Genomic DNA, 288,358 nt, shown 5'->3' on the forward strand with positions numbered 1-288,358 from the left:
GTCATTGGAATGGGTTTACTCCCTTTTAATCCCTGTTTTTATCCCTCCTTGTGCCCCATCCAGGATCCAGGCCAGGCTGCAGAAGAGGTGGGTTGGTAGCACAGTGAGATCCGAGTGTTTCATGATTTCAGGTGGGATTCAGGCTGTCCAGAGAAGCTGCCCCTGGATCCCTGGCAGTGCCCAAGGCCAGGCTGGACACTGGGGCTTGGAGCAGCCTGGGACAGTGGGAGGTGTCCCTGCCCATCCAGGGGTGGCACTGGCTGGGATTTAAGGTCCCTTTCACCCAAACTACTCCTTAATTCTACAATTCCATGGTTTCACATTCACTGTGCTTTGTGAAACAAAAAAGGAAGTTCTCCAGAGCCATCCTTTCGCTCCCAGATCTGCCTGAGAAAGAACTGAAAAAACCTGGAAAACTTATCCTGTGCTCCACCCTCCTCTGCTTTGGGAACAGCCAGGTAATTCCTGCAGCCATCCCATCAAACCCAGCCACTTTTCCCAACATCCCAGGATTTCAGTCTCTGCACAATCCAGTATTTTGATGTCCATTTTAAAAATCCATCAAGGACATTTCAAGGTTGGATACCCCAGAACTGAATCAGAGGGGTTTCAAAATCCAGGGAACTGCCAGTTCCAACTGCCTTTGATGGCTGATCCAACATTTTCACATCCATTTTCAGTCCAAAATGTAACATAAAATAAAAACCAAGAGTAGGAAATTCATATCTCAATTTGTTCTTCTTATTTATGGCCTGGAGTAAAATCCCATTTCCTTTTCAGTGCTTTATTTTGGGAATGTAAAAGAAGATGAAACTGCTCCTACAATCAACATTTGGAAGAGAAATTCTGCTTTTCTTAGCACCTCCTGCACCCCAGAGTAAAATGGGAACAGGCATGGGAATACATTTCCTATCCCACAAAAACCTGTGATTTTCAGGACATGCAGATTATTCTGCCCTGAAAAAAGACATCTGTGGTCTCTGTCAATTGAAATTCTTTATCAAATATTCCATGGGAGTGAGAGAAAGGAAAATCCAAATGGAAAGAGGAAAGATGGATTTCAGCCTGCAGTTTTTGCTTGGGATCCAAACAACGGAGCAGGATCTCCTGTTCCTTATCATCCAACTCCTTTATCAAAGAGGAATCACAGGGCACTTCCCGAATCCCAACTTCCCACAGAGTTCCCATCACGCCACCACCACCAGCCCTGCAGGCAGAGCTCTGCCCAGGAAGTTCATCTCCAAGGGGCACCTAAGGTTCAGTTTGGATTTTCGAGGGAAATTCGAGGGGAAAGCAGGGAAATATTTTAAAGGCAATGGAATTCTTCCTGTTTTCCTTTCCTTCCTGGTCTGTGGAAGGTGTCCCTGCCTGTGGGGTTGGAATGGGATGAGATTTGAGGTCCCTTCCAAGCAAAACCTTCTGGGATTCTGTGGAAGTGACTGACAGTCACTCTGGCTCCCAGCAGATCCAGCCCTTCCAAAGGGAGTCCTGCCAAAGTCACCCATGGAGAAGCCTCTGGGATCACCCCTCAGTTCCGTGGCTCTCAGGAGACATCCATGGGAAGATGCAGGGCAAGGTTTGGATCCTGAGTTCCAAGACACACCAATCCCCAAAAAAATCTGCCTCAGGGTCTCACCATGCCTGACCTGCTCCTCCATCCATGCACAATTGAAATCCAGAGCTTCCAGGGGGAAATCCAGTGATTTGTATTTTTTAAGGGTGTCAAACCCCACAGTTCATCCAGACTCAGAGCTCTCACTTTCTTCCAAATCCCATGGTCCATCCAGATTTGGAGCTTCCACTTTCTTCCAAACTCTATGGTCCATCCAGACTCAGAGTTCCCACCACTTTCCAGACCCCACAGTTCATCAGACTCTGCATTCCCATTGTCATCTGAACCCCACAGACCATCCAGACTTGGAGTTCCCACAGTCTTCCAAACACCACAGTCCATCCAGACTCAGAGTTCCCTCTTTTTTTCAAATTCCCCAGTCCTTCAGACTCAGAATTCCCACTGACTTCCAAACCACAGAGTCCATTCAAATTTGGAGCTTCCACCATCTTCCAAACCCAACAGGCCACCAGGCTCAGAGTTCCCACCATATTCCAAATTCCATGGTCCATCAGACTCAGAGCCACTGTTCTCCAAACCCCACAGTCCATCCAGATTTGGAGTTCCCACCATCGTCCAAACCCCACAGTCCATCCAGGCTTGGAGTTCCCACCATCTTCCAAACCCCACGGTCCATTCCAGATTTGGAGTTCCCACTTTCTTCCAAACAGGGCAAGGTGCTGATAACCCCAAGGTTGTGGGTTCAATCCCCGCAGGGACCATTCAGTTCAGATTTGGACTCGATGATCCTTCCAGCCCAGAATATTCCATGATTCCAGGGATGAGCTTTAAGGTCCCTTCCAACCTAAACCATCCTGGGATTCTCTGAAAATGTCCTGACTTGGAGCTCCCACCGTTTTCCAAGCACAGGAACTTAAAGACACCAAAAATGCCTAAAAACCAGCGAGCCAAGAGCATCCTGGGAATGCTCCAGCCCCCGAGTGCCACCAGTATGGACCAGTACAGCTCCAGCTGACACCAGCTGACCAAGGAAAGCCCTGCCAGCATCTCAACAAACACACGCACCACAGGGCTGCCTTACCTGGAAAGAGGCTTTATTGAACAGAGCTGGAAAATTATCTCTTCAGTGGAATTACTGAATTTGCACAAACATTTCTCTACAGAATAAAAAAAATCAAGCCTTGTCATTGTTTTACTGCATCTCGTTGTGCTTTTTATACTCATATTTGCAATTATTATACTCCTCTTTTGTTTGTTTTCACATTTGTACTCCAATTATTTGCATATCAGGTTTTGCTTTTAATCCTAGGGTGTCGAGAGAACACAGAATAATAATAATAATTATTATAATTATAATAATAATAATACTCTTCTTTAGACAAAAGTCTTTTTTTTTTTTTTAAATGAAGTTAAAAGCTGAGCTAATTTAAGGAAAAAGGTCTTCAAATTTCATAACCAACTGGAAGGGAACTTTACAATGCAGTGGAAAACCGGCACGTGTTCGGGTAGCTTGAACCCATTTTGTACAGCTTTTATTTTTTTTTTTTTCCTTGTAAAAGTGGATTTTTTTTTTTTTTTTTTTTTACTTTTTGTTTGTTTGTTTTTTGAATTTCGCTACAATAACAAAATAATCTTTCACCCTCTGCACCGAGTCTGGCTCCGGGGCAGAGGCAGAGCCCCCTCGGAGCGTCCGGAGCTCCAGATGTCGGGAGCCGTCCCAACGGAGGGGGAGAGTAAGAAAATCATCCTGTGTTTCACCACCTTCTGCACCAAGTGTGTGTCTGAACCACCTTTGTTCCTCTGGTTGACCCACTGGAGAACCTGAAACGACGACGACGACGACAACAAAAGGTGCCACACCCACGGGCAGCACCGCCGGGAGCTGTTTCGAATGGATAAGAAGCTGAAAGGCCATGGCTGTCTGCAAGGTCACACAGCACGGATCTCATCCCAAAGGCTTTCCACAGCAGCTTAGGTCCATCCATCCTTCTCCAGAAGCGGCTCCGTCTCCTTGCCTGCACACCCAGGCTCCAGAGTTTGTTTAGAAAAGACTTTGCACAGCCCACGTTTTCAGCGGTGCAAAGCTTCCGCGTCGAAATCATCATTATTACATTTATTATAATTTTTTTTATTTTTTATATATATATATTTATATATATATATATATATTTTGTTCGGTTTTTTGTTTTTTTGTTTTTTGTTTTTTGTTTTTTGTTTTTTTTTTTAAATCAGGCTTGTTTCATTGAAGGCACTTGGTTTCCATGGCAATTTATAAAAGACGGTGGTTTGGTTTCTTCACTTCCGTAGAGCTGATGACTCCAGTGGGGAGGGGAGAGGGATCTTCCAGCGGCCGCAAGCAAACTCCCAGTGAAGCCTGTGACAAATGTAAGCCCAGGTGGCACGTCCTGGGTGGGAATGCATGCAAAAGGAGACAGCACACAGTCACCAAGCAGAGCCGTGAGGAATGAAACGGGAATGTCTGCAAACAGCTCCGATTCCGGGTTGTCCTCGAGGGGAGGTGACAGCCGAAGTAGAAAGGGCCGACATTTGTTTAACTCTACGCTAAAAACCTTCGGGAAGGGAAAATGAACGCCAGCTCTTCACGTACCCTGTTTACAGTGAGGTGTTTCTCTCTCTCTCTCTGTGTTTGTATTTCCTCTCTCTCTCTCTCCTTCCTCTTTTTTTTTTTTTTTGGCAGGCCATTCGGTTTCCATGGTAACAAGCAAACGATTCATTTGAAACAAAACCAGCCATGACTTTGTGCTTTGACAAGGGTTTCTAGAGCTCTTTGCCGAGAGTTCAACCAGATGATGCTGAATTCATCAGTGACCACAAAAGCACCTGAAGGTCTCTTCCTTACTTAGGCCAGATCTCGGTCTCAAGCTTGGTTCTTAGTGAGTTCCACTCCCGTGATGCCTTTTCAAGTCCCCAGTGCTTTCTTAATCTGCTTTTTTTTTTAAATTTTTAAATTATTTATTTACGTATTTATTTAACTTTCGAGTCAGTCAGTGGAGGAATCTTTGGTAGTTTGTTTGGAAATGTCCATTTTACAAAGACTCTTTCTTCATGCCAGTGCCTGGTGAATCTCTTGTAGCCTCTGCCAGGATAAGGTCACCTCTGATGACTTAAGACAGACATGAGGATGAGGAGTGGGAGAAGTCGTATATGTGCTAATGGCCCAACAGCACCTGATCGTAGATCTACAAAAAGGGGAGAAAATAGAATTGAAGAGGTGCCCGCATCCCTTCAGCATTACTACAGTGTTCCAAAGTCACCTCCCACCGTGAGGAGACAAGGACAACCCTCACCAATGGGACAGGGCAGGAACTGGGATGAAAATCCACCTGGCTGCGTGGTTGGCTCTGTTTTAATGCACACACAGGGTGGAGGGGTGAGACAGAGCCCCCAGGGAATCACAGCAGTGATTTCCATGGGTTCCATGCTGTTTGGGCCCCCTGGGCACTGTTTTGATGTTGTTTTACCCGCCTGAGTACCTCAAATCCAGCCCAGCCTCACCCACCACTCTCACCTCTGCCTCGCACCCATCCAGCATCTGAGCAAAGCATTCCCCAGGACAACATTCCACTTTAAACCCTCCAGCTGACCCCAAAGCAGGGATTGTTCTGCTGGAAAAGATCCGTTTGGGAAGGGGAAAGATGGGAAGGAACTTGTGGGGAGGAGGCACTCACTGTTGGCCGGTTGGTCTGATTTCATACACTCTCCTTCCACAATGGACACGTCGTCAATAGCAATGTCCCCTTCGATTCCAGGGCCACGGATCCCTTCAAAGATGAGCTGGGAAAAAGAAGATCAGAGGGTGGTAAATGAAAAACATCCAGCGGAGCAAAGGGGGACGAATAAAAAAATGTCCAGAAGATCAGATCCTAAAATCGAAACCAGCACAAAAAGAAGGGACTTTATTAAAATTAAGACATTCAAGAGTCTAATTTCAGACTGTGGAAGTAAATTCCATGCTAGGATCTATTTTTTCCCAACATGTGGGTTCTCATCAGGTTTGGAAGCTTTGATTCCATCTAGGAATGTTTTTTTCAGAGGAATTGGGATGAGTTTTATCACAGTGAGAGACTTTATTGCAATTTTAGATGAACTTCATCCTCTGCTGAGTGGATGACTGGGATTTTCAAGTCCTGTTGGCACTTTTCTCTCCAATATTCCTTGTCTGAAACCAAACTGCTGGAAGAGGAAATCGTGCCTGGATCTCGAGAGGAAAACCTCTCCTCCCCCAAAATCCAGCCCCTGCTCCTTGGCAGCAGGAACAACACCAATCAGTGGAGTTGAAAGTCCAATTTTTCCTGACAATGGAAAACAATTTCCAGCCTAAAGGGCTCTGTCCAAACACAACAGGCAGCATTTAATTAAAAGCTGCATTTGGCAGCGATTTTGGTGGCCCTCAGAGAGGGGTTGCTCCACGCTCAGAACAAATCACAGCACAGGAGTTGGCAGGGCATGGAGCAGAAGCCAGCCTGCAGCTCCCAGCGATGGCAGGAGGTGCCAATTGAGCAGAATTCCCTATCAGTATCCTGAAAAAAAAACCAAACCAACCCCATTACGCTTTTGGACAGCTGTTGTTAAAAACACTGCATCAAACCGGAGAATAGGGGGTACAGGAAAGGTCACTCTGCTCTTAATGGAATGGAATTATGATCCTAAAAAGCCAATCCTGAGTGTTTTGAGGGCATTCAGCTTCTGCCTCACCCCTGGCAGTGTCCAAGGCCAGGTTGGACAGGGCTTGGAGCAGCCTGGGATGTGGAAGGTGTCTGTGCCCATGGCAGGGGTGGAATAAACCGATTTTTAATCCCTTCCATCCCAAACCGGTGTGGGATTCTCTGACTTTTCCACAGAATTTCAGGCAGATTTTCACCCTCCCTTGTGTGCCCCCCTCACCCTGCTCCCTTTCCCTGCTGGCACTTGGGGTGTCCCAGGACAATCCCACCAGGTGGGGGGTGCAGGAGGGGCTTCAGGGTGTCATTAATGCCCCCAAAAGTGGGGAGCTGAGAGGGCTCAGTTTGGTGCACATCGACCTGAAAAAGGGGTTAAAATGCTGCTGGAGACTGGGCAAACTGGGGCAAACTGGGACAAACTGGGACAAACTGGTCTCCTGATATCCCCCCTGTCAGGGACACCTCCAGCCTGAAAATTGGGAATATTCCCTTTTGGATGGGGGAGTGAAAGCTCTGAGATCATTCAAACACGGGGATAAATCCCCAAGAAGCTCCACAAGAGTTTTGTGATTTGGGATTGGGAATCCTGCAGGGCCAAGGGCTGCAAACCCTGGGTGTTCCCAGCCCATCCTGCTGATGTTGGAATATTTTGGACACAAAGTGACCAAATCTGGGTGGGCTGAGCCCCACAAGGAGGGGGTGGCACCGACCCAAACAGGAGACCTGCTATTCCCAATACTTTGTGATAAATCCCGGAATTTTTATTTGGATACTGCAATATTTAGATCCTAAATTAGCAATAAATCAAATCCCAATCATCCATACCATCACCATGTCCTGATGCACAAATCAGAACTAAAATTGACATTTTTCTGGATGACAGAACCAACATGTCCCTCTCTTTTTGGGGTACTCTATTTTTGGGGTGTTCATTCTTTAAAAATACTGAATATCTGAGATAGATTTATGCACTTTTTTGAGATTTAAAGCACTGCAGTCCTTCCAGATCCTCATGACAAAAGCTTTGTTCTATATCACAGGGACTGACAAGGTATAAAATCTTCTACCCCTATAAATTACCCTATAAAAAGTTTTAATTTTCATGTCACTGCAGTGTTTTACTGCAAAGATTCACTTCAATTCCCTCTCCTTAAATTTAACTTGGAGCTTTATATTCCTTCCTACTTACACTCCTAAATGAAAAATAAAATTTGCTGTGATGCAAGAGATGCTAGAAAAAAAAAAGATAATTTAAGGCTCCAAGAGTTCTGACATTTATTTGTTATATTTGGTCAGAGCTTTACATTTATTTTATGCTGAAACCTTTAAACACAACAATGTAAAAGGTGAAAAGCAGCCAAGGAGAGGAGCTTCCCTCTGGAATCTCCCTCCTCCACTCCTCTGGATTGCTGCTGCCAAATCCTTTGCATTTCCCTGCCCAAGGCTTTGATTCTTCCCTGATTTTCTAAAGCCCTTCCCAGGTCTCCAAAACCCCCTCAAATCCATCTCTCCCTTCCCTTTCCCAGGCCATTTATTATGTTCAGACATTAAATCACTTCTTTCTCCTTCGCTCTTCAGAATTCTTGGATTTATCTCAACTTCACCAATGAAAAACTCAACCGCTCTGATTTTCTGTGCCTGGCCCGGGCTCTGAGTGTTCCTGAGCTCTGCAATTCCTCTTCTCCCCATTCCTGACTCTTTGTTCCCATCAAACCTCCCAGACTCCCAGCCTGGAACACCTCCCACTGTCCCAGGGTGTCCCAGTGTCCAGCCTGGCCTTGGGCACTGCCAGGGATCCAGGGCAGCCACAGCTGCTCTGGCAATTCCAGCCCAGCCAGGAATTCCCAATTCCCAATCTCCCACCCATCCCTGCCCTCTGGCACTGGGAGCCATTCCCTGGCTCCTGTCCCTCCATCCCTTGTCCCCAGTCCCTCTCCAGCTCTCCTGGAGCCCCTTCAGGCCCTGCCAGGGGCTCTGAGGTTTTCCTGAACCCTTCCCTCCTCCAGGGGAGCATTCCCAGCTCTCTCATGTCCCACTGTATTTCACATCTCCCTCTCCCTCAATTTTCCTCTAATTCCCATCCTTGGAATTGCTCTGCAATCCCACAGACTGAACCATTTCTCTCCTGCCAATGCCTCTCATGCATGGAAATAAAAACAAAGGGTCAGGATCAGGAATTCCCTGAAAATGAAGGAAGTGGAACTTAATGCAAATTTTTAGAAGAGCAGTTTGGATTTGCACTGAAGGAATCTTCCAAGGCCAGGTTGGACACTGAGACTTGGAGCACCCTGGGATAGTGGGAGGTGTGGAATAGGATAGGGATGGAATGGGATGGGACTGAATGGGATGGGACTGAATGGAATGGGATTGAATGAGATGGGATTGAATGTGATGGAACTGAATGGGATGGGATGGGATGGGATGGAATGGAATAGGATTGAATGGAATAGGATTGAATGAGATGACATTTAATGGGATGGGATTGAATGAGATGGGATTTAATGGGATGGCATTTAATGGGATGGGATTCAAGGTCACTTCAAACCCAAACCAGCCTGTAACTTTTTCCCAAAAATACATTTTCTCCCCTAGGAAAGCTGGAAGTGACAGAGAGGGCTCAGAGGAGAGCCCTGCACTCAGGGCATGGCTCGTGACTCCCACATTCCCTGAGGGCATTCCCAGCCTCACCCACAGCAGGACCTGCTGGCAGCAGCTGCTTTTTTGGGAGTGTTCCAGTGTGCCTGGGAACTGCCCCTAAAGGTCCATCAGCACCTCCCTGTCAACCCCAGCAGGAAATGTGTGAAAAACCTGTCACAGCCCTCTGTGTGTCAGGCTCCCAGACCATTCATTTCCCACAGAAAATCCAAGTATTTCCAAAAGCCTCTAACACAGGCGCCCTAAGTAATTTCTCCTAGCACATGATTTTATATTCCACTTGCTAATCTGAAATCAAAACCTGCTGGAATCACTCCCAGCATCTTTGGGAAGCTGGAAAGTGTTTTGAGCTCAAGCATTATTAAGCCCCGTGGTGCTCAAGGAAAGCAATGATCTGTCCATGAGCAGCCTCCAGAGCTGGGAAATCCCAAAGAAAAGGGTCAATATTCCCAATCTCCCTCCCAGCCCTGAATTCCCAGTTCCTGGAGGTGCCAGCCTTACCTGGAATGAGGTGGGGGGGTTGATGTTCACCCGGGCTTGGTTCCAGTGCTGTCCCTTATTCCCACTCGAGGACCACAAGGGGTTTTCTATGGCAGTCTGGCCTTTGAGCCTCAGGTAAACATTCAAACTTCCTGGAAAACAGAAGGAGAGCTGGAGTTGGGAAGGCTCTGCCTGGATGCTGCAGCACCCTCCTCGCCTGTTTTCCTTGGATTTGAGGTGTGGAAATTTCCTGCTGTAAATTCCAAACCTTTTAAATTCAGGAATGCCGGGAAGTGGTGATGGGAGCTCCCAGCAGAGGGGAACTGAGCACCCATCCTGCAGCTCAGGCAAGGCATGAGAATTCCAGGGAAAACAGGCAAAAAGGAATTTTCTGTGGTTTAGAGCAAGAAATTGGCATTAGACCTCCTTATCCAGGGCAAAATCAGCAATTTGGTTCTTTTGTGCTGAGTTCTTGCTCGTTTCCTGCCAGCTTTCCTCTGCCCATTGCTGAACTCCTGGAGCTCCCCAGAACCCGGCAGATCCATCTCAGGGAGAGACCTGATGCCCTTGGGAATATTTCTGGAGGACAACAACATCCTCTGAGTTCAAAAAAACCTGAAAAATCTCTCCCTGTGCAGGAAAACCCCCCAGAGCTGCACCTTTGCCCACCAGTAAGTAACCGGTGCCAGCACAGACACTTGGGACACCAGGGTCAAAAATGCAGGCGTGAACAGAACCAGATTCTCTTGGTGCACAGAAAAATAACAAATTTCATTTCTCTGGGTTCATTAATTCACAGGATTTGGGGGTTTGGTCTTATTTGCCACCGCGGTTGCCTGCAGGTGTGTGGGGCAGTGGGGCCTCTTTGTGGTCTGTAAATTCAGTGTATTTCTCCTAATCTGAGACTTTCAGACAGCCAAATTCCCACAGGAGCAGCATTTTTGGGATGCCTGGCACAGCAGATCCCAAAAATTCCAAGGAAAGCTCCCAGATCTGAGGCAGCTGCACCTGCTCTGGAACAGTTCTTGTTTCCAGCAAAAGTCAAACTTGGAGCCTTGGAAAACATCAGGCTGGAGATTTAATGGAGGAAATATTCCCCTGATGGCCTTTTCACCAGGGGGAGAGAATGGGACTGGAATGGGACTGGAATGGGACTGGAGTGGGATTGGAATGGGACTGGAATGGGACTGGAATGGGACTGGAGTGGGACTGGAATGGGACTGGAGTGGGATTGGACTGGGACTGGAGTGGGATTGTAATGGGACTGGAATGGGATTGGAATGGGATTGCAATGGGATTGGAACGGGACCATCCATCTTCCCTGAAGGAGCTGGGAAGGGAGAATGAGGAGCAGCTCTGTGATCCCACCTGGAATGCAGGGAATGGGCACAAAGGAAATGGGATCTGGAGAGGAAAGTCTGGCTCTGCCTCCACACAAAGCAGGGAAAAACCTAAACCACAAAGGGATTGCAAAGGGATTCCTTTAGCCCAGCCCAGGTGTTTGGAGCAGGGCTGGGAATGTTGCTCGGCCTCATCCCTCCTCCAAATATTTATATTTATTTTATAGATATTTATTTTTATTTTTATATATATTATTTATAATTTATTTATTTTAATTTATTTTATATTTGTTTATATTCATGTCTATATTTATGTGTGTAGTGGTTTTGGTTTGTTCATTTAAGGTTTTTTTGGTTACTGTATTAATGAGTGTGGGGGGTTTAGTGTTGGTTAATTGCTAATTTATTTACTTTTGCTGTGAGGCAGGATTAGGAGAAAGGTAAAGTAGGTTTAAAACTTTAAAAGGGTAAAAACAAAAATTTATTAATAGTACTTTAAAGGAAGAATAATAAGAAGTAGAATAAAACTTTTAGAATACTTTTTAACTTTTAGAATACAGAAACACTCTTTGACCCTTGATGTTTGTAATTTGTTCTTCATAATTCCCCATAAATAAACGACCAGAATATGACCGGATATTGCAATTTCTATATTTTTTCTCAGCATGGAGTGGCTGAATCCTTTCCTTCCAATAAAAAACCCAGCACAGAGCCAGGAGAATTCCAACCTGGAGCTGCATCCACCTTCCTGCAGCACAGAGACAAAAAAAAAAAATAACCTGAGTGCTCTTGTCTGCTCTGCTTAAAATCTGAGCTCTGCCTGGGGGCAGGGGGAGCTCGGACAAAGCAAGCACCAGAACTCTCTGGGAGGATGGGTTTGCCCTTGGAATAGAGATAAAAATACATCAAACCAGGTCACTTTGACATTGGAAAAACTCCTGGCACACTGGGAGCACCAAGAAACCCGCAAAGGCCTTCCAAATATTGGATTTTTTGTTGTTTGGGCTTTTATATTTTCCCACTTCTTTTTTTTTTTTTTTTTTTTTTTTTTTTTTTTTTCATATCACAAAAAGAAATTAAATGTGGGTGTTGAAAGAGGCAGGACTAAAAAGACTGGCAGGTACCCTTTGAAAATTCAAATTCCTGCAGTGTGTGAGCAAATTTTTCATGACTTTTCCACAGGAAACACATGAGGAATGTATCCCTGCCTGATCCCAAATCCATCAAGAATGCCTAAAACACTCACAGATACTCCTTGAAAATCCAAATTCCTGTGGCTTTAGAGCAAATTTGCCATGACTTTTCCATGGGAAATGTATGAGGAATGTTGCAGCTCCCTGCCTGATCCTGAATCCAGTCAGGAATGCCAAAACCACTCAAACTTACTCCTTGAAAATCTGTATTCCTGCAGTCTGTGAACAATTTCCCCATGGCTTTTCCACAAGAAATACATGAGGAGTGCTGCTGCTGCCTGCCTGATCCTGAATCCATCAGGAGTGCCTAAAACACTCACAGATGCTCCTTGAAAATCCACATTTCTGCAGCTTTTGAGCAAATTCTCCATGACTTTTCCACAGGAAACACCAAAGGAAGGCTGCTGCTCCCTGCCTGATCCTGAATCCAGTCATCTAAAATACTCACAGGTATCTTTTGAAAATCTACATTCCTGCAGCTTTTGAACAAATTTTCTATTACTTTTCCATGGGAAATACAAGAGGAATGTAGCTGCTCCCTGCCTCATACTGAATCTAGTCAGGAATGCCAAAAACACTCAAACTTACTCCTTGAAAATCTGTATTACTGCAGTTTGTGAGCAAATTCTCCATGGTTTTTCCACAAGAAACACCTGAGGAATGCTGCTGCTCCCTGCCTGATCCTGAATTTAGTCAGGAACACCCACAACACTCACAGATACCCTTTGAAAATCTACATTCCCGCAGCTTTGAACCAATTTTCCATGACTTTTCCATGGGAAATACATGAGGAGTGCTGCTGCTCCCTGCCTGATATGGAACCCAGTCAGAAATGCTGAAAACACTCACAGATACTCCTTGAAAATCCAAATACCTGTGGCTTTGCAGCAAGTTTTCCATGTGTTTTCCATGGGAAATGCATGAGGAGTGCTGCTGCTCCTTGCCTGATCCTGAATCCATCAGAAATACCTAGAACACTTACAGATATCCATTGAATATTCAGATTCTTGCAGGTTTTGAGCAAATTTTCCATGACTTTTCCACAGGAAACACCTAAGAAATGCAGGTGCTCCCAACCTGATCCTGAATTCAGTCAGGAAGGCCTAAAACATCCCGTTAGAATCAGAAAAAAAACCCTTGTTAAAATCAACTTTTCCCTTTCCAGGCTCTAAAGTTCCCATTCAGATCAATGGGATTCCCATGCAATTCCCTGCCCAAAACCTCACTCGTGCAGGAAACAGTTCCCAGCTGTAAGAGGGAAATTCCTCCTTCCTACAAATCCCTGATTAGTGGAAAACAGATGATTTGGATGCCCTCAAGCACCTCCCTGAGTTATGCCAGGCTCTCGGAGGAACTGGCACTCTTCCCATGATTTTCCTTCAAACAAGAGGAATTTTTTCCAGCTATTTTTCCCAGAGGAATTGGCTTTCTCTCACCTATGTGCTGTCCATACATGTGATAGTAGAAGCTGAAGCAGTAGGCCGTGTTGGTGGCTCCGTAGGGATTTTTGGGAGCGACGCTGAAAACAGGACTGACGAGTCGGGCCTTCTCCCCCTCCAGCCTGGGCCGGGACGTCTCGATGTACATGTAAAAACCTGGGAAAACCCAAAGGGAAATCGTTGGGATGAGGCCTTCAACACCTTTGTACATGTGAAAACCTGGGAAAACCCAAAGGGAAACCGTTGGGATGAGGCCTTCATCATCTGTGTACATGTGAAAACCTGGGAAAATCCAAAGGGAAATCATTGGGATGAGGCCTTCAACACCTGTATGCATGTAAAAACCTGGAAAAATCCAAAGGGAAACCATTGGCCTTCAACACCTTTGTACATGTGAAAACCTGGGAAAATCCAAAGAGAAACTGTTGGGATGAGGCCTTCAACACCTTTGTACGTGTGAAAACCTGGAATGAGGCACTTAACACTTGGGATCACTCAATGTACATTGAAAAACCTGGAAAAATCTAAAGGGAAATCCTTAGGATGAAGCCCTCAACACCCAGGATGTCTTGATGTACATGTAAAAACCTGGAAAAATCCAAAGGGAAATCGTTGGGATGAGGCTCCCAGCACCCAACACAGATGGAAATCCATAGCATGAGGCCCTCAACACTCAGGACTTCTTGATGTACATGGAAAACCCTGGAATAATCCAAAGGGAAACCATTGGGATGAGGCCTTCAACATCTGTGTACATGTAAAAACCTGGTAAAATCCAAAGGGAAACCATTGGGATAAGGCCTTTAACACCTGAGATGTCTTGATGTACGTGTAAAAACCTGGGAAAATCTCATGGGAAATCATTGGGGATGAGGCCCTCAATGCTTGTGTACATGTGAAAACCTGGAATGAGGCCCTTAACACCTGGGATTGCTCAATGTACATGTAAAACCTGGAAAAATCCAAAGGGAAACCATTGGGATGAGGCCCTCAACATCCAACACAGATGGAAATCCATAGCATGAGGCCCTCAACACCCAGGACGTCTTGATATCCATGTGAAAACCTGGAAAAATCCAAATGGAAATCCTTAGGATGAAATGAAATGAAATCCTTAGAATCATCCAATGGGATGAGGCCTTCAACATCTGTGTACATGTGAAAACCTGGGAAAATCCAACAGGAAACCCTTAGGATGAGGCCTTCAGCACCCTACACAGAAGAAAATCATTAGGATGAGGCCCTCAACACCTGGGACATCTTGATGTACATGTGAAAACCTGGGAAAATCCAAAAGGAAATCACTGGGATGAGGCCCTCAACATCCAGGACATCTCGATGTACATATGAAAACCTGGGAAAATCCAAAGAGAAATCATTGGGATGAGGCCCTCAGCACCTGGGATGACTTGATGTACATGTAAAAACCTGGGAAAATCCAAAGGGAAAGCCTTAGGATGAGGCCTTCAAAACCCAACACAGAAGAAAATCCTTAGCATGAGGCCCTCAACACCTGGGACATCTCAATGTAGGCATAAAAACCTGGAAAAATCCAAAATAAAATCATTGGGATGAGGCCTTCAGCAGCTGGGTATCTCAATGTACACTGGAAGATCTGGAAAAATCGAAAAGGAAATTATTGGGAGGAGGCCTTCAACATTCAACACAGATGGAAATCCTTAGGATGAGGCCCTCAACACCTGGGACATCTCAACGTACACATAAAAACCTGGAAAAATCCAAAGAGGAATCCTTGGGATGAGGCCCTCAACATCCAACACAGATAAATGCAGAAACACCTTGGAATTATCAAGCATGCTGATAAAGTTCTCACTTCCATCTCCCACCATGTCATTTCTGGGACTCATTTTTTCCTACATGAAGCCTCTGTGTTTCTAAAAGCTGCTCCAAAGCCGTGTTTTCCCTGAAAACTAAAATCCAGGAAGCAGGCCAGTGCTGGAAATCATCTCCAAACTGATGAACCTTTGCAGAAAATCTGAGGGGGTTCAGCCTTCAGTCCTGAGGGGGAATTTGTCCCTGGAAACATGACTTGTAAAATAGAGGGAAAATATCAGGATGGAAACTTTTCAAGGAATATTTTCAACTTGCCATGTCAATCCCAGAGAAGACAATATCCATTTATTTCATTCCTGGAAGTGCCAACCACAGAGATATTATTGAATTAATCCAACCAAATTAAAGTGGTGCAGGATGAATTTTTCCCCTTTGGAAGTGCACACAATAAAATAGCAGGAATTACTGCAGGTCTGGATAAATTCAGCTCGATGTGCTGGATTTTTTTTTCAAATGCAAATCCTCACTGCAGTCAGGAGCACACGTTAACAGGGGCAGCAGATTGAAAATTGCACATTTGAACAATAGCTAGAGCAAAAATGGGGCAAAATCCCCTCATTGTGACGGGCTGAGAGAGCTCAAGGGAGAATTTAAATGACGTAAAGCAGGAGAATATTTTAAGATGAGCCAGATTGCCCCACTAGATTTTAATGTAAAGGGAATCACTTTGAAAATGGCACAATAAAAATGAGGCAAGGTGGGAATGGCACTGTCAGGGGTTGTGCTTTGGGACCTGTCACTCTTCAGCACTGGTGATTCCTTCTGGAAGTCCTTGAAGGATCTTGGTCTGAACTTAAAGAACTTTCCAGGGCCTAAAGGGGCTCCAGGAGAGCTGGAGAAGGACTGGGGACAAGGGATGGAGGGACAGGAGCCAGGGAATGGCTCCCAGTGCCAGAGGGCAGGGATGGGTGGGAGATTGGGAACTGGGAATTCCTGGCTGGGCTGGAATTGCCAGAGTAGCTGTGGCTGCCCCTGGATCCCTGGCAGTGCCCAAGGCCAGGCTGGACACTGGGGGCTTGGAGCAGCCTGGGACAGTGGAAAAAGTTTTTCACAGAAAGGGTGATAAAGTTCTGGAATGTTCTGCCCAGGGAGGTGTTTAACAAAGCCTGGATGAGGCACTCAGTGCCAGGGCTGAGTTGGGGTGTCAGGGAACAGGTTGGACTCGATGACCTTGAAGGTCTCTTCCAAACTTGTGATTCTGTGATTCTGTGTCCCTGCCATGGCAGGGGTGAGAAAAGATGAACTTGAATCCTTTCCCATCCCAATCCATCTGGGATTCCATGACCAGGAAAGGGCTGAGGTGCCTGTCCTGGACAGTTCCCTTATCCCACATTCCTCACTGCTGGATCTTACCCTCCTTGGAGCCGGTGCGGTCGGCGTTGGGCCCCGTGTTGGGCGTGTATTTCGTGTCCCTCGTGGCAGTGCTTTGTTTTGTCCAGTCAAAGTTGTCGGTGTCGTCTTGAGTGAAAAGGCAAATGTTCCCATCCTCAAAGCCACAGTGGAACTCTCCTGACAAAACAAATAACAGGAATTTACTGGCCAAGGTTTGCCATCTGATTCTTATTTTTCGAACTCCTTGTCAATTATCCACAGTTTTCTTTAGCAGCAAGCTCAACAAAAAAATAAATCAGGGTCATTGATTTGTGCTGGTGAAATTGAAATTACATTTATATCTTTTTGTAGAGCTCCTCCTCACATATTCAGATTTACACACTGATTTTTAGAGGTGTTGTCTCTTCTTACATTTCTAAAAAGCCGGGGAGAACAGAATCATTCCCATAAAACATTAAATTTGGGGAAAATTGTGGGAAGTGGGTTAATGTGGTTTAGGAATATAAGACAGCAGTTATTCAAATTGTAAACATTATCTCCAAGTGGCATCTCCTAAATTATCCTTCATTTCAATAGGGATGGGAAAGGAAGAAGTGGCTAAAATGAGGCAAAGTAGCCTCATTGAAGGAAATGTCTAAAAATCAGGACATTGCAGTACATGGAGGGATACCAGGAGGAGAATTGAGTCCCCATCACCAGATTATCATAAGAAATTCCTGTGAGGAATATCTGAATCCATATGGGAAGGAGAGGTGACTGTATCATATCCTGGACACACCTCCTGGATTTTCACTGAGATTTCTGTGATGTATTTGAAGAAAGTGGTAAACACATAGGTCTAAAAAATAAAAATTGCCAAGAACCCCAAGGAGGATTCCTGGGATCCTCTCCAGCATGGAATTGTGAGAGCCCAGTGCAGTGATCCTAGTGACCTGCCCCGCTGGGTGATGATGGGATGAGAAATTCCTCCTGCAATTTAAGAACCAAAACAAAGCCCAGCTTGGAGGTTCAGTTCTCACTCAGAGCATTACAAGGCCCTGTGGAGTAGAACGTGCAAAAGCTGAATTTCACTGCATGAACAATTCCTGCCGAGTTTACTCTTTCTGCAAAGTCCATTGATTTATCTGAGAAAAGAAGGAAATCTCCCTTCTCCAGGGAGAAGGCAGCTGCCTGCACACAGTGTCAGCTTGGAGGGGTGCAATTTATATTCATTGGTAGGAGAAACTCAAACCCCCGGTGTCGGGGGATTGTTCATCCCTGTTAAACTGAGAAGGTGGATAAATGTTTGCAGGTTTGGGCTTTTGGGGAGCTCTAAATCCACTTAAGCCACTGGAGCTTCCCTGTTAATCAGTGAGGAAAGAGGGACCTGGAGCTTAGTGCTGCAACACTCAGGTGATGCTGCAGGCTCAGAAATAAGCTTGGAAATTTCACTGTAAACCACAGGATGCACTCAGAGTGATTTCTAAATATTCCTGGTTCTCCTCCCGCCTTTCCAAAGAAACAAAAGGCCAAAGGGGTCCAAGGGGGATCAGGGAGGAGACTGGGGGGATCCTGCCCCTCTGCTCAGCCCTGGGCACATCTGGGGTGCTGTGTCCAGCTCTGGGATCAGCAGGACAGGAGGGACCTGGAGCTCCTGGATCTGGTCCAGAGGAGGGATGGGAGGATGAGGAAGGGCTGGAGCATCTCCGTGCCCAGGAAAGGCTGAGGGAGCTGGGGCTGCTCAGCCTGGAGAGGAGCCCCAGCTGAGAGGGGCCTCAGCCCTGGGTGTCCCCATGTGTCCCCCTATCTGTCCCTGTCTGTCCCCCTGTCTGTCCCTGTCTGTCCCCCTGTCTGTCCCAGTCTGTCCCTGTGTCCCTGTCTGTCCCTGTGCCCCCCTGGCTGTCCCTATGTGTCTCTGTGTCCCCCAGTCTGTCCCTGTCTGTCCCTGTGTCCCCCTGTCTGTCCCCGTGTGCAGAGGTCAGAGCAGGCCCAGGCTCTGCTCCAGGCCCAGCAATGGCCCCAGAGCCACAGGCAGGGATTGATCCCAGGAATTCCCAGGCACGGGAGGCAGAACTCCTGCCCTGGGCAGTGCCCAGCCCTGAGCAGAGCCCAGACAGGGGCTGGAGTCTCCTCCCTGGGATATTCCAGAGCCACATGGACACAATCCTGTGCCCTGGGCAGGGACTGGCACCAGTGACCCTCTGTGGTCCCTTCCAGCCTGATCCATCCTGGGATTCTGTGCCCCTCCGGGACCATCAGTGCAAAACACAATCCTATAAAACCAGGTTAGCACTGGAATGCAGTTCCCAGAAACTTCCTTGGCTCTCAGCACCTCGAGCAGACTGGTTTGGCTTCCCAGTAAATCCATCAACATCATCAGATCCCCCAGGAGAATTCATTCCCAAAGCACAGCTCCTTCACTGCTGACCTGAGCAGGATGTGGGATTCTGGTCATCCCTGGGAGCTCAGCATGGTGGGAGCAGCTGTGGGCACCAGGGAGGGAATTCCTGCCTGTGAGGGGCTGGGCTGGAATTGCCAGAGCAGCTGTGGCTGCCCCTGCATCCCTGGCAGTGCCCAAGGCCAGGCTGGACACTGGGCTTTGGAGAATCCTGGGACAGTGGGATGGGATGGGATGGGATGGGATTCAGGTCCCACCAACCCAAACCAGTCCCTGATCCTTTGATGGTTCCATGACTGCACCCAAACCCTTCAGGTGAGACATCAACCAATTGACATCTCCATCTTCATCCCAAGACTGGGAAGGGAATTCCAAGACCCCGCCAAGGCTCTTGGAATGTCCCAGGACTCAAACAAAGCTCTCTGAACAAAGTGCCAGCTGTGCCTCTCCAAGAATTCTTTTTACATCACCTGAGCTCCAAATTCTTTTGGTTTACCCCACATTTTGTGGATTTTGCTTCCACCTCCACTTTTGCATCTTCCTGCAACACAGAAGTTGCTGCTTCTACACAAAGGGATGAAATCAAAAGGAAAAATTTAAGTGAAGGAGAAAAGTTTTGATTCCCAGATCCAGTCCTGGAGCAAAGTGAAGAAAAGAAAGAATTTTCAGCCATTCAGCACTTTCTGCACTGCCCCTCCAGTGTCTTAAAAGCTGCATAAATGTCTTCTGCCCTCAGAGCTTCATTAAGAATTTCCACATCAGCAGAACAAAAGATTTTTTTCCTGAGGTGAAGAAAAAAAATAAAATAAATATTCAAGCCAGATGGGGGAAAAAGAAGAAGAGTCAAAGTTTGCCATTTATTTAATAGTCAAACATTGATTTCATGTGGAATACCTTGGAAAAGGTTAGTGCTAAATGTTCTTGGCACTGAACACTCCTTAAAAAATGACAGAAGAAGAAAAATGGGAAAAAGCTCCTCAGGATTTGCTCCATACTTTTGTAGGAGCATTTAAATAGATCTGGATGGTCTGGCGCTGTTAATTGCTGAGCAGGAGGAACCAGCAGCTCTTCAACAGGTGCTCCAGCCATGGCCCTAACGATGGTGCTAATTAACATTAATGAGAGTGGCGGTTTTTGTCAGGGCACATGGCAGCTCTGGAAGTGGATTCAGGTCATTAATAATTTCCTTGCCAATTAGAGCAAAAGCTGAAGCTGCTCTGGAGGTGAAACCCTTCGTTGTAGCAGGGATTTGTGTCATCCATTCCCATAAAATCCAAGTTGGATGCGACTCCTGAACATCTCCTCTCTTCTATTATTCAGGGGTGACCTCTAATTGTACAAATTGATCTAAAATCCTTCTGGTTTACGTGAAATGGTTTCTGTTAGGCGGTAAAAAATGAAGTGGAGAAGTGAGGCTCCACCTCGGAGTTGAAGTCTTTTGATGCTTTTTGCTAGGGTATCACAGAGATTGCATCAAAAGGCAGGATTTAGGGAATGGGATTATTCCAGAAGTGAAGCAGAAAGAGCATGACTTCAGGTTCCAGTCAGGAATCTTGTCCTGGTTGGATACAGCTCCTCCTCTTTGTTCACACAGCATAAATAAAACCAGAAATCGGCCCGACAGGTTTAGGAACAACAGGGATTTTGTAGGAAGCACAGACAAGGGAGCTGGGGAAGGGTCTGGAGCCCCAGAAGAAGCTGAGGGAGCTGGGCAGGGGCTGCAGAATCCCTGAAGGAGCTGGGCAGGGGCTGCAGAATCCCTGAGGGAGCTGGGCAGGGGCTGCAGAATCCCTGAGGGAGCTGGGCAGGGGCTGCAGAATCCCTGAGGGAGCTGGGCAGGGGCTCAGCCTGGAGCAAAGGAGGCTCAGGGGGCCCTTGTGGCTCTGCACAGCTCCTGCCAGGAGGGCACAGCCGGGGGGGTCGGGCTCTGCTCCAGGGAACAGGGACAGGAGCAGAGGGAACGGCCTCAGGCTGGGCCAGGGCAGCTCAGGGTGGGCACAGCAGGAATTTCCCCATGGAAAGGGGGCTCAGGAACTGCCCAGGGAGGGTTGCAGTGCCCATCCCCGAGGGATTTCAAGCCATGATGGAGGTGGCACCTGGGGCCATGGGGCAGTGGTGGCCTTGGGGAACAGGGATGGGATACAGACTGGGATTTCTTTCCTACCATGGGATTCCAGTCAAAAAATCTTCAGGGAAAGCAAGCAAAGCAGAATTCTTCCATGGCTTTGGCCACCTGAAAGGAGTGGCCCTGGGGACACTGCAGCTTTGGTGGAAAAACTTTCCCATCCCACCCTTGAGCCGACACATTCCTTATTCCCATTTGGATGCCACCCACATTCCATCATGATCCTACAAGACTTTTGGAAAATTAGTTTGAGATCTTAAAATCCTAGAGGAGCGTGAAGCACTTAGGATTGTATTTTTTTCTTCCCATCAGAGCCTAGATTTAATGTATTAATTAGCAAGAGTCTCATGCCCTGCTCGTTAAGGCTCCATGGGAGAGGTTCCTGCAGCCCCTGGCAGCTTTGAGCTAAGTCCTGCTTAATTATTAACATGTTGGACAAGATCTTCTGCAAATAAGTTTAAAATTTACACAAAGGTTTAAAGTTGAGTCTGAGGGATGGAGCAGAGCCTGCTCATGCCTGATGGCTCTGCCTTGCAGCAGGAAAAATGGGAGACTGGACCTCATTCCTTAGGTGGGAATAATTTCAGGACATGCTATTGTGACAGAAAAAATGGATTTGTTGGGGTTTGGGAGAACATGAGTAGGAGGGGTAGGTGGGACTGGAGTAGCGGGGAGAGGTGGGGCTGTGGGAACAGGGTGGTTTTACTGGGATGTGCCAAAGCTCCATCCCAGTCTCCTGCCTGGACGTTTGCAGGGATTTGGTGCCCATGGAAAAGTGGAAGAACAAAATGTGACTTTGACATTTCCAGCCTGGGACACCCCTGTGTCAGAGTTTGCATTTCCAGTCATGCCTGAGTGTCCTGAGAATTTGGGGAGAACCAAAATCCACTTGGGGCCTCCCCATTTCTCTGTGCAATGAATCCACGATTCCTGGGTCTCTGTGGGGAAGAACTTCCTTCTTTTTGGTTTCAATCTGCCCTAAAAAGCATGGAAATAACTCAAGAATCATAACGAAGGCTCTGGGGAGACCTTAGAGAATCTTCCAGAGCTTGAAGGGGCTCCAGGAGAGCTGGAGAGGGACTGGAGGCAAGGGATGGAGGGACAGGAGCCAGGGAATGGTTTGAAGGTGAAGGAGGGTGGATTTAGGTGGGATATTGAGAATGGGGAATTCCTGGCTGGGCTGGAATTGCCAGAGCAGCTGTGGCTGCCCCTGGATCCCTGGCAGTGCCCAAGGCCAGGTTGGACACTGGGGCACCCTGGGACAGTGGGAGGTGTCCCTGCCCTTCCATGATTTCCCATGGCATCCCCAACACCTCCTGAGCTGCTCCACCACAGCTGGATCTGAACTTTAGCCCACGAATATTTTCCTTTGGATGAACTCTTTGGGGCAATGAGAAAGATGAGCTGGAGCTGTGATTTTCCTTCCCTTATCCTTGTTGGAACAAGAGGAATCACAAATGACACCTTCAGGTGGTTCCTGCTACCCCTGGGCTGCAACCAGAAGTAAAACACTTCAAATTTACTTTTCAACTGGGAGTAAAATACTTCAAATGTACTTTTCAACTGTGAGGGACAACCAATGCAAGGACTCTTCTTCATGGCATGGAAGATGAAATAATAAATAATTTAAATACTTACGGAGATGTGGATTCACCGGAGCTGGAAAACAGAGGGAAAATAAAATTAATAATTAATAACAGAAAAAATTTCAGTTCATCAGTATTCAGATTATCCTAAATTTCCCCTTGCTGAATATTGAAATTCATCTACTTTACCCCTTTAAGAGGCTGGAAGAGAATGAAATCCAAACCTTCACAATGTCCACAATATCCTAAGCCTGGGAATGGCTTCCCAGGTTAATCCAGAGGAATCTGTGCAATGCTAAAACCTGGGAATGGGATTGAAGGACGGATTATTCTGTGGCTCTATTTGCAGAAGGAGAAATTTGAGGATGGATGATTTAGGAAAAGGCCCCTCTTCCACAGCCCCTCACACGTGGGAAGCAGAAGGGAAGCTGAGATCAGGGCTGGAATTTGATCTTATCCGCAGAAAATCCCATATTAAATTTTATCTCCAATTAACAGGGACATCGGACAATGCCAGAGCATCACTCCAGGTTTTCCTGCTGCCCTTCCTTGCTTTAATCCCGGCCTTAGATTCAGCAAAATCCTAAATTCAATCTGGATTTTCCACACCCGCTCTGAATTAGCACCACTTTACCTGAAACTAGAGCAGTGATTTGCTCCAGTGTCATCTCCCCGAGAAACCCAATCTTTACATCTTTTACCTACAAATTACCTCTGATTCTCAAAAAAACCCTCAATTTTACAGGATCCCTGAGTGATTGAACCTGGAATTAGCTGCACTTGCTGGCAGCTGCATTGACTGAGGCTTGATTTGTAACTAAATGCGGGGCTTTGGATGGAAAATCTCATCAGGTGTCACCTCGAGTCACACGGTTTGGATTGTTCCCAGCAGAGCAAAGCCAACGCTCTGTGTCACACCCAGGCACAAAAGCAGACAAGAAAATGAAGGTGGTTAAGCTGAATTTATTCAGCATCATAAACCTGGGGAAAAAAAAAAAACAAACCTCCAAAACAACCAGAAAAAAACCACAAAAATATCACTTTTGGAGCAGCACAGCTGCAGGACAACGTGTAAAGGAGGTTGGGGGTTCCTGGAGCAGTTTGGGATGGGAATGGGATGGGTTTAAGGGAAGATTTTTATCATTTTGTGGGAATTTTTTGGCAGGAAGATGGTGATAAACAAGGAATTATCGAAGTGTCACGTTTAGGGATCTTTCAACCTCCTCTTTAAGGTCCTTCTTGCGCATTCGTTGCAATTTTGACAGCACAAAACCAACCAAACAAAAAGAAATTCAATTATTCACAAAATAAACACCCCAAAAATAGGTATTTGGATGGATTTAACAGAAGATTAAATTTCTGGGAATATGGGAAACAGGATGTATGGATAGTGTGGTTTTCTTTCTAAATGTAAGTGGATTAATCTTTGTCAGAGTGACCTTTTAGAGGGAAATTTATAAAGCCCTTCCATTATTCCTTATATAAATTTATAGATTATATAATCTTGCAAAGGACTACAAACAGTCACTGTTTTTTTAAAGACAATAATTCACATTAAAATAAAAAATGTTCATTCTGGGGGAAAAAAACCAACTTTGTTTGCAGATTTTTCTTCAAAACTCATCCTTCAAAACAAGAATCAACTCTAAATATGCTGTTTGATGAAGCTGGCATTAATTTACTCCTGGCATTAATTTACAATTTTTCCTTATTTCCCACAAAAAAATTGGATAGGGTTTTGGGGTTTGGATGTTCAGAATTATTTTGGTTGGCATTTTTGTTGTTATGTGAGGTGAAGATTTTCCTCTGTCCCCATTTTTCCCCTTCCTTTTGGGATGGCCACACTCATGACATGGGAAATTTATAAAGCCCTTCCATTATTGGTTATGTAAATTTATAGATTTTATATTCTTGCATAGTAGCACAAACAGTCACTTTTTTTAAAGACAATAATTCACATTAAAATAAAATTAATTCTGCTCATCCTGGGGGAAAAACCTTTGTAGATTTTCATTGAAAACTCATCAAAGAGCAACTTGAAATCTCCAATTTCATGAAGGTGCCATTAATTTATTCCAATTTTTCCTTATTTCCCACAAAAAAAAAGGATGGGATTTTGGGGTTAGGCTGTTCAGAATTATTTTGGTTGGCATTTTTGTTGTTATAAGAGGTGAAGATTTTCCTCTGTCCCCATTTTTCCCCTTCCTTTTGGGATGACCACGCTCATGACATGGGAAATTTATAAAGCCCTTCCATTATTGGTTATGTAAATTTATAGATTTTATATTCTTGCATAGTAGCACAAACAGTCACTTTTTTTAAAGACAATAATTCACATTAAAATGAAACCTGCTTGTTCTGGGGGAATAACAACATTTGTAGATTTTCCTTCAAAACCCATCAAGGATCAACTTGAAATCTCCAATTTAATGAAGTTGGCATTAATTTATTCCGACTTTTCCTTATTTCCCACAAAAAATTGGATGGGATTTTGGCGTTTGGCTGTCCAGAATTTTATTGTTGTTATGAGAGGTTGTGATTCTCCTTTCTCTCCATTTCTCCCCTTCCTTTTGATGACCACGCTCATTACCGTGCTCATGACATTATCCCAAGACTTGGAACAGCCACGCCATTCCAGGTGACCTGGGACATTCCCAGCCCCCTTTTCCTTGGATTTGGGGTCCTCACCGCTGTATTTGATGACCCGGATGGTGGAGTCCCCCTCCCCAAACCGGGTGATGGGCGTCAGGCGGACCTCGTAGGCCTCGGGCTTGATGAGCTCCGTCAGGTTGTAGGTGATCAATTCCCCCTTCTGGATGTTCCCGTTCACCGTGATCTCCTGCTCCCACCAGCGCTGCTGGCCAGCCTGCAATCCAAAAAACCCAAAAAAACCCAAAAGTCAGACATTTTGGGGTTTGGCTTCGCCTTAGAAAGCAGAGCAGACCTGGGAAAGCTTCAAAATTCCGGAAGAATCAACGAGGAATACAGCAAGGGATTCAACAAGAGATGAACTTCTTGAGCTGTCCCCACCATGGAATGGTTCTGTAACAAACCACACCAAAAATTGGGAATGTTTCTTCCAGAGGCCACTCCTTCCCTGCCAGCTGCCCATCCTCTCCCCACAGAAATCAAACAGAACTTGGATGGGTTTGGGGGCAGGAAAAGTGTGTGGGAGCAGACACTGGGCAACCTTCAAAATTCCAGAAGAACTGGAGATTCAACAAGGAATGAACTTCCTGAGCTATCCCACTGTGGAGAATTTCTGTAACAAACCACACCAAAAATTTGGAATATTTCTTCCAGAGGTCTGATGGCCCACTTGGATGTGTTTTGGGGCAGGAGTTCCCCCAATTCCTGAGGATTTGGGATACTCAGCAGGCAGGGATTACAGCCAAGGAGCAAGGGCCAGTTTGTGGTGACCAAGAAGCACCCAGTGGGTTTTTAGGCATTTTTAAAATTCTCAATTTTTAAAAAAATCTGTGTTTTACGCTTAAAACTGGCTTATCAAAATCTAAAAGAGCTTTCCTTTTGAAAGGAAAAACAATTTTTCCTTTCAAAATTGTTGTCCAGCCTGGAATCCAAAGGATTCAAAGGTCAGAGATTTTGGAATTTCTCTTCACCTTAGAAAGCAGAGCAGACCTGGGCAACCTTCAAAATTCCAGAAGAATTAGAGGTGCAACAAGGAATTAACTTCCTGAGTTATCCCACTGTGGAGAATTTCTGTAACAAACCACACCAAAAATTTGGAATATTTCTTCCAGAGGTCCAATGGCCCTTGTTGTGTTTTAGGACAGGAGTCCCCCCATTCCTGAGGATTTGGGATGCTCATCAGTCAGGGACCACACAGCAAGGGCCAGTTTGTGGTGATAAAGTTTTAAAAAATAAATAAAATTAATCTTTTAAAGCCAAGTTTTATGTCATTATGTCAATGATATCTGTGAGCACTTTAGGACAAAAATTAAAAATATTCCCTATTCCACCTCATCTTTGGATAAGGAACCACAGAAATGGAGATTTCCCAAAGAATTTCAATAATTAACAACGAAAATTTGCAATTACCCAAACCAGGCATGAATTTCTATCAAATTCAGCCTCTGCTTTGAATTCTTGCCCTTTCTTTCCAGAAGCAATAAAATCTCCATTATTTTCTCCTTTCAGAAAGGAAAACAATTTGATTTTTTCTTTCAGGATTATCCCTCCAAAAACCAGGGTTGGATATTGATATTTCTCCATAGGAAACAACAAAGATTTTGACTTTTTCTTTTTCCCTCGCAATCAACACCAGCTCTGATCTAATCCTTATTTTTCACCATGGAAACCAAAGGAAAAAAAATCCAAAACAACAGAAAATTGTCGCTGTGTTGGATGGAAAATAACCCTGATTTTCCAGCTCTGCTGTGGAATAAATAAATATATTAAAATAAATAAATAAATAAAGCTACAAATATATAGATTATACAAAAATAAAATACACAAATAAAAATATAAACCAAATATTTAAAATGCAATAAATGTATCCATATATCAAAATACAAATATATAAAAGTAAATATATAAATAATAAATATATAAATATATTGATATAAAGAAAGAAATTCAGGATCTGCCACACCCAGCTTTGGTTTTATCACTTGGAAAAACCAACCCAGCACTTGAAATAGAGCCATAATCCCAATAATCCCAGAAGCTGCTTTCCAAACTTGGGAAACACCAACAACCCGGGCTGAAAAATATGAAAATAATTGAAAATAAATGGAGCCCGGCACACCCTAAAAATAGGATTTAATTCCTACAATGCCTTGAGGTGCTGGAAACTCCCAGCACTGAGCTGATTCCAAGCTGGAAGCATCCAAGACTGTTTCCCTTGGAGATCTGGGAATCACCTTGGCTCCCCTGGATGCAAAAGAGCCAAATCCTCATCACCACTTCCCAAAATTCCCTGTGCAGCCCATCCCTAACACTGAGCCTGTGCCTTTTTCCATTAAAAAGCCAAGATTGAGGCTTCCAAGAGAAAATCCACAAGGAACAACCATGAAACACAACCCTTCCCCTCAATTCCTGTGTCGAGAGCTGGAATGTCCATAAGAACCAGGATTTGGTTGGAAAATGAATTTTTGAAAGAAAAAAAATCTCAAAATCAAAGCCCTTTTCCTCACAAAGATAAGGATGAAACTCCAGTGGGGAATAACCTTTGGCCAAGCTGGAATTTTGGATTTCCAGCAGTGAGGAACTGACTTTGGCCAAGCTGGAATAACAAATTTCCAGTGGTTTGGGAATATTTATGAAGCTCTGAGGAAAAACGGGAGGAGTTCCTGGAGCATTTATTTGCATTATCCTGTAATTAATTAAGCAGAGAATATCCACACTCTGGCAACTTGGAGTACTGAAAGTTGGTCTGGACAGGACTCCTTTTTTCCTTGGAATATTTAGGAATCTTTGTTCCCAAGGGAGACAGAAAAGCAAAAACGGGCTGTAAATGGGGCAGATTTTCATTCCAGAAGGTTGGAACCACCCTGGTGCTTTTTATTTTATTTATGTGGTACTCTTTTATTTTATGGGGTGCTTTTTTATTTTATTTATGCCAATAAAAGGTGGTTTATTCCATGTCTTTTGCTGGAAAACTCTATTTTCTTAAAGCCTTGGAATTCTGGATTTCCTGAAGAGTTGATCCTCTGGGATGATTAAAGATTGATTCCTTGTGTGCTCATATATGTTCATAAAAAATAAACAGCTCCTCACTCTGTTGTTCATGGCCTATTGATTCCCAGCAGAAATTCCTTCACTGACTCCGCTAGCTGGACAAAACATCTTTAATTAATGACAACGTTAATTGAAGGCAAAAAAATTAATGACGAAGTCAACTAATCCATTGGATACTCCATAAAAAACTGTGTCAATGTTTAAAGTAATTCCTTTGCCATTTATAACCACACAGATTGATTTTCCTTAAAAAATAAGAGATTTCTTTGGAAGTTTTATATCTAAAATTGGGCTGTTCAGTTCATGGACAAATATTCCATTTGCACATCACAGAGGGAAAATTCCTAGGGAGTGTTTGTGTTATTCCTGCTTTTCTTTCATAATTCTGACTGTAATACAATCAGAGTTATCCAGGTGAGAATATAAAATTGAGGAGTGGCTCCTGGGTCACCTTCATCCCTAAGGATGGATTTGGAATGACTCGGTGACAAGAATCTGGGATTCAGGCAAGCTGTAAAGGATGGTCTGTTCTTGATGGCAGAGAATCATGGAATCATGGAATATCCTGAGTGGGAAGGGATCCCAAGGATCATCCAGGGCAGCCCCTGGCCCTGCCCAGACCCCCAGCAATCCCACCCTGGCCATCCCTGAGGGTGTTCACCAAACCCTCCTGGGGCTCTGGCAGCCTCAGGCCATGCCCATTCCCTGGGGAGCTTTTCCGGTGCTGATTCCACCCTCTGGGGGAAGAACCTTTCCTAAAATCCACCCTAAACATTCCCTGGGTCCTCTCCCTGGGTCTTGTCCCTGTCCCAGAGAACTGAAACTGGAGCTGCCCTCAGGATGAGGTCAAAGACCACAGCGAGGTCTCCCCTCAGTCTCCTCCTCTCCAGCTGCACCATCCCAGTGCCCTCAGCTGCTCCTCACACAATTCCCCTCGTTTTCCCTCATTTCTCTCTTTAATTAATATTTTCACAAGCAGCAGAACCCCAAACCCTGGCACGTGTTTCCATGTGGAGCTGGCCCTGCCTCCCTGCTCTCCTGCAGAGGAGGTTCCCAGCTCCTGTGGATCCAACTGGGACCAGCAGCTCCAACCCAGCCCAGACTGGGCAGGTGAGGCCTGGCTTGAGCCAGGGACAAACTGATCCAAAAGTGTCCCGGGTGGGAGCTGGGCTCTGCTCCCACGGAGCCTCAACAGGACAGGAGGAAATTCAGCTGTGCCAAGAGAGGTTTAGGATGGATTTCAGGGAAAGGTTCCTCCCCCAGAGGGTGGAATCAGCACTGGAAGAGCCCCCAGGGAATGGGCACGGCCCCGAGGCTGCCAGAGCTCCAGGAGCTGCCAGGGATGCCCAGGGTGGGAGTGTTGGGGGTCTGGGCAGGAAAGGAGTTGTGCTGGATGATCCTTGGGATGCCTCCAACTCAAAATATTCCATGAGGATATTCCAGTTCCATGGTAAAGCTCTTTCCCTGCCTTTTCTGCTCTAAAGCCCTTTCAACCGTGGGCACAGTCTTTCCCAATTAAACCATTCCTAATCCAGGAGAACAATCCTGGGCATGTAATCGACTTTCTTCTTGCAGGATTATATCAACAATCCTCCTGGACTTGCTCCTCCCATTCATTTTTATTATTTCATTATTTTATAACATTTATCATGTAGTGTAATTGGCTTTGTGTGATACATGCGTTAAAAAAAATCTATTTTCCCCCTTTTTTTCTAGAAACTAAAATACCCAAGTCTTTAGGAATAAGAAATGTGAAGCCCAAGGATGCAGAATGTGTTAAATACAGCTTTTATGGGCTACAAATTGACAGCTGAGAAATGTGGGTGTCAGAAACAGCTGGTCCTGAGCCAGATTTATTGTCTGAGATCTGAGGAAGGAAGGGATGGGAACAATTCAGGGAAAGTTGAAAAGTTGAGGAAGCCACGGAGCCAACAATGAAATCCTCTGGAAATGTGGAAAACAGCTCTGGGACTGAAGGCAGGGTGGGAAATGTGGAGGGATCCTTTTATCAGAGTGACATCGAACTCCAGCACCAAGATCTGCTAAAATCTGGAGAATTGGGAGAGAAACCACTCTGGCTCCTGGATTTCTATCCCAGGGGATGATAATGAATGATCCTGGAAGTTCTGCATTAGGATATTTCAGTCCATTTGGTAAATAAATGGGAATTTGGGGGATTGCAGAGCTGGGAGGGGGAAGTTGTTTCCTTTGCTTTGAACAACTTCAAACCCAGGGGCAGAGAGAGGGACTTTGGATAAAGGCCTGGAGTGCCAGGACAAGGGGAATGGCTTCAGACTGTGAGAAAGTAGGGATGGTTGGGATATTGGGAAGGAATTCCCAGCTAGGAGAGTAGAGAGGAGCGGGGATGGAATTCCCAGAGCAGCTGTGGCTGCCCCTGGATCCCTGGCAGTGCCCAAGGCCAGGCTGGACACTGGGGCTTGGAGCACCTGGAACAGTGGGAGGTGTCCCTGCCATTGAAGGGACGGGATGCAATCTGGGCTTCCAAGCCACAACATTTTGGGATTCTGGGATTCTTTAATCAGAAAGGCAATAAATACACCCTCACTCCCTTTATCCATAGCCATTTATCCAGGGCTGTGGGATCTGTGCCATGGCACCGACAGAAAATTCCCATCTCCGTTTGCAGCCAGTGACTGCTCAGCCTTCCCAGGAACCCTTTCTTTCCCAGGATATTTGAATCCCTGCTCAGTGCTGAGTGACAGCAGAAGTTAAAAATCCACTCAAATCCAAAGAGTGACTGGGAGGAAGCACCAGAGCCGTGCCCTACCCGGGGCTGTTTGAAGAGATCCTCATTCCCAACGCACGGACACCGCAGGCTCCCGGGGCTGGGAATGAAGGAAAGGTGGGAGCTTGAATCTTTTATGTAACAAGCTGGAACAAGCTGCTCTCTGGTTTACAGGGACCAGCTGAATTTTTATGACTCTTTTACAGCAGAACTGCTCCTTTTCTAGGTCACTGTGGCTGCGGGGACGTGGCTGTCACCCGCTGTCACCTGCTGAGAGCAGCCACCACGGAGATCAGAGCTGCACGCCCTTCCTGGCTGCTCTGGAAAAGTCTCCCTGGTTCCATTTGCTTTCATCCTGCTGACAGGAATTATCAGAGAGCTGGAGGCACCTGCTCGGATGCTGGGAGTCGCTAAATGTTGTAATTTATTGGGAAGAAATGGGAATCTGGCTTTGGGGACAGGCAAAATGTAGAAAGAAAACATCTCCACATGGTGCCAGAGGTGGTTGGAGCAGCTGCAGGAGTGGAGCTGCTCCAGGATCTCCAGGTGAAGCTCCTGGAAAAGCACAAGGATATTCACGGCTGCTCCAAACTGAGCTCATGAGGCAGGAGCTGGAAGGGGAGGCCCAAAAGTGGTTCAGTCTGGGTGGATAAACTCCCAGGAGTAGAGAAACCCTCTGAGGGACATTTGTGACCATTTTTCACATGCTTGGAAAACCTTCTTGGAACAAGCCTGGCGCTGCTCTGATGCTGGGAATCACTAAATATTGTAATTTATTGGGATGAAATGGGAATCTGGCTTTGGGGACAGGCAAAGTGTGGGAAGGAGACATCTCCACATGGTGCCAGAGGGAGCCAGAGGTGGCTGGAGCAGCTGCAGGAGTGGAGCTGCTCCAGGATCTCCAGGTGAAGCTCCTGGAATAACACAAGGGCATTCACATCTGCTCCAAACTGAGCTTATGAGGCAGGAGCTGGGAGGGGAGGCCCAAAAGTGGTTTAGTTTGGGTGGATAAACTCCCAGGAGTAGAGAAACCCTCTGAGGGACGTTTGGGACCATTTTTTACATGCTTGGAAAACATCTTCTTGGAACAAGCTGCCCAGGGAAGTGCTGGAGTTGCCATCCTGGAAGTGTGGATGTGGCACCTGGGGACATGGATTGGTTTTGCTGGTCTGAGAGGGCTTTTCCAACTAAATATTCCACGATTAGACATTTAATAAAGTCAGCTCCTGGAGTGTCAAAGGCTGGCCAGGGAATACACACAGGGATGCTTGGAAAAGGGAAAAAACCCTGGAAGGATCTGGGTCACTGATTCTGAAGTCATATCAAAAAATGAAATCATTGAAATGAAAAAAATGCATCCATGAAATGCATTACTGCTGGAATATTCTTCAGAGGGCTCTTGAGGAGATGGAAAAATGTCCCTTCTGTGCAGGAGTGTCTTGGCACACCTTGGCACATTCCCAAGGAAGCTCAGGGTGACCCAGTCCAGGCAGTTCCCCTGAGGGGACACCAAGGTTGTCCCCGTCCCTCAGCTTCAGACGAAGGGCTGTGCTCAGCAGTGCCCCGAGGAACGGAAATTCCCTGTGCTCCACACTCCCTTTTCCATAAATTCTCCACGTAGGAGGATTTGGAACCTCCTGAGCTGCTCTAGGAACCAGAGCAGATGTCCTGACAGTGCCACATGTCCCAGTTTTATGGCTGATTCCTTTGGCCACCAAATAAGTCCCAAAGCAAATCCCAGTGTGCCACTGGCAGAAGAAGTGAGGTCCCACCAGGAGACTCACAGAGCCCAAAGACTCTCAAAGGCAACTCCAGGACTTGGACTTGATGATTCTGGTGGAACCCTTCCAGCTCCTTTTCCATAAATGCTCCATGCAGGAGGATTTGGAACCTCCTGAGCTGCTCTAGGATCCAGACCTGGGGTTCCGATGGTGTCACCTGTGAATTTTACGGCATATTCCCCATGGACACTTGAGGAGACCTTAAATCCCTTCCTGGATGGGCAGGGACACCTCCCACTGTCCCAGGGTGCCCCAGTGTCCAGCCTGGCCTTGGGCACTGCCAGGGATCCAGGGGCAGCCACAGCTGCTCTGGCAATCCCAGCCCAGCCAGGAATTCCCAGTTCCCAATCTCCCACCCATCCCTGCCCTCTGGCACTGGCAGCCATTCCCTGGCTCCTGTCCCTCCATCCCTTGTCCCCAGTCCCTCTCCAGCTCTCCTGGAGCCCCTTCAGGCCCTGCCAGGGGCTCTGAGCTCTCCCTGGAGCCTTCTCCTCTCCAGGGGAACATTCCCAGCTCTCCCAGCCTTTCCCCACAGGAGTTCCAACTCCCAGCTCTGAACTCCTTAAGTCAAAATTAGCAAAAATTTAATTTTCAGCATGATCCATAAATATTTTCCTGATCCATCTGAAGCTTAGAACCAGTTTTAAGTTGGCAGGAGCTGACCTGGTCCAAACCTCACCTTGCTGTTTGCAAATGCAGCCTCAGAGCTGTGAAGAAGCAGCACAGGAGGAATCAGCCCTGAAAAGTGGAAATTGGGAATCACAACCATTCCTGCTCTAATGTAATTTCCCAATGCCAGGAACATCAATGAAAAACGTGTCCCTGCATGTCACAATCTCTTTTTTTTTTTTTTTTTGGCCAAATTTTTCCTCCCTTATTCCACAAAGAAAACCCAACAAAGCCTCTTTAGATTTCCAAAATCAATGCGTGCAGGGAAATCTTTGGGACAGAAAATATTCCCTTGGAGGAGAAAGATTAAAATCCTTTATGGGAATATTCCAATAAAACAAAATCCTTTATGAGGAATATTCCAATAAAAATGTGGAGTTCCAACTCTCTCTTTGTTGCCTTAATGAATTAATTGCTACAAATGTAATTTTTGTGACTGGTTCTGAAGAAAACTTTCAGTATTTTTCATGTCCCAGAGCAAATCCAATGGATTTGCTGGAAATTCCCAGCTTGCCAACATCTTCCCCTTTGGAGCAAATGTGATCCCCGTGATCCTGAGAGAAGGAATCTGCAGAATTCCTACTCTTCAGGTGGGGTCTGAAATAAAATGAATAATAAATAAATCCTTTTCTCCTGGGGGACCTCTGTTCCCACTTTCCCATCTTTCCATTCTTGTACCATAAGTGGAAAAGCGACAATTCCCTATTTTTATGATTCCTTTTCCCTCCTTTCCTGGCTTCCCTGATTTGTCATTAATCCAAGATTAATTATTTTATCAAATAATATTTATAACATTACCAGTGATGTTTTTTTTGGAATTCTCCTTAACCAGTGCTTGGAATGTCAGAAGTTTTCCCTGTGTCCTGCTTTCCCAGCACTGAATCCCTCTCGGGGACAGGAATTCCTCTCAATCCCAGTGGCAGCAGAGAAGCAGGATGTGACAGGAATGTGTCACATGCTCCTGTGACTCAGCCAGGCTTAGTGGGATATGGAGAAGGAATTCCTGGCTGGGAGGGTGAGGAGAGTCTGGGATAGAATTCCCAAAGAAATGGGGCATTGGGGAGGAAAAATGGGAATATTTGGATTAGGCTGACACAGAGTAACTCCATTAATTACATAAACAGATAATTAAAATGAAATGAAATTTAAATGGGAAAAGCAGCTAAAATTCCTAACGCAACAAATTCCATCAGAAATTCCTTTCCCTCAGCAAGCTCCTTCCAGAATTTCCTGATTCCTCCCAGGGCCTGGGACCCCCAGAGCCGATTCATGCCCCGCAGCGCCAGGAGTTGCACAGACACAGATTAAACACCCCCTGATGAAGTCTCTGGGGTTGAGATGACCCCGAGGTGTTGGAAAGTCTCTTTTTCCCAGCCCCGAGACCACAGAAGAAGAAGAAGAAGACAGAGTTCCTTGGCTCTTGTTCTCAAGGTTGTTTATTTTCCCTTATCTCTGTCATCCTTTCTCTGACTCGCTGAGGCCTGTCCAGCAGGTCGGTGTCCCAGACTGCCGGGCAGGATGTGCTCTATCACCATCTGCATGGCAGCTGTCTTCTGTTCATTGGGCAGTTTTTCCTTATCTCCTCCACACCCACTCCTCCCTGGGGAGGGGACACCTGCTGATAACAGCCATGGAATGTCCCTGCATGGCTGATAAGAACTACAGCATCCCATTGGGAGATGTGAGCCCAGAGGGAGGAGCCAAGCATTCCTGCCTGGATAGAATCTGGAGATTCTGGAACACCAGCACGGCTTCTGCACTGGATTGCCCAGAGGAGCAGCAGCTGCCTCTCCTTCCCCTGGATCTGCAGAGGAAGCCTCCACCCTTCTCCAGGATCCCTGCTCCAGCAGAGCCACCCCTGGCACTGCAGGAGGGCTGAGCCACAATTCCAATGGGGCTGCTGCCAGCACCCTGACCCACAGGGTGTCAGGCTGGGCTCTGACTCTGGCACTGTTGGTTTGGTCACTGCATTGTTCATTTCATCCTTTGATTTTCTTCCCTATTAAAGAACTGTTATTTCCTGCTGCCATGATTTTTGCTGCCTAAGAGCCCCTTAATTTAAAATTTATAGCAATTGGGAGGGGTGGGGGGGTTAATTTTCTCCATTTCAGGGGAGGCTCCTGCCTTCCTTAGCAGGCACCTGGCTTTCCAAACCAAGACAGTCGGTTCGTGGCACACTGACAGCCCTTGGGGTGGTGTTGGCTTTTTATACTAAAACCTACCTGTACTTTATTTACAATAATGTTCCAATCCCTATCACCCATGTCAGACAGTCTGGCTCTACTCCAAACCAATCCAGAAGTGCCACCATCACAGCAGAAGATGGAGGAACAAGAAGAAGGACAGGACACACCCAGATTCCTCCATCTTGGCTCCTGAACCCCCATTCTAAAACCCCCAAATTCTCCATTTTCACCCTGTGATAAATTCACTGCCATTCTACTCAAACCCTTGTGGCTTGTAACTCCTCACACAAAGCTGGGAATTGTTTCCATGGGCTACCATCAAAGGCCCAGGTGTCTGTGACTCCGTGCCAAGGTCTCTGAGCCCCTGCCAGGGGCTGGAGTCCCCCAGGGCAGCCAGAGCAATGTCCTGGGTTCCGACAATCCCCAATTTCATCTCCAATTCCTTGGATTCAGGAAGATCCCAGCTCCAGCCCCCTCCTGGCACCAGAGCCCTTCCCTGGGCGTGTCCCAGGAACTCCACAACTTCCAGGGAAGTCGCCCAACACCAAATCCCAATAAATAACATGCTAAAACTGAGGATTTGTTTCCCAAAGCTCATTCCAGTGGGAAATCTGTGGGATAGCAAACGATTTTCTTCCTTATATTTTCCAAAATATCCCTCTGCAAAATCCATTGGAATCCTTCCACTCGATTCCCACCCAAATTATTATTCCAGGTGCTGAATGTCCAAAGAAAGATTTTCAGGATCAATCTGGGGGATTATCTGATAGAAAAGCTCAGTGGGGGGCTGGAAAAATTCCATAAAATTATCACCTGGAGGTTCCCAAGGAAGGAGGCAAATGGAGAAGGATGATTGTGGTAATAGACTGGGAAAATTAAAATAAAATAAAATAAAATAAAATAAATTAAAACTAAAACTAAATGAAATAAAGTAAAATAATAAAAATAAAAATAGGATAAAAATAGAATAAAGTAAAAAAAGCAAAATAAAATAAAAATAAAGTGAAATAAAATGAAATAATAAAATAAAAATGTAGTAAAATCAAATCAAATCAAATCAAATTAAATTAAAATAAAGGTAGAATAATATAGAATACAAACTTAAAAACTAAAGTGAAATAAAATGAAGTTTCAAAAGTAAAATAAAACAAATTGAAGTAAAATAAAAAAAATTAAATTAAATAATAAAATAGAATAAGATAAAAATAGAATAAAGCAAAAAAGTAAAATAAAATAAAAATAAAGTGAAATAAAATGAAATAATAAAATAAAAATGTAGTAAAATAACAAAAAAGAAACTAAAATATAAACTAAAATATAAAATTAAATTAAATTAAATTAAATAAGTAAACTAAGGTAAGAATAAAATACAGTAAAATGAAATAAAATGAAGTTTCAAAAGTAAAATAAGATAAATTGAAGTAAAATAAAATAACATAAAATGAAATGAAAAAAGTAAAGTAAAATAACATGAAACAGAGTGAAATGGAATAGAATGGAATGGATAAAAAAATAAAATTAAGACATTAAAATAAAATAAAACATAGTAAAATATAGTAAAATGAAATGACATGAAATGACATGAAATGAAATGAAATGAAATGAAATGAAATAAAATAAAATAAAATAAAATAAAATAAAATAAAATAAAATAAAAATAAAGTAAATAAAGCAGAGTTCCCTAGCGGCCCAGCAGTTCTCCCGGAGCCCAGGAGGCCCCAGAGGCAAACCCCCCGTGATCCCATCTCACCTGGCGGATGCCCAGGCGATAGGCCAGGATCCGATCCACGGCGCTGGGGTTCATCTGCGTCCACTGCAGGCTGTAGGAATAGACCCGCGGCCGGTTCTGCCACAGCGGGTTGTATGTGTCGTAGTAGAACTCCGGGGCGTAGGCTTTTCCTGGGGAAAAGATGGAATTAGGGAAAGCATTGATGCCTTGGGTTCAGCTTTTCTGTTTTTCACATTCTGTGCTGCTTTAGTGTGTGGGTCTGGGCCTCACATCAGGGGATGCTGAGCTCTGTGCACAGAGCAGGGAGACAAAACAATTCCTGCTCCAGCTGGGCACCGAGGACAAATGATCCAAACCTCAGCCCCTAAACTAAAGCTGCCAGCAACTAGGACTTTGCAAGTCCTTAGAGGCCAAAGGCAGCCTTTAATCCAATACCCAGACCCTGGGGAAATGACTTCTTTTTCCCATGGAAAATGGCCTCCATTTGCGGCCGCTCTTCCTGGCCGACAGGGCAGAGCCAAGCTAGAAATTTGCAAACTTTGCTGGATTTCTCCAAAACTAAAGCTGCCAGCAGCTAGGACCCTGCAAGTCCTTAGAGCCCAAAGGCCACCTTTAATCCAATATACAGACCCTGGGGAAATGACTTCTTTGTCCCACGGAAAATGGCCTCCAGTTGCGGCCACACACAATGTCTGACTGCAATGTTCCATGTGTTAAATTTACAAACTTTGCAGGATTTCTCCAAAACTAAAGTTGCCAGCAGCTAGGATCCTGCAAGTCCTTACAGCCCCAAAGGCAGCCTTTAATCCAATACCCAGACCCTGGGGAAATTACTTCTTTTTCCCATGGAAAATGGCCTCTGTTTGCAGCCACTCGTCCTGGCCGAAAGGGCGGTGCCAAGCTAGAAATTTGCAAACTTTGCTGGATTTCTCCAAAACTAAAGCTGCCAGCAGCTAGAACCCTGCAAGTCCTTAGAGCCCCACAGGCCACCACTGTGCTCATACCCAGAGCCTGGGGAAATGACTTTTTCCCATGGAAAATGGCCTCCGTTAGCAGCCACTCGCCATGGCCGACAGGGCGGTACCAAGCTAGAAATTTGTTGGAATGCTGGGGGACACAAGACAGATGATGGACTTTGGACCTGGTTGACATGAGAGATTTGATAACAGGATGCCTTAGCAAAAGCAAACAGAACTTTGAAAATCAAACCTAGTTTGCAAAAAGATTAAATCAAACGGGTTTACCAGAAAAAGAAAATCCCATTAAACTCTGCAAGCCTGAGATGTTGTTATATGCATAAGTTTGTGCATGTGATTTTAACCCAATCACTGATGTACACATTACTAGTCTCCCTGAAATGGAATATAAGCGTTTGTATCCCACAATAAAATCGGATTCTGATCACCGAGTCAGTCTCCCCATCTCTCTCCATCGCCGACAGAAATTTGAAAACTTTGCTGCATTTCTCCAAAACATAAAGCTGCCACCAACAGGGACCCTGCAAGTCCTTAGAGCCCCAAGAGCACAAACATATCGAAACAGGACGACCCCTGTGGTGTAGGAGTGTGTCCCCTGTTGATGGAGTGACAAACTATCCTTTGTCCCCTCGAAAAGGAAAGAAGCCCAGAAGTTTGTCTCCTCAATTAGGTGAAAAAGACACCTCACAGGCATAAGGAACTTCACCTCAAACTTAAGGATAGCTAATTGGACAAAAGCCAAAAAGTCCCGCCTGGGCAATTAACTAGAAAAAGGAGTGAACAAAGAAACCAATCGCTTTTGTGAAGTGTTTTACTAAGAGCAAGAACGTTTGGCACTTAGCTCAGCTTCTCTCTGTTTGTTATTTTGCCTTTTATTAAACTTCTTTGTTTTCAACACTGCAACAGAAGCCATCCTGCTGATTTTTATGCCTCCAAGAGTGGCTGAGCTATCTTAGGTGTGTTATAGGCCTCAGAGAGCTTATCAAACCTAGCTCAAGAGGTTACTGTATCACCATGGCAGGGAGAAAATGGGAGAAAATGATGCATCTGACTCCATCTTATCAGAAGGCTAATTAATTGCTTTATTATACTATATTATTCTACACTATATTACATTGCATCTAAACTGAATCTGCCCAGCACTCAGCTCTGCTCACACTGCCCAGAATCTCGTGCCTGTCACCCTCAGTCCTGACACACACACACACACACACCTGGCCCTGACAGGAACCAAACCCCATCACTGTGGGTGAACAATGCCCACATTGCATTTGTGGCACAAACACAGGCACAGCAAGTGAGAGAAGAATTGTTTTTCCTTTCTCTGAGGGTCAGAGAATGTGAAACCCAGAAATATTCTTGGGCAGAATCGTGCCTTGCTTTTCTCTGTGGAGAGAAATGTGGTGACACAAACCCCGTGGGCTGGAGAGAGAAAAACAAGCAGGGTGGGACTGCAGGGGCTAAAGCTGGAATGGGACAATGAACTGCAAGGTGCAAATGGAGCAGAACTGATCCCAGGGAGAGACCCCGTGCCCGGCCCTGCATTTTGGGGCCATTTTGGTTCATCTTGGGTGCAGGCCTGGCTGGGCTCTTGTGCTGCCCAAGGTGGATGCATGGAGGAGATGCTTTGAATCAATCCCTGCTTTATTCTGGAACTCCATCCAGCCTCTGCTCTAGGGCAGCCTCCCCAAGGCATCACTGGAATGGCCAGGCAGCCAGGGAATAACTCAGCCAGCCAAGAATTCACCCATCCATTAGGAAAAGGAGGGAAAACACATGGAAATCATCAGGAAACAACTTCAGCTGGGCATTCCCAGATCCAAGGGTTCCAGCTGGAGCCACCCCTCATTCCCGGGATCCAAGGGGTGAGATCCAACTGCAGCCATCCCTTCATTCCCAGGATCCAAAGGCTGAGATCCAACTGCAGCCACACCTCATTCCCAAAATCCAGTGGTTGAGATCCAACTGCAGCCAGCCCCTCATTCCCAAGATCCCAGGGTTGAGCTCCAGCCCCTCATTCCCAGGATCCAATGGTTGAGATATTTCTACTTCCATCTGTACTTTTGCAGGGATTTGGCAGTGGGAATAATTGGGAAAGGGCTGGAAAAACCTGGAAAACATGGCCTGCCTGTCACATGGAATATGGGAGGGGTATGGATTCATTACTCTCTTCCCTTAACTGGGATTTTAGGAGTTTGTGACAAAACAAACCCTGAACTTAGGGATTTCCTCCTCAAAACTATCCCTAACCCAGGTGGAAAGAGAGAGGGATGAGAGGCATTTCAAATTCCAAATGGGACAATTTCCATCAGCAGAAAAGCCGTGAGAAGAGGAGGAAAAAATGCCTTAAAAGCCCCCCAAATGCAAAGGAACAAAGGCAAAATCCTGGGAATAAACAGCAACACGGCACCTATTGATCCAGCTTTTCTCTCCAACCACGCTTTTCTTTTCCAAGCATAAAAAGCCCTTTTAGCCAAGACATTTTTCCCAATTGCCCGGGGAAGGAGGACCTAGCATTAGCCCGGAGTGGAGGAGCAAACAACAATATTCCAAGGAGAGGGAGCAAAGCAAAACCACTGCTGGCAAAAAGGAGCTGCAGCGGGAATAAAAAGGGAGCAGCGGTCGAGACGATTTGTTTTCCTTGTTCCTGAGAAGTGGGAATAATGGGAAAAGCTCATGCTGGATGCAAATTATCCTCTTCCCACACCCACTGGTGTTGGATATAATGGGATCTCTGGGGGGGACTGAGAGGAGCCATAATGAGCCACTTGTCACAGGAGGGGCACTTGAACAACATCGGCACCTTTGGGGCAATAATGAGGCGCCTGAAGAGCTGCATTATCCCAAATCCCTGTGAAAACAACCCCCGGAATGGAGAGGCTGGAAATTCAACAGCGCAACACTGAGAGCTTCCCTGGTAAACTTCGGGAAGCAGGGATGTGGTTTGGAGTGCAGAGAAAGCAGAGGTGGCTCCTGGAAGTGTGGGAGCTATGTGGAACATGGAAATGTCCCTTGTCCCCAAATCCCTTGGCTCTGGATCTTGGGAGAGTGTAGGAGCGTCGGAGGGTAGGATGGTCAGGACGGAGGGAGAGCAGAGACCTCTGCAGCCAGGTCATGGAATTTGGGGTTCATTGCAAAGGGCCTGGGTGCAGGGCCCTGCTGGGAGCTGCCAGCCACAGCTCAGAGCAGGCCTGAGAGAAGAGAGGGGGAGAGAGGATGAGAGAGTAAAAGAGAGGGTAAGAGAGCGAGGTTCCCATTCCAATACCATAAATCTTCTTCTGTGCTGAATATTCTAATTCTCACTAACCAATCCAGTCCAAGATACAAATCCTACAGCATTTACACACAGCCTGTAAGAATCACTACATTCCCACACTGTGTTACATTTTAAACCCTACAAACTCCTCTTTGGGCCCCTCTGCCAAGCTGTAGGGTCTGCTCTGACCCTTGGGCCTGTCTGCAATCAGAGGGTGTTGTTCCATCAAAAGGGGATCACCTTCAGCTGGCCACACCATTGTTTTCCAGTTGTTCAGTAACTGAGGGATCTCAGAGCTTGCTTTCATTTCAATCTCACTTATAGTTTCCATATTCTCTAAATCTTTTGCCAGGCAATCATATTCATAAGGCTCTCCTGTTTCATCTTCCCTAACAGGAGAGGAGGGACCTGGAGCTCCTGGATATCATCCAGGGGAGGGAGGTGAGGATGTTGGTTTGTTGGTTTCTCTGAGGCTTCCCAGAGCTTGGATGGAAGCAGGAGTTGGGTTGTGTCACACGGGAAGTTCAGCTTGTGGTCGGGAGCCTGGAGGTTGGCACAATGTGGATTTTGGAGTGGGAAGATCATTTTTAGCTGGGATGACAGGAATGGGGGAGGTTTCTGGGATCTCAGCTCTCAATGGGCCTCACACCTCAAAGCCCAGGTGGTCCAGAGTTTGTGGAGTTTCATCCTTGGGGCTCCTGTGTCCAGCTCTGGGATCAGCAGGACAGGAGGGACCTGGAGCTCCTGGATCTGGTCCAGAGGAGGGGTGTGAGGATGAGGAAGGGCTGGAGAATCTCTGTGCCCAGGAAAGGCTGAGGGAGCTGGGGCTGCTCAGCCTGGAGAGGAGCCCCAGCTGAGGGGGGCCTCAGCCCTGGGTGTCCCCATGTGTCCCCCTGTCTGTCCCAGTCTGTCCCTGTCTGTCCCTGTGTGTCCCTGGGTGCAGGGCCTTGGGCACTGCCAGGGATCCAGGGCAGCTTCTGGGAATTCCATCCCAACATCTCCCCACCCTCTCAGCCAGGAATTCCTTCCCAGTATCCAACCTAAACCTCCCCTTTTCCAGCCTAAAGCCATTCCCTGTGCCCTGTCCCTCCATCCCTTGTCCCCAGTCCCTCTCCAGCTCTCCTGGAGCCCCTTCAGGCCCTGCCAGGGGCTCTGAGCTCTCCCTGGAGCCTTCTCCTCTCCAGGGGAACATTTTCAGTCATGAGCATTTTTTGTGCAGCATTCAATCCCTCCAGGCAGTGAATCCAAACATCCAAACATTTTCCACCAGCCCTGTACCAGTGTAAGGTCAAAAATGGGATGAAATCTCTGTGGCACTGAATTAGAGAAACCAAGCAAAGGGAAAAAGTCACTCCAGCTGCTCCATCTCAAGCTCCACTGGGGTCTAAAAGCTGGAGAATTGTCCTGAACAGAAGTGGATTGAGGCATTCCCCTTGTCCTGGCACTCCAGGCCTTTATCCAAAGTCCCTCTCTCTGCCACTGGGTTTGAAGTTGTTCAAAGCAAAGGAAACAACTTCCCCCTCCCTGCTCTGCAATCCCCCAAATTCCCATTTATTTACCAAATGGACTGAAATATCCTAATGCAGAACTCCCAGGATCATTCATTATCATCCCCTGGGATGGAAATCCAGGAGCCAGAGTGGTTTCTCTCCCAGTTCTCCAGATTTTAGCAGATCTTGGTGCTGGAGTTTGATGTCACTCTGATAAAAGGATCCCTCCACATTTCCCACCCTGCCTTCAGTCCCAGAGCTGTTTTCCACATTTCCAGAGGATTTCATTGTTGGCTCCGTGGCTTCCTCAACTTTTCAACTTTCCCTGAAGTGTTCCCATCCCTTCCATCCTCAGATCTCAGACAATAAATCTGGCTCAGGACCAGCTGTTTCTGACACCCGCATTTCTCAGCTGTCAATTTGTAGCCCAGAAAAGCTGCATCTGTAAAAATCTGCCTCCTTGGGCTCCACATTCCTTATTTTTGAAGACTGGGGGATTTTTAGTTTTTAAAATAAAAGGAAGGAGGCTCAGCTGACCCTTTTTAGAGAAAATGACCACCCAGGATTCCTCATCCTGTGGTCCATTGGGATCACTCAGCCATTGATCCCTGAGGAAAAGAATCCCTTAAAGGAATTGTTGCTGGACTGGACACAGCAAACTCCAACTGGGATGAGAGCAGAGCAGCACAGGGATCTCAGCAATGCCACAAACCCAGTGTCCCTAAATGTCCCAGGTCCCAGAGGGTGGGATTGGTGTTGGCTCCCTTTCCCGCAGGAACAAAGAGTGGGAATTGTGTGGACATGGAGCATTCAAGGAATCATTTCCTTATCTCTTTCCTCCTCATTTTCCCATCGAGTTCCGCCAATTCCTTGGAGTTTTGGGAACTGCAGCAGCTCTGTCCCATGTTTGTGGCACTGCTGGTGACAGGAGCTGGCTGTGAGCTCTGAGCAGAGCAGCTCCCACTCTATCACATTCAGGGAAAGGAAATAAAAACAGAGATTTATAAATGCTTCCTCTCGTGGCAACCTCAGCTCCAGCCCTTTCCATCTTTTCATTGCTGGGAGAGCATAAATCCTGAATAAACCCCTGCATTTAACTGTGTGAAATAGTGGGAGACACTGAATTTATGGAAAACGCTGCCCCTTCCGTGCTCTGCTTTATTCCAGGATCTCTATTTTATGGAAGGGTTGCAGGAAGAAAGAGAAGATGTTTTGTTCTTTATTTGCAATTGGGAAAGGCAACATCTGTCTCCTCCTGGATCTGATCCTCATCCCAATCCTGCAGCTGGATCATCCCAGTCACCTCCTGCCTCCCCATAACCATGGAAGCTGAAAATCAGGGAATTATTTGGCTTGGAAGGTACCTTAAAGATGTATCTTCATTTATGACCTTCCCTTAATCCTCCAGGAATGAGCTCCAGGGCCTTCCCTGTCCTCCAGGAGTTTTTGGACATTTTTAGGAGAGGTTCTGTTGGAATCCCCAAGGTTTTTAATTAAAATAAAAAAATCCCTTTTCCTGGCAGATGAATGGAAAAGGGTTTTTGCTGCTGCTCCAGCTGCAATTTTAAAGCTCACACAAGTGGCAGCCACAGCTTCTCTGGGATTCCCGTTCCAGTGGGAATTTGGAAATGATTCCGGCTCCAAGCTGAGCACCACAGTGCTACCAGGGGCACAGAACAAACACTCAGGCAGAAATTCCTGAATGAAGCACCTGGGGAGGTGCCTGATCTTGAAAAGGGAATCTCCCAGGGAATTGGGAAAAATGGGAGGATCACATCCGAGCCTTCATCCTTCCCAAATGTTGGAAAAACAAAGGATGGTTTCCCAAAGAGGGGACAAAACATTCCTAAATCCTCTGAGTTCATGTTGACTTAAATCCATGGAGAGGGTTTGTCAAGGGGTGGGGTGGATATTCCATCCCTGGAATTGTCCAAGGCCAGCTTGGATGGGGCTTGGAGCAACCAGATTTTGTTTAAAATGTCCCTTCCCATGGCCTTTCCCAACCCAAGCCATTCCATAATTCCAAGATCTTTCATGGAACAGGTCCATCCTTGCCCCATCCAGAAGGAACGTGATGGGGGCAAACCCAATCCAGGGTTTGTTGTGCTCCATTTTGCCACTTAAAATATCCAAAAATCAGGGAAAATCTGGAAAAATAAAATATTTCCATGTGTTTTCCTCCTGGAAAGGTCCAAAAGACACTTTTCATTAGAGAAAAAATGAGTTTCCAAAGAGCTCTTTCCAGAGGTGGATTCTGGGATCATCAGAAGGGATGAGCCAGTGTCCATCTCCTCAAATCCCAGCTCTCCGGGAGAAGGGAAGGCAGGAGATGTGAGGTACCTGAGTGTCCCCTGGATTAGTGATGGAAGGCTGGACTGGATCATCTCCAAGGTCTTTTCCAACCTGAATTATTCCCGCCATGGATGGGGAGAATCCCTTCTGGAGGTGTTGGCAGGGAAGGAATGTTTGGATTTTCGGGTTTCAGCATCACCAGCTCCAAAGAGCTTCCAAGAGCTCCAAGGAAAGGGAAAGCTCTGATCACGAGCTAACAATTAAACCCTCCCCAATTAGCCCTTGATTGGCCTGATGTTGCACTTGGCTGGAAGCGCTGACTGGGTGATGTAAGACAGAGTAAATAATTAAAGATGAGCTCGTTAATTAACGCAATATCCCATGGCAAAAATATTCCACAGGCCAGAACAACACAGAATTAATATTCCAAATGTCTTCCCTCGCTGGTGGGATCAGGAGTTGGTTGATAAAAGGAATTAAGTCCATGGAATGACATTGGAGCTTTGTTTAGCCCTACCCAGGGCTGTGATGAATAATTGAAATTTTGAATTTTAATATTAAATCTGCAGCCCTGCCAAGCCAGCCCCATCCGCTATGGGCAGAGATTCCTGGTGGAAATTCAGGAAAGAATCCCCCACGGATGTGTGTCCAGCCCTGATTAAAGAATTTAATGGAGAGGGAACAAAATATTGCCTAAAAATCCCTCTTTGAACACAACTCTGGGGACAAATTCAGCCCCAGCAGAGAAAATTCCAGCTCAAGGGGGTCAAACTTCCCAAACTGAGGAGAAATTTTAAACCAGGACTTGTCAGGTAAACTCAGTTCTAGGTAATCCTAATCCCAAATGGCTCCCTAGGGGTGCAGAGAATCATGGAATTGTTCAGGTTGGAAAAGACCTTTAGGATCATCAAGTGTGGCTGTCAGTCCTTCCCTACAGCCACCACTATCCCATGGCCTCCAGAGCCACATCCATGGGTTTTGGACAATTCCAGGGATTGTGACTCCGCTGCTGCCCCTGGCAGTGTGTGAGAGCCCTTTCCAGGAGGAATTTCCCCCTCACATCCAACTTTAACCTTCCCTGGGGCAGCCTGAGGCTGCTCCTTCTTGTCCTGACACTTGTTAATGACTCAGAAAAATAACAATGAGGAAGATGCAGTGGAAAGAGAAGAAGGAAGAGGAGGAGGAGGAGGAAGAGGAAAAAGAGGAAGATGAGGAGGGAGATAGAAGGGGGGAGGAGGAGGAGAAGGAGAAGGAGGAGGAGGGGGAGAAAAAGAAGAGGAAGAAGAAGAAGAAGAAGAAGAAGAAGAAGAAGAAGAAGAAGAACAAGAACAAGAACAAGAACAAGAAGAAGAACAAGAACAAGAAGAGGAAGGAGAAGGAGAAGGAGAAGGAGAAGGAGAAGGAGAAGGAGAAGGAGAAGGAGAAGGAGAAGAAGAAAAAGAAGAAAAAGAAGAAGAAAAAGAAGGAGAAGAAGAAGAAGAAAAAGAAGGAGAAGAAGAAGAAGAAGAAGGAGGAGGAGGAGGAGGAGAAGGAGGAGGAGGAGGAGGAGGAGGAGGAGGAGGAGGAGGAGGAGGAGGAGGAGGAGGAGGAGGAGGAGGAGGAGGAGGAGGAGGAGGAGGAGGAGGAGGAGGAGAAGAAGAAGAAGAAGAAGAAGAAGAAGAAGAAGAAGAAGAAGAAGAAGAAGAAGAAGAAGAAGAAGAAGAAGAAGAAGAAGAAGAAGAAGAAGAAGAAGAAGAAGAAGAATTCTTCACTCCTCCTTTGCTCCTTTGCAAACTGGGATCTGCGAAACCCAGAGACCAGCCCCCCCTGCCTGGAGACGCCGCACCACAGTGACAAAGCCGCCCCTGGGGTGTCCCCAGCGGGCCAGGCCGTGACCCAGCAGGGCTCAGGTGTGTCCTGGAGGAACCTCTGGCACCTCAGCAGCCTCTCCAGGGAGGGAGAAGCTCCCTGTGCTCTCCCTTCTCCAGCACCCAACCCTCCCTCAGGGAGGCTCCTCAGCCTCTGCCATTCACGGATCTGGTTTGATTTATTTGCTCCCAGCCCTGGCAGGGGTTTCCGAAGCCTGGAATGGACTTGTTGTTGCTCTCTGGATATGATCTGGCCCCGAATAAAATCTCGAGGTGGTGAAGCTGTGAGGAGCATGAACTCAGCTCTGCTTCCCCACAAACACAATTTGCCTTGTCACTTCTTATTTATTTTGAAGAGACTGGCAGGTTACATCTGCCTCATGTTGGCCCAGATGCTATAAATTAACCCCTTTTCCATGTGTGATTTATTTGGCTTTCATCTCCTCCAATCTGGCTCAAAATATACAGGAAAAAAAAAAGGATTCTGCAGGCTTGGGGGTCAGAATAAATCTTTAAAGCCAGGCTGCATGAAATGCTGTACTGAAAAGCTTTCTCTGTGCATACCAATGGTCTTCTGCAGCCCCAGTCCAGCACATTTCTATTTTCCTGCATGAAAAACCAGAAATAAACCAGCTAAAAATGGGTTACAACAACCCATTATTCCCCCCAAAACAAAAGCTCCACACAACTGCCACATTCCTGCCTTGCAGTTATTTATTGGGCTTTTTTTTTTCCAATCATGCCTAAGAAGGGCCCAATTTCTTGTCTCTATTCACACTCCCATTGAAATCCAAGCCCCCTTTTTAACCATTTCATCATTTTTTTCAGCGTTTTCAGTTCCCCAGGGCCTTGACTCCATCTGTGCTGCTGAGATTCAGGAGCACAACAGAGCCATTGCTCTGAGAGCGGTGGAAAAGAATTTATTTGCTAAATAAAGTCAGTTTTAACTTTAAAAGACTAAGAAAAGTCAAAGTGTTACTTCCAGCATCCTGAATCCACCATAAATTAGCAGGATGGGATGAACCCTAAATATGCACAGGGAGGGGTGGGAAATGGAAAACATCATAAAATCATTTTAGAACTAATTTTCAGTTTTGTGGTTTGCTAAAACTACTCCAACTGCCCCAATCTTGGCAAAATAATTGCCTTGGAATAAATTTCCACAGTCTGGGATCCAAATCCTGATGAATAGATTGAACCAAATTCACTCATTTGAGGCCAAACAGTTTTTCTGGTTTCCTTCAGAGCTGCCTTTGGGATTAAAATCCCAAGATTTGGAGAAGTTGGTGGCTGTGAAAACCCCTCCAGCAGGCTCTGAAAGGTGTCAGCCAAAGGTTGGATCCCATTTGGAAGGAGCAGAACCATCCAGAACTGTGGGATTTGCCGTGTTCCCACCACATTTGTGCTGTGAAATTCCTGCCAAGGGGATGTCATCCCCATCACATCCATTTATCTCCTGGCTACTCCCAAACCCAAGATTCCTGTCACCCTGATTTTTTAGCATTTTCTAAGCCTTCTGATGTTTACATTCTTGTAACAAACCTTCTCACACACTTTCTGTAAAGAACTCATTGTTTTGCATTCTTTAAAGAGGAAGAAATATTTAATGGACTGTTGGTTTGTCCAGTGTCATTGGAGAGGTGGCACTGTCACCCTCCAATCCACTGTCCCTTTTAGAAATCTGTAAATGTTGCAGTCAGAAAATAAACTTCCCTTTTTTTACCTTGAAAAAGAGTGGGGTGTGTGTGCCATGTTATTTTGTGTCCTATTGTAACAGATTCCAGATTCCTATAGTGACAGATTCCAAACTCAGAATTCCTATAAGTGACAGATGCCAGATTCCTATAGTGACAGATTCCAAACTCAAAATTCCTATAGTGACAGATTCCATATTCCTATAGTGACAGATTCCATATTCCTATAGTGACAGATTCCAAACTCAGAATTCCTATAAGTGACAGATTCCAGATTCCTACGGTGACAGATTCCAGATTCCTACAGTGGCAGATTCCAAACTCAAAATCTCGGAATCTCCCTTTTGTTGCTTGAGCTCTACCCAGCCTCACCCAATAAAACCCAAACACTCCATGAACACAGTTTTGAAGAAAACCTTCAGATTCCAAACTCAAAATTCCTAGAGTAACAGATTCCAGATTCCTGTAGTGACAGATTCCAAACTCAGAATTTTTATAAGTGACAGATTCCAGATTCCTGTAGTGGCAGATTCCAAACTCAGCATCTCAGAATCTCCCTTTTGTTGCTTGAGCTCTACCCAGCCTCACCCAACAAAACCCAAACACTCCGTGAACACGGTTTTGAAGAAAACCTTCAGATTCCAAACTCAAAATTCCTATGGTGACAGATTCCAGATTCCTATCAGATTCCTATAGTGACAAATCCCAAACTCAGAATTCCTATAAGTGACAGATTTCAGATTCCTAACTCAAAATTTAGGAATCCCCCTTTTGTTTTTTGAGCTCCACCAAACCTCACCCAACAAAACCCAAACACTCCGTGAACACAGTTTTGTAGAAAACCTTCAGATTCCAAACTCAAAATTCCTATAGTTACAGATTCCAGATTGCTATAATGACAGATTCCAAATGGAAAATTCTTATAGTAACGGATTCCAGATTCCTATAGGTGACAGATTCCAGATTCCTATAGTGACAAATTCCAAACTCAAAATTTCGGAATCTCCCTTTTGTTGCTTGAGCTCTACCCAGTCTCACGCAACAAAACCCAAACACTCTACTAACACAATTTTGAAGAAATCCTTCAACCCCCTGGCAACACCCAAACCAACTGACTAAAACACCCTCAAAAACCATTTAAAAAAAACCAAATTAAAAACCTGATTAACTCCCGGCCCCACCCCTCCTATCCTACCTGTGACGAGGAAGCTGCAGCGGCCGGCGCCCGCCTCGTTGATGATGTTGCAGTTGTAGAGGCCGTAGGAGTCGCGGGAGAGGCTGCTGACGGTGAACTCCGTGGAGTCCTGCAGGTCGAAGTGGCCCGAGCGCAGCAGGCGCCCGCCCAGGCGCCACTCGTAGCTCAGCACCCGCGTGGGGTACGCGCGCAGCACGCGGCAGCTCATGGTGACCGCGCGGCCCTGGCCCTGCCGCAGCTCCAGGAACGCCGGCTCCACCGCCGGGGGGTCTGCGGAGACACGGACGGGGTTAGAGCGGGGTTGGAGCGGGGAGCCAGGCCTAGGGACAGGATTAACCAAAGTTCGTATTTAGGAGCTGCCGTATGGACAGGATTGATCCAGGTTCTTGTGCGGGACCTGCCCTAGAGACAGGATTAACCGAGATTCGGGCGTGGGACCTGCCCTAGAGACAGGATTAACCAAGGTTCTTGTGTGGGACCTGCCCTAGAGACAGGATTAACCAAGGTTCTTGTTCAGGACCTCTCCTAGAGACAGGAGTAATCCAGGTTCTTGTTCAGGACCTCTCCTAGAGAGAGGTTTGATCCAGGTTCTTGTTTAGGACCTCTCCTAGAGACAGGATTAACCAAGGTTCCTGTGTGGGACCTGTCCTAGAGACAGGATTGATCCAGGTTCATGTTTAGGACCTCTCTTAGGTCTGTGGAGACACAGCCAGGGCAGCAGGGTGATAGAGGGGGGAAGCCAGGCCTAGGGACAGGATTAACTGAGGTTCGTGTGTGGGACCTATCCTAGAGGCAGGATTAACCAAGGTTCTTGTTTGGGGCCTGCCCTAGAGACAGGATTGATCCAGGTTCTTGTTTAGGATCTCTCCTAGAGACAGGATTAACCCAGGTTAGGAACCATCCTAGGCATCCAAACTAACCCAGGTTCTTGTTTAGGACCCGTCCTAGGAATCAAGACTAACCCAGGTTCTTGTTTGAGACCTGTCCTAAGAGACAAGACTAGCCCAGGTTCTTCTTTAGGACTGGTCCTAAAGACAGGACCAACCCAGGTTCTTCTTTAGGGCCCATCCTAGGATTCAAGGCTGACCCAGGCTCTAATTTAGGAGCAGTCCCAGGAGACAGGACTAACCTGGTCCACTCCTGTTGCAGGAGGCCGGCTGGGTTCTTCTTTGCACATCCTAAAAACTAATCATGTTAAAACCAGGTTCTGGTTTAGGATCCATCCCAGGAGAGTTGACCAACCCAGGCTGGTGTTTAGGGCCTGGCTTAGGGGACAAGACTAACCCAGGTTCTTGTTAGGAGATCCCTTGGAACGACACTGAATAAAGCCAATAATCTTGTCTGAACTGGGACAGTGCTTGGAGCAACCCATGGAAAGGGCCCCAGCCCACAGCAGGGGTGGAATGAGGTGGCCTGGGAGGTCTCTTCCGTCCCAAACCAGCCTGGAATTCTGGGACTTTCTCTGGATAAAGTGCACGAGGCAGCAACATCCCGGGCACAGAGCTGAGCTGGAGACTCTGTACTCACAACAATAAATCGGGAATAATTAAAAAAAAAAATCTGGGGAATCATAAATCTGTGCTCAATGGGGACCTCACATGTGGGCACATTCCTGAGGCTGCCAGAGCTCTGGGAATGTTTGGACACCAGGGATGCACAGCTTGGGATTGTTGGGGTGTCTGTGCAGGGCTGGGAGCTGGGCTCCTTCCAGCTTGGGATATTCCACGATTCCATTAACTCCCCGCCTCAGGAGCTTCTCCAAAAATCTGGCTTCACCAAAAACCATCACCTCTGGATCTTTTTTCTCCCTTCTGGTGGAGGTTTTACTGTCTCAGTTCCCCACACCCAGAACAGTCTGTTCTGCCCTAACTCCAATAAAACTGACTTCAAATAATTCACATTCACAGCTTCAAACTCCCCCCAGAATTTTGATTCCAGCAAAACACCAAATAAATAAAATATAACGAACGTCCAGTGCGTGCACAGACCCAACTTCCTGCTGCCATTTCCTTTGGAAAACTTCACCATGGCAGGAAAATAAGGATAATCTGGCCTAGCAGTGGTTCATGCTCAGCTCATGTCAGCACAGCTCTTCAGAGCCAGGAGCACCCATGGAAAATGTGTTCCCAATGGGATGCAAACCAGGGAATTCTGGCTCTCTAAAGAACTCAGCTCGTTTTTTAACCCCTGAGAAGGAGGAATTCCTGAAATCCTCCCATCCCAGGGTGGCACAGGGAGGTTTTGTATCCTTACAAGGTGTTTTACATACAACATTAAAATGTTCCTGCTTCCCCAAGTTTCCCAAGGCAGCAGCTTTGCAGGGTACTGTTGCTTAAAGACAGGAATTATCCTTGGGAAAGAATCCTTGGGAAAGAATTCCAGATCCCTGCTGCCTTCTCGGGGAGAGCTGGGAGTTGCCTCTCCTAAATCTCCTGTTTTCCTCTCACCACCCTGTCTTAAATTATTTGTACTTCCCAAAGAACACCCAGATCCTCCTATATAATGGATATCAAAAGAATTGTTAATCAAATTTACCAATATTCACTATTTTCCACCTTGAGATGTAAGTTGCCCAAGGGGAAAGTTCTACATGGAAAAGCTGGAAAATATTGGAAAAGGGCAGTGGAGTCCCCATCCTGGCAGGGATTTAAAGCCCTGTGGAGGTGGCACTTGGGGACATGACCAGTGGTGGCCTTGGAAGTTCTGGGAATGTTTGGATTTGATTTCAGAGGACTTTTCCAATCTAAAACATTCCAAGATTCCATGAACTCTCCATATTTTTATGGATCATGATCACAACAAGGCACCCGCTGCTGTTCCTGGCATAATTTGATCTTTATAACACAGCCAATTTTATCTGAAATAAATATTTGGTTTTTAATTGGAAATTCTCTATTTTTTTCCCCATTCCAGCCAGGACAATTCCATGTCCATCCCCTCTCCAGCCCTTCCAGCCACACCAAAACACACATAAAAATCCTGGGAAAATTCTCCTTAAACTTGGAGCCAGGCACAGAAGAATCTCTAAAATAAAAACAGAAAAGAGGCTCAAGCAGCATCACCCGAGGACCCTCCTGATCCTAAATCCCTGAGGATGAGCACAGGAATTTTGGGATAGGAATATTCCTGAATCTCTGTGTTTGAGGTGCTAAAAACCCTTTAATGGATGATTTTCCCATCATTTTCTCCCCTTGCTCATAAATCCTTGGAATGTTTGACCATCCAAAACTCATCTCTGGTTTGGAATAACGTTCCCTCCTTTGTTTTCCTTGCTGCTTCAACTGAATGCTCAGAATCCAGGGAATGATTTCAGGGAATGATTTGGACCCTCCTGATCCAACCTCCTGATCCTAAATCCCTCAGGGAAAGCACAGAAATATTCCTGAATCTCTGTGTTTGAGAACCCTTTAATGGATGATTTTTCTATCATTTTCTCCCCTTGCTCATAAATCCTTGGAATGTTTGGACATCCCAAACTCATCTCTGGTTTGGAATAACGTTCCCTCCTTTGTTTTCCTTGCTGCTTCCATTGAATGCTCCAAACCCAGGGAATGATTTCCCCTCCCCGTGGCGCCTCGGTTTAACAATTTTAACGGGAATTTGTATTCAGGCCCTTCTCTCTTCTCCCCCTGCTTTATTTACTTATCAAGCTACTTTAGCCTTATAAACAGCTTTTAAATGAAACTTTCCCCTGCCTTTAAGGTCAAAAAAGTCTTTAAACTCCACAATTCCCATTTATCCAGGGGCTGATGAACCCCAGTGACAGGAAGAGAAAATTAACTCGGGCTGCTCATTCCTGAATCCCACTTTTGCAGGTAATAACTTTAATGGGAAAGGGAAGGGCTGATAAAAGCCCCTACCAGAGTTAACAGCTCGTTTTTCCTGTCATTTTTTTCCATTGTTTTTATAGGATTGTGACTTCCCAGATGCGCAGGAGAAAAGCTGGAGTTGTTTGTGACTCCTCTGCGTTGAACTCATTTGCATCAGCTCTTCCCCAAGGCTTTGGCAATTTGATTTAATTTACTTTTTCCCTCCTTATTCCTTTCATAATTCCACTATTAGTTTTGGAAAAATCTCCAGCAAAGCTGCCAAGGGAGCACGGTTCATTCTCTCCCACAATTATCTTTGGGAAGCAAACGGGGCTGGAGTTAAATCAGGCTCTCTATTAATGTTTAATGAAGTTTTTTAGCCTAAGCACATTCATGTTTTAAGGATTAGGAAACAGAAAAAGGAAAGTTCTGGAGCTATCCTGAGAAATGACAGCGAGGTGCTTGTTTGGTTTGAATCACACAGCTGCTCCTCGTGGTGAGGGTCAAATCCTGATTTTATAGTGGGATTTGTTAAGGAGAAAATTCATGGAATTTATTTTCACCCTGATGCCCCGAGCAGAGGCTTCACCCACTGGTTTGGCCCCTCCAATTTGCATTTTTAGCTAAACAAATAACGAGTTTTTCTCTCTCAGCTCCAACAAGGGGAATAATAAATAAACAACAATAAAAAGTGGCGCGTGCCTCTGCTCTCTTTCCATTGGGTTTGTGGCCGCTGTTGGGTTCACACCACAAGAATGTTATCCAGCATTTCTGAATCCATCTATTCCCAGACTCTCCACTGCAGCCTCATTTCCAGGTTTTTTAGCTCCTGAGGTGGGTCTGGAGGTGCCTGAATGCAGATACGGAGAAGCCCAGACAAGATGGGATTTAGGAGCTTTGGGAAGCTCCAGTGCACGGGGATTGTGCTCCCTGTGAAATGGCAACGGTGATTTTCCATCTGAAGCTTGGAATAGGGATATCACACCTCGGATAATGGATTTATTCCACTGAAATGAAACCACCATGGCCAGAAATAGAAAAAAGCCATTTGAACATCTGGGAGTAAATTAAAACAGGTGTGCAAATCCACCCTGGAATTGTGCATTCCAAACCCTGCCTTGCACAGATATATCCATGGTACGGTGAGGAATATCCCTGTTTTATTAAATCCAGGAATGTTGTGGGAAGGAAGGGACCTTCAATCCCACCCCTTTTCCATGGCAGGGACACCTCCCACTGTCCCAGGGTGCCCCAGTGTCCAGCCTGGCCTTGGGCACTGCCAGGGATCCAGGGGCAGCCACAGCTGCTCTGGCAATTCCAGCCCAGCCAGGAATTCCCAATTCCCAATCTCCCACCCATCCCTGCCCTCTGGCACTGGCAGCCATTCCCTGGCTCCTGTCCCTCCATCCCTTGTCAGAACTCCAAAGATTCTTGTCATGGACTCCTAATTTTTTTCATCTTATCACTGGCAAGGTCCTAATTTGAAGTTAGGGGGATTTTGATGGTAAGTTTCAGTGTAAAATTATTATTAATTTCATTTTCTTCTGCATTCTGTGTCTGTGCCTGCTTTGCAGAAGGATTTACAATGGAAAATCCCAGTCCCCACTCTCAGGAATTTGCTCACTTGGATTTTGTGCTTCAAGTTGTCTCCCCTGTCTGCGGAATTTGCTGGGATTTTCCAGGCTGGTGCCTCTGTCCTGGTTTGGCTCCTTGACAGGGCATTAAATTCTCTGGAAATCCAGATCCAGCTTCACCCAGCAACTCCCAGGTTCCTGAGCTTCAATATTTGTGCTGGAGCACGTGCAACGTTTGCAGGTGATAAATATTCAGATGAGTAAAAACAAACGGACAAAATAAAAACTTTGGGGCCAAGCTGCACCATTCGTGTCCCTCCATATCTGCAAATCTTGATTTGCTTGATTTGTCCAGCTGGGGCCAGAAGGGGATGGGTGAATCATGAGGAGCTTCCTTAAAAGACCATGAAATGGGAATAATCCATGGCTTTTTAAAAGTGTCTGCTCTTCAGAGAGTCCTTTATGGGCTCTGCTGCTGCTGTTCCTTGGATTTTATGAAATTTAAATTGTCCTGGCTAGAATATAAATCAATGAACAGCAGTGAGCAACATTTTAATCCTAAAGAGCTGAAGAGGGAGCCGTGGGTTCAGGGTCCTTCTCTATGGGCAGGTCCTGGATCCTAAATTTGTCTCTTCCATATCCAGGATTAAGGAATGTCTCTGGAGGAGCAGGGACCCACTGGTGATCTGGGGAAAAAAAACTCTCTGCACTCATTTTAAAGCATTTTCCAGCTAAAAAAATCATGGAGCCAGGTTAGGAATGCTGGGGGTGCTCACCTGGAGAAGGAAAGATTCCCAGGAAATCCTTCCAGGGCCTGAAGGGGCTCTAGGAGAGCTGGAGAGGGACTGGGGACAAGGCATGGAGGGACAGGAGCCAGGGAATGGCTCCCAGTGCCAGAGGGCAGGGATGGGTGGGAGATTGGGAATTGGGAATTCCTGGCTGGGCTGGGATTGCCAGAGCAGCTGTGGCTGCCCCTGGATCCCTGGCAGTGCCCCAGGCCAGGCTGGACACTGGGGCACCCTGGGACAGTGGGAGGTGTCCCTGCCATGGCAGGGGTGGGATGGGATGGGACTGAAGGTCCTTTCCAACCCAATCCATTCGTGGATTCCATTTGGGATTTGAGCCAACTCTCCTCCCTTAGGGATCCAGCCAGGGGTGCAACATCCTGGCTCATTCCTGGAGTGACTCACACCAATATTCCTTTGGAATATTTAGCAGGAAAATAAGTTTTTTTACTCATTCCTACAGCAAACATTCCATTATCTGTGGGGCTGAACTCCACTGGACATGAACAGGGCAGGGAAGAGGATGGAGACTGGGTTGGGATGGAAGGGATATTAGGGATCATCCCATCCCACCCCTGCCATGGCAGGGACACCTCCCACTGTCCCAGGGTGCCCCAGTGTCCAGCCTGGCCTTGGGCACTGCCAGGGATCCAGGGGCAGCCACAGCTGCTCTGGCAATTCCAGCCCAGCCCCTCCCCACCCTCCCAGGATCCTCCAAGGACACTCAAATACCCAGAGAGGGAGAACAAATCAGGGAAGAAAGTTGAGAAAAGCACTGGGGAAATCTGAGATAAGGCTCCTATCAGTCCAAGGGAAGTGCTGGATTGTGCTCCTGGTTCCCTTCAGGTGACACTGATCCAGGTGGTGACACCGGCTCAGATCTGCACACAACCCCTTTAATGATTTATGGGGCATTTTAAACTCTGCCCACTCCTGAAACCTCTCCCAGAGCTCCCTGCTTCGAGTTTTTTTTTACTTTTCCACAGTAAAAACAAGGGAGCTGCAGCCCCTGGAGCAGCCTCATGATTCCAGAGAGAATCCCAGAGTAGTTTAGGCTGGAAAAACCCTCAGAGATCATCAAGCCCAACCATCCCAGCACTGCCACGGCCACCACTGCCCCATGTCCCCAAGCGCCACCTCCACGTGGATTTAAATCCCCCCAGGGATGGGGATTCCACCACTTCCCATGGCTGAACAACTTTTCCACGGAGAAATTCTCCCCAGTGTCCAACCTGAACTTCTCCTGGTGCAACCTGAGGCTGTTCCCACTCATCCTGCCCCTGTTTTCCTGGGACAGGAGCCTGATCCCACCTGGCTGCACCCTCCTGGAGATGCCACCAGTGCCGCCCACCTCCAGCAGAGCTCGGCCAGCCCAGGTGACCGCTGGATTCACAGAGAGCTCTGGAAATCTCGCGGAGACGGTGGATGAAGGTATAGACATGGAGGAAGGGTTTGAATTCAGGCCTTGGAACTGACAAGACCTTTTTGAACAATGACCTGTGGCTCTTGTCAGGCACAATGGATGCCCTTTGAACTGGCTGGACTGTCCCAGCATTGAATTGCTGTGTTGTGATACAGCAGTGCTTGGTGCAAGCAAGAACACGCCCCAAGCAGGCAATAAGCAGAATTGTTACAGCACGGCTACGAAACGCAAGTAATAAATGACACAATTGTGAAGGTTTCTTTTTAGGTGAACAGAGAGGGGGAATTGAGGGAATCCACAAAATCAGAGGGTTTGGGAAAGCTGCAAGAGGCAGCAGAACTGTGATTGGAGCTGAGCAGCAGCCATGAGATTGGTCAGCAGAAAAATTATTTAAAAAGTAGAAAAGCAAGGACAAATAGAACAATGGTCTGTGTATTAATGCTTGTCTGGAATAACTCCCTATGTTGCAGAAAAGTTTATCCAGTGAGATATTTGGGAGTTCTAAGCTTCATAATGGAGCTCTGTGCATTGTGTTTGAAGGCTCACAAGCAGGTATTGGATTTGAAATAAGCAGGCATTGTTTAACCAAAGGTACCTGTGCTTACAGTGGTTGGATGGAGCTACTGTCAATGTGCTTTTGCTTTGTGGGATTGGTCACAAAACTCATCAAGTGAGTTGTGACATTGAGTTCTTGGTCTGCTGCTGGGCTGTGAGCTGCTGGCATCTTCCCATTGTCATAGCCATGGAATGAGGCTGCTGCTGGAAAATCAAACAGCTCCAGGCACGTTCCCAGCACTCCCACCCTGTTTGTGATCTGTGCAGAGACCCCAGCTGGCGACAACCTTCACCCCAGAGCTGGGGTCACCACATCCCAACCACGCCCACGCTCCCAAAAAGTGATGGAAAAAAAGATTCCAGCCTCAAGTGCCAAATAAACCAGAGATAAACACGGAAAAACCAGGCAGGGAGAGGAGCAGAGAAACTGGAAACACCTGGGGGAGATCTCAGCATGATGGCTTGAAATAAAAAGTGTTTTTTACTTGGACAGGGGAGGCAAAGAGGTGTTGTGAGGAGAGCAGAAAACACAGAAATGTGCACATAAAACAAATGTATGGACTTCAAACAGCACCAAAATCCCATTTTTACTGCTCTTCTGGACAGTGTTTGCAACAAATTTTATTTGCCTTGAAACAGAGATCAGTTCTCACCTCTGTATTTTATTTCTCCTGTGGACAAGGTCACTTTAGACCCAAAGGGGGTTTGCTTTTGTTGATCAGAGCAGAGAATTACCAATAACCCCCCCCCAATTTCTTTATTTCTCTGTCCTTGGGAGATTTGGGGCCTGTTTTATGTGCAGAAATCATGGCTTTAGGTTAAATTATGCATTTACCTTTGGGCAGGGTGAGGCTTTCATCTCCTTTAGAACCTGGGACTTAGAACAAACCTCAGAAACTGGAATTCATTGAACTGCCCCTATTTTTAAGCAGCCAAGGTCAGGGCTTGAAAATTTGGGGTCAGGGGTTGAAACCCCGGGGATGGCTCAGCCTGGGATCCGTGGAAAATGAGAAGGACTCAGCTCAGAGCCAGAGGGCAAATTGTCCTCAGGTTCCAAACTAAAAAAGCTTTGGGAAGGTTTAAAGAAAATAGAAAAAAAAAAAAATAGGGCCAGAAGAGAACAGCTCGGAGCAGCAGGACAGGGGCAAAAGGGGAATTTATTGGAGCAAACTCTCAGCCTGGAGTTTCTCCCTGATCATTCCTGGTGTCTCCTGAGAAGGACAAGCAGGACAAGGAGCCCCCAGCTGAGGCAGAATGAGCAGGTTGGGAATAGAAACCCTGCTTCCTTCCCTTCCTCACTGCCAGCATTCAAAAGGGATCAAAGGAATTTAAATCAAGGGATTTTAAAGGAAGGAACATTGAAACTGAGCAATGGTGGGGGCACCAAATGACACTGGAACAGCGATGGGAAAAAACCTTTCCTATGGATGTCCTGGGAGAGCTGGGAATGCTCCCCTGGAGAGGAGAAGGCTCCAGGGAGAGCTCAGAGCCCCTGGCAGGGCCTGAAGGGGCTCCAGGAGAGCTGGAGAGGGACTGGGGACAAGGGATGGAGGGACAGGAGCCAGGGAATGGCTGCCAGTGCCAGAGGGCAGGGATGGGTGGGAGATTGGGAATTGGGAATTCCTGGCTGGGCTGGAATTGCCAGAGCAGCTGTGGCTGCCCCTGGATCCCTGGCAGTGCCCAAGGCCAGGCTGGACACTGGGACACCCTGGGACAGTGGGAGGTGTCCCTGCCATGGCAGTCACTGGAGAGGATTCCAAGGCCCCTCCAAGCAACCCCAAAGTGCCCCAAAGTTCACTCCTGTGTGTAGCCACAGGGAAAGAAGGAATTACAACTCCTGAGATAAAACCACCCCATTATATTCCCCATTTCAGATGTGTCCTAATGCCCAGCATTAAAGCAGAGCCTTGCTCTGAAATGAAACTGCCCTGAGTGGATCTGATGTAAAAAACCTCAGAGAAACAGAGTCTGAGTCCATTCGGATTTTCCTGGTCCTGAATGCTGGGAGTAGTTGAATCCCATTTGGAAGATTCCAAGGAATCAGGCTTTGCTCATCATCTTTGAGCCTGGATTTGCATTCAGGTTCTACTCCAACTGAATAAAAACCCCTCACAACTAAATAAATAAATGCCTAAATAAGGGGTTATCACCTCTGTTTATGGGACTGCTCTTAGGGGAGGTGGATTTGTCTTCTGTGTCCAACAATTTCATGCTGAATGGAATAAACTCCAACATTTCCTTGTTTTCCTCCTCCCACAGGAGTCTCTAAAATTCTCTATTATTGCTTCAAAGTCTGCTTTTTCCCCTCAATTTTTTACACAAAATTGCCTTTTTGTTTCTTGTAAATCCAGATATTGTTCCTCTCCTTCTTCCAGCTGCTTCCTCTCCTGTTGGAGTTCATCTTCCCCCTCAACCAATTTTATCAAGCCCTCTTTTATCTCCAAAATTGAATTTCCAACGTTATTGAAGGAATATCTTTTTCTCTCTTTTCATTTCCTCCCCAAACTCCATCGGGGCTCACCTTGGATATATCTGGGAGCTCTGCACAGTCAGTGGGGTTGCCATGAAAAACATCCTGGAACGCCCTGAATTCCCTGTTTTCCTTGCTTTCCCACCATTCTCGATCCTCTGGGATTTGAGTGGAAGGTGTCTCAGCCCTGACAGGGCTGGAACTGGGTGGGTTCAAGGTCCCTTCCCACCAAAACCATTCTGGGATTCTGGGATTCTTTTCCACACCAGCCAAAGCCCAAGCCCATGGGACAGAAATCAACTACAATCCATGGTTTATTCCTGGAGCAAGGGATCCTGGTGGCTCCAAGCCTCATCCAGCCTGGCCTTGAAGTGGATCCATGAAGTTTGGAGAACCCTGAAGGTCGCCTCCAACCGTGCCCACGGCAGGGACGGAACCGGAGGAGCTTTAAGGTCCCTTCTGACCCAAACAATCCTGGGATTTCATGATTTTCCAATTCCAACAGAGATGTGGAAGCCTTGGCAGTGCTGGGCTCGATGACCTTTCCAACCTCAGCCACTCCAGGTTCATATTTGGTCTTCCAGGTTCCAAGTCAGGGATTTCAGCTTGCAAAGGACAACGAAACCCAGCAGGAACAGGATCCTCAGGGAATGGGCACATTCCCAAGGCCGCCAGAGCTCCAGGAGCTCTGAGGGTCAGGGTGGGATTGTTGGGGTGTCTGGGCAGGGCCAGGAGCTGCACTGGAGGATCCTTGGGAACCCTTCCAGCTCAGGATATTCCAAGATTATTTCCACAGAGGTGATGTAGAGCTGTTGCTGCTTCTCCTTTGTGGCTCCCAATGTCTTGAAGGTACCAAACTCAACATCCAATGGATCATTCCAGAAATTACCAGGCTCCATGAAGTTTCTTGGAATGATTTTACATTGCCCAGACAAATCATAATTATCCTGATAAAACAAATTACAGCAGAGTGTGAACCTGCAGCCTCTCCACTGCAAGCTAGGACCTTCCTAAAAGGAAAAAGCACCATCCTTTGTTGGAAAAATCAGTCCCAAGTCCTGTCATCCTAACCAGGAGTGGGAATTCCCATCCAGGAATGGGATTTCTTTGTGTCTCTGTCCCTCTCTGCAAGCAGCCCTGCCACAGATTAGAAAATGAGGATAGGATCAGTCTGTTCCTTGATAGAGAATAAAATGTGCCAATAATCCATTGGAATGATGGAATAAATCCAAATAAACTGCCCCATCTGGAGGGAAACAGTCAATGAGAGCAGGGAGAAAAGTGGCTTTATGATAAAAATATCTATTAATGGGCACTGGAACTGCAATGGAGCCTGGAAAATGAGGAATTTGTATCAGTTGTGAGGGATAAGGATCAATTGTGAGGAGTATGGGTCGATTGTGAGGGATATGTATCAATTTTAAATGGTTTGAATTTATTATCAAGGCTCAGAACTACCTGGAGATAACAATTCCTCTAAAAAGAATTAGAATGTGCCTGCTTTTGTTTGCCAAACCAGTAATAAATGGAAGGGGTGAAAGTTCCCTTTATTCTGTGGAGAGCTTCTGAATGCAAGGAAAGTGTGAGAAATCCTGTCACAAGGAATTTCCTATCAGGAATTTCCAGCAGGGAAGCTGCTCATGGAGACCCTCCCTGGGAGATGAGTGTGGCCTCCACAGAGAGGACTTGTGGTGACACAAGCAATTCCATGGATGGTGGATAATGACTGGAGTCATTCCCAAGGGAATGATGGTCCATGGAAGCTCCCCCAGGCAGGTGGAGGAGCAGGAAAACACCCAGGGGGAGATCCATGTCCTACCAAGCCAAGGACACAAAATCAGAACCTTCATCTGCTTCACCCCCCCTGTGCTGGGGCACGTCCTGTCCTGGGGGAGATTGTGGGAACACCTGGTAGGGCTGGAGAGTGTCCAGGGAAGGGAACAGAGCTGGGCAGGGGCTGCAGAATCCCTGAGGGAGCTGGGCAGGGGCTGCAGAATCCCTGAGGGAGCTGGGCAGGGGCTGCAGAATCCCTGAGGGAGCTGGGCAGGGGCTCAGCCTGGAGCAAAGGAGGCTCAGGGGGCCCTTGTGGCTCTGCACAGCTCCTGCCAGGAGGGCACAGCCGGGGGGGTCGGGCTCTGCTCCAGGGAACAGGGACAGGAGCAGAGGGAACGGCCTCAGGCTGGGCCAGGGCAGCTCAGGGTGGGCACAGCAGGAATTTCCCCATGGAAAGGGGGCTCAGGCCTTGGAACTGACCAGGGAGGGTTGGAGGGATTTCCAGGCCCTGTGGCACCTGGGGACAAGGTCAGTGGTGGCCTTGGAAGTGCTGGGAACAGTTGGATTTGATGATCCCAAAGGGATTTTCCAACCTCAGTGATTCCACTCAAGACTCCTCTTGCCTTCAGTGATTTCACTCCTGATTGGTTCCTCAAAGCCTGGTGAGAACCAAAGGAAATCTCTCCAAAATCCCCACAGACCCTCCCGGCATTCCCTGCATCCAGGACCTCCTGGATACTGAATACTGAATCCAACATCCTCTGGCCCATCTCTGCTGGAAAATCTGATTTTGTTGGACACAAAGAGCTCTAATTTCATTCCCGCTGGAAGGAATCTTCCTGCTGACACTGGTCCCAGCTCCACAGGCAAAATGATTTGCAAACCTCCCTATTAACAGCTGCAGACAGGCCCAAATAATAATGCTGGAACTGGGAATAAAATCCAAAGGATTTGGGAGGGAGCACAGGGAAAGCAGCAGCTTGTCTTTAAATCTGTGCACTGCCTTCCAAACTCTGTTTTATGAGGCAATTACAGGTACAAAGTTGAATATTGGAAAGTGAGACAGAAGGAGAGGGATTTATGGAGCTAAAAAATCAGCTGGGATGAATTCCAGCTGCATCCATGGACAGCCTTATTTGCGTCCTGTGTCAGTCCAAATAATCTTAATTTTTAATGCAGCACTTTGCAAGAAGAGTTCTGTCAAAATCCATATTTTGTGTAATTATGGGAATTAATCTCCTAAGCATTACAGGACAACAAAGGAATTATATTTACTCAGCATCTTCTGCTGTTAAAAATTAACTACACGGACAAGTTAATTATTCCAATTTACCTTTCCCTGGCTGGTGTTGAGTTTTCCTTGGTTTTTGGTGACTCCTTTATATTCCACCCACAGCATTCCCTCTCATCCTGCTGCTCACCTTCTTCCCATGATAACTGTGGGGATGGATATCCCGGAATTCCACAAGGTTTAGGGAATAATCTCACAGGTTTCCCTTAACCCTTTTGGGCTGGAATTCCCATTTCCCCTTCAAATCCAACCTCTTGACCTGTTATGAATTGGGAATAGAAGAAGAAGCTATGGCTGCTCCATCCCTGGAAGTGTTCAAGGTTGGATGGGGTTTGGAGCAGCCAAAGCTCTGATCCTTCCTGTTTCAAATACGGATATGGAATATTTACACCTCTTCCCACTCGTTTTTCCTTCTTCCAAAACCGTTTTTGTTTGGAAGACTCTTTGCTCCTGCCCTCAGACAGCGCAGGATTATCCTCTCCAAGTCCAATTCCCAAAAAACCCCAATATAAATAATTCCATTTTCCCTCCCTCAGTAACACCTCTATTTATCCAGGTTCTGGATTGCTCTGGGTTTTTTGCAATTTCTGACAGGAAGGCTTGTCCTAGATAATAATTTTAGTAAAAAAATATGAAAAAATTCAAGTTATTTGGTTCTCATCTAAATTTTCCACGGCACCACGGTTTGCATATTCATCACCTCCCTGGGTCACCAAACTCATGCTGCTCTTGACCTTGCTAAATGTCAAAAAGCTCCTGGGATTTCTCTTTCCTGGTCCAGCCATCTGTGATTTCCCTATTTTTTTCCCTGCCTTGCTCCATGTGGATGAATTACACCCAAAGCCATCCTTGCCTCTGGGTTATTCTGAAATCAGCCTCAATCAGATGAGGGTTTTAGAGAATAGATTTTGCTGTTTTACAGTTTTCTGGGAAGTTTCTGGCCTAGGAATTAAGAAGCAGGGAATGATCCACAGGTTAAAAACCACAACATGGGAATTACCCACCTGGGGTGCCTCAATCTCTCTGTATTTATATATAAAATAAATGTAACAAAAAATATCCCCACAGGAAAGTCCAAGCTTTAAGCTCAGCTAAGCAGCATCAACCTCTGCCATATCCTGGGAAAATCCTTTTGGGCAGGAATGTGGAATTCCTCAGATACAACCAGCAGGGTGCGAAAAAAAACACTTTGGAAAGCAAACCAAAATTATGGAAGCAAAAGCAATGGGAGCAGCATTATTTTGATATTTTCAAGTTGTTAAGGTCATTACATCATTGGAAGAGAAGGGAAAAAATGGCTCAGAATTAAAAAAAAAAAAAAAAAGACCCTGTTCTAAACCTGTTTTTAGGCTGTCCTTTCTCCCACCACAAACAGCCCAAATCAAACCCAACTTTTATCTCCAGAGAAAGAATTCATTCAGAAAGTGATAAATGCACCAGCCTGGGAATGGATTGGGTTATGTAATATTTGTCCTGAATATTAATCAGCTTTTCCCACTCAAATCTTCAATCATAAGAGGGAGGAAAAAAAGATGTAAATAATATTAATATTAAATGCAAATTCTGCTTTCCTTCATCATTCCAGTCTGCCTAAGCATAGATTTATTAGAGATTTGTTCAAAAATCCAGATATTTGCCCCACTTGATTTCTCAGATTCCTTGGTTATCCCTTTTTAATGAGTTTTCATAATTAAAATTTTATAATCTGGAAGATTTCACTCTCTGGGAGTTTTACCGCACTCCTGATCTGCATTCAAAAGACAATTCCATGAAGTTGGTAAATTCCCACAGGGATTGGCCACCCTACCTGTTCAAACATCTTCTCCTAACGACTTTCCTAAAATTCCAAGAGTTTTTAGCTCACTAATCCCAGTCCCATTTGGGATGGGGAACGCTTCCTTCTCTCACAACAATTTTTATTTCATTATTAATACAATATTTGCATATAAATATTTCATCAGGCAGATATTTCCAGAGTAGACCCAGCACATTCCTGAGCTGCCAAATTGCCTTTCCAAGGCAGAAAAATTCCTTCTCCTATTTCCAGCTGCAAAGAAATCAAAAAGCAAGGAAAGAGGACTCAGGGCTGGATTCTCCAGCTGATGGAAAATGGGAATAATGCATTTCTACTCCTCCACCTGAGCTCATCATTCACCTTCATCTTTCTCCTGAATTAGTTCTGTTCCATTCCCAATCTAATCCCTGCAGGATGAGCCCCTTTTCCAGAAACATTTGGGATTTATTACCAAGGAAGAGCGAGACAAATAAAGCTGAGCTCCAACAGAACAGGAAATTCTGGAGCACCCCAATGTGGCCAGCAAAGCTCTGCCAGCCAGGCTTCCATGAAGTACCTTGGACGTTTTAAGAGCCTTTCCAAGGGTTTGGAGATGGGTGAGTTTGGGAATGGGTTTGGGCTCTAAAATAGGATTTTATGGAGTGCAGAAGGAAAAGGGAGCTGGGGAGAACGATCCCGTCCTCACTGCTCTGATCACTTGGGAAGGGACATGATGGAATTGCTGCCCAAGGTGGCACCTGGCGGCTCTTTCATGTCCCCAGCCTCCCCTGCAGCTGGAGAAGTGGGGCTGGAAAATTGTCCCTGTCCTCTGCCACCAGCAGAGTTTGATTTATTCCTTAAAAGTTCATTTATCCACAATTGTGGCTGGAAGATCATAAAATGGAATCCCAGAGTGGTTTGGGTTGGAAAGGGGCCTTAAATCCCATCCCATCCCAGCCCCTGCCATGGCAGGGACACCTCCCACTGTCCCAGGGTGCCCCAGTGTCCAGCCTGGCCTTGGGCACTGCCAGGGATCCAGGGGCAGCCCCAGCTGCTCTGGCAATTCCAGCCCAGCCAGGAATTCCCAATTCCCAATCTCCCATCCAACCCATGATGGGAAATCTCATCTTGGAGCAATCTGGGACAGTGGGAGGTGTCCCTGCCCATGGAGCAGGTTGGAATGGGATGGGTTTGAAATTCCCTTCCAACCCAAACCATTCTGTGACTCCAGGATTTTCATTTTCCTACAGAAGTTTTAGGATTTAAGGCAAACACACACACACAAAAAAAAAAAAAATCTTAAACCACAGCTCAAGGACAAACTGTGAGCGAGACCAAAAATCCATAATTTTCCTGGAGAACTCCCAGGCTGGGATCCTGACATCACTGAGATGGGATAAAGGGATGGCAGCAGAAAAGAGAAGTGAGGAAAACAAAAAACTCATTAGATGAGGGGGTCAAATTAAAAAAAAAAATCCTTTACATTTTAATTTCCTTTTCATTTTTCTTTAGCTTGACCCAGCAGATGTGAGGTGGAGCAGTAATTCCACAGAAGGATTTGCCCTGTGGAACAGATTCCCAGGGAATGAGCACATTCCCAAGGCTGCAGAGGGTGGGATTGTTGGGGTGCCTTTGCAGGGCCAGGGGTTGGATTTGTGATGCTTTTGGGTCCCTTCCCACTCAGGACATTCCATAATTCCATGCAAATAGGTTAATTAACCCCGTTCTAATGAGACAAGGTCCTGCTGTCACAAGGAGAACCTTCCCAAGAATGGGAATGTTCTCACTCAGCACATCCACAGTGAAATCCATGAGTTATTCTCTAATTGAAGCGTTCCATTAAAAATCTTTCCCCGCTCATCACTGCCAGAAGCATCCAGGATAAATATTCCCAAATTCTGAAAAGAACTGGTTTTTATGACAATTGGTTAAATGCCACCGTCGGTACAGAAACGTTGCTCAAGTCGATGGGAACAAAAACTTTCCTCCCACAGGAAAAATAATCAAAGCTTTCCATAATTTTTCTCCATTCATCTCCAATTTGTCACTTGCCAGGATGTGAACAAAGGGAGCAGAATTCTAAACACGGAGAGATGAAAGGGAAAACGCCTGGAAATACCTGTTGAACTCCTACTTCTTGGAAGCATTTTCAGGTTGTGCCTCTTCTCTCAGAATTAGGAAAATTCTGCATCTCAAGCAGAACAAAAATGCATCAGAAGAAGTGGTTTGACAGCAGGAAAAGGTGGGAAAATGGCAACAACCCCAGCAATGCCTCCCCAGAATCTGAGAGTCAGCAGAGTCATCCCATGGATCCACCAGGAACTGCCTCAGGTCCTGAGGAAGTGGGAAGCTGTTGGAATTCCTCAGCCACAAAATATTTTCTACTTTTCACAGCAAATTCATGCCAGAAAAAGGGGAAAGAATCTACTTCTCTCCTTATTTAGAAGGATCAACACTCAACCGTTTCTGTGGTGGTTCTCATTCCCAGATTCACAGAATCCTGGGATCATTGAGGTTGGGAATGAGCTCCAAGATCAGATTCTGTGCCCAATGCCCATCTTGTCCCCAGCCCAGAGCTCTCAGTGCCACCTCCAGGAATTCCTGGGACACATCCAGGGATGGGCACTCCAAACCAGAGGACAGATATTCACGGAATCATGGAATCATGAAGGTTGGGAAAGACCTCAAAGTCCATCCAACCATTCCCCAGCCCTGTCAAGGCCACCACTGCCCCATGTCCCCAGGTGCCACATCCACATGGATTTGAAATCCCTCCAGGCATGGGGACTCCAACCTGTACCTGTGCCAGGGCTGGGGAACCCTTTGAGGGAAGAAATTTCCCCAAATATCCAATCTAAACCTCACAGAATCCCTGAGGCTGGAAAAGAGCTCCAAGATCAGAGTCCCAGCTGTGCCCAATGCCCACCTTGTCCCCAGCCCAGAGCTCTCAGTGCCACCTCCAGGGGACACCTGCAGGGATGGGCACTGCAACCCTCCCTGGGCAGTTCCTGAGCCCCCTTTCCATGGGGAAATTCCTGCTGTGCCCACCCTGAGCTGCCCTGGCCCAGCCTGAGGCCGTTCCCTCTGCTCCTGTCCCTGTGCCCTGGAGCAGAGCCTGACCCCCCCGGCTGTGCCCTCCTGGCAGGAGCTGTGCAGAGCCACAAGGGCCCCTGAGCCTCCTTTGCTCCAGGAAAAAATGATTGAGCCGAGGACAGGAGGCACAGATCCCTCACTCTCAAGTTCCACCGGGATGAACCAGCTCCTAACCTCGACCCCACAACTGAGAGAAACCCACGGGGGAGAAGATTCCATCCTCCCTTCAGCCCCGACTTTGGGATTTAAAGCTGGAGCAGCAGGAAGAAGCTGGGGTGGGAGTCCTGCAGATCCCAGCCATGCAATCAATGCACCCATAATCTGTTACAAAGCAGAGCCAGGGAAAACAAATCAGTTGCTTATCAGCACTGAGGACGTGTGAGGAGCGGATCTTCCCTGGAGGCCCCAAAAGAGGTCACTTGTGCTGAGCACAGAGCACTGCTAAAAAGCCAAGCGACAGAAGATTGGGGCGTCTGAAAGTGGAATAAATGAGGGCTGCACTTCATAAACCACCCAAATTAAGTCCTGACAGAGCAGCAGAGGCAGGGAAGTCACTCAGCCCAAAGAATGGCTCATTATCCCCCCCCGTTATTCCCCAGAAGCCACCTCAAACCAGGCTTTCTGTGCTCTGACAACAAACACCGCACGTTTCCAAAATAAAAAATAACTGATTCCCCCCCTTTTCCCTCCCCATTCCCGAGGCTGGCTGGCAGAGCAGAGCAGGCTGGGTCTGGATGCGGATCAGCTCCCCGGGAACAGCTCTTGCCCTCCTTTTCCCCTCCTTGTTTTACACAGCAGCAACAAATGAGCTCAGGATCAGCTCAGCATTTAGAGAAATATGTGCTCCCATCTCATCTGCTTGTTCGTGTGTCAAGGAATTCAAAGCTGTGGGGAAAATAATGATTGCCTCACACTTGGTTGGGGTTTTTTTGTTTTGTTTTTTTTTTTTTTTTTCTGGTTTTGTTTTGTCTTTTTTTTTTTACCAGAAATGAGACTCCTATGTCATTTTTACTTCCACATTTACATGGAATTCATGGATTCAGGGAACTACAGAGACAAACAACCCCACATCAAATATGTAACAGCCATAAGACTCTTGCCGCTGTTTGTTTAGGTGAGGAATAAATCAGCTTTTTCTCAGCACAACAAAGAGAAAAACGAGGGAAACCGAGGCTTTACTCACACTGCACGATGAGCTGCACCAAGGCCTCCCTGGGTTTGACATTGAACCCGTTGTACTGGCTGGTCTGGCACCGGTAGGTCCCGCTCATTTCCCGGGAAACGTTGACGATCCGCAGGATCCCGTCGTAGCTCTCGGTCTGCAGGGCCCCGTCGGGCATGGCCACCTCCTTGTCAGCCCGTGACCACAGGATGATGGGTTTGGGCTTCCCTGTCACCTGGCACTGCAGCTCGATGGTGTCCCCTTCCCGCGTCACCAGCGGGGACTTCTCCTGAGGCACCGTCAGGTTGGGGGGCACTGGGAAGGGCAGAGGAGAGGGGTCAGCAGTCAGGCACCGGGCATGGATTTCCTGCTCAGGATCATCCGTGGGAAAGGGGATTTATCCACAGCAACGTGAGGGTTGTGCTCTTTGGAAGCTCCCACATTTATTTCCCAGCAGCCTGGAGAGCCTCAGAGGAGATTTCCCCGCCCTGCTGTGACACCCGTGCCCTCCCAGTGCTCCCAGTGCCCTCCCACCATTGCTCACTCCCCCACTGCCACTTCTGCTTTCCTTTAAAGGATCATTTGGCACTAAATCCCAGTTTTTTAGAGCAGCCTGGCTGCTGTTTTTTTTATCCAGCCTGTGGATAAATGGCTGTGGATGAGGAAGGGTTGTGGCAACTGAGAAATCACCTCAGAATTGGAGGCCTGACTCCAAAATGCTGCTGGGGTCTGTCACTGGACGCTCATCCAAGTGGTGTTTATTCCATGGGGACTGGCATTAACAATTCCAAAGGGACACTGGAATTATTGCCAGCAGCCCCATGGAGCAGGATCACCTCACAGTGAGCAGGTGATGGCCAAGGACACCAAGGATGTGGATGTGTGGGAGCAAATCCAGAGAAACCCATGGAGCTCCTCCAAGGGCTGGAGCTGCTCTGGAGCCAGGCTGGGAGAGCTGGGAATGTTCCCCTGGAGAGGAGAAGGCTCCAGGCAGAGCTCAGAGCCCCTGGCAGGGCCTGAAGGGGCTCCAGGAGAGCTGGAGAGGGACTGGGGACAAGGGATGGAGGGACAGGAGCCAGGGAATGGCTGCCAGTGCCAGAGGGCAGGGATGGGTGGGAGATTGGGAATTGGGAATTCCTGGTTGGGCTGGGATTGCCAGAGCAGCTGTGGCTGCCCCTGGATCCCTGGCAGTGCCCAAGGCCAGGCTGGACACTGGGACAGTGGGAGGTGTCCCAGCCTTGTTTGGAAAATGCTTGGAACGCTGTGGCGTGGGTGGAGAGATGGAAAATCCTGATTTAAACACTGCCCACCCTCCTTTTCCTTTGGTGCCTCCTGAAAACTCATCTTTCCTGATGGATCTCCTGTCCTGCAGCAAGGACAGACATTCCCTGTGGGAACACAGCCCCTCCAGGAGCTTTTCCTCTCCTCCTTTCCTGGAATGCCAGGCCTGACAAAACCCAGCCTGCGCCTCCCTCCTGTCTGCAGGAAAAATATTCCCAAAGCAGTTTTCAACCCCCAAGGGACAGAAACAACAAACTCGTCCCAGTGAGAAGCAATTCCATCTTTCCCCTGGGATCTGCTCCCTGTCTCCAGCCCTGACAAGCCTGGTAGGAATCAGAGTTGAAATCTGGGCCTTTCACGGGAACCCAAGTGCTGCTTTCAGCTGTTTTGAAGGCTTTAATAGATCCTGTCAGGTGGGACAGGCAGACATGGGAAGAGCTTTTTCCACACGGAAGGGAAGGGAAAATTATTTTATACTTAAAAAAAAAAAAAAATCAGGAAAAATTAAAAAGAAATAAACAACTGCTTAATAAAACATTTCCAATATGAATAAAACATTATTAATTCTCAGTTATGTGGTTTTGTGCCACAGCAGGTTCTGAGCACAGGAAAATTCCCAGGGGGACTGGAGCACTGTGAAATCATGGACCAAAGTGGGAGAAAGGTGCTGTTCCAAGGAGGAAAATACAGTTTATAGGGAAAGGTGCCTGCCTGCAGCCAGGATTTTCCAGCTCACCTGGCTTGTGGCTCCTCAGCTGAGGGCAAATGTGACAGAGGCCTTTGTGGATCGGGAAAAATCCTGGATTTGTCCTTTCCCAGCCTGTGCAGTGGATCTGCTCCTGGCTGGGACTGGCGGGATCCAGGCCTTTCCCAGCTGGATGGATGCTGGAGGCTCCTCAGGCTTCCCTGGGAATCACAGCCTGCCCTGGCTCAGGGATTCACTGCCCTCCAGAGCTGAGGGGTCACTGGGATGAGATCCCCGATGTCCTGAGGTCCCTGTGATCCCAATATCCCAAGGGAAAAGCCCCGGGCCAGCCCACCCAGCTCTGCTGCAGCCCCAGCTGGGGCCAGGATGGGAATTCTCCCTCTGGGAATTGTCCCTGTGGAGCTATCGCTGGACATGTGGTGCTGGCAGCCCCTTCCAGATCCCAACATTTCCAGGGATTCCAGGCTGTGTGAGAGCAAAGGGTGAGCAAAAAATTATCCAATCCCAGCCTGGGAATGCAATCCCAGTCTGAGCTATCCAGTCTCAGTTTGGGAACCCAATCCCAGACTGAGTTATCCAATCCCAGCCTGGGAATCCAATCCCAGTCTGAGCTATCCAATCCCAGTCTGAGCTATCCAATCCCAGCCTGGGAATCCAATCCCAGCCTGGGAATCCAATCCCAACTTGAGTTATCCAATCCCAGCCTGGGAATGCAATCCCAGTCTGAGTTATCCAATCCCAAACTGGGAATGCAATCCCAGCCTGAGTTATCCAATCCCAAACTGGGAATCCAGTCCCAGTCTGAGTTATCCAATCCCAAACTGGGAATCCAATCCCAGTCTGAGTTATCCAATCCCAAACTGAGAATGCAATCCCAGCCTGAGTTATCCAATCCCAAACTGGGAATCCAATCCCAACTTGAGTTATCCAATCCCAGCCTGGGAATGCAATCCCAGCCTTGGAATCCAATCCCAGTCTGAGCTATCCAGTCCAAACCTGGAAATCCAATCTCAGCCTTGGAATCCAATCCCAGCCTGAGCTATTCAATCCCAGCCTGAGTTATCCAGTTCCAACATCAGAATCCAATCCCTGCCTGGGAATCCAATCCCAGTCTGGGAATGCAATCCCATCCTGAGCTATCCAATCCCAACCTGAGAATCCAATCCCAGCCTGAGCTATCCAATCCCAACCTAGGAATCAGCCAATCCCAGTCTGAGCTATCCAATCCCAGCCTGGGAATCAGCCATTCCAGCTGGGACAAGGCAGGAAGCTTGGGGAAAAAACAAGGAGCACATCCATGTTTGGAGGGGGGGAAAAAGCAGATCCACGACGAAAATCCCCCGTGCAAGTGCAATCGTTCCCCCTCTTTTCCCACCAGTTTTTCCTGAAAAAGCAGAGATAACAGCGCAGCAAAAAAAGAGCTGCACCTCGCAGATAAGGAGCTCCACCACGAGGGTGGTGACAGCTGATAAGGAAGGCTCTGTCAGTGTCCCAGATGGAAAGATCCCCTCCAATCCCTGACTCCTCGACCCCCGTGGCATTTTGCAGTGCCTGTCACTGTGAGGCAGCTGAGAGCTCGTTATGGTTCCCAGGATTTATTCCTGCTGTTCCTGGAAGCAGCAGAGGGGACAGCAGAGACAAGGCCATCCATTAGGATGAAGAATTCCAGGGGCATTGCCATCAATCCAAACCCTGGCTGCACCTCTGGGTCACATTTGAGTAACAATGAGGTCCCACCGAGAATTTCTCTGTCCCCACCTCATTTATGGCTCCAGCTCCCCCAAATTCAGACCTCTCTAATTAGAGGGAGAAAAAGCCCCAAATCTTTGCTCAAAGATGAAGAATTCCAGGGGCATTGCCCTCAATCCAAAGCCTGGCTGCACCTCTGGGTCACATTTGAGGAACAGCGACCAAAACAATGAGGTCCTGACAAGAATTTTTTGGTCCCCACCCCATTTATTGTCCCAGCTCCCACAAATTCAGACCCTCTAATTAGGGGGATTCTCCACTCTCTAATTATAGGGAGAAGAAGCCCCAAATCTTTGCTCAGGAATGAAGAATTCCAGGGGCATTGCCCTCAATCCAAAGCCTGGCTGCACCTCTGGGTCACTTTTGAGTAACAACAAGGCCCCACCAAGAATTTCTCTGTCCCCCACCCCATTTATGGCTCCAGCTCCCCCTAATTTAGACCCTCTAATTTCTCTAATTAGGGGGATTCTCCACGCTCTAATCAGGGGGAGAAGAAAGCCCAGACCTTTGCACAGGAGGGTTTTTGGCAGGGTTTCCCCTTTCCAGCCCAGCCATTTGTTGTCACAACCTCACAGGTATTTAATTATCTCTGAGCTGTCTGTTCCACTGGCAAATGTAGCTGGAATTAGTAACAGGCAGAAAAAATAAATCCCTGTTTTTGGGGAAGGGTGACACAGCAGGCCCTGGCAGCCTGGGCACGTGGGATTTGTCTCCGTGAGCAATCCACCTCAAAAGGATTGAGGAGAAAATAAAAAACGGATTTTTCTTTTCCCCCAAAGGTTTCAGGAGACCCCAGAGCAGGGAATGGTGAGTCTGGGTGAGCAAGGTTAGGAACAGGGAATCATGGAATTGTTCAGGTTGGAAAAGCCTCTGAGACCATTGAGTCCAACAGTTCCATGGCCACCACTGCCCCAAGTGCCACATCCAGAGGGATTTTAAATCCCTCCAGGGATGGGGACTCCACCCCTGCCCTGAGCTGAAGAACCCTTTCCAAGCCGGAATTCTCCCTGATATCCCAACTAAGCCCTTTCCAAGCAGGAATTCTCCCTGATATCCCAACTAAACCCTTTCCAAGCAGGAATTCTCCCTGATATCCCAACTAAACCCTTTCCAAGCAGGAATTCTCCCTGATATCCCAACTAAACCCCTCCTGGCACAACTTGAGGCCGTTTCTTCTCTTTCCACCCCTTGTGCAAGGATGAGCAGGCAAAGGTGGCTCCGGGGGCTCAAACCCCTGAGGAAAGGAGCGGGAGTGAACCAAGGATGGGCCAGCCAAGGTGCTGCCAGTGGGATGGTCAGGGAGGGGTGCCAGGCAGGTGTCCCCAGGCTGTCCCCAGGCTGTCCCCAGCTGTGCCAGCTGCTGTCTCCCAGCAGGTGCTGCTGTGGCACAAGGAGAGCCCTGGAGGGCTCAGCCTCTTCCCGAGGGCTCCTGCAGCTCCAGAGGGTGCTCCAAGGAAAGGGCAGCTCTGCCCCTGCTTTGCAGAATGAAAAGGTACCCAAATCTTGGACGGAAACAAGAAATGTTCCCTCATTCCTGCAGTCCGCTGCCCGGGCTGGAAAAGGGCAAACCCATGCTTTTTCCTGATCCTAACTGGAAACAACAAATGTTCCCTTATTGCTGCACCGAGGGGCTCTATTTAAAACAAAATCACACTCTCAGCAGTTTCCTGAAGTGGAGGGTGACACCTGGAGAACAAAAAGCTTTGGTGACACTTGGAAAAGTGACACCCGGAGAACAAAAGGCTTTGGTGACAATTGGAGAACAAAACTTGGAGAGCAAAAAGCTTTGGTGACACTCAGAGGACAAAAAGCTTTGGTGACACTTGGAGATCAAAACCTGGAGAACAAAAAGCTTTGGTGATGCTCAGAGGACAAAAAGCTTTGGTGACACCTGGAGAACAAAAGACTTTGGTGACACCTGCAGAGCAAACAGCCTTGGTGACACCTGGAGAACAAACAGCCTTGGTGACACTTTGGTAGCTCGGATTTAAAGCCCCATTGTCACCCTGTGAGTGGGCAGTGGCCCGTGGTGAGCAGGTTCTGCTGATCTCTGTCCAATTCTGGTTTTAAATAAAATATCTGAGACAACTCAGCCTCCCTGGGCTGCTGATCCAGCACGAGGTGAGGTGGCAGTGACCTCTGATTCTTTGTTCTGCTCCCCAGACAGACATTCCTGCTGCTGGAGAGAGTAAAACCAGACAGGAACTCTTCCAGCTGCTCTCCTGTGGCAGTTCCAGTGTAATTCCAGAGGATCCATGATCCAGCATGGTCTAGAGGAGAACGGGGACAGGACAAGACAGCTATTTCTGAGAAAAAAAAAACAAAAAAAACCCCACAAAATTGCTGAGCCTAATATGTTTATTTCTTGTGTATTCTGGGTGTTGTTAGTTCTACTCGAGCTCTCTGAAGTCCTGATGGATCAAATTCCAGCTTAATTAACGGATCAGACAGATTAATTAAATGCCAGGCAGCCGTTGGCAGAGGCAAGAAGCTGCAGACAGAGAAATCCTTCAGAGGCGCTCTGATCCCATTAAAACCTCCCTGTCCATGGAGGCTGGACAGGCTCTAAAAAGAATTCCATGATTTCCATGATTCCAGGACAATCAGAGGGGGACAAGGAGCCCCCACAAGTGGTGGCCTCACAACTCCTGAGCTCTTCCCTGGGGATTCTGGGGGTTGCTGTCACTTCTGTCCTTGGGAGCCTTCAGGAAAACATTTCCTTGGAGCGATCCCTGTCAGTGACAGGGAAAAATCCTGGGATAATGTGGCCAGGCTGCTCCACATGGATTCATCCTGATAATTAGGATCAAGCACAGCAAAGGAGTGTTTGAGCAGCACATCATGAAATCATCCAAAACTGGGGATCACCCAGAGAGAATCTCCCCAAGGAGCTGTTGGAATTCACATTATCCAAGGAATTCAAGCCCAGCCTGGCTCAGGAATATTGAGGAATCCACACTGTGCCGGCTGGAAGGGAGAACAAAGTTATTTGTGTGTCCTGCTTGTGCAATATTTATGAATTTGAAGGGCTGAGTGGCCAGGATTAATCATCCTGAGCCTGAGAGCTGCAGTTTGGGCCCAGCTCATGATTCATGCCCTGACGTGATGCTGGAGTAAAGATAGGGCTGAGCTGGGGCACAAAATAGATTTGAGCAAGATCATTCCACCCAGGAAGGGCAGCAAGGGATAATTATTCCTGAGGGATAATTATGCTGCTTCTGTCTGTAAACAGAGGCTGGAACTGCTCAGCTGCTCTGGATTTTTGGGAGGAATGTTGGGGAACACCGAGGAGCTGCTGCTGGAAGGGACCCAGAGGTGAAAGAAGAGCCCGGGAGGGAGATTTGCTGATCCAGGAAAATGATTGGAAAAGCAGCTGAAGCCAAGAAAACTTAGGATAAATTCCTTTACCCTTTCATCCCCATGGAAGAGGGTCCATCAAGGCCCTGGTGTGGAAGGGAAATGGAGCAGCCTGTCAGGAATTCCTGGCTGGATTTCACGGGTCCCTTCCCATCATTCCAGCTCCTGTGTCCCCCCAGGCAAGGTCCCAGTTCCAAAGGGGAAATTCCACGTTTTCTGGGGCACAAACCACTCCTAACTGTACATGAGGACACTATATCCACCACGGATTTTCTGGAATCACAGAATCCTTTAAAGTGGAAAAGCCCTCCAAGATCACCAAGTCCAACCGTCAGCCAGCACCACGGTCACCTCCAACCCATGGCCCCAAGGGCCACATCCACACATTTTTTGCACATTTCCAGGGAAGGGAGCCCCTCTGGACAGCCTTTTCCATCCCTTCTGAGGAGGAATTTTCCCTAAGATCCAATTTAAACCATTTCCGAGGCTGTTTCCTCTTGCCCTGAAGTGACGGTGAGGCCTAGGACAAAGGCTCCAATCCTGAGGGTTGGGATGATCCTTATTTTTGGACAAAAATCCTGCTCAGGCAGGGAAATAATTCCAAGATCAGTGCTTGGAACACAGCACTGAAGCCCTAAACCACCACCTTGCTCTGCAGCCGGAGGAAAGAGGAACATTTAAAACCCAGAACATGCAGAGCCAGCGGGAAATTAGGGAAATGAATTCCAGCGCTTTTGCAGGAGCCCTGCTGAGGAGCATCCATGGATGAGGAGAGCCACGGGGTGAGGAGTCCATCCACAGCCCTCTGGAGAAGAACAAAGGGACTCTGCCACGCAGGGAGTGCCAGCTCCCAGAAATCCTACTGGAATCCATCCATGGAGGGTGGATTTATCCCAGAGAAATCAGATTCCCCAAGGGATTTTGAGAAGGACAGGAAGGGGCTCCCAAAGGTGGAGTCAACAAGAAAAGCTCTGCACATTAGGCACAAAACCAGAACTATAAAAGACAGAGATTTGTAACAAAATACAGCGTTTTTCTGTTCCTTCTGCTCCCTGCTCCTTCCCGAGATACATCCCAAGGATAACAGCTCACCAAACCCATCCATTTGCTGCAGTAACCAAAGGCCTCTGCCATCAACGACTGCTCTGGACGGTGCTTAAGGTTTACAAATATCTTAATTAGCCACTAATTACCTCCCAAACCCCGCATCCTCGTTATGCAACGCCTGTGATTCCAATAAACATTTGGAGCTGGAATCGAGGTCTCTTTTATGCCTCAACAAAGCAGGAACAGGATGACCAGAGGAGTCCTGTGGCACCACCGGATCAAGGCCGCAGGTCCTGGAACAGCAGTCTGGAGCTTTAATTAATTCATTATTTGATGGAGAGCTGATTAGCTTGACAGGGAAGCCCTTTTCATGTTCGCAGAGCCTCACACGGAGCAGCTCTCCAGGAATTTCTCTGCCTGGATGTAGCAGAATTTCTGGAAAGCCAGATTTATCCCTGGGAATGTTGGAGCAACCTGGGATAGCGGAAGGTGGCCCTTCCAACTCAAAGATCCCTTCCAACCCAAACAGCTCCATGATTCCATAATTCCATGATTTCATGATCCCATGATTCCATGATGCCATGATTCCATAATTCTCTGATTCCATGATTCCATAATTCCATGATTCCATGAGATCTGGAGGCCTCCAGGCCGCCCTGTGCTCATCCAAAATCCATGTCCTGCTCCGGGATGTTCCCATCCTGAGGTGGTGCAAGCTCAGCACATCCCCAGGCTCATCCAAGAGCAGGAACTTGTCTGATGTTTTTCCATGTGGGACATCTGGCTGTGCCCACACGGGGTGGGAATGAGCCACAGGAAGGAGTCCCGAAGGAAAAGAGGGATCAGCACTTTCTCCAGACCTTCCTGTGTCAATTCAGGGCAGCAAAACAAGAAAATAAAGGAAAATACCCCAAAATAACAAATCTCTTCCCTGCTCAATGATGTCTCCAGGGAAAAGGTGGAAAGGGAATGAGCCAGAAGGGATAAATGCTGATTTTTGGGAATAAAAGCAGTGTCCTGAATAGAGCAAACCATCCCAATCCCAAAGCTGATTCTTCCTGCTTAAATCCAATATTTGAAGCAGAGAAAAAATCCCTTGCACAGGCTGACACCCTCCAATCCGCCTCTTTTTTTTTTTGCTTACCACAAACCCACTTTGTTGAGGTTTCCGTTGCTTTTTTAACATCTTGTTGCTTTTTTAGCATCTTCTGCCTCCAGGTTTCCATGGCATGATCCCACATATCCCGAAAAACCCAGCCTGGCTCTCAGTAACATTTGCCCAGGGTGGGTTTTGTGGATGACAGGGCTTTTCTAGGGCAGATATTCCACGTTTGAGTCTCGATTCCCACTCTTCACTGACCTATTTTATTGAGATATGGGGGGAGCAGTGAGGGGATTACTTCAGGTCCATTTATGTAAGATACTCAGGACATAAATCCCTGGTTTTTCCTGCTGAAAATGTCAAGGGGAAAAAAAAATATTCCTGCTAAAGAAGGGCACTTCCAGAGCAACACGTCCCTTCCCAGCCTCCTGGAGAATTCATGGATTTCCTCCTTCCTTAGGATTTGACAGCCCCACTTCAGGGGGAGCTGCAGAAACATCAGGAAGAGGAAATTCCCCCCCATCCCAGACATCCAGAGGGATGTTAATAAAGCCCTGCAAGTCGTGGCATTTGGGAAATGTGTTTGTGCCTGGGCCTTCTGTTCCTAATTAGCAGAGCAGTAATGAATCTTGATGAATCAGTAATGACCTTCAAAGCACTGCAACTATTTCAGCTTCCACTTGGCTGGGTAATGAAGTCATTCCAAGAGCAGAATTCCTCTTAGGATGCTGCAAAAGGCTGAGCTCAAATTCCATGATTTTTTCCCCCCTTTCCTGATTTTCTGGAGCCTTCCGGGACAGGAAGTTTAAGGAGTGACAGAATTCACCATTTCTTGCAGGGATTGTGGCGGGCTGATAGGAATGGCCAACTAATGGTTGTCTCCAGGAAATCCCATCAGTTTTCCCAAGGATTCCCAAGGAAGTCCAGGGAATTCAGTAGTCATTGAATGCACGAGTGCACACCCAGCACTGTTTGTTCCACCTGGGCAGGCAGGTGACAAACTCTGCATGGAATGCTCATCCATCATTCCAAAGTTGGCTCTTCACCTTTAAGAATCCTCCCAGTTCTTTTTCTGATAGCAAAATCATGGAATCATGGAATGGTTTGGGATGGAAGAGACCCTAAATCCCACCCAGTACCACCCCTGCCATGGCAGGGACACCTCCCACTGTCCCAGGGTGCCCCAGTGTCCAGCCTGGCCTTGGGCACTGCCAGGGATCCAGGGCAACTTAGGCAATTCCAGCCCAGCCAGGAATTCCCAATTCCCAATCTCCCACCCATCCCTCTGAGCTCTCCCTGGAGCCTTCTCCTCTGCAGGGGAGCATTCCCAGCTCTCCCAGCCTGGCTCCAGAGCGACTCCAGCCCTGGAAAATCTCCATGACCAAAAATGATCCAACAGGGAACTTCCTCAGGTTTCTGTTGTTTGATCAAAGCAACTCAGCCCCTGATCACATTTGAGGAACAGTGACCAAAGCAATGAGCACCAAAAATTTCTCTGTCCCCACCCCATTTATGGCTCCAGCTCCCCCTAATTTAGACCCTCTAATTTCTCTAATTAGGGGGATTCTCCACACTCTAATCAGGGGGAGAAGAAAGCCCAGACCTTTGCACAGGAGGGTTTTTGGCAGGGTTTCCCCTTTCCAGCCCAGCCATTTGTTGTCACAACCTCACAGGTATTTAATTATCTCTGAGCTGTCTGTTCCACTGGCAAATGCAGCTGGAATTAGCAACAGGCAGAAAAAATAAATCCCTGTTTTTGGGGAAGGGTGACACAGCAGGCCCTGGCAGCCTGGGCACGTGGGATTTGTCTCCGTGAGCAATCCACCTCTAAAGGATTGAGGAGAAAATAAAAACTGGATAAAAATAAAACCAAGAATTTCTCTGTTTCTCTGATTCCCTGATCAAGGGTCAGGGAATCCCAGAGTGGTTTGGGATTAACACTGATCTCATTCCAACCCCTGCCATGGCAGGGACACCTCCCACTGTCCCAGGGTGCCCCAGTGTCCAGCCTGGCCTTGGGCACTGCCAGGGATCCAGGGGCAGCCACAGCTGCTCTGGCAATTCCAGCTCAGCCTCTTCCCACCCTCCCAGCCAGGAATTCCCAATTCCCAACATCCCACCTAAACTTCCCCTCTTTCCGTTTTAACCCACTCCTCGTTTCCTGCCACCAGCTCCTGATGAACATTCCTTTTCCAGCTCCCTGCAGCCCCTGGAATGTGCTGGGAGCCCTCCCCACCACGGGATGCCTTCATCCCCACAAAGCCGGCCCGGGAGCTCCTCCTCCTCACCCGTGCTGCTGGAGATGTTGACGTCGATGCTGATGTCCGAGATGCCGCCTCCCTTGAGGGACGCCACGCAGGTGTAGGTCCCGAAATCCGTGAACTTGAGGTCGATGATGTCCAGGTTGGTGGTGCCTGGGGACACGTCGGGGTCGGTCTGGGTGATCACCATCCTCTCCGAGCTGCGCAGGGGCCGCCCGTTCTTGAACCAGCTGAAGGTGAGCTCCTCCGGGGGGATGGCTTCCACCTGGCACGAGATCTTCACCTCCCGCCCGATCTGGATGTTGTCGTCCTTGTGGTACGGGTCGGGGGTGATCCAAAAGCGTCCTTTTTTTAAGGCTGGAACACACACAAAAAGAAAAAAAAAAAAAAAAGAGAAATTTTATATAATGGAGTGGAAATTTGGTTTCGCTGGTGTTGCTGTAGGACACGAAATAAAACGATGTGGACACGCGACTCTCCAAGGTAAAAAAGAGGGTGAATTTAATTCTGACCCCAACATTTATAGATTTCCAAGAGTGACAGCAGATTGGAGGGTGACAGTGCCACCTCTCCAATGACACTGGACAAACCAAAACCAACAGCCCATCAAATTTCTCCTCCTCCTTAAAAGAATGCAAAACAATGAGTAATTTACATAAAGCGCATAAAAAAGTTCATTACAAGAATGTAAACATCAGAAGGCTTAAAAAAACTCTAAAAAAACTTTAAAAAAGCGGGGAGACACACTGGAGGACTAAATATGATTTTTAAAGGGGCAGCAACCGCAGGATTTTATTTTACTCCCAGGAATCTGCACAGCACCAAGTTGGAATCACGAGGATGAACCAGTTGGAAACTGGCACGGAATGAAACTCTGAGGCACAAACTGAGCTTTATTTTGTGCGAAAATAAATGAGATATCAGGCAGAAATTGATTATATTATTTTATGAAATATAGAATATTTTATTTATGAAATATAGAATATTTTATGTAACATTTTAATGTATGAAATATAATTTTATTATTTTTAGGATGAAACACTGGCATGGGTTCCCTAGAGAGCCAATGGATGCTCCATCCCTGGAAAAACTCAAGGCCAGGGGTTTTTTTTGGAGCAACCTGGGATAGTGGAGGTGTCCTTGCTCCTGGGATGGAATAAGATGAACTTGAGGGTTTCTTCCCACCCCTATAATTCTGGGATTTTTTGGTGGAACTCCTAACCCTAACCCTTGGACCTTCCAAAGCACATGTTAAACACACGGATAATTTTTCCTAGGAACTGAAATCCTGATTAAATTCCATCATGGATAAGGCAGCTATGAAGTGCTGTCACCTCCACAATGAAAACTAGAAAGTCCCAGCACCTAAATCAGGCCGAGCTGCTGCCAACCAAAATAATTCCTGAGATTTCAGGGGTTGTTTTCCATCTCTGGAGGGATTTCCAGGCTTTTCCTCATCCCTGTCCTGTCAGAGCACCAGAAAAAGGGAAATAACCCTAAAATCACTGGCACAACTGGTGGGGTCACCTCCAATCCATCCAGAATCTCTCCTGCATCCAAGACTATCCAAGCCTCCAGTGCAAATCCAATTAATTCTCCACCTCCCACCAGAGATAAGGAAATCTCAGGGTTCCAGATGGGAATTTTTTGAGGGATAACCCCCAGAACAGGGACACAGCAGCTCTGGAAAACCTCATTTCCCACCATCTTCCACATAAAGGAGCTGTTTATCCTGTCATTCCATCCTTAATCTCCAGGAATGAAATATTCCTGCATCTCACTCGCCTCCGTTTTCTGTAAATGAAAAACCTAAAACTCTCCAAAACTCCACCCCCATTGACACCAACTGAGCCTTGGGATGATCCTGATTTTTTTTGGCGGGGGGAGAATACTTCAGGATCAGGCATTTAAGCTTTCAAGGACAGAGATTTTTTTGATGAACTGAATAGAAAATGCTCCTGACACAATCCCCAAATCCCTTTTTTTTCCCCTATAGAGATGTGCCAAAGGATGTTTATGGGTTTATCCAAGTGGTTTTTTTTCCATCTGGATGGACCCAAACCAAAAATATTAGTTAGAAATTGTACAGATCCCCAGGCTGGGTAGAAGTACTGAAGATGAATATTGATGTCCACCATTGATGGCGATTTCTACTGAGGGGTTTCCCAATTCCCTGGGTTCCTCTCCCCATTCCCTCTGTCCTGGATCCATTTCACAGAATCCCACAAGGGTTTGGGTTGGGAGAGACCCTAAATCCCACCCAGTGCCACCCCTGCCATGGCAGGGACACCTCCCACTGTCCCAGGGTGTCCCCAGTGTCCAGCCTGGCCTTGGGCACTGCCAGGGATCCAGGGGCAGCCCCAGCTGCTCTGGCAATCCCAGCCCAGCCAGGAATTCCCAATTCCCAATCTCCCACCCATCCCTGCCCTCTGGCACTGGCAGCCATTCCCTGGCTCCTGTCCCTCCATGCCTTGTCCCCAGTCCCTCTCCAGCTCTCCTGGAGCCCCTTCAGGCCCTGCCAGGGGTTCTAGAGATTCCATACTTTGGACATACTAGAAAATCTGTCTGCTCCATCCAGAGTGGTGAAAATGTGAGTTCAGATTCAGTTTTGCTTATTCTAACTCAATTTTGCTAATTCCAACTAAATATTTCCAATTCCAACTCAGTTCTACTAATTCCAACTCAATTTTGGTAATTCAGTAGCTCCTTAAACAAGGACTTACAAATTCCACGCTGAAGGAGCATTCCCACCACCTGGAAAAGAATTAACACTTCTAGAGCTCGGAAAAGAATTCATATTTATTTATTTATTTATTTATTAGTTTGTCTTTTCAAAGTGGGGGGAAAAGGCCTAAATTTGAGCTATTTACCCTCAGTCTCACATGGTAGGAGAGGCTTCTTCCATTGAGGAAGGCAACATTTTTTAAGGAGAGAATGAAAAATTTGGTATTTTTCTAGGAAAAGCATCATTTTGGATGCTGCTCCTCAGTTCCAACCACATCTTAAAAGCATCCAACTGGTTGATTTTATTTATTCATTAATTATTGTATTTATTCATATTATTCATTTACTTATATTTATCTGAGGGAGTTCCACGGCTTTAATCAAGAACGGAATTTTTTTGCACTCCTCTTTGCCGAGCAGCTCTCCTTCCCTTGGGGAATTCTCGGCCAATTCCCAGGAATCAGCACTACCAAGTTGGAATCACGAGGACGAACCAGTTGGAAACTGCCACAGAATTAAACTCTGAGGCAAGAGCTGAGGTTTTTTTTTTTGTGTGTGTGTGTGTGGAAATAAGAGCATAAACAATGCTTACACACACAAAAACCCCTCAATATTTTATGCAGATCCTTTTCAGGCAGGGGAGAACCAAAAAAGAACTCGATGGGCACGACCAGCGCGACGTTTCAGCCCAAATTAGTTGCTCATAACCTCAATAAACTATTTTTATTTCTGAGTTTTCAGCAGTTTCTCCCGCCTAGAACTGAACAAAGTCTAGCAGGGAAGTCAGGGCAACTTTCCTTTGTGGAAAAGCACAAATTCCAAGGTAAGAAAAGGGGGCAGAACCTCAAAGTTCGGGTCAAAGCTGTTTCTTGGAAGCAGAAGGGGGTTGGAAGTGGATGGTCTTTAAGGTTCTTCCAACCCAAACCATTCCATGACTCCGGATGAAGTTTCCAAAATCCCTTCAGAGCTTCCTGATTAACACCACATTGGGAACGCCTGAGCTGAGCCTGATACAAACCCACCGGATAAAGGAAAAAGGGGTTTTTGTATCGTTTCCTCCATCCATCAATCCCATAAAACAGTGGCTTGGGTTTTCCTCAGCTGCAGATTCCTGCACCTCCGTTTCCAGGAGGAAATTTCCAGGAGGGCATTCCAAAATGCCAAGAAAATTGAGCCATGCCATGGGTTTTGTCTTTGTGCTACCAGTTATGCGCTGAGAAGTTTTCATGGGGTGCGACACAGAAATTAAAGGGAAAATAAAGGTTAAGGGGTTTTTACACAGGCAGAGACAAGGGGGAATGGTAATAAACTTAAAGAGATTTAATGGGATATTGGGAATTGGGAATTCCTGGCTGGAAGGGTGGGATGGAATTCCCAGAGCAGCTGTGGCTGCTCCTGGATCCCTGGAAGTGCCCAAGGCCAGGTTGGACATTGGGGCTTGGAGCAGCCTGGGACAGTGGGAGGTGTCCCCGCCATGGCAGGGGTGGATGGAATCATCTCTAAGGTCACTTCCCACCCAGACCATTCCAGGATTCTCAGATAAACCAGCAAAATGTGGGAGATGCTGCTGCAGACCCCTCCCAGCGGATTTTTGGGAACGTCATCAGCCCACGGAGCCGCAAAGGAGCAGCAAATGTGCAAATAAATCTGAAACTGTTCTCTGAGACTCAGCAAAGTGCCAGCCTCCCTCCAAAGAGGCCCCAAAGAACGAGGATGTGATCAAACAACCCGAGATGAAACAACTTTTGTCCTCAAACTCCTCACAAACAGTCCCTGCCCTCCCTCATTAATTATATTTTCAAAGTAATAAAATGCAGTTCAGGATCTCAAGCAAGGCCTATTTGCATTCATCAGGTTCGGCTGGTTTTTTCCCACCACCTCCCTGATCAACCTCAAATTTTCCTTTAATGCCCCAGAATGTTCCTGCCTCACCAATTTCCAATGGCTCAAAAAACCACCACTAAATACATCAAGTTCTGCACGATTTTCTGCACCATTTTTAGGCTTTGACACGAGAGTTACAGACTCCTAGCTGCTTCCCAAGTGGATGCAGGACACAGGGAATGTTTGGATTTGTGGTTGCTGATGGTTCAATCTGTCTTTAATGTGTGACATGGAGCAGCAAACTCCAAATTTCCGGTTTTAACCTTCTTTGAGCAGCCAGAGGTCCCTTGAAGCACCTCCTGTGCCCTCCCCCGAGGAGGTTTGGAGTCATTTTGGTTGCTTCCCTTCACTTTTTGTCAGGAATTTTGGTTTGACCCATTCACAGTGAACAAGAAGAGGACTTCACCCAAGCAGATGTGGAGCCCTGCACGGTCTTGGAGCAGATGTTGGAATTTTGGGGAGCTCAGAACCCAGCCTGGCCCTTTTCCTGAGCACCCAGAGTGGGAAATTTCCCATATTCCGATAATTTCATGCCCAGCCCCACCTCACTTCCAGGACCCTCCAAAATCACTGGGAATTCTGTGATCTCCTGGATCTCACTGTGGGCTGGGTCGGAGAAGCCAGGAAACCTTTCCTGGTGTCCAGGTGTTCCTGACCCCTTCCTGTTTCCTTCTCAAATGTGGGAAAAAGAGTTTGTGATCCTGGGAAAGATTCTTCAATTATTTTTTAAGGACAATGAACTACAGAGACACAGCAGGGAAATGGCCAAAGATCCCAGAATTCCAGGATGGGTTGGGTTGGAAATGCATTTAGGGATTGTCCGGTCCCAACCCCATGATCGGGGACACCTTCCACTATCCCAGGTTGTTCCAAGCCCCATCCAACCTGGCCAAACTATCCTGGAATGAAGTGATAATGGAAGGAACAACAAAATCTGCTCCAGTACCCCACATGGGAAGAGCTCTGCAGTCCATATTCATTTTTTATCTGGAATTCCAGCCTAGATGGATCCATGTGCTGTCCAAAACCCCCATTCCCGCTGACTAAAACCCCACAGAAATCCTTCCCTGCTGTCTTGGCAGTAACCTGCCCACTGCTATCAAATCAAGAGAAAGAAAATCCAAGTTTTTATCCCAAGCTCTGAAGAGACACCAAATTTTGTTTATTTTGGCTGTGGGCAATAAAGTTGGGTCTGCTTTTAACATTCTCCAGGATTCCCTTAAATTCCCTTATCCAAACACTTTAACAACTGTCAAAAGTATCTTTTTCACTGGTGATTATCTCAGTGCGGTCATTAAACTTCATTCTTTACACGAAAATACATTTTGGCATTGTTCTGTGGATAAAAATGGGAAAAAACTCAGATTTGTGGTTGCCAAAAATTCACATTTGCTGTCATGGACCAGGAAAATACTGGAGAGGAAAATAATGGAGAGGAAATGACAGATTTCTGGTTTAATTGCAAAACTTAATTATGAATAGAAGAGCAAAACCACACCCCAAATAATAGAGTTTGCGGATATCAGCTCAGCATAATCAAAGTGTAGCACAGAATTCCAGACTGATTTGGGTTGGGAGAGTCCATAAATCCCACCCAGTGCCACCCCTGCCATGGCAGGGACACCTCCCACTGTCCCAGGGTGCCCCAGTGTCCAGCCTGGTCTTGGGCACTGCCAGGGATCCAGGGGCAGCCACAGCTGCTCTGGCAATTCCAGCCCAGCCAGGAATTCCCAGTTCCCAATCTCCCACCCATCCCTGCCCTCTGGCACTGGGAGCCATTCCCTGGCTCCTGTCCCTCCATCCCTTGTCCCCAGTCCCTCTCCAGCTCTCCTGGAGCCCCTTCAGCCCCTGCCAGGGGCTCTGAGCTCTCCCTGGAGCCTTCTCCTCTCCAGGGGAACATTCCCAGCTCCTGGGGCAGCTCCAGCCCTTGGAGCAGCTCCATGGCCTCCTCCAACACATCCACACCTTCCTTGTCCTGAGAAGCCCAAACTTGGATGCAATTCCGGTCATAAGGACCAGTCTGGGTTGGAAGGGAATAAAAAGTAATTCAACAAACATTTGAAAAAGAGAGTAATGAAATAAATAGTCTGACTTTTTAGGGACGACACTCCAACTTGGACCACTCATAAAATTCAAATTCCTTAAACTGGGCATTTAGAATCATGGAATTGTTCAGGTTGGAGAAGTCCTCTGAAGTCACCGAGTCCAACCACCAACCAGCACCACCTCTGTGGTCACCACTAAACCTTGTCCTCATCCACACATTCTGGGCACAATTCCAGGGATTGTGACTCCATCCCACCCTGAGCAGCCTCTTCCAACACTCCCCAGTCCATGAGGAAAAGACTCTGAGGTAACTGAGAAAATGCTGCTTCCCCAGAGCTCCCTTCTCATCCAAGACAGTTTTGAAGCAAATTCCTGCTAAAAAAAAGCTCCACATTCCCAGCATTTCAGCACCAGCTTGTTCTGCTCCTGTCAACACGGTTTGAGCTGGGAGGTTTTAAGATCCTAAACTTCCAGCAGCTCACCGAACAATTAAGATGTCAAACGTCTTCTCTTAAAGCATCTCCAAACTTTTTAATATCAAGTAATTATTTGGCACTTCCAAGGCCAGATGCATTCCCACTTCCAATTTAAATGCAAATCCCACGGAGAGACTTCAGGTTTTGTCTCTACTTTTAGAAACTGCTGCTAATTTTGCAAAGAAAAGGTTTTTTTATTCCTGTTTTTCCGTGTGCTCGGCTTAATTAGCTCCTGGCTCCTTCGGAGCTGCTCTTTTGAAGGAGGGGGAGGTTTGGGTTCCTTTGAATGATGAAAATTTCAGTTTACAACTTGCTCCAAATCTGATCCGTTAAAGAGATGAAGGGGAGATCAAAGAGGGAGAAACTCAGCGTGGTTCCTCTTTTAGCGGCTTTTAGAAGGAAAGATTCGACGGAAATCGGCGGCACCGCGAGGAAAGACGTTGGGGGTTGGGAATAGATGATCTCTAAGATCTCTTCCAGCACAAACCACTCTGTAATTCCAAGAAACATCCAGGTGGGATTGAGCTCAGGAAGTTCCTTCTCCGATCTCCAGCTCACACCATGGGTTTTCCAAGGACTGAAGATCTCCGGGGATGGAAATTTCACAACCTCCCACCCTCAGCTCCCAGGAAAAGCCGGGAGCTGTGCCAGTGGTGTCACTGGGTTTGGAGGCATAAATTGCTGTGTCCTTCCATTTTTCCTCATGGAAAGATGTTTCCTCCCTGATTTAAAGGGGATGTAGAAGATGGATCATGGATGAGATCCCAACACATTCAAGGGAGGGCGAAATTCCAAAAACTGCAGGAATTTGACCAAGAAGACACAGGGACAACTTAGCAGCTGGAATTTTGTCACTTTTAAAACCCCAAGCAGAAGAAAAGGGGGGAAAAAGCCAAAATATTTCCTAAGCTCCAAAATTCCAGCTTGCCAAGGCATGGATGCATGGCTGGAGCAGTGGATTGGGGCTGCCCCATCCCACAAGAAAATGGGAATTCAGGAGTCTTGTCACAAGCCAGACAAGGATTGGGATATAAATGAAACCCTTCAGAGAAGCTGCCACAACCCCCAGTGGGCTCTGCACTTGCCAAAGGAATTTTAAATCCTTGGAATGCTGCAGCTGGATGTTTTCCAGGCCCTTTAAAAAGTTTAATTCTTGTGCCAAAGCTGCCCTAAAAAAAAAAAAAAAAAAAAAAAAAAAAAAAAAAAGCCTTGCTGAGTTTTCCTGCCCCAAAGTGTTCCATTGGAATTTATTGGAATTTTTCCCTCTTTGTACATGATACTCATCCCTTCTCCCAATCCCCATTCCCAAGGTTTCCACACTGGATTATCCCCACTCCTGCTTTTGGGGTGGCTCAGAAGCTTTGTAGGAGCTCAGCATTTCCCTAGAGCCTGGATTTCTTCCAATATGGGATGCATTTCCCACCAACACTTTTTCTCCCACTCTTAAATACCTCAAATCTACGTCAAGATCCTATAAAAAATTCTCAAAATTATTTATCAGACTGGACAGAAATCTAAAAATCCCAGTCCCAGTTGCTTGATGCAGCAGGAAAAGTGTCTTAAAACACATTTCAAGGACAGCAAAGCAACTTTGGAACAGAAGAAACCACTTTGAGCTCATCCTTCTCTTCTTGGTTTCCTCCCCCTCCAAGAGGAGAAAAAACTGGGAAAAATTCAACTTTTTCTCTGCCAAAAAGAAAACGTTGGTAAAAGTCCCCAGATCTTGTCATGTGTTATCAGCCAGGATCTAAAACAATATTTAAAGTACAGCACAAACCCTGCCAAAACAATTATCAGCTTTAGTAATTAATAACTTCTGCCAATCAAGAGTAAGAATAACCTTTATCCTTGTCTCCAGTGGAATCCCAGAATCCCTGAGGCTGGAAAAGAGCTCCAAGATCAGAGTCCCAGCTGTGCCCAATGCCCACCCTGTCCCCAGCCCAGAGCTCTCAGTGCCACCTCCAGGGGACACCTGCAGGGATGGGCACTGCAACCCTCCCTGGGCAGTTCCTGAGCCCCCTTTCCATGGGGAAATTCCTGCTGTGCCCACCCTGAGCTGCCCTGGCCCAGCCTGAGGCCGTTCCCTCTGCTCCTGTCCCTGTGCCCTGGAGCAGAGCCCGACCCCCCCGGCTGTGCCCTCCTGGCAGGAGCTGTGCAGAGCCACAAGGGCCCCCTGAGCCTCCTTTGCTCCAGGCTGAGCCCCTGCCCAGCTCCCTCAGGGATTCTGCAGCCCCTGCCCAGCTCCCTCAGGGATTCTGCAGCCCCTGCCCAGCTCCCTCAGGGATTCTGCAGCCCCTGCCCAGCTCCCTCAGGGATTCTGCAGCCCCTGCCCAGCTCCCTCAGGGATTCTGCAGCCCCTGCCCGGCTCCCTCAGGGATTCTGCAGCCCCTGCCCAGCTCCATTCCCTGCCCTGGACACTCTCCAGACCCTCCAGGTCCTTCCAGAGCTGAGGGATCCAGAACTGAACAGAGCCCTCAAGGTGGTCCAGCAGCTCCAGCACAGGGGACAATCAGGACATTCCCTTCCCTGCTCCTACTCCCACACAATTCCTGATCTAATCCAGGTGCCTTTGGCCCCTTTCCCACCTGGCCACACCTGGGATTTTGTCCAGTCACTGTCCCCAGCACCCCCAGGACAAAACTGGGGGAAAAAACGTGTCCACCCGAAGACAAGGAGAGGGATCAGATGAATCCCATCTCCTGAAATCCCTTCTGATAAATCCTCCCAGACACGTGGTGCCCAACAGGCTCCTCGTGATGTCCTCCAGAGCAGCAAACTCCCTTCAAAATCAAATTCCTGCTCACAAAAATTCCAGGATGTCCTAATGAAAGGGCAGAAGGATCAATAAACCATCTCTGTTTTTATTGGAGAGCCTTTTATGAACTCATCCATGACCCTCCAGCCTGGGAAGAGCTCACAGGCCTGAGCCTATGGAAGATAGTAAAAATAAATGGATTTATTCAACTCCAAAGCTCCGCTTTTCCCCACATTCACTCCCAGAGCTGTAAACTTTTAAGGAGCACACTGGGAATTTATGGCCGTAGGAACACCCTGGATAAGGAGATCAGGTTTGCTTGGTTAAAACCTTTTGAAATCCCATCACAGAGGACTTCTCTCCACGGAGGAGATTTGCCTGAGGATATTTGCCAAGGCCTTTGGAATTCTCCACCCAGGAAAAATGATGGAAAATCAGAATTATTAAGGCTGGAAAAGCCCTTGGAGATTATCGAGCCAAGGCGTTATCCCAGCACTGCCAGGGCCACCATGGACCCACATCCCAAAATTTATTCCATTCTCCCACTTGCTGGGAGCTTTTCCCAGGATACAGAGAGGAAAAAAAAAGATGGAAAAAACCCTCCTTCTCCAATATAATGGAAGATCCAACATTTTAGGATTTTAGAATTCCCAACCGACCTCAGATGATTCCATGCAGTGACCACACATGCCAGACCCACATCCCAAAATTTATTCCATTCTGCTTCCTGGGAGCTTTCCCCAGGATACAGAGAGGAAAAGAAGGATAGGAAAAAGCTCCTTGTGCCAGTTTCATGGAAAATCCAACCTTTTTTTTTATTTTAGAATCCCCAACCAACCCCAGATGATTCCATGCAGTAACCACATGTGCCAGACTCCCATCCCAAAATTTATTCCATTCTCCCACTTGCCGGGAGCTTTTCCCAGAATACAAAGAATAAAAAGGATTAAAAAAAAAAAAAGCCACTTCTGCCAATTCCATGGAAAAATGAACATTTTAGGATTTTAGCATTCCCAACCAGCCCCAGATGATTCCAGGCAGTGACCACACGTGGCAGACCCACATCCCAAAATTTATTCAATTCTGTTTCCTGGGAGCCCTTCCCAGAATCCAGAGAGGAAAGAAAGAATGAAAAAAAGAGATCCTTGCGCCAGTTTCATGGAGAATCCAACATTTTAGGATATTAGAATTCCCAACCAATCCCAGAAGATTCCAGGCAGTGACCCCAAGTCCAGATGTGCCATGGCTCGTCCTCCTGCCAGGAGGGACCTGCTGGGTGACAACTGTCACTGCTGCCACCAAACCCCAATTCCACCTCTGGGGTAAAATTCCAGAGCCTTTCCCAGGCTCTGGTGCTCAGCAGCTCATGGGGGCCCTGCTCACATTTCAGTTGATGCAATCTGGGGCCATTCCAGAGGTGCTGACATCCAACCAGCCCCAATTTTATCCTTTACTCCTCTAAAACCCAAGGGAAATTCCTAAAAAAAGCTTTGGGATAAAGAACAGGAAAGCAGAAGGAAGGCAGGTGTAGAGAACAAAATCCCAGGATTTTTATTTAATTAAAAAAGCAACAAAAGTTCATTAAATTCCCAATCTGAGCTTCCTCCTTCTGTTTTTATTCTTTAATTATTTTTTTTAGCAGCCACGCCTGCAGTTCACACGCAGTTTTTGAAGGGATAATCTAGAGGCATTTCCAGCAATCCTGGCCTTAAAAAGGGATTTCCCTGGAGAGCTTTTTGTCCAGGAAGAGCTTTTGTGCTGCTGTGGAGCGCGGTCATTATTTTCTATTTCAACTGACAGGGAATCCCACCCCTTGGAAAAACTAACTCCAAGGATGAGGCTTCCACTTCCCAGAAGGTGAAAGTCACACGGGCAGAGTCCAATGGAATTAAAAATGTGCCACTGTTACAATGGCAAAGAAGGAGGGATCTGAAAAAAGATGGGAATGGGTTCCCTCAGGAGGGAACCAATGGAACAGGATGTCCAGGATTGGAATGGAACCCCCATTCCTGCAGGGATTTAAAGGTCTGTGGATGTGGCACTTGGGGACACGGGGCAGTGGTGGCCTTGGCAGTGCTGGGGAAGGATTTGACTCGATGGTTTTGGAGGATTTTTCCAACCTCAACCATTCTGTGGTTCCATGATTTCTACACAGCCTGACACCCTTCCCAACCCTGTCAGGGTTCTTGACTTTAAGCCCTGGAAAACATTGCTGTGGCTCTCCCTGTGTCCCAGTCTGATGGGCAGGTGTCCCTCAAGGATGTTATCCAGCATTTTCCTCTCTTTCTGGATGGAGGAGCCACCTTGGAACCAGAGAATCCTGGAATGGTTGGGGTGGAAGGGACCTTAAATCCCATCCCATTCCCATCCTTTCCATGTGCAGGACACTTCCCACTGTCCCAGGACACTTCCCACTGTCCCATTGTCCAACCCATCTGTTGGACATTTCCAGAGATCCAGGGGTACCTGAATCCCAAGTTCTCTGGGAATTCCATCCCAGCCCCTCCCCACCCTCCCAGCCAGGAATTTCTTTCCAATATTCCATTTAATCCACCCTCTTCCAGTTTAAAGCCATTTCCCCTTGTCCTGTTCACTCCAGCCAGCAATTCCCAATATCCCATCCATCCCTGCCCTCTGGCACTGGGAGCCATTCCCTGGCTCCTGTCCCTCCATCCCTTGTCCCCAGTCCCTCTCCAGCTCTCCTGGAGCCCCTTCAGGCCCTGCCAGGGGCTCTGAGCTCTCCCTGGAGCCTTCTCCTCTCCAGGGGAACATTCCCACCTCTCCCAGCCTGGCTCCAGAGCAGCTCCAGCCCTTGGAGGAGCTCCGTGGCCTCCTCTGGATCACATCCACACCTTCCTTGTCCCAAGTCCCTCTCCACCTTTGGAGTCAGCAGCCACAAATTAGGAAAACATCCGTAAAAAATTCATGGAGATGCTTCATTCATGGAACGAAGCACAGACAGCAAAGGCACACTCATATAAAGATACTGAAGTTTAGAGAAATTTCAAGGGAAAAAAATTTCCTCAGAGCCCTGCTGGTGCTTTGAGGGAAGATTTATTTCTGGGTCAGACTGGGGGATAATTGTTGAATTCTGGGATTTGGGGCGCACCTGGCACAAGATGGGAACTCCATTTACCAAATGCTTTTCCTGCCTGGCACGGAAGTTTCTATTTCCAGCAAATTCTCTTCTCTCCTCAGCTGCTGTGTGAAAATCCTGACCCACAACAGCAAAATGAGCTGAAGTGAGAGAGAAATGAGCCAAAATGCTGAGAAATAAGCACACAAAGTCAACCCAAACTCTGCCTTTCTCTCACATTTCACTCCTTAACTCAGCGTCACTTGCAGCAAAGATAAACCCAAGACTGAAATGGAGATTTTTTTCCTTCTAAAGGAGAAGTTTTCCCATTTAACAGAAATAATAAGGGGGAAATAATAAAACTGGGGCTAGGAAGGAGCTGAGCTTCATTTATTTAATGGTTTCTTCTCATTGTGGTCCCATCTCAGCATTAACTGGGCCACAGAAAAGAGAGGGAAAAGGAAAAAAAAACACCTGGAGTGCTTTAATGAGACTTTGTTCAACATCTAGCAGCTCCCAGGCACCGTCTTCTATAAATAAAAACAGGAGGGGATATTATTATTATTATTATTATTATTATTATTATTATTATTATGCCATGACTCATGGAATTTGTGTCTGCAGGGATTTAGGGATGCGGCTTTTCCTCTGGGCTGGCTGGCACTGTCTGCTGGGTCAATTAAAACACTGAGGTTTCTTTTCACACCAAGATATTCCTCTCCCTTTCCTTATTCCAAGCTGTTTTCCACCCCAATTCCCCTTCCCCACTTCACCCCCATGTAAATCCCAGCAAATTAATGTTCCTGAGCTGAGGAATGGCAACAAAACGTCAGAGCCAAATGTCAGAAATTCAGATTCAAACACAACGTCCCAAATAAATCCACGCCCATCTCCTGATGCAATCCAGGCTGATCCAATGCTCCCTCCCTGATCCCAATTCCTCATCCTGCTGGAGAGCAGGAGATGCTGGGCAATAAGAAGCGAGCAGTGGTTGTGGCTCCCATGAAATATTCCCACATTGGCTCTTTATCCATCAGTTTTTTCTGAGTCTGATTAATCCCAGGTTACTCTTTCAAATTCCTACAGCTTGGAGTTTATGTGGAAAATGAGGTTCAGATGAAGTGTTTGGTTCAGGGAGGTGAATCCTCTCTGATGATGCCAATCCAGCTCTGTATCCAAACCAACTGCCTGTGTCCCAGGGGTTTTCCAGAAGGGAATAAACGAGCAGGGAATGATTCCCTCCAGCTGGCAGCAGTTGCTGTGCAAGCCCTCCTCTTTCACTTTCACCTCAGACAGACACTTTTCCTGATATTTCCTGGAATTAAAGCACAGGGACCAATCTAAAGCTCCCCACCAGGGATGACATTCCCAGCTTTAATTTCAGGAACAGTTCAGATAAGGAGGAAGGAAGAGATGAAGGAGGCAATGAGAACTCCAGGAGCTTGGGATGCATCCAAGACCTTTGGTGATAATTTTATGGAATATCCTGAGTTGGAAGGATCCCACAAGGATCATGGAGTCCAGCTCCTGTCCCTGCCCAGACCCCCCAGCATTCCCACCTTGGGATCCCTGGAATTGCTGTCCAAAGGCTCCTGGAGCTCTGGCAACTGTGCCCATTCCCTGGGGAGCCTGGGCAGTGCCAGCACCCTCTGGAATACTGGAACCTTTCCCTGAGATCCAACCTGAGCCTGCCCTGGCCCAGCCCCAGCCATTCCCTGGCTCTTGTCCCTGTCACAGGGACCATCAATCAGAGCTGCTCCTCAAGAGGATGTTGAAGACCACAATGAAGTGTCCCCTCAGTCCCCTCCAGGCTGAACAAAGCAATTTCTCTCCACTTTGCGTGGAAGAGCCGCTGCATCACCCCAGCACAAAAAGGCACCAAACCACCTCAGGGCTTTGATCCCAGCACAAGAACTCTGGCAGGCTTGGAAACCAACACTAATTCATCCCATAACTGATTAGAAATGACCAGAAACCCCGAAATGAGAGAATCATCAAGGCTGAAAGAGACCTTCAAGATTTAGTCCAACCAGGGCCATTTGGAAACAGAGGAAACCCCCCACTATTGAACATTGAATGTTGAACATTGAACATTAGACATTTAATGTTGAGCATTGAACATTGAATTTGAACGTTAAACCTTGAATGTTGAACATTGAACACTGAGCGTTGAACGTTGGATATCTGATGTTGAGCATTGAATGTTGAATGTTAAACTTTGAATGTTGAACATTGAATGTTGAACGTTGAATGTTGAACAAGGAACACTGAATGTTGAATGTTGAACATTAAACTTTGAATGTTGAACAATGAATGCTGAATAATGAATGCTGAATTTTGAATGTTGAACGTTGAACATTGAACATTGAATGTTGAACAATGAATGTTGAATTTTGGATGTTGAACGTTGAACATTGAACATTGAATGTTGAATGTTGAACATTAAACTTTGAATGTTGAACGTTGAACAAGGAACATTGAATGTTGAACGTTGAACATTGAACATTGAATGTTGAACAATGAATGCTGAATGTTGAATGTTGAACGTTGAACATTGAACCTTGAATGTTGAACATTGAACATTTAACATTGAACGTTGAATGTTGAACAATGAACATTGAACGCTGAATGTTGAATGTTGAACAGTGAACATTGAACCTTGAACCTTGCTGTCCCACTGGATTAGGACTGGAATAATCTTCCAGGAGAAAGGTCCATGGTTTTCCAGCTGAACTCACCTCTTACGATGATGTTGGTGGACTTCTTGGCGGGATTGCCGACGTTGTTGTTGGCGATGCAGCTGTAGGTGCCAGAATCCTCGGAGGTGATGGCGGGAATGGTCAGGGTGCCCCCGTTCAGCACAGTCTTGTTGGGCAGGACCCCCACAGACCTCACCCACGTCAGGCTGGGCGCTGGCTCCCCCCCGGTGGTCACACACACCAAGGTGATGGCTTCTCCAGGGTTCACCACGATGGGGTCGTCCACGAGGAGCTTGATGGAAGGGGATGCTGCAGAACAACCGGGATCACAGAATCAGGGAATGATTTGGCTGGGAAGGGACCTCAAAGCCCACCCAGTGCCACTCCTGCCATGGCAGGGACACCTCCCACTGCCCCAGGCTGCTCCAAGCCCCAGTGTCCAGCCTGGCCTTGGGCACTGCCAGGGACCCAGGGGCAGCCACATCCCCTAGGCATGCAGAGGCAGGTAAGGATGGATGGATGGATGGATGGATGGATGGATGGATGATGGATGGGTGGATGGATGGATGGATGGATGATGGATGGATGATGGATGGATGGATGGATGATGGATGGATGGATGGATGGATGGATGGATGGATGGATGGATGATGGATGGATGGATGATGGATGGATGGATGGATGGATGATGGATGATGGATGGATGGATGATGGATGGATGGATGGATGGATGATGGATGGATGGATGATGGATGGATGATGGATGCATGATGGATGGATGGATGGATGATGGATGGATGGATGGATGATGGATGGATGGATGGATGGATGATGGATGATGGATGGATGGATGATGGATGGATGATGGATGGATGATGGATGGATGGATGGATGATGGATGGATGGATGGATGATGGATGGATGGATGGATGGATGGATGATGGATGGATGGATGATGGATGGATGATGGATGGATGGATGGATGATGGATGGATGGATGATGGATGGATGGATGGATGGATGGATGGATGGATGGATGATGGATGGGTGGATGGATGGATGGATGGATGGATGATGGATGGATGGATGGATGGATGGATGGATGATGGATGGATGGATGATGGATGGATGGATGGATGGATGGATGATGGATGGATGGATGATGGATGGATGGATGGATGGATGGATGATGGATGATGGATGGATGGATGATGGATGGATGGATGGATGGATGGATGGATGGATGGATGATGGATGGATGATGGATGGATGGATGGATGGATGGATGGATGGATGATGGATGGATGGATGATGGATGGATGGATGATGGATGGATGGATGGATGGATGGATGGATGGATGGATGATGGATGGATGGATGATGGATGGATGATGGATGGATGGATGGATGGATGGATGGATGGATGGATGGATGATGGATGGATGGATGGATGGATGGATGGATGGATGATGGATGGGTGGATGGATGGATGGATGGATGGATGGATGGATGATGGATGGATGATGGATGGATGGATGGATGATGGATGGATGGATGGATGGATGGATGGATGGATGGATGGATGATGGATGGATGATGGATGGATGGATGGATGGATGGATGATGGATGGATGATGGATGGATGGATGGATGATGGATGGATGGATGGATGGATGGATGGATGATGGATGGATGGATGGATGGATGATGGATGATGGATGGATGGATGATGGATGGATGATGGATGCATGATGGATGGATGGATGGATGATGGATGGATGGATGGATGGATGGATGATGGATGGATGGATGATGGATGGATGGATGGATGGATGATGGATGATGGATGGATGGATGATGGATGGATGGATGGATGGATGATGGATGGATGATGGATGGATGGATGGATGGATGGATGGATGGATGGATGGATGATGGATGGATGGATGATGGATGGATGGATGGATGGATGATGGATGGATGATGGATGGATGATGGATGGATGGATGGATGGATGATGGATGGATGGATGGATGGATGATGGATGATGGATGATGGATGGATGTGGATGATGGATGGATGATGGATGGATGGATGATGGATGGATGGATGGATGGATGGATGGATGGATGGATGGATGGATGGACGGACAGCTCTGCAGCCACATTTGGGATGGAACATGCCTGTGTGTGGGAGAGATGCCAGCACACTGGCTTGGAAACCTTGGAAAAAGGAATTAGTCAAGAACTTGTTTGGCATGGGAAGCCTGCTCTCCTCAAGTCAGATCCTGCCACTCATCCATCCCTCTCCATCCACCTTCTCCCCAGTGAACTCCTGGGAACCTGGCTGCCAACTGGGATGGATCCCTGTTGGAATGCAGAGAGGCATCTCCCTTGGGACATCATCTCTTTGTACATGGAGAGACGGAACCATCCCGGACAGAGCTGTTTTTCCCTCTCTGGGATGTGCAACCTTCACACCTAATCCTCATAATTCCCATAAAATTTCAGGTGTAGTGGGAGCAGTCAGCATAGGTGGATGGGGAGATGCTGCTGACCTTGGAAAGATTAATTCTGTTTTCTTGTGTCTCCTTTCCCATGAAATATTTCCATGTGATATAAGAGGAGCAAATGCTCAATACTAAGGGAGAGGGCAGCAATTAATCGGAGAATATAGATATAAATAAAAATAAAATAAAATAAAATAAAATAAAATATAAATATGAGTATAGAATCACACTCTGAGCTGTGACATCCTGTGTCCCCTGTGGAGAGGGATCCACCCTTGCTGGATCCAGGCTTTGCTCCAAGGCATCCTTTAAGCTGCATGAATGATGCACCAATGTATAAATATCCATTGCTAGGCCAGGGAAAGCAGCAACTCCAAAAAAAACCCCAGGAATGAAGGTGAAGGATTGACATTCTGGGCCAAGAATGCCAGCAAAAGTGGTAATAAAAAGGGAAAGGCAATAAAAATGTTACATTCCAAAATCACATCGCCATCCTTGTTATTACAGGGAGATATTCCCGGGTGTTCCGCTTTAGATGGGAATCTTATTTCAATATTAAAGGAATACAAACCAAGCACTAGAGGCAAATACAAGAATCAGCCATAAAATCAGCGTTTGCTTCATTTGGGCTTCACCCAGGAGGAATTTGCTTTGTCTGCATTTGGAAGCAGGAACAAAAGAAAAATGGGAAGACCTTCCTTTGTAGCTGTCCTGGCACCAGGAGAAGTGGGAGCATCATATTCATGGAATATCCTGAGTAGGGGCATCCCACAAGGATTATGGATCCAGCTCCTGGCCCTGCCCTGACCCCCCAGCAATCCCACCCTGGGCATCCCTGGCAGTGCTGTCCAAAGGCTCCTGGAGCTCTGGCAGCCTTGGGAATGTGCCCATTCCCTGGGGAGCCCTGGCAGTGCCAGCACCCTCTGGAATCATGGAACCTTTCCCTGCTGTCCATCCTATCGCTCCTGGACACAGCTTCAGCCACTCCCTCAGTCCAGTCCTTGGTCACCAGAAGGAAACTCCTTAGGAGAGCAGAGATTCACAATCCAAGCCCTCTCTTCCAGTTCATCCCATTTTTGGACTTCTCAAATCCTTACCAGCATGAATTCCTGGTTCAGGTAACTTAAAACCAAAGTAATTGGGCTCATGGCTAAAAATCCAGATCCCAAACCAGTCGGCTCTGACAGCTGTGCCAGGGTCTCTTTGCTCACAACCTCTAAGCTCTTCCTCCATCAGCTGATGCCTCCAGCAGCTGATGGATCCCTGGTTTGGAATTCCAGCTGGGAAACTGGGAATTGTGCCATGTTTTCTGCTTAAGGAGGTTTATTTTTGGAAGAAGGTGTCAAAACCAGGGATCCAGGTACAACCAGAACCTGTGGGGTCATCACCAACACCCAGCTGGCACCTATTTCCCTCTCCCTTCCTCCCTCCTGGGTTTCATCATTTTTCCTGAACAATTCCAGAAAGGATCTGCTCTTTGCTCCCACTTCCCATCAAATCTGGAGACAGGGAACAAGGGAACCATGGATAATCCTTCAAAACTCGAAGCAAAAGATAAAAGCACCGACGTCAGCCCAAGCTGGTGGGGCCATTTCCATAATCCTGCAGATGAAAGGGAGCCCTTTGCCATCCTTCAGGAACAAAGTGGGATGGGATAAAAAGGCTGGGACACATCCCTTTCATCCCGACACTCCAGACAGAAAAGTACATGGAAATGAGGGTTTGGATACAGCAGTTTCCCTTTATTTACACCACGAGTTTCATTTTCAGCTCCAATCCCAAAAAGGCAAACAGAAATCCCTGGATTTCTGCAGCCATGGACACAGCAAGCTGGATTTAATCCGAAAAATATTAAGAAATTTAGGAAGGTTGTTGAGGTTTTCAGCAAATGGGACTCAGTGGAGCAGATAAAGGGTCAAACCCCTCTTGTGCAGGGAATATTCTCAATATTCCCAATATTCATGAATGGGCCTTTACATTGATAGTTCTCTGCTAAAGGAGAAAAGAATGGGGAGTTATAGCCAGGGAATCATAAAACCCTGGAATGGTTTGGGTTGGAAGGACCCTAAATCCCATCCTATCCCACCCCTGCCGTGGCAGGGACACCTCCCACTGTCCCAGGCTGCTCCAAGCCCCAGTGTCCAACCTGGCCTTGGGCACTGCCAGGGATCCAGGGGCAGCCACGGAACATGGGAAAGGTTCATGCGTGAAATCCCATAAATTCCAAGAATTCCAAATGCAACAAAACCGTCCCTGCCAGAAGGAGTCCGGACTAAATGGGGTCTGTTATCACTCTCAAAACCTTTTCCCAAGCCAAGGTCTGTCCTAAATGACTTTCAGCATTGAGGAGGTGAACGCTGGGCCTTGGAGCTTTGGCCAGCAAAGCTTCACCCAACCACAACCTCCAGCCCAGCAGAGCCTCAGCCAGCCAACATTCCTGGTCAAAACCTCCCTTGGACTCCATTAGGAATAATAAAAATCATCACCAAACAATAGCAAGCTCTAGGAAATACTCCCAAAACTTCCCTGGAGAACGCTTTCCAAACATCCTGTTTGCACGCCACAAGAACACCTCCATGTCCTGAGGGCTCCGTGTCCCCCCTGCCCTTTGGAACTGGGGTTTCCCAGCGCCAATCCCACATTTTGGAGTCAGCCTTGGCTCGGCAGGGGACTGTCAGAACCCAGGAAATTCCTCTGGCTGCCTTGAAGGACTCGAGACCTTGGCAAGGGGCTTGGAGACCTTGGCACAGAGTCAAAAAACACCTGTGCCTTTGGTTTTAGCCCTTGGAAAAAACAATTACTGATTTTATATGAAGAATTACAAGTCAAAAGAGTCTAAGTAGAATAACAGTTAGTTTGTCATGGGGTGAAAATGTAGAATTTTGGGGTTTTAGAATGGGGGTTCAGGAGGCAAGATGGAGAAATCTGGGCGTGTCCTGTCCTTCTTCTTCTTCTTCTTGCCCTCCATCTCCTGCTATGATGGTGGCAGTTCTGGATTGGTTTAGAGTGGAAGCTCACTGTCTAACATAGGTGATAGGGATTGGGAAGTTATGGTAAATAATGCACACATAGTTTTTAGTATAAAAAGTTAACACCGCCCCAAGGGCGGCCAGTGTGCCTCAGCCTGACCTGCCAGACAGACCTGCAGCGGGTCGGAGAAAGAATGACAGAGATGAGAAACAATAAACAACCTTGAGAATGAAAACAAAAGAATCCCGACTCCTTCTTCAACCGCTGGGCTGGGAAAAGAGGCTCGCGCGTATCTCAGAGTCACTGCGACCAGCAGAGATTCTGAGAGGGCACAAAGAGAGCGGCAGAGCCCCTGGGAGCTCCTCCCCTGGCAGAACAAGGCCCTACTGATCGGAGGGAATCCGCCCCGCTCCCATTCACGCTGCAGCTGCAGCCTTGGGAAAGGGCCTCCCATTCAGAGCTTCCGTGCGGGAGCGACGGACGGGGGTAGGATGGTCGGGACGGACGGAGACCAGAGACCTCCGAAGCCAGGCCTTGGTACTCGTGGGTTATTGCAAAGGGCGTGGGTGGTTTATTGCAAAGGGCACCAAGCAGGGGCCCTGCTTGGAGCTGCCAGCCACAGCTTGGAGCAGACCCCAGAGAGGGAGAGAGGGGTAAAGAGAGTGATAGAGAAGGCAAGAGCATGTGTCAGAACCCAGGAAATTCCTCTGGCTGCCCTGGAGGGCTCCAGCCCTTGCCCGGGGGGCTTAGAGACCCTGGCACAGAGCCCAAGACCCCTGTGCCTTTGATTTAGCCCTTGGAAAAAACAATTACCAATTTTTATATGAAGAATGACAAGTCAAGAGAGTTTAAGTAGAATAATGGTTAGTTGGTCATGGGGTGAAAAAAAGATTTTTGGGGTTTTTAGAATGGGGGTTCAGGAGGCAAGATGTAGGAATCTGGGCATGTCCAGCCTTTCTTCTTCTTCTTCTTCTTCTTCTTCTTCTTCTTCTTCTTGGCCTCCATCTTCTGGGTGATGGTGGCACTTTTGGATTGGTTTAAGGTAGAGACAGACAGTCTAACACAGGTGATGGGTATTGGGAAGTTATGGCAAATAAAGTACAGGTAGGTTTTGGTATAAAAAGACAACACTGCCTCTGAGGTGGGCAGTGTGCCATGGACTGACCTGCTGGACAGATCTCAGCAGGTTGGAGAAAGAATGTTATAGATGAGAAATAATAAACAACCTTGAGAACGAGAACAAAAGAATCCTGACTCCTTCCACTGCTGGGCTGGGAAAAGAGACTTGTGCACATCTCAGAGTCACTCTGAGCAGCAGAGATTCTGAGAAGCATGGTAAAGAGGATGAGAGAGCAGGGAAGAGTAAAAAGAGAGCGAGGTTCCCGTTCCAATACCATAAATCATCTTCTGTGTTGAATATTCTCATTCTCACTAATCAATCTAATACAAGATACAAATCCTACAGCATTTGCATACAGCCTATAAGAATCATTACATTCCCATACTGTGTTACATTTTAAACCCTAAAAACTCCTCTGTGGGCCCCTTCTGCCAAGCTGTAGGGTCTGCTCTGACCCTTGGGCCTGTCTGCAGGCAGAGGGTGTTGTTCCATCCAAAGGGGATCACCTTCAGCTGGCCACACCATTGTTTTCAGTTGTTCAGTAACTGAGGGATCTCAGAGCTTGCTTTCATTTCAATCTCACTTATAGTTTCCATATTCTCAACATCTTTTGCCAGGCAATCATATTTATAAGGCTTTCCTGTTTCATCTTCCCCAGCATCACATCCCGGGATTTCAGAGCTGCCTGGGGAGCCAGCAGTGCCGGTGACAAAGTGCTCTTGGAATTACAACGGGTCACAAAGCCCAGCCCCGCTGCTCCAGGCACTACCAGGAATTTAAATGGGAATTACATCAATTTTTGCGGCCTCGTGTTAAAGGCAAGCCAGGCATCAATGGCAGATGGATGGAGATTGATTAGGAAATTAATTATTAATGGCTCCAACATAGCCCAGTCCTCACAAGGTGCTAAACCAGCAGGAAACACACCCTGGGCGTGATAAATGACTGGGGCAAGGCTTTCTCAGACTGAGCATAAACCAAGCGCTCTTTAAGCCATCATTAACACGCTTAATTAGACCAGGCTAAGTAAGGTCAAGCACTTTGGACCAGAGAAGCTGTGGCTGCTCCATCTTTGGAATGTTCCAGTTTCAATGGGGTTTGGAGCAACCTGATCCAGTTAGCAAGGTGTTCCTACCCTGCAGGGAGTGGAATGGGATAATCCTAAACCAGCAGAAAACACACACTGATCTTGATAAATGACTGGGGCAAGGCTTTCTCAGAGTGAGCACAAACCAAGCGCTCTTTAAGTCATCATTAACACGCTTAATTAGACCAGGCTGCCAAGCACTTGGGCCACAGAAGCTGTGGCTGCTCCACCCTTGGAATGTTCCAGGCCAGATGGGGTTTGGATCAGCGTGACCCAGTGCAAGGTGTCCCTGTCCTGCAGGGCATGGAATGGGATAATCCCAAACCAGCAGGAAACACACCCTGGGCTTGATAAATGACTGGGGCAAGGCTTTCTCAGACTGGGCACAAAGCAAACACTCGTTGAGTCATCCTCAACACTCTTAATTAGACCAGGCTAATTAAGGCTAAGCACTTTGGACCAGAGAAGCTGTATTTGCTCCATCCTTGGAATGTTCCAGGTTGGATGAGTTTTGGAGCAACCTGGGAGAGTGGAAGGTGTCCCTGCCCTGCAGGGAGTGGAATGGGATAATCCTGAAGGTCCCATGCCACCCAAACCATTTTGGGATTTATTCAAGGATCAGATGAAGATGTTGAGGGAATTGGAAGGGGTGGAGTCCCTGCTGCTGCCTGGGATGGGGAGCTGAGGCTGGGATCACACGGGGAGGAAAATCCATCTGTCATTCTTGGAGCAGCCCGAAAAAATCCACTGCCAACGTGTCATAATTACAGTGAGACAAATAGAGGTATTTAGGCTGGATGTATGGAATTGAGGAAATGTCACAATTGGCTTTAGGGATTACTGGAAATGCAGAAGAAACCCAATAATTTAATAGCAATATCAAAGTACAGGCAGCAAGTCATGTCCTTGACAAGGCTCTCAGCTGTGATGAATGGAAATGAAAGGACATTATTTCCTCCAGTTTGGGGCATTATTTGAAAGGCAGAACCGAAGTAATAGAACATAATTGAATTATATTTTTATATCCATTGCTGTGTGCGCATCCATTTCATTTACAGCCAGCATTTCTTGCAGGAACACAAAGCCAATATTCCTAACGAGACACGCGGTGCTCAGAGAGGAAAGGTTTGAGCTCCCTGCCAGGCTGGAAGCAGCATTCCTGTAACTATTTACTCCAGAAAGTTCAAACAAGAGTGGGTTGGAATTCCCAAATTTCGAGTTAGAATCAGAAAATCACAGAATGGAATTGGGAGGGAGCTTAAAACTCATCTTGTTCCACCCCCTGCCATGGCAGGGACACCTCCCCCTGTCCCAGGCTGCCCCAATGTCCAACCTGGCCTTGGGCACTGCCAGGGATCCAGGGGCAGCCACAGCTGCTCTGGCAATTCCAGCCCAGCCCCTGCTCACCCTCCCAGCCAGGAATTCCTTCTATAAATCCAACCTAAGTCTCCCCTTCTTCAGCTCCATTCCCTGTCATCTCATTATTTTTTTTTCTTTACTGTTATTTTACAGGGGAAAAATCAACTTTTTGTTGCCCACCCTGCAATAGGGCAGGTGCTTACTTTTCATCATCAGGCCATCAAAAAACTCAAATTACCCCTAAAAATATAAACCCAGGGAAAAATAAAAAAAAAAATCCTAAAACTGAACAAGCAATGAAAATCTCTTTTATATTTTTCTGCGTTTATCCTCTGCTGCTACAGAGAGATCCCAGTGGAAGTTGCACACCACGTGAAAAGAGGAAAAAATTCTTCAGCTAAACAGTGCTAGAGTTCTAGAACAGTTCTAGTTCTAAAAATTCGTGTTTAGGCAGATAAAACATATTTATCTTAATCTCACAATTTCTTTTTTACTTACTCTCTCTTTTCTCCTATTTCCTTTTCGCTGCCTTTAAATTTCCAGCACTTCCAGGTCAAGAAGAAATAAAGAGAAGTTTCTCAAATCCCAGATCTTTCAGGTTTGTGTCGTTTTTTTTGACTTGACACATGGAATGACTGAGGTAAAATATTCCCAGAGGGGCTTTGAGCATTGCAGTTGCTTTAGGATCATCATGGAATGGCTCCTCCTGGAATGGTTTGGGGTGGAAGAGGCCTCAGGGATGATCTAATTCCAACCCCTCATGTCACAGGCAGGATTTAGGGTTTTCCCTGGCACACAGGAGAGATTTCCAGCTGGCAAAATACCTGGATCTGTTCTGGGACAAAGGGGAGGCTCCCCCTGTGCAGGGCAGGTGTCCCTTGAAGGCCAGAGCCACCCTTGTCTGTGTCCCTGAACCTCCCACTGGGGTCCCCGAGCAGTCAATGCTCCTATCAGGGATTAAAAAGAATAAAAATCCTATTTTTCAGTCTGCCCCGAGCCTGTCCCTGAAATAAAGAGGCTTAAAGTTGAGGCAAGAGCAAGTTCATTTTGTCTGTCAAAAATGGAAAACTCTGAGGTTCAGGGAGCAGAGCGGGGAGCTACAGGATAGAAATGAAGAATGGAATTACCAGAGAATTGTAACTTGGAATATCCTGAGTGGGAAACATCCACAAGGATCACAGAGCCCAACCCCTGTCCCTTTCCAGACCCCCAGCAATCCCACCCTGGGCATCCCTGGCAGCTCCTGCAGCTCTGGGGCTGTGCGCATTCCCTGGGCAGCCTGGGCAGTGCCAGCACCCTCTGAGGGAAGAGCCCTTCCTTAAAATCAAAAACTATGAACAAATATAACTATAAATCACATTTATGAAGGTTTTTCAGCTGAGCTCAGAGTTTATATATTCCCAAATCTCCACACAAGCCAATCCAGGTATCCCTATCCCATTCCTCAGTGGAATTTCCCTTTTCCCCCCTCCTCTAGAACTTTTCCAGAATCCCTCTATTTTTCCAGCTGGGGTGGGGGGGCTGCAGCTCTGCTGACTCACATCTTTATGCTCCTTTTTCTCAGGATTTCAGCTGCTCACAGTGACCCCAAGATGTGCACAAGCCTCTTTCCCCAGTCCTGCTGTCGAAGAAGGAGTCAGGATTCTTTTGTTCTCGTTCTCAAGGTTGTTTATTGTTTCTCATCTATAACATTCTTTCTCCAACCTGCTGAGATCTGTCCTTTGCTCTAAGCCATAAAACCCCTTCTAACTCACAGACCCTTTGCCTCCTTGGTTATCCAGTGAGGCTGGCTCAGCAATTCTTTTCTTCTGTATCCAAACTTGCTTCCATCTCTATTCCTTCATCAGACTCTACATTCAAAAATCTTTCTGCCAGGCACACACACATCTGTGAGACTTTCTTGTCAAACTTTCCTCCTTCCCAAGAGTGGGGATTTGATCCAGAGGTGCTGAGGGAAGCAGGATCCTCCCTCTGGCAGCTTAAACCCATCATGGAATTGCCCCCTCCGTGCTGAATTTAGATCCATGCAGGATTAAATCCATTCAGGATTAAATCCATGCAGGATTAAATCCATCCCAGCCATGCCAAAGTCAGGCCTGCGAGCCGAGGTCGTGGATCCAAGAGCCCCTAGAGCACAATTCCTGCTTTCCAAAAATAGAAGGGATGAGTTGCTCCTCAATTCCCCGAGTGCAGCTCTGTCCGAACAGCTCCAGACACCTCAGCCCAGCCCTGCTGCAACAGCAACATCCTAATTAGTGGATTAGGGCTGGCTGCCTAACGAGGAGCTGCCAAGGAGGGACCCTCAGGCTTCTGGAGGACACGGGAACAAACATCAGCAATGTGCTCGGGAAAAGGGAGCTGGGGTCCAGGGATGTATGAAAAGGGAATTTGTTGGGAATGCAGGGGAGCAGCTCTGGTTGGACCCGGTGTTTGTGGGGCTGGGAATGTGGAGAGCTCTGCATTCCCACAGGGCTGGGCTTCTCCAAGGAGATCAGCAGGACCTGGGGACACTGGGATGATGTGACCCCTAGGGAATAAAGGAAATGTTCTTTTTACACTCATGGAATTGTTGAGGTTGAAAAATGCCTCTAAGACATCGAATCCAACCATTCCCAGCCCTGCCAAGGCCACCACTGACCCCTGTCCCCAAGTGCTCCATCCACAGGGATTTAAATCCCTGCAGGGGTGGGGACTCCAAGCCTCCCTGGGCAGCTGTGCCAGGGCTGGGGAACCCTTTCCATGAAGGAATTTTCCCAGTATCCAACCTGAGCCTCCCTAGGTGACATTTGAGGTCATTTCCTCTGATCCTGGAGGTTTTTACATGGAAAATGGGAACCCAACCTCCCCGGCTGTGCCCTCCTGGCAGGAGCTGTGCAGAGCCACAAGGGCCCCCTGAGCCTCCTTTGCTCCAGGCTGAGCCCCTGCCCAGCTCCCTCAGGGATTCTGCAGCCCCTGCCCGGCTCCCTCAGGGATTCTGCAGCCCCTGCCCAGCTCCCTCAGGGATTCTGCAGCCCCTGCCCAGCTCCCTCAGGGATTCTGCAGCCCCTGCCCAGCTCCCTCAGGGATTCTGCAGCCCCTGCCCGGCTCCCTCAGGGATTCTGCAGCCCCTGCCCGGCTCCCTCAGGGATTCTGCAGCCCCTGCCCGGCTCCCTCAGGGATTCTGCAGCCCCTGCCCAGCTCCCTCAGGGATTCTGCAGCCCCTGCCCAGCTCCCTCAGGGATTCCTGAAACAAGACACCCACACTCCCAACAGGGAAAATCATGCTGCAAAGGGAAAGAGGGAAAGGGAAAGAGGACCATTCCTCATTCCAAGCCAGGACCAGATTCCCTGTCAGCCCTGCAGGGAGCCAAAAGCAGCCAGGATAATGGGATTGGTGGGGCAAGGTTTAGACAGGACTGGGGGATCCCTTGGGATCCTTTCCAGCTTTATTTCCTATTATTCTTTTTTGCTACAGAATTATCCTGGAAAAGCTGTGGCTGCCCCTGGATCCCTGGAAATGTCCAAGGCCAGGATGGGACAGTGGAAGGTGTCCACCCTGGGACAGTGGGGGTTGTCCCTGCCCGTGGGACTGGGTGGGATTTAAGCTCCTTCCATCCCAAACCATTCCGGAATTCCATTAAACCATCCACCTGCAGTGCTCAGCTCGGAGCACCCTCAGGATTTCCAGCCCCTTCCATGCAGATCCCACCCACCTCCCCCCAGGAATGCCAGGAAATGTGAAGAGGAATATTTTTTTTCCACCTTCCATAATTCCCTTTGCAGTGCATTGTCTGACTGACGGGAAACAAAGCAAGTTTGTCACGACAGGCTCCAGCCTAATCGAGGGATTAAAAGTGAATTAAGCCTTTTTTTAATTTGTCTCCCACCACATGCCCCAGACAGAGCAGCAGCTTCAGCTGTGATTTCAATGGGCTGTGGCAGGCAGCTGAAAAATCACGGATTGAAAGACTCATCTTGCTCGGGAAAAGTTCCTGGGCTGGTTTATTTCCTCCTGGAAGCTGCCAAAGCTCAGCCTTAATTTATGGATTAATGATCACCTGCACGAAACTGGCTGCTAATAGACAGAGTAATATCATTTCCAAATGAATCAGTGCCACCCAAGCTGCTTTGTGGAGCGAGATAAAAGCCTGATTTGCTTTTCCTCAATCATGTTACAGGAGCTATTCGGAGGAGCCCAGAATTCCCGTGGTTTTCTGGGTAAATATCCTGCTTTTTCTCTGGCATTTTGAAACAATGAACGCTCTTGAAAAGCTCCATTCAGGTTATTCTTAGCTCAGAGTGTCGCATGTGCCATTCAGCAGGAGCTGGGGGTAAAATTCCCTTTTTTTAGTGCCTCCCATGAAAACTGGTGACACCATCAGCTGTCAGTAATTCCTCTTTGACACTCAGCTGAGCTGGGTTTGGAACAGCAGATCCAGGGATTTCTGCACGAGGAGGAATTTGTTGCTGCTCACAGAAACCTGAGCAAAGCACAGTCCAGGTGGAGGCAGAGAGAATCCCAAAATCATGGAATAGTTTGGGATGGACGGGGCTTAAATCCCATCCCATCCCAGCCCTGCCATGGGGCTGCTTCCCTTCAAATGTCCTATACATTGAGATAAGAAATTTGCAGATTAATTGCTGCCTTCAGACACAAAATCAGTCTCAACGAGCCCCTCTCCCTTCTGCTCCAAATTATTGTTTTTAATTGTCACCTTGGGCTTTGGCCTGTGCACGGTGACACCTCTAGGGTGGCTTCAGCTGCCCCATTTCCAGCCCCTACTTTGGGTTGTGGGGCTGGTTTTGTGTTTTAAACTGGTCTGTGCTGGAAAAAAGAAACGTTTTTGCCTGAAAAGTGAGGTGACAGCATTGGAGGAGGGGGCTGAGGATCCAGGGTCTCACGGAACAGCTGGAGAGAGGGGATTGTCCCCCCCTCTGCCCTGTGCTTGGGAGACTCCACCTGGGAAACTCCAGCTCTGGAATGCTCAGCACAAGAAAGTTGTGGATTTGCTGGAGTGATCCAGAGGAGGCCACAGAGCTGCTCCAAGGGCTGGAGTCCCTCTGGAGCCAGGCTGGGAGAGCTGGGAATGTTCCCCTGGAGAGGAGAAGGCTCCAGGGAGAGCTCAGAGCCCCTGGCAGGGCCTGGAGGGGCTCCAGGAGAGCTGGAGAGGGACTGGGGACAAGGGATGGAGGGACAGGAGCCAGGGAATGGCTCCCAGTGCCAGAGGGCAGGGATGGGTGGGAGATTGGGAATTGGGAATTCCTGGCTGGGCTGGGATTGCCAGAGCAGCTGTGGCTGCCCCTGGATCCCTGGCAGTGCCCAAGGCCAGGCTGGACACTGGGGCACCCTGGGACAGTGGGAGGTGTCCCTGCCATGGCAGGGGTGGCTCTGGGTGGGGTTTAAGATCCAATCCAAACCATTCCATGATTCCATCAAATGCAGAACAGCCAAATTCCCCCATTCTGATCCCACCAAGTGCAGCTGAATCAAACACAGAGCCACAGCAGTGACGATAAATCTGGGACATCCTTGCCCCTCTCAGGTATTCCTGGCTTTCCATCCCATCCCTCCAGCTTCCAGTTAAATCCCATGGACAGGACAGGACTGAAACAGCTTCAACTTCAGGCTCTGATTTTCATTACTTTGGATTTATCCTGGATTCCTCTGGATTTACAATTTCTCTAATTTCTCCCGAGTTACACCAGGTGAAGTTCAATTGAAGAACTTCTCCGAGGTGCAGTTTTATTAAATAAGCAAAGTTTTGCTTTAGAGTCACCCCCACCTCAGTCCCTGTCCTTAATGAGCTCCTGCATTAATCACTTTGCACATCTAATCCTCCCCTTGATGCTTGTGATCGAATTCCTCGTGGAAAAGAGGGAATCCTTGTTATTTTCCAGGCTTGTTTACTTGGGAAATTACCCCAGAAAAGACAATTTTCTCCCCAAATTACCATGGCATGTGTAAGGTGACAATAATTCCTTCTTTTGGCAAAACTGCCCCAGGATCACCCATCCTGGGCTCAGGCAGTGAGAGTTTGCTGCTCCCCAAGTCCTGGGACTAAATTTTTTTGAAGATGAGGCTCAACACAAACTGAGACTGTGCTGGCTCCAACAGCAAAGCTATTCCAAGGAAAAAACCCCAATCCCAAGGGAGTGGGATCAATCCCCATGTTCTCTTGCCATGGATGAAGGTGGATGAGGGTCAGAAGTTGCTCCCAATTCCCAACCCCTCCTCCCATGGAAAGGTTTCTCCTGCCAGGAAAGCAGAGCTCCTCATGAAGTTCAAATCTCACTTCAGGATATTTTTTTCCCCTGGAAAAATTTCTGGGAGTGTAAATTAAGGCCTTCCAAGTCATTTTCCTGGATATCTTCTGAGCAGACCATAATTCCTTGGAGCTGTCCAAGGGTTGTGGACAGCAGTGGGAGACCACAGCTCTGCTGTCCCACCAGCAGTTCCAAAAAAGCTGGAGGCAACTCCTTGGAATAAATCCCTGAGGATGGGAATGATGGGAAATATGGAAGAGGAAATAAAATTCCTTGTTGATCTCAGCCATGCTCAGCATTTTAATTTTGTGTTCATATTCTCCCTGATCTCAGACACAAATTATCCAGGCCTAACCCACCCTAATCTAACCTGGTGTCTCCAAATGTTCCAACACTTCCTGTGGAATTGTTATCCAAAGCACATTCCCCTGAAATTCCTGATTAGTCAGAAATCCAAGCTCAGTTTGGCTCTTTGGTGGGAGGTTCAGAAACCATTTCAGACACATCCCGTGTTGATCCTGGACACAGAGCCTTTAGGAGAGGTAAAATCTGGAATTTCCATCATCTCCCAGCATTCCCAAGTGCATTTCTTGGGATTGACCCCAATGAGAGGGAGAGACACAACTGACTGATCCATACAGAATGACCCCAAAAAACAGAATAAATTCACAACAGATTCCACAAAATGGAAACAACTTTTCCATGGATTCTACCTAAAGGCTTAGAGACCTTCCCACGAAAGGATTTCAACACATTGGAAATATCCAATAACCCCTCAGATATTCCCATTTGGAACAATTAAATCTGAAAGGAAACATTTTGGTTGGAATCAATGAAGGAATTGATGTTAATGTCGATGTAGGAAAAGGTCAAATCAATCCCTGCGATCAATGCCAGAGTAGAGAAAGGTTGGGGCTTTCCCATGAAATATTTTGTGGGATAAAAATTCTAAAGTTTTAACAGCAGAGGGAAGACAAGGAACTATTGGAGGGATTGCAGAGGTGATGGAGGGATCCATGGAGCCCCTCTGCTCTGGAGCCAGGCTGGGAGAGCTGGGAATGTTCCCCTGGAGAGGAGGAGAAGGCTCCAGGGAGAGCTCAGAGCCCCTGGCAGGGCCTGAAGGGGCTCCAGGAGAGCTGGAGAGGGACTGGGGACAAGGGATGGAGGGACAGGAGCCAGGGAATGGCTTTTAGCTGGAAAAAGGGAGATTTGGGTGGGATACTGGGAAGGAATTGGCTGGAGTGACCGGGACAAGGGGAAATGGCTTTAAGCTGGAACAGGGTTATATATATAGATGGGATATCAGGAAGGAATTCCTGGCTGAGAGGGAGGTGAGGGGCTGGGATGGAATTGCCAGAGCAGCTGTGGCTGCCCCTGGATCCCTGGCAGTGCCCAAGGCGCCAGGTTGGACACTGGGGCTTGGATCACCCTGGGATAATGGAAGCTGTCCCTGCCCATGGCAGGGGTGGGAATGAGACGGACTTCAAGGTTCTTCCCACCCAAACCATTCCAGGATTCCCTGAAAGAGCCCCAAATTCCTGAGCTGAGTGCAGCCAGGGCAGGAGGTGCTGGGGCTCACCAGTTTTGTTGGAGAGGCGGAAGGACACCATTTTATCCGGGATGCTGCAGACATTCCGCACCGAGGCGATGCAGCTGTAGTTGGCATAGTCCTGAGGTCGCAGATTCTTCAGCTTCAGGATCTTGGTTTCTCCCTGGAAAAGGAGGAGAGAACATCAGGAAGAGGCAGAGGCAGAGGAAAAATGGATATGGATCTGGGATTTCCATCCTCCTCCAGCATTCCCAAGTGGGTTTCTTGGGATTGACCCCTGATGTTACATCTCCAGGTGTCACCGTCACATTTTCTGAAAAATCCCTTTACTGGGATTTCTTCTCCTGGGAAGCTGAGAAGCCTCAGAGAAAAAGGAAAACAATAATTATCTCATTTACTCCTCCCTGTTTTGCTGCTTTGGAACGTGGTTGGACATTATTTATCCAACATGTGAATTGTTTTTACTTGATGACCAATCATGGTCCAGCTGTGTCAGGACTCTGGAAGAGGTCATGAGTTTTTCTTTAGTATCTTATTAAACCTTCTGCCTGTATCCTTTCTCTATCCTTTAGTACAGTTTTCGCATTCTTTTATATAATATAATACCATAAAATAATAAATTAACCTTCTAAGAACATGGAGTCAGATCCATCATTTCCTTCCTGCTACAAAAGACCCCGAAAATACCACACACAAGACACAACCCGACCGATCCAGAAGGGATGACCATAAAAAAAAGGAGTAAATTCACAAGAAATTCCACAAAATGAAAATAACTTTTCCAGCGATTCTACCTAAAGCCTTCGAGATCCCCCCGCAAAGGATTTCCAAAGGATACAGGGAATATCAGCACTGGAAAGCCAAAGGGAAATCGGTTTGATGGAGTCCTTCAAGTTGCAAATTGTTCAGGATAATTTATTATAAGGTACAATTTTCACGAAGAAAAAATCCCAAGGTACTAAATTCCTCCTGTTTTCCTTTAAAAATGAGGAGCTGATGGATTCTATTTTTAGCCAGGGAACAGGGATGGAGCAGGGAGCTGAAAGGGACATGGAATGTCGAATTCCTTCAAAAATGGAAAGAAGAAAATTAATGGGAAATGAGAAATGTGAGATTCCCCCTGCAAAGTCCCAAAAGAAAAACGTGGAAAAAGTTCATTTTCCGGCATCCAGATAAACACAACATCTTTAATACTGGCACAGCCTTAGGAAGACATGGAATTATTTTTAACAGTATCAGTGGATAAACTGCTCAGGAATGTCTAGGAAAAATATGGAAGTTTGAGAAAACAAATGTACAAAACTGGGAAAAAAATAAATCCATATAAAAAATTACAGCTGAGAAGGGGAGAAAAGAAACAGTCCTTGAAATCTTGGAGAGACTTTGGGAATATTGGGATTTTGGTGGTTTCTATGGACAACCAATCCCATGGAAATGATGGGATTGAAATGAAGCCCATTGCAAGGCCAAGCCTTGGAAAAGCTGCTCCTAAAGTTCAAATTCCTGCTTTAGGAGGTTTCTCTGGAATTGGGAAGGGCCTGGAAAGGCACAGCCTTAGGAACACATGGATATGGATAAAGTGGCCAGGAATGTCTAGGAAAAATGAGGAAATTTGAGAAAATGAATGTATAGAACTGAGAAAAAAACCAAACACATCAAAAAGATACAGCAGAGCAGGAAAGAAAAGAAACAGCCCTTGAAATTGTGGAGAGATTTTGGGAATATTGGGATTTAAATGGTTTCTAAGGACAACCAATTCCATGGAAATGATGGGATTAAAATGAAGCCTTCGAAAAGCTGCTCCTAAGGATCAAATTCCTGCTTCAGGAGGTTTCTCTGGAATTGGGAAGGGCCTGGGAAGGCACAGCCTTAGGAAGACATGGATGTGGATAAAGTGGCCAGGAATGTCTTAGAAAAATAAGGAAATTTGGGAAAAGGAATGTACAGAACTGGGAAAAAACCAAATCCATCAAAAAATACAGCTGAGCAGGAAAGAAAAGAAACAGTCCTTGAAATTGTGGAGAGATTTTGGGAATATTGGGATTTAAATGGTTTCTATGGACAAACAATCCCATGGAAATGATGGGATTGAAATGAAGCTGTGGAAAGGCTGCTGCTAAGGATCAAATTCCTGCTCTGGGAGGTTTTTCTGGAATAGGGAAGGGCCTGTTCCAGGCTGCCAAAGGCACTGAGTTCTGGAAGCTCAGGACAGCTCCATCCCAGCATTCCTTCCTTAGCTCCAGGTTGAACTTGGGCTGAACTCCCAATGGAATTCTGGATCCTGTCCCCAGCTCGCAGAGATTTATAAAAAATGTACATATTTTCCTCATTGGTTGGGATAATTAGTCTAATTATGTCTAATTGCATAATTATCGTAAATACAGCAAATTTAATCTCGTGCTCAGGCTGAGCAATTCCAATGAGTGACGAGGAGGATGAGAACTCTCAGGGAAAAAAATCTCCATCGAGATTTGGGATTTGGGAGGTTCATTTTCCCAACATTTTGTGGATGAGGATGGGCAGGTTTGCTCTGTTTCTCTCCCCACGGGTGCTGGAACAAGTGCCTGATGTTTCCTGATCGACTGGAAAAATCTGATCATATTTAAGGAGTTTGTTTGGATTTGCCCAGTTTTCCAAGTGTCTCCTGTGATTTGATTGTTGACTGGATTTTGGGATCATCCCAGAATATGGGCAAAAAGGGAAAGAGGGGGGATTCTGCCCCTCTGCCCCTCTCGGGTGAGACCCCACCTGCAGAGCAGCCCAAGCTCTGGAGCTGCTGGAGAGATCCAGAGGAACCCATGGAGCTGCTCCAGGGCTGGAGCCAGGCTGGGAGAGCTGGGAATATTTCCCTGGAGAGGAGAAGGCTCCAGGCAGAGCTCAGAGCCCCTGGCAGGGCCTGAAGGGGCTCCAGGAGAGCTGGAGAGGGACTGGGGACAAGGGATGGAGGGACAGGAGCCAGGGAATGGCTCCCAGTGCCAGAGGGCAGGGATGGGTGGGAGATTGGGAACTGGGAATTCCTGGCTGGGCTGGAATTGCCAGAGCAGCTGTGGCTGCCCCTGGATCCCTGGCAGTGCCCAAGGCCAGGCTGGACAGGGTTGGGATTCCTGGGTTGGAAAGGGATGAGGTTTATGGTCCCTTCCCACCCAAAGCATTCCAGGACTCTGTGTTCAGCAGAATAATAAAAGCATCATAATAAAACGTCTTTTTTGGGGGTAAAAAAACTGAGAAAACAAAAAAGGAAAACAAAAGGGAAACCTTTTGTTTCCCTTTCCATTCCATTTCACTGCCAGATTAAAATCCACCTTCAGAGCCCTGAAGAAAAAAAATTCCCTCTCAAAATTCCCAAGTCTTGATCCTCTGAAGCCAAATCCCCTCTGTCCCTCTTCCCATCAGCTCTCCCTGTCTGCATCCCCACCATGAAATGAACTAATTAAGCAGAAGATGTTGATGAGTCTTGAACCTTTAATTACATCTTTTCCTCTCATAAACACAGAGCAGATCTTGCCTGCATGGATCCAGGCCACGCTAATTCCGGCTGCCCTCCAATAACTGAAGAAAGGTTATGGATAAGATTGGAATATCACCAGGACAATCTGATTTATTCATTAATTAAACCCACACCGAGATTTTAGGAAGGATGGTCTTCATAACCTAAAAAAAAGAATGTAATTTCATGTGACACATTTTAGTAGATGAATCCTTAGATTTTAGGGAAGGCAATCCTCAGCGTTTCCATAATGAAATATAAAATAAAAAAAAAATCCACTTTCCCTTTTTAATTAAAACATTTCAAAACTCCAGTTTACACTCGAGTCCAAGCAAAGCCCCAGATTTGCTCAACTGAGTCCGTTCATGTTAAATTAAAAATAATCTCATTACATTTAGGACACCAAAAACTCGGCTCTGTGATTTAATTCCCATCTCTGCAAGGTTCCGGGCTCCACATTTCTCCGGAAAACACGGAGCTGTTGGAGCAATATAAAGCTGTCAAGTACAATAAAAAGCCACAAATGAAGGTGCTCTCAAATCATTAACTGAAAATTATTTATGAAAGTCGCAGTTGCTTTCTGCTCTGAACACCAAATTACCAAGCAGTTTTCACCTCTGTCTTTCCTTGTTATTCCTTCAGATTTTCCAAACCAATTTTTCCCCTCTTTTTTTTCCCTTTTCTTTTTATTTTTTTTTTTCTTCAAACACCATCCCACACTTTTGGCCACAGACAATGGGATTTGCCACCTTTTTTCATCCTGCCTCGGTGCAAATGTGTACATGATAAATTAATCTCAGCTTATCTGACAGAGCCAGGATTCCTTCAGGGCTGGGAATGGGAGCAGGAACTCTTTGGAAAAGGTTTTATTTCCTTTTTTGACACCTCATTTTTAAGGGGGGGAATTGTTAAATGAAACCTCATATTTAAAGATAAAAGAGGCAGAAAAAAAGGAGTAGAAAAACCATCAGGGGGAGCTCCCACAGAGTCAGAAATCATGGAATTTTTAAGGCTGGAAAAGCCCTCCAAGATCATTAACTCCAACCATCAACCACCACTATGTTCTCCATGAATCCATGTCCTCAAGCGCCACATCCACACTTGGGTTTTGAGCACTTCCAGGGAGGGAGACTCCACCCCTCTTCTGTACCTCTTCCATAAAGAAATTTTCCCTAAAATTTAATCCACATGAAGAGATTTTTAAGGCTGTAATTTAGGCTGAGCGTGGAATCACTGAGTTGGATGAGGAAGGATGAGGAAATGGGAATCAAAAGTCTGGGCTTGCAGGATCCAATACAAATCACTTTAAAAGGCCTCCTGTAGATATCACTCCCTCATCATTTAATAATTCATATTTTTTACAAAAAATCTAAATATATTTTATACCAGTAAATCTATTAACAACACCCATGAGTGTTTGGGTGGGGCATCATCACCTGGAGGCCATTCCCAATCCCCACCCCGCAAACCCAGCGGGCAGATCCCATCACAAAGCCTCAAGATGGGAAAAAAAAATCGCCCCGTTTTTCCGTCCTACCTGGGTAAAGAAGGGCTCGTAGATCTCCACTCCCTTGTCGGAGCCCTGCAGCAGCACCTCCTGGCCGCGGCGCCAGCTGTAGCGCACGGGCGGGTTGGAGTTGGCCACGCACCTGAGGAACACGGTCTTCTCATAATAAAACTGCTCCTTGGCTTCCCCGATGCTCTGGTGGACCGTGACTATGGGATCATCCAAATCTGGGGGAAAAAACAAAGCCGGGGAAAACCAAGTTTAGGCCAGGCTTTAGTCGACCCGACGACAGCGTGGCGCCGGGAGTTTCCCGCGACACCTCATAACTAGTCATGGGTAAAACAGAGACAAAACAGTTTGAAAAGCCCCAGATTTCAGGAATTTTGCAGCAAAAGTCAGGTTTAGGATTTATTTCCTTCTCCCCAACTGGATCTCCTTCAAAACTCACATTTTTAGGCAGTGCAACACAGCCAATCTCATGCAAATGTCAATCATATTTCTATTATAGTGCGATGATTACCGCGGTTTCGTCTGGTTCGCAGCTTTACTCCTTGTTTCTTCTAACTCTTTTCCACAAAATTATAAAGCTTTGGCAATAAATAGACAGCCTGATTTGCATCCAAATGGCAGGATCCAGGAGTCCATGGATCATGTGCACGCAGCTGTTTGCTTTTAAAGCTGCAATTTAAGGCAGCAATTTAATGCAGATTCCCTGCTTTTAGTTACAGGCATTTAACTTCCAGCAGGTAAATTCATCCCGGGCTTTGGAACACATTTCTCTTGATTAAAATACAGATATCGGATAATTACTCCCACTGCAGCAGCTCCAAGAAAATGAGATGCCCACAATGAGGAATTGCTTCCACAAGGAATAAAAACACAATAGCCCTTGGAATATGAGGATACCAAAGTAATTAATTTGGGCTTTATCCCACCAGGAGAAAAAAAAAAAGATTCCTGGTCTGGGGGTTTTTCTGAGCTTTGTCTGGAGGGACAATTTTATTGAGGAAGGAAAGAAATGGAACAAAGAAAAACAAGGAAAGCAAGGGATGTTTTTCCTAAGTACTGGTTAAAAACACACAACTTCCAAATGACCCCTCTCACAGCCAGGAATTCCTTCCCAATATCCCATCAATCCTGGATCTCTGGCAGTGGGAAGTTATTCCCCCTTCTCCTGTCCTTCCATCCCTGGAAACCAACAGTTGTAGGGGGAAGAACCTTGGAGTCCATCCCTGCCATGGCAGGGACACCTCCCACTGCCCCAGGCTGCTCCCAGCCCAGTGTCCAACCTGGGGATCCAGGGGCAGCCACAGCTGCTCTGGCAATTCCAGCCCAGCCAGGAATTCCCAATTCCCAATCTCCCACCCATCCCTGCCCTCTGGCACTGGCAGCCATTCCCTGGCTCCTGTCCCTCCATCCCTTGTCCCCAGTCCCTCTCCAGCTCTCCTGGAGCCCCTTCAGGCCCTACCAGGGGCTCTGAGCTCTGCCTGGAGCCTTCTCCTCTCCAGGGGAGCATTCCCAGCTCTCCCAGCCTGGCTCCAGAGGGGCTCCAGCCCTCAGAGCATTCCTGTGATCTCCTCTCCAACAATTCCATGGGATTTTTTGTGCTGGAATCCTGGACTCAGCATTCCAGGAACACAACGTTCCATGTGCAGCTCAGCCTTGGCTGCAGCCATTCCAGAACCTTCTTAGCACTGCTTGCTCCTTAAAATTCCTTAAAACCCTTTGGGTAGGGGTTAATTATTCCTTTAGCCACAAATTTAACCCTATTTTTGCAAAGTCTGGTGTGAGTAACTATCAAAATGTTGGTTCATCAGGTTTATTTGAGGTAAAATTTCAGTGAAACGGAGAACAAAGTTCTCAAATCTTCAAGTGACCAAAAGGAACCAGTCAAAGGCACCCTCAAATCCCTCTGTAAAGGTGGAGAATCCTGGAATTGTTGAGGTTGGAAAAGCCCCCTCAGATCACCAAATCCAACCATCAACCACCACCACATTCACCACTAAACCGTGTCCTCATGAGCCACTTTCATAATTGGTGGAACATTTCCAGTGGTGCTAACTCCATCCCTTCCCTGAGCAGCCTCTTCCAGAGCTTGACAATCCATGGAATTCTTAAGGAAGAACTTTGTTAATAAATTAAGTAGACTAGAACACATGAAAATTCCATGTTGAAAAGCAATTTCAAGAAAAAAAGGCCAAGCCTGAAGACTAAAAATTCATCTTAGGACTAAAAATTCATCTTGAGCTGCCCCATTTCTATTTGCATAAGAAGACTGAAGCTGGAGAGTCTCTTGATTAATTGGAAAGAAAAACTCTTCCAAAATTCCCGACAATTCCAGCAATAACATCTCATAATGGGGCATGGGTTTTAAATAAATGTTACCTTCGTCCCCTCTTCCAAAACATTCAGTTTAAGATCACAGAAGAAAATTATGGATCTGCTGCTCCAAATTAGGATGGCATTTCCTAATGAGACTTCAGTTTTGTTCAAAAGGTTATTTGAAATCACGGTAGTGCTTGAAAAGGGTTGAGAGTGCTCAGAAATTCTGTTTTCTCCTCATGAGGTTGAAAGCAAAAAGGAGAAAATTAAACTTGCTGCAATTTTTAGGGTCAAACTCCTGAGTTTTGACGGAGAACAGAACGTCTCCCACATTGACTCACAGGTTATCCCTATTAAAGAACATCCCTGGATGGCAAACAAGGAGCCATGAGCTCCATCACCAAGCCCAGGGATGCTCTTCCAATCTCTGACCCTCGGATGAAGGTGAATCCTTGGATAAAAGACCTGAGGGGTCCAAATCTGGGCTCAGCTTCATTTTCATGGAGTTACTCAAGACAAGGCACAGGAAATCCCTTAAAATCTGGAACCAGGACTGAAACCCTGTCCATCCCTGGCTGCAAGAGCAGCAGAGCTGTTTCCAGGGGAAAATTCCTTCTTGTCCAACCCATCCCTGCAAGACAAATTCCTGAGTGCCCTGTCCAGTTCCAGACATGGATAAACTGGAACAATGCAGGGAAGGCCACCAAGGTGGCTGGAGGCCATCCAGATCCTGAGGGAGCTGGGTTTGGCCAACCTGGAGGTGGTTGGATGAAGGGGAAAATCCAATTTCTGCCTTCAAAAGCCAACCAGAGACTCCTGGGGAAGACAAAGACAAAGGAGAAGCTGGGATGAAGAGCAGATGGAATTTCTGTCTTCAGCTTGCCACCAGAAAGTTCTAGGGAAGGTGAAAAGCTCTTCTTGGAGGTGCAGAGGAAAGGACCGTGAGGTTCAGGCCACACCAAGAGAAATTTCTCCTGGGCATAAGGAAAACAAATTCCCTGTGCAATCGGCCAAGTGTCCAGAGGGGCCATGGGATACTTGGAGACATCCAAAGCTTGGCTGGACAGAGTCCTGAGGAATCTGACCTTGAAGGTGGCCCTGGTTTGAGCAGGGGCTTGGAATAAGAGGTCATTTTAGATAAATGATTCCAAATCACTCCATGATTCCAGGAGCTGTGATGTCATCACCTGCTTGTCCAATCTGCTCTCTTGAAACAGATCCATGCCGGATCATGGAAACAGGGAATGGTTTGGGTTGGAAGGGACCTTAAATCCCATCCCATTCCAGACCCTTCCCTGGGCAGGGACACCTTCCAGTATCCCAGGTGCTCCAAACCCCGTCCAACCTGGCCTGGGGCACTTCCAGGGATCCAGGGGCAGCCACAGCTGCTCTGGCAATTCCAGCCCAGCCCCTCTCCACCCTCCCAGCCAGGAATTCCCAATTCCCAATCTCCCACCCATCCCTGCCCTCTGGCACTGGGAGCCATTCCCTTGCTCCTGTCCCTCCATCCCTTGTCCCCAGTCCCTCTCCAGCTAATCCCTTCCAAGCAAGCACTGAACTATGGCAAGGGATGGGCTTTGACAGGAATATCGGGAAAGCTCCAAGAAATCCAAGCTGGGAATGGAACTGCAGCAAAGCCTCTGCCAAAGCATTTCATAATGGTCAATTAATGGAAAATTCCCACTGCAGAACCTGACGGAATTTTTTTTTTTCCAACGGCAGTGCTGGAAAGATCCCGACAGCTGCAGCAAAGCCAAAGCAGACGCACTACCAGGAGAGTGAAGTATGCTCCCAATTTTTGGGAGATTTCCCTGAACATTCCCAGTGTTGGGAATGTGTGACTGGGTGGTTACATAAGGCTGGGCTTTGCGCAGGCCACGTGAGGGCTGGAAAAGAGAAAAAGCAGGAAAAATATGGTGTTGGGACAAGGGATTCTGCAGAGATATTCCAGGGAAACTCCAAAATTCCCTGCCTTTAGCCAGGTAGTTTAAAGCCACCTGATCCTGGTGCTCATGGAAGTTCTCCAGAATTCCAGCTTCAATTCTGATTGAACTGGGACTAATTGATATTCAATTTTCTAAACAGAATTAAAAACCCCTCTTTTTAAAGCTGGGAGTGGCTGGGGGTGGTGGTTCTTTCCCAGCACCATGGGAATATCCAGGGGCTTGGAAGGCTGGGAGGGAAGGGAAAGGCTTGGAATGGTCACCCAGAGAAGCCCCTGGATCCCTGGAAGTGCCCAAGGCCAGGCTGGATGAGACTTGGAGCAGCCTGGGACAGTGGGAGGTGTCCCTGCCATGGCAGGGGTGGGATGGGATGGGATTTAAGGTCCCTTCCATCCCAAACCATTCCAGACACAACAATTTCAAATACCACACAAAAACAAACCTAAATCTATAAAGATTTAACATTGGGAAGCTCAACAAGAAGAATCTCTTCACTGTTTTACAAGAAAAGGAAAAAATATCCCAAAATTTTCCATTTGGGTTGATGAAATTACGAGGAGTCACCAGATTAACCAATCTTTAAATCAAGCTGTAGTCATGGGTGCTGCTACGCGGTTAAAGTCTCTTAATCAACCTGAAAATAATTAGGGAAAGATGTTTCCCACAGAGGTTTTTGCCACCATCAGGTTCAATTTCTCAGTCTTTAAACTCTGAATTGAACCAAGCACTCCCCAAAACCCAGATGGGCCAGGCACGGTAAACACCGGATTGGAAGAATTCCCCTCACACTTCCCTGAGCTCTTGAACAAATGGAAAACTCAACCTAAGCTGATCAAAACGGGGCTAATCCAAATTCCCTGGGAATTGCATCATCGTGCTGGAGTGGAGGTGCACAGAAGTGTGGCAGGCGCTGTTCCAATCCTCCTTGCGCAGAATTCCAAAGGCATGGAGCTGCCTGGGAAAGGGAAACAGGGATCGCGATCCCCTCCTGACCCGAGCTCCGGGAGAGTCACAAAGAGGAACAGCTTGGCAGGATCCGGGCTGGATTTGCTGGATCATCTCCTCCCAGCTGCTGGGCCTGCAGTTTGCTGATTTCATTTGTTAATTAGCTGCCTTTGTCTTCAGCTGTTCGGAGCAGGCGGGATAAGAATAAAACACATCTGGGGAAGGGATGGGAACGGCTTCATCCCGGCGGGCAGAGCGGAGACAGCGGTGACGCATCGCTGAGCTGGAGCTATTCAGCTCCTGAGTTATCCCCAAATGTGAAAGTCCTGCTGTTCCCATGTTATTTTTCCTCTGGGAGTTATTCAGCTCCTGAGTTATCCTTATATGTGGAAGTCCCCTGTTTTCCAAGCTGCTTTCCCTCCTTGACCAAGCACAAGCTTTCAACCATGGAATAACTGAGGTTGGAAAAGAATTTAGGATCATCGAGCCCCAGCTGTGCCCAATGCACACCTTGTCCCCAGCCCAGAGCTTTGACTGCCAGGGCCACCACTGCCCCATGTCCCCAGGTGCCACATCCACAGGGATTTGAATCCCTCCAGGCATGGGGACTCCACCCTGTACCTGTGCCAGGGCTGGGGAGCCCTTTGAGGGAAGAAATTTCCCCAAATATCCAATCTAAACCTCACAGAATCCCTGAGGCTGGAAAAGAGCTCCAAGATCAGAGTCCCAGCTGTGCCCAATGCCCACCTTGTCCCCAGCCCAGAGCTCTCAGTGCCACCTCCAGGGGACACCTGCAGGGATGGGCACTGCAACCCTCCCTGGGCAGCTGTGCCAGGGCTGGGGAACCCTTTCCATGAAGGAATTTTCCCAATATCCAACCTGAGCCTCCCTGGGTGACATTTGAGGTCATTTCCTCTGATCCTGGAGGTTTTCACATGGAAAATGGGAACCCGACCCCCCCGGCTGTGCCCTCCTGGCAGGAGCTGTGCAGAGCCACAAGGGCCCCCTGAGCCTCCTTTGCTCCAGGCTGAGCCCCTGCCCAGCTCCCTCAGGGATTCTGCAGCCCCTGCCCAGCTCCCTCAGGGATTCTGCAGCCCCTGCCCAGCTCCCTCAGGGATTCTCCAGCCCCTGCCCAGCTCCCTCAGATGCTCCTCAAAAGGATTATTCTCAATAATTCACTGAGTTCCAGAAGGGTTTGGGTTAGAAGGAAGGAACTTAAAGCCCATGCAGTGCCACCCCTGCCATGGGCAGGGACACCTTCTGCTATGCCAGGGTGCTCCAAACTCCATCCAGCCTGGCCTGGAACACTTCCAGGGATGAAGCAGTCACAGCTTCTCCATCAAGGCAGCTTTGAAATGCTTTGTGTGAGATATAAACCTCTAAAATCCAATTAATTTCTCTAATTCTTGCATCCTACAGAAAGGAAAACGAGCTCTCCCGCTCTCCACCCCTTCACGTGTCCGGTGTGGACACACAACAGCTCTAACCAAGCTGGAAGGACGGGAATCAAGTTACTCCCAGCTCCATGTGAGCTATTTCCCCCTCTCCAAGCCTTTCAAAGAGATTTATTCTGCATCTGCAGTGCTGCATGTGCAGAACAGCCCCGGCACGGAGAGCAAGCAGCATTTCCAGCTGCTGGAGGGAAGCAAATGTTCCCTCCTTGTTCCCACCACGGAGAGCGTGACCCTGGGAGCCCCCTGAGGAGCTGCCATCGATTTCCAATGGAATTTCAGGAGGATCAGAGCCCTGCCAGGAGGCTGTTAACACACTCCAACACATAAAGGACAAAGCAAATTACTTCAGTGTCAACAAGCCCCACACAGCTCCAGCCTGTGATGCTTTCCCGAGGGTTCAGGCTACAACAGAATTCCAAAAGGAAAAATATAATGAGCTCTCAGGGATGGGATTTTATGGAGAAGGTGTTTTCTCCCCTCTTTTAATGAGGTTTTAAGTACACCTGGTTGGAAATAAGAGCATGTTCCGGTGACACCAGGGGGAGGGCACAGGTGGGGCAGCACTCCAGGAGGGTTTTCCTGCTCCAAGGACACCAAACAGAGCCAATTCCATCATTTCTGAGGCTGGATTAGCACTGGAATCACCAGGGAGCAGGCAGGGTTTCAGCACCAACAGGACAAACAACATCCACAGTGATGCTCAACTTCCATAGGGATGGGAGGAGCCCTGAGGAGAAGGATTGGAAGTCTTGGGGGATTGGAGGCTGGACATGACCTGGAATTGTGTCCTGGGCTGATCCCTCAGTGGGGAATTCTGCCCCGAGACCCAGAGGAACCCATGGAGCTGCTCCAGGGCTGGAGCCCCTCTGGAGCCAGGCTGGGAGAGCTGGGAATGTTCCCCTGGAGAGGAGAAGGCTCCAGGGAGAGCTCAGAGCCCCTGGCAGGGCCTGAAGGGGCTCCAGGAGAGCTGGAGAGGGACTGGGGACAAGGGATGGAGGGACAGGAGCCAGGGAATGGCTCCCAGTGCCAGAGGGCAGGGATGGGTGGGAGATTGGGAATTGGGAATTCCTGGCTGGGCTGGGATTGCCAGAGCAGCTGTGGCTGCCCCTGGATCCCTGGCAGTGCCCAAGGCCAGGTTGGACACTGGGGCACCCTGGGACAGTGGGAGGTGTCCCTGCCATGGCAGGGCTGGCACTGGGTGGGATTTAAGTCCCATTCCAACCCAAATTATTCCATGGTTTTTTGGGCATATGCACAGATGGAAAAGGATCAGTGGATTTTCCCTATCAATGGATTCTCCCAATCACCAGGAGCCCGGAGCTCACACAGAGCGAGGCACATCCATGAATTCCCAGCAGAGGTTCCAGCACCAGGGAATGGCCTGAAACTGCCTCAGGCTTGGCCTGAAACATTGGAAAAGTCCTGGAATATTGGGAATTTCTGGGATCACTGTGCAGGAAGGATTTCATTTACTCCCACGCTCAGAATCAGTGACTGGAGTACAGGATCCTAACCTGGTCTTGTGTTTTTAACATTAAATAATGACAAGGCAACAAAAATGAATCAATTAAAGGGCAAGGAAAAAGAATTAATTAAAGGGCAAAGAAAAGTCCAACAGGAACTTTTCCACACTGGAAAATTAACTCAGGATCTGAGTTTGCTGGACAAGATGTAACAACAACAAAACATTGAATTTCTCCAAAAAGAATATTTAATAATTATACTTTTGAATAAAATTAAAAAAAAATTAAAACAAAATTTAAAAAATAAGTTTAAATTTATTTAAAAGTAAGTTTAAAATAAAAATAAATCATATTTTAAATTAATAATAAATAATTTAAATTATATTTATAATATATAGAATATTATTGGCTGCAAGCACCTCATGAGGGAAATCAGCACAGAAGAGCTCTTTTGGCTCCAGGGAATATAAATATAAGAAATAAAAATAGCTGGAAATGGAAGGAAACCCAATTCAGTTTGGGGAAGAACCAGACTGATTTTTTTTTTTTTTAGAAAATGAAGCAGCTGAACAGAAAAACTTGGGCAGAGAGAGGATTCCTCAAAGCTCCATGATCAGATGGTTTTTAGGGAAAAAAAAAAAAAAAAGTCATTAAATTGATTTTTAATAGAGCAGCAAAGGAAAAAATCGACCCTAAAAAGCAGTCAGAGCTGTGAGATAAAAGAGATCAAACTAAACCTGTGGTGTGGTCAATTCCAAGATGAAATTCCGTGGAAAAATGCAATCAGAGCTGATTAAAAAATTCCAGGTGATTATCATTAAATCAAGCACACTCGAATCAAGGCGTGGAGTCACTGAAAGCATTTTTAATCCCACTTCCCTCAGGCTGTTCCAGAGTTCACTCTGGATCCCCATCGTGCTGGAAAATCCAGCTGGACCAGGAGCACCCACCAGGAAAATGTGGAATAAACAAGATTGAACCCCTCTCTGACACTGCAGGGACTGAGGGTTTTTAACAGTTACTCTGAGTTATTCATTCCCCCTGTACCTGCATCATTTTTCCACAAACAAAGCAGGAAAAATGGATTTCCCAAGCCAGGAAAAGCAGGCGTTGATGCCAAAGGCCACCTGACGTGCTCGCCATGGAATAATTGTTACAAATTGGGAGTATTAACATCTTAAGTCAGTAATTATTGGTTTCATAATCCCAAACCTAATTAATGCTCGTTCCTCCACTTCTTAAATGACAGAAACTTAATTTTGTGGAATTAATGAACAACAAACTGGGTTAGGAAAGTCTGGTTTTAGAGCACATCCATCTCTACTTAGAGAAATTTTTCCAGAGGCTCCTTAAAAGGTTTAAATAAATCCCTGTTAAAAGGGAAATTCGGAATTAATTGAGTGTAAATAACGAGGAGGGGCTCCTGGAGAGACCCCACTGCTCACTCCCTGCCTTATTCTGGATTTCAAATGGTCCAAAAGGAGAACAAACATATTTGAATAGAGAAAAAAAGAAATAGTTGATTATTTCTTCATTTGTAATAAACAAGGGAGTGCAGAGCGGGTGGTGGAGATGATCCAAGGGTTCAAGCACTTGTGCTTTGAGGAAAGCTTGGGAAAATTGGGATTGTTTACATGGAAAAGGCTCCAGGGAGAGCTCAGAGCCCCTGGCAGGGCCTGAAGGGGCTCCAGGAGAGCTGGAGAGGGACTGGGGACAAGGGATGGAGGGACAGGAGCCAGGGAATGGCTGCCAGTGCCAGAGGGCAGGGATGGGTGGGAGATTGGGAATTGGGAATTCCTGGCTGGGCTGGAATTGCCAGAGCAGCTGGGGCTGCCCCTGGATCCCTGGCAGTGCCCAAGGCCAGGCTGGACACTGGGGCACCCTGGGACAGTGGGAGGTGTGGAGCCCATGGAAGGGTCTGGAATGAGATGGGATTTAAGGTCCCTTCCGACCCAAACCGTTTTGGGATTCTGGGAGTGAACCCAAAACAAATTTCACAATCCAGAGTCCAGAGGAGGCTCCAGGACGATCCAAGGGATGGAGCAGCTCTGCTGGCAGAGCTGGGAACATTCACCTGGAGAGGAGAAGGCTCCAGGGAGACCCCAGAGCCCCTGGCAGGGCCTAAAGCAATCCCAATCCTTTGTATTCCTCACCACATTCCCAATCTTTCCTGTTTTTTTCCTGCAACCCAATCCTTCACATTTTCACTGAAATTTGAGGATTTCTTATTTTTCCCTGCAATCCAAATCCTTCACACTTTTCCTTGCATTCTCAATCATTCACATTTTTCCCTGCAATCCACATCCTTCAGACTTTTCACTGCAATCCACATCCTTTACATTTTCACTCCAACCCCAACCCTTCACATTCTTCACCACAATCCAAATATTTCATATTTTTCCCCACAATCCAAATCCTTTACATTCTTCACCAGAATCCAAATCCTTCACATTTTCTCCTGCAATTCCAATCCTTTGTGTTTCTCATTGCAATCCCAACCTTTCCTATTTTTCACTGCGATCCCAATCCTTCACATTTTTCATTGAAATCCAAATATTTCTTATTTTTCACCACAATCCCCATCCATCATACTTTTCCTTCATTCCCAATCCTTCATATTTTTCCTTGCAGTCTACATCCTTCAGATTTTTCATTGAAATCCAAATCCTTCATATTTTGTACCACTGTCCCAGTCCTTCACACCCCTCACCACAATCCTAATCCTTCATATTTTTGCCATAATCCTAACTCTTCACATTTTTCACTGAAATCCAAATCCTTCGTATTTTTCACTCCAATCCAATTCCTTCACATTTTTCCCTGCAATCCCAACCCTTCGCATTTTTCACTCCAATCCCAATCCTTCACATCCTTCACCACAATCCCAATCTTTCATATTTTTCACCACTATCCCAATCCTTCACATTTTTCACTGCGATCCCGACCTTCATATTTTCACTCCAATCCAAATCCTTCACATTTTTTTCCTGTAATCCTAATCCCTCACAGTTTTCCCTGCCTTCACATCCCTCACCACAATCCAAATCATCCACATTTTTCCCTGCAATCCCAACCCTTCACATTTTTCACTCCAATCCCAATCCTTCACATCCTTCACCACAATCCCAATCTTTCATATTTTTTACTCCAATACCAATCCTTCATGTTTCCCTTGCAATCCAAATCCATCACATTTTTAACTGCAATCCCAACCTTCATATTTTCACTCCAATCCAAATCCTTCACATTTTTTTCCTGCCATCCCAATCATCCACATTTTTCCCTGCAATCCCAACCCTTCACATTTTTCACTCCAATCCCAATCCTTCACATCCTTCACCACAATCCCAATCTTTCATATTTTTTACTCCAATACCAATCCTTCATGTTTCCCTTGCAATCCAAATCCATCACATTTTTAACTGCAATCCCAACCTTCATATTTTCACTCCAATCCAAATCCTTCACATTTTTTTCCTGCCATCCCAATCATCCACATTTTTCCCTGCAATCCCAACTCTTCACATGCCTCACCACAATCCCAATTATCCACATTTTTCCCTGAAATCCCAACCCTTCATATTTTTCATTCCAATCCCAATCCCTCACATTTCCCTTGCAATCCAAATCCATCACATTTTTCCCTACAATCCCAATCCTTCACATCCTTCACCACAATCCCAATCCATCACATTTTTCACCCAATCCCAATCCTTCACCTTTCCCTTGCAATCCAAATCCATCACATTTTTCACCACAATCCAAATCCTTCACATTTTTTCCTGTAATCCCAATCCTTCACACTTTTCCCTGCAATTCCAGTCCTTCACATCCCTCACCACAATCCAAATCCCTCACATTTTTCCCTGCAATCCCAACCCTTCACACTTTTCCAACTGTAAAAACTCCGCGAATCCGCGGCATCCGCCATTAAAATCGGGATTCCCGAGGAGCTGAACGTTTCTTGGGAACAACAGATATTTTAAGGCATTTCTAAAGGAGCAAAGGCAGAATTCCAAGGATTTACTCACAGTACACGTCCACTCGGATGGATTTGATGGCCGGGGAGCCCAGGCCGTTCTCAGCCTTGCAGTAGTAGCGGCCTCCCTGGTGTCTCTGGATGTTGGAAATCCTCAGGGTTTCGTTGAAGACACTGGAATCTTGGAATCTGTCAGAGGCACTTCCTGCTGTTTTGGTCCACCTGATCTGAGCAAGCACCAAAAACCAGGATTACCTTTAGGTCTGGAAAATGGGCGCAGTCTAAAACTCAGCACCGAAATCCAGGATTACTTCAGGTCTGGAAAATGGGTACAGTCTAAACATCAGCACTGAAATCCAGGATAACTTTAGGTCTGGAAAATGGGTACAGTCTGAAACTCAGCACCAAAATCCAGGATAACTTTAGGTCTGGAAAATGGGCAGAGTCTAAAAATTGGCACCAAACCCCAGGACTACTTTTAGATCTAGAAAATGGGCACGGTCTGAAACTTGACACTGAAATACAGGATAACTTCAGGTCTGGAAAATGGGCACAGTCTAAAACTCGGCACCAAAACCTGCGATAACTTTAGTTCTGGAAAATGGGCAGAGTCTGAAACAGGGCACCAAAATCCAGGATTACCCTTAAGCCTGGAAAGCGGGTACAGTCTAAACCTCAACACCAAAACCCAGGATAACTTTAGGTCTGGAAGATGGGCACAGTCTAAAACTCAGCATCAAACCACGAGATTTGTGTGGGTGGCACGGGGATTTCACCTTGGGTGACTCAGGGAAATTCCCAAGAAATTCAATGGAACAAACATTTCATCCAGGAGTCCCTGAGGAGCTGCATTTCATGTGATCATGGAATGGTTTGGGTTGGGGGAGTTTAAGGATCCTGTTCCAGGCCCTGTCACGGCAGGGACACCTCCCACTATCCCAGGTTGCTCCAGGCCTTGAACATTCCCAGGGATTTCTGATCCATGGGATTTGAGGCTGCCTGTGCTGGGTCTGGGAGGAGAAATTAATTCATATTTCCTTTTTTTTTGGTAATCACAGAATCATGGAATAGTTTGGGTGGGAAGGGACCTTAAATCCCATCCAATTCCAGCCCAGGGACATCTCCCACTGTGCCAGGGTGTTCCAAGCCCCAGTTCTCCAGAAGAGCTTGAGAGGGACCTGGGACAAGGGATGGAAGGACAGGACACAGGGAATGGCTTTAAGTTGGAAAAGGGGAGATTTAGGTTGGATATTGGGAAGAAATTCCTGGTTGGGAGGGCGGGAAAGGGCTGGGCTGGAATTGCCAGAGCAGCTGGGGCTGTCCCTGGATCCCTGGCAGTGCCCAAGGCCAGGCTGGGCATTGGGGCTTGGAGCAGCCTGGGATGGTGGGAGATGGAATGGGATAGGGGTTGCAATAGGATGGGATTTAAGGTCCCTTCCAACCCAAACCATTCCGGGATTCTGTGATTCCATGATCACAGGGAATGGCCTCCCACTTCCAGAGGATAAATTGCCTTTATGGGCCAACTCACGTCCTTGGGATTGCACATCCCAACACTTCCTTTTTTCCAGGGAAACACAATTTTTTCCTGACCCAAGGAAAAGCCAGCAGTGGCAGGAGCTGTGAACAGGCAGGACATGAGCATCCAGATTCCGTGCCAAGGATCCCAAGGAAATTGCTCTTTTGTAACACATTGGGAAACAGAGATTTCCTTTTATTTTCCAGAAGAGGAAAGCTTTGGAAAATTACAGGAAAAAATCAGCAGCAAACTCACAAAGTTACAACTCCTACGGAAAAGTTTCTGAGGTTTTTTTTTTTCACTTTATTCTCAAAGATTCCAGAGTAATCCTGAAACTGGAATCTGGGGATCCCTCCAAAAATAAATAAAATCAATTAAATAAAATCAACTTAAAAAATCTGAATTCAAATGTGAAATTCCTTCACATTTGAATTCAGATTTTACACATTGGCATCCAAACTCTGCAAAAATCAGGCAGATATCCAAGAGGTCTGAATCCCAAAAATTTGGGATTCGGCTTTGGAATTGCAGAGGAAACTTTACTTACACTTCAAGGCTGAAAGTCCAAATGCTACTGGAGAAAATAAAGGGATTTTAAGGAATTGCTGAATAATTTAAAAGGGTTTTAATGAGTGGATCCTGAGGAAAAAAAATATTTTATTCTTATGTAAATTGGTAAAACTTCAGTTAAAAATTGTTAAAAATAATAAATTTAAAACATTCCTTTATCCTGCTCAGTTAGATCAGTCTTTTTTTTTATGAAAAAGCAGGATTTAGGGAAATACCCACAAATTCTTTCCCAAAAAAATTTGGAATAACCTGGCCAATGATTGATTGCAGCAATTAATCTTTGATTAATTTGGATTACTTTGATTCCAATGTTTTTCCTTAGGACTTTCAGATATTTCCTTGCTTCAAAAAAATTAACACTTTAATCCTGAATAATCCATAAACATTTTTTCTATCAATATCCCACTGAAGAATGATGGATTTTCCATCCTGCACAGCTGGTAAATGCCTTTTTCAGCATTAACTGGGAGTTGAGGTCAGGAATTTCACTGAATTTTTCACAGGATTATTTGAACCTTCCTGGTGGGAAACTCTGGACTGGCACCTACCTAAATTATCCCAGGAAGTTGAGGAAATTATCTGAACAGCTCCAAATTTTGGATATTTTTTTAATTCTCCCTGGTTTTTTTATTCAGCAAATTTGATTAAATTTTTTTTTAAATTCACCTTCATAATAAAGGTGAATAAATAATAAATAATTTAAGGGCAGAAAGAAGCAGACAAAACTCCATTGGAATTCCTAATTATTCCTTTTCATGCAGGATACCCAGTGCTACAATTCCATGTCACACCCCTGGAACCACAAACACATCCTCATAACTTCAATGCCTGGGAATCCCAAGGAATTCATTAAAGGCAAATAAATACAACACATTTTGTCATTTTCAGCTTCTAAAGCAGCACAAAATCAAGCCCGGGGATGAGAACTCCATAAAATCCAAATCCAGACTCTTATTTCCCTTGTGGACCTGTCTAAATCTATTGGTTTTGGTTTTTTTTTCCCAGGGACAGAAGAAGTTGCTGTTGGTGCCATCCAGGTTCAGGAATTGATCAAATCCTCACATTTTAGGGGGAAAAAAACAGCTGGGGTTTAATTAAACCGACAGGATTTAGAAGCCATTCCACAGGAAAGAGCTGAAAAGCAGGAAGGATGGGCACTGGGAGACCTGGAAAGAAGGGAATTGGATCCAAGGATGAGGCAATTCCAGGAATTCTGGGCAGGAGTTACCTCCCAGGAGCCAAAATTGCTCAAAAATGCAGCTCTGCTAGGGAAACAGGATAATTGGGAATGTTCCCCTGGGAAAGGGAAGGATCCAGGGAGAGCTCAGAGCCCCTGGCAGGGCCTGAAGGGGCTCCAGGAGAGCTGGAGAGGGACTGGGGACAAGGCATGGAGGGACAGGAGCCAGGGAATGGCTGCCAGTGCCAGAGGGCAGGGATGGTGGGAGATTGGGAATTGGGAATTCCTGGCTGGGCTGGGATTGCCAGAGCAGCTGTGGCTGCCCCTGGATCCCTGGCAGTGCCCAAGGCCAGGCTGGACACTGGGGCACCCTGGGACAGGGGGAGGTGTCCCTGCCATGGCAGGGGTGCCTTGGAATAAGATGGTTTTTAACATCCCTTCCAACCCATTCCAGGATTCCATGGAAAGATCTGGGAATGGGGAGGTGATCCCAGTGCTCTCCAGTGCTCCGTGTCCCAGCACTGCTCTGAATCCCCAGTGAACTAAAAAATTCATTTTTCTTCCACAAACCAGAAAACAATCAGAGTAGGAATTTCCCATTCCGTCCATCTAAAGCTTCCACAATTCTCTTGGATTGAAATCCAAGGAAAGGGTCCCTCTTTGAGGGGTGAAACCTCAGGAAGATGTGGAATATCAAGCAAAGGTCTGGAGAAAAAACACAGAACTCACTAAAACAACAAAAATTTCCTCAGGAAAGCAAGGGATAAGCTCAGGAATGGCACAGTGTCCCAGGAAAAAATCAGGGAATAACCATCAACAGATTTAAAACACCCGGGGGGAGCAGAAATCGATTATGGATCAATTCCCAATGCAAAAGGCAAAGTTAAGGAAGTAACAAAATGGATCAAGATTTACTTTCTGCTTGCTCAGCCCCAAATGTTCATGCAAAACATCTTTGACTCATGATGTGCCACTAAATCAGAGTCAGCACTTCCAAAGGATTTTTCTGGGAATGCTGGAAGTTTCAGGATGGACCCAGGGACTGGAAATCTCCTCCGCAGCACCAGGATCAGCTCCATTAAACCATTCCCAGGTTTGGGATTTCCACCACCCAACTGCCACCAATGCACCACCCTCACTGTCCAAAGGTGCAAATCCCAATTTTTCCCTAAAAATCACTGAGCATTCCAAGTTTTCCCAGGAATTTGCCTCCCTGGGCAACCTCCGAGGTCCCAGTTTACCCCAAGCTGTTACCCCAGCCCAGAGGTGATGCCTTCACCCACTTTGGGAACGGGACCTTTGGAGGATGGAGAACTTTGGAGCTGCTCCCTCCCACCCCAAGCAGGACTGGGAAACCAGGAGCCTGCAGTTCCCTGTTCCCAGAGGGATTTGTTTCCCTCAAGAGTAAAAAGGCATCAAAATGTGTTTGTGTCATTAAATTCGAACACTGCAGTCTAAACAGAGAGGGGAAAACGCCTAAAACTGATTTTTTTCCACTTCAAATTCACTCCTCAGAGCAGAACCGTGGTTCAAAGTGACAAAGCCGTGGTGAAACCCAGGCAGCTCAAATTGAGAGGGTTTTTTTGCCTCTTAAAACAACAATTTCAGTGTTGTTTGTGCTTTTCCTTCTCCCCATCTCCACTCATTTTACTTCCCTTGAAGGAGTAAAAAAACAGGGAAGCAGCTTCACTGAGCGTTCCCAAAACGCTGTCAGGGATGACAACGACTCAGCTGAGCTCCACACAAGGAAATGTTTCTTCTCTAATCCTGCAGCAGTAAAAATCTTGACTCCACTACCTGTCACAATCATTAGGGGAGGGATTCTGGGGCTGACACGAAGATTTGGGGCTGGGAAGCGTTATGAATAAAGGAACACAGATAAAAACCCCAAACAAACAAAAAGGCAAAACAAAACCAAATAAGCCCTTCTTCAAGCGCCCCAAACTGGTTTTCAGGAGATTCCTGTCCCTCATAATTTCACAGAATCTTGAAGGTTGGAAAAGTCCTCCAAGATCACAAAGTCCAACATGGCCCTGCCAAGGCCACCACTGCCCCATGTCCCCAGGTGCCACATCCACATGGATTTGAAATCTCTCCAGAGTTGGGGACTCCACCCTGTACCTGTGCCAGGGCTGGGGAACCCCTTGAGGGAAGAAATTTTCCCCAATATCCAATCTGAACCTCCCAGAATCCCTGAGGCTGGAAAAGAGCTCCAAGATCAGAGTCCCAGCTGTGCCCAATGCCCACCTTGTCCCCAGCCCAGAGCTCTCAGTGCCACCTCCAGGGGACACCTGCAGGGATGGGCACTGCAACCCTCCCTGGGCAGTTCCTGAGCCCCCTTTCCATGGGGAAATTCCTGCTGTGCCCACCCTGAGCTGCCCTGGCCCAGCCTGAGGCCGTTCCCTCTGCTCCTGTCCCTGTGCCCTGGAGCAGAGCCCGACCCCCCCGGCTGTGCCCTCCTGGCAGGAGCTGTGCAGAGCCACAAGGGCCCCCTGAGCCTCCTTTGCTCCAGGCTGAGCCCCTGCCCAGCTCCCTCAGGGATTCTGCAGCCCCTGCCCAGCTCCCTCAGGGATTCTGCAGCCCCTGCCCAGCTCCCTCAGGGATTCTGCAGCCCCTGCCCAGCTCCCTTCCCTTCCCTGGACACACTCCAGCCCCTCCATGTCCTTCCTGTCATGAATGAACCCAACTGACCCCAAGATCTGAGGTGGGACCTCACCAGTGCCAAGCTCAATCTCCAAAGTTTCAGCCATCCCTGATTTTTTTTCTCCATCAGGCCCACAGAACTTTGCCGCCCTCCTCCAAGGCAGACTCCACAGGAAGCCAGGCTGGTTTTTGGGAAGCCTCTTCCAGACCTGACTAAATCCAGCTCAGTGGAGCTCCCCCAAGGCCGGGTTTAAGGGGCCCTGTTCCCACCACGTCATGCCCTGGAACATCACTGAGGTTATTGATCCCCTGCAGATCAAAATCAGCCTGTCTGATTAAACCTGTTCCCATTTTTAAAACTCCATAAAAAAATAATCCAGAAAAATCGTGTTGTCCTTCAGACAGTGCCAACAGCAGAAAAGAAACTCCAGGAAAATCCCTAACTTTTGGGAGTTGGTGCATCCCAGTTCATGTTCACATCAGAGCTTGTTGGTGTTTCCAGAATATCCTGGCGAGACTGAAAATGAACCCCAACCTCATCTCCAGGAAATTTTCTGAACTAAATCCCAGGTCTCGATGATCCAAACCCTAAATTTGTCAGTAATCCAAACCCTAAATAACAACGAACCAAAGCCTGAGTTTCCCAGTGATCCCAGCAGTAAATCTCAACGATCCAAACCCTAAATCTCCCAGAGATCCAAGCCTTAAATCTCCCCGAGACCCTAACCCAAAATCTCCCAGAGATCCACAATCAAAATCTCCCAGAGATCCAAACCCTAAATCTCAAAGAATCAAACCTTAAATCTCCCTGTGATCCAAACCCTAAATCATAATGATCCAAACCCTAAATCTCTCAGTGATCCAAACCTTGAATCTCCCTGTGATGAAACCCTAAATCGCAAAGATCCAAACATTCAATCTCCCAGTGATCCAAGCCTTAAATTTCCCACTGATCCAAATCCTAAATTTTCCAGTGATCCAAACCCTAAATCTCGCAGAGATCCAAACCTTCAATGCCCCAGCGATCCAAACCCTAAATCTCCCAGCGATCCCAATCAGCTGCGCCATATTTTCCTCCCACAGGATCCCAATTCCTCCCAATGCTCCCGCTGATCCCAAAATGGGAGTGAGAGTCTGAGCTGCCACCGGGTTCAGCTGTGGTGACAAACAAAGGAGCTGGCATTTGATTTTGCTGGAAAAGTGAGAGAACTGGGGAGGGGGAGCAGAGAAAAATGGGAAAAGGGTGGGAATTTCCATAAGAGGGATTTGGCAGCCCAGCTTGGCCAGGCAAGAGCAGCAGCTGCTAACAACGAGTCACAGATCCTGCAAAAACTCCCTGATTCCTTAAAAAATCAGATATTCCATATAAAATATTCCTTAGAAAATTAGGAATCAGAGTAACTGGCTGAACAAGGGTTATTTGTTTGGGATTTTTCCTAAAAAAAAAAACCCCTTTGCTTTCAAATTATGAGGTCTTGATGGTCACAAAGTATTAAAAATGTGATGACACAAAATTATGGGATCTAAACACATTCCAAAAAGGAGATTATTCCTTGGTGGCAATTTAATCCATCCATGCCTTCTTATCCCAGTCATTGGATGCAACGTTTCCATCAGGCAATTCCAAAATATCAGCCTGAGCACATCCTGCCTGCACACTCCAGGTATTGGAGACAGGACAAAGAATTTGTGGAATCAGTCAGGATGGAAATTCCAAAGATTTTTGACTCAATGTTTCCATGGTTTTTGCTCTGTGAACACCGATTTTCCCTTTTTTCCAGAGGCTAAACTGGCAAAGTCTCCTCCAGGCAGGAAAACACCTCAAACAATGTTAAAAAATACTGGAAAAGGATCAAATCTCTCCTTCCCCGAACCTGGCACGGCTTAAAAAGATCCCAGCAATTCCTTTGTTCTGGGAAAAGGAATTGGAAAGGTGTTGGCAACCCACTGGCTGAGATTCCAGCTCATTTCCAATTCCAGGAGAAGAAAAACTCAGCAAACTCCAGTAATCCCAAATAGCATCATTCATGTCTTGTGGAGCACTCCTGGCACACCTTCCAACAACTCCCACCAGTGCCAAGGAACGGAATCTGGGAACGCTTCCCACATTTCAGGAGAATTGCAAGGAGGTGTAAAGGAATAAAAAAAGAAAAAAAGGCCTGGATCTGCTTGCAGCTAGGAATAAAACCAGGACTAAGGGCTGGGATTAAGGGTTTGGAAAGGCAGGGTTAAGGGAATCAGCACAAAGGGAAGCAATGAAGGGAATTTCCAAAGGGAAGGGAAGAGAGCTAAAAATCAGGGAATGATTAAAACTGGATAAAACAGCACTGGGAAAAGGGGGCAGCCAGTAACCCATAACTGCCTGAGGGACAGGAGGGACAGGAGCCAGGGAATGGCTGCCAGTGCCAGAGGGCAGGGATGGGTGGGAGATTGGGAATTGGGAATTCCTGGCTGGGCTGGGATTGCCAGAGCAGCTGTGGCTGCCCCTGGATCCCTGGCAGTGCCCAAGGCCAGGCTGGGCACTGGGGCACCCTGGGACAGTGGGAGGTGTCCCTGCCATGGCAGGGGTGGCTCTGGGTGGGGTTTGAGGTTCTCCCAACCCAAATCATCCCAATATTCCATAGCACTTAAAGGCTTTTCCCAGTTTCAGCATTCCAGACCATCCATTCATGGATTGGCGTTGTTGGGAACCCAACCCATCCATTCCATGGATTCCACTGGACTTAAAGGCTCTTTCCAGCAACACCATTCCAACTCAAACCATTCCAAGATTCCATAGCAGCTGAAGGCTCCTCCCAGCTACACCATTCCAATCCAAACCATTCCAATTTCCTCCATGGGAATGGCTCCTGGATTTTCCAGACTTCGAGGATTTCTTCTCTTTTATTATAATTCATCTTTCTTTGGCTCTGGTGCAAATTCCCTGGATTTCTTTTCCACAGCACTCTAAGGCTCTTCCCAGCAACACCACTCCAACCCAAATCATCCCAAGATTCCATAACACTTAAAGGCTTTTCCCAATTTCACCATTCCAGCCCATCCATTCGTGGAATGGCGTTGTTGGGAACCCAACCCATCCATTCCATGATCCTATTGCACTTCAAGGCTCTTCCCAGCTGCACCATCCCAACATTCCATAGCACTCAAAGGCTCCTTCCAACAACACCATTCCAACCCAAACCATCCCAAGATTCCACAGCACTCAAAGGCTCTTCCCAACAACACCACTCCAACCCAAACCATTCATGGAATGGCGTTGTTGGGAACCCAACCCATCCATTCCATGATTCCACAGCACTCTAAGGCCCTTCCCAGCTGCACCATTCCAACCTGAGCCATTCCAACATTCCACAGCACTCAAAGGCTCTTCCTAATAACACCATTCCAACCTGAACCATTCCATGATCCCACAGCATTCGAAGGCTCTCCCCAACAACACCATTCCAAAATTCCACATCCCCCAAAGTCTCTTCCCAGCTACACCATTCCACGATTCCTCAACAGCTGAAGGCTTTTCCAACACCATCATTCCAACCCAAACCATTCCATGATTCTGTAGAAGTTTAAGGCTCCTCCCACTGCACCATTCCAGGATTCCACAGAGGTTGGAGGCTTTTCCCAGAACCACCATTCCAACCCCAACCACTTCAGTTCCACACATGGGAATGTCCCCTGGATTTCCCAAACTCGCAGGATTATTTCTCTTGTGTTGTAATTCCACCTTCTTTGGCCGTGGTGCAAATCCCCTGGATTTTGCCAGCGCTTTCTCCTTAACGATGTATTTACCTAATTAGCATAATTGTCTGCAATTATGTAATTAGCGTTCATATGTGTAATCATTGGAACATGTAATTAGCCCTAATTACACCATTAAAGCCTGCGAGTCAGAAATATCTTTATCATTTTGATTGACAGGCATATGGGAAGGGGGGGGAAGGAAAAAATCCCACTCGTTATTTTTATCTCCTTGAATCACGAAATCTGCAGGAGGATCCAGGATTCAACCCAGAATGGCCCTGGAATTATTTTAAAAATCTGATATTATTGATCAAAATTATATCGAGGTTGTTGCGTTGGAAGAGGAGGAGAAAAAACTACTCGAAAATAGGGAAAATTCAGGAAAGTGCAGCAAAAAATTTTATGGAAAAAAGAAATTAGGAGTTACTTTGATATATTTGGAATTTTTCATGTCTAATATCCTAATATGAAAATTCAGGGAAGAGTCTCCACATGCAGCAAGATTTTTCTGTAAAAAGAAATTAAGAATTATCAAAAATAAGGAGAAAACTTCAGGAAAGAGGCACCAAGTGCAGCAAGATTTGTCTGTAAAAAGAAATTAAGAATTATCTGGAAATATTTGCTTTTTGACTCTAATATCACAGGATTTGAGGAAGAAATATAATACAGGAAAAGAGAAAACAGAGAACAGCAGTGAGATTTTTCTGTAAAGAAATCAGAAATTATCTGGAAATATTTAATTTTTATTTCTAATATCACTGGATTTTAGGAAGCAAAATAATACAGAAAAAGAGAAAAACCCTACGAAAACGGTTCCATGGAGATCCTGCTGCATCCTAGAAAAGGATTTTAAAATTCCTTGGATTTTTAGCCCCTCTGAGAAAACCAGATTTATTTGAAAACTCAATATTTAGGTTCAGTTTGTTTTATTTTAACATCTGTGCTGGGGGCCTGTAGGACAGCACTGGAACAAACATCTGGCGTGGAATAATTTAATTGGGACAGAAAAATTGGGATTTAAAAAAATTATTTTTAAATATTATCCCTTTACTTTTAAATATTACTTTTAAATATTGACCCCGATTAAATATTTGAATTTATTTCAAGTTCAGCTCTGCTAGTTCAAGGTTCTGGATTTTTTTTAGAAGTTTATTCTAAAAAGCAAAAAAAATTAAAATAAATTAAAAGTCAGATGGCTGAGCTGCCCAAAAACTTGGGAGGAGTAGAGGGGAAGCCTTTAAAAGAGATATTTGGGAATAAATCTTAGTTGGGAATATTAATATTCCTGGATAAAGATTTTCCATCCTGATGAACTCCACTGCAGCATCCAAGCGTTCAGGTGAAAGGCAGCAAAATCCACCTGGAGCTTCCCAAACCATTCCCTGCTGCCAGAGGATGGAGGAGAGCTTAATCCGGGAGAAAATGTTATCCATGGAAAGGTCAGCATGGACATTAGAACATCCCAAAAGGATCCCAAGGGGTCGTTCTCCCATCCCAGTAGGAAAATCCCACTTTGTTCCAAATCTCCCCACCAGACACCTCAGCTGGGTGAGGCTTTGGGAGCAGAATTTTTTCCCTTAAGCAACAAACTCCAGAGCTTTAGGAGTTTGTGGGATCACAGAATCATGGAATGGTTTGGGCTGGGAGGGATTTTAAGGATCATCCCATCCCAGCCCTTTTCCATGGCAGGGACACCTCCCACTGTCCCAGGGTGCCCCAGTGTCCAGCCTGGCCTTGGGCACTGCCAGGGATCCAGGGGCAGCCCCAGCTGCTCTGGCAATCCCAGCCCAGCCAGGAATTCCCAATTCCCAATCTCCCACCCATCCCTGCCCTCTGGCACTGGCAGCCATTCCCTGGCTCCTGTCCCTCCATGCCTTGTCCCCAGTCCCTCTCCAGCTCTCCTGGAGCCCCTTCAGGCCCTGCCAGGGGCTCTGAGCTCTCCCTGGATCCTTCCCTTTTCCAGGTGAACATTCCCAATTATCCTGTTTCCCTAGCAGAGCTGCATTTTTGAACAATTTTGGCTCCTGGGAGGTAACTCCTGCCCAGAATTCCTGGAATTGCCTCATCCTTGGATCCAATTCCCTTCTTTCCAGCTCTCCCAGTGCCCATCCTTCCTGCTGTTCAGCTCTTTCCTGTGGAATGGCTTCTAAATCCTGTGGGTTTAATCAAACCCCAGCCTTTTTTTCCCCCTAAAATGTGAGCATTTGATCAATTCCTGAGCCTGGATGGCACCAACAGCAACTTCTTCTGTCCCTTCAGGCCCTGCCAGGGGCTCTGAGCTCTCCCTGGAGCCTTCTCCTCTCCAGGGGAACATTCCCAGCTCTCCCAGCCTGGCTCCAGAGGGGCTCCAGTGTTTGGAGCAGCTCTGTGGATTCCTCAGGATCACTCCAGCAGCGCCAGCTCCTCCTGATGCTGGACCCAGAGGAATCCACAGCAATCCCAGAGGCAGCTCTGCAGGTGGGATTTCATGGAGAACATTCCTTCCACAGCAATGGGAAGGGTTCCTGATGATCCTCCAGAAAAAGCCTCCCGAGCGTTTCCTTGGGAGATCTCCCTCCAGAGCCACCAGCACCGCCTGATCTGCATCAGCTGCTGGTTTCCCTGGTTACCAAATTATCCATGTACTCATCAAAGCCATTCCTTCCCAGGCAGACCTCCCAGCTCCAGCCTTTATTCCAGAGCCACCCCCATCCCTGCACCAGGAGACAGGAATGGTTTTCCATGTGCCCATGGAAAAACAGCTCCTGGTGCTTTATCCCAGAGATGCTGCTCCAGCCTTTCCTGAGCCCGTCAGAAACAGGGAAATACAAGCTGACAGCACAAAGGGAAAACAAAACACTGCAGAGCTTTGGGAGGGGAGAAAACAGATGGAAAATAGTCAGAGGACAAGCGTCCATATTTCAGGAGAGCTGGGATTTTGTCTTGTTTTCCTTAAAATAATAGGAGAGTCCTGCTCTGTGGGCACTGGGAATTTTCTGTATGGGATTTCTGGCCCCTCTAAGCTGCCCAAATGTCAAAATGAAACTGCTCTGGTGCCACCCCCCAACCCTGATGTCATTCCCAGCTCCATGAGATTCCCTCCAGGCTCATCCCAATGATTGCTGAGGCTGTAACAAGTCTGGGATGGATATTCCCAACTGAGGGAATGGGATTGAAACCCAAACTTCCCTTCCCTGCTGCTGCTTTTTTTCTGGATTTAACCTCTTTGGATTGAACCTCTTTTTATCTGGATTTGACCTCTTTCCCTCAGCGCTTCCAAGCCCTTTTTAGGAACCTGCAAACGCATTCCTTGTGGAGAGACAAGCAGCCACCTGGAAACGGGAAAAGCGGCAGGAACTGCTCAGATTATTCAGGATAAAACAGGAGTTTTAACAGGAGAATTAACAGCAGTTCATTCCTTTTGTCAGCTTGCAAACCATTGGAATCACAGAATGGTTTGGGATGGAAGGGGCATTCAAGATGAGCTCAGAGGCACCCGTGGCTCATTCCCAAAGGTCCTGGTGCAGCTCCAGGAGTCCCTCGCTCCGTGCTGTGGACGCTGTGATTCCTGCCCTGGATTTTTGGCACAATTCCTGCTCCTCCCTCCTGGCAGACAGAGCAGGGCAGGCTCTGAGCCCTGCAGAGCTCTGCAGAGGTGTGAATTCAGGTGCTGTGCTCGGGGGAGAAAAACACCGAATAAACTCCTTCGAGCAGCACAAACGTCATGTGAAGCCTCACCACAGATTGCTTTTCATGCCAGGGCAGGATGGAAACGTTTTTCCTTGATAAACGGGAGTCAAACGTTCAGGAAAGGGTTTTCTCCAGCATAAAATCCAGGCTAATTTAGTCATGAGTCAGGCTGGGTTTTGTCAGGTGCTCAGTGAGCATTTGTAAAGTCTTCCCGTGAACTGAGGAGTGTCAGATGGAATCAGCATCAATTTTTCCTAACAAGGCTCCAATTACTGCTCCAAGGAGCTGCAGAGTGGGGTGGGAAAACAGCTGCTCCCGTGTGAGGGACCCACGCCCCCCTTCCCTCGGCTGCATCAGCACTTGATAAGGATTCTTATCAATTAAAACCAAAAACGTGGCACCCACTTTGCCCCAAAGGAGCCTTTTATGTCTGACTCAAAGCTGATCGAAGGGAACAGAATGTGGGGGGTTTTGTTGGGGGGTTTTTGTTGGGGGGTTTTTGGGAACGCTGCTTTTTCTGGCCTAATGGATGGAGTGCCAGGGAATGGGAATTTTTCCTTTCCAGGGATTGATAAGGAGAAGGCAGGATCCTGTCTTGCACAGTCAGAGGAGGCTCCACTAATCACAGGGAGTAATTAGGGGCATGCAGTTGAAATAATTAAGGGTTTTTTATAACGTGCCACATTTACCTGGGGCTGTTTATGGGGAGACCTTGGTGCTTCCCAAGGAATTTATGAGCGACAGGATAATGGGGAATGGATTTAAACTAACAGGGAATATTGGGAAGGAATTCCTGGCTGGGAGGGAGGTGAAGGGCTGGGATGGAATTCCCAGGGAAGCTGTGGCTGCTCCCAGATCCCTGGAAATGTCCAAGGCCAGGCTGGAGCAGCCTGGGACAGTGGGAGGTGCCCCTGTCCATGGCAGGGGGTAGCACTGGATGGGCTTTAAGTTCCTTCCCATCCAAACCATTCCATGACTCCATGAATTCCACATATATATATATATATATATATATATATATATATATATATATATATATATATATATATATATATATATATAAAAGTATGGAATCATATATAAATATGGAATATTTATGGAATAAATATAAATATAATATATATAATATAATATATATAATATAATATAATATAATATAATATAATATAATATAATATAATATAATATATAAAATATAATGTATATAATATATGCAAATATAATATATATAATATAACATATATATAAATATGGAATATAAATATGGAATATATGGAATATATATATATATATATATATATATATATATATATATATATATATATATATATGGAATCATATATAAATATGAGCTTCAAGGCCCCTTCCAATCCAACCACTCCCTGTTTTCTGTCCCTTGGGTCGCCCCCTTTGGCCACCCCAGTTCCCAGCAGGCAGGATGTGTTTTTCCAGGCCCACACCCCTCTGGAGCAGCATTTCCCTGCCTTTGCTCCGGGCTCACAATCCCAGGAAACCACTGGGATCTCCTGGCAGCTCCAAGGGGAGCGGCTCCTGCTGCCTCAGTGGCATCAGCACAGCACCCGACTCCTACAAGTGGGAAGAAAACACAACCAAACAGAGGCAGGGAGAAATTCCAGAGCTCCTAAAAGCAGATCCTCCCCTGCTTTGCTTCCCGGGAAAGCCACGGATCCGTCACGTTCTTCACACCCCAGCAGCACCGTGAGCACTCCTGGATTTTTCCCCGGGAGAAAGGGACGTGCTCCGATGGCCCTGCCTGGAAGAAGGGTGGCAGGAGGATGTGAGGAGGAGGTGGGATCTCGTTAAGATGTGCTGCAACCTCCAAACAGGGGAAAAAAAAAATCCCGGAGTGTGCAGCTTCCAGATGGCTGGAATGACGTGTGGCACTGGCAGCTGCTCCTTCCCGAGCCTCGGGAATGACAGGAGTGGGGAGGCAGCACCTGGGAGAGGGGGGGACAGGGTGGGAGGACCAGAGGTCACCCTGCAGCACTGGGAGGGACTGGGGCAGCACTTGGACACTGCCCCTTGTCAGCTCTGCACATTTTGCTGCTTGGAATGTGCCATTCCCACTGGGATAACGCCACCCGAGGTGGGACAGCGCTCGCAGGTGAACCACTGGAAAAATCACAGCCAAGGGAAAGCAAACCCCAAGGAGGGAGAGGCTGGATTGACAAACAAGGTCTTTATAGACTCCTGGAATCACTGAGATTGGAAAATCCACCCAAGACTGAATCCCAGCACTGCCAAGGCCACCACTGATCCATGTCCCCAAGCGCCACATCCACAGGGATTTTAAATCCCTTCAGGGATGGCGACTCCACCACTGCCCCAGGGCAACCTTTTCCATTAAATTCCTCTTTATCTCCAATGCAAACCTTCCCTGGCACAACTTGAGGCCATTTCCTATTGTTACTTGGGGAAAAAGCCTGGGGAAAAAAAGCCTGGACACACCCTCCTGTCAGGGATTTCCCATTCATCCTCCAGTGGAAAACCAGGAATTCAAAATCCCAGCCAATCTCTGCTCATCAGATGCTTCTTCCTCTGCTCCCCATGATCCAAATGTCATTCCACACTTTGGAAAGTCACAGTTTTTGTTTCCAATGACTGGACCTGCCTGCACAGATGAGAATTCCCAAGGAAAATCAGGAAAAAGCACATTCCTCGAGGCTGGGCAGGAGATTGTCACCAGTGGGGATAAAATGTCACTTCTTAGCCACTCAGTCCAGGAAATCCCTCATTTGTGTCAAGGGATAAGTGGCCTTTGGATATCCTGGCACATCCCTTTGGAGCTGGAGAGCAGGGACAGCCCAGCCCCTGGATCCTGGATAAAATCTGGGAAAAGGACAGGTCCCCACCGGGTGATCCTGCTCCAAACTTTGCAGCATTTTATCCAAAAATCAAACCAGCCTCTCCTGACAGCTGCAATTTATGGAAAAAAAAAGGGTTGCATTCACCTCACCTGAGTGGGGATAAAGTGCTTTAAAAATTCCAGCCAGGAAAATTATTTCTATGGCAACTAATGGTGCATTCCAAAGCTGGGTGTGAGAAGGTGGGAAATGGGGAATAACAAATACTAATCACATGGAACGCCTCAAAATCACTCCATGGATAACAAGCAGACATTCAAGGATGTGTTGGGGTGCCCAGAGTCTCATATTTAATTAGGAGTGAGGTGAATTTTGGGGATTAACAGAGCAATTATTTTTAATTTTCCTTCTTTCTGATAATTCCCACACCCTTATATTATTCCTCCCAAAAACCTCATTGGTACTGAGAAGACTCCATGAAAACTTAGAGGAGAAATTCCAGAAAATTTCCAGCAGTTGGAAAGTGCAACCACCACTCTGAACACAGGAATTTCCCTGCCTGGAAATAACCCCAGAGAAAAATTTTGGTGGGAAAGGCAGCAAAATGACCTGAGAAAATGGGAAGATTTGCTAAATCTGAAGATCTGTGTTCAAAGGGAGGCCCCCCCAGAGTGGCATCGCTGCGAGGGTGACTTGGAGCAGATCAGAGACATCCCTGAGTCATCAGACCCCAAAGAACGACATCCATTGATCCCAAAGTTAAAAGAACAAATGTTGGAAAGACAAAAAAGGCATAAATGTGTGCTTTGGTAAAGCAGGAAGGAGGAGTGACAGGAGAGAAAAAGAAACAAAACCAGAATTTTTTCTCATTAATTCATTTCTCCTCCCAGAGCCATCACGGGCAGCCTCAAATCCTACAGATTAGAAATCCCTGGGAATGTTCAAGGCTTGGAGTGGAAAATATCCCTGCCCATGGGAGGAGTTGGCACTGGTTCATTTTTCATCTCCTTTCCAACCCAAACCATTGCACGATTCTGTGATTTTACAAATTCCCAATCCAGGGTTGTTTAATTCTTCCAGCATTTAAACCAAAAGGAGTTTCCATGCCAAGAACAATTGGAAAATTTGAGTCAATGTGGAAGTGTGAAAGCATTCTTGGAATGCACAACTCCATATTTTATAACCCCATTCCCCAGCATCTGATCAAACAGCAGCTAGAAAACAATTTCCATGCAGTGTGCAACCCAAATCTGAGAGCATCCTGTGGAAAGATCAGGAAAAAATTGGAATACTGGAAACACTGTCCCTAAACCAGCAGAGAATAAACTTCCACTGCTTTAGCTTTAAATCTTCCCCTTAAATTGGGAACAATAATGGAATAAACAACAAAACCAGCAAACCCCTCCTTCCTGGAGGAGCTCCCAGAGAATTCCCTGCTCCCAGTTCCTGCCTGTCCCTTGCAATTCCAAGAGCAAAGGGTTTAATTCACCACCTTGGAAAGAAACTCCCTGGTGGTTATCCTAATTAAAAATAACTGATTAACGAGGTGTCCTGGCCCAAGGGGGTCACACCAGGGAGGTGAAGCAGGAGTTGCCAACAATCTTGAGCTCGATAAAATAAGGTTAGGCCTGGAAAAAGCTGATTTATTCCCAGGTAATTCTGGTTTATCCTGCTGCAATGCTGGGGGTTCCATGACATCGCTGATCCAGGTCAACAGGGAGACATTCCCAAGCTCTTGGGTTCCCTGCTCCAGCTGTTCCCTCTTCCAGAATTCCAGCTGGATTTCTGAGGACTGGGGTGTAAAGATCCCAGACAACATGACAACTTTAGGGATTTTCACCCAACAATTGTCACCCTTATAATTGTTTTCCCTTTCTTTTACCAACCTCCATGGAAATCGAACACACCAGGAATCTAAAGCACAATATTGCTGATTTTAACACCAGATTTTCCAAAACAACTCTCCAACAATTGTCACCCTTATAATTGTTTTCCCTCTCTTTTACCAACCTCCATGGAAATCAAACACACCAGGAATTTAAAGCACAAATCCCAGGTAATTCTGGTTTATCCTGCTGCAACGCTGGGGGTTCCATGACATCCCTGTCCAGGTGAACAGGGAGACTTTCCCAAGATCTTGGGTTCCCTGCTCCAGCTGTTCCCTCTACCAGAATTCCAGCTGGATTTCTGAGGACTGGGGTGTAAATATCCCAGACAAGGGGAAAACTTTAGGGATTTTCACCCAACAATTGTCACCGTTATAATTGTTTTCCTTCTCTTTTACCAACCTCCATGGAAATCAAACACACCAGGAATTTAAAGCACAATATTGCTGATTTTAACACCAGATTTTCCAAAACAACTCTCCAGCATTCCCACCGTTGATGTTCCTCTGGAACACCCAACATCCACCCAGCAGCTGGGATGGATCCCCCACCTGGATCCCGTTGGATCTTGCCCACTGTGCAGACTCTGAAGGTGAACCCAGCCCGTGGAGGGTCGGGGGGTGCGGAGGGCACGGGTGTGGTGGGCAGGGACTCACCTGTGGCCGGGGGTGGCCGGTGACCAGGCAGGTGAGCTCCAGGGTCTCTCCCTCGCGGATGGTGTAGACGCGCTCCGAGTAGCGCTCCTCCTCGATGTTGCAGGCCAGGCCCGAGTGCACGATCCGCACCGTGGGGGGGGCTGCAAGGCCAGCAGAGAAATGGCATCAGAACCGCATGGATCACCAAATTGCGGGGTGTTCCGAGTAGGAGGAATCCCACAAGAATCAAGTCCAGCTCTTAAGGGAATCAAATGCAACCTTGGCATTCTCGGCTCCAAGATCCAACCAACCGAGCCATCCCAGACCACTGGGCCTGGCCCTGAGCTAGGGGCATGCAAGGCCAGCAGAGAAATGGGATGAGAATCACGTGGATCATGAGATTATCAGATGTTCTAGGTTGGAAAAAATCCACAAGGATCAAGTCCAGCTCTTAAGGGAATCAAACACGACCTTGGCATTCTCAGCTCCATGATCCAACCAACCAAGCCCATCCCAGACCACTCTACCCCTGGGGCTGGCCATGAGTTGGGGGTGCTGCAAGGCCAGCAGAGAAATGGGATCAGAATCACATGGATCACCAAATTACGGGATGTTCCAAGTTGGAAGAATCCCACAAGGATCAAATCCAGCTCCTAAAGGAATCAAACGCAACCTTGATATTCTCAGGTCCCTGATCCATCCAATGGAGCCCACCTCAAACAACCCCACTCCTGGGGCTGGCCATGAGCTAGGGGAGGCTGCAAGGCCAGCAGAGAAATGGGATGGGAATCACGTGGATTATGGGATTATTGGATGTTTTGGGTTGGAAAAAATCCACAAGGATCAAGTCCAGCTCCTAAAGGAATCAAACACGACCTTGGCATTCTCGACTCCATGATCCAACCAACCAAGCCCATCCCAGACCACTCCACACCTGGACGTGGCCATGAGCTGGGGGTGCTGCAAGGCCAGCAGAGAAATGGGATCAGAACCACATGGAACACCAAATTATGGGATGTTCCAAGCTGCAAAAATCCCACAGGGATCAAGTCCAGCTCTTAAGGGAATTAAATATGACCTTGGGCATTCTCAGCTCCATGATCCAACCAACCAAGCCCATCCCAGACCACTCCACCCCTGGGGCTGAGGGGCTGCAAGGTCAGCAGAGAAACGGCATCAGAACCACATGGATCTCTGAATTATGGGATGTTCCAAGTTGGAAGAATCCCACAAGGATCAAGTCCAGCCCTCAAGGAAATCAAACATGACCTTGGCATTCTCAACTCCATGATCCAACCAACCAAGCCCATCCCAGACCACTCCACACCTGGACATGGCCACGAGCTGGGGGTGCTGCAAGGCCAGCAGAGAAACGGCATCAGAACCACATGGAACACCAAATTATGGGATGTTCCAAGCTGCAAAAATCCCACAAGGATCAAGTCCACCTCTTAAGGGAATCAAACATGACCTTGGCATTCTCAGTTCCAAGATCCAACCAGCCAAGCCCACCCCAAACAACCCCACTCCTGGGGCTGGCCTTGAGCTGAGCGGCTGCAAGGCCAGCAGAGAAACGGGATGAAAATAATGTGGATCATGGGATTATTGGACATTCCGGGTTGGAAAAAATCCACAAGGATCAAGTCCAGCTCTTAAAGGAATCAAACATGACCTTGGCATTCTCAGCTCCATGATCCAACCAACCAAGGCCATCCCAGATCACTCCACTCCTGCACCTGGCCATGAGCTGGTGGTGCTGCAAGGCCAGCAGAGAAATGGGATGAGAACCACATGGATCACAGGATTACGGGATGTTCCAAGTTGGAAGAATGCCACAAGGATCAAATCCAGCTCCTAAAGGAATCAAACACAACCTTGATATTCTCAGGTCCCTGATCCATCCAATGGAGCCCACCTCAAACAACCCCACTCCTGGGGCTGGCCATGAGCTAGGGGAGGCTGCAAGGCCAGCAGAGAAATGGGATGGGAATCACGTGGATTATGGGACTATTGGATGTTTTGGGTTGGAAAAAATCCACAAGGATCAAGTCCAGCTCCTAAAGGAATCAAACATGACCTTGGCATTCTCGACTCCATGATCCAACCAACCAAGCCCATCCCAGGCCACCCCTGCCCTGGAAGCAGCACTGAGCATCTCTCCCACGCAGTTACTCATTGTTTACTCAGCACATACTCCTCACCACAAGAGATTTCCATGGTTTTTATTAATCCCTGGCAATCCCCTGGATGAAACCTTCAGCACCCCCCCGCTTGCATTCCAATTTTTTTGTTTCCATTTCCAAAATGAACTTGGCATTATTGTTTTTATTCTATATCTTCCTAAATGCATTATCACACTCGTTATGCAAATGAAAAGACTTAATTAAAGCAGGAAAATTAAGCAGGGGAAAGAGTGGCACTGATGCTGCTGCTTCCTTTCCAAATCCTGTCAGCAGGATCAGGATTTGGAGCAGGAGTTAAGTTCAGGCAGAACCTTGCTTTAATTTCCTTGTTGGTACAACCTGTAGCACAGGAATTACTCAGATTTACAAGTTCTAAGTGTAAGGAAACCACGACATTCCTGTTATTACACCTGCATAAATCCCAGCTCCATATCCACAAGACTCCAAAGCACATTCCCGGCTCCACGATTTCGCTTCTGAGCCGTGAAATTCACAGCTATGACAATATCCAGGGAGTGGATCGATAGGAGAAGGAAACTGATTTACAGACCCTAATAAAAGCACAGAAACTAAAGGGCACAAAGGATAAAATGGAATTCTGTGGGATTTAAACACCGGGAATTCCATCCTTTCTGTTCATCCATGTGATGCCATTGAGCTCCCAGCCCCATTCCCCATGGAAGAGCCTCAGAACTTCTCCCCAGGCCCTTTGCAATAGCTGGATCCCCTTCCCAAGGCTGCTTTGCGAGGTCTCCGTGCTGCACATCACCCCAACCCTGCTTCTCTGATCATTCTGCAATTCCTCTGCTGAGATCCACATGGAATTCCCAGGATGCAGGGCTCCGGCATCCCTTCAGACCCCCCCTCACCCTGGCACTCCTGGTCCAGCCCACACACAGCTCCCTGCGGGCACAGCCCATGGTGGGATCCTGATCTGAAGGCCTGGGATGGATCCAAACCTGCCAAGAGCTCCAGTTTCTGAGCCTGCCTCTCCACAGCCTGGAGAAAATGAGGCTCGTGCCAAGGAGGCAGAAGAGGCAGAGGAAGAGCAGGGAATGGCTGCTTCCTCCACAGAAACATGGAATGGTTTGGGCTGGAAGGACCTTAAACCCCATCTCATTCCAACCCAGCACATTCCACTGTCCCAGGCTGCTCCAAGCCCCATCCAACCCGGCCTTGGACACTTCCAGAGATCCAGGGGCAGCCACAGCTGCTCTGGGAATTCCATTCCGGAGTCTCCCCACCTCCCAGCCAGGAATTGCTTCCCAATATCCCTTCCAGCCCCACACTCAGTTTGAAGCCATCATTCCAGCAAAGCCTCCAGCAAGCTCTGCTCTTCCAGCCACCACATCCCGAGTTCCGAAGCCCCAGGAGCTTTCCCTCCTCACTTTTCCAGAAGGTTTAACAAAGACCAACACACCCCTGCTCCAGCCAAAAATGCTCCCAATTACTCCAAGTCAAACACAATGATGGAATAAAGGTGCTTGGAACAACCTGGGATACAGGGAGGTGTCCCAGACCATGGCAGGGGTGGAACTGGGTTTAAGATCCAAACCCCTCTAGGATTCCATGATTCCCTTGTCCCACAGATGCAGGTGGATCTTCCCATGAAGCTCCTGGAAGGACAGGAATGTCCTTGGTTAGGAGTCATGGCCATGTGTCACACTCTAACCTGGACACAATCCGTGAATTCCGGACTGTGATTATTTTTTCTGGGTGGAACAGCAGCACCGACACTTGCTGTGCTGATTTTTCCCTGGAGTTCCTAGGAATGCTGATCCCCCTCCACCCTCCTCAGGAGTTCAGCATCCCAAGGACATGGAATGTGTGCTCTTGGCTCTGCCATTTCCAGGGCTCTGAGTCACCACTGGGACTTCCATCATCTCCCACACCGCAGATTCCAAAACGCAGGAATGCTGAAGCAGAGCCACGGAGCAGAAAGGTAAACGAGGGTTCAGCACGGCTCATCAAACCTGGGACCAAATTAGAGCAGTCAGCAGCAATATTCCAACATCCTTTTAAATCCATATTCCATTAATATTCCATTTTTATTCATGTTATATTCATCTAACTCCAAATCACAGCTGAAGTGTCCTTCGTTTTTAGTGGCAGCACCATTCTCCTGAATCCATTAAATTTGGGAAGGAGCAGGAGAGGGAAAACGCCCCCCTGGGTGTTGTTATCACCAAGGAAAACACTGCTTTGAGAGGAGATCAAACCAATCAAGGGAAATAGCAAATATTCTTCTTCCAGTAAGTGAAAAATCGTATGGTTCAGGAGACATCCCATAATTATGAAATGTCACCTCCCCTCCTTCCTGCAGGAATATTCATCCCAGCTCCTTCTGAAAGCTGCCTCCAGGGATTCCATCCATTAAAACAATATCAACTTAGCATTGATTTTGCTTGTGACATTTGAGGAGAATTTGGCTGGGGATTGCACGTGGAAAACGCAGCGTGGATCCTTCCCTGTGCCATTCCCAGCAAGGCACAACCTGGAGCCAGGGAAGGTTCTCCAAGGAAAAGGTGAAACAACAAATCCGAGCACAACCCCCTTGTTCCGCTGCAGGAGTTGCGTGATCCCACAAGATTCCCTCTTTCCATGAAAAATGGAAAGGTTCTCCTTTCTTGGCTACTCTTTTCCACCAATTCCAAGTTTAGGTGGGATATTGGGATATTCCTGGCTGGGAGGGTGGGGAGGCCCTGGAATGGATTTCCAGGAGAAGCTGTGATCCAAAGTCCCAATCCAAAGGAATTCCAGTGGAATTTGGATGCTTTCTCAGCCTGGAAAGTCCTCAATGGACTCACACTGGGAAAATATTGGAAGCTCGAGAGTGATTTGGTGATCCCTGAGCTGTGCTGATGGATTGGGAATGGTTGGGAATTTCCTCTGCTCCAGGACCTCACGTTGATCTTTTTTTGATGGAAAATGTTATCAGGATCCTTTGAGAAAAGTGGGAATGAGGTGGTGTTTTGGATTGGCAAAATGGGGGAAAGTTTGAGAGGACTTTGGGATTCATTTCAGCTGGAATGGGAAGGGGAGCTGGGAGCTGGAGATTTGTGGAGCTGGGAAGGGAAATCATTCCACGGAGAGGGACTGGGGACAAGGGATGGAGGGACAGGAGCCAGGGAATGGCTCCCAGTGCCAGAGGACAGTGGAGAGAGAAATGGGATATTGGGAAGGAATTCCTGGCTGAGAAGGTGGAATGGATTTCCCAGAGAAGCTGTGGCTGCTCCTGAATCTCTGGAATTGTCCAAGGCTAGGTTGGAGCATCCTGGGATAGGGAAGGTGTGGATTCCAGGAGAGGAACTGGATGGGCTTTGAGGTTCCTTCCATCCCAAAACATTCCAGGATTCCGTTCCAGGATCCCTTGGCACAGCTCTCTCCTGGTTAAAAGTTTCCCACGCACAGAGATTTGGTCAAGTCCTTGCTGGAAAAACAGGGAATTAAACTCCGACCAACATCAGGACTCGGATCCTGGAATGGATCCCCTTAATCTGAGCAGCACCAAGATCGTCCTGATTCATGGAATGTGTAGGATTCCTTAAAACTGAATTAAAATGAGAAAATTCCTTTTTGTTTTGTTTTTTTTTTTTTCGGAAGTAGGAGGTCCATGATGGACCTGCTAGAAAATGCAGGATGGATTTGCCACAAATCAAATCCCTCTCCCCTCCTGCAGCCACAATCTTCCCCCTGAAAATTAATTAGCAGGAGTGAAGCCCCCGTGAATTTCGTGCAGCTCTGCAGCAGAACAAGGAGGAAGTAATGGGATTTTCTGAAGAAAGAGGAAATTTAAAGTAATTGCAGGCACTTGCTACTCTCAGAATTCACTTTTCCCTTATTTTCCCAGCTCTCAATTCTCCTAAACTGCACATGGAATGACCAGGAATCTCTGAGGTATTGCCATAGGAATGCACTGCCCTCATCAATGCAGAATTTGGAGCATTTTGCTGCAGCTAATTTGGGATTTGGGGCTATTTTTCCAGCTGGAGGTGAGGCCCAGTCCACAAATAAACGGATTATTGAAACAGGGTTTTTTTATTTCTTCTCTAAGTGAGTTTTTCTTCGGGGAAATTCAAATGCTATACAAGTAGCTTCAATTAAACAAATATTCCATTTATGGAGAAATCTTTCATTTTGGCTCCAAGCAGAGCAAATTCCAGGTGCCTGAGAGGGGAAACTTCCAGGTGTGATGCTGACCAGATTTCAAACCAGCTGTGCCACTCCTGGATCACTTCGTATCATTCCTAAATATTTCTCACCTGCTTTCACCCGATGCCCACGGGAATATTTATTGGGCACTTCCCTCTGAGCTGATCCTGAGCTGAGCTTTCCCATCAAACAGGACAAAGTCACCTTTTATCCCATTGGGGCTAATTTTTCCGTGTTGCTCAATATTCCTGCCTATCCTGGTGTTTGTGGAGCTTGGGAAGGCTCCGTGATTGATGGCGCTGTCACCCCAAGGCTCCCAGATAATCAAATCCCACTGCTGCTTCCCAACACTGCTGCCACAAAATTAGGCCTGACCTAATTTTGACACTACAAAGCTCAGCAGTGCTGGGTATATTGGGTTTGGGCTGCACTAATGCTGTTTTTCCAGGAACAGATGGATTTATGGCTTTTTTCCCACCCTTTACAACTCCTCTCACTGCTGGTTATTGTTCCTGCTGCTGGGCAGGTGTAAAAACTGCTGGAGTTCAGAGAGGGATCAGGAAAAGGCCAGGAGAGCTCCTCAGACATGGATTTGGGCTGAGAATATAAAATCATGGAATGGTTCTCAAGGGAAACTCGGAGATCATCCCATCCCACCCCTGTACTCCAGTCACTGATTCTGAGCGTGGGAGTAAATGAAATCCTTCCTGCACAGTGATCCCAGCAATTCCCATTATTCCAGGACTTTTCCAGTGTTTCAGGCCATGCCTGGGGCAGTTTCTGGCCATTCCCTGGTGCTGGGAATTCATGGAGGTGCCTCGTTCTGTGTGAGTTTCTGACTCCTGGTGATTGGGAGAATCCATTGATTGGGAAAATCCACTGATCCTTTTCCACTGTGCATATGCCCCAAAAATCATGGAATGTTTCGGTTGGAATGAGATTTAAATCCCCCCCTGTGCCACCCCTGCCATGGCAGGGACACCTCCCCCTGTCCCAGGGTGCCCCAGTGTCCAGCCTGGCCTTGGGCACTGCCAGGGATCCAGGGGCAGCCACAGCTGCTCTGGCATTTCCATTCCAGCCAGGAATTCCCAATTCCCAATCTCCCACCCATCCCTGCCCTCTGGCACTGGCAGCCATTCCCTGTGTCCATGGCCTCTCCATGCCTTGTCCCCAGTCCCTCTCCAGCCCATTTCCTTTGGAAGCACTGGGATCCTGAAGTTCTCCAGGCCTGGGAAATCACCAGTCTCCCACTCAGACTGGGGCTGTCTCACCCTCAGCTCATTGCAGGAGCACAAATACAGAATATCCTCTGCAAAAACAACTTTTTAGGGAAGTCAGAGAAGGAAATACTTCCTAAAAACACGGGCATTTGGTTTCTAGCTTGATTCAACACCCCCTTACTCGTTTTTCATCAGATTTAATTTGTCCTTAATGATTTATCCTGCAACCCAAAGCAACCCTGCTGACATTCCAGTCCCTTCATGTCCTGGAACTGTCCAGGCTGGAAAAACCCTCTGAGCCCATCAAACTCCACCATTCCCAGCACTGCCAAGGCCACCACTGAGCCCTGTCCCCAGGTGCCACATCCACAGGGATTTAAATCCCTCCAGGAATGGGGACACCACTCCTGCTCTGGGCAGCTGTGCCCAGGGCTTGTCCAACCTTTCCCTGAAAAAATTCCTACAAATATCCAAATTAAACCTCGCCTGGCACAGTTTGAGGTCATTTCCTCTTGTCCTGTTGCTTTTTCCTTGGAAGAAGCCACCAATCCCTACTGGGGTAAAATCCCATTTTAGGAAGCTGTGGGAGAAAATAAAACATCAGGAACCCCTTTTCCTGCTCCACACTCATTCCCTGTGGGAATGCTGCCTGTTTTTCCTCCAGCTGAGCCCCAGTTACGTCCCTGCAAGGCCAATTCCTGCCATTTCCATGGGAGCAAAGGTCTCCCAAAGATCCGTGTGTCCCTGCCCAGGCAGACAATTAGGGATAATTCCCTCTGTGCTCCTGCAGGGATTTATTTCCTGATTTAACCCCTGCTCTTTCTCTCTCCCATCCAGGGTTCAGCCACTTCAGCTCCAGGAGAAGAGCTGCTCTTCTCCATGCCTGGTGCCACGAGTGGATTTATGGGTTTTGGGTGCCATGGTTTTTCACCCAAAAAGAAATCCAGGGATAACGTGGGGATCCTCACTTCCACCAGCACCATGTGTGGGACACTCTTGGCCGATAACCTTGGAATTAAAAATTTAATTGTCTGGAGCATCAGCACTGAGAAAATATCCCTCTGGTCTGGGCATTCCAGGCAGGGTTTCAGAGGTATGTTAGGATTTTTGTGCTGTTTTTAAGCTGGGTTTGGCTTTAGGTGAGAATAAAGTCACTGAGAGATGCTGCCTTGCAATTTTTATTTCTGCTTGAAAGCCTGAAACTGTGATTTTTTTCCAGCTTTTTGTGCTTAAATAACAGCCTGGGAAATTGGTGCTTTTGAATTTCCCAGCCCCTTATTCCAGCATTTCCAGAGAGTGACACTTGGTTAACTCACAACGTTCCGGGCTGATCTGTCCCTTAAACCCAACAAAAAAAGGGCATTTTCCATTTTCCCCCCACTGATTAAGTGGGAATTACAGAGATGAGCACAGAGGGAACCCTTCCCACACTCCGCTCCCTCCCTGAAGTGCTCCTGGAGCCGTTTGCATCCCACAGATTGCCGGCAGTGGGATCAAGGAATCTGCTAAAATAAGGAATTGTCAACAAGGGAGGCCTTAATTGCAGCAACACTTTGCTGTCCCTGGCATCACAAAAATGACAACGGTGCCAGACCCTTTTCAGCACCATCACAGGCTGGCAGCAAACACATCTCACTTATTTGGGAGCACACAAAAAATGTGGAATTTCCCCCCAACTGGAAAAGACAGAGAGGGGTGAAAATCAAGCACGTTAAAAATCACCTTGTCAAAACAACTCCTGAATTCTAAATGATTTACACAAGTTGGTAAAGTTCCTTTTAGAAATGCATTTTTAACTCATTTATTTTTTAATTTTTAATTTAATTTTTAACTAGTTTAATTTTTTTTTTTCCTTTGCAGGAAGTGCTGGTAGAGCAGTTCCTGACAGGCAGCGCTGAGGACATGGACTTATCCTGAAGGAAAAAGCACCTACATAAAATGAGGATGGGAGGAAATGCTCTCAAGATGTGCCAGAGGAGATTTAGATGGGATAGTGGGAATTGGGAATTGCTGGCTGGGCTGGAATTGCCAGAGCAGCTGTGGCAGTGCCCAAGGCCAGGCTGGACATTGGGGCTTGGAGCAGCCTGGGACGGTGGAAGCTTGGAAAGTTCTCTTGGATTAACCTCTAACTCAAATAATTTCCAGACTTTGCATGAGTTCAAGACAAATATTCATGGAATCATGAAGGTTGGAAAATTTCATCCAACCTTGTCCGCAGCACTGCCAAGGCCACCACTGCCCCATGTCCCCAGGTGCCACATCCACAGGGGTTTAAATCCTTCCAGGGCTGGGGACTCCACCCTGTACCTGTGCCAGGGCTGGGGAACCCTTTAGGGAAGAAATTTTCCCCAATATCCAATCTGAACCTCACAGAATCCCTGAGGCTGGAAAAGAGCTCCAAGATCAGAGTCCCAGCTGTGCCCAATGCCCACCTTGTCCCCAGCCCAGAGCTCTCAGTGCCACCTCCAGGGGACACCTGCAGGGATGGGCACTGCAACCCTCCCTGGGCAGTTCCTGAGCCCCCTTTCCATGGGGAAATTCCTGCTGTGCCCACCCTGAGCTGCCCTGGCCCAGCCTGAGGCCGTTCCCTCTGCTCCTGTCCCTGTGCCCTGGAGCAGAGCCCGACCCCCCCGGCTGTGCCCTCCTGGCAGGAGCTGTGCAGAGCCACAAGGGCCCCCTGAGCCTCCTTTGCTCCAGGCTGAGCCCCTGCCCAGCTCCCTCAGGGATTCTGCAGCCCCTGCCCAGCTCCCTCAGGGATTCTGCAGCCCCTGCCCAGCTCCCTCAGGGATTCTGCAGCCCCTGCCCGGCTCCCTCAGGGATTCTGCAGCCCCTGCCCAGCTCCCTCAGGGATTCTCCAGCCCCTGCCCAGCTCCCTCAGCCTCTCCTCCCATGTTTCACCCTCAGCAGCCCAGGAAAAGCCCTAAAATTAAAATTTCTGAGGCTGTCCCAAAGCAGGAGGAAGTGCTGCAGGTGCTACAAATCCCCCTATGCAAATTCCAGCAAATCACCCCGAGAAAAACCTGTCCTGGTTCGGCTCCAGAAGAAAAATTCCACTGACTATGGAAGGTATCTCAGTTTAGTTTGCTGCCTGAAAAAAGCACAGTTTAATATTAAAGAGGAAATTTAAAACACTGAACAGTTCCACGAATGCAAATCCAGAAGGAAATGCCACTTTGGAATGTTAAACGAAAATAAACAGCTTTTTAAACAACAATTTGCAGTTCTTGGGAGCCAGCACAGATCTGTCCCGAGAAAAACAAGGAAAACAAATCTCTTTTCAGGGAATGAAATGATTTCTTGAATTAAAGCCGTGTTTCCTGTAGTTCAGTGTCTCACACCTCGTTCTCACATCTTTGTTGTCAAACACCGGGTGGAGCAGGAGCAGCTGAATGACTGGAATGCGTTCCCTTTCTAAAGCTGGGAATTTATTGCGTGGATTTTGTGTTTTCTAGGCTCCATCAAAATTTATTTATGGGAATGGATCTTTTCAAATCCTGGAATGGTTTGGATAGGGATGGACCTTCATGCTCATCCCATTGCACTTGCAGCGACACTTCCCACTGTCCCAGGCTGCTCCAAGCCTCTCCAGCCTGGCCCTGGAGACTTCCAGAGATCCAGGGAAAGCCACAGCTTCCCTGGGAATTCCATGCCAGGGTTTGACCACCCTTCCAACCAGGAATTCCTTCCCAAAATCCCATCTAACCCTTCCTTTCGCCTCTCCTCCCCTTCAGCTCCAGATGTGCTTTCTCAGGGCAACCACAAAGTGCTCTAAGTGCCACATCTGGCACTTAAAATGTCATTCCAAGATATCCCCACCACTGGAAAATCTGATTTGCCTTAAAAACTCCCATTTCCTTCAGGCCCTGGCATTGGGAAAAGAACTGGGGGCTCTGTCAGCCCCCAGCAGAATCTTTTCCTCCTGTGGAGAAATTCTGGAATTTCCAAGCTTGCAATGCCTGAGAACTTTTTCAGGGAAATTCCACATTTTCACAGCATAAATTGTCCCATTCCCAAATTTTAGCCAACCCAGGGGAGATAACCAGAGGTTCTCCTTCATTTTAGGAAATCCCAGGCTGGGCTGGGCCAGGAAAGAGCAGCAGAGGAGCTGAGGGGACAGAGATCCTGAGGGGTCCTTGCTGCTTCCATGATTTCCGTGCCAACTTCCCACATAACCAATAGCAGACCATTGGACCAACCTGCCCGGGCTGCTGGGAAGAATTCCACCAGGAATTATGGAGAGGTTTATCCCAGTGTCCAGGGAAATGCTGTGGTTGATCCAAGCTCTCCTGGCGGTGGGAATTCGTAACACCCCTCAGTCCACCCCTGCCCTCTCCCTTTCCCAGTTCTTTGATGGATACCAGCTCCCATGACAATATTTCTCCTGGATCACTCCTTTGCGTCCAGCCATTGGAAATGGAGACAATTCCATGAGATTTGTGGGGCTGAGCAATTATTGAGGCTCCTCCATCACTGGAGAGTATCAATGTTAATTAGGAATTGGACTGACACAGAGTCCAGCAGAAGCAGCAATCACCTCCCTGTGGATCTGATTCCTTGGGAATCCAAACTAACAGCTCGGTATTGATGCGAACAACTCCAGAGCCTCTCACCCCTCAGCATTCCATTATTTGTTTGGACAGGCATCAATGAGCGATCAACAAATCAATAAAAATTAATGAGGAGAATTAATAAACTCCCACCTGGGTACTCAGACACTGCCAGGTCAGGTGTTATTGTTTATATGATTTTTCCAGCCCTTTTCCAAAGGCTCCAATCCTATTAACAGAGGGCAATTAGTCATTAACTTCCATCAGGAAGGAGTCGCTCCTTCCATGCAGAATTTGTGGGAGTGGGAAAAGGATCTCACATTTACCAGCCAAAATCCATCACCCAGCTCTGCACAGCAGCAGCAGCCCCATACCTGATCCCTGTCCACCAGCAGTGGCTTCCCAAGGGCTGGGAATGGTGGAGAGGAGCTGCCAGCTCCTCATGTGGGGTGTTTGCTGGGTCCCCAGGATGAAGGAGGAACTGAGAATTTGACTCCATGTTCTCAGGAGAATAATAAATAATAAAGAATAAAGAGTAATAAATAATAAATAATATTATTCTCAGAAGAATAATAAATAATAGAAGAATTATATTATATTATATTATATTATATTATATTATATTATATTATATTATATTATATTATATTATATTATATTATATTATATTATATTATATTATTGCATTACATTATATTACATTATGCTATACTAAAACTATACTAAAGAATAGGGAGAGGAGACTCACAGAAGGTTTAACAAGATACTAATTAAAACCTTGTGACTAATTAAAACCTTGTGACTCTCTTTTCCAGAGTCCTGACACAGGCTGACCGCGATTGGTCATTAAATTAAAACAATTCACCTGTTGGATAAACAATCTCCAAAGCACATTCCAAGGCAGCAGAACACAGGAGAAGCAAATGAGATAATTATTGCTTTCATTTCTCTCCGAGGCTTCTCAGCTTCCCAGGAGAAAAATCCTGGGCAAAGAGATTTTTCAGAAAATATGACGGTGACACTCATGGATATGCCCATGGATGCAAGGGAAATGTTATCCACAATATCTCAGCTTTTCCAGGAAAAATCTCTGCTCTGCTGGAATCACCAGCTCAGCACATTCATAAAACATCAGCACCAAGGTTTGGGGGTACAAAGAGGGAGATTAGGGGGAAAAAAGAGTGTATTCCTTCCATCCTTCCCTATTATCATCAAAACCCTCTGGCATGGAGAATACAGGGGTTTGCTGGATGGAATTTTCAATTTCTCAGTTTCCAACAAGGAACTCCACATCCTCAGTGTCCATTAAGGAATTCCTCAGCTCCTAACAAGGAGCCAAGGCAGTGGATGAAGGCACAAAAGGGGGGTTCTCATTCATGTCTGGCTGCCTTTGGACCTCCCAGCAGCTCTGCTCTTCTCCAGAGCTTCTCTCCTTTGGTCATTTCAGACCCCAAACTTCCCTGGTCCTTCCACGTGGGAGCAAATCCATTCAAAAACAGCAGGGAAAAGAAGTGGCAGAAAGAAGAAAAAACCCAAAAAACAGCGTTCCAAAATTTTCTTTTTCACCGTGAAATCACAGAATCATTAGAGCAGGAAAAGACCAGGAGACTCCAGCACCACCACTGTGGTCACCACTCATCCATGCCCTCAACTGCCTCATCCACAGGTTTTCTTTGGACTCCTGCAGGGATGGGAACTCCAAACCTCCCTGGGCAGCTGTGCCAGGGTTTGACCTCCCTTTCCATGAAGGAATTTTCCCAAAATCCACCCTGAGCTGCCCTGGCCCAGCCTGAGGCCGTTCCCTCTGCTCCTGTCCCTGTGCCCTGGAGCAGAGCCCGACCCCCCCGGCTGTGCCCTCCTGGCAGGAGCTGTGCAGAGCCACAAGGGCCCCCTGAGCCTCCTTTGCTCCAGGCTGAGCCCCTGCCCAGCTCCCTCAGGGATTCTGCAGCCCCTGCCCAGCTCCCTCAGGGATTCTGCAGCCCCTGCCCAGCTCCCTCAGGGATTCTGCAGCCCCTGCCCAGCTCCCTCAGGGATTCTGCAGCCCCTGCCCAGCTCCCTCAGGGATTCTGCAGCCCCTGCCCAGCTCCCTCAGGGATTCTGCAGCCCCTGCCCAGCTCCCTCAGGGATTCTCCAGACCCTTCCCATCTCCCTCAGCCTCTCCTGGGGCTCCAGGCCCTTCCCAGCTCCGCGCTCTTCTAAAAATCTCAAGTTCTGAACTTAATTTTAAATCTCAAACATGGTGATTAACCTTCGGATTTGTCAGATTGCTGATTTGTTTTAAATCAGCTTTGGGAATGATCTCAAAATGTTTTTCATTTTTTAATTGGAATGGAAAACACTTCCAGCAGATGAGTAATGAGGAAGTGGCATCTGCCTGCCTGGAATTCTCACTGAGGAACAGGGATACAGCAAGTCCCCTCAGAGGACACCAGAATTAAATTCCAGCCCTTTTCAGATTCTCCATCCTGAATTAGATTCCAGCCCTTTCCAGATTTCCATCCTGAATTGGATTCCAGCCTTTTCCAGATCTCCATCCTGATCACTGATTTTTCCACCAAAATGAAAAAGAAATCCCTTTCTATTTTCCTATCAACACAGGCATCACCACCAGAAAATAATTTGTGGACTCATTTCCATGTAGAGCAGATCCTGATGGCACTCAGGGTATTCCCAATCCCACTTCCCTCTTTAAATCCATCCCAAAATATTTTTCCACATGCACAAGGCCTTGACCTGGTGAGTTTAATGGGTTTTTTTGGTTTTGGTTTTTTTTTGCATTTTTCCCCAGGCAATGGGGTTTTTTTTGCATTTTTCCCCAGGCAAAGCAACAAATTCCTGGTACAGATCCGACTTCAAGGCCCAGGCAAGGGAAGAACTTCACACAAGGAAGATGAAGCTACAGAGGATTAAATGTTTAAGGCTGAGCTTTGGGACAGGATCCTCTGCTGGAGGAATCCAGCAGCATCCAAGAACTTCTATTTCCAGCAGCTGTCAATCCTTCCACTGATCTCAGCAAAGAAAATACTTGAGGAAAACCAGATAAAAATGGGAAGGGTGGAAAAAGATGCCTTCAAAATGTAGAGATTATAGCTTTAAACACATTCCTAATTAATGGATCATAAGCTGTCCTTAATACATCCCTCAGCACAGCAAACTCTGTCAGATTCCATGGACTCCTGGAATTGGAAATTAATTGGAAGGGCTAAAGATAGTGATGAAGAATGAAAAATACTCACAGATGCTTTCAAACGTCCTTAATCAAAATAATGATTGCATAAATCCTTCGTGCAAGCTCAGAAAAAATAAAATATTGCTACCTAATATCCTCCTCATTATCTGGGTCCCAAAGTGTTTGATAGTTTTAAATTAGAGCCGATTTCAGAAGTGTCTGTTAAATATTAAAAACAAGATCCAAAAGGTTTAACATCTCTCCACACATCCATGGGAGAATCCATCCACTCCGAGCGGGATGTGGGCGAAAAATCAAGGTTTAAGCTCTTGCTCAAAGCTTTGATCAAACCATATGAAAACTGCAGGCAAAAAAATCAGACATCAAAGGCAGCTTTAATTCCCCTCTGTGCGAGTGGTGGCACTCGGGGACATCCCGGGACCCCCCAGCTCCAGCTGCACTACCAGGCTGGGCCCAGGTTGGACACTGGGGCTTGGAGCAATCCGGGACTGTGGAAGTGTCCCTGCCCATGGCAGGGGTGGCACTGGATGGGATTTAAGGTCTCTTCCCATCCAAACCAAACTCTGGGATTCCCCAAAGGTTGGAACAGGCCCAGGGACCCCAAGCTTGTAGAATCCATGGGCTGGGTTGCTCCTCGTGTGGGAGAAGTCACCCAGAGGAGAAACAGCACCATGGCAGGGTTTATTCCAGGTTTATTCCAGGTTTATTCCAGGTTTTATTCCCTCTGGAGCAACACCAAGAATTCCTCTGAGAATGAACGGGCTGGGATGGGTTCTGGATGCAAAATATGGGAATGGGATGCATTGAAAACAGAATCACGGAATGGTTTGGGCTGGAAGGGACCTTAAATCCCACCCAGTGCCACCCCTGCCATGGCAGGAACACCTCCCACTGTCCCAGGGTACCCCAGTGTCCAACCTGGCCTTGGGCACTGCCAGGGATCCAGGGGCAGCCCCAGCTGCTCTGGGCACCTGTGCCAGGGCCTGCCCACCCTCACAGGAATTCCTGGGAAGCTCAGGATGAAACCACCCCCACCCAAGGGACTGTTGGAGTTGGCTCTGGAGCTTCACAGGGTCCATGAGTCCAACCTGGGCCAGTCCAACTCCTCTCTGTGTTGTCCAGGAGAATGGACACGACTGGGCGCCACCTCCAGGAATTCCTGGGACACCTGCAGGGATGGGCACTGCAACCCTCCCTGGGCAGTTCCTGAGCCCCCTTTCCATGGGGAAATTCCTGCTGTGCCCACCCTGAGCTGCCCTGGCCCAGCCTGAGGCCGTTCCCTCTGCTCCTGTCCCTGTGCCCTGGAGCAGAGCCCGACCCCCCCGGCTGTGCCCTCCTGGCAGGAGCTGTGCAGAGCCACAAGGGCCCCCTGAGCCTCCTTTGCTCCTGTCACATCTGACAGCAGCTCCTGCAGACAGCCAGGGTTTGTTCCACTCCTCATCCATCTCTCCAAAGGAATTCTCTTTCCATGGGCTTTCACCTGAGGCATTTTGTCCTGGGTTTTGGGTGTTTGCAGACAGCATTGATTTTCCAGACAAGGCTGAACAAGTTTGGATGATGAAGAGATGTGATCCCAACATGTGTCTGCCTGGGTTCCTTCCCAGAAGGAAAAGCTGCCTGACATTTACAATAGAGATGCTGATCAGAAAGCTCTCCCAAAAGAGATCCACGAAGGACAAACCTGAGGCAGGGAGGGTTAGGTTGGATATCAGGGAAAGGTTCCACTATTCCAGAGGGTGCTGGCACTTGCCCAGGCTCCCCAGGGAATGGGCATGGCACCGAGGCTGCCAGGGATGCCCAGGGTGGGAGTGTTGGCAGCCTGGGCAGGGACAGGAGCTGGATCAATGATCCCTGTGGGTCCCTTCCCACTCAGGACACTCTGGATTCCATTATTCTGTTCTTGAACAGATGAGGGGAGGCAGGGATGATATCCCAGGACAGGAGATTCGCCCATCCCTTCTGCTGGCAGGGGCAGGTACCCACATTCCAAGGGCATCCATCCACACACCCAGGACAGGATCTACCCTCTGCTCACCCACAAACCTCCCCATGCCCCCTGAGGGACAACACTCAGCAGAGAGGTGAAAGATTCCTTCAAATCTCCCAGTGGGATCAAAGCTTTTCAGAAGAATCCAGACCTCCATGGGTTCCCGGGAGGCTGAGGGTTATTTTCCACCAGTACAGCACGTTCAGGGCCGGATCCTGCTTTTCTGGGAATGTGCCTCATGATTCCAGCCAGAGCTAGACCCAGATTTCCATGGCACAGTTCAGTCCCCATGGAATGTGCAAACCCAGTGTCAGCCTCCAGCCTGGGATGTTCTCCCACTCCTGCTTTTCCTGTCTCTGGATGCATTGAGGCCAAAGAATCATGGAATCATTTAAGTTGGAAAACCCTCTGAGATCATCGAGTCCAAGCATCCCCCAGCACTGCCAAGGCCGCCACTGCCCCATGTCCCCAAGTGCCACATCCATGGATTTCAAACCTCTCCAGGAAGGGGAAATCCAATGGAAACCAACAGAGACCAAATTCCATGTACAATACATAAGACCCAAGCCTGGAGCCCTTCAGGACTGGAATCACAAATATCAGGCGTTAGTAAAGAAAACCCTTGGAATGCTCAAATCCAGTGTGTCCATGTCTGTCACTGCCAGCAGAAATCCAGACTCTCTTTCCTTCCAAATAACCAACCCAGGGATGTTTTCCATCCTCTCATCCTGCCCCACTGCTTGGGGAGCCTGCACTTCACCTGACCCTGCTTTCCAACAATTCCATTCCACATCCATCCAGGTCCAGACCTTCCTGCTTCCCAGGAGCATTTCAGTCACTGGAATGTTGGATATTGAAGGTTTCTCTTCCATCTAAACAAGCGAAGAGCTATTCCTGATCCAATTGTCCTGGAACCTTCTTCTGTCCCATTTTTCTCTTCTCCACAGAAGCTGTGGCTGCCCCTGGATCCCTGGAAGTGTCCAAAGCCAGGTAGGATTGGATTTGGAGGTACCTGGGATAATGGAAGGTGTCCCTGCCTATGGCAGATGGTGGGACTGGATGGGATTTAAGGTCCCTTCCAACCCAAACCATTCTGGAATTCTCTTCCAGCTCAGACACCTGAATGTTCACCCTCACATTGAAATCTACCCAGCTTATCCCCGTTAAAAACACAGATCCAAAAATCGGAATGCTGAAAGTGCCAGCAAACCCATATTTTACCAGAGGATGCATTAGGACATTCATGATTATGGATGTAAGATCACTCCAGAAGGATTTCTGCCCAGATCCTTTGGTGTGGGCTGGAGCCAAATGGCACAAAACCCTTCTGGAGCTGCACAACATCAGCCTGTTAATGTTTCTGAGAATGACTTCAGCAAGTTTTTCAAGGGAACAACTTTCTGTGTCTGCCAAGTGATTGCTGCCTCCACCAGCTTGGCCTACACTCAGTGGCAGAACTTCCCCTAAAAGCCACCAATCCCTCCCAGAACGGTTTGGCTTGGAAAGGGCTTTGAGGATCATCTCATTCCAACAACTCCATGGGCAGGGACACCTTGAACTAGAGCAGATGGATGTCGAAACAATAAAAAAAAATAAATAATGCAAAGCTGCAGATCAATAAATATTTATATTATTTAGACAGGGAAAAGGGAAGCCTTGAACTTGAGTGCTGCTCCAAACTCACATTCCAGAGCCTGGGAGCTTCCCACTCTGCTGCTCTGCTCATGGAGTCAAGCTTTGAGGAAGGTAATTATGAGTCAATAATAATATCACACAGTTCGTTAGGGATACAAACCCTAATGAGTGCTAATTAACGAAGCAGCCATAACACAATTACTGACACACAGGGCATGGCCGAGCGCTGCCCACACTCAGCACAGCAGGGCACACATTCCTGGGAACTTGTCCATGAACCCATGGAAAAGCAGCTCTTGGATAAGTGAATGAGAGCTCCCAGCTCCATTCCTGTCAGGATCCAGGAACACAAATGGGAGTGGCTGAAATCATCTCCTCCAAATGCTCAAGGAGAAATGAATCACCAAAATGAATCTTTAAATAAATCCCAATAAACAAACTTGTGCTGACCCCAAGCTGTTTACACACAATTAATGAGCAATCAGGGAAAAAAAAAATAAATAAAAGCAAGCAGAACATCTCTCATTAACTTCAACAGGCTCCAGACTGGAGAATGAGTTGGGTATTCCAAAGTTCACTGAATCCCAGAATCCCAGGAACATTCAGGTTGGAAAAGAGCCCCAGGATCAACCTGTGCCCAATGCCCACCCTGTCCCCAGCCCAGAGCTCTGAGTGCCACATCCAGGAATTGCTGGGACACCTCCAGGGATGGGCACTCCAAACCAGAGGACAGATATCCATGGAATCATGGAATCATGAAGGCTGGAAAAGACCTCAAAGCCCATCCAACCATTCCCCAGCCCTGCCAAGGCCACCACTGCCCCATGTCCCCAGGTGCCACATCCACATGGATTTGAAATCCCTCCAGGCACGGGGACTCCACCCTGTACCTGTGCCAGGGCTGGGGAACCCTTTGAGGGAAGAAATTTTCCCCAATATCCAATCTAAACCTCACAGAATCCCTGAGGCTGGAAAAGAGCTCCAAGATCAGAGTCCCAGCTGTGCCCAATGCCCACCTTGTCCCCAGCCCAGAGCTCTCAGTGCCACCTCCAGGGGACACCTGCAGGGATGGGCACTGCAACCCTCCCTGGGCAGTTCCTGAGCCCCCTTTCCATGGGGAAATTCCTGCTGTGCCCACCCTGAGCTGCCCTGGCCCAGCCTGAGGCCGTTCCCTCTGCTCCTGTCCCTGTTCCCTGGAGCAGAGCCCGACCCCCCTGGCTGTGCCCTCCTGGCAGGAGCTGTGCAGAGCCACAAGGGCCCCCTGAGCCTCCTTTGCTCCAGGCTGAGCCCCTGCCCAGCTCCCTCAGGGATTCTGCAGCCCCTGCCCAGCTCCCTCAGGGATTCTCCAGCCCCATTCCCTTCCCTGGACACGCTCCAGCCCCTCCCTGTCATGAGGACCCAGAACTGGACGGAGCCCTCGAGGTGTGACCTCACCAGGACAAAAGTGAATTCCTCACCCAACTGCATCCATGCTTTTAGACAATGCCTGACAATCCTGTATCGTAAGCTCACCACCAAAAATCTTGGAAAATTCATTATTTTCAGACAAACCCATCACTCCCAACATGAAAATAAATGCTGGGATGCTTCCAGAAAAGAAAATTGACGTAGAAAATTATACAAATTATGATGTTTCTTAAAATTAGGAAATTTCTTTTTAATCAAATAGAGATAAAATATATTTTTTTTCCAAAATCAGGAACTTTTTTTCCCTGATTTGCAGAGGGCAAAGCTCTTCAAAACAAAATTTAAAAGTTAAATAATATTATCAATAATTCCCAAAAATGCTCCATGTTGGTAGAGCTCCCAAAGCAAAAGTAAAACAGGAGTAGGATTTCTGCCTCCAATCAATGCAGGAGATGCATCCCAAAAGGAATTCCCTGTGCTTTATCCCACCTATATCCAACTGGTTGGACCCAGGGAATGGCTCCCAGTGCCAGAGGGCAGGGATGGGTGGGAGATTGGGAATTGGGAATTCCTGGCTGGGCTGGAATTGCCAGAGCAGCTGTGGCTGCCCCTGGATCCCTGGCAGTGCCCAAGGCCAGGCTGGACACTGGGGCACCCTGGGACAGGGGGAGGTGTCCCTCATGGAAAAGGGATGGAATGGGATGGGATTTAAGGTCCCTCCCAACCCAAACCGTTCCAGGATTCCATAAAATCACCTCAGGATAAAAGTGGAAATGTTTCTACTCATCATCCAAGCTCCTGAAGTATCATGGCAATAACAGGGACAGGCACGAGAGAGAAGGATAACAACGTCCAGGCTGGAATTTAATCAATTAATAAAATTAATTACCCGACACAGCTGCCTGCAATAAAAACCATGGGAATTCAGAACCACCACTCTGGCTCCATTTCTCCCCAACTTCTCCATCACTGGAGTCCTGCAAGGAGCCTCCCAGACGCTGAACCTGCCAGGACCTGCCAGTTTTCCTGAAGGATTCATCTCCGCCCTGGCACCGGCGGCGGCGCTTGGCTGGCGCTCCTTGGAGCCTCTCCCACTGTGCCTCCAGGTGACCCTAAATCACCTCTCCTCTTGTTGCTCCAATGCTCCCATTATCCATCACGGCAACGGCGAGGGATTTTGTCGCCCTTCCAAAGGTAATTGTTATTCCACGGGAAAATTTACATCCCTCTAAAGTCGGGGGATAATGGAAAAGCATCTCTGATCGCGCTCAGTTGGCAGGGGAGAGGGAAAACATCTCCTGACTTTTACAAACTGCCGTTCCTGATTTTTTTTCCCTCTCACACACATATCAAACTTCCATTTTCAAAGAGCACCTTCCACCCCAATCCCAAATTCCAGCCCTGCTGTGCCAGAGTTTAATTCCACACATTCCACACAAAACACATCCCAAAGCCCTGGAGGTGATTTATCCCAGTGCTGCGAAGACAGCAGCATCTTCCCATTGTTTTACTGAGGCATAAATCCCAATTAATCATCGAGATGTTTGTTTGGATGCTTGGGAATATCACACACAATTAATTTATCTGTAGGAATTACTGAGCAGGGCACTCCGGGCATAAATCAGGAATAATTCCAGTGGTGTGACAAACGATCTCCCTTTTACCACACAGGGACAGGATAAAGACTTAAACTCTCCATTTTTAATGAATTATTTACTCTTCCCAGGGCAACAAGTTGTGCACCTGGAATTGGGTTTGGTTGGAGCATCTGGAGGATGGATTTGGAAGAAACAATTATTGCTTATAATGGATAAAATATCAATAAATACAACAACACAAGACTCAACAAATTTACATAAATACAATTCCCAAGATCCAGGTAAGCTGGAGAAAGGGCTCAGCACCAGCAAGGGAGACTCTGGCGTGACAGCTTCCACCCAGTGGCACAGGATCATGGAATTCTGGGATGGTTTGGGTTGGAAGGGGCTTTAGGGATCATCCAGTGCCACCCCAGCCATGGCAGGGACACCTCCCACTGTCCCAGGGTGCCCCAGTGTCCAGCCTGGCCTTGGGCACTGCCAGGGATCCAGGGGCAGCCCCAGCTGCTCTGGCAATCCCAGCCCAGCCAGGAATTCCCAATTCCCAATCTCCCACCCATCCCTGCCCTCTGGCACTGGGAGCCATTCCCTGGCTCCTGTCCCTCCATCCCTTGTCCCCAGTCCCTCTCCAGCTCTCCTGGAGCCCCTTCAGGCCCTGCCAGGGGCTCTGAGCTCTCCCTGGAGCCTTCTCCTCTCCAGGGGAACATTCCCAGCTCTCCCAGCCTGGCTCCAGAGCAGCTCCGTGGATTCCTCTGGATCACTCCAGCAGCTCCAGATGCTCCTGGATGTTGGATCCAGAGCTGGAGGCTGCTCTGCAGGAGGGGTCACTTCCCTTCCAGGCAGGAAACTCAGGAGAGCAGATCCCTCTCCGAGGAATAAAAGCTGATCCCTATTTTCCACCAGCACTTTGAGCAGTAAGTTTGACCTTGGATAGCTTGGAAGCAACTCCATTCCCACTGAAAAACTCTTCCAAACCTTCTCCACTCTCTTTGGAGACTGGGAAAAAACCTCAGTGGTTCAAACCCAGAAATATTCCTGTATTTGTGCTCAGATCTGAGCTCAGGCTTTTTTATGGATAAATAATCCTTGGGTATTTATAGAATCCCTCACAGCCAAGAAATTCAGGAATTTTAATGGTTCTGCACCATCAGAAAATGGGATTTTAAACCACCCCCATTCCCACTGAACACTCTGAGCCAGTTTAGCCTAACAAAACCTAAATATTGACCCCTCTTAGTTACTCCAGACAGAATTACTTGGGTTGATACCTTAAATTTCATATCCCTATTTTCTGAAATTCCTCATTTCCTTAAAAAAAATAAAATAATTATTCCAACCATTTATCCCAAAGGGAAAAAACACCCTGTGGGCACCTTCCTGTTATTATTTAAATTACTTTAATATCAAATATCTTTTTAATATTCCTGAGGTTGAACTCTACAGACAAAAACACCCTGGAGTTTCCAGGGAAAAAACAGTTTTATCAGGATTTATAAGATTATCACTTGTCTGTTGTTCCTCCCAGCTCTGTTCCATGTTATTCCTGATTTTCCCTGGAGGGCTGATGACATTCCGTGGTGGCTCCAAGGTACTTGAAAAGATAACACAGGAACAGAACATTTGGGCTCTAAAACTTGTAATTCCCCAGGGAAAAAAGTTCTATTCAGTTCATATAAATTGGGGGTTTTTGGCTTTTTTTTTTTTTTTTCAAATTTTTAAAATAAATCTCTGGATTCTCCAGCAAAAATAACACAGCAGGAAAATCCAGCAGATTTTGTCATTCCTGCTGCTCCTTTGAGGAGTTTTCTCCTTAAAAGCCAAGTCAGGCTCTGTTTTAATTCTTCCATGAGATCCATGATCCATTTTGGAATGGCAGGGGTGGGTGGAATCCCCCATTCCTGGGGGGATTTAAATCCCTGTGGATTTGGCACCTGGGGATATGGGGCTGTGGTGGGAATGGTTGGATTCAATGATCTCAGAGGGTTTTTCCAACCTCAACAATTCCATGATTCCCTTGGCATTTCCCATAATTCCCATCCTACACAAACCCTGTAAATCCAGGCTGCCCATGCCTGAAAATTCCATGATCCTGGAGCCAGACCAAGGAACCTCCTCGTGTCCTTTAACGAGAGAATTCCAGGATTATTGAGGTTGGCAAAGCTCTCCACAAGCACCAAGTCCCAGCCATGCCCAATTCCCACCTTGTCACCAACCACATCCAATCATTCACTTCATATAAATTGGGGTTTTTTGGCTTTTTTTTCCCCCCTTATTTTTAATAAATCTCTGGATTCTCCAGCAAAAATAACACAGCAGGAAAATCCAGCAGATTTTGTCATTCCTGCTGCTCCTTTGAGGAGCTTTCTCCTTAAAAGCCAAGTCAGGCTCTGTTTTAACTCTTCCATGAGATCCACGATCCATTTTGGAATGGCAGGGGTGGAATCCCCCATTCCTGGGGGGATTTAAATCCCTGTGGATTTGGCACCTGGGGATATGGGGCTGTGGTGGGAATGGTTGGATTCAATGATCTCAGAGGGTTTTTCCAACCTCAACAATTCCATGATTCCCTTGGCATTTCCCATAATTCCCATCCTACACAAACCCTGTAAATCTACCCATGCCTGAAAATTCCATGATCCTGGAGCCAGACCAAGGAACCTCCTTGTGTCCTTTAATAAGAGAATTCCAGGATTATTGAGGTTGGAAAAGCTCTCCACATGCACCAAGTCCCAGCCATGCCCAATTCCCACCTTGTCACCAACCACATCCAGTCATTCCTTGGACACCAACAAGGATGGGGACCCACCCTTTCCAATCAATCCCTGACAAATCCATTGGAAAATTCCTCCTGAGAAGAACAAACTCCTCAGCAGCTCCCAAAAAGAACTGCAGGCATTTTTCCTTGTTCCCGTCCCTGCATTTTTCCTATAATTACACAAAATCCTCCCAGACTTGGAGCCCAGGACAATGGAGGGAGGACTTTGGATTGGGAATACCTGAGGTGAAATAATAACCCTGCCAGAACTGGGGAAAATTTAAGCTCTGGATTAAATATCAGTGCTGGAAAAGGAATTTTCTCCCAACAAACCCTAAAAAAACCCCATCTTTTCCAATCAGCATTTGTGAGGGATTCAGTGGGAAACAAAACATTGGGAGATTTGAGCTATTAATGGTCTTTTCCAGGAGCTTTGGAATCATGGAAAATTAGCAGCTGGTATTTGGGATGATCCCAAACACTTGGAGAGAGATAAGAGGTTTTTTTTTTTCACAGCTTGGTAAACATTGAGGTTCAGATTCCTGCACAGGAGGGGGAAAACCACTCAAATCTGCTGGAATTCGTCACCTTTTCCAATCAAATCCGGGATATCTCTATTCCCTAAAGCCTCTGAGCCCACCAGAGCCACTGGACCAACAGGACGTGCACGATAAGGTACACACTGAAATCATAAATTACAGAATTCCCTGCTAATTAAACATCCCACATCCCTCAACAATTAATTACCAGAGGTTTCTCCTAATCCATCAGCACTCCAATGGAGTGAGACATCCCTGGAGCATCCCTCACCTGGCATTATCCAGAATTCCAGAGATTTGCCTGATAAATAGGAGATGATGAGCACCCTGAGCAAACTCCCAGGGTTTTTTGTGGTGGTCCCGATCCAGCCTTGGCAGCCACCACATTCCAAGGTTTTCCTTCCCCTTGCTATTAATTAGGTACTTAATTAGGATTTATCTTAACCTACAGATTATCTTAACCTATTTCATATTTCTCTTCTCTTAGCATCAAGAAATGCTCTTGGAAAACTCCCTGCCTAAAAAGAAAGGATGAGGGAATCTTTCCTCCCTCTAAATCTCAAAAAATTATCCCCAGAGCAACATTCCCATCCATGGGAACCCCATAAATCCACTCCTAATGAGAGGAAAACCCAGGAAACGAATCCAAGGGTCACCGGGAATTGGGTTACCTGGGAATTCAGCAAGTGGAAAAGAGCATGGAGGGACAGAGTGGATATATCCATGAAAAATTTATGTACATATGGATGAAAGTGGCTGCCCCATCCCTGGAAGTGTCCATGGGCAGGGCTTGGAGCAGCCTCGGGCAGCTGAAGGTTTTCCAGGTGGGATTAGATGGGATTTAAGGTCCCCTTCCAGCCCAACCCATTCCATGATCAGCTCCCCATTTATTCCTACAGCTCCTCATGGATAACGCCCCAAGGCTTCTTTTCTTACTCTCTCCTCAATATTCCTGAATTTCCCTCCATTCCCCCCTCCCTCTCCTTTACCCCATATTTCTCCAAACATAAAAACTTCCCTTCCATATCCATGATTTTCCTTTCCAGCTTTCCCTAAACACAAGCAGAGCTGCTCAGCCCTGGATTAAAAAAAAAAAAAAAAAAAAAAAATGCAAACCAAAACCAGAAGGTTTTTTCCACCAAGGAGGAAAATTCCCAGCCTGTTTTCCAGCCTGAGAGGCAGCGCACGACATTCCCTATTTTTAGCTCAGCTCCGCAGGTACGGATCCCAGGGACACTTATGAACCCTGACATCCCAAAGGGGCTGCAGGGCTCTGAGCTCACAATTGTTGTTATTTCCCTTTGAATGAGGAGAACTCCAGAGGAAAACAGCTCCTTCCCTGGCTCTGAACTGAGGAGAATTCCAGAGGAAAACAGGGCCTTTCCTGGCTCTGAGGGGAGGAGAATTCCAGAGGAAAATGAGTCCTATCTTGGCTCTGAACTGAGGAGAATTCCAGAGGAAAACTGGTCCTTTTCTGGCTCTGAACTGAGAAGAATTCCAGAGGAAAACAGGTCCTTTCCTGGCTCTTCTCTAGGAATTCTATTCCAGGGCCTCCCCACCCTCCCATCCAGGAATTCCTTCCCAAAATCCCCTCTAACCCCACCCTCTGGCAGTGGCAATCCTTTTCCTATCACTCTGTGTCCCTGGAAAAAGCCAATCCCACTTTTTAAGCCCCTTTAAATACTGAAATCCACATAAATAGTCAGGAATTCTATGATTATTTCCTCACTTCTCCCAAGAGGATTCCTGAGGGTCACAAAAACCACCCCAAAACCAAGAAAATAATGAAACAGGCAAGAAATTATTCATGATCCTGAGAAGAGTCACTCAGGAAAATGGCAAATGGATTGGGAAGGGCCATCAAAGCTGAGCTGGATCTCCAAAGGCTTTTCCAGCTTTCTTCCAATCCCAGGCTGCAATATTCCCTCTGGGGAGCTCCAGGACTGGATATTTATCCACCACATCCACATCTTTAGGTCATAAATCCATGGAATATCTGGAGCTGGAAGGGTTTCATCAGGCTGCTCATTAGCAGCCTGGTTTTAGGCAGTCCTGACCACAAAAGGCTCCTTAAAAACCAAAATAAATCCAGACTTTCCTATTAAAACGGGAATTTTTCATGGACAAGAAGGAACAAAGTGAGCAAAAAATTAAGGAATAAAATAGAGATTTTCTGACAGCTGCCAAGAACCACCAGACCCCACGGAGCTCTCCCACATTTCAGGAATTACTTTGGATTACTTAAACCACATTAAATTTTTTTCCCCACATTCCTTCCACTGCTTGGCCATCAGGAATTTTTTTTAGGAGGTTTAGGCCTGACTTAAATTCCCAGAGACGTCTCCAAAGCCCAGCAGCACCACAGATGCACCAGAGCAGCTGCTGAGCAAAGCCAAAAGGTGAATGGAGACGGGAACGTCATCCTGACCTTACATAACACCTATTTATAGCCCAAATTCCCAAAATATTCCCAATTTTCCTGCTTAGAAAGGGATAAAATTGCTGGGGCGCAGGGCTGCCTGCTCTGATGTCGTTTTCACACAATTCCCAGGGAAGTTTTCCGTGTGGATTTGGCCGGAAGTTGATTTATACTGGGGATATTTGGTGATCTAATAAAAGATGTAATTAATTGTATTTATTTAAAAATAAATAAGCATATTTATATTTATATTTATATTTATATTTATATTTATACTTATATTTATATTTGGAGAGAAGGGATGGGCTCAAACTGTTCCTGGCTGGTGATCCCAAAATCTGCCCCTTCTTCTGCTCAGGGGTGACCACAGGCAAGGGATCCAGTGTGGGATCTCCCAAGAAAACATCCTGGGATAACAACCATTCCCAGAATTCCTTCAAAAGCAATTCCTTTCAAGTTTTTAGAGACAACCAAGTGGCTCACAATGACAAAGGTGGCGAGGTCCTCACAGGATGTCCAGAGGAGCTGCTCTGGGACACTTCCCACTGTCCCAGGCTGCTCCAAGCCTTAGAAACTTCCAGAGATCCAGGGGCAGCCACAGCTGCTCTGTGAATTCTGTTCCAGTCCCTCCCCACCCTCCCAGCCAGGAATTCCTTCCCAATATCCCATCTAAACCTCCTTTCTGCCGCTTTGAAGCCATTCCCTGTGTTCTGTCCCTCCACCCCTTGTCCAAAGTCTTTCTCCATCTTTCCCACAGCTCCTTCAGGTCCTGGAAGGGCACAATGAGATCTCCTCAAAACTTTTCCAGGCTGAACATTCCCAAATAATTTCTCACACACTGAGCCAACTCTTAGCATCACTTCCAATCTTCCATATCCCCAAAGGAGAGCCAGCTTTGTCCAAAAGGAAAATTCCAAGCTCACAACCAACCGCAAACCAGAAACTACCACAGAGGAAAGTTCCCTGCAATCCAAGACCTGTTTGGCTGAGGAAAGGAGGGGGAAAGGGGAGGGAAAGGAGCACCAGAAGGAGATGGAGCTACAGGAAAATTGAGGACAATGTTCTCCATTTCTTCTCCCAGATGCAAGACCGTTCCATCCAGCTGCCTTTAATTGGTTAATCCTGGACAAAATCATGGAATGGTTTGGGTTGGAAGGGACCTTAAATCCCATCCAGTGCCACCCCTGCCATGGACAGGGACACCTCCCACTGTCCCAGGCTGCTCCAAGCAGCCTTCCATATCTCCAAAGGAGAGCCAGCTTTGCCCAAAAGGAAAATTCCAAGCTCACAACCAACCTCAAACCAGAAACTACCACAGAGAAAAATTCCCTGCAGTCCAAGATCAGTTTGGGCCGTTTGGCTGAGGAAAGGAGGGGGAAAGGAGCACCAGAAGGAGATGGAGCTACAGGAAAATTGAGGACAACATTCTCCATTTCTTCTCACAAATCCAAGACTGTTCCATCCAGCTGCCTTTAACTGGTTATACCTGCACAAAATCATGGAATGGTTTGGGTTGGAAGGGACCATAAATCCCATCACATTCCACCCCTGCCATGGACAGGGACACCTCCCACTGTCCCAGGCTGCTCCAAGCCCCATCCAGCCTGGCCTTGGGCACTTCCAGGGACATCCATAACTTTTCCTTGTAACCCCTTCCAAGCACTTTCAGTGTCTTTAAAATGGTGATAAATCTGAAAGCCGCAGCTTTAATTCTGTTTTTCACACAGCAAATCAAACAATCGGTTGCCCAAAACCCAAGAGCTTCGTACTTTCCAAGGGGCTGGAATTCACACAACAGCTTTTAAAAAATATTTTGTTACTTTCTGGCAGACACAATCCATGTTTTCATCCCCTATTAATTGCTTATTTCCGCCTCCTAATTTAATTTTGCACCACTATCCAAGATTTTGATTTTTCCTTTTTTTTTTCCCACTGCTCGCGTTTTGTGTTCCTGCAGCTCTGGCACCGCCTTTGGCACAGCTTTGGGCTTTGTTTCTTTCTGCTGAGATCTTTGTGGCAGCGATTCCAACAGACCCCTCTCCGTGGGACACATTCCAAAATCTCATCTGAGTGCTTCCCAGTTTGGGTGGAAGGAGGGGGACTGGGGGGGAAGAAGGCCAAGAAGGTGGATGGAAATGCAGGGGACTTTCCTCTCGAGTGTGGATTCATCCCTTGATCCAGAGAATGGTCAAGGCCGGAGGCAGCTCTGGAGATCACCTGGACCAAGGTCCTGCTCCAAGCAGATTTTAAATAAAAGGAGTTCTGTGAGAGGTGAGGCAGAGCTGGCACTTTGTTCAGAGAGCTTTGTTTGAGTCCTGGAACATTCACAAAATCACAAAATCCCAGAATCCCAGAATGATGAGGTTGGAAGAGACTTCTGAGACCATTGATCCCAACCTGTGCCCTCACACCTCACCCAGACTATAGCACCCAGTGCCATGGCCAGGCTTTTTTAAACACACCCAGAGATGGTGATTCCACCTCCTCCCAGGGAAGAGCATTCCAGTGCTTTATTATTCTTTTAGTGAAAAATTTCTTCCTGATATCCAACCTGTCCCTTCCCTGCCATAGCTGGAGGCTGCGTCCTCTGGTTCTGCCAGAGACCGACCCCACCTGTCTGCAGCCTCCCTTCAGGAAGGTGTGGAGAGCAATGAGGGCACCCCTGAGCCTCCTCTGCTCCAGGCTGAGCACCCCCAGATCCTTCAAACGTTCCTCAAGAGCCTTGGTGGGGTCTTGGAATTCCCTTCCCAGTCTTGGGATGAGGATGGAGATGTCGATTGGTTGATGTCTCTCCTGAAGGTTTGGGTGCAGTCATGGAACCATCAAAGGATCAGGGACTGGTTTGGGTTGGTGGGACCTGAATCCCATCCCATCCCATCCCACTGTCCCAGGATTCTCCAAGCCCCAGTGTCCAGCCTGGCCTTGGGCACTGCCAGTGATCCAGGGGCACCCACAGCTGCTCTGGCAATTCCAGCCCAGCCCCTCCCAGGCAGGAATTCCCTCCCTGGTGCCCAGAGCAGCTCCCACCATGCTGAGCTCCCAGGGATGACCAGAATCCCACATCCTGCTCAGGTCAGCAGTGAAGGAGCTGTGCTTTGGGAATGAATTCTCCTGGGGGATCTGATGATGTTGATGGATTTACTGGGAAGCCAAACCAGTCTGCTCGAGGTGCTGAGAGCCAAGGAAGTTTCTGGGAACTGCATTCCAGTGCTAACCTGGTTTTATAGGAATTGTGTTTTGCACTGATGGTCCCAGAGGGACACAGAATTCCAGGATGGATCAGGCTGGAAGGGACCACAGAGGGTCACTGGTGCCAGTCCCTGCCCAGGGCACAGGATTGTGTCCATGTGGCTCTGGAATATCCCAGGGAGGAGACTCCAGCCCCTGTCTGGGCTCTGCTCAGGGCTGGGCACTGCCCAGGGCAGGAGTTCTGCCCCCTGTGCCTGGGAATTCCTGGGATCAATCCCTGCCTGTGGCTCTGGGGCCATTGCTGGGCCTGGAGCAGAGCCTGGGCCTGCTCTGACCTCTGCACACAGGGACAGACAGGGGGACACAGGGACACACAGGGGGACACAGGGACAGACAGGGACACAGGGACAGACAGGGACACACAGGGACAGACAGGGACAGACAGGGGGACACAGGGACAGACAGGGACACACAGGGACAGACAGGGACAGACTGGGACACACAGGGACACCCAGGGACACCCAGGGCTGAGGCCCCCCTCAGCTGGGGCTCCTCTCCAGGCTGAGCAGCCCCAGCTCCCTCAGCCTTTCCTGGGCACGGAGATGCTCCAGCCCTTCCTCATCCTCACACCCCTCCTCTGGACCAGATCCAGGAGCTCCAGGTCCCTCCTGTCCTGCTGATCCCAGAGCTGGACACAGGATCCCCAAGGATGAAACTCCACAAACTCTGGACCACCTGGGCTTTGAGGTGTGAGGCCCATTGAGAGCTGAGATCCCAGAAACCTCCCCCATTCCTGTCATCCCAGCTAAAAATGATCTTCCCACCCCAAAATCCACATTGTGCCAACCTCCAGGCTCCCGACCATGAGCAGAACTTCCTGTGTGACACAACCCAACTCCTGCTTCCATCCAAGCTCTGGGAAGCCTCAGAGAAAACCAACAAACCAACATTTCCAGCTAATATTTTCCTTGACTTTCTCAGGAATGATTTTTTTTTCCCCCAGCAGCAGAACAAGACAATCATCTCTATTTTTATGGTGACCTTTTCGTGTCTGTCACCCAAACAGCTCTCACTGAGGTCACTTTTGTCACACAAGTGGCTCCTGCAGCAGAGTTCAGACTCAATTTTCACTTCTGCTGAACACCTGCCACGTGTGGCTGAGGGGTTTTGGCTGTTCTTTATTCTCTTCCCACCTTAAAGCCCTCTCAGGACCAGCAAAGCAGCCTCAAAGCCAGAAAATGACAACTTTGAGCTCATTCGGAACTTTTTGATGCCCTCAAAGATAAATCAGCTCTAAAAATGAGGCAGGGAGTGGCTCTTGGTCTAAGAAGTTCTGGAATGGTGGAGGAATGGGGGGAACTCATCACTGGGATCATCACCCTGAGGTTCCTGGGGGTTTTCAGGCAGGTTAAATATGAAAATTTATGGTTCTTGTTCAGCGTTCCCAGCTCAGGTCTGGGATTTGGGATGGTGGTGACATCCCACAGAAATTGCATTGGGAATAAAGCCTAGGTCTCAGGGTGCCGGAATTCCATGTTTTCCAGGGAATGGTTCACATCTGTGGGGTTTTCAGGGTCCCCAAGATGAAGGAGGAATTGATGGATCTGACTCCATGTTCTTAGAAGGCTGTATTATATTATATTATATTATATCATAGAGAAAGGGTACAGACAGAAGGCTAAAAGATAAAAATGAAAACTCGTGGCTGCTTCCAGAGTCCTGACACAGCCTGACTGTGATTGGCCATTGAGTCAAAACAATTCACATGAAACCAACCAAACAATCACCTGTGGATAAACAATCTGCAACCGCATTCCAAAGCAGCAAAACACAGGAGAAGTAAATCAGATAATTATTGTTTTCCTTTTTCTCTGAGGCTTCTCAGCTCCCCAGGAGAAGAATCCTGGCAAAGGGATTTTTCCAGAAAATATGGCAGTGACACACATCAGCATGGAAACAAATTGGGAAAAGAGGAGCCTGGCTGAGATGGAGAAAGGTTCCTGCTCTTCCATGAGCCTTCCACAGGACCAGCTGCTGGCTACAGGACTAAACCCACCCAGGAATCTCCAGAGGAAATGGGAATGCTCATCCCAGGCATCTCCTGCAATCCTACCAGCACATCTGGGCTCACCCCAAAATTTATTTGGTTAAAAAAAAATTTATTTAACCAAATAATTAAATAATAATTAATTATTTTAAAATAATTTAAAAATTATTTTAAATTTCAATAAGGGAGCAGCAGAATGAGGAGCTGGATGATTGGAGGCACAGAATCCATGGAAGTTGCTCCCACTGCCTCCCATCAGGGCTTCTCTGGGAACCAATTCCCTCATTTTCACCCTCCTCAGGAGAGCAAGCCAAGCACAGCGGGGGAGGAGGGAGGCTTGCACGTGTTCTGTGCACAAGACAAAGTCAAACCGGGCAAAAAAAATTCTGTTTTCAGCTTTTACAGTGACCTCAGGACCTCCAGAGACATCCCAGGAGCTGCAAACAGCATTCCACACTCCCTCATCCGTGCCCAGCTCCTCCAAAATCCTTTGACAAAAGGAGACACACAGGACCTATGAGCCCAGGTGGCCAAGAAGGCCAAAGGCACCTGGGATGGATCAGGAATTGTGTGGGAGTTGGGATTGTTCTGATTGTCCCCTGCGCTGGGCACTGGTGAGGGACCTCAAGGGCTGGGTCCAGTTGTGGACACCTCATGGGAAAAAGGACCTGGAGGGGCTGGAGAGTGTCCAGGGAAGGGAAAGGAGCTGGGAAGGGGCTGGAGAATCCCTGAGGGAGCTGGGAAGGGGCTGCAGAATCCCTGAGGGAGCCGGGCAGGGGCTGCAGAATCCCTGAGGGAGCTGGGCAGGGGCTGCAGAATCCCTGAGGGAGCTGGGCAGGGGCTGCAGAATCCCTGAGGGAGCTGGGCAGGGGCTGCAGAATCCCTGAGGGAGCTGGGCAGGGGCTGCAGAATCCCTGAGGGAGCTGGGCAGGGGCTCAGCCTGGAGCAAAGGAGGCTCAGGGGCCCTTGTGGCTCTGCACAGCTCCTGCCAGGAGGGCACAGCCGGGGGGGTCGGGCTCTGCTCCAGGGAACAGGGACAGGAGCAGAGGGAACGGCCTCAGGCTGGGCCAGGGCAGCTCAGGGTGGGCACAGCAGGAATTTCCCCATGGAAAGGGGGCTCAGGAACTGCCCAGGGAGGGTTGCAGTGCCCATCCCTGCAGGTGTCCCCTGGAGGTGGCACTGAGAGCTCTGGGCTGGGGACAAGGTGGGCATTGGGCACAGCTGGGACTCTGATCTTGGAGCTCTTTTCCAACATCAACAATTCCATAGAAACCTCTCCAAAATCCATAAAACCTTTGGCCCTCCTCAGTGCCATGCCCAGCCAAGCCCTGTCACAGTGAATCTCCTCCTCTCCTTCCTTTCCCAAGTTCCCAGCATTTCCAAAATCACACTTTCCCTTTTCTTTTCCTAACAACCCTCCCAGCATTTTCCCAAAGCAACAAATTAGAGCCCACAGCCTTTCCCACGGGAGACAGCTCTCTCCAGGCAGGAGGGGGAACGAGAAGGTTGGTGTTGACCTTTCCACTCATTTTCATCTCTGTGGGCACCACAAAGATCCCAAAATTCCCTTAAACACCGCTCCAAGAAGGAAAACAAGACGGAAAAATGAGACCACCACCCCTGAGGCTTTATTAGAGCTCCTCCAAAAGCTCCAGGAGACTGAGGCTGGAATGACCCCACCTGCAAATAAAGCAGGAGCCTTGGGAGGGCTTGGAATGGTGTCTGAGAGAAGCAGCAGCAGCCTGGAAAGTGCTGGAAGTACAGGAAAGGCACTGCAGGAAGCAATGGGGAAAATTATTTTGGGGAAAATATCCCACAGGGAAAAGGTGTCCATGCCCATGGCGTGGTGCTTGGAATGAGATGATTTTAAAGTTTTTCCCAATCCAAGTAATTCTGGATTCTGTGAGTTAAACTCATCCCACCTCCTCCTGACTTTAATATCTGATTTTCAGGAGAACAAGACTAATTTAGGGACTAATTCCAGGCAGGGATGGAGGAGGTGGTGGAAAAGCTACAAAGAGGAGTCAATTCACCCCACAGCAGAAATTCAAGCTCATTCCAGAAGATGGATTTTGAACCTCATGGATGCTGAGCTCCAGGTAACTGGGAAGCACAGCTGGATCTCTGGGAGGTCAGGATTCTGTGAGAATGGGAGACTCCAGAAATTCAGCCTTGTTTTCCTAGGGAATTGTTTCCTTCCAAGAATAAGCCAGTTCCCATTAAAAAAAAACAAACAAACAAAAAAACCCCAAACAAACAAAAAAAACCCCAAACTAACAAACAAAAAAACCAACAAAAACCCCCAAAAAATACAAAAAAACCCCAAAAACGTCCACAGCCTCTTTCCCTATTCTATTTCCTTCATTCTATTCCCTTCATTCCAGTGGAACATGAGAGTATTCTAGAGAAAGTTTAAAATATCAAAACCCGATCACACATTGATAAATAAATGGGAGTGCAAACAAAACCCAAACTGAGGGAACGGGACACAGGCAGGATTATTATTCACATCCAAATATCCAAATAACACCACAGCAGATATTTCCTGGGAAAACAAACCCTGACCAATAACTTGGATTTAAAACGTCTCACATGAAGGATGACCCTGGATCCCTGGAAGTGTCCAAAGCCAGGTTGGATGGGGCATGGAGCCCCCTGGGATAGTGGAAGTGTTGGAATGGGATGAGCTTTAAGGCCCCTTCCAACAAAACCATTCCATGATTCTGTGATCGATCCAAGACTTCCCCCCCCACAACCAATTTACAAAGGAAAAATTCCAACAAAACTCTCAAGGAGAAAAAAGGGAAGACTGGAATGACTTTTCCACTAGTCTGTAATAATCATGGAACACTGGGAAGCCATGGGACTCCTGATGAACCAGGTTGCCCGGATTTGGGATGCAGGTTGGGATCCACCACATCAGGAGCTGCCACTCCACCTTGACCATCTCCATTTCTCAATCTCAGCAAACAGCTCCAATCCCAATGGATTGGATTCCCAATATCCCAGTGGGAATCCTGCCAGCAGATCCATGGTAAAAGGAACCTGGGCTCATCCCACGCCAAACTTGGATAACAACAAATAAACTTCTCCTGGAGCGGGTCCTTTTCCTTGCCCCTGGGAGCGCCAGCAAATTCCAACATTGCATCTCTCCACAGCAAGACAATCCCCAAAATCCCCAACTTTTCAATGAAAAACAAAAAACAGACGCTTTTCCTTCTCCCCCCAGTCTGTTTGCGGTGCAAGGCTCCACCTTTGTCACTTTTCCAGGGACAAGGAAGTGACAGTGTCACCGCCAATCCCAGCCCAAGATGCTCGATCTTCCCTCAACTTTCACTTCCCACACGTTCCAACAGCCACATCCAGGTAGAATTCCTTCATTTTCACATCAAACAGGAAGATAAAAGCACTTTTTTTGGGGAAAATGCCACTCTGAGATAGAGGTTTCCATCTCAGAAAATTCCAGCATGGAAAGGGATTCACACGGAATAACACCAACATTTTCCATCACTCCATTGCTCTTCCCAAAGCTGGATCTAATTTAAAGGGGGATAAAGCAAAAGCAGAAGTGTTTTCCCAGAGGAAACCCCAAATCCCAGGATTTTGCAGGTCTCTGGGCTGCTGTGCAAGGACTGTCCTCATATGAATCCAGAGCTTCCCAATCCCAACCAGAGGATGGGAAATCCATCAGGATGGACTCCCACCGCCTCACAGGATCCATGGTGGCTGCTCCCCTCACCCCTAACTGGTGTCACTGGGCAGCTCTGGGAGCCCTCCCTGCCACCCCCCTGTAGAGCTGCATTTTTGGGAATCCATTGAATTCCATGATCCTTGTGGGCCCCTTCCAGCTGGGGATCTTCTGGGATTCTCCAGACAAGCACAGAACCTTCCACTCCCCTCAGCCACCCCCAAGCCCTTCCCTTGTGGGCGTCCTGTCGGCCTTTCCTGATTTAAACAGGACCTGGAATGTGGAGATTCCCAATTTTAGCTGCTCTGCAAACCCCTGGAGTGCAAAGCCTCTGCGAGCCCAGCCTAATTTAGGCCAGGCTTTAATTGTCTCTATTATCACTGCAATGAGTGAATGATGGATAACGGCGACAGCATTTCGAGGACAGCAGATCCACAAACCATCCCACAGAAATGCTGGATAACCTCGGCCACACCCCTCAGGTTTTGGGATGGAATTCCCACTCAGCTGCCTTAGAATCCCTGGATATCTGGCTTGGAATGGACCTTCAGAGTCCACCTTGTCCGAGCCCTGCCAGGGGCAGGGACAACTCCACGGGATCGGCTTGGTCTTGATGCTGATCCTAAAAAATCCAGTGAGTCCTTAACTTTAAGAATTCCCTCCTCCTCATTTTTCCTTATTTTGGGATAATTCTTTACCCAAACTTCCCTTCACCTCCTCTGCTTCCTCTCCAGAGCTGCATCCACGCCATCCATGAGATCCCAACTTTGGACACCCTGGGATGAGCTTTTCCCACCAATCCCTTTTCTTCCCATCCTCTGGAATGACTTTGGAAGCAACTACACAGCTCCTAAAAAACCATGGATGCAGGTTTCTGCCAGCTGAGCTGACCTGAGCCAAAATCTGGATCTCTGGGAAGTCCTGCTGGATTTGGGAATACTCAGAACTGCTCAGCAAATTCAGACCTGGATGCTGAACACGGCGACTCAGGTGAAGGACGTGAGCATTCCAAGGTCAGTCCAGGAATGGGAATTTCTGTCTTGGGTTCAGCAGAGCCAGACAGAAATCCTGGAGGCAGACAGAGGACCTGGACATCTGACAGCTCCTGTTTTCCAGAGGCTCAGACAAATTGCTGGATTTAAAACCTGACCTACTTCAGTGGCTGCTTTATATTGGATTTTTTTTTTTTTCCTTCAGGATTCCAAGCTTTTCTTCTGGGATTTTTTCCCCCCACCCTCAGAAAAGCATCTTTTATACCTAAAAATAAATGTGAAAACAAGAAACCAGCCATGCCACTCTAATTAGGGAGTTTTCCAGGTTAAGTTCAAGTTATCAATTTTTTTTTTCCATGAAAAAATAAAGAAGAAAAAAATCCAGAAAAAAGAACTACACAAGTTATTTCCATGGTCAATAACTTGTGTAGTTTCACATGTTGTTTCACACATGAAAATTAATAGATTAAATAAGGACAAATAAATGTTGTTTCACACATGAAAATTAATAAACTAAATAAGGACAAACCTTAAAAAACAAAATATTCCTGAGCATTTACAACAACCTGGCAATCACAGGCTACTTAAATGTGGGAATAACCATGGAAATAAATTTTGCTTCATCAGAGCACCAGGAAACCCAAGGACACAAGGCTGGGACTATTCCCTCAAGGATCATCCCATTAACCAGAGTGGGATGGGAAGGACTTTATCCCTCTCTATTGATGCCACTGGATAAGGAAGAAACAAGCCATTGGCAGCAGTGATTTTGCTCATAGGAATTCCAGCAAAAGGAGGAATTATCCACATTTTCTTATTGGAAATAAATATAAATAAATATCATTATCTTTAATTAAAATCTGGCCTCCAAACGTTTTACCAAACAAACAGGAAAATGGAAAAACTCCTGAAAATATTTCTCCTTTCCCGTGCTGAGGACAAAAGATCCCAGCGGATTCCCACAAAGATGATCCCACGTGCCCTGGGAATTATTTGAGTTCTGCTCAGTTTTCCAGCTTTGGCCCAAAGGCCAGTGCCAGAATTCCAGAAAAGTTTGGGTGGGAAGGGACATGAAATCCCCTCCGATTCCACCCCTCTTCCATGGGCAGGGACAGCTCCCACTGTCCCAGGGGAGGTGCCAATGACCAACCTGGCCCTGGACATCTCCAGGGATCCAGGGGCAGCCACCGCTGCTCTGGGAATTCCAGCCCAGCCAATAATTACTCCTTCATACCCAACTTAAACTGAATTTTGGCCAGTTTGAAGGCATTTCCCCTCGTCCTATCTATCCATGCCCTTCCCAGAAATGCTTCCAAGAGTGTCAGGGTGTTGCTTCCATAGATTTTCCAGCAGGGGAAGGATTTGGGCTGAATCCTTGTCCGCAACAAACAGCAAAAGCCTTCCATGTGGTCTCCTGGAGGAAAATGGGGATAATTAAAGCTGAAAGGAGATCAATAGCATTGATATTTTGGGAAGTGGTTCCTAGAGAGAGATGATTGCACCACTCCATGAGCAAAGCTCATCCAAGGACTCGGACACCTTCCTCCAAACAAATCCAGCCCCTGCTGCAATCTGCACACCTGGATTGAACAGTTTTCCTAAAAATGCACCAGCCAGGCCGGAAAAATCATTCCCAGTGACCCAGGGAATGCAGGAGAAGGAATCTGTGATGTCCGGGAGAGGAAAATCTCCTTGCCAGACCAGGGATGGGCATCGTTATAAATGAGGAAATCCAGGGAAAGCACCAAATCCTGCAGGAGTGGGAGGAAGGAATGAAACCAGCAGGGCTTGGGGGATTTATTTTTGATTTTCTCCTTCTCATCAGCTGAAGGTGGAGGAGCCCCCTTGGTGCCCGGCTGGCTCCACACTCCCCATCCTGCTTTTCCAGCCTCTCCGAGCATCCCTCAGCTGATGAATTACGGCCGAGGAAAAGCCCCGCGAATGAAAAACGAGCAACAGGAGCGACGGGGAGAGGGGGAGAGGAGGAACAAATGGATTTGGAATGGTCTTCCCGAGCTGCTAATTAAAGCCTGGATGCTCCTGCAGGTGGGAGAGGATTGATTGCAGCTTTCAGACGTCTCAGTGCAGGGGGGTTCGTTAGGGAGCGCTCGCTAATTATTCTTTAGGTCCAGGCGCTTGAAGCCTTGGTGGAAACAGTAATTAAAGGTAAAGGAGAAAAGGAGCTGGAATGAGTAATTAGGGACACGTGGGATGGGCACAGCGTGGGGATTGGAGAAACTCGGGATGCAGGAAGGGTCCTCATCCATGGCAAGGGGTGGGATGGGATTTAAGGTCGCTCCAATCCAAATAATTCCATGGTTCCATGGATTATAGGGAGTAAATCCTGCAAGGAGCAGCTGGGGTGTCCCTGACAGAGGGAGGATGTGGAGGTGTTGGAGCAAATCCAGAGGAATCCATGGAGCTGCTCCCAGGGCTGGAGCCAGGCTGGGAGAAGGGAAAGCTCCAGGGAGAGCTCAGAGCCCCTGGCAGGGCCTGGAGGGGCTCCAGGAGAGCTGGAGAGGGACTGGGGACAAGGGATGGAGGGACAGGAGCCAGGGAATGGCTCCCAGTGCCAGAGGGCAGGGATGGGTGGGAGATGGGGAATTGGGAATTCCTGGCTGGGCTGGAATTGCCAGAGCAGCTGTGGCTACCCCTGGATCCCTGGCAGTGCCCAAGGCCAGGCTGGATGAGCTTGGAGTAACCTGGAATTGGGCTGATTTTCCTGGAAAAGGGAATTTCACTGCTGGAATCATCATTCAGTGCAAAAGGGACAAAAGAAGGAGGAGTAGAGAGAAAAGAGGACGCAGCTCAGGCCTAGAATCAATGAGGAGGGAATAAAACTGGGAGCTTTGGGAGTTGGCAGAATTCCACGTGCTTTTCTCCCTGTGTCACCTGGTTTTCCCCCCTGTGTTCCAGGAAATTCCTGATCCGAGCTGATAGGAATAAATTACGGTGAGATTTTGTGAGGTTTCTTCAGGAGAACATTTCCAAAAGCCCTCCTAGCTCTGATCCCACTGCCTGGGCCAGGATTCGTCCAATCCCAAATTAATCAATAATTGATAAATGCATTAAAAATGCAGCCCTGCAGCCTTAGTGATGAATCCCTGAAGGATTTGGGGTAAAAGGGACCTTAAATCCCATCCCATTCCACACTTCCCCCTATCCCAGGATGCTCCAACCCCCATCCACAATCCACAGCTCAACCTTGGACATTCCCAAGGGTGGAGCAACCACAGCTTCTCTGGGAATCTGGGCCTAAATCACTAAAAATTACAGAAAATTCCTTTTTTTGAGCAAATTTAAGACATTTAAGCCCATTTTTGTCCCATCCTCCAGCACCGTGGCTCCAATTCCTAAAACAATTTCCAGGAAACTCCTTTTTTCCCACCACTCATCCCGGTCCACAGGGATTAATCCAGAGGTTTTAAGACAAAATTATTCCAGGAGAAGAAGCAATTTCCAGTGGAAACACAACATTCCAGGCTTTCCATCAAATTTCTGCTCATCTCCTCCAATGCTTTTCCAATCAATCCCATTTTTTGGAGGGGATTGGGAAGGTCAGGGAGCTCTGTCTCAGTGCTTAATTAATAATTGTTTGTCTAAAGCCGGCCATGATTTCATACTAATTAATTTAGTTAATATTATTTAATATTTATTAATAAATATAATTTCAGTTCTATAGAACCTATAAATTATGTTGCTATTTTACTGATTAAATATTACTTTAATATTTATTATTTGTTTTGATTAAAATAATTTTACTGTGATATTGATTATTACATTTAATAATATCAACTATCTGGAAACTATAAAATATATTAATAATCTAAATAATATATAAAAATATTATTAATTTTCTATTGAATTAATATTACTTTCATATTTACTATTAAAGATAATACCTATTCTACACAATCTATAAACTATATATAGTTTGTTATTGATTAAGTTATTATTTTAATATTTATAATTAAATATGTCAATTATATAGAACCCATACTTTCCATTAATAATTTCATATTGATTAAAATAATATTAATTTTATTTTATTATTAAATATAATATCAATTTTATAAAACCTATAAATTCTAATAAAAATTTTGTATTGATTATAATATTCCTTTAATATTCATTAATAAATATAATATTAATTCTATAGAACCTACAAACTATATTAGCAGTCTCTTATTGATTAAATAACATTAATTTAGTATTTATAAATAAATATAATATCAGTTCTATAGAACCTTTACATTCTAATAATAATTTGATATTAATTTTAATATTACTTAATATTCATTAATAAATATTAATTCACCAGGGCCTATAAACTCTATTAATACTTTCATATTGATTAAATAACATTTAGTATTTATAATTAAATATAATATCAGTCCTATAGAACCTATAGATCATATTATTGATTCAATTAATAACACTTTATTGTTAAACATAACATGAATCCTATAGAACCTATAAATGCTAATAAGAATTTGATAATAATTAATTAGAATCAGCACTGTTGGGTTATTAGAGGTCATTATTAACTCCCGACCTTGGCGGCTCCTGGAGCGCGTCACCGCCGGCGCCTTCGGATCAGAATCGTGTGAAAATAGAAACTGTGTCAGCCCCAGATTAACGTGAAAAGCTCCACGGGCTAAAAATAATGAACTCATCTCCATTTTCCCAACGCAGAAATCTGGGATGGATTTTAATCCCTTTTCCGGATGGGGAGGAGGAAGTCGGAGCCCCAGTTTTGGATTGGGTTTGAGCCTTAGATTAGATTCCAATTTTTTTTTTGTGTGTGTGTTTTTAGGAATAGAACCACAGATTTCTCTTCAGCTCATACATCCCAGAGATCCAGATAAAAGGGGCCTAAAACGGGCCTAAAACGGGCCTAAAACGGGCCTAAAACGGGCCTAAAACGGGCCTAAAACGGGCCTAAAACGGGCCTAAAACGGGCCTAAAACGGGCCTAAAACGGGCCTAAAACGGGCCTAAAACGGGCCTAAAACGGGCCTAAAACGGGCCTAAAACGGGCCTAAAACGGGCCTAAAACCTACAACATCCAGCCTAATGAGTTTGCACTTAAACCCAGGTCTAAGAGCAAATAATCCAAGCTCAACAAGGCTGAACTGGGCTGGAGGTGGTGCCAGGCACTGAGGGGAGGGGACAGAGGTGGCAGATGAGCCTGGGGGTCACCCAGCCCACGCTGCTTGTGAAAAGCTGGAATTCCAAGTGGCACATTCCCAAAGGAATTATCCCAGAAACATCCAGGGGTTTATGGCCTCAGGTAATTCCAGTTCTCCTGGAGCGAATCCTGCCCCAAATCCCCAAGGGACAGCGAGCAGGGGACACACGTGGGGACCTCAGAGCTTCACCAGCACCTTGGATGGCAAAGTTTTACCAAAATCTGCTTTTCCTGAGGAATTCCCAGCACTTCCAGAGGTCCCAAGCTCAGAGGGATGAGCTGAGGAACATCAGGAGAACTTCCCAGCAATTCAAAGTGTGAGGATGTTCCCATAGGAAGCAGCGGGAGGCGGATTTTCAGGCAGGCGGCACAGAAAACATCCCTGGAAGGACATTCCAGACAATCCTCTCAGCCCCAGCCTGGAGCAGGGACGGGAAAAACGAGTTATTGGATGAATTTGCCCAGTTTAACCCCAAATCCATGTTTCCCAAACATCCAGGCTGAGAAAGGGAGGGATCAAAATTCCCCAGTTCCCAGCAATTCCCTCACCCGGAGCTGCTCTTCACCCTCACACCTTCCCCAGCTCAGAGGTGCAGATTTCTAATCCCTAACTTGGGCTGAGCTTAATTAAACTCATTAGCAGCTCCCTAAATGAGAAATATTCCTGATGTAGGAATTTTTTATTCCAGAGTTGTAGCAGGACTGATAGGAATGGTGATAATGGGATCGGATTATTCCTTCTGGGAATTGTTCTTCATTTTCCCAGCCCTGCCCCAAAATGGGCGGAATTTCTCCATGGAAAGGGTGGAGTCCCCATCCCTGGAATGTCCAAGGGAAGTGTCCCTGCCATGGCAGAGGAATGGAATGAGATGATCCTCAAGGTTCCTTCCAACCCAACCCATCCTGGAATTCTGTGACCAATCCTGACATGGATTCCATAATTCCTTGTGTTTCTTTCCGGCCCTCCAAAAAAATAACAAAAAAAGGGAGGAGCCAGCCCCTAAAAAAAAAAAAAAAAAAAAAAAAAAAAAAAAAAAAAAAAAAACCACCAAAAAAAACTCCAAAAAAGCCTCCAAAAAAACCAGAAGGATCCAGGCCCAAAAAAAGATGGATCCAACCCTCCAAAAAAAGAAGACTGTTTCTTTTCCAAGTGTTTGTGTTCCTGGGTTTTCCCTCAAATTCTGCCCCAGTGATGCTGTCCCAGCTCCAGAGCTCATCCAGGAGACCTGGAGCTCCACTTTGAGGAAGGAAAGGCTTCCCAAACCCCACCCCAAACATCCCAAATTCCCTATTTTCCCCTAATATTTTGGTTCCATTATCCATAGCTGTTAATTCACTGCCACCAGCATCCTCAACAGGGATTTTCCAACCCTTTCCCACACGAATCCACCTCAATCCATGATTTATCCCCACCTTCCTCCCACTCTTGGGGACCCATATCCATGAAACCGATTTTTCTTCATTCCATGAGAAAAAAAAAAAAAAAAGGCCAAAAATTGGGAAAATTCCAGATTTTTCTCTGTTTGAAGAGCTGAGAAGGAAGAAAAAAAGCACAGGGAGCATTTTCTGCTCTCTCCAGCATCCAGGAGAATTTTCCATCACTGGGATGATCCCGACCCCAATTGCAGCTGGCACCGCTCTGGCTCCAACCTGGGAATTGGGAGGAGCCTTTCCATTCTCATGGATAACAAATCTGGGAACCACGGGAACTTCTTCAGACTCAAAATTCAGTGGATTATCCCCAAAACACTGACAGGATTCCCACCAGGAAGGAGGAGCAGAGATCAGCTGGAATGCAGATCCTCAGGCAGAAAATAATTATTCCAGAGGGGAAAGAAGAAAAAAAAAATTGGATAAAATGAGGTTTTGGTTGCAAATTTCTTGGATTTTTAGTTGGATTTTTAGATCCTAAGCAGGAAGTTCTGAAGGAAAACTTCATGTCTGAGTGGCAAAGTCAAAATGTTCCCATTAGGAAATGGGAGAGTGGAAAAATCCATAAAAAAGGTTTCCTGTTTCAGGTTTGTGGTTTTTTTTTTCTTCCAAAGCAGCTCAGGATTTCAGGATGGATTCCTAAATAATTCAAAGGAATTGATTGGAATGTTCCACCTCCCCCTCTGTTTGGGCTTGAAGCTCCACAGGGAGCTCCAGCCCAGCTCGGGTCCCATTCCATGAAACCTCAGCCCAAAGGGGGAGGAGGACGTGGTGTCCCTGCTGGAGAAGGGCAGGGACAAGGCCAGGAGAGCATCCCAAAAGAGCAGCTGAACAGGGAAAACGTGGGAATGAGGAGAACCAGGGCCTGGAAATCTTGGTGGGGGAAATAAGGGGTGGAAGCAAGGAGTGTCCATGAATAATAAAAAAATAATTTTTTTTCTAGTTAAAGCTTTTAGGAAAATGGGATCGCTGATGATTCCAGGGCTGGAGCCAGACTGGGAGAGCTGGGAATGTTCCCCTGGAGAGGAGAAGGCTCCAGGGAGAGCTCAGAGCCCCTGGCAGGGCCTGAAGGGGCTCCAGGAGAGCTGGAGAGGGACTGGGGACAAGGCATGGAGGGACAGGAGCCAGGGAATGGCTCCCAGTGCCAGAGGGCAGGGATGGGTGGGATATAATTCCCAAAGATCAGGAAAAACCATTCCAAGGTGGAAATGAAAATGTAACATCAGCTCAGGGAAAAGCTGCAGTTATGGGATACGGATTTTCTTTTTATGGGATTTTTTTTTTTCCATCAATCCCACAAAAAGTTAGCTCAGCAATTAAAACACTTTCCTGTGTTTTATCCAAACCTTTTTTTCCCCATATCATGATCTCCAGAATGCCTGAGGATCCAGGGAATTAAAAATAATCCAAATAATCGCCATCAACAGTAATTAGGATTTCCCCTTCTTCCAAGCCCCAGGGACAATGACAACTCCAAGCTTATAAAAGTGGGAGCAGAGGAGTATAAAAACCACATTCCATGGATTTTATGGGATTTTGGGACCGTTTGGCAGTGCTCAAATGGTCTGAATTCCCAGGAGTATCAACAGTGGTCAGGTTTCCAGAGGAATCCTGACATTATTTAAGTTGGGAAAAACCTTTAGGATCAGAGTCCAGCCACGTCCTTAAGTGCCATACCCACATTTTTTTGGGAATATTTCCATGGATAACGACTCCACTACTGCCTGGGCAGCCCATTCCAAGCTTTTCCAAGCCTTTCTGGCATAAAACAATTCCTGGTCTCCAATCTGAGCCTCTCCCAGCGTCCCTCGAGGCCGATTCCTGGCGGAGCCGCTCTCCCGCTTTCCAGAGTTTCTTGGAAAATTTTCCTCCTTTCCTTTGATCAACTGGATCCAAAATAAAACCTTTTCCCTAAAAATAGCTGGGACTGGAAAACTCAGCTGATTTTGGAGGGAGCATTTGTGGAGCTGGAAATAAAAAGGCCCAGCAGCACAAATCCCTGATTCCAGCATCACACACAGGGACAACTTCCCCATTTTTTCCTTCCTCAATCCCAGATTTTTTTTTTTTTTTTTTTTTTTTTTTGTGGGAAGTGCTCCCTTTGTTGTACAGCTGCAGAAGGTGCTGAAATAATTCCTGCCATTCCCATTTTCTGGATAAAGGGTGGTTTTCCCACCTTCTGCAGCCATTCCCAGCTTTCTTGTATCCCTGCCGGTCTGGACAAAATTCCAGAGGCAAAATCCAGCCTTGGGGACTTCTTCATGAGGTTTTGTTGCTGGAATCACCTGGAAATGGATCCTCAGGGACTGGACAGCCACTGGTTGTGTTTTGGGACCTTTCCCAAGTGCTTAATCCTTAATTTAAACATCAGGAAAGAGAATTCCAGGAAATCTCAAATTCCTCCACCAAAATCTGACCCCCACATCCCACCCTGGGATCTATTCCTGCTCTCTCCATCATTCCCAGCCCAAGGCTCAAATCCTTGGGAAACACAAATCCCACAGGAGCCACTTACAGTGGCTTTAACTCCACCCGAAAATTCCGGTGGGAATTTCATCCCTGTGACACTACAGCCTTAGGGAAGAAAGGGTTGAAAAAATGGGATAAAAAGGAAATAATCCATAAACCATGAAATGGGAGGGATTTTAAACTTCATCCCATCCCATTCCAGCCCTTTTCCATGAGCAGGGATCTTCCACTGTCCCAGGTGCATCCAAGTGCTCTCCAGCCTGGCCTTGGGCACTGCCAGGGATCCAGGGGCAGCCACAGCTGCTCTGGCAATCCCAGCCCAGCCAGGAATTCCCAGTTCCCAATCTCCCACCCATCCCTGCCCTCTGGCACTGGCAGCCATTCCCTGGCTCCTGTCCCTCCATCCCTTGTCCCCAGTCCCTCTCCAGCTCTCCTGGAGCCCCTTCAGGCCCTGCCAGGGGCTCTGAGCTCTCCCTGGAGCCTTCTCCTCTCCAGGGGAACATTCCCAGCTCTCCCAGCCTGGCTCCATGTGAGAAACCTCTTCAGATCCTGAAGTTTATTCCATTTCTCCATGAGATCCAGGTGTTGGGGAATGCTGCACCACCTCAGGATCAAAGCTGACTTCATTGACATTCCCAGGATTATTTGCTCATTCACACCAGGTCACCTCCAAGGGCACAAATCCTTGGAATCAGGATTGATTATCACTCCACCAAATTAAATCCACAACAAAAATAAAAACTGGGATCATGAACTCCTTTTGCCACTGGAATAAATCAACCTGGGCTCCATTCCCAGCTGCTTTAGCCAAGAAAAATCAGGATTTCTGATGGAGCAGCCCCACAAACTCAGAGCACGCCCTCATATCCCAGAGCTAAAAACTCCAATCCCAGTCTGAATTCCCAAAATTCCTTAATCATCTCCCCATGACTTGGTTCCCTGGAATATTCCAACAATCCAAATTTGCACTTTTAAAACTCCCAGGTCTCTCATCCCTCTGCCAAAGAGGAACAATTTGGCTGCCAGGGAACTCAGAGGTCCAGAAAAAAAAAAAAATTGGGAATGCAGCACCAAATGGGCCACTCTGGAATTTGGGCCAAATGACTCCAAGTGCCCCCAGTGCATTTTGGCGGGAACAGCACATGGATCATCCAGGCTGCAGGGAAATGCGGGAATGCAGCCGGCACTTGAGGAGCAATTAAATTTTCAGTGGTTAATGAAGCATTTCTGCAACATCAGTGCCCCCAGCCCTGCTGGTGGCAATCAGGAGAGGGGAAAGTGGCTCTTAGTGGGGTCTCCAGGGGAAAATCCCATTAAAACTATGGATTAGAGCCGTTCCAGCCTGGATTTGGAGGGATGAGAAGAGGTTGGGCGGTCGCTTGGGGTTCAACCTCATTTTCTCAGCTCCCTTCTCCCGGAACGTCTCAGGGCTTGGATTGGGTTTTGTGTTTGGAAATTTGGGAATGAACAACAAGGGGAGTTTGTGAGGGGAAGGTTCTGGTTGCACCTCCTGGTTTTCCTGCTTGGATAAAGAAGTTTGAATGGATAAATCCATGCGAAACAGCTCCTAAGAAAGCTCTTGGGAGAGAGCGTGGCTGGGGCTGAGGGACAAATCCCAAACTTGATGGGAAAAATGAAATCAAATATTCCCAGGAACAGAAATCCTGGAGAATTCATGGATTTAGGGAAACTGAATATTCACAGGAGACATTCCCTGCAGCCCAGGCCCACATTCCCAGCTCCACTGAAAGGGGAGGAATTGTTTTCTGTCCATTTCCCCCAGGCATGGAAATCCTTGGATGCAAAGGGGAACGAGACAGGCGTGGAAGAAGGGAATTCTTTCCCATTTTTAAGGGTTACCCTGATCCATAATCCCTGCAGAAGATAATTTGGAATACAACCACACACTTCTGATCCAACACAAATTCCCAATTCCCAGCAACCCCCACAATCCAAGGAAAAATTGCTGATCTCCCAGCACAGACACAAGAGCACATTCCAAAGGAAAAATAAGGATTAATGCTGGATTCAGCATTCCAGTCAGGATCTGAGATCCTCCAAATATTTCCAAGCTCATCTCCAAAATAACTGGGATTGGTTCTGCTGCACGAGAGCCGAGCAGTGCCCATTTCTTAGGAAGAAAGATGGGAATGCCACATTCCAAGGAGACACAGATCCATCCACAAAAGTTGGGACTTGATTGGAAGTCCTTGGCTGAAAGGGGAATTGCACAGAAAAAGGGAATTTTTTCCCTACTTTTTAAGCATGATCCATAATCCCTGCTCTTCTCCCAGCACGGATACAGGAGAACATTCCAAGGAAAGATGAGGATTGATGACAGATTCAGCATTCCAGTCAGGATCTGAGAGCCACCAAACATTTCCAGGCTCATCCCCAGAATACCTGGGATTGGTTCTGCTGCACAAGACCCGAGCAGTGCCAAGGTCTCCTTTAGGAAAAAAAGGGAATGCAGCATTCCAAGGAGACACAGATCCATCCCTTCCTCCACAAAAGTTGGGATTTGATTGGAAGTCCTTGGCTGCAAAGGGGAATGGCACAGGCACAGGAAAAGGGAATTTTTTCCCTACTTTTTAAGCATGATCCTGATCCATAATCCCCGCTCTTCTCCCAGCACAGGCACAAGAGCACATTCCAAAGGAAAAATAAGGATTAATGCTGGATTCAGCATTCCAGTCAGGATCTGAGAGCCTCCAAACATTTCCAGGCTCATCCCCAGAATAACTGGGATTGGTTCTGCTGCACAAGAGCCAAGCAGTGCCCATTTTTAAGGGAAAAAAAAAAAAAAAAGGAATGCAGCATTCCAAGGAGACATGGACCCATCCCTTCCTCCACAAAAGCTGGAATTTGATTGGATTTTCCTCTTGCCACAAATCAGCCAGAGCCATTGGATGCAAAACAAACCCATAAAACATCCCCTGAAAGGGAGGATGATTTTTCCTTAAGGAAAACAGGCTGTTTATAAATCCTCCACATGGAAGTTGTCATCCCAAAAAAAAGCTCCCAACCCTTCCCCACAGCTCCATTTGTGTTCCCACTTATCTGGGAGGAACAGGGAAAGCTTGGAGCAGATCAATGCTGGGGCAAGGCTGGGATGTGGCCAAACCTTCACTCCCTGCATGGAAAAATCCAGGTTTTCCTCCAGGTTTCACTGGAAGGGGCTGGAAGTGCCAAAGCAGATCATTCCCTACAATTGGGATGAGCTGGAAATCGGTTCAGGGATGAGGAAAAGGACCAGAGGTGCTGGAAGTGCCTCAGACTGAAATTCCCCATTCTCTGGGCTGATCCCACAGTGTGGGGAAAGGGAAAGGGGGAATTCTGACCCCCTCGACATGGAGCTGCTGGAGTGATCCAGAGGAATCCATGGAGCTGCTCCAGGGCTGGAGCCAGGCTGGGAGAGCTGGGAATGCTCCCCTGGAGAGGAGAAGGCTCCAGGGAGAGCTCAGAGCCCCTGGCAGGGCCTGAAGGGGCTCCAGGAGAGCTGGAGAGGGACTGGGGACAAGGGATGGAGGGACAGGAGCCAGGGAATGGCTGCCAGTGCCAGAGGGCAGGGATGGGTGGGAGATTGGGAATTGGGAATTCCTGGCTGGGCTGGAATTGCCAGAGCAGCTGTGGCTGCCCCTGGATCCCTGGCAGTGCCCAAGGCCAGGCTGGAGAGCACTTGGATGCACCTGGGACAGTGGGAGCTGTCCCTGCTTGGTCCCTGGATGACCTTTCCAAGTCTCTTCCCACTCCCAGCCATCCCATGATTTTATGGAGGGACATTCTGGGCACAGAGGAAGCTCCACCACATTCCTCCAGCTGCAGGTGCTGAATTCCAGCAGCTCTGGGATTGCTCCTTCCACCCCACAGCCACACATCCCATCCAGCCTGAGTTTGTCATCCCAAAATCCCTGGGGCTGGAAAATCCCTACAGGATTCAGCCCCAGCTGTGCCCAATGCCCACCTTGAACTCTCAGTGCCACCTCCAGGAATTCCTGGGACACCTCCAGGGATGGGCACTGCAAACCAGAGGACAGATATTCATGGAATCATGGAATCATGAAGGCTGGAAAAGACCTCAAAGTTCATCCAACCATTCCCCAGCCCTGCCAAGGCCACCACTGCCCCGTGTCCCCAGGTGCCACATCCACATGGGTTTGAAACCCCTCCAGGCATGGGGACTCCACCCTGTACCTGTGCCAGGGCTGGGGAACCCTTTGAGGGAAGAAATTTTCCCCAATATCCAATCTGAACCTCACAGAATCCCTGAGGCTGGAAAAGAGCTCCAAGATCAGAGTCCCAGCTGTGCCCAATGCCCACCTTGTCCCCAGCCCAGAGCTCTCAGTGCCACCTCCAGGGGACACCTGCAGGGATGGGCACTGCAACCCTCCCTGGGCAGTTCCCACCTTTCCAGGAAGTTTCTCTGTAAATTCCCTCAAATCTCCCCTCCCTCTCCGACACCCCCAGTCCTGGATCCACAATAAAGGAATTAAACCATTGGAGTTCTGCAGGAGGAGGACTTCCAGCTCTTCCTGCTGCCACTGGATGGCCCAGAAATAATTTCATTTAATCTCTTTTTGACCCACTTCTGGGCAAACACTGATTTATTTTTTTTTATTGTTGTTCACTCGCCAAAATGAGAGGGGGGAAAAAAATGATTTAAGCCAAGATGAAGCAAAGTGATTTTGGTTTTACTGTTGGGTTTTGGATTTTGATGAAATATCAACATTTGGGGTGTTTCTACTCAGCCCAAAATATTTATCTTGTTGTTCTTTGCTTTAATCACTTCATTAAATATGCAAAACCCCAAATGAAAATATTGAGATGACAACAACATTTTAATAGGGGAAATCTTGCAGTTCTCCAAGCTTTTTCCCCCTTTTCTCAGATGTGGTTTTATCCAAGAGCTGTTTCCACAGGAATGAATTATTCAGGATAAATTAAATAAAATAAAGTAAAACCAGAGCTGAACTCGGCCCTCATGATCCAAAGGAGGGGAAAAAAGGTTGGATAAACCTTTCCTGTTTATTTTGGTCTGATGCCCTTGGATATGGGAATGATGTATTTTTAATGGATAAACTCCATTATATTATTTTTTACTATTTATAAAAAATAAATAAGGATTTTTGGTGGGTATAAAGGATTTTTTTTAAGCTGCTGGAATGACTCCAGAGGAGGCCACAGAGCTGGGAATGCTCCCCTGGAGAGGAGAAGGCTCCAGGGAGAGCTCAGAGCCCCTGGCAGGGCCTGAAGGGGCTCCAGGAGAGCTGGAGAGGGACTGGGGACAAGGGATGGAGGGACAGGAGCCAGGGAATGGCTGCCAGTGCCAGAGGGCAGGGATGGGTGGGAGATTGGGAATTGGGAATTCCTGGCTGGGCTGGGATTGCCAGAGCAGCTGTGGCTGCCCCTGGATCCCTGGCAGTGCCCAAGGCCAGGCTGGACACTGGGGCACCCTGGGACAGTGGGAGGTGTCCCTGCCCATCCAGGATGGGATTTAAGGTCCCTTCCATCTCCCAGAAAATCTTCCCGTCCTCAGGATTATCCAAATATCTTTGGTTATTCCATGTGCTCATGGGAGAGAAGGAGCTGCCCCACTCGAATTTTTGGGAAGAAGTGGAAACCAGGGAAGGCAGGATGCTGGAAAATGGCATCAGAGCTCCTGCTGGGCTGGGATTTTTGGGAGAGGAGGAGCTTTGGAAGAGCTGCTGAGTAGGAAAGTAGAATTTCTGGCAGTGGTCATTTGATGTTTGTTGGGAAAGAGGAAAGTTTGACAAGAAAGTCTCACAGATGTGTGTGTGCTTGGCAGAAAGATTTTTGAATGTAGAGTCTGATGAAGGAATAGAGATGGAAGCAAGTTTTGATAGAGAAGAAAAGAATTGCTGAGCCAGCCTCACTGGATAACCAAGGAGGCAAAGAGTCTGTGAGTTAGAAGGGGTTTTATGGCTCAGAGCAAAGGATAAACCCACCCCAAACAAGAAGATGTTTTCACCAAGCACAAAGAGAGCACAGGCAAACAAGGCAGCAAATGTGGCAAGGAGAAAAAAGGTCTCAGAATTTTCCAGTGCAAGAAAACTGAGAAACAACTTCCAGCTGAAACTGTAATGTGCTGACTTTGAGTGATTGGAGAACAGCACCATGAATATGGGAATTACAGCAGTTATGATGGGCTGTAGGTAAAAGTTAAGGGATAGATTGGTTCTACTGGATGAAGATGCTCAGCAAAGAAAAGTCTCTGATGCATTGTACCCTAAACTAAGGGTGCCCAGGGCTGCCTGCAGCTGGAGCTGACAGCTGTGGGCACAGCTCTGTCACCCACGGCCCTGGGCTGCTGGGACACCTTGGATCCAATGAACTGCATTTGGGAGAGCCCCTGCAGTCCCACATCCCTCAGTCAGGCTCCTGCACCATCCCTGGTAATTGTCACCTGGATTGATTCCTGGAGGAATTATTTTTCCTAGAAAATGATCATGGATTCCTTTTCCCATCACTTTTGCTGAGGCAGAGCTGCTTCCTGCAGGGATGAGGGGTCTGGGGGAGGCTTTGGTTGTGGATGGGACCCAAATTTAAATCCAGGCCAGCCCACAGAGCAAAATTCCTCAAAATTATCCCTAAAACCCTCAGAGGGGAGCGAAACCCCACCCTGAGAGCCAGGGGATGAGAGGAAATTCCAGATTGAGCTTAAAATGAAACCCCAAAACAAATCCCAAAGGGAATTATTTCCTGACATATCCCAGATCTATTTTAGCTTGCAGGAATCAGGGAAGAGATCCCCAAAAATCCACACCACAACAGTTCTGCTGACTTTGTTTTAGGTTTTTGTTTTTCCTTTCATCCTTTTGGAGTCACTGGAATTCCTCCAGGATTAAGTGTGGGTGCCCCCGGGGTGTTTTCCTTATCCCTGCCCCAGTTTTGGACACTTTTGGCTCTCTAAAGCCCCAAACTCTTCCAGTTGCACCCAAATCCCCACAGAGGTGCCCAGAGGAGGGAAAACTCAGGGGAAAAAAATGGAATGGGATCTGCATTCGGTCAAATTCCAACATCATGGGAAAAAAAAACCCAGATTTTTCCCTGGAAAAGAAATGTTGGATGGGACTGGAACAAGCTGGGATGTGGAAGTGTCCCCGGGCAGGGCAGGGATGAGCCTTGAGCTCCTTTCCAATCCAAATTCTGGGATTCTGAAAAAAAATCCATTTTTCCATAAGATAATTAGGGAATATCCTCAGCACCAAGCACCCAGGACCCAAAGCAGATTCCCAGACTCTGCCCCAGATTCCCACCTCTCCCTCTGCTCGAGTTTGGGAGGATTTATTTGGATTTCTTGGATGCACCGAGGAGAATTCCAAGGAAAATTTAGGCAGCACCATCCTCTGATTCCCACTTCATTCCTCCATAATCCTCATTTTCCCCTCCCCATTTAAAAAGGCCCCAAGCTGACAAACCCTGCCATGTTTCCTTTAAATTCCAAATTTCCCTGCATTTCTCCTTGAAATAAAAGTGGGAATTATTTCTCAGCACCTCCGGGAAACACCCCTGGAGTTGGGCAGCTCAGAGCTGAAGGAATTCCCACTACAAAGAGCTCCTGGGATCAGATCTCCTGAATTTTCCATGAAATCCCAATGATCCTTTAATGCTTCTTACAGTAATTAATAATCTCCCTCCTTTTGTTGGGATTTTTTTTCCCCCCCTTAAACTCAATCCAAGCATGGCAGATTCCTCAGGACATACTAATTATGGTGATTATTAGTATTATTATTATTATTTCCATGGCCAGAAATCCTTGGAATCCGTGCCAGGAGCTGAGATCCCACTGGGCCAGGTGATGCACAAACCCACCCTAAAGGCTTTGGAGGCCAAGGAAAGCTGGATCCAAGGGGGGGAAAAGGAAAACAGCTTTGATTTTTCACTCCCTGCTAAAGGTCTCCGTTCCTTGGAATTCTCCATTTCTCCCATTCCCTTCCCAACAGAAATATTCCCATTTAACATCCTCCTGTTTAAATCCAGGAATCATCCTTCCCTTCCCACAGTTTGAGGGTTTTAATCCTCCAGGCATCCTGAGTTTCCCTGGCTGTGAACACCCAAGATCAGCCACCCCTGGAGCACCCAGAAAATCCAGGTCCATGCATCAAAATCCCTTGATTCCAGCTGATCCACGAAAATCCCAGGGTTGTGCAGTTTGTCAGGGATTTTAGGAACATTTGGATGTGGAATAACCTCACAAGGAGGAGTTGATCAAAGAAGGAATTTTCTGAAGAGGAAAAAGGCAATTCCCATTTTCAGGGAGGGGCCGGAAACTCCAAATCCTCATGGAGAGAAATCCCCGAGGGGATTGTGATTCCACCCGGGATTCTGTTCCCACTTGGAATCACTGAGGTTGGAAAAGCCCTCCGAGACCAAGTCCAACCATTCCCACACTGCCAAAGCCACATCCACAGGGATTATTTTAAAAATCCCTCCAGGAACGAGGATCCCAAACCTCCCTGGGCAGTGCCAAGGCCTGAGCCCCCTTTCCATGGGGAAATTCCTGCTGTGCCCACCCTGAGCTGCCCTGGCCCAGCCTGAGGCCGTTCCCTGGGAGCAGAGCCCAAATCCCAGCTGGATACGAACTCCCAGAAGCTGATCCCAAATGGACTCCAAATGGAAACTTGTTAACACCAGGATCTGAGCACTTCCAGGGATTGGATCCTTTGGGAATGTTGGGGGTGCTTTAGAAAGTTTGGGAGCAGCAACCAAACTTCCTGCAGGAAAATCCACAACATCCAATTCCAGCCCCAGCGCTCCCAGTGTCCAGCCTGGCCTTGGGCACTGCCAGGGATCCAGGGGCAGCCCCAGCTGCTCTGGCAATTCCAGCCCAGCCAGGAATTCCCAGTTCCCAATCTCCCACCCATCCCTGCCCTCTGGCACTGGGAGCCATTCCCTGGCTCCTGTCCCTCCATCCCTTGTCCCCAGTCCCTCTCCCTGGAATCATTTCTATTCCCAGCTCCACAAATCTCCATCTCCCAGCTCCCCTTCCCATTCCAGCTGAAATGAATCCCAAAGTCCTCTCAAACTTTCCCCCATTCTGCAAATCCAAAACACCACCTCATTCCCACTTTTCTAAAGGATCCTGATAACGTTTTCCATAATAATAAAAGATCAACTCGAGGTCCTGGAGCAGAGGAAATTCCCAACCATTCCCAATCCATCAGCACAGCTCAGGGATCACCAAATCACCCTCAAGCCTCCCAGTGTGAGTCCAGTGAGGATTTTCTAGGCTGGGAAAACACCCAAATTCCATTGGAATTCTTTTGGATCAGGACTTTGATGACATCCAATAAGCCCAGAAAGGCTCATCCCATTCCAGTCCAGGAACACCTCCCACTGTCCCAGCTCCAATCCCATCCAGCCTGGCCTTGGGCACTGCCAGGGATCCAGGGGCAGCCCCAGCTGCTCTGGCAATTCCAGCCCAGCCAGGAATTCCCAATTCCCAATCTCCCACCCATCCCTGCCCTCTGGCACTGGGAGCCATTCCCTGGCTCCTGGCACTCCAGGCCTTATCCAGACACAGATTCTCCCACATCCCTGATTTTTCCTGACCAAATCTCCAACTGCAGAGTCTGGATAAGGAAAGGGTCATTGGTTATCCAGGGTTCACCAGTTTATCCCATCCTGTCCCAATTTTCCCATCCACAAATCCCCACAGAGCTCATGCAGAGCACAGAACCTTTAATTTCTCCCCCCAAAAAAAAAATCAGCTGGAAAATCCCACCCAGGAGTGAAGAATTCCACAGCTTTCCCCACAAACACAAAAAAAGGAAGGATCCCACTTATTCCTTAAACCCCCTCACTTAAGGCCTGCCCACATTCCCACAATTTTGGGACTGCCAGGAGTCGGATTTGATCCTCGTGGGTTCTTTGCACCTCGGGATATTCCATGAATGGTTTGTGCCGACAGAAAATGGGGCTGAAATGATGAATTAAGAAGTTTTTTTTCCCAGATTTATGGGGTGGGATTGACCCTGGGTTGCTATTGCATCATTCCTACAATTTCCCACAAACTCTAAAAAAACATTCAGGAGCTGCCTTCCCTCGGCACATCCAGGGAAGGGCTCTTGGGGGAGGAGGGAAAACCCAGAGGAGCAATCCCATTGGATTTCCCCAGGTGGGAGTTTGCTTCCAGGCTATTGACACTGCACTTCTAAAAAACCCAGAATTTTGAGGGATATTCCTTTTTTCTTTTTTTTTTTTTTTGGAGCACGGAGTAGCTGTGGGCAAAAAATGTTCTTTTTCCTAGGCTTGGGATCCCAGCAGGAGAATTCCGGGGGTTTTGGTGCCTGAGGTAAAGTTAAGCTTTGCTACGAGGCAAAAAAGGGTTTAATTAAACTAACGAGATCCAATTAGTGCTCGTGGAGCTTGGAGCAGCCTGGGATAGGGAGAAGCTTCCCAGGTTGTGGGAATGGGATGGGATTTACGGCCCTTTCCCACCCAAACCATTCCAGGGGGGATTTTTCCCTGGTATTTTATTTTTTAAAGGCTTTGCCGAGCACAGATTGCTGGGATCTGCTGCTGTGTGGAATTCTGCCCTTAGGAAAGAGCTGGCACCGCCTGGATGTTCCCAGGAATCCATGGATACCAACCCAGGGTCGATCCCGCCCCATAAATCTGGGAAAAGCTGCTTCACTCATCATTTCAGCCCCATTTTCTGCTGGCGCAAACCATTCATGGAACCATGGAATATCCCAAGGTGCAAAGAACCCACAAGGATCAAACCTGACTCCTGGGAACCCCAAAAATTCCAGCTCCATCAGCACCCACAGTCAAGCGCAATTAATTAACTAATGATCAATTAATTGGTGTCCCAATGTAACAAATTTATTTTTGATAGAGCCCAGCTGGGATCAGGATCCTCTGGCCAAAGATCCCACAAGGATCAAATCCAACTCCTGGCCCTGCTCAGGAAAATCCCAAGAATCCCAACTCCATCAGCCAGGTGACATTAATTAGCTGATAATAATTAATTAATTGGTGTCCCAATACAAGGGCTGATGTAACCCAGGAACCCCTGGTCAAAAGTCCCACAAGGATAAAATCCAACCCCTGGCCCTGCTCAGGAGAATCCCAAAATTCCAACTCCATCAGCACTATCAGCCAGATTACATTAATTAGCTGATAATCAATTAATTGGTGTCCCAATACAACAAATTTAGGTTTGATAGAGCCCAGGTGGGATCATGAACAGAACAAGGATCAAATCCAGCCTCTGGCCCTGCACAGGAGAATCCCAGGAATTCCAGTTCCATCACCACCCACAGCCAGGTGACATTAATTAACTGATAATTAATTGGTGCCCCAAAACCACAAATCTATTTTGGAGAGAGCCCAGCTGGGATCAGGATCCTCTGGCCAAAGATCCCACAAGGATCAAATCCAGCTCCCGGCCCTGCACTGGAAAATCCCAACAAATCCATCAGCCAGGTGACATTAATTACCTGATAATTAATTAATTGGTGTCCCAATACAAGGGCTGATGGAGCCCAGGACCTCTGGTCAAAAATCCCACAAGGATCAAATCCAACCCCTGGTCCTGCTCAGGAGAATCCCAAAAATTCCAGATCCATCAGCACCCACAGCCCCTGGCAACATTAATTTACTAATAAACAATTAATTGGTATCCCAAACCAACAAATGTAGGTTTGAGAGAGCCCAGCTGGGATCAGGAACCTCTGGTCAAAAATCCCACAAAGATCAAATCCAACTCCTGGCCCTGCTCAGGAAAATCCCAAAAATTCCACTTCATCACCACCCACAGGCAGGTGACATTAATTAACTGATAATCAATTAATTGGTGTCAAAATACAACAAATTTAATTTTAACAGAGCCCAGCTGGGATCAGGAACCAGGCCAAAGAGCAAACCCAGCCTTGCTGATCCCAAATAAACCATTCCAAAGACCTCCAGCCCCTTTCCTGCCCATGGCACCTACACCGCCTGGTTTAAAAAAACACCAGGAATTCCTGGAAAAATCCAGGATTTCTCCCATTGGATTGGGGAGCAGCTCCTTCCTCACCCACCCAAGATGTGGCTCCATCCTTCCCTCTCCTCCCACCCAACTTTTGTTCCAGCAGGAAAAGGGACGGATTCCAAAGGCTGACGTATCCCATGAATTCCTGATTTTTGAATAACTGGAAAACGTCTCGGTGTTGTGACAGCTTTGGAGCAAAACTCCTCAGATTTGAAAGTTCTCTTCTGTTTTATAGCACAGAACTCGTGCAGGAAAACAAAAACACCAAATGCCCAAAGCAGAAGAATTCCCAGCACATTCCCATTTTTCCAGGTGATTTTTTTTTGATCACCTGGGAGAACTCTTGGAAGTCACAATTGATCCCAAACCCCACAGCTTTCCCCCTTAGGTTCAGTCTCAGGAATCCTAAATCAGTGACATCCCAGAGATCACAAATTCCTTAAAACCTCCTTTTCCTCCCACAGTGCCTGGAATTCACTTGATCCACATGGGATACCCTGGAAAACACCGGATTTTTAAAAACCCACCTGGGGTAACTCTTGGAAATCATAATTTACCCCAAAGCCCACAGTGTCGCCCATTAGGTTCAACCTCAGGACTCCTAAATTAGCCATATCCCAGAGACCCCAAATCCCTTAAAAAAGCTGCTGCTGCGGGACCTTTATCCCCAAAAAAACCCCAAAAAATGGAGCACAACGAGGGAATTCCCCTCCCTATCCCTGTTTGAATTTACATGGAATTGAATTTCTTTCTCTAGGAAAACACTGGGTTTTCCAAAGCTCACCTGGGATAACTCTTGGAAAGCACAACTTATCCCAAACCCCCCAACTTTACCCATTAGGGTCAACGTCAGGAATCCTAAATCAGCCTCATCCCAGAGACCCCAAATTCCTTAGAACTTCTTTTTTCTCCCTGGAGTTCCATCAATCCATGTGGGATGACCCAGAGGCAGCAAAGGGAGCACAAACCTCCTCCAGCCCCACAAAAGCTGCTCCAGGACCTTTATCCCCAAAAAAAAAACCACAAAAAATGGAGGACAACAAGGGAATTCCCTCCCTATCCCTGTTTGAATTTACTTGGAATTGATCTTCTTTTTCTAGGAAAACACTGGGTTTTTCAAAGCTCAACTGAGATAACTCTTGGAAAGCACAACTTATCCCAAACCCCCCCAGCTTTCCCCAGTAGGTTCAACATCAGGAATCCTAAATCAGCGACATCCCAGAGACCCCAAATCCCTCAAAACCTCATTTTTCACTAAATCCACACAGGATAACCTGGAATAGCACATGGGAGAGCAGCTCCAGAGGCAGCCCTAGGAGCAGAACCCCTCTCCAGCCCCACAAAAGCTGCTCCAGGACCTTTATCCCCAAAAAAACCCAAAAAATGGAGCACAACAAGGGAATCCCCTCCCTATCCATGTTTGAATTTACGTGAAATTGAATTTATTTTTCTAGGAAAACACTGGGTTTTCCAAATCTCACCTGGGATAAATCTTGGAAATCACAACTTGTCCCAAAGGCCACATTTCTCCCCTCAGGTTCAACCTCAAAAATCCTAAATCAGCCTCATCCCAGAGACCCCAAGTTCCTTAAAACTTCTTTTTTCTCCCTGGCATTTTATCAATCCACGTGGGATGACCCAGGGGCAGCCCTGGGATCAGAAACTCTCTCCAGCCCCACAAAAGCTGCTCCAGGACCTTTACCTCAAAAAAAAAAACCCAAAAAATGGAGGACAACAAGGAAGTTCCCCTCCCTATCCCTGTTATCATTTACTTGGAATTGATTTACTAGGAAAACACTGGATTTGCCAAAACTCTCTGACCACCTGGGATAAGTCTTGGAAATCACAACTTGTCCCAAAGGCCACATCTCTCCCCAAAGGTTCAACCTCAGGAATCCTAAATCAGCCTCATCCCAGAGACCCAAAATTCCTTAAAACTTCTTTTTTCTCCCTGGAATTCCATCAATCCACGTGGGATAACCCAGGGGCAGCACTGGGATCAGAAACTCTCTCCAGCCCCACAAAAGCTGCTCCAGGACCTTCACTCAAATCCCACAGAAAAACCAGGAGCACAACAAGAAATCCCCTCCCGAATTTATTTGGAATTTCACATCCAGGAAAAGCCTGGATTTCCCACTTACCTTTCCCTCTCCTCTCAAGCAAGTAAATTATTTTAATAAAAACTTACATTGGGAAAAGCAGGATAACAGGAGCAGCCAGCTCATTCCAAGGTGGTTTTTTTGGGGAATTAAACCAAGCTCCAGCTTTAAGTGATGGTCAGGATCAGCTCCAGGTGGGAGGAGTTTTAAAAAAAAAAAAAGGGAATGGGAGCAGCTCTGGTTGGTTAATGAGGTGCTCCAGCTGCAGCAGATTGGGATAATTCCCATTTTTCTGCATCTCATCCTACAGCAGGGACAGCTCAGAAAAAAGGGAATTACTTTGTGCCTGAGGAGAACAAATTCCAGCTTAAAACTTATCCCAAAAACTCCTGTGGCAGCATTCCCGTGTGGATTTGAGCCTTGCACTGGAACACTTCCCTAATTTCTGGATTGCTCAATGTTCCATCAAAATAATACCAAAAATCAGGAAAATGGGAAGGGAATCCAATATCCAGGGAGCAGAGCTTCCATTTCCAGGGAAAACGGCTTCCAGTCCCGGGGTGATCCCAATTCCTGAACCTCCCTTCCCCTGGGATATTCCCTCAATTCCTAACTCACATCCCAGAGGTGCAAACTCTCCCAGATTTCAGCTCAGGGGGAAGCTGGGAGCTGCTGATGGAATATCTGGGATGGGACCCATGATGGAAGGGGATGGGCTGCAGTGGGAATATGGGAAGGAACAACCCCCTTCCCATCCTTTTTCCCTTTTCCCTCCTTCCTCCTGCTCCTCACTCCCATTTTCCCATTCCCAGCACAAAAAGCCACGGATGGCACAGCTGGGATGCCAAAATCCCTTTTTTTTTTTTTTTTTTTTTTTAATCCTATGGAAATCCAGGAATTTTTCACGTACCCAGCTCCATCTTTATCAAGGATTGCGATAAAAAGTGCAAATAATTTTCTTGGAAAAGGGATTGATATTTATGGGATAAAGGGGTAGAAAGGCAGGAAAGGCTGGATAAAATGGTGTTGTTGGAAACATTCCATGATGTGGGAATTTCATCCGTGCCTCAGACTGGATCACCCTCCCCAAAGGCTGGATTGGAACTCAAACCACCCCAGTTCCCTGCAGGCACATTCCAGCTCCCATCACTTCCCAAAGGCTCCCAGCTGAAAATCCTTGGGAAAACCCTTCACAAGGATCTCCCTGATGCCAGAAATTCCAAGGAAAACCTCACATCCTCCCTCCTGCAGGATCCCTCTGGAAGTGCCTGATTATCCCAGGATCATCCAGAGCATGCCCAGCCACCCCAACAATCCCACCCTGCCCATCCTTGGGAACATTTTCCAGAAATATTTTTCAAATATTTCCTGAAATATTTTCCAATTATTCCTGGAATTCTGGGAGCCTCTGGAATGTGACATTCCCTGTATTCAGAGCCCAGCACCCTCTGGGGAAAGAACCCTTCCCTAAAATCCAACAAAAAAATTCCTGTGAGGAATTTCAAGTGGTCCTTCAATATTCCATGGAAGGAGGAATCTCATGGGCAGCCTGATCCCACGCCTTGGGGAAAATTCCTCCTCCCAAAAGAGCCCAAAAATCCAAAATCTGTCTGGGAAGAGCCAAGCCAGTGCCCTCCATTCCCAGCTATTTTGGGAGATGAGATTATTTCTGGAAAAGGCAGGAAATAATTCCTCTGGATCCAGACAGGGCCCAGAACTGGAAAGAGGGGCTGTAAAAAGATCCGGGAGCTGATGGGGTGGGATTGGTCAGGAATCAAGGGAAGGGGGATGGAGCAGCAGCATCCCAAATACCCAGCACGGGATGGATCTCAAAATCCCCTTTCTCCAAAAAAAAAATTCCTTCACAGGTATAAAACCATGGGAAATCAACAATTTTGTCCCTGAGCCCACCCAGGTTAGGGAGAGTGCTTCCCAAATCCCAGAGATTTTCCCACTGGAAGGAGGGGATTTAATGCAGGAGACCCCATTCCCTACAAAAATATTCCTAGATACAACCCAGATATGGACAATATAATCCCATATAATCCATATATGGACTGACAGGGATCAATCATCCCTTCACTGGCCAAAATCCCAAATAATTTTGAGGAATGTGAAAGACAAGCACGCAACATGTGACCGGGTTCCCAAAGTCCCTTTGCATTGAAAAAAAAAAATTCCTTCACAGGTATAAAAACATGGGAAATCAACAATTTTGTCCCTGAGCCCATCAAGATTAGGGAGAGTGCTTCCCAAATCCCAAAGGGATTTTCCCACTGGAGAAAGGGGATTTAATGCAGGAGACCCCATTCCCTACGAAAACACTCCTAGATATAACCCAGATATGGACAATATAATCCCATGTAATCCATATATGGACTGACAGGGATCAATTGTCCCTTCACTGGCCAAAATCCCAAATAATTTTTGAGGAATGTGGAAGACAGAACTGAACTTTAATCATTTCCATTTCCTTCCTCTCCCTCACACTGCTCAGAATTTAACTGGATTTTACTCTTCTGAGCCCAGGAAATTTAAATTTTCGGTGGTTTAAGATTTTCCTCGCCAGATTCCCTCCAAATTCCCCTCCCATGGAATCAAAGGCGGCGTTTTGACCCCGCAGCTCATGGGAGGCAGAGCTGGGATGCAGCTCCCGGCATTCCAGGAGGATCCTTGGAGCTCTCCACACATCCCAGGACCACCAAACCTCAGGGAAGTTTAGGCTCAGCTTAAATCCCACCGAGTTTAAATGAGATTGAAACCCCAACATTTGCACCCTGAGCCCCAAATCACCACCTGGGCCACAACCAACACCTGAACCCACGGAGCTCCCGCTCCTGGAATTCCAGAATTCCCAGCTCCTTACCCTGACCACAACCCCATCCATGGGAGCAGATCCCAATCCCTTGGCCATCCAGGGATTCTTCCCCTCTCTGGGAGCTGAAGCTCATCCCAGAAATCCCCGTGAGGAGAAGGAGAAGGAGAAGGAGAAGGAGAAGGAGAAGGAGAAGGAGAAGGAGAAGGAGAAAGAAGGAGAAGGAGAAGGAGAAGGAGAAGGAGAAGGAGAAGGAGAAGGAGAAGGAGAAGGAGAAGGAGGCGATCCCAGTCCAGGGTTTAGGGAAGAGTTAAAATTCCCAAGGATCCGCCGGGATCCCGGAGCAGGCGGGAGGAGCGGCAGGAGCGCAGCTGCCCCTGCGGCAGCGCATAATCCCTGCCCTGTTCCCAGGGACGCTTCCCTGGCACAAAGTCGGGAATTGTGCGGGGTTAAGGCGCCCCGGACAAGGCCGGCATTCACCCAGCGAGGCCGGCAGCACCATGGAAATATCCCCCAGGGAATATCCCCCCTGGAAGTACAATCCATGGAATGTCCTCCAGCTGTGACCGCCGATCCAGAGGTTTCCCTGCCCGCCGATCCAGAGGTTTTTCCCTGCCTGCTGATCCAGAGGATTCCCTCCCTTCTGATCCAGAGGTTTCCTCCCCTCTGATCCAGAAGTTTCCCTGCCTGATCCAGAGGTTTCCCGGCCCGCTGATCCAGAGGTTTTTCCCTGCCCTCTGATCCAGAGGTTTCCCTCCCTGCTGATCCAGAGGTTTCCTCCCTTCTGATCCAGAGGTTTTTCCCTGCCCTCTGATCCAGAGGTTTCCCAACAAGGAGCCGGCACTTCTAATGAGCCAAACGCTCTCCCTCCCAGTGATTTTGTTTTCCCATCCCTCCCCTGATCCCTCCAATCCACTCTCTGGATCCGTAAAAATGTTGGGAAAGGCCAGGTCAGAGGCCACTCCCAGCTCCAAAGGCAGCGCTCCTTAAATCCCTCCAGGATCGGAGTTCCGGGGAGTTATCCCAGCATCACAAAGAGGCAGGAGTGGGAGATCTTTCCCTGATCATTCCCTGATTTTTCCCTGATTTTTTCCCAGATCTTTCCCTGATCATTCCCTGATCATTCCCAGATCTTTCACTGATCTTTCCCAGATCATTCCCAGGTCTTTCCCAGATTTTTTTCCCAAATCTTTCCCTGATCTTTCCCTGATTTTTCCCTGATCATTCCCAGGTCTTTCCCTGATCATTCCCAGATCTTTCCCAGATCTTTCCCGACACCATCTGCCCCCTGCTCCAACCTCCTCCAAGGAGCTCCAGCAGCCCCCCTCCAGCTGGATCCTGGAAAAAAAAGGGGCAGCTCCAGTCTTTGGGATGCCCAATTCCAATTTTCTTTGGAAAACCTGCAGCTGCAGTGAGGGTTGAGGCCGCTGGATGACATTTGGTGCTTGGATCAACCAGGACAATTTCCCTGGAATTTAACACCTTAAATGCCTTCAATTCCAGGCATTTTGAACCAGCAGTAGGAAAACACCTGGAAGTCTCGTTGTTCCCAGTGGGAAAACTCCTGGAAATCTCATTTTTCCCAATGGGAAAACACCTGGAAGCCTCGTTGTTCCCAAGGCTGTGGGTGCTTCTCCCAAAATTTTGCACACCCGGATTTGGTGCAGAGCCTCAGGAAGACTCCGACATTCCTCTTTCCATGAGTGATTCCAGAAGGAATTCCAAGGCATCCTGAGGTTTTCCATGGCTGCAGGTGGGATGCTGAGCCCTGTTCCCTGCAGGAGCTGGGGTGGCACAGAGGGGTCCCTGTCACCCTCACACCCCTCCTGTGTCACACCTGGTGTTCCCAGGAAACATCCTGAGGGTCTGCCCTGCTCGATTCCGGCTGAAATCGTGGGAAAATTCCTAAAACCTCATCAAAGGATTGGATAAACCCCATCCCCGTGAGCCAGGATCTCAGAGGGGGCTGCACCCCCTGTGTGACCCCGATCCCACCCCGGGGATCCCACAGCTGCTCCCAGATTCCTGTCCCCACTTGGAATCAACTCCCCTGGACCAGCAGGAGTTGGCTTTCCCCCCGAGCCAGCGCTGCCAGGATTGTCACCCCAGCAGGGCCTCACTCCAGCCACGTCCCCCCCATTCCCAGGGTTTTTCCAGCCCCCAGCCCAGAGGTGCTGGTAGTGCTCAGGCTCTCCAGGCTCCCGTCCAGGAATTCTCTGGGCTCCTCCTCACTCCACAGGGCACAAAATGGGACCCCAAATCCCTGGTGAGCCCCCCCCCCCCAGCTGAGGAAGCTCAGGAACAAACCCAAAAATCCCTTCTCCACTCTCCCAAAATTCCCATTTTTTGCTGAGCTGTTAAAAACTCCCCATGCCCACCTTGGCCTCTGCACCGAGACATTTTTTCCCCTCTGGAAATTGGGAGTTGGGTGAAAGGAGACCCACCATGTCCTGAATCCCTACATTTCCTGCTTTGTTAACAGTGCAAGTCATGCACCGCTGAAAGGGGAGGAAACGTGCACAGATCCCGAGTTGTTCTCGATCTTTGGCCAGGAAATCAGGGAGAGCTGAGGAACAGCACGAATTCCCAAGGATTGCAGCAGCTCTGCTCTCCCCCATCCCCTGAGGAAGCAGAACATGGGCTGGGCCTGCCCTGCTCCCAGTGCTCCCAGTTCTCCCAGTGCTCCCAGTTCTCCCAATTCTCCCAGTTCCGTGCTGGTCTCCCTTTGGAGTCCCAGTTTTCCATCCCATCTGTAGCATTCCGACAGAGCAGAGGGAAGTTGCAGAGGTGCTGCCCAGCACGGCACGGTTAACCTGGAGTTTAAGGGAGCTCACAACCCACAAACTGAGGATTTATTTTGCATTTCAAGGCGGCCGGAGCTGCTCCCCGGGCGGGCACGGGCGGTGCCGTGCCAGGCTCTGCGCCGGCACCTTCCCGCACCTCCGGGAGCATCCAGGGCTGGGAAACAGCCTGGGAGAGCCGTGCCAAGGACAGGTGGGATGAGCCAGGGAGGAGCCTGAGGGATGGGTCTGAGCCACCTGCAGGGCTGGGAATATCAACAGGGAGCAGCAGGGATGGATTCCAGGCTGCTCCTTCCTTCCCCTCGCCACCTTCCTCACGGAGAGGCTCTGGAGCTGTGCCCGCTCCCAGAGGAGCACAGGAACCAGGAACAAGTGTTAACATGGCAAAGACACCTCCCCGGCAGCAGCACCACGCTCGCCAGCAGAGCTGCCAGGCTCTGGAAATCTTCAAAAAAAAAAAAAAAGGCCAAAAAACTTGTTAAAATCCCACAAACCGATTTTTCCAAAGCAGCGAGATCCAAGCAGGCTCCCTCTCGCAGGCTGGGGCTCACTTTGGGTAATCTGCAGGCTCCAGCCTTCCCATCCTCCTTCCCCAAAATGGCCCTGCTGCTGCACCGGGGGCTGCAGGCACACCCCGGGCTTGCAATTTTTAATTTTTTTTTTTTTTGTCCACATTCCCGAGCCGACCCCTTCAGCAGTCGATGAAGGCACCCAAAATTCCCGGGGCACCGCTCCGGAGCACAGAGCACGGCTGAGTTCACAGCGCTCCCCCCGCTCCCAGCCTAAATCAGGCAGGGAAAAGCAGCAGCAGCAGCAGCGGCAGCAGCAAAGTCTTTACTCCAAACCCCAGAGCCCGGAGCTGAGTCCGCATCTCCTCCCTCCAGCCCCCACCTCGCTCTTCCTGAACAAGCCCTCTCCTGTTCGCTGCTCTTCCCGAGCATCCAACAATATGTGCCTGTGTGCCGGGGGAGGCAGGGAGCCGCTGCCAGCTCCGCACCAGCCGAGCCTCCTCCGCCAGCCCAGCCCCTCTGACACCCGCGGTCACGTCCAGATTTTCCCAAATTAAGGAGAAAACAAAAAAAAAAAGAAACCAAAAAAAAAAAAGGGGGTGAGTCTCTAAGCGAGGCTCTAAGTGAGGCTCTAAGTGAGGCTCCGTTCCAGGTGGGAAGCGAATGTGGAAGTGTGGGAGCGGACGGGCTCGGAGGAGGCAATGTCACACCGAGCATTTGCTGGGAGATTCATGGATCTCCTTCCTCAGCCCCGGGTGCCGGAGCTGCCGGCGGCACCGCACGGCGCCGAGCCGCTTACATAACCCCCCCGCCCGGCCGGGCAGCACCGGGAACCGGGAGCACCGGGAGCGGGGAGCACCGGGAACGGGGAGCGCCGGGAATGGGGGAGTATCGGGAATGGGGCAGCACCGGGAATGGGGCAGCACCGGGAGCAGGGAGCACCGGGAATGGGGCAGCACCGGGAGCAGGGAGAACCGGGAATGGGGGAGCACCGGGAATGGGGAGCACCGGGATTCGGGGAGTATCGGGAATGGGGCATCGCCAGAACCGGGGCAGCAACGGGAATGGGGGAGCACCGGGAATAGGGGAGCACCGGGAATGGGGCAGCATCGGGTACAGGGCATCACCGGGAACGGGGCAGCACCAGAACCGGGGCATCACCGGGAATGGGGCAGCACCGGGAACGGGGCAACGCTGGGAATGGGGCAGCACCGGCAATGGGGCATCACCGGGAACGGAGCATCGGCACAACCGGGGCATCGGCACAACCGGGGCATCACTGGGGTTGGGACATCACCGGAACCGGGGCATCGCTGGCACCGAAGCATCACCACGGCCCGGGCATCACGGGGACCGGCCACACCGCGGCCAGGGCATCGACAGAACCAGAGCATCACCGGCACCGAGGCACCACCGCGGCCGCGGCAGCTCCGGCACCGGGGCACGGGGCAGCATCCCGGCCGCAGCCCCGGCGGAGCGCCCGGTTCCCCCCGCCTCTCGGCTCCGAGCAGCGCCGAACCGGGGCCACCTCGAGGGCGCGGGGGCGAGGGGGAAGCAACAAGAGCGCGGCCCCAGCGCGGAGGGGGAGCGGAGCGGGCGATGCCGCCGGTGATGTGCAAGTCACGGGCAGGGGGCAGCGGGGCCGGGGCAGCGGAGCCGCCCGCCCGCGGGGTCCGCGCGCCCCCGGCGGAGCCCCGGGAAGTTTGCGGCGCCTTCGCCCCCGCCCCTGGCTCCGCGGCCGCGGGCGGCAGCGCCGCCGGTAACAAGTGCGGCGGCCGCGGGCGCTCCGCGGGCGCGGAGGAGCCCCGCGGAGGCGGCGCCCAGCGGCGGCCAGCGCGGCCCGGGACCGGCTGCGGACCCCCCCCCGAATCGCCCCCCGCCCTCCGCCCCCCGGCCCGGTTATCGCCGTGAAATGTCAGCGTCTCATGGCAACGGCGCTGCCTCCGCTCTGCCTCCGCCGGCTCCCGCGGCGCGCAGCGGGGCCACGCCGCTCGCCCCCACCCCCCCATCCCCCCCCGGCCCCCCCGCCCTTCCGCCCCGGCGACAGTCGCGACAAGGTCACGCGGCGCCCCGGACTCACCGTACACCCCTTGGCCGGAGCTGCCCTCCAGCAGAACCGTCAGCAGCCCCAGCAGCCCGATCGCTACATCCATCTTCACGTGAGCATCCACATATCCAGCCCGGCGGGGCGGGGGGGGGCAGCGCAGCGCCCGCCGGAGCCCCGCGCTCCGCTGCGGCCGAGCCGCGCACGCCCGCGCAGGCAGGGCGGCGGGGGCAGGCGGCGGGCACCGCGCCGGTCCTCCTCCTCCTCCTCCTCCTCCTCCTCCTCCTCCTCCTCCTTCCTCCTCCGCCTCCGCCTCCTCCTCCTCCTCCTCCTCCCGCTGCGCAGCGGGCGGCGCGGGGCGAGCCCCGCTCAGAGCGAGCCCCCGGCAGCGGCAGCCCCCGCACCCGCTCCGGGCCGCGGCGCCCTCAGAGCTCCGGCCGCCGCCGCCGCCGCCTCCCGGGGCCGCCGAGCGCCGCGCGGGGCCGCCGCAGCCGCCTGCGCCCCGCGGCCATCAGAGGCCACCGCGGCGCCGCGGCCCCCGCATGGTGCGCGGGGCTGCCCGCGGAGGGAGCGGAGCGCGGAGCGCGGGGCGCGGCGGGGGCGGCGCGGGCGGGGGCGGGCGCGGGGCCGCGGGGAGGCTCCGGCTCCGGCTCCGGCTCCGGCTCCGGCTCCGGCTCCGGCTCCGGCTCCGGCTCCGGCTGCGGCGCTGCGGGAGCGGCTCCCCCTCCTCTCAGCGCGGCTGCGGGGCGGCGGCCGGGCCCATGGCGGGGGCGGCGCGGGGCTCCCGCGGCCGCGCTGCGTGCGGGTGCGCTGCCGTGCGGGCGCGGGGGAGCGGGCGCGAGTGGCGGCGGCGGGGCCGTCACGTTGTGCTATACGTGCGGGGCCGGCAGCCGCAGCCCGGCGACGTCAAAGCTGCGTGGCTGCTGCCGCTGCTGCTGCTGAGCGCCTTCCTCCGCCTCCTCCTCCTCCTCCTCCGCCGCCGCCGCCGCCGCCCCCCGTGGCCCCGCGGCTCCGCCGCCGCCGCCGGGCGCGCATGGCCGCGGGCGCTGCCCGGGCGGGATGCGCGGGGTGACCGCGCCGCTCCGGGATGCGCGGAGCGCTGGGACCCGCACGGAGCCGGTGCGTGGGGGCCTGGCCCGCTCCCTCCCGGGGTGCGCGGAGCGCTGTGAGCCGGGATGCGCGGAGCGGGGCGGCTCGCATGGAGCAGGGATGCGTGGAGCGGTCCCGCTCTGTCCGGGGCCCGCTTTGTCCCGGGATGCACGGGCGGTCCCGCTCTGTCCCGGGTCCCGCTCTGTCCCGGTCCCGCTCTGTCCCGGGATGCGCGGGCAGTCCCGTTCTGTCCCGCTCTTTCCCGCTCTGTCCCGGGATGCGCGGGCAGTCCCGCTCTGTCCCGGGATGCGCGGGCAGTCCCGCTCTGTCCCGCTCTGTCCCGCTCTGTCCCGGGATGCGCGGGCAGTCCCGCTCTGTCCCGCTCTGTCCCGCTCTGTCCCGCTCTGTCCCGGGATGCGCGGTGCCGCGCGGTGCGGTGCGGACGGTGAGGGGCGCCCTGAGCCCGCGCTGCGCTCCCGGCCCGAGGGGTCCGTCCCGGGCTGCGCTTCCCAGCTCCGAGCCCGCTGTCCCCCGCTGTCCCCCGCTGTCCCCCGCTGTCCCCCGTCCCACCCCGCTCCTTCTCTGCCCGGTTCTGGGGCACCCCCGGGCTCAGCCCCGCTGCTTCCCTGGCCCCCGCGGGTAAAACCCCTGTAAAACCCCTGTGCTTGCTGCAGCTTGTGTCCCAGGTCACCACCCTGGGGTGACAGAGGGCACAGGGAGGTGACAAACCAGCTGCTCTCCGTGTCTGATCCAGCCAATGCCGCTGGGTTTTTATCGGGTTATTCCCCCTTTAGGAATCTCAAATACCTGAGACCCCCGACTGGTTCCCAGCCCCTTCCCAGCCTCCCTGAGGTCCCCACGCTTTGGGATCCCATGGGATTTGTGCTGGCCAAAGTCTCTTCTCTCCAATTGCTCAGAACAAACCAAGGATTTTTGTGGAAAAGGCTGCCCCTGTCCTCTGCCCTTTTTCCTTGATTTCTCCAAGGATTGCCCCAAACCCGTGGGCACCTTGGGAACCGATGCAGCTCCCTCTGCCTGCACCAAAAGGATCCGTGCTCCAGGCCAGCACTGTGACCGTGCTCTGGAAGGGACAATTGCACTGTCAGGGTTCGTGTGACCCCACAGGACACTGCTAACAAGGCTGGGACTCTTCCAGAGCTCTCCTGACAGGGGCTGAGCCTTTCCATCACTTCCATGAGATGATCCAGCACGTTGTGTTGGACCTCTCTGCTGTGCTTCCACCCCCAAAGGGCTTGGGGCACCCAATCCAATCCAATGCAATCCAATCCATCACTGGAATTCCAGCAGGGAGCTGAATTCCCTCCCAGCTGGGGCTGTTCCCTATTCCCAGCCTGGTGAGGACGTGGGAATGGGAGAAGGGATGGGTGCAGCCCTTCTCTGTGCCTTCCCCGTGCCCCCCGAGCTCAGGCTGGCACCCAGCAGTGCCCACAGGGTGCTGAGGGTGACACTGGGGTGGTTGTGCTCAATCCCGTGTCCCCCTCAAGGGACTCTCCTGTGCCATTCCAGACACTCTCCCTGCCTCTGGCTGCCTCCCATCCCCTTCACTGCTTGGTCTCCCGTCTGAAGGGACCCTCAGGTGGCTTCTCTGAGTCCTCCTGATGCTCCTTTCTCTCTGCTTTTCAGTTCCAAGGAGAATTTGGGGACATCTCCAGAGGCTGCACTCCCAGCACCACCTCCAGCTCACCACCTTCAACCTCCACCTGCATTTGGGCTTTTTTCTACCTTCAGCCCCTCCTTTTTCCCCTTTTCCCCTCTTTCTCTGCGCCCTCCAAGCAACATCTGGGCCACATCTGGGCTCTGCCCATCCCAACCCAGAGCTCTGGTCCCTTCCCAGGGATTTTCCCCCCATTTTCCTTTCTTCCTCCTCCACCCAACCACCCCACAGCACAAATGTGGCCACACTCCAGAACTTTTTGACCTCTGTGAGTGTTTTCCTCGCCTGTAAAGCTCCATCCAGGGCATGTTTGGGAGGAAAAGCTGGAATTCCTCGCGTGGAAATGGTGGGGAAAGTGCCACGTTCCCTTTTGGCTGCTCTGTGCGTTGAACATCAAGAACAAGTTCAAGGGCTGGGCTTTTCTCTCCCTGTTTGCAGCCTTCCCATGGCGAATTCCAAGATGCTCCCAGCACAGCCAGATGTTCTTGGATCCTGGAGGCTGGAATCGTTACCTGGCTGGAACAGCCCTTGGGAGGGATGCTGTTAGCAGGTTGTTAGCACACCACTGACAGCATTCCTTGGAAATTCAGCCGTTGGCACTGCAGAGGAGGAAACCTCACCAAAAAAAAAAAAAAATCACTTGGAGTTGGGGAAAATAATTCCCAGTCTGAAATTAAGCAGGTGCACAAATCTCTGTGGGGTAAGAACCCAAATTATTTCCACCTGAGGTGTTTTGTTTTTTTTTTTTTTAATTTTTGTTCTTAAAAGTTTAAATATTGCAGCTACTGCTGAGATTTGCTCAAGGATGTTTGGCTGTGATCCCAAATCCAGGAATCTCTCTGGACAGGGAGGAGAAAGGAGGAATTAAAAGAACTCACTGAGTCAGAGCTGATTTTCCTGCGTATCCCAAATCACTTTCTGTGATGTTCAATACAGAGTTGCTCCCTGCTGGAATAATTTGACTGGGAATTGTGAAATTCAGCTGGTCCCAGGAGCAGGACTGGGGTTTGTGGTTGGGCTCCAGCACCTCCAGAACTTGTAGGAAAACATTTCCCAAAGAATGGGAAATTCAGAGCCTGCAAACCCCCCTGGCTGCACTTCACTGGGAATTCTCACAAGGCTTATCCAGCACTTTTAACCCCAAAACAAATCCCTGGGTTTGTCCCTGCTCCCAAACCCGTGAGATTTCTCCTCTCACTCAGCCAGGCCTGGCAAAGTGTGTCCAGAGGGCCACCACACCTGGGATGGGATCCAAGGGGAAAAGAACTGGGAGAGGTGAGGATTCCCAAATTCTGGATCTGCACTGGGAATCCCTTGGGGGGAACCAGGAGATTTGGGATCCATCCATGCCTTGCAGAGATGCAGCCAGGGACTCCTTGGGTGACCTGGACGCAGGCAGAGCTCTCCAATCTCACGATAAAAGTTGATTTTCACGAAATCCTGGAATTTTTTGCCATCCCCCATGCACGAGGAAGAATGGAGAGGCTCCAATGGGATTTCCTTTTATTCAGGGAAATAAACTCCCTTTGATTGCCTTATTCCAAAGAATTCCCAAGTTTCATTTCCATGCTGCAACAGGGGCAGCTTCAGCAGCACGAGTGGTGTGGGTTGATAATCTCATTTACCTTCACAAAAATTCCCCTTTTTCCTGATTTTCCTGCTGATAATGCACCAGACACTCGTTATTTTTGGAATGTCAGCCATGCTGGAGTTATCCTTGTCCACTCCTTGTTTGTCCAACAGCCACTTTTTGGGATGGAACGCATCTTTCATGTGATTTCTTGATGATTTCCGGGATGGAAAATCCAAAACTGTGGCCCACCCAATGGATTGAGCAGCCTCGTTTGTCACTGGTTCATTAAATGTGACCCATTTCTGCAAGCACCAGGTTGTTCTTAGTTTATAAAAGGGAAAAATGAAAATATTTTTAGCAGGCACTGGGATTTGGTTTTAACTGCTTCATTTTAGCCATCCCTCACATTCCAAGGATTGTCCAGTGGGTGACCACAGCTGGAATAGTTTGATCCATCAGAATATCGGGGTTGGTCGTTGTCTTGGTTTGGAAAGCCAGGTGTCTGCTAAGGAAGGCAGGAGCCTCCCTTGAAATGGAAAATGTAAAACTCCCCCCCTTCAAATTGTTATAATTTTGAAATTAAGGGTCTCTCGGGCAAAGATATGGGAGTAGGAATAACAGTTCTTTACTAGGGAAAAAAATTTAAAAATTAGAAGACAATATAAAAATATAAACGTAATACAAAGCAGCAGTGCCAGAGCCAGACCATGCCCTGTCCCCTGTGTGTCAGGGGGTGGCACAGCCCCATCCCATGGGGGCTCAGCCCTCCTGCAGTGCCAGCTGTGGCTCTGCTGGAGCAGGGATCCTGCACAAGGGGGGAGTTTTCCTCTGCAGCTCCAGGGCTGCTGCAGATGGGCCTGGGCTCCCTCTGGCCATGCAGGGCAGCAGAAGCTGCTCCTCTGGCAATGCACTGGGCAAAGGCTGCTGGGCTGTCCCAAAGCTCAGATTGGATCCAGGTAGGAATGCTTGGCTCCTCCCCTGGGCAATGCAGCATCTCCCCATGGGATGCTGGGATTGGATCAGCCCTGCAGGGACACTCAGTGGCCATGGACAGCAGAGATCTCCTGCAGGGAGGATTGGCTGGGGGAGAGATCAAGAACAAACTGCCCCATGGACAGCAGAGAACTGCCCCAGCTCTGACAGATGGGGATGGAGCACACACCCCCAGCCACATCTTGCATTTCCAACCTAAGAAAGGGATAAAAACTCCTTGGATCCCAAGGATTTCACCCTCAGCCCTTCCCTGTGGGGTGCAGTGGCAGCCTTACCCCTGACTGTGCTTTCCTCCCCTCGGCAATGAGGAGGCCCTGGAATTCCCAGATCCAGAGGATTCTGCAGAGGTGTGGAGGGACATCACCCCCACAAATTGCTGCGGGAGGGAACAAATTGCAGGTAAATAAAACCAACTTCAAACTTAATCACAGATAAATCAACCTGAATTAGTCTTACTCCAATAACAAAAATTCCAGGGTTTTAATGCTTCCCCCATTCCAGCAGCCATTTCTTCCAGGAGCTCTTGGACAGCTTTTCCGTTTTACCCAGCACCAATCAGAAGCAAATTATTTTCTCTCTCCCTGTTGGGAGCAAGTCCACAAATAATTGAGATTTGACTGAAGGAGACCATTAAGCACCATTAAAATCCTGAGTAATTCCGTGGTGTGGGTGAGTTCTGTGGTGCTGTAGTCCCCCCTTTTTCCAACTTCCAACAAAAACGAAGGGAAAACTCAATAATTTCCCTTGGTCCCATAATTCTGATGGATATGGAGTGTGTTTAGAGTGGGAACATTATAGATAATTAACAAATCATCCCAGAATGAGGTGGGGAACACTGGAAGAGGGAAACTGTGAATTCCCCATTCCTGGAGGTGTCCTGGAAGGGCTTGGAGCAACCTGGGATAGTGGGAGGTGTCCCAGAGGGTGGAATGGGTGAGTTTTAAGATCCCTCCCACCCCAAACCATTCCAAAATTCCACGACCTGAAATGTTTTATGGAATTTTTCCTTTTCTCGCACATTTTCCCCCTTCAAACCAGCAGAGGAAAAAAATCAGGAGCCCAAACACCAAATCCTCTCCTTCAGGCCATCACAGGCTCCTCCCAGCTTTATTCCCAGCCCTTGGATTTCAGTCCATCCCAGAGAGGTTTTTCCCTTTTTGGGGCAGGTGCTGGGATTTCAAATCACCACCAAAGGCCCATTTTAAGTGGCCCCAGCTCCCCCAGAGGTTCCAGAAGCATCTGCTTTGTACTTTTCTCACTTTCCTGATGAGCTGGAGTCTGTCCTGGAAATTGGAACCCATTTTTAGGGCCAAGCCTTGTAGGGATGGAGTTTTGGGGTAAGTAACAGAGTGTGACAAACCTGTTAGCCACACCTGTTTTCCTCAGTGGTGCAGTTCGAATCTCAGAATTACAAAAAATTACATCAAACCTCCTTTCAGCCCAGCTCTGCTCCCCAGGATTGCTTGGGATAAAGAGGAATCCTCCTGATGTCCAAACATTTACATGGCTCAAACAATTTGTGCTGCTGGTGGGATGTGCACAGCTCTAAGGCCAAGCTTAATGTTAGGCTGTGCCTTAGGCTGGCTCTCCCTGTGGGGTTTCCCTTTTTTCCCAGATCAAAACATCCCAGGATAATGTCAGGGGTGTCAATGATGTCAGGGTCTGTGGGATGTTTTGTGGCTGGATTTTTTTTTTTTTTTTTTTTTTTTTTTTTTTTTTTTGGGGGGGTTGTTGCTGTGGATGCAGGAATTCAGGATTCAGGTTTTTCAGGAATGGCTGAGAAAGGGAACCCCATGCCCAACCTCTGGGAGTGCCCAGGAAAATCATGGAATAGCTGGGGTTGGAAGGGGCCTGGAATTCCATCCGTGAGAGGGGCAGAGGGGACCTTCTGGCTCTGACAAGTCCCTTGTCCTGCTGCTGCCTGTCCATGTAACAATTCCCAGTTCCTCCTTTTTAGAAGTGGGGTCGGGCTCTGCTCCAGGGAACAGGGACAGGAGCAGAGGGAACGGCCTCAGGCTGGGCCAGGGCAGCTCAGGGTGGGCACAGCAGGAATTTCCATGAAATTTCCAGGAATTTCCAACCGCCCATGGAAATGTGGTTCTTGCTGATTCCAGAGCTGCAAACCAGCAGCAGATCCAAGAGCTCCTGTGGGGCTGGGCGTGAGGGGACCACAAGGGACATCCATGGAATCATGGAATGGTTTGGCATGGAAGGGAACTTGAAGATCATTTAATCAAGACCCTGACATGGCAGGGACACCTCCCACTGTCCCAGGTGAATCCAAGCCCCAGGGTCCAACCTGGCCTTGGGCACTGCCAGGGATCCTCTGGGAATTCCATCCCAGCCCTTCCCCACCCTCCCAGCCAGGAATTCCAGTATCCCAATATCCCATCTAACCCACTCTCTTTTACTTTAAATCATTCCCCCTTTTCCTCCTACTCCATGCCCATGGAAAATTCCCTCTCCATCGTTTCTTTAACTCCTGAAAGGCCTCAATGTCCTCAGAGTCACCCCCCAGCACCTCCTGCCTGCCTGGAGATGGGATTGCGGAACCCCAGAATTCCAGTTTGGCTTGGATGGGACCCTGGAGCCCATCTCATCCCAAACCCTGCCAAGGAAGGATGGAATTGTTCAGGATTTGGCTCCTGGCCACGGTGCTGCTGTTCCTCAGCAGGGTGTGGGTGTTCCTGTTGCTGGTTCTGTGCGTTCTCCCCCAGCTCTGGCTGCAGAACTCAGCCCCGTGGTGTCAAATAATCAAAATAATCTCGTGCCCTGCTGTGCCAATGTTCCCTGGCAAGGGAACAGCGAATCCCTGGGGAGAATAGGAAAGAAAGGGGTCACATTTAATGAACCAGTGACAAACGAGGCTGCTCAATCCGTTGGGTGGCCACAACGGTGGCAACGAAATTTTGGATTCTCCATCCTGGAAATCATCAAGAAATCACATGAAAGATGCGTTCCTTCCCAAAGACTGGCTGTTGGACAAACAAGGAGTGGACAAGGATAACTCCAGCATGGCTGACATTCCAAAAATAACGAGTGTCTTGTGCATTATCAGCAGGAAAATCAGGAAAAAAGGGGAATTTTTGTGAAGGCAAATGAGATTATCAACCCACACCACTCGTGCTGCTGAAGCTGCCCCTGTTGCAGTATGGAAATGAAGCTTGGGAATTCTTTGGAATAAGGCAATCAAAGGGAGTTTATTTCCCTGAATAATAGGAAATCCCATTGGAGCCTCTCCATTCTCTGTCACTCAGGGGGAAACAATTCAATTGTTCCAGGAGCTCCTCACTGCAGCCACTCCACACTGAGCACAGGGTGGATTTTATCAGCAGGAGATGTTTCCACAGGCTTGGAATTTCTCTGGAGTGGTCATGGGCCAGGGGACCCAGCACCACCCAGTCCTGCTGTGCTTCCCTACCCCGAATCCATGCAGGAGCCCGTTCCCCTTCCAGAAGAACCCACTGTGATTAAGGATGAAAAGGAATATCTTTATTTTATCTTTATTTTAATCCAGTTTTGAGCGGGGCCGATGGGATCCTGGGAGTTTCCTCGTGGATTACGTGGGATGGAACCTCTTGGGAAGGCTCTAAGGGATCAGTCTCTCACACTTCCCAGTGTCACAGACATATTTAATGGAAAAATCCTTTCCTTAGGATTTTTTCTCCTGAGCAGCCAAGAGCCCTCAGGAACAAAATGTGAAGAATAGTTATCTGCTGCTGTGGAATGCAACAGGGGCATCTGGGATTGGGCTCATGTGGTTGTTTCTAATTAATGGCCAATCACAGCCTAGCTGGCTCACACTCTCTGAGAGTCAGGAACTTTTGTTATCATTCCATTCTTTTTCCATTCCTTGTCAGCCTTCTGATGAAATCCTTTCTTCTATTCTTTTATTATAGTTTTAATATATCATTTTAATATAATATATATAATAAAATGATAAATCATTTTATTAAACCTTCTGAAACATGGAGTCAAGATTCTCATCTCTTCCCTCGTCCGGGGACCCCTGTGAACACCACCACATTTGGTGACCCTGATTGAAGAAAAATTCTGCATCCCAGGAAGCTGGAGAGGAGCAAATTAAACTTTCCCTGGGCTATTGCACTGTGAGTGTCACTGATGATTGCTGGCTCTGGACAGGGAGCTTCAAGGAGTCTGGAGAAAATGTTTTTGAAATTCCAGCAGGGTGGACTCTGGATTGGGATTTGGAACATTTCCAACTGGGGTGGTGTAGGGTGTGAGGGTGGTGAGGCCCTGGAATTGTTTCCCAGAGAATTATGGAATCACTGAGGTTGGAAAAGCCCTCCCAGCATGAGGGTTGGAAAAGTTCATCCAACCTTGTCCCCAGCACTGCCAAGGCCACCACTGCCCCATGTCTCCAAGTGCCACATCCACAGGGATTTAAATGCCTCCAGGGTTGGGGACTCCGCCCTGTACCTGTGCCAGGGCTGGGCAACAAATTTAGGGAAGAAATTTTGCCAAATATCCAGTCTAAACCTCATGGAATCATTGAGGTTTGAAAAGTCCTCCAGGATCACCAAGTCCCAGCTGTGCCCAATGCCCACCCTGTCCCCAGCCCAGAGCTCTCAGTGCCACCTCCAGGGGACACCTGCAGGGATGGGCACTGCAACCCTCCCTGGGCAGTTCCTGAGCCCCCTTTCCATGGGGAAATTCCTGCTGTGCCCACCCTGAGCTGCCCTGGCCCAGCCTGAGGCCGTTCCCTCTGCTCCTGTCCCTGTTCCCTGGAGCAGAGCCCGACCCCCCCGGCTGTGCCCTCCTGGCAGGAGCTGTGCAGAGCCACAAGGGCCCCTGAGCCTCCTTTGCTCCAGGCTGAGCCCCTGCCCAGCTCCCTCAGGGATTCTGCAGCCCCTGCCCAGCTCCCTCAGGGATTCTGCAGCCCCTGCCCAGCTCCCTCAGGGATTCTCCTGGGGTTCCATGCTGACATCACTGCCTGTGCCCTTCTGCTCACCCCTTGTCTGTCCCACAACAAAGGGACAAACGCCAAGCACAGCCCTCACCTTGACAACCAAGGGCAGTGACCCTCCCTGCACTCTGAACTCAATTATTTTTCCTGATCCAGACCCAAAATGGAGTGGAATGAAGACCTGAAATGGTCTAAAATGAAGAGGAATTTGGGATCAGGTGCATTTGGAGGCATAGTGGGGGTGAAACCAACGGGAGCATCCCCCGGCTCTGACACGGGGTTGTAATTGTGTAATAAGCACCGAGTTTGCTGCAAAATCTGCCTTTTAATTCCCCTCCAGTTTATGAGGCACTTCACACACCTGCCTAATAATTTGAACAATAATAGCTCGCAGCGACGAGATTTGCAGGTGAATTCCAGACATTAATTGCTCCTTTTTCAGCTCTTTTCAGCCAAGATGTTTTTCTATTCCTGTTCCAGATGAGTCAGGCTTTTCCTTCTCCTTTTTAATGCCTCTTTTTCATCTGTGCAAGCTGGGCTGGAAAGGGGAACCTGTTTCAGTTCAGCTTGGGTGAAAACGAGCTCAATTCGGAGCATCCTTTGCCGCATTTTCCCATTTTTCCAATGGGATGAGCAGGGAGGAGCAGCCCATGATGGACATTCTCAGGGTCAGCATGAAGGGAATTTTGGGTTTTTGCAACCACCAATTTTCCCGGAGAAACTGGGGAAGGGATTGGTGGTGGATGTGATGGAATGTGAAGGGAATTTTGGATTTTTGCAACCATAAATTTTCCTGAAAAAACTGGGGAAGGAATTGGTGGTGGATGTGATGGAGTGTGAAGGGAATTTTGGATTTTTGCAACCAACAGTTTTTCTGGAGAAACTGGAGAAGGAATTGGTTGTGGATGTGATGAAGTGTGAAGGGAATTTTGGATTTTTGGCAACCATAAATTTTCCTGGACAAACTGGGGAAGGAATTGGTGGTGGATGCAACGGAGAGCCAGGGATATGGAATCTCATGGAGCTGCTCCTGCAAGGAAATACCCAATAAATTAAAATATCAACTATCCTAGCAATCCTTTTGACATTCCATCCAAATTCCCACATTTTGAGGGCAATGCAGATTTGGCCACTTCATTAACAAGCTATCAATTATTTATCTAATTCCTGTATTATTCATAAAGCAGAAAAATAAAGAGGATTTCCCTCCTGAAATGCACAAGTGGGAGTAGAAAGAAGGAAAAAAATCCTCTCCCATACAACAATTATTTGAGGATAATTATGGAATTTTAAAGATCACATTTCACACAGGTCAACTCTTCATTCCACGAGAGATGGTTTGGATTACTTTCACTCAGAACTGGGAGTTTCCACCCAGTTTCTGGGATGAAAGGGTTAAATTTGGGATTTGAGCCAGACTTCAGAGGAAAAGGGCTCGGAATTTGCTGTCCTGGTTTAATTATTCAGCTTTGCTCTTGTTTCAGAAATGTTGGATTCTTTTCAGGTTTTGCAGCCACCAGTGAGGTCAAAGAGGCACCACCTTGAGGTGGTTTGTGGGGCAGGGGTGCTCCTTGTCCAAAAAAGGGGCAGGAATTTGGATAGAATCCAAGGAAAGTAAAGTCCGGAGCCACAGCTGGGCCAAGAATTCCTGCAGGAAACCCACGAAGGGCCGAGTATCCCAGAGATCATCAACCTTCCAAGAGGTTGGAATGTCACCTGGGGGGGTTCCTTTGTCAAGGAGCACAGAAATTTGTGGATATGAGGAGTTTAACCCATCCCATTCCCATCATGTGGGATTTACTCTAAACTCTGTCCCAGGCTGCTCCAAGCCCTGTTCCAGCCTGGCCTTGGGCACTTCCAGGGATCAGCCACGGATTCTCTGGGAAACCTGAGGCCTCCCCATCTTCCCAGCCAAGAATTCCTTCCTAAAATATTCCCACCAGGGGATAAAACATCCCACAGGTGGCTGGGGATGAGCAGAGAATTCCCCGCAGGGAATGTCTGGAAAGTCCAATTTTCACACTCAGAAAGGACAAAGGGAAAACAAGAGTGGCCAACGGGTGATGTGGGTGTGCACATAAAAAGGGTTAAATAGGATGAAAATTAGAGATAATTGAGAAAACCCAAATGTTGGGTGAATTTCCCTTTGTTTTCCATAAGGAGAAGGAATCCAGGAGTGGGAACCCTCCGTCCTTCTGGAATGAAAGGAGAAGCAAGAAAATCTCCAAGTGCTGCATGAGGAGAAGCTGCATTTTAAATTTAATTTTGCTGCATTTTTCACTCCTTTGGTGCTGAAAAAACCCCAAGAGAAAAAACAACTCCCTCAAGGTCTTGGTGGGTTTGAAATATCCAAAACAAAAAAAAAAAAAAAAAAATCCAAAAATAAAAACAAAAAAAAACACTGGGAAAGGCCTGGAAATCTCCAAAATTGATTGGATAGCTCAATATTCTGCTCAGCTTCCAAATTCTTTCCTAAGGAAAGAGTAATTAAGGCTGTGGAAGCAAAGGATAATTTCCATCCTGGTTTTATCTCGGATAAATTACAACACCTTTTTATCTTTCAGATAAGAGAACAGGTTCTTAGATAAGGGAAATGGAGCAGATCCAAGCTATCTCATTCAAGGAGAACATTTGAGTTTGCTCCCCACAGAGAATTGTTCCTACAGGTGGAGATGCTGGGATTGATCCCTGATTTGCAGCTGCCCTGGAATGTCCTGAGTGTTGAGCAGGAATTTCCTGGGATCTAGAGGGGAATGCTCTGCCTTGGAATGCTCCTATTTATTTTGGGAGTTAATCAGAGAAAGAACTCCAGAGCAGAAATTTGGGATATAACAGGTGCTTGTCCCAAGGAGTTGGGCGCCAGGGAATCCCAAATTTGTTTGGGTTGGAAGGGACTTTAAGGGCAGGGACACCTTCCACTACCCCAGGCTGCTCCAAACTTCATCCAGCCTTGGGCTTTTCCATCTCTCCTGGAACATGGAAAATATGAACTAATCTTTGATGGATTTATTTAATATTCCCCAAACCCCACGTGAAGTAACTTCATCAGGATTTTGCCATCCCCAGTTTTTGACCAGATTTTAAATTCTTGGAATCAGAGCCTAATTTCTGTTGGAAGGGATTTATGGAATTCCTTGGACCCAAGCTCCCTGTCAAAGCAGTGCAAAGTTAAATGAGGCAACCCAGAGTTCAGGCCGGTTTATTTCTGGATATCTCCAAGGATAAAGATCCCTTCTTACAGTCAGGAGAAATTCACACATTTCTCCTTCTAGGAACTTTTCCCACTTCATCTGTTTGCACAATTTTCCCAAGGAGCCGGGACTTTATTCACACCCTCTAAACCATTTTAATCTTAAATAAAAACCCCGAAACCACTGGGAATGGGAGATCAGAGCTGGCTCCAGCAGGGTGAGTCTTGGGAGATAAAAAGGCCAACAAAATTTATAATTGTTCAGCCCTGATAATTATTTCCTTTGGCAAGAGCCAGAACTCCGTGTCTTGGGAATTTCTGGAGCAAGTGGAAGTTTCACACCTGGAAAATGACTAAAACCTCCCACCCCCACAGGTGAGGGTGGTGTAAAATCCTGTGAAATCCTGAGTTTCCTTCAGCAATGGGCTGCTCCAGCCTGGATCCCCTGGAGGGCCACAAATCCTCCAGCAAACCTCGGCTCCTCTCTCCATGATCCTGCCAGGACCCTGCTCCAGGCTGGGCTCCTCTATCCATGGTCCTGCCAGGACCCTGCTCCCCTCTGCATGAATCCTGCCGGGACCTTGCTCCTCTCTCCATGAATCCTGCCAGGACCCTGCTCCCCTCTGCATGAATCCTGCCGGGACTTTGCTCCTCTCTCCATGAATCCTGCCAGGACCCTGCTCCAGGCTCGACTCCACTGTCCGTGGTCCTGTCAGGACCTTGCTGCTCTCTCCATGAATCCTGCCAGGACCCTGCTCCTCTCTCCAGGACCCTGCTCCAGGCTGGGCTCGTCTCTCCATGGTCCTGTCAGGACCCTGCTGCTCTCTCCATGAATCCTGCCAGGACCCTGCTCCAGGCTCGACTCCGCTATCCGTGGTCCTGCAAGGACCTTGCTTCTCTCTCCATGAATCCTGCCAGGACCCTGCTGCTCTCTCCATGGTTCTCCCAGGACCCTGCTCCAGGCTGGGCTCCTCTGTCCATGGTCCTGCCAGGACCCTGCTCCTCTCTCCATGACTCCTGCCACGACCCTGCTCCTCTGTCCATGGTCCTGCCAGGACCCTGCTCCAGGCTGGGATTCTCCATGGGATTCTCCCCCTTTTCCCTTCTTTCATTCCCAAAACCCCGCTGGTGTCGCTGCTGGGCTCAGCCTGGAACTGGAGCCGCTGGAATTGGCTCCATCAGGAATGGGAGAAGCTTTTGTCACCTCCCCACAGATCTCTGCAGCCCCAACACCACCAAAACCTCAAAGCATGGGAAAATAAAACCCCAATGCCACCAAAACCCCAAAAGACAGGAAAATAAAACCCTACTGCCACCAAAACCCCAAAACATGGGAAAACAAAACCCCAATGCCACCAAAACCCCAAAACACAGGAAAATAAAACCCTACTGCCACCAAAACCCCAAAACATGGGAAAATAAAGCATTTTTGGGCCATGGTTCCTGAGAGCTGTGCTGCTCGTGGAAGTTTTTGGTGCATTCCTCACCTTGGAGCAGAGAATCCTAATTAATGATGGTTTATTACATTGCTCATCAGTCCTCAGAGACGAAAACAAAATAAATTTGTGCAGTTGTGGCCCTGAACTTGGTTTGTTTCTGGCTCACTCTTGGTGTGACACCAAACGTGTCTCTCTGCCTCGTGCCTCAGTTTCCCTTCACAGCCAAAATCACACAAAGCTCATCAACCTTAATGAACTCATTAACGACAGCACTCAGGTGATGGTGGTGATGAAGGCCATGGAAGTCCCTAAATTAATTTGGGGGGCTGGTTTAGGAATGGTTTAGGAATGTGGTTTTGAAATGTGGTTGCCATTACTTCCCCGGGTGCCTGGAATTGTCTCTGGGAGCTGTTCCTCAGTGAATCCTATCAGAATCACTTTTCCTGTCAGAATCACATCTTTCCCTGGGTTGTAGTGGTGTTCACAGGGGTCTCAGGATGAGGGGAGAGATGAGAATCTTGACTCCGTGCTGCAGAAGGCTGATTTATTATTTTATGATATATATTATATAAAAATAAAATGATATATTAAAACTATACTAAAAGAATAGAAGAAAGGATTTCATCAGAAGGCTTGAAAGGAAAGAAAGGAATGGAATAATAATAAAATCTTGTGACTGACCAGAGAGTCCAAGACAGCTGGACTGTGATTGGCCATTAATTAGAAACAACCACATGAGACCAATCACAGATGCCCCTGTTGCATTCCACAGCAGCAGATAACCATTGTTTGCATTTTGTTTATGAGGCCTCTCAGCTTCTCAGGAGAAAAACTCCTAGCAAAAGGATTTTTCATGAAATATGTCTGTGACAGGAAGTGAACACAGATTGGTGTTGCCACTCCAAAACCTCTTCTCTGCGTGGCCATGGGTGAGGGAGCTCAGAGTCACCTTCCAGAAACGAAGTTCCTGTGAAATCCTAAACGATTTTCTGCTCTGCTGGTACACTTTGGAATAAAGATGGAGTGGATGGGGAATGGGGCTGTGTCAAACAATTCCTGAAGGGGAAAGGCAGGGGAGTTCTCATGGGAGTTTTCACACTCGTCACCCCAGACCTGGGGTATTTTCTGAGTCCCCATTGTTGGGAGGAATGATGGATCTGACTCCATGTTCTTAGAAGGGCAATTTATTATTTTATGGTACTATATTATATAAAAGAATACTAAACTAAACTATACTAAAGAATAGAGAAAGGATACTGACAGAAGGCTAAAAGATAATAATGAAAACTCGTGGCTGCTTCCAGAGTCCCGACACAGCCTGACTGTGATTGGTCATTAGGTCAAAACAATTTACATGAATCCAATGAAACAATCACCTGTTGGGTAAACAATCTCCAACCACATTCCAAAGCAGCAAAACACAGGAGAGGCAAATCAGATAATTATTGTTTTCATTTTCTCTGAGGCTTCTCAGCTTCCCAGGAGCAAAGTTCTGGGCAAAGGGATTTTTCAGGAAATATGATGGTGACACAGACCTGCTTTATAAAGTTATTATTTTATGGCTCTAAATCTCACAGCAGCACAAACCAACAGCCGTGGGTCAGTCAGATGGAGAAATCACTCAAAATGAATCCATGTGGGACGGCACAGGGGAATTCCTGTTATTTGTGGGATCAGCGCAGCTCTGGGCTCTGCCCTGTGGGCAGGAATGTCCATCACTGTTAATCCAGCTTTAGCTCAGCTTCCAGGCCCCCATAAAATCCAGGTGGAGTTTCAGCTGCTGGGATGGGGATGGACTGCATGGAAGTGTCTCCAGTCTGTCTCAGTGTGACACCGGCCAATGGAGTCATGGAATGGTTTGGGTGGGAAGGAATCTTAAATCCCACCCAGTGCCAGCCCTGCCATGGCAGGGACACCTCCCACTGTCCCAGGGTGCCCCAGTGCCCAGCCTGGCCTTGGGCACTGCCAGGGATCCAGGGGCAGCCACAGCTGCTCTGGCAATCCCAGCCCAGCCAGGAATTCCCAATTCCCAATCTCCCATCCATCCCTGCCCTCTGGCAGTTTAAAACATTCCCCCTTTTCCTGGTGCTGGCTGTCCATATAAAAATTCCCTCTTCCCCCCTTTTAATGTGGGGTCGAGCTCTGCTCCAGGGCACAGGGACAGGAGCAGAGGGAACGGCCTCAGGCTGGGCCAGGGCAGCTCAGGGTGGGCACAGCAGGAATTTCCCCATGGAAAGGGGGCTCAGGCCTTGGAGCCCCCATCCCACCCAAGCAGGCAGCAGAAGATCCCAAGGAATCCTTCCCTGTGCGCTCAGGGACAACAACAGCACCTTTATTTTTATACATCTGTTCCATCAGCACTTGGAATGACCATTGGGCAAAACTCTTCTGCAACTTCCCACCAAATTTAATTCTTCTTTCATCCCCCTGCTTCTTTTTTTTTTCGCCATTTTTCCCGCACTTCCTGCTTATTAATGATCAGAGGAATGATTTTATTTGCTTGTGACTCCAGAAATTTTCAATTATCCGGCACGACTGGCTGCACGTGGAGAATAATGTAACATATGCTAAGTGTATGCATGACCTATTTAAAGGCATGGATAATTTTCCTGGTAAAACTCTTTTAATGGGACGTGGCTGCCACACTTCAGTGAGTGGAAAATTGGGATTTTAAGGAACGTTACAGTTGGTGCAAGGAGAGGAGCAAGGATAAAAACAGGAGCCAGGTGTTTATCTAATAATAAAGTTCATTGTTTGTGGAAATAACCTGGAATGTTGGAGGTTAAGGGATCAGAAACCTGGCCAAGACCTTTAGGAATTTTGCCGATATGGAGGCATTTAGCCAGGATCTGAAATATTCAAGAGGAATTGTTGTTCTGATCTTGGGTATTGCTGAAATCCAAGGAAAATCCTCAGGAGCTGAAATATTCAGGAAAATTGTTGCTCTGACTTTTTGTCCACTGCTGAAATCCAAGAAAATTCCTCAAGTTTTCTCCCTTCAAAGCTCAGATTCCTTAAAGGCATCACAGGCCTTTATTTTAAAATATTTGCTGTATTATTTCAAATTCCTCTGATTTAAAGCTGTTAAAAATGGGCTGTTTGGGGGGTCAGAGGTCAAAAATTAAAAACAATCACATGAGCTGAGCTGGTCCATGGGGTGGATTCTCTCCTTCCCCTCTCAGAGCCCTTTCCCAAAAATTCCCATCAGAAGATCCTGCTGAATTCAGAGCTCCCACCAGCAGATCCAAACTGGACTTCAGGCCTTCAAGTGGCATCGGAACCATGGAAAATCTGAGTGGAGAATCCTACCTCTGCTTAAAAATTCCACCTCGTTCCCAGGCTGAGTTTTTCCAGGTCTGGGTGCTAAATTTTATCCTGAGCGATTCCTGGATGGAAGAGGCCTCTCCTTGGGAATGGTGTCAAATGGAGGTCCTTGGGAATGGTGAGCAGGACACGCTCACACCTTCTCCAGACAGACCCGTCCAGCCTCACCTCCAGCAGCTCTCCAGCTTTTGTGCTCCTGGTGCCCGTGAATTTTCACTGTAGACACCAAAATTGGGTTGGATCAGTGGCAATGAAGTCGTTACACAGAATCCCAGAATTTATGAGGTTGGAAAATGCTCCAAGATCAGAGTCCCGAGTGCCACCTCCAGGAATTCCTTGGGCACCTCCAGGGATGGGCACTCCAAACCAGAGGACAGATATTCATGGAACCACGAAGGCTGGAAAAGACCTCAAAGTTCATCCAACCATTCCCCAGCCCTGCCAAGGCCACCACTGCCCCATGTCCCCAGGTGCCACATCCACATGGATTTGAAATCCCTCCAGGCATGGGGACTCCACCCTGTACCTGTGCCAGGGCTGGGGAACCCTTTGAGGGAAGAAATTTTCCCCAATATCCAATCTGAACCTCACAGAATCCCTGAGGCTGGAAAAGAGCTCCAAGATCAGAGTCCCAGCTGTGCCCAATGCCCACCTTGTCCCCAGCCCAGAGCTCTCAGTGCCACCTCCAGGGGACACCTGCAGGGATGGGCACTGCAACCCTCCCTGGGCAGTTCCTGAGCCCCCTTTCCATGGGGAAATTCTTGATTAATTTTAATTAATTAATTTATGGCATTAATGCTGGCTCCGAGTGCGACACTGTGTCCCTGATCTCCTGTCCCCTCCACTCCAGGTCATCTGGAGGGTGCTCAATGGCATTTTTTGGAATTTTGCTTTGCAGGACTTGGTCTGTCCCACCTGCAGAAGGGTTACAATGCTGCTGGAGACTGGGCAAACTGGGACAAACTGGACAAACTGGGACAAACTGGGACAAACTGGTATTCCACGTTCCCCCTGCCAGGGACACCTCCAGCCTGAAAATTTGGAATATTCCCTTTTGGATGGGGGAGTGAAAGCTCTGAGATCATTCAAACACGGGGATAAATCCCAAAGAAGCTCCACAAGAGTTTTGTGATTTGGGATTGGGAATCCTGCAGGGCCAAGGGCTGCAAACCCTGGGTGTTCCCAGCCCATCCTGCTGATGTTGGAATTCTTTGGACACAAAGTGACCAAATCTGGGTGGGCTGAGCCCCACAAGGAGGGGGTGGCACTGACCCAACAGGAGGGAGCTTCTGATCCCAATCCTTGGTGATAAACCCTGGGATTTTTATTTAGATACCAATTCCCTGCTGTGGCCATTCAATTCCAAGACACACAAGGACAAGGAAAAGGCACAGAATGAAGGAATTTTCCCTCCAGCACAGGCAGAGTCCAAGTTTCTCCCAATTCTTTCCCATCCAACCTCTCCAGACCTTTATCTTCCTGATAAGGCAGCAGCTGCAACTTGTTCAGGCACCACTTAACGCAGTCCCAAAGGGCAGGAGGAATTTTTTTGTAGGGATCACTACTCCCAGCTCATGGAAAAATAAAGGGCACCTGAGGATGAGGTTCAGGTAGGCTGGATATTTTTTTTCCATAATGCTGATTTTCTTCATAAAATAAAATTGATATTATTATTTCTTTTTTTCCCCTGTCTGGTGCACAGACCAACTTCCTCTGGCTCAGCTGGAGGCCTATGAAGGAGAGAGAGATTTTGTGGAAAAAGCAACTTTGGGATTCACTTCCAGCCCAGGTTTGTCCCAGAGCCTGGACAGTTTGGCCAAATGGGCCCACACGAGGAGGAGTTTCTGAACTTTGGGGAAATGCCAGGTTCAAGGGGGGACGTGGGGCAGGGGCTGGGGAAGGCTGCACCTTCCTGGTACCCCAGCAATGGGGGAAGGAAGAGGGAATGTGCAGGAGCTTGAGATAAAATGAGGCTGCACCTCTGAAACCTCAAGAGGAAAACCCCAGGGGACGGTCTCCTTTATTGGAATGAAGTTCCAGGACTCCTCTCTCTCCCTGATGGACACTGGCTTTTCCCAGCGGGATTTTCCACACACTGGGATACTGGAAGGTTTTCCATGGCAGGAGGTGGAATGAGATGGGATTTAAGGTCTGTTCCAACCCAAATCACTGCAGGAGTGTCTGTGTGTCCTTCGTGCCAACAGGTCCATGGCACACCTGGGTGCTCCACCACAACTCAGGGCTCCTCATCCTGCAAGCATCCCAAAATCTGGTTCTTCCTGGCTATGGATGCTGGACAGTTTTTCCCATGGAAGGAGCAGTTTGGGTTCAATTTAAAGTCCAGTTTGTGAGTGGTGCCCACCAGGACACTTTCCAGCCTGGCTGCAGGAAAAGCAGCAAATGCTCACTCAGCTTAAGTAGGGAAGATTTATATTTCTCTGACATTGGATAAATCTGCTCAATTTATTCCCAATTCTTTCCCTAAAGGACCAAGTTATCCTTAAAACAAACAACAGAATAGCTGGAGTGGGATATTTCATTCCTGCCAATAAAACAACTATAACAGCAGCAATTTCTTTGTGCGGGGTTTTATTTCCCTTTACTGGGTTAAAGTTTGTGCTCTGGGAACAGATTGCTCCAATTTCCCTCTCCATGTGGGAAGAACCACTCCACAGGCAGAGCATGAAGGACTTGGCTTTCCGATGGATGTGCTCCAGTTCAAACTCCAACAAGGACGAGGGAATTTTCAGCTTCTGAGCCTCTTCTCGGAGGGATTTCCACAGAGCCCTAAAGAGAAGCCTCTGCTGGCAGGCAACGAGGAGAATTCCATGGAATCTCACAATGGTTTGGGATGGAAAAGCTCGTCCCATCCCACCCCTTTTCCATGGCAGGGACACCTCCCACTGTCCCAGGGTGCCCCAGTGTCCAGCCTGGCCTTGGGCACTGCCAGGGATCCAGGGGCAGCCACAGCTGCTCTGGCAATCCCAGCCCAGCCAGGAATTCCCAATTCCCAATCTCCCACCCATCCCTGCCCTCTGGCACTGGGAGCCATTCCCTGGCTCCTGTCCCTCCATCCCTTGTCCCCAGTCCCTCTCCAGCTCTCCTGGAGCCCCTTCAAGCCCTGCCAGGGGCTCTGAGCTCTGCCTGGAGCCTTCTCCTCTCCAGGGGAACATTCCCAGCTCTCCCAGCCTGGCTCCAGAGCAGAGGGGCTCCAGCCATGGTTCTCCTCATCATCTGGGAGACACCTGGAAAAAAATTAATGGAATAAGACTAAAGCTCTGCCTGTATTCCCTGGATTTTGAGCTTTTTCCATTCCATCTGTGCCAGATCTCCACTCCTTGGCATGAGCTGATCACTTGGTGCTAGTTAAAATTCCTGGATCAGCTCAGACATCTCTTCCCAGTCCTTTCAAATCCTCAACACCAATTTTTTTGGTGATTAGGGCTCCAATCAAATTTTATTTTAAATCTCTTTTTTTACTCTCCAGGAGACCTGGAAAGGATCTGGAGCCCCACACTAGAGATACAACAGTGCTGACAGTGCCAACTCCAATGCCTTTTCCAGGCGAAATGTTTTGGAATGCAATCTGTTTAATTCTCTGGGACCTTTGGGACACAACACCACGGTAGCTGAGCAGCTCTTCATCTGGAAATCAGCTGAAATAGACTTTTTTCCCCAACATTTTGCGTTTACCCTCTGAGAGAATCAGTTTAATCAGGGAAAACAAGAATTTAAAAGGATTTTCAGGCTGTTCTCTGAGCACTGAGTCCCTTACAGAGCCCAGCAGTGCCTGGAATCAGTGATGTGTCCTAGGAAATCACCCTCTCCCTAAGTGTGGAATATCCTGAGTTGGAAGGGATTCACAAGGATCAAGTCCAGCTCCTGGCCCTGCACGGGACAACTCCAAGAACCCCAAAATGAGTTTTTTCCTCCTTTTTTTCTCTCCTTTTTTTTCTCTTTCCCCCGTCCTGTTGATAAGGGCAGTGATGGAGTGGCTTCATCAACCCAGCCTCACTCCATCCAAATTCCCAGGATTGTGCCAAAGCTGTCAAGGTCTGGTTTCCCACAACCACGTCTGCACATGGAAGTGATGTTGGAATAATGGAATCTTAGGATCATCAAGGTTGGAAAAGATCTGGGAATGTCCAAGGCCAGGTTGGACAGGGCTTGGAGCAGCCTGGGACAGTGGGAGGTGTCCCTGCCCATGGCAGGGGTGGCACTGGATGAGCTTTAAGGTCCCTTCCAACCCAAACCGTTCCATGGTTCTGTGATTCTCCTTCAGCTTGTGAGGAGGACTTGGAGGGCTGTTCCCAAATTTTAGGAGGGGCCATCCTTTTATTTTGATCCCTGCTGATCATGATCCCATGGAAATAAGTTGGCTACAAGCTGGAATTTTGGCCAGAGGAGGGGGGAAAACTCTCTGGAGATGCGGGAACAACAGGATTTTTGAGTTTTGAGGTGTTGGCCAAGAACAGAGTGAAGGGTGGAAAGCTGAGCTTGCTGCTCCTGCAGAGATGTAGGGAAAAAATTGTGGAGAGGAACCAAATCATGGACAAAAAACTCATGGAAAATAATTGTGGAGAGGAACCAGATCATGGACAGCAAAACCATGGGAGATAATTGTGGAGAGGAACAAAACCATGGACAACAAAACCATAGGAAATAATTGTGGAGAGGAACCAGATCATGGACAACAAAACCATGGGAAATAATTGTAGACAGGACCCAAGTTATGGACACCAAAGCCACAGGAGGGGCAGTAAACTCTACGGGTGCTGAGAGCAAGACATTTGGGGATGTGTGAGAAAAAACCAGGGAACTCTGGATAAGGAGACGATGGAATTCAAAGCGTGAAGATGAATTTTATTGCGGTCACAGTGCTCTGTGAGCAGCAAGATCCTGGTTGGAGCATTGGGACACTGAGGATCTTTCTTGGGATTGTGACCAGAGCCAGGAGCAGACAAACGAGAGCAACAGCGAAACTTTGTCAGGCTTGGCTCAACTGGAAATTCAACCCAATCAGACTGACCAACAGACATTTTCCTTCTGTGTCTTTGCTCTCTATGATTGTTATGTTGGCTGTTAGTAAAGAAAGTTTCTTGATGTTGTGTGGACTTCTTTTGACATTGGATGGGAGGGTGGGCTAAATTTTGTCTTCACAAATGGAAAAGATTCTTTGCAGTAATTGTGGTGGAACCTGTTTGGATGGCGTGGCTACCACTGCTGTGAAATTGTACTGAGATGTTACATTTCTATATTAAATGTGATTTGGGGTTACATTTGTTATTTTATGTTTATTTTGTTTTGACTCAGGAAGAATAAATACTACATAAAATTTCATTTTCACTGAGCTAAGAATTTCTAATTCTTGAGGTTCATAAGGAGCCTTAGGAAGAAATTTGGTCTGACCATTCCTAGCATCTACCGGATTCAAAATTAATCGTGACAAAATGAATCATTTTGAAGGGATATTTTCTGGAATTGGCCGTTTGTCTGCTGGTAAACTGAGTAAACATTGTTGAGAATGGCCTTGAGTGAGGTAAGGAAATGGATTCTAGACTTGACGTATTGGTTAGAGTTTCTTAGACATTTTCTTTTGCTTGACTCATGGGCAAGGGCATTATTTTTCTTGGGAAGCTCATGAAGTCCAAGCACCCAATTAGCAGCAGCTCTGCAGAGGGGCTGACGAGCTTTCAATAAATGAGTGATCCTTGCAGAGCCAAAGCCAAACTGCTTCACTCCCAAGCCAAGGGCTCCAGCAAGGCAGGAATTCCCAAGTTTGGCATTAATTGGATTTTTAATGGGTTTCAAAGCCAGCTGGAAGGGTGAAACACTCAGTAATTACAGCAGATTAAGGTGACACTTTGAAAAATGGATGGGACGGGAACGTGAATGAAGCAAACCTTGCTCCAGCCCTATTGCAGATAAACAATGGATAATGTGGATTTGATAATCCTCTGGAATAAATAAACACCAGGATCAGGCTCAACAGATCATTTTTCATGCTGGTAAATCACCTTTAAAACAACAGAAGCAACCAGAGATTGCCAGCACTGACCAGAGCTGGAGGAACAAATCCACCAAAATTCACTTTTACCACATTATTTCCAGGAAATCCAGGGTGATTTGCCTTCTTTCCATGGGTTTTGCATGGGGAAAATGCAGCATTTCAGTTCCTTGGGAAATAAAAATCAAAGTAGAAATAAAAATAAAAATAGAAATAAAAATAAAAATAGAAATAAAAATAAAAATAGTAAAGTATAAACATAAATATAAATTTTAAAATATAGTGTAAATATAAATATAAATGATGTCGATATATAAATGTATAAAAATAAAAATATATAAATAATATAAATAATATGAATACAAGCATAAGGACAGTGGGGTCGTGTAGGACACCACAGACTCTTGTGAGGGTAAAACGAGTAAATCCTGAGAAAACTGTGGAAAATATTTACACAAATTCCAGGTTTAAATGTGGAAGTGCTCCGATTGTATCCCCACACGCCCTAATTGCTCTTTGTGCATGCAATTGCATGATTTTAATGTGCTCTCATCATAATTACAGCAGTAAATTAAGGGACATAATTGCCCATGCAGATGTGCCATGCCTGGCTTTTTGTCCCTTTTCTTCTCCAAGATTTTTGAAGCACCAGAAAATGACAGAAGGTCACGGAACCTCGGAATTCTGGGACGATTTGGGTTGGAAGAGATCAGCTCATTCCATGCCCTGCCTTGGGCTCTGCTCTCCCAGGCTCCTCCAAATTCATCCAAAAGGATAAAGGGAATGATTCCTTACCTGGTTTTAGGAGCATTTCAAATATCAATGAGGAACTCTTAAATATTGGGAGAAGTGGCTCCAGCTCTTTCTTTGGGAGGTGCCCAAGGAGTGCCTGGAGGTGGCACTCAGGGCTCTGGGCTGGGGACAAGGTGGGGACTGGTCACAGCTTGAACTTGGTGATCTTGGAGGGCTTTTCCAACTGAAGTAATTCCATTATTCTGTCTGGGATATCTGTAGGTGGTGGAAATTCCTCTGCTGAGGACGATTTTCCCAAATCCCACTTTTTTTCCTTCGCCTGCTTTCCTGTTTTTATTTATTTTTAACATCTTTCCTATTTTTATTTATTTTTTATCACCTTTCCTTCTGTTCCGTTCGACCTCTGCTCTGAACTGTTCCTCTCCGCCCTCCTGGCAGCTGGACCCCAGTCCTCATCCTGACCTTTCCAAGTCCCCTTCTCTAAAGGTTCCCTTAATTCCGTGGCCCATCCCAGAATAGCAATTTTCTGGATTAATCCCGGGTTACTGGGTGAGTCATTTTGTTTATTTGTATAAAACGCCTTCGCTTCATTCCGCCCTCCCAAATCCCGGGATGAAAAGGGAGGATGAGCAGATCATAATGCCGGATATTTTTATTCCTAGAAGGAGATTATAATGCACATTTCCTGGGGCTGAGGGAGATTGGGATGATGGGAAAGCTGCCATGGGAAGCTGTGGCCAGCTCTGCACCCATGGAATTAATTCCAGTGGGTTTTGTTTTTTTTTTTTTCCTGGATGCTGTGACAGAACCTCTCCCTCTCTTCCCATTTCATGAGAAGCTTCTTCCCAGCTCCAGGAATTTGGGAGCGCCTATCGGAATATTCTGTGGATTTGTTCAGCTTTGAGAGGTGGAATCATAATAATAAATAAATTTTTAGGGGAAAAAACCCCAAGGAAACTGAAAGCAGGAATGGTGACTCCCTCATTTCCAGCTCAATGGGTCAAACACAGGGAATATCCATAATCCCTACTGGAAAAGCTGAGTTAAATTGTTGTCCTGGGAAAAGTGGGGGGAAAGGGCAACAAAATTGTCCCATTTTTGTCAGTTTGGAGGGATTTGTGGGATAAGTCAAACACAGGGAATATCCATTATCCCTCCTGGAAAAGCTCATTTAAATTGTTGTCTTGGGAATAGGAGGGAAAAAAGGGCAACAAAGTCGTCCCATTTTCCTCAGTCTAGAGGAATTTTTGGGACAAATCAAACACAGGGAATATTCATAATCCCTCCTAGAAAAGCTCAGTTAAATTGTTAGTTGTATCCTTGGAAAAGGAGGGAGGAAAGAGCAACCAAATCTTCCTGGTTTTTACAGTTTGGAAGGATTTGTGGGACACATCTCCCATGCTCACCCACCCCTCCCAGCCAGGGAATCCTGGAACTTGGCTTTTCCCTAACAAAAATGACAGAAGTGACTTCCTGCATCCTGGAGGCTCCTGCTGCACTAAAATAAAAATAAAAATTAAAAGTATAAAATTCCCAAGGAAAGGAAATAAACGCATTCCATAAACCCCAACACGACCCCGTTGCTTTTCCTTACTCCAGCTGCTGTGTGAGCAAAGGCACTTCCAGAATTCCACGTTTGAAAGCCCCACTGTGCTTTGGGAATCTGTTGCCAGCCAGGGATTTTGCAGCCAAGCGACCAAAAATAAAGGGAATATTTGATCCAACTTTTCCAGCCCTGGTTTCACCTTAGGAGCAGCCAAGAATGTTGTGGCCCTTCAAAAAGGAAAAAAGGTTTAAATTTCCAGCTTCCTCACTTCTCACTCCATGAGGAGCTTCCCCCCAGCTCTGGATGTCCAGGAGTTTAAGAATTGCATTTTGGAATTTCATTTTATGGATTTGTTCAAGTCTGGGAGGTGGGACAACAATAATACTGCTTTTCCATGACAAAATTTTCCCAAATATCCAATCCAAACCTCCCCTGGCCCAGCCTGAGGCCGTTCCCTCTGCTCCTGTCCCTGTTCCCTGGGAGCAGAGCCCGGCCCCCCCGGCTGTGCCCTCCTGGCAGGGAATTCTGGAAATTTTCCATCATTTCCACCTGGTTGAACATTTTATTCCTCAGCTGGGCAGCAGGGAATTGTCCGAGCTGCTGGAATTCCTTATCCACAAAATTCAAACACCTTAACAAGTTGTGGGTGACCTTTGTGCGGTGGACAGGTGGAGACAGCCGGTTTTACCTGGATGATGGAATTCCCACTGGACAGGAACAAGGATGAACTGGTGAATCGTGGAATCATGGAAAGGGTTCAAGGGATGTTGAATCCCATCCAGTTCCACCCCCTTCCATGGGCAGGGGCACCTTCCACTATCCCAGGTTTTTCCAAGCCCCATTAAACCGGGCCTTGGACATTTCCAGGGAATTCCACTTGAAATCCCGGCTAGAGCAGAGTTTATTTCAAAGTAGCCAGATAAACAACTGGAAATTCCAGAGCCTGACCCCCTTCTGGGACAGGAGGATTCCTTGGGACAAGGCTGCCTGTCAGATTCCTTAAAAATCCACAGTCATTGGATTTATCACCACATTTCCCTGGCTGGTTGCACAGAGCCTCAGCCCTCATCCCATGCTGGATTTTGGCCTCAGGAGCAGCAGAACTTTCCCATCCACAGCTGGAAACATCCCAGACTATTTGATGATAAGGTTTGGAAAGGGCTGAGCCGTATTTTCTTCCCTATTCCTGGCAGGAAAAATCAAGCCCACCTGTCCAACAGGTTCAAATAAACAACTAAAAAAGCTGCATCATGGATATATTACACAGGAAATCTTATTTAAATCCATTTATTCACTACATTGGGAACCTTATTTAAATCCATTTATTCACTACATTTAAATAAAAGTCAGAGAAAAGAAAAAAAAATTTAAAAAAAAAATTGGCATCACAAATATTGTGGTTTTTGTCATGTTTTCTGTACATCAAATATTTGTTTTACTGCAGAACTTCCCAGGAATCTTGCTGGGAGCTGCCAGGGAATTGCTAGCAATTATTTCCTTGGTATTTGCTTAAATAGCCCTGAGGTTTAATATTCTGAAATATCCTGGGAAGGCAAAACTCTGAACTCTGCTGCTGCCCAGAGATGAATTTTTATTCCAGAAAATTGGGAAGCAATTCCACATCTCTCACTCCTGCCAGAGTGCAGGAACAGGAGACATTTTCCAGCAGCCTCATTGTCCGTGACAGGGAAAATTTTTAGGGGGGACAGCCTGAAAGGCAGGAAGAGATCCGGGAAAAAGCAAAAAACTATGGAAAAATTCCATAATTCCACCTGTGGAGTGCTCAATCCATCAATATCCTACAAGAGGTTCCTTCCCTCCCTTCCTTCTTCCTTCCTTTCCTTTCTTTCTCCCTTCCTCTTCTCCTTGTTGGTCCTTCTGCTCCATGGATCCAATAAATCCACGCCACCCTTTGGGGAGATCTGACCTTGCTTTGGGACCCCTGGAATTTTTCCTGCATTGTTTGCAGATGCTGGGGAATGTTACAGCCTTGAACTGGGCCTGCAGGAACACCCAGACACACCCCAAAAAAAAATTGGATTTGGGGAATTTCCCGGTTTGGCTTTTGTAGATGGAAAGGCTGGGGAGGAGAAGGCTCCAGGGAGAGCTCAGAGCCCCTGGCAGGGCCTGAAGGGGCTCCAGGAGAGCTGGAGAGGGACTGGGGACAAGGCATGGAGGGACAGGAGCCAGGGAATGGCTGCCAGTGCCAGAGGGCAGGGATGGGTGGGAGATTGGGAATTGGGAATTCCTGGCTGGGCTGGAATTGCCAGAGCAGCTGTGGCTGCCCCTGGATCCCTGGCAGTGCCCAAGGCCAGGCTGGACACTGGGACACCCTGGGACAGTGGAAGATTGGGATGGGATGGGATCCATGGGATCCATGGGATAAGATGGGATTCAATGGGATTCAATGGGATTCAATGGAATGGGATGGGATTCATGGTCCTTCCAACCCAGCTCCTTCCAGAATTCTGTGGCATTGTCCTCTCCCCTTTTCCCACACTGCTCCTTTTTAGCATGAATAAAAGCATTATCCCTTCCATAATACTCCTTATTACTATAAATAGATACAAAAATCTAATTTTAGATTATTTTGATCTGATGCTTTTTAAACTCGAACTTTGGGTATTTAAACAGATTTTTCAATCCATGGTGTCAATGCACCCACTTGAATAACCTGAACACACTCCACTGGGCTATTAATTACATTTAAATAATAATAATTTAATTGTATTACATTGTGCATATTTAAACATGCCATTGAACAGAAGGAATTTCTGCCCCCACAACCACAGCCTGCCCATATTAATAATTTGGAGGATTAACATAAGAAAACCTTCACAGAAATCCAGCTTTGTTTGCTGACCTGAGGTTTCCACTTTCTGCAATAAATTTGGGCCAATCCAGACTGCAAATATTTATTGCTGTCCTCAGAGCCATTAGCAGAGCTTCAGTCAATGAAAGATGAAAACCCTGAGGCCAAGAAGTGGTTTAAGATCCAAAAAAAAAATCATTTATTGCATGAGGAAAGCCCAAAATGACGTCTGGGAGGGCAAAATTCCGTGAGATGTTGTCACAGAGGGTGGTTCCACCCGGAATAACGCCTGTCCTGGGAGATGGAGCCTTTGGAATTCCAAACGGACCGCTGGCATTTGGTGCCATGGACCTCATCCCAAAGAAATGAGCTCTGAACATGAGTTCTGTTCAACGCATTCCCAAAAAGCAGCAGCAGGTGGGATTGGTGCTGCTCACATGAGGTTGACTGGGAAACACAAGGCCCACGAGGCAAAATCTGCGTCCGCTTCCAACACTTCCAGGGATTTCATTTGGATGGAGGGCTGGAATCCAATCTCCATCTCCTGCTGGCGTTGCTGTCACAGCACCCAGGTCAGATTTGTTCCCAAAGGCTCAGGGGGGCAGGTGGCAAATCCATGGTCTCTGCTCCTTGGAAATGCCTTGGAATTTCTTTTTCCTGCTTTGGCTGCTGCTGCTTTAGAAATAACTTCCCCTAAACCCACATCGGTGGGGTTGAAACCTTGGAACCCAGAATGGTTTGGGTTGAAAGGACCTTGAATCTCATCACATTCCATGGGCAGGGACACCTCCCATTGTCCCAGGTGGCTCCAAGCCCCAATGTCCAACCTGGCCCCAGCGTGTCCCTGGATTCCAAGGGCAGCCCCAGCTGCTCTGGCAATTCCAGCCCAGCCAGGAATTCCCAATTCCCAATCTCCCACCCATCCCTGCCCTCTGGCACTGGGAGCCATTCCCTGGCTCCTGTCCCTCCATCCCTTGTCCCCAGTCCCTCTCCAGCTCTCCTGGAGCCCCTTCAGGTACCCTCAGCTCTCCCTGGAGCCTTCTCCTCTCCAGGTGAACATTCCCAGCTCTCTCAGCCTTTCCTCACAGCAGAGTTTATATTTTCTGTTCTCTTTAAAGGAAAAATTATACAGAAAAAGAAGTAAAAAAAACCCCAACAACCGTGAAAGGCTTTAAAAGTCCTATTTCTCTTTTCCTCCCTCGAAAATGAAGTTTTTATTGCTTTTCCTGGTCAGGCCTAAGGCAGGATTTGCTATTTGAAAAACAAACTGCCAGCAGCCTCCAGCAAAGACAAGCTGCAGCCTCTGCTTTCTTCCCTCTGCCTATGATTTCCTTGCCTTTGTAAATATTTCTTCCAAGCAAGAAATCCAGCAGGATTTATTTGATCAACCGCACGTTTCTGCACAATCCTTTGGGGAACGTCAGGTAGGATTTGTAACCAGATCCAGATGGAAGTGGGGCTCAGGGAGGAGTGAGGTTGGAGGGGTTTATCCCATCTAACCTTGGGATGTTCCTTATTAAATCCTTAAGCCAGTGAAGCTCCTGAACTTTGGCAATATAAAGGACATTTCCTATTTGTCAGCAGGCAGCTCTGTGCCTTTCCCAAAAGGCAGGAAGTGCGGTTTGGCTCCAGAGTCCATGGAAATGTTCTCAGGGTCCCAGAGCTGAGGAGCCGAGTCAGGAAAATCTCTTGGAGAGCATCAAGTGCCAGCCAGGACCCAGTGGAGGATGCAGGGAGGAGGTGGGGAAAGGATGGGATTTTAAATGGGGGTTCTTAAATCCATCCCAGAACTCTGAGGAGGAACAGGGGGGGATTTTGGGGTGTCCCATGCAGGGTCAGGAGTTGGACTGATGATCCCTGTAAATCCAATTGCCTTTGTTTGGAAAGCCAGTGCCTGCTAAGGAAGGCAGGAGCCTCCCCTGAAATGGAGAATGTGAACCCTCCCCACCCCTCCCAATTGCCATAAATTTTACATTAAGGGGCTCTCAGGCAAAAATATGGGAGCAGGAAATAACAGTTCTTTAATAGGGAAGAAAATCAAAGGATGAAATGAACAATGCAGTGACCAAACCAACAGTGCCAGAGTCAGAGCCCAGCCTGACACCCTGTGGGTCAGGGTGCTGGCAGCAGCCCCATTGGAATTGTGGCTCAGCCCTCCTGCAGTGCCAGGGGTGGCTCTGCTGGAGCAGGGATCCTGGAGAAGGGTGGAGGCTTCCTCTGCAGATCCAGGGCAAGGAGAGGCAGCTGCTGCTCCTCTGGGCAATCCAGTGCAGAAGCCGTGCTGGTGTTCCAGAATCTCCAGATTCTATCCAGGCAGGAATGCTTGGCTCCTCCCTCTGGGCTCGCATCTGCCAATGGGATGCTGTAGTTCTTATCAGCCATGCAGGGACATTCCATGGCTGTTATCAGCAGGTGTCTCCCCAGTTGTGGAAGAGATAAGGAAAAACTGCCCAATGAACAGAAGGCAACTGCCATGCAGGTGGCAAATAGAAAACAATTTGCTTGGCAATTCAGGACACCAGCTCAGGTTATTCCATGATTCCATGATTCAGTGGAGAGTCAGTTTATGCCAATAAAAAAAGAGCTTTTTCTCCCATTCTTTGCAAATCCCTAAGAATTGCTGCTCAGAACAGCAAGTTCCATGAAAAGCCAGGGAAGCGGTGGCAGCTGCAGGCACAATCCTGCCAGGAATGCCGGTGATCCCGGCTCCACCTGGGACTGAAGGCTCATCCAAGCTCACTTCCACCCTCTGTGCTTCATTTCCCTGCTTTATCCATCCCCCTGGGGCTGGAGAGGGAGCTCAGGGAGCTCCCCTCTCCCCCTGCTGCCCTGGGCCAAAATATCTTTTCCTTAGTGCACAGATCCGACATTTGAGCATGGATCTGGGTCCAGGAGCAGCTCTGGATGGAGGGAAAAGGCACAGCCCACTTCCCAAAAGTCTGGGAAATGTTTGGAAATCGGTTAAAAAGAGCAAATAAACCATGGGTGAACTTCTGCCTTTTATCCTCCTTTCCTTAATTCCTAGGAGCCTGTGGAGGACTGAAGGGATCCAAACCAGTGGGGACTCAGGGTTGGAAGTGTGGATGGTTCCAGGCATTTGGAATTCATGATTTGCTAATCCCAGAATTCGGGGCAGGAAGTGTGGATGGTTCCGGACATTTGGAATTTGTGGTTTGCTAATCCCAGAATTCAGGGCTGGAAGTGTGGATGGTTCCAGACATTGGGAATTCGTGGTTTGCTAATCCCAGAATTCAGGGCAGGAAGCGTGGATGGTTCCATACATTTGGAATTTGTGGTTTGCTAATCCCAGAATTCAGGGCAGGAAGTGTGGATGGTTCCAGACATTTGGAATTTATGGTTTGCTAATCCCAGAATTCCAGGATGGATCAGGCTGGAAGGGACCACAGAGGGTCACTGGTGCCAGTGCCTGCCCAGGGCACAGGATTGTGTCCATGTGGCTCTGGAATATCCCAGGGAGGAGACTCCAGCCCCTGTCTGGGCTCTGCTCAGGGCTGGGCACTGCCCAGGGCAGGAATTCTGCCTCCTGTGCCTGGGAATTCCTGGGATCAATCCTGCTTATTTCTCTTGTCCCACTTCTGGGCACCACCAAGAAGATCCTGGTTCAGTTCATGGCAATTTTTTTCCCATTTAAGAAAAAAAAAAACCAGTGCCCCAAATTCTGCACTGAAGCAGACCTGGATCAATGCTCACGCCCGGCTGCTTAAATTCAGAATTAAACCTTCCTTCCAGAAGGGAGGTTCTATGTAAACCCTCAAAAAAAAATGCTCCTTTTAAATACCTCCAGACTCTTTGGGAAACCAAACCAAAGCAAGAACTTTTGAGCAGCAGGAATGTGCAGTGTGGGCACTAAATCACCCAGATTGCTGCAGGTTTGCGCTTCTGCTCAGCAGCTCAGCTCTGCTCCCTCCCCAGAATGTGCCAAGTGCTGCTCCTGCAGCAGCTGAGCCAGCACAATCCTCCTGATGGCCCCTCAGCCACCTTCGTTCTGCTCCAGCTGCTCCCAGAGCTTCATTTCTTCCGCCACTTGCTCCATTAAGGATTTTATCCCAATTATTGAGGCTCCCCATCCCCCTGGCCATGGAATCTCAAAGATTTCCCCTCATGGGGCGTTGGGGTGCATCTGCCTCAGCCTGGGAGAGCTCAGAGCCCAAAGGGGCTCCAGGAGAGCTGGAGAGGGACTTGGGGACAAGGGATGGAGGGACAGGAGCCAGGGAATGGCTGCCAGTGCCAGAGGGCAGGGATGGGTGGGAGATTGGGAACTGGGAATTCCTGGCTGGGCTGGAATTGCCAGAGCAGCTGTGGCTGCCCCTGGATCCCTGGCAGTGCCCAGACCAGGCTGGACACTGGGGCACCCTGGGACAGGGGGAGGTGTCCCTGCCATGGCAGGGGTGGCTCTGGGTGGGTTTAGGGTCCCTTCCAACCCAAAGCTTCCCAGAATTCCAAGATTCTCCAAAACCTGGTGTCTGTGGCCCTGCACAGCAAAGGGAGAGCAGGGAACTGCAGAGTTCATTTCACTCCCTAAATCAAAACCTAATCAGAACCTAATAAAAATGGACAAATCTCTAATTGTGTTTCACACCGGTTTTCTTTCACGGCCAGAGTCAATATTCCAACAATAAAGCTGATCCCAGAATAAACCTGGATTATCAAACCCATTTGGTTTGTTGGATAAATGAATCATCAAGCCCTCAATAATCCCAGCAGCTCACGCAGATTTGTGCAGCACTGCAAACAAAAGGGGAAATTCCATCTTTATTTGCCTAATGAATGCTCGTTAATTTTTCGTCCTTTCCTCCTCCTCCCAAGATTTCTCCAATCCTCCAATCAAAGCATATCCTTGAAACCAAGTCCTTCTCCTCTCCTGAGCCAAACATTTCGTCTCTCAGAACAGCCCAAGGCTTGATGTAATCCCGTGTTTGGCTTTGGAAAACTCAGGGAAATCCAATACTCAGGGAGAGATGGGGGATCCCATCTGGCAGAGCTGAAACAGGCAGCGCAATAATGGATAAACCCCAGCAAGGAGAGCTCCTGGTGGTCCTCACAAACTTCCCAAAAGTTTGGGCACAAAAAAAGCTCACAACATCTGAACATTTATAAAAATCTCGGGGGGAAAAAAAGCTAAAAACAAAATGGAGAAATCCCCAGCAACTTTATAATCCCACTTTTGGGGATCTGTGGAACAACCTGCTTCTGACATGTGCCATAACCACATCTCCACCAACTTCAGAGCTGTTGAGGGGCTTTAATATTCAGATATTTAACGAGGTGCCCAATTAAGCTGAAGCACAGCCATTTGTGCTGCCATTTCTCACAGGAACCTGTGGGATTTGAGTCTCTGACTCGTTAGGACTTGGATGTGTAAAGCCTTTGTGGGGCTGGAAAATAAAAAGGGAGAAAAAATAAATTCCTTTGCATTGTTCTGATGGAAAAGAGGGGATTAGGAAGGGTAGGATGGGAAGGCTGGGTACAAAATTCCTTGGGGAGCAAAGGAGGCAAGGCAGGGATGGTTCCACAGCTGAGGACATGGGAGAACGGGGAAAATCTTGGCTTCTGTAATTTGCATCTCCCTGGACGGAGCCAGATCCATTTCAAGTTTCAAAGGAGAGTTGTTCACCTGGAAAAGAGAAGGATCCAGGGAGAGCTCAGAGCCCCTGGCAGGGCCTGGAGGGGCTCCAGGAGAGCTGGAGAGGGACTGGGGACAAGGGATGGAGGGACAGGACACAGGGAATGGCTCCCAGTGCCAGAGGGCAGGGATGGGTGGGAGATTGGAAATTGGGAATTCCTGGCTGTGAGGGTGAAGAGACCCTGGAATGGAATTCCCAGAGAAGCTGTGGCTGCCCCTGGCAGTGCCCAAGGCCAGGTTGGACACTGGGGCTTGGAGCAGCCTGGGACAGTGGAAGATGTTCCTTGGTGGAAGTAGATGGCCTTTAAGGTCCCTTTCAACCCAAACCATTCCATGACTTTAATTCCATGAGAATCCTAGAAATTAATGACCAATCCCTATAAATTACTCATCCGCTTTAAAAAAAAAAAAAAAAGAATCTGTAAATTTGAATTCACCACCTCTCTCCATCTTTTCCTATTTTGAAAGAAAGGAAAAGCCAGAGATGCTTTTTCTGGAATAAACTCTTGGTCGTGAAATCATCCTCCCAGACAGTACCAGGATCTTGAGGAAGGAAATCTCAGGAGCAACGTTTGGGAAGGAAATACAAACATTTCTCCCCTGTTACACCTGAATTAATGTCTGTGGTGCCCCATTCCCATTATCCCACCACCAGGGGCGGACAGGTGTGGGAAAATGGTAAAGGTAAGAAGATTTTTAGAAAGTTGTGGAAGTAGGTCTTAGAAAGATTAAAAAAATTTAGAGTTAGTTGTAGTTGTAAAGTTGGAAAGTAGAAAAGTTATACTAGTACAGTAAGGACATGAAATAATACTTTGAGTTTCAGGTTTGGTTAAGATAGTTTTAAGACTGTAGAAAAATATGTTTAGTAAGATAGTAGAAGGTTTAAAGTTTTATAATGGAGTATTGTGTATTGCTAATAGAAAGTATATAAGTAAGTATTGTTTGAAGTAGGTGCATGCATGTTTTTATTTAACAGATTGGTTAGAATAATTATTTCTAAGTTTTAGTAACATGTTATTGGTTAGAAAGTTTTTTAAATGTTTCGTAATAAAGAAATTTTTGGTTGTGGTTGGTAAAATGTAAGTTGTTATTTTTTAATTGCCTTAATGGTGTAATAAGACTGATGTTGCCATAAAGTTTAGGGAAAGCATTTTAGTAGTCTCATTTTTTTGGTGTAAACTTTTAACACATAAAATAAAAATTAAAAAAAAAAAAAAAAAATTTGGTCAATCTCATCTGTGGCATCACTTCTACTCCTCCCTTCTGTTGACCCCTCCAGGCCTTTTTGGAGCTGGTGACCAAAAGCCACCCAGGGAGAAGAGTCCATCCAAGGTGTGGGCAGGATGCTGAGCAGTAAATTAGAAATCACTCTGAAATGTCTTTCTGACTCATTTTGGTTTGAAATGGAAAAAGCCCCGATGTTTTCTGGAGGTTTTGGAAAATCAGCTGTGTGGGGGAAGCTGGAATTCCCTCTGGAGGTGACATTTCAGGGCTTAGGAACAGCAAAAGCTCAGACTAAACTGAATTTACCTCAGGCTGTGCTTGTGCCCACCTAGAAGCTGGCATGGGGTACTCTGGCTGCTCCCAAAATGTGTCAGATCTGCTGGAAAATGGCAAAATAAAGCTGAGTGTGAGCTGGGGTTGCTGTGCTGGGGTTGTGCCACCAGGAAAACACTGAAAAAGGTTATAAAAGATAATTTACCCTCTTTACCATGGAGTTTTGTTATCAATTAAAATCTGGGATTTATCTGTGAATAATGAAGCCTAGTGGGTGACCAGGGAATGAGTAGAAGAGTCAAAATGAAAGGGAATTTGATTTCTGCCTTCATTCATTGGGAATACAAAGATATTGAGGGGTTGGAGCATGTCCAGGGAAGGGAAAGGAGCTGGGAAGGGGCTGGAGAATCCCTGAGGGAGCTGGGCAGGGGCTGCAGAATCCCTGAGGGAGCCGGGCAGGGGCTGCAGAATCCCTGAGGGAGCTGGGAAGGGGCTGGAGAATCCCTGAGGGAGCTGGGCAGGGGCTGCAGAATCCCTGAGGGAGCTGGGCAGGGGCTCAGCCTGGAGCAAAGGAGGCTCAGGGGGCCCTTGTGGCTCTGCACAGCTCCTGCCAGGAGGGCACAGCCGGGGGGGTCGGGCTCTGCTCCAGGGCACAGGGACAGGAGCAGAGGGAACGGCCTCAGGCTGGGCCAGGGCAGGTTTGGATTGGATATTTGGGAATTTTTTCACGGAAAAGGCTGTCAAACCCTGGCACAGCTGCCTGGAAGTGTTCAAAAAACACCTGGATGGGCACTTGAGGACATGGTTTATGTTGATGTTGCTGGTCGATGTTGGGTTGATCTTAGACAACTTTTCCATCCTTAACAATTCCACCATTCCATGATCCGTTTTGGAAACGGGCCCAGCCCATCTCCTGCAGGACCTGCCTGCACTGGGACATCCCTAAGGACCAACCATTCCCATTTCCAAGGTCTGGCACACATGAAATATTCAGAGCTTTCCCAGCAAGTCAACAAAAGGCTCTGAGGGAAGTTTCAGGTCTGAGGCCACGCTTGAATGGCTCATTCCCGGCCCTCTGGGGTTGTTTTCCTTCCACTCTAAGTAAGGATGGAATAATCAATTTATGATGAAGTTTGTGCTGTCCAATATTCCCAGTAATTCAATTTGCCAGGTGGAAGCATCCGAGTCATTAATCACCTGTTCTGTGCTTGATACTCTTTTAATATTTAACACCAGGAGAAGGCATTTGTTTGTTTAGCGATGTCAGGGACAAACCAGCTGTGATTTCAATTCAGCCCAGACAAGAGAGATGAAAACATCTTTTAAAACTGCTTTAAAAGGGAGTCTCTTTGTCTAAAGGAAGAGCCACGATGTAGAGGGAATAAATCAAGTCAGGCTGAAGCTTCAGGAATGAGAAGAGCAAAAAAGAAGAGCCCTTGTTCCTCTGCTGGTGCCCAGGACAGATTTTCTCTAAGCTGTGTTGCTCCAAAACTGGATTTAGATGCTTCTTCTGAGCAGAGAAAGGGCAAAAATTTATCTTATTTTGGCCCCTACGTGACCAGATGGGCATGGAGGGGTTGGAGCTCATCCAGGGAAGGGAACAGAGCTGGGAAGGGGCTGGAGAATTCCTGAAAGAGCTGGGAAAGGGCTCAGCCTGGAGCAAAGGAGGCCCAGGGGGGGCCCTGAGCTCTGCACAGCTCCTTAGGAAACCTCTGCAGAGGAGATTTTCTTGTCCTGGGAGTAGTGAAGAAGCTGTAATAAAACTCATGGAATACCATTAGCAGGATAGGTTGAACCACAGGGAGCACATCCAGAAAACAAAGGCAAAGACAACCCCTGGTAGAGTTAATTGAGGCAGGAAACAGGGGCACTAAATGTTCTCCACTGCCAATTAAAATCCCCAGGAAGAACCACGAGAATTCCTTAATTCGTCATTAAACCTTCCTAAATATTCCCACTCCTTCCATTTTGTTCTTTATCTGGCAGATTCCTTGTCGTATTAGCAGCCATATGAATTATTATATGTTATTTGGGAGCCTTGATTTAACAACCTATCTGTAATTAGTCCTGAAAATTTGGGGGTTTTACCATTATTTATAATGGATTAAATGACTCGTCTTGGATCTTTCTGGAAAAATATTCCCTGGTGATGTTTCCCCCAAAAAATCCAGAGCTGCAGCCATCCAAAGGCAATAAAAGTCAGGAGGAGCAAGGAGAATATTTCAAATAAAAATATTTCAAGGTAAAACTCACTTTGAGAGGGTTCCCAGAGGGTTTCCCTCAATTTGGGACTTTTGGATTGATTCAGACACAGATAAATGAATTGGAATTGTCAAGCTCTGGTGTAAATCTCCCAGATTTATGTAAAAAAAATAAAAGAGATTTTCCCATTTTTCCTATTAGGGAAAAAGCTTCTCCTAATGAAATGACCCACCTGCTCCTCCAGGCTAATCCTCTCTGTGGATTTTGACCTGTAAATATGGGGAAATTCCATCAAAACCTGCTGTGGGAAATGGTCTTTGTGCCTTTTCCCACTCACGTTTCCCTTGCCTGGGAATGATGAAGTTGTGGATGAAACAAACCTGAGGAAAAACACTTTCAATCCTATCAAAATGCAAGATGGGATTCCTGATGAGATTCCACTCCCAGGTGGTGGGAGCAGAGGGGGAGAATCATGGAATCATGGAATATCCTGAATGGGAAGGGACCCTAAAGGATCATCCAGTGCACAGACATCCCAACAATCCCACCCTGGACATCCCTGGGAGCATTTTCCTAATGCTCCTGGAGCTCTGGAATAAGGAAAAGGTCCAAATCTTCCTTCTGATCTGGCACTTGGGCAATGGAAAAGCCCAAAAATGCAACCTGTGATATCCCTGGGAAGAGCTTCCTCCCCATCCAGGACATGGGACACCAATTCCTCTCCAATCCAAGGTGCCCATGGTAGGAAGGGACTTCCAGGGTAAAAATGGGAGGTCCCCAACCAAGGCACTCCTGAGGACCTGCTCATTTTAATCATTTAGGGCTGGGAGAGATTTATTGCACCTCAAGAGTCCCAAATCTCTTGGGATTGTGATGAACCTTTTGGGTCTGGGTCCAGTTGTGGACACCTCATGAAAAGAAGGACATGGAGGGGTTGGAGAGTGTCCAGGGAAGGGAAAGGAGCTGGGCAGGGGCTGCAGAATCCCTGAGGGAGCTGGGCAGGGGCTGCAGAATCCCTGAGGGAGCTGGGCAGGGGCTGCAGAATCCCTGAGGGAGCCGGGCAGGGGCTGCAGAATCCCTGAGGGAGCTGGGCAGGGGCTGCAGAATCCCTGAGGGAGCTGGGCAGGGGCTGCAGAATCCCTGAGGGAGCTGGGCAGGGGCTCAGCCTGGAGCAAAGGAGGCTCAGGGGGCCCTTGTGGCTCTGCACAGCTCCTGCCAGGAGGGCACAGCCGGGGGGGTCGGGCTCTGCTCCAGGGCACAGGGACAGGAGCAGAGGGAACGGCCTCAGGCTGGGCCAGGGCAGCTCAGGGTGGGCACAGCAGGAATTTCCCCATGGAAAGGGGGCTCAGGAACTGCCCAGGGCAATGGTGCAGTGCCCATCCCAGCAGGTGTCCCAGGAATCCCTATGGATTTGAAATGTGGCACTTGAGGACATGGGGCAGTGGCGGCCCTGGCAGTGCTGGGTTTACAGTTGGACTCTGTGATCTTAGAGGGTTTTTAAACAATTCCATGATTTTCAACACATTCACACACTTCTCTTCTTCCTCCTCAAGCAAAAGAGACAGAGAGGAGCAAAGAACTCTGAATTCCAAATCCGACAGAAGAGCAAAGAATCATCCAGACTCCAGTGATTTTTTTTTTTTTTTTTTGTGTTCCTTTTGAATTGACTTTAAATGCAACCCTCAAAGGGTCACAAAACTGAAGGAAATCCCATCTTGATCCTTGTGGAAAGAATTCCCTCTTCATCCTTGCAAGCAGCACCTTCCTCTGTGCAGATTCCCAGGATTTTCAGCAGCTTCACAAGGCTGGGGGGGCTTCAAGGTGGTGGGAAAGGAATGGTGCCAGATGACAGCAGTGCCTTTTCATTATCCTAAAAGCTCAGGAAACTAATTCCAAACCCAAAGAGGGTAAAACAGGATTAGAGGCATTCTCCTCTCCGGAATGCAGCGAGGAATAATCACATTTGTTATTCAAAAAAGGGATGGTGGACGGTGTTTAATTTATCAAACATTGGGGCTTGCCCTCCTCATCCCTCTCTGTCACTTCTGCAGGAGAGTGCCCAGGTGGGATTTGGGAGATCTCAGCCTGGAGAAAGGGATGGCAAAGCTGGAGGGGCAAAAGGGAAGGAATGTGCAACTCCAGAGTGATTGGAGCAGGAGTAAATTTGCTCCAGTGTGCAAAAATTTAGGATATTCTGTGTGTTCCTGATGTCTGGAGTTTAAGGAGTTTTTGGTCTGTTTTACACCTCAGTCCCACTTTGGGGAGGATTCAAGGAGAGGGAATAACCAATCCCAGCCTTCCCTCCCTTTCCCAATCAGCTCCCAAATCAGCAATAAAGCAAGTGACAAATCCAATCCTTATCTGCCAAGCTCAGGATGTATCAGCCCTGGTTTTACTCACAATTTTGGAAAATACAATAAAATACGGAAGGCAGGTGCCTTTGCGTTGCATCAGGGCTTCACAGGAACATGATAAAAATCCATCTGCACCACAAATTCATGGTTTTTCCTCTTTTTCCTGTCTGCATTTTATAGTAAAGGACTCCTGCTGTGGCCTGAAACATCCACAAGGTGTTTGGATAAATAAATATCAGAGAGAACAGGTTGCAAGGTGTGGATTTTCATGGAAAAAAGCAAGTAGAAGGTCATTGTTGGAATTTTTGGACTCTTTTTCTATATTAGAGTCAATTTGGCCAGTATTGGATTCTTTCCTATGGAAGCACAATCCCAGTAGGTCTTGTCACAGCCCTGTGGAAATCAATAATCACAGAAAACTTTGGAATCCTGAATGTTTTTCCTTGATACACTCCTTATATCCCTCCATAAAACCGAGCTCTGCAGGGCATTGCTTTGGGGCAAAAACGGAATCAACACAACCGTGGGGTGCCAGGCAGATCCTGACTGGGAATGTCTGGTTCATTTGAAGCCACTGAGAAAAAAAAAATTTAAAAAATTCTTGGCATCTGAGATATAAAAAAATAAATGATTCTTGTTAAAAAATTATGGTCAAAACAATAATGGCTTTGAGTTTTGTTATTCACAGTTGGAGCCTTGGAGCTCTGAAGACTGAAACCCCTCATCAGAGTCAGCTCCTCACTCTTTACAGCAATTTTTTGGTGATAAATAATGAGCTCAGATGAAAATATTCCAAACCAAAGCATATGTGGAGTTATCCTCTCCCTTTTCCAGCTCCACCATGCTTATCTTGCTCTCCAAATGATCATTTCGGGGGGGATGAGGAGAATTTTGATCCCATATTTTGCTGCTGGAGTTCCTTGGCCAAGGCAGGGTCTTGGCTCTGGGTCTTCCCAGGTCCTGCAGGTTGGGTTTCCAAAGCTGACAGGTTCTCCTGGCACAATTCCCATCTCCTGGAGTGCTGGGAGCAAACTGACTCTGCAGCAGCCTTTTGGCACATCCTGGTGTTTTTTGTGGAAAACAGGAGGTGAGGAGACAGATTCTAATCACTGGACAAGCACTAATTGACATTGGCTGTGTCCTAATTGGGAGAAGCATCTGGTTATGGACATTCCAGGAAGAAAAAGCCTGGAATTTTCCACCTTTTTATAAATGGTAAAGATCCTTTTCCTTTTCAAGCTCCGCAAAAATGGAACTGGAGGAGAAGAGCTTTGTGAGATGTCAAATGATGACAACCCTAAATGCTTCCCTTGGAATTCCTTGCAATCCCTGCTTTATCCATGGAGCCCAAGAGCAGGTTTGGGATATAAATAGGGCTCAGTGGGAGCTTTCAAAAGCAGCTCGTTCAGTGGAGAGGAGCTGCCAAAACCAGAGCCTTTTCCAGGGATTTATGGGGTTTGACAAGTTCCAGGTGGGATGTAGGACAGGAGGTCACCCAGCAGCTGACGGAGACACCGGAAAATGAGGAATTTGTTTCCAGGTGGCTGCTCGACCTAATTCCCACGGAAAACATGGATTTGACTTGTTCTTGCCACAGGAAAGCCAAGCTGTTCCTGCTCTGGTGAGTTCTGCACACTTGAGAAGGTTTAACAAGGAATCATGAAATGGTTTGGATGGGAAAGACGTTAAATCCCATCCAGTTCCCTCTGCCATGGCAGGGACACCTCCCACTGTCCCAGGCTGCTCCAAGCCCCAATGTCCAGCCTGGCCTTGGACACTGCCAGGGATCCAGAGGCAGCCATCCCAGCCAGGAATTCCCAATTCCCAATCTCCCATCCATCCCTGCCCTCTGGTAGTGGGAGCCATTCCCTGTGCCCTTCCATGCTCTTGGCCAAAGTCCCTCTCCATATTTTGCTGCCTAATAATAAAAATTACTTTAAAAAATATTTGCTTTTCCTGTGAAGGACATGGTGCTGCCACTGGAATAATCTTCCTTGCAAGATTCCCACTTTCCTGCTGAACGTGAAAGATTAGAGGGGAACATTTAAGGGATTTTGTCATTCTTGTCAGTAGCAGAGGGTTCAGCTCCGGGCTCTCAGAGCTCCAGGGGTGTGAACTAAGGGGAAATGACCTCAAGTTGTGCCAGGGGAGGCTCAGGTTGGACATCAGCAGGAATTTCTCCATGGAAAGGGTGGTCGGGATTTGGAACTGCCCAGGGAGGGTTGCAGTGCCCATCCCTGGAGGTCCAAGGAATTCCTGGAGGCGGCACTGAGAGCTCTGGGCTGGGGACTAGGTGGGGATGGGGCACAGATTTGGCTCAGTCTGGGAGTTCTTTCCCAACCCCTGAGATCCTGGGATTCAGTGAAATGTGCACTTCCTTTCTTCCCCGGGTCTTTCAATATTCAAAACGAGGTTTGACAAAAACGTGCCAAGAAATATTCCACAGAGGTGCTTTCAAGGGGATAAAAACGCACATTGCAAAAGAACTGGTTACAGAATATAAAATACCGGATCATTAAAGGAAGAGCACATGGATGTCTCCTGTTTTCCTTGAGGTTCCCAATCCATCAGGCAATTCCTCTGGAGGGAAGCACATTCCAAACTTTCTGCGTCCGCCTGAATACAGATGGACTTGTCCACGTGCTTGGTCGCTTTGCTCAGCAGGTTTCTTAATTAGAGAAGTTGTTTAAAAAAAAGGTCCTGTGGTGATTGATTTTCCATCCTTTCTTTTGGAACCAGTGGATTTCAAACTGGTGAGAGGCAACGGCAGCTCAGCAGGTTGCAAAATATTAATTAAAGCCACACTCGTGCAAAGAGTCCCCTGAAGGGAAAGAAATCCAGGCAGGAAGAGCCACTTTTTGGTCTGAGGACAAATTCCTGTGTAAAACATCTAAAAACCACTGGGGTGATCAGGAAATGAATTCCAGGAAAAATGAATCCTGGATATATATGTATTTTTTTAATTATCTATTGGCTTTTTCTTATGAAAAAAAGCTAATAAGCTTTTTCTTACGGAAAGCTTTTTCTTGAGTTTTTTTTCCTCATGGAAGAAGGTAATGTTATCAGCATAAGTTCCTGAAGTTTGACTTGTTCTTGCCACAGGAAAGCCAAGCTGCTCCTGCTCCGGTGAGTTCTGCACCCTCGAGAAGGTTTCATCCAGGAAGGAAACCCATGTGCCTGGATTTCCTACCTGGAACAGCGGGGAATAAATGCTGGAAGTCCCTGATTTCCCGCTGAGGGAAAGGCAGTGATGGAATCTCACCCCGCATCCGTGGCGGCTCAGCCATGGAATTGTGGAGTCGTGGGATCATGGAAGGGATTGGGTCGGAAGTGACCTCAAAACTGGCCTGATTCCACCCCTGCCATGGGCAGGGAACCTTCCAGATGAAGGCCATGAAGGACATGGACGCTCCTCACCGGCGCGGAGTTGGGGGCAAAAATCTCCCCTGGCAACGCCGAACCCGCCGGCATCAAAACCTCCTTCCCGCCCCCAGCCATTTGCATATTCCCTGTTTCCTGTTGGACAACCCAATTTCCATAAGCTTGAATCATTGTTTTGCTTTTGAGAAATTAAACCATCGCCTTCCCAATTTTCATTCCTGTAATTTATTTTTATGAGGCGGCACTGGAAAGGGCAAAAATAATGAACATTTTGAAATATGTGGAAGGCAGAGCTGTGTGTTCCCGGAGAGCTGTGCAGGAGAGGGAGGAATAATCCTTTTTTTTTTTTTTTTTTTTGGGGAAAGAAATATGAACATTCAAATTTGTTTTTAGTAGCACTACAGTGAAAACTGCCAGGGGAGGTTTGGGATGGATATCAGGGAAAGGTTCTTCCCCCAGAGGGTGCTGGGCACTGGAACAACTTCCCAGGGAATGAGCACATTCCCAAGGCTGCCATAGCTCCAGGAATGTTTGGACAATGCTCCCAGGGATACCCAGAGTGGGATTGTTGGGGGTGTCTGAGTTGGACTGGATGATCCCTGTGTGTCTTTACCACTCAGGATATTCCATGACTCCATGATCCTAATGCCCATATTCCACCATTAGGTGTTGGCACATGATTTTTTTAATGCCTTTATTTTTTTCTCTTGTTCTCCAACATCAGATAGATCGAACAAAGAATTTATTTTACAGCAAGGGTGGGGAGAGGCTGGAATGGAATTCCCAGAGCAGCTGTGGCTGCCCCTGGATCCCTGGCAGTGCCCAAGGCCAGGTTGGACATTGGGGCACCCCGGGACAGTGGGAGCTGTCCCTGCCATGGCAGGGGTGGCACTGGATCATCCTTAAAAGCCCTTCCAAGCCAAACCATTCCATGATTCTATTTTAGGACTAAAGCTCATATATTGTGGTTTTTCCCGTTCCTCTTGGGAAGATCTGGTTGGGTAAAGGAAACAATCCCATTTTTGGGAACCACACAAGAACAATGAGAAAAGCCCACTAAAAAGAAGGGATCTGTATTCCCTGGAAAAGCTGTCCCTTGATTAACAACATTTTAAAGCAGTGAAATGCAAAGACCAGGAAGGTAAAGGGGACATTTTTAAATGGAAGTGATATTTTCCCCTATTTTCCTTCAGTGGCCATAGGAAACCAAATAATGCTGTGCAAGGAGGGGAGGCAGAAGAGGGGCACAACATGGAGTCCGTGGGGGAACGGGAATGCAGGGAACAATATTCCCTCTGTCTGGAGCATCACTGTGAGAGCGGGTCCAGTTTTGGCATCTGCGCCCTGAAAGGAGGTGGATAAATGGAAATGTCTGCACGGAGCTGCTGTCAGGGGCTTTTCACAGACACTAAAGGCATTCAGGGCCTGGAAAAAAAGCAAATTCCTCATTAGCTTGGCCACAATGTCCAAAGGATCCAGGAAAGGGCAAAACCATTCCTCTTCCTGAGCTGCTCTTTCATTCAGGAATCTGATGGCTATAAATAAACACCAGCGGAGCTGCATTGGGAGAAAAAAAAAAGAATGTCATTATTTTTATTTGGGGTTTTTTTTATTATTATCCTTTTCCTCCTTTTTTTAAAGAAGGTTTTGGAATAGCTCACAAAGGGATGTAACCAAAACTCTCCCAGCACTCGAGCCTATCCCAGACTTCTCTGCAGAGATGTTTGGCTTTGGATGCAGAACAGAACAGTTCATAACGGCCATGGAAGAAGTTTCTCCCCCACGGTGCTGATCAGAGCCATCATCCCAAAAAATTTCTTCATGGAAAAGGTTGTCCAGCATTGGAAGTGATGTCCAGGGATCCCAGGGGGATTGCCCATCCCTGGAAGTGTCCAAAAACCACGTGGATGTGGTACCTGAGGACGTGGTTTAGTGGTGAACCTCGTGGTAGTGGTGGTTGATGGCTGGACTTGATCTTGGAGCTGTTTTCCAGCCTCAAGCATCCCATGACTGTATCAGTCTGATCCTGGTGGCTCTTCCCAGATCCAGCCCAGGAATCCCCTGGCACTGGTGGGTTGGGATGTGAGGCCACCAACAGGAGGTGATTTTATGGCTCTTTGCTTATTCTAGGAAGATTTTATGGAGCAAATTTTTGGTTGGGGTATGAGAGGTGGAGCTTCATTCCCAACAAATTTTCCTGGACAAACAGAGCAATTCCAGAGCCTCAACCCCAAGCACAAAGCAAAGCACTTGCAAAAGTTCCTTTCCAAACCCCCAGGCTGGAGATTCTCCACTTCTCCCACGCTGTCCCCTGCAGAGGCACCTGCCAGCAGTGCCATCCTCTTGGAATCGTCCTAATGGAGATTGAGGGATTGCTTTTGTCCCCAGGAGAGGCAGCTGTGACCTGCAGGGAGCAGTGACATGATTAGCAGGTGATTTCCCAAATTTCTTTGCTTTCCAATAATTCCTCTGCCCACCCATGCTATTGGATTGAGGAGCTAAAAGCAGTTCCCAAAGGCTTTTTATTTTATTTAATGAAGAAAAGAGCTGATTTCATAGTGAATGAGGTTTTTCATAGTGATCAGATTAAAATAAAAGATAATAGGATTTCAAGAAGCTTTCACTTCCATTTCCACCAGCATTTCCCAGCAGGAGATTTGCTTTTCCTGCTCATTCATGGAGATTATAAATAAAAACCGAGGAACTGTCAGGAAAGACAATGGGAGTTTGCCACAACAGAGAAATTTTTGGCTCATCTTGCATCACATTAGTGGCTCACAAATTAATTTGATTTGATTCTTGGTAAAATTCCAGGAGCTGCAAGGACTCCAGAGTATCCCATAAAAGCAATGCCTCCTGCCCTGGAATAATTCACCTGTATCGCAGCTGGAGCAAAAATCCTCCCAGGTGAGTCCTGATGATCCAAGCTAAAAAGACATTCCAATTTTTTAACATGGCAGGAATTAGATGACAAATCTGTTAATTCCTGATTTACATGGATTTTCTATCCGGGATTTTATTAGATCCTGGTTTTATTTCATCTCACTGGGGTGAGAAGCTGTGGCTGCCCCATCCCTGGAATTGTCCAAGTCCAGGTTGGACAGGGCTTGGAGCAGCCTGGTGGGATGAGATGGGCTTTAAAGTCCTTCCATCCCAAACCATTCCATGATTCTATAATTCCATGTTTCAGGATATTCATTCAGCCCAGAGCCTCATGGATGTCATTCTTCTTTAATGCCCAGGGATTTTTCCCAAGGGAAGGAATGTGGGTGCAGTGTTGCTTTTTCCAAAGCAGGGAACATTTCAGCCGGGTAGGATCTCTGGAAATCCCACAACACCATAGGGTGAAATTTCCTTGGGAAAAGAACCCCCTCAGCATGTTCTGAAGGCTCAGCTTTTGTAAAACCCCATTTGAGCCCAACTTAGACATGGGACTAAAATTAATTTTTTCCCTGGGGATGGAATATTTTCAATGCTGCGGAGTCCACTTCCCATTTTCCTGCATAACAAACTTCAAAAAACACAGGGAGCTAAATTTAAAAATCCTGAAGTTCTCATTCAATTTTCTAAATCTGATCCTGGCACATTTGGAGCAACCTTGGAGTGTTTTAACTGCAGCAGTGATTACCCATTTATGTCCATCCATCCATCCATGCATCCATGCATCCATCCATCATCCATCCATCATCCATCCATCCATCATCCATCCATCCATCATCCATCCATCCATCCATCCATCCATCCATCCATCCATCCATCATCCATCCATCATCCATCCATCCATCATCCATCATCCATCCATCCATCCATCATCCATCCATCCATCCATCCATCCATCCATCATCCATCCATCATCCATCCATCCATCCATCCATCCATCCATCCATCCATCCATCATCCATCCATCATCCATCCATCATCCATCCATCCATCCATCCATCCATCCATCCATCCATCATCCATCCATCCATCATCCATCATCCATCCATCCATCCATCCATCCATCCATCCATCCATCCATCCATCATCCATCCATCATCCATCCATCATCCATCCATCCATCCATCATCCATCCATCCATCCATCCATCCATCATCCATCCATCATCCATCCATCCATCCATCCATCCATCCATCCCTCCATCCATCCATCATCCATCCATCATCCATCCATCATCCATCCATCCATCCATCATCCATCCATCCATCCATCCATCCATCCATCATCCATCCATCCATCCATCCATCCATCATCCATCCATCCATCCATCATCCATCCATCCATCCATCCATCCATCATCCATCCATCCATCCATCCATCCATCCATCATCCATCCATCCATCCATCATCCATCCATCCATCCATCCATCCATCCATCATCCATCCCTCCATCCATCCATCATCCATCCATCATCCATCCATCCATCATCCATCCATCCATCATCCATCCATCCATCCATCCATCCATCATCCATCCATCATCCATCCATCCATCATCCATCATCCATCCATCATCCATCCATCCATCCATCCATCCATCCATCCATCCATCCATCCATCCATTTATCCATTTCCTGAGCATCTCCCCACATTCCATGTGATTTTTTTCCTGTCAGATTGATCCATGCAATAACTCAGGAGTCACACAAGGGCAGATCCCTTCATAAATAGCCACAAATGATGAGTAGATCCTTCAGGAAAATTAATTAGGATGACATGAAAGAGAAATAATTTATTTTTATTATTAATTTGGGGGGGGGGGGGAACAGTTTAATTTTGGGAAGTTACAAACACCTTTGTGTAAAGTGTTACACCAGGACAGAGTTACCCAAAACAGGGAATTTTGTGGAGATGGGCAGAGATTTGTTGCTCCACTCTTCCCAGTTTGATATCCTTTGGATCTTTCCCTGGAAATGGCACAGGAAAGAATTCCAGGCCCTTTTCCCCACGAAGAATTCCCAGCACAGCCCTGCTCTGCAGCATGAAGATGTTCAAGGACCAAAGAGACACAAAAAACCCCCGAAACCAAAAACCAGCTTTAAAAAAATTATGAACTCCCAAAATGAGTCCATCTGCTGGCTCCTAAAAGGAAATTTATATCCTTAGGAAAAGCCACTCAGGTTTCAAAGGACATGAAGATCATTTATTACTCCTTGCCTTTGAGTAAAACGTGGTTTATGGTGTCTTCCTCTTCCCACCTTCAGCTCCTTGTGGGAACGGGGCGACAGCTGATATTTACAGGCATTAACGGGATCAGGGGAGGAATTGTTCTTGATCCCTCCCTTGGAAATTTGATGGGATTCACAGTAACTTAATTGGAAAAGAGAGAAATCAGATCAGAAGAGGCAGTTGACCTCTAAAACCATGGTGATAAAAGAACCTCTTTTATCAGATGTCATAAAAGAAGGAACAATGCTGAGGTTTAGGGGATGTTTTATGTTCCTGGCTCTGCCAGAGCTCCTGAGGACCCAGGTCAAGACACAAAGTTTGTGTTGCTCGGGTGATGATCCCCTCACTCCCCCACAATTCCCTCCTTTCTCACTCCTTGGGAGTCACTCGGCTCCCTCAGGGAGTTCAGGATGTCCCTGACATCAGGTGTTTCCCACAGGGCCACCACCCTCATTCTGTGGAGGCAATGTCCAGGGGATCCGGGGAGCTGAAGGATGTGGAGGAGGAAAAGGGGTCCTGGGGCATCTCCTGGGATTTGGGGCCACCTTTTTAGGGATGAATTTCCCACCCTGGAGAGTTTCTCCCTTTCTATGGCAAACAGTTCTCTGCACAGTCTGATCTTCCAGCCCTTCCTGGGCATGGGTTGGAGATTCCAGGGGTCTGGGGTGGTCTCCATCCCCCTCCAGTCCATGGGCACTTCCCAGCCTCATTCCTGCCCCGTGCTGGGCCCTGCTGCTCTTCAGGAGAGAACAGTGATGGCATTCCCAGAAAATTCCCAGCTCCACATGGCCCCTCCTCCAGCCACATCCTGTTTTTTCCCCAGGGAATGTCGCCAACAATCCTTGGATGGTTCCATCCAGTTGGGGCTGTTTGCAAAAGTCCCTCATCCTCTGATTTATGAGAGGGAAAGTGTCTCATCCCCTCATCTTGGAGCAGAGATTTGCATGGAATACTCAGAATAGTACAGGGAATAGTGGGACATAACTCGGAGAAGTTCTACAAAAGGACCAAAGAGAAATCTGTGAAGTTGAACACGTTTGGGAAGCAGGCCGGATGTATCATTCACATTCATTGAAAAAATCCCTTCCCCCCAGGATTTTTCTCCTGGGAAGCTGAGAGGCCTCAGAGAAAAAGGAAAACAATTCTGATCTCATTTGCTTCTCCTGTGCTGTGCTCCTGTGGAATGTGTTTGGAGATTGTTTACCCACAGGTGATTGTTCCATTGGATTCTGCTGGGAGTTGGTTTCACTCTTTGGCCAATCAGGGCCAAGCTATGTCAGGACTCTCGAGAGAGTCAGGAGTTTTCATTATTATCTTTTTAGCCTTCTGTCTGTATCCTTGCTGTATTCTTTACTATAGTTGAGTATAGTATTCTTTAATATAAAATAGTATCATAAAATAATAAATTATCCTTCTGAGAGCATGGAGTCAGATTCATCATTCCTGCCTTCATTGGAGCATTCCCTGCAGATACAATAGCCAGAGGTGTCTCAAGGTGCACTGTGGCAACTCCAGGACATGGAATCCTGGAATTACACAGTCCTGGGTCTTGGAAAACCCTCTAAGACCACCAAGCCCAACCTGCAACCCAGCAGTGCCAAGACCACCACTACCCCATGTGCCCAAAGGCCACACCTAAAGCAACACCGAATGCTGAGCGGGACCAGAGCCAAAACTGCCGGGAATAATAGAAGGGATGAGTCTGGAATGTTCTTCCACCTTAATTATGGCATTTCCTGACATTTGCTGGGCAGGATTCCAGTGTTTGCTTGGGGGTTTCTTTCCATGCCAGCAGAGCTGTGCTGAGTCAGCTCCCACCCCTGGGAGAGGACCCACACTCACTCCATACCCAACCACAGCCCATTAATCAGCTGTGATTTAAGTAATCAAAAAAGATCCCACGGATTAAATTCCCATTAGGGCCTTGTTGGAAGCAGTGACATTTCCAGCGCTGCTGGACAACCTTGCTGCCTTCACAGATGGCAGCGCTGCAAAATTGGCCAAATATTTTGCCCATGACTGGTTGGACAAACCAAAATCCGTCCGTTCTAATGAGCTGAGGTACAGCAGGAATGAAATTCCTCCCGGAACAGATTGTTCCTCACTCTAACATATGCTGACTCTCCAACTTATTCCCTCTTTTCCTGCACAAACATGGAAATGCAGCTGAATTCAGTCCTTTGATCTGGGCCATGAATCCACAGGTTCCCAAAGAAATCCACTGGTTATTATGTTATTCTAAGAAGTGGAATTTTTTTTTTCCATTTCTGGATTTTTTTTTATTAAAACACCTTTGTGGGGGAAGTTATTAAAGAGCCTTCTTGGGTCATTCATCAATAAGAGAACAGTAACCAAATAAATAAATAAATAAAATAAAAACCACCCTGTGTACTCCAGCACACAGAAATTCCTTGCAGTGACAAAGCTGGAGTGTAATTACTTCTCCACGTGCTGGAATGACTTTATTATGGGAATCTGCACTCATCTGACTTGGAAATTACAAATTTCATGGTGCTTTATTAGGATGTGTCTGCTCAGTGACTGATGTGACAGGGACACACGGAGCAACCCCAGCCTCCCAACGCAGCTACACCTTGTGATCCCCCAAATGGAGCTGCTTCCACTGATTCCAGGAATCTAAAGGAATTTCAGGGTGTTGTGGTGGTGGCTATAAAATTCCAAAAAGCTTGGGTGTTGATGTTCAAAGTGTTGCCATGGGCCTTTATAATATAATTAATTAGAAATATCAATGGGATAAGACCCCATAGCAGCAGCAGCTTTTGTAGTGGTGGCTAAACCCATGGAAAAGCCATTTGCTTTGGAATGAGCCAGCAGCAGAGCTGAAGGAAGGTGTTACATGGTCTAGAGGTCTCAGAAGTCCTGGGATGTCCCAGGTGCTCTCTCCAGATTCTCTGTGTGCTGAAGGAATATCATAAAACTGGAGGAAAGCCAAAGATGGGACGGGAGCAGGGACAATCCCAGTGTTCATCCCATGGGATAGCTCCAAGCTGTCATTGCCTCGTTCCTCTCATTCCCCTCTCTCCAAACACCCCCACTTGAGGAAATGGCCTCAAGTTGCAGCAGGAAAGGTCTGGATCTGATTTTAGGGAGCATTTCTTCATGGAAAGGGTTGTTCAGCCCTGGCACAGGCTGCCAGGGCAGTGGTGCACTCACCATCCCTGGACGTGTTCCCAAAATGTGTGGATGTGGCACCTGGGGACATCCCGGTTTAGTGGTGACCATGGGGGTGCTGATGGTCAATGGTTGGACTTGGTGACCTTAAAAGCCTTTTCCAGCCTTAACAATTCCATGATTCTGTGATTCAATTCAAAGATGAATTTAGCTGGAATTGCCCTTTGGACGTCACTGGGTGGTGGCTTCTGTGGTGGTGCTCCCTGGGAACAAGGAATTCTTGGCCCTACCCTGGGCTGTGCCTGCTCCTTTCCCTGGGGATGGGGCAGGAGGAAGAATTAGGGCAGCACACGGATGAAGAGATTTCAGTTAAACTGCCAGGAATTCCCAGATTTCCCAGAGAATTTGTGGACTCTCCATCCCTGGCAGTGTCCAAGGCCAGGTTGGATGGGACTTGGAGCACCCTGGGATAGTGGAAGGTGTCCGTGCCACGGCAGGGGGTGGAACAGGATGGGTTTTAAAATCCCTTCCCTCATGAACCATTCCATGAATCCCCGTTTCTGTTTCTCCCTGCAGCCCCATATGGAGCAGGACATCCACTGGAACAGCCCCCGGGGGTTTGCAATTTAAGCAGAACAAAGATTCTGCACGGAGCAGACACAAACCCTTTTATTATCCCAACTCTGCTCCAGGGAAATTCATCCCTTACTCAATTGAAATTTCCATTTCAGCTCCACCTGTAAAAGAGCATTGGAATCCTCATTATTCAATTAGACAGAGACAGCAGCAATAAAATATTCCCTTTTTTTTTGCAGCAGAAGCTGAATGATATTTCCTTGAATACCTGCAGCCATATTCCCTAATTGCTGCCTCATATATCCTAACTGTATTATTCCTGATTTCCAAGTGTAAATAAATGTACTGCTTGGGATGATCATATTTCACACCAATTTATTTGAATGACATTAATGAGTTCTCTCCACCACTGAGACCTTGCTTGGAGAGCTGGGCTCTGTTTTCCTGCCCATAATTTAATATTAAAAGGGTTCCCACCATCATGAATTAAATTTAAATAAATAAATAAGCAGCAGCTCTGGGGACGCCTGAAAGGATTTAATTTTTAGTTATTTGCATTCCTGTTAGGAGCCTGCAAAAACATTTTAAAAAATAACAATTTTATTTGAAAATAGAGACGTGGAAGTGATCTAGAAAAATCTGAAGTTTAAAAGACCCGCTTTGCTGGGTCTCTTTAACAAAAACTTTGCTGTTGGAATTATCCAGTTCAGTGTTGCAATCCTGGAAGGCACAACAGTGGCATCGGAATGGTTTAAAAAATTGTTTTAAAAAGGACATAAAATCAAAGGAGGAAGAGATGGGTGCATGTTCTACCCAATATTTCTAAATATCAATGATATTTCATTTACCCAATGATAAAATACCTTGACATTTCTAAAATATGACACAAGTGGGGCCTGAATTGCAAAGTCACATTCACCGGATTCTGTGGACAGAAATTCCTATTCCATTCACCTCCTACTTTACCCCATTCCCTTGGAATTCCCTTGGTATCCCCCTCCACCATTCCCCATTCCATGACAATAAATCTCCATGGCTACATGAGCCAACTGCTCTTTGTCACCTTCTGCTGAATTTTTGGTGTCACCTCCATGGTGGCACAAGGTCACAATGCCAAAAAAACCACCAAAGTTTGGGCAAATAACGGCACCAAATTTGGGAGCTGCGCAGAAACTGAGTTAGGAAAGGGTTTCTCTGGATTTAGGAAAGGGTTTCTCTGGATTTAGGGAAGGGTTTCTCTGGATTTAGGAAGGGTTTTCTCTGTGAACACTCCAGACATGATCCAGGAGGTGGCTGGGACATGAATGGGAATTGCAGGGTTTGGGGTTCAGTTCTTGGGCTGATTTTAGTGGAGCTTTGTGCCTTTGTCTCAGCAGTTTTTAGGTGCTTCAGTAGGGGTTTTTAGGTGCATCAGTAGGTCATCCAGTGCAAAAATATGGGGGTTTAGGTGTACAAATGGGTTTTTAGGTACGTAAATAGACATCCTTGGGGGCCAGGGCCTTGAAGACCTCAGTGGGAGAGAGTTTAGGACAGTGAAAATGAATTTCCCTCCAAAAGGACTTTTTTCTGCACTTTATCCATGGGTGAAACACTGGGTGGTCCTTAGCCTAAATCCCTGGTTGCCAAATTCCTGGATGCTGAGGTGATTCAGGATCACTCCTTTTTTCCCTGTCTCCAAGAGGTGTGATGATAAATAATTAAATTGGAAATAATGAAATAGTTAAATTGGAAAGTATGCATATTTTCTAGTAATCAGTGCCCATAATTAACACTGGGAGGCAGATTGGCCCTGAGGGGTGACATTTCAAATCCAGCATTTTTCCCTGTTCACATTGCCTCTGGAAAAACCTCTGTAGGAATGCTGCTCCTTTGGGAAGCATCCTTGTGGCCACGTGCTGGTGGCACCAATGGCTCGGTGACCTTCCCCCTGTGCTCTGCTTCACCCAGCCTGGCTTGGACACTTCCAGGGATGAGGCAGCCACAGTTTCTCTGGGAATTCCATCCCAGCCCCCTCCCCACTCTCACAGCCAGGAATTCCTTCCCAATATCCAATTTAAATCTTCCCTCCTTCTGCTTAATCCGTTCCCCCTTTTCCCATCAAACCTTTGCACCCAAACTCGACGGATCCTGCCTGGATGTCGTGCCCAGCCTCTGAATAGCCACCAAAAATTCATCAGGATAAATAAAAAAGCATCTCCCCAGACCAGTGCTTTCTTTTAAGGAATCTTTTGGAATTAAGATCCTTCATGGAATTAAGACCCCTCATGGAATTAAGACCCCTCATGGAATTAAGACTCTTCATGGAATTAAGATCCTTCATGCATCCGCAGGGCCGCTCCTCCACCGTCGTTTCTCCCGACGTCTCCGCAGGGCGTCCCCATCAACATTCCAGTGCCATCACCTGCCCACTGAAGCAGACTTTATCCTCCACTTGATATTCCAGGAGTGCTTCTCCTTCCTTTGAGTGGCACAGTGCCATCCATCCATTCCGGAGCGAGCAGAACTCCGAGGAATCGCCGGAGCCAGCCACCTGTTCCACGCACGCAGGGGTGCCCAGCTGTCATCTCCCACATTGTTATCGTTCCATAAACCACCCTGACACCCTCATTATGCTCCCAAATTCCAGCCCACTCTGCTGCACTCTGGAGATGGATGATTGTCCTGGTTTTGGGCAAATTTGGGAGAAACCTCCCAAAGGGGGCCCCTCCAGAAAGCAAACCCACACGGCCCCTGTGCCCAACCGGGTCAGGAGGGATTCCTTGGAGAGAAGTGGAAAGAACCTGTTTGTTTAACAGGCACAGCACCCCCAGCACACAAAATGAACAATACCAGGTGACACTGCTCTGTCACCGCTCTGAAATGATGACAAATTCAGAAAGTCTCTCTGGGGTGCTCGCTCTGTTCTCAGTCCCTCCTGTGCTGGGGCAGCTGCTGCAGCCACAAGGGGCAAACTCTCGGTGTTTGCCAGGCCCCAGCCCGGAGCAGGCTCGAGTAGGCCCAAAAAAGGGAAAGGAGAAACAGTCCAGGGAAAATTTGGGCTGCTTAGCTAAACTAACTAATGGGCAGGAGCAAGAGCAAGAGCAGAGCAGGAGCAAAGCAGAAGCAAGAGCAAAGGGAAAAGCCAAGCAAAAAGCAAAAGCAGCACCAGGCACTGCCCTGTCTGTGTGTCCCGCCAGCCGTGGGGAGCGGCTGAGAGGAAAACCAAACCAAAACATTGGCTCTGCAGAGCCAGTCTGGGAGGCACAGAACATGATATCCAGCATGGACAGAGCACAGGAATGGGGGTACAGCATCACAACGTCACCCTAGGACAATGATTCCAGAGGTTGTTGCATGAGCAAAGAGAAGTTTGTGACAGGGGGTTGGGAGTGGCTGGGATATGACATCGGCTGGAAAACGTCGGGACAATTGATTCATTGCTGGAGACAGTAACGGAAAAGGCGCTGCTGATTCACAGGTGAGAGGATCCATAAAGCTCCAAATCCAGATTTATTGCAGGAGGTGGATTTATTTTCCTCAGGAACTGGAATTGCAGGTCTCCTCCCTCTCTTTATGAGGCATTTAATTAATCAGCCACAATAAACACATTCAAAACTCGCATTAAGGTCTGCATTAGTCTTGGTGCTTGCTCCATTATGGATGTTTGGGAAAGCAGACAGGCTCATTCCAGGGATGAAGCCTCTCCAGCAGAGCCAGGAGCATTTGGGAAAAGGGACAAAATCCCAAGGGGATTGTCCTTAACATAAAGGGAAATGCTCTGCTCACTTGTGTGGTGGAAAGGGAGAGCTCTGGATGTGGATTTCTGGAATGGAGGCAAATGGAGAGGTGAGGCCACCAACAGCCCAGGGTGGGGCTGCTTTTCCTTAAAATAGAATCGTGGAATGGTTTGGGATGGAAGGGGCCCTAAAGCCCATCCAGAATGGCAGAGGGAAGGATGGATGGGAGATTGGGAATTGGGAATTCCTGGCTGGGAGGGTGGGGAGGCCCTGGGATGGAATTGCCAGAGCAGCTGTGGCTGCCCCTGGATCCCTGGCAGTGCCCAAGGCCAGGTTGGACACAGGGGCTGGGAGAATCCTGGGACAGTGGGAGGTGTCCCTGCCGTGGCAGGGGTGGCACTGGGTGGGATTTAAGGTCCCTCCCAACCCAAACCATTCCAGGATTCCATGGAATGAGGTGCAGACAAGGGAGAGTTCACAAACCCTGTAAACCAGTCCTACTAAATTCCACATTTACTGTTGAATTCCATAATTCCTAGATTGCTGCTCCCAATGTGGATTGGTGATCTGCAAACCAAATCATGGAAATCCTCAGGGGGGATGTGGATACTTGTTCATAAACCATAAAAACATTATCAGAAAAGAACATGTGAGGGCAAATTCTCCTTGTGCTTCCCAGACTCTTTCCTATCCCAGATTTTCTTTCCCGTTTCCCAGGTGCTGCTGTGTCCGTGTGAAAGGAAAAGGTGTTAAATGCAACCTGCCAGCCTGGTCTGACACAATTCCTGCCACGGGGCTCTGCCTGCTCTTGTCCTCGGGGATGAAAGGCAGGGAAGGATGTGGAAAATCAGCCTTGGATGAGGAGGGAGGAGCTGCTCCCTGGAGCAGCTTCAGAAGATTCCGGAGTCACTTCCATGGCTGGGCAAATCCTCCCACTCCTGGAGCTCTCGGGGCTGGAATTGCTGCTCTCATTTCAGGCTCAGCAAACCACGTTTAATCCACCCTCCAGCTCTGGGAGAGTTTAGGGCTCCCTGGGCAGGGAAAGGACATCCAAGTTAAGGGAAAGATGCTGATGGATGAATTTTAAAGGAATGTTCCCTGGTTTCAGGGGTAGGGAAAGAATTCTCAGTTTGTGCTGTTGGACAGGGCGTTATCAAGTGGAAAACTTGAGCTGCCAGGTAGAAAATACCAAAATTTGCATTGAATTAGTGGGATAAATCCTTATTTCAGTCAATCAGGAATATGATTTAAAGGTTTTCCATAAGACTATGAGTCCTGATTTATCCCAGTCAATCAAAAACAGGATTTGAAGGTTTTCCCATATCCTGCAGTCCATGCACAACACAAAGAATAATAAATCAAACACAACCATGTTACATTCAGCTACCTGATCCCCAAATTATCTGAAAAAAAAACCCCAGAATATTCCAGTGCATCCATTTATTTATTCCTATTCAAGCAAATTAAGGAAGGAAATTTAATGAAGGGAATTTAAGGAAGGTGAAAATTCCATGTCCTGGCACTCCTTTAAATGGCAGCACACCTTGACAAATAAGCTCATGCTGGGATTTAGCAGCTTTTGAGTGACAGAATCCAACCAGGTGCAAATGGATAAAGCTTCCGTGAGTCTGAGACACTCCTGAGTCCATTCCAGAGCAGGACTTGGGATATAATTTATCAAAAACTGTGACTACTCAATAATTTTCACTGTGCTCAATACTCAATTCCATATTGAAAACCAAAAACCTCCTGTTTTCAAAAATTAAAGATTCACAAATTCTTGGACCCAGAATAAGGTCAGACAGGTTGATCTGGATGGGAAATTTTCCTTTTGGTTTTCCCAATGGCACAGGACACATGGAAATGGAACAGGAACCTTGTGTAAAACTCACAAGTGACCAAGGTGAAATTATTCCAGCAGCTGGGAAAGCTCCATTCCCTCTTCCCACAAAATTCCAAAAAATTCCAGCCTTTTTATGCTCTGAACTCCCAGGGCTCCAGCAGCCTCTTGAATTCTTCACATGATTTCTACAAAATTACTCTGAATTTGACACTGGCCATTCTTGTTTCTGATTATTCTTCCTTGGAAAGATTAGGAAGACCCTGGCTTTATCCTGGTGCCATGGAAAAGCTCCAATCCCATCTTGCCCAATAATTGCTGGATATCATTTCCTGCCAGTTGCCCTCCTTGCTTTTGATCCCTTTGCTCATTTTCTCTCTCAGGAACAGAAATGTCCGGTTTAATTTCATTTCTATGCAGCTGATACCTGATTTGATTTCTTATTCCTTAAAATTCCGCCCTTTGGAGCTCCCCATGAACTTCCATGACCTTCTCCCATTAGGAAGATAATACATCTAAATTTTGAAAAATCCTGCTTTTTTGTGCTGTTGACCCTCACTTTGCACTCCTGATTAGCACTTGTTCAGAACAAGGAGCTTTGTCTCTGGCAGCAAAAGCTGCCTAAATTCCATCTGGGATGTGTTAATCCTTTGGGAGAAAGATTTCTCAGGGCAGCTGCTGTGGCCTTGGCAAGATTGCTCTGGGTAGAAACTGCCCGAGGTGATTTCCCAGAAGTCTTCATGGAATCCTGGGATGGTTTGGGATGGAAGGGACCTTAAATCCCACCCAGTGCCAGCCCTGCCATGGCAGGGACACCTCCCACTGTCCCAGGGTGCCCCAGTGTCCAGCCTGGCCTTGGGCACTGCCAGGGATCCAGGGGCAGCCACAGCTGCTCTGGCAATCCCAGCCCAGCCAGGAATTCCCAATTCCCAATCTCCCACCCATCCCTGCCCTCTGGCACTGGGAGCCATTCCCTGGCTCCTGTCCCTCCATCCCTTGTCCCCAGTCCCTCTCCAGCTCTCCTGGAGCCCCTTCAGGCCCTGCCAGGGGCTCTGAGCTCTCCCTGGAGCCTTCTCCTCTCCAGGGGAGCATTCCCAGCTCTCCCAGCCTGGCTCCAGAGGGGCTCCAGCCCTTGGAGGAGCTCCATGTGTTCCTCTGATCCTCCATTCCACCAGATCCACATCCTTCTGATCTTCTTGATATAATTCCACTGAGTTTATTTGGCAGCTGAGGGTGTCCAGACATCTGCTCATTCCAGGTATTGGATCATGGAGATTGGTTGGCTTGGGACCTTGGTAGACTCATGCAGGATCACAGAAAAAGTCACATTCCATCCTTGAGAAAAAACCTGGGGGGAAAAAAATCACCTGCCCTGTCAGCTTTGAAGGAAATCATCCCTGGGAATGCCCTTAGTGGGAAGAGAAAAGGAAATCAGAGAATCCTGGAATTGCTTGGGTTGGTGGGACACTAAAGCTCATCCAGTTCCACTCCTTGCCATGGGCAAGGGACACTTCCCACTATCCCAGGTTGCTCCAAGTCTTCGTTCTCCCAGAGCCATCTGGGAATTAACATTCGGTTTATCCCTCTAAAGAAATGGGGAAGCTCTTGGATCTTGCAGGCCCAAGATTTTGCAGGCCCAAGATCCAGCTCTTGGATTTTGTAGGTAAAATAAAATAAAACATAAACCAAAATAAACAATAAATAAAATAAAATAAAATAAAAATTTCTCACTTTGTCACACAAAAGGCAACATGAATTTATTTGAAGGATGCTTGTGCCACAAACACTAAAAAATTCTGTGTTTTCCAGTGATTTTGAAGGGTTTTGTGAAACATTTCTCCCGTTTGTTTAAAATTTCAGAGCAGTTTTCCTTCAGAACACTTGAACCTCTCCCAGAGTGACAGCCTAATCTCTTGTGCATATTTTTAATAAACCCTGGACAAAGCCACAGTGGAATTTTCTTCTTGAAGCACTGAGAGGAGCGATTTAACATCAGATATCTAGGAAATCAAACCTTGGGAACGAGTGGAAAACACTGAGGGGTTGATTTCCACATCAAGGCTGAGCCTTGAGTGCTGATAAGGCTGAGTTTAATTTAGTAATGAGCTGGAGTTATCAATAACCAGCTGGTTTTACAGCAGCAATAACAACATCATTAAATGGGGAATCAAAAGGAAAGGGATGAAAAAACTCCATTAGTCCGCGGAAAAATGGAAATGGCGGAAAGCGCCGTTAACGGGATTAAAGGGAGGCAGAAAGGTTAATTGGGAGCAAGAAGTGGAGGGAAATTATTAGCAAAAAAAGCTGGAAATGTTCAAAACAGTGCTGGGGAAATTACAGGATAAATCTGGGAAGATTTATCCTTGGAAAGGTAAGGGAATTGCACACACGCCATTCCTCACCGCGGGGATTCGGGGAAAGAGATTTTAGGGAAAAAGATCTGATTGGGGAAAGAGATTTTAGAGAAAAAAATATGATTGTGGGGAGCAGAGGGTGGTTAAGGGCCCTTCCAGGCAGGAATGGGACTGGAAGTGCTTCATCTTCCTCCTGCAAATCCTTGGGAGTGCCCAAGGCCAGGTTGGATGGGGCTTGGAGCAACCTGGGACAGTGGGAGGTGTCCCTGCCCATGGAACTGGATGGGGTTTAAGATTCTTCCCAATCCAACCATTCTGGGATTCTGTAATTTTATGGAATAGCTCCATTTTCCCCTCGTCTCCTTTTTCCTTTATTCCCTTCCCATTTTGTTAAAAGACAAAGGACTGAAGGAAAAGGACGGTTAAAAGAAATGAAGGATTTGAAGCTTTGAATCCATCTTTTTTTGGATGATAATTAAAAATAAATCTTGTCCTCACCTTCCCTAAATAGTGTTTTTTTCTAAAATTAAATTGTTCGCAGGAATACTGAAAAAAAATCAATTTTTATTATTATTTTCCAGCCTACAGAAAATGAATTTCATATAATACATAAAAAAACAGCACACAGTTGAAGTGAAATTTGTGATTCTCAACTGATAAGAAAAATTAAATATTGAATCAAATAAGCCAGAGGGTATGGAAGGGAAATCGGGTTAAGGGGGGTTTATTTTCCTTGGAAATTGCCCTCCTGTAGGAACTGAAAGTAGAAAAAATGCACAGATTACCCAAAAATAAACTTCCAACCTGGCCATAAAACCCTAAATGTGGTTATGATTTGAGTTTGTGAGCTGTAGCCTTCACATAGAGCACAAAATTGCAAACTTTTTGTTTTATCGTCCTTAACTAAAGAAAAAAAAATAGAATTATTCATAAATATCCAGGACAGATTCACCCCAGCCATAAAAGGAAATAAAAAGGAAATGTTCCCTGTAACTCACACATTCCAAGTGTTACTTCACAGGGATTTCTCCTGTTCAGATGCACTTTTTAAGTTTCAAAACTTCCAATTCCTTGAATGAGTCTCAAAATTCCCATTTAAAAAGTGTATTTCTACATAGGAATTTGTAATGGATGTCTCCAAGGAAAGGCAGAGCCGGGAATGAACGGCTCAGGATTAATCCGTCCCACAAAGGAGATTTTACCTTTAGATCTGGGGATTACTTGGAGTTGAAAACATGAATTTTCATCTCTTCCATGGTATTTTTGCTATGACTAATTGCAGCCACTCCAGATATTCCCAATACTCATCCCAGCCTGTTAATTCCAGGTCTTGCCGCGTTTTGAGTTCCCTGGAGTCCCCAAAATGATGAATTCCACAGGGAAATCACTGCTTTGCATGAAAAAAACACTTTTCTTTTATAATTTCTTTTAGAAACCTAGAATCCCGGAATTATTCCAGATGAAAAAGCCTCCAAGACCATAAAATCCAAACATTCCCTGACACTTCCAAGCCCACCACTATCCCATGTCCCCAAATGCCACATCCACACTCAAATGTCAATTAAAGTCTTTATTCCCAGTTTTTGTAGGTCAAATTTCCCAAGCCTTTTACTCCAGGCCATTTGTCACCTCCTAAATTTGAAATTCCCATGCCAGAGGCATTCCCTGTGCCCTTTAACCTTGAGTATGGAGAAGTGGACACAAATTTGGGGATAAATAAATCACACTTAAACAGAAAAGGTCCATTAAACTTCTCTTTTCCTTTCCCATCACCAAGCACTTGGAAAATTCCTTCTGATTTTTATCCCCTAACAACATGTTTAAAATGGCAGGAGATGCAACTTTCTCCAGGCCTTTCTTCTCCATTAGAGAAGTTTTTATTTGGAAAAGTTTTGCCTTGGGATATTTAAAACAAGACCACGAGAAACATGAATTTTCCCTTCCAGGGCTGTTCAAATTTTTTTTTTTTTTTTTGGATTTATGAGGCCATGAGAAATGGGAATTTTAAGTCAAGAATCCTCTTGATGATCCCAAAGGGCTTTTCCAACTTTCTATCTGATGGTTGGATATAAGGAGGAATTTTTTCATGGTTGGATATCAGGAAGAATTTTTTCAGGCCTTGGCAGGGGCTGCCCAAGGGGGTTTGGAGTGCCCATCCCTGGAGGTGTCCAAGGAATCCCTGGATGCGGCACTAGAGGTGGGAATCAGGCACAGGTTGGTCTCAATGATTCCAAAGGGCTTTTCCAACCCCAACGATTCCATGATTTCTTCAGTTAACATCTCAAATAAACAGGAAAGGCCAAACAGTGCTAAAGGCAGGGAAAAGCATGGAATAAAACTGGAAAAAGCTGTTTTGATGGAGAAAAGGGAAGAGCAGGAGAAACACAGAGTTTTAGAGATAGCAGCAACTTTGGTGCATCAGCTGTGCAAGAGAGAGAGCTGATCCCTCCTTTTCCAGGGATACACAGCTGAAATAATTCCTACTTTGGATTACTCCAAGGAAAATGCAAATTTGGGCTTAGTTATAAAACCCCTGCCTTGTTTCTTCCCCAAACATGTCCAAATCCATTCAAAACAAAGAGAGGCGATGTCGTTAATTAGATGCAAAGTGTGATGCAACAGGAAATTCTTCCATTATTTAGCCATTGGCTAATTACATTTAATTTGTCCTTTTCCTGGGAGCCAGTAATTAACCCAAGGAGCTTTGCCAAGCAAGGAGTGAGGACTTTGTGCTGGAGCAGAGCAAATTAGGCTTTGATGTGTTGGTGATGAGTGGCAGCTCCTTCAAGGTGAAGCATAAAAAGGCTTTAAAACCCTTTAAACATGAACAGAAGCCTTTGGCTTTCCATGGTAATTAACACCAGAGTTAAACAGGATTTAGGATTAAAATGAGGCCCCACATGTTTTCCTGGAAGTTGATCTTCACTTCCCAGGTCAAGAGAACAATTTCGTGATGAACCTGTTGGAGTTTGGATTGCTGTTCATTCCCAGCTCAGGGTCTGACATGCCCGGGGAGTAAATCCTTTAAATCCATTCGTTTTTGGTCTTTTAGGGTCAATTATTCCCTAAATTTGAGCAGCAGCTCCTGGTGCCCAGCAATTCCTTGTTTTGCACTCATGGGATCTGCACGACTATAATGAGCCTGGCGAATTTTCAGGAAGAATCTCAGATCCATTCCTCCTCTCCCACCTTTGCACAGCAAAGAATTGGAAAATCCCAAAATGGTTTAGATGGGAAGGGCCTTAAATCCCATCCAGTGCCACCCCTGCCATGGCAGGGACACTTCCCACTGTCCCAGGCTGCTCCAACCCCAGTGTCCAACCTGGCCTTGGGCACTGCCAGGGATCCGGGGCAGCCACAGCTGCTCTGGGCACCCTGTGCCAGTGTTTTACCACTTCCTTCGTTTATTTCTTGTCCCACAAATAAACATTCCACAGCTCCATGAGTGTGGAGGACCAGGCAGCACAGGCAGCTGGGATAAATCTCCTTTAATCTCCAGGGTGTTGTAATTTCCTTTAGGCCTCGCAGTCTTTAATAATATCTGGGATGATAACAACGTCTGGGAATATTTTTAGCATTCCTTTGTTACTCAGACAGTGTCAGGACTGTGCTGCTTTTTCTTGTTCACAGCTTCTCATCCTGAGCTTTGTGCTGAAGGCAAAGTGTGGAATTAATATTGTGCTTATTCCTTGAAACTTCCACTGAGATCCTGCCAGGATCAGTTCCAGCAGTTGTTGTTCTTTCCGATGCATTTATCAGCTGAAAATTCGGTCCCACAAATATTTCTGTGTTCGCTGGGCTCTGCTTTGGGATTTGGAGACAGAATCCCAGGATTTCTGAGACTGGAAAAGCCCTTCAAGGTCAGAGTCCCAGCTGTGCCCAATGCCCACCTTGTCCCCAGCCCAGAGCTCTCAGTGCCACCTCCAGGGGACACCTGCAGGGATGGGCACTGCAACCCTCCCTGGGCAGTTCCTGAGCCCCCTTTCCATGGGGAAATTCCTGCTGTGCCCACCCTGAGCTGCCCTGGCCCAGCCTGAGGCCGTTCCCTCTGCTCCTGTCCCTGTGCCCTGGAGCAGAGCCCGACCCCCCCGGCTGTGCCCTCCTGGCAGGAGCTGTGCAGAGCCACAAGGGCCCCCTGAGCCTCCTTTGCTCCAGGCTGAGCCCCTGCCCAGCTCCCTCAGGGATTCTGCAGCCCCTGCCCAGCTCCCTCAGCCTCTTCTGGTGCTCCAGACCTTTCCCAGCTCCCTCAGGCCTCCTCACAGGACTTGTTCTATCAGGAGAGCTCCAGTCCTTGGCACAGATGTCCCTTGATGGAGTTTCTGACCCAAAGGAAACTCTGTGAGCAAAGCAGCTGCCAGGACAGCACCAAGTCCAGAAAAGAAGCTTGAATGGGGTCCCTGATTAAAAATAAATCATCTCCAGGAGCACTGATCTTCCAAATTTTAAGGGGCGGGTGAAAAAGGGAGAATGTAAAGTGAGCAAATCCATGGGAGAGACCCCAGAAACTCCAAAATCCTGCAGAAATCTCCAGGAGGTCCCTTTGGAATCACATCTGCCTTTGTCTGACCTGCTCCTCAACCCTATCCAACAAAACTTCTGTTATAAAAAGGCTTCAATATATGGACAGGTAGATGTGGCATTCCCTGTGTTCCAAGGCTGAGCTGCATCTCTCCCAAGTTTTCTGCATGGATCCATTTGCATTTTCCCAGAGGACTTTGCAAAGGAGGGCTCCTACAAAAGTAAATCTCAGGCTGTTTCCCAAAACAGACCTTAAATCTGACAAGTGAAATGGACTGAGAGTCACAGATCCTAAATTCCAGGGATTTACAACACAGGCTAGCTCGGCTCCAAGAACATCCAGGAAAGATTAAGGAACAAAATAATTTGAATTTGAGGACATAACAGCTCAGTCCTGCCTGGAAGCTGAGCTTTGACCCATCATGAGGGGTTGGGCTTCCCCTTATTCTTTGCAGTTCTTAAGAGTCATGAAATCATGGAATATCCTGAGGGGGAAGGGATCATCCAGGGGTTTTCCTGCCCAGATATCCCAGCAATCCCAGCCTGGGCATCCCTGGGGGTGTTGTCCAAATGTTCCTGCAGCTCTGGCAGCCTCGGGGCTGTGCCCATTCCCTGGGGAGCCTGGGCAGTGCCAGCACCCTCTGAGGGAAGAACCTTTCCTGAGATCCAAACCTTCCCTCACAGCCTGCAGAATTCCTGCATTATTTGAATCCCTCCACAAAATGGAATCCAAATGGAATTCTCTGTCCCACCCCTCTTTTTTTGACCATTCTCAGCCCAACATCTGCCTGTGCTGCTTCCCTGGATCCTGCAGTGCCCAGGTGCCATCTCAGGCCCGGGGCTCATTTTCCTGGCAGAGGGAAATGGCCTGGAATCAAATTCTCCATAGCTCCAGTGGAAGGAAACTTTCCTTTGCCTTGATATCCCCTGAAGCTGTAGCACCTGAGTTTTCCTGAGGGGAGGAGGAAACCCTTGATCCCAGTTAACGACTGGCAAAGGTCACTGGATGGAGCCACCTGTGAGCTCTTCCTGGTGATGGGAATTTTGGAGAGCTGCTCCCAAAGGATTTGATTTTGGCTATTTGCAAGGCAGATCCATGAGCTGTGAAAAGGAAATCCTTGCTGAGCCAAGAGAAAATGTCACTGCTCTGAAGTGGCCTCACATATCTTATAATCATGGAATTGCTGAGGTTGGAAAAGCCCTCCCAGATCAGAGTCCCAGCTGTGCCCAATGCCCACCCTGTCCCCAGCCCAGAGCTCTCAGTGCCACCTCCAGGGGACACCTGCAGGGATGGGCACTGCAACCCTCCCTGGGCAGTTCCTGAGCCCCCTTTCCATGGGGAAATTCCTGCTGTGCCCACCCTGAGCTGCCCTGGCCCAGCCTGAGGCCGTTTCCTTCCAGAAGGTCCCCCCTGAGCCTCCTTTTCCCCACGCTGAGTTCCCTCAGCTGCTCCTGGTGCTCCAGACCCTTCCCTGGACCTTCTCCAGCCCCTTCCATGTCCTTCTGGAAGGAGAGGAGCCCAGAACTGGACACAGGAGCTCAGACAAAACCTGCACCAGGTTTTCCATAATTTCTGCACCTCCAAATCCAGACTTTCGAAAGTAAAACTCTCCCACCATCAGTTCCCCTTTTCCAACACCTCTTTCCACTCTGCTCTGAGATCAGTTTTCAGCGTTCATCATCAGAGCCTTCCAACATCCCAAATTATCCTTATTTTCCCACTAATGACCATTGAAGTAGCTCTTGGGAGATGAAATCTGAATGTCAATCCATTGTTTTGTGGCTTTCAGATGCAAAAGTTTCTCTGCAGTTTTAGCAATTCCCCACACTCACTTTTGAATCAGTCTGTGGATTCTTTTTATTGTCTCCCAACAACAACTGAAATTTCAGGTTTCAAGTAAGGATTTCCTCACAGGTGAAGATAATTGAAAACATCTATCCAAGGTCTCCAGGATGAAATAATAACAAACTAAACAAAAAGTGAGAATTGAATTTATCTCAGGATGCTTGAGAATTTGAATTATCTCCCTGACATGTGACTTTTGTCCCATCTTGTGTTGTTTTTGCTTCGAACAAACACGTTGCCCCTTTAATTAACATTTTGTCCTGATCTTTCATTGACTGTACAGTAATTTAACTAAAAAATCCATTTATATGTCTCTTAAAGCTTTTGCCTCTGCTTTCAGTAATTAAAGCATCCTCCCAAAAATGAATTATTTCCTAATTTGGGCCTTATTTTCATCTTCATACTTTCATTTTTACTGATGCATCCATCAGCTTTTTCAGGATGGATTAACCAGTACATTCCTATTTTTTTCAAATAAGCTTTATTTGCTTAAGTGTTTATTGTTTTATTTCAAAATAGAGCTAAAGTCACCCAACCCCACCCTAGGCACCAGTCTGACATCTGGGGGAGGAAAAATACCTCAAGAAAAATGGAACCCAGCTCTTTTCTACCTCAGAAATTCCTACAGGCAGAATCTCACCACATTTACACTGAATTTAGCCAGCTAAAAAAAAATTCCAGAGGGGTGATGGCATTCCCAGGGTAGCGCTGGGGCTCAGCTCTGCTGCTTACCTGCAATAACTGAGAAGGAACAACATCCACCTTCCAAATCCCAAAAATCAGCTTCCCCTGGAGCCACCTCATGGCTCTGCGGAGCTCCAGCCCCACCTCCTGTGGGGTTTGGCCAAGAGCTCACGAGGGGTGGCTCTAATGAGGGGCAGATTTTAATGAGGTTGTTAATTAACTCTTGGTGAATAATTTTTTCTTTCATTTTCTGGCTCAATTTATTGCAAATATTGGACCCAGGGTCGGATTGATCTTGAAAGGTAAATTCGTCAGCCTCAAGTCTCTCTTGAGCAGCAAGAGAAAATGTTTAAAATGTTTAAAATGTTTTTCTACTTCCACATCTCCCTTGGGATGAGAAGAATTTTGGGATGGGATTTCTCATTTTCTTGATCCAATGGGAATCTCCATTATAAGATAAGACAGATTTATACACATATAAAATAATATATTTAGATGTAGGTGTCAGCTTTTGAGCAGATAAATCCCACATCTTTGTGCTTGAGAGTGAAAGCAAAAGACTTTAGGAAATTGTCCTTGAGGGGGCACATTTTAATCCAAGATCAGGTGAACCCCAAATGTGAAAACTTCTGAAAATTAACCATGAAGAAACTTAAAATTTCCCATAATTGACAATAATCTTGTGGCAGATCTCACCTGTATTCACCACTAAAACAAACTAAAATCAGTCCTGGGTTCTTTCCAGGACCAGATCATAAGAAAAAAAAGTTTATAGATGTCAAAAATGAATAAAATAGATGGTAAATCATCACTGAGGGCATCTTGAAGGAAAGAATGAGCACCTTCACTTCATGCAGCCTGGACATCACATCTGGAAGTTTCTCAAAATTCCTGGGAAAGGCAGAGAGGAGAATTCCAGCATTTCTGTTCCAGCAAAGAGGGAGGAATGGGCTGAAAGGATAAAATATTCCAAATGTCGTGCATAATTGAGTTAATAAGCTCATCTATTCAAGTCCCAGAAGCCTCAAAATAGCATTTTCAAGTGTTTTGAATTTTTTCTTTATCAGTTTTACGTCGGCTCCTTCCTGGAGCCTGAAATACCTGTTCAAGTCAGGGCGTTCAAGGGGAAAGGGAGAGAATTTAAGGGGGAATTGTGGCTCCATCCTGCCAGGAATGGAACAAAAACTGGTGAAGGCCCACATGGGACAGAGGGACAAAGGGATTCACTGCATCCAAAGTGAAATTCTTCTATGAGTGATGTGGAGGTTTCCCAAATTTTATTTCACTTTTATCTACACCCCTAAAATCCCCCCTTGCTGTGCCTGCATGTAGCACTTCCATGTGCAGATATTCCTTAAAGATGCACTTCCCAGGCCTGTGGGTCTTAAATTCACACTCCTGTTAATATAAAGCTTAAATTGAGTGTATTTAACACTTTCTCCCAGTGTGGGATTGCCTCCAGGCCTCAGAGGCAAAGCTCTCTTGTTTTATATAAATGTTTCTGCTGAACGAATGGGAAAAATCTCTGCTCTGCACGGCCTTCA

At 47.6% G+C, this 288,358-nt stretch overlaps 1 protein-coding gene and 1 long non-coding RNA gene across 5 annotated transcripts; one reads left to right on the forward strand and one right to left on the reverse strand.

Moving 5' to 3' along the window:
• Positions 1-2,646: 2,646 nt before the first annotated feature.
• MDGA2 (MAM domain containing glycosylphosphatidylinositol anchor 2) lies at positions 2,647-219,073 on the reverse strand. Of its 2 annotated transcripts, XM_071426035.1 has the most exons (17): positions 218,610-219,073; positions 149,691-149,830; positions 131,060-131,234; positions 118,932-119,128; positions 113,938-114,070; positions 97,110-97,379; positions 81,438-81,767; positions 69,929-70,222; positions 50,199-50,468; positions 37,469-37,617; positions 25,325-25,502; positions 22,689-22,709; positions 16,570-16,725; positions 13,360-13,518; positions 9,412-9,542; positions 5,263-5,368; positions 2,647-4,773 (listed from the first exon to the last, which is right to left on the reverse strand). In XM_071426035.1, exons 1-17 carry the CDS (start codon positions 218,680-218,682, stop codon positions 4,685-4,687), a joined length of 2,871 nt encoding a protein of 956 aa, XP_071282136.1. In that variant the 5' UTR covers positions 218,683-219,073; the 3' UTR covers positions 2,647-4,684. The 2 variants fall into 2 exon arrangements, with proteins under 2 accessions (XP_071282136.1, XP_071282137.1); XM_071426036.1 differs by lacking the exon at positions 218,610-219,073 and having other exon boundaries at positions 131,060-131,229; positions 149,691-149,821.
• On the forward strand, positions 218,277-242,133 carry LOC139589585 (uncharacterized). Of its 3 annotated transcripts, none has more exons than XR_011679061.1 (3): positions 218,277-218,688; positions 221,776-238,572; positions 238,988-242,133. It is a non-coding gene; the product is annotated as an uncharacterized lncRNA (long non-coding RNA). The 3 variants fall into 3 exon arrangements; XR_011679062.1 differs by having other exon boundaries at positions 221,776-229,728; positions 229,805-242,133; XR_011679060.1 differs by having other exon boundaries at positions 221,776-242,133.
• The last annotated feature ends 46,225 nt before the right edge of the window (positions 242,134-288,358 follow it).

This window comes from Agelaius tricolor, unplaced genomic scaffold, assembly GCF_023055355.1.
Source record: "Agelaius tricolor isolate 1412-34295 unplaced genomic scaffold, bAgeTri1.0.p SCAF_5, whole genome shotgun sequence".
Lineage (NCBI taxonomy): Eukaryota > Metazoa > Chordata > Aves > Passeriformes > Icteridae > Agelaius > Agelaius tricolor.

Coding starts and splice junctions, on each gene's coding strand:
- MDGA2 (XM_071426035.1), bottom strand. CDS start 218,682: ATGGATGTAGCGATCGGGCTGCTGGGGCTGCTGACGGTTCTGCTGGAG. Junction 114,071..118,931: donor ACGAGCCCTTCTTTACCCAG/GTAGGACGGAAA, acceptor CTCCTTTTCCAG/GGAGAAACCAAGATCCTGAA. Junction 97,380..113,937: donor CCGCCTCTCCAACAAAACTG/GTGAGCCCCAGC, acceptor GTTGTTCTGCAG/CATCCCCTTCCATCAAGCTC.